Source organism: Python bivittatus, unplaced genomic scaffold, assembly GCF_059951505.1.
Source record: "Python bivittatus isolate LINGU-HERP-01145 unplaced genomic scaffold, Pbiv_v1 ctg000370_np1212, whole genome shotgun sequence".
Classification (NCBI taxonomy): Eukaryota; Metazoa; Chordata; class Lepidosauria; order Squamata; family Pythonidae; genus Python; species Python bivittatus.
Window position 1 is genome coordinate 710,415 of NW_028277062.1, and position 252,086 is coordinate 962,500.

Consider the following 252,086-nt stretch of genomic DNA (forward strand, 5'->3'; position numbering starts at 1 on the left):
GTATGGGAGACAATCAAGAAATCCCAGAGCTGTAAGAACCATAGATTGGAAAAAGAAAAGAAAAAAACCTATAAAAAGCCAATAGCAGACCATGTTGGCATTTCTTACAGTGCAGACACACTACCAGGAATCAGGTGTGACACGAAGGAGAGTTTATTTTAGAGCTATGGGCTGTATTCATTTGATCCCAATTCATTTTAAGGACAACTTTTAAAACTTGAGTTTTTACCCACTTTTTCAAGCGTGGTCCCCAAAAGCTAAATGTGATTCTCAGCTTCTGGAAAGTTGCACATCACAGTCTGGTGGACAAAACCTGGCTCCTACTTTAAAGAACAAAAGCCCGCAGGGGAAGTGGTATATGGAGTAAAAGTAAAAATGGTTTGCAAGGACAGAGAGATAGCGAGAGCTGTTTGAATGGTGTTGGGGTAAACCAGATTGAGCTGTAAATCAGAAGGAGTCTGAGAGGATCTTTTCTGACTAACCAACTTTATTAAAAGACACAAGCTTTCGTGAGCCAGAGCTCACTTCATCAGAAAGACTCTGCCTTTTAATAAAACTTGCTAATGGGAAGAGATGTTTCCAGACTCCTGAGATTTTACCACCATAGACTAACGCAACTCTCCTCCTACAATGTCGAATTTGGCTGTCTTTCCTTTTTTTTTTTTTTTAATCTCTTCCCATGCCTTCCATTTCTTCCGCTTGCTATTTCTTACTCGTTTTTCCAAGCTTTCTGTAGTATTATTTCCATTGTAATTCAACAGGTAAGGATGTGGGCATAGGACGTGGTTTAAATTCAGCTCCCACAGATAATTCTGCTCTTGGCCACAAGAGGCCCTACTGGGTCTTCCCTTTAGCGCAGTGTTTTTCAACCTTGGCAATTTTAAGATGGGTGGTCTTCAACTCCCAGAATTCCCCAGCCTGGGGAATTCTGGGAGTTGAAGTCCACCCATCTTAAAGTTGCCAAGGTTGAAAAACACTGCTTTCGTGGAAGATCTCACCACCCAACATGAGCATCGTTCCATAGATCAGCCTTCCCAAACCTAGTGCTTCTCTTTTGGACTATAGCTCCCTTGGCTGTGGATTATGGGAATTTTAGCCCACGGATAAAGATCTGGTGCATCTCTTCCACACAGCTGGGTACGGCTGTCTTAGCAGCTAGCTCTGTTAGGAAGACCCCCTTGATCTGATTCATGCAAACACAGGATTTATCAGGCTTTGGCGTAAGTGTGTTGGGTGAATCATGGTTTAGCACCATATGTGACTCCAACCGATTGGGGTTTATCTGATACACGGTGGTTAAGTAAAACATAGCTTAACGCAACAGTTTACTCTAGTTACCACCTAGTTTGTAGTACAAGGTGTTTGATGCATAGAGTTGACTCTGTGAAATACTGGATTGCTTTCCTATGGGCAGGTGGGTCAAAAACGTCAAGAAGGCAGCCACAATTATGCAATCAAAGCCTGGTCCTTTGTGGGCCCTAACTTGACTTTTTTGACTTTCTGTCTGCAAACATCCCTGCCTGTAGGGGAGGTCTCAAGTGCCCCTACTTCAGCAGGTAAATTCCTGGAGAGATGAGGGAAGTGGCTGCATTCAAACAAAATGTTTAGTGTGTGTGTGTGTTTGTGTGTCCTTTCAGGATAAGCATCCTTATTCAGGGTCCAAGCAGATGTCTCCTCCAAGCCACTTCAGCCTTCCCAGCGTCATCGTCATGTCACAGCATCATGAATGATGTGGATTGCGCAATCTGCAGGCTTGTGCCATTCGTGTCATGTGCTGGATAGCATCACGATGGACATGACACCACTTCCCTCCAACACACACGAACACAAGAGAGAAATAAGAAATGCTAAGCCAAAGGCGTTAAAGGTATGGGGAAAATGAGGCAAATAGGCCTTCGGGTGAATTTTGGGGGTATTGAAATAGAAAGGAATGTGCCGGCTGGTTGTAAAGAATTTATCCAACTGGTGTGAACTGGGCTGACTGTAAAAAGCCTCATGTCCAAGCCTTATCACAAACATCTCCATATATGAGGCATCTCTCTCGCAGTTCCTCCTGACGGTTAGCACCTTGAACTAACTTGTTTCTACCTCCTAGGAAGGCTGTTGTTTTCCTTGAAGATAGCAGAGAAGGAGAGGGGCAAACGCGTAAGGCATCTGCCTCGAAGGAGGATGAGATAAAAAGGGGGGCAGAAAGTCACTTGAGATCTACTGCTTGCTAATAGATTCCTGCATCATCGCATGAATATGTACGTGCCTGCATTCTTTTCCCATCCCCTTCTTGTAGAAATGTACAAATATCAGGGTATTCATTTTGCCTGGAGGGGAGTGCCCCCACTGACCTTTGGTGGGGTCCCCCTCCAGTACGTACTGCCTAAAAAACATTGCAGGGAAGCCTTGATTATTTTGCCTTCGTGTCCTGCCTTTTGATTCCACACAGGCGTGAGATGAGAATGAAGAAAAGGAAATGGAGCTAACTCTAGTTTATACCGACACCATTCCCTAGACCTCTCCATCTTTTTCTGTCCTTGGAAATGATCCTTGCTTTCCACACTTCCAGGCACCATTTCAGATGTTCCCTTTGGTTCTTTACCAGTCCCTGAAAGGGCTAACTGAAGTAACTTGGTTAGTTTTAACCGTGGGTTGTTTTTCTGGAGGCGCTTAGCACGTTGTACAAATCTGAAAAATGGTTCAGCTAGTTAACGGTTGTGCGTCATACAGACCATCAAAAGCAGGTTTGTTCGATCAGCAGCTTGTACATTGAGTCAATTCTGTGTATTTTCTAGCCCTGTAATCTTATGAGTTTTTTTTTCAACCCTCTTTGAAAAAGAATCCATGTTTTCACATCCATGTTAACACTCTCTTCCGCCCGACAGCACCGTCGTGGCTTTGAAAACCTCGTGATGGGAGATCGAAAGTTAACAGGGGACAAGTCTTGCTGCGTTGCTGACTCTCTGTGATGGGGAAAACTTTCTTAATTAAATGTCTCCTCAACGGGGCAGCCGTTCAAGGTGCAGATCTTGTTCCTGCGAGGAAATTCCAAAACAGATTTGTTCTCCATTTAACCGTGCCCCTTACACAAACGGAGGCAAACAGGCATCACCTCATATCTAGGGGTTATGGAGTACTATTCATGTTCTGCCTTCTGCAAAATTGCTCTGACTCAGTGGTTGGTCAGAAGACTTCTCACTCTTAAGTTCTCCTCTGGGGAAACAGTGTGTCTCAGCCGAGCAAACCTTGAGCCTTGCAGGAAGGTTGGAAAGTCTTCTAGACCAGGATTTCTCAACCTTGGCAACCTTAAGACGTGTGGACGTGTGGACTTCAACTTCCAGAATTCTGAATTCAGAATTCATATGCTGCATGGGGAATTCTGGAAGTTGAAGTCCACATGTCTTAAGGTTGCCAAGGTTGAGAAACCCTGTTCTAGAGCATTCAGTTCCTTGAGCAGATACCCAAGTGCCCTGGGGCTTGACCTTGACCTCCAGTGGCCTCCCCTAGCTTTGTTGGTCTTCAGGCATAATGACGGACAGCCTCCACCCTTAGTTTGTGAGCTACTGGAAGCTTTCCAGAACAGCTGTGTAGCCAGAGGTTTCGCAAACCTGCCCGTTGCAGTGAGCCTGAGCAGGGTGTGATGGGAACGGGAAAGGATGTACCTTAGTGGTATAGAAACAGAGAAGTACCGCAATGATGAAGAAAAGGTGGTTGGGAGTGTGGAACACTGGGGCATCTACTGTAGGATCTAGCTGGACGAGGAGAACGAAGAAACAGGTCCAGGTTGGACTCAGTCTTCGCTTCCAGCTGGATTCCCAGTTTTAAACGTGGGGCTCATGACAAGTTTGAGGAGTTTGCAGAGGGCAAGGGGAGAGGAGAAGGGTGGTTGTGGTTTGCGGTTGCTTCTTTCTCTTTCCTGATGGTGTAACAGTCTGTTTCACAAGACGGTGCAATAGAAGTAGCGGCGTACCTTAAAGCTAGCTGCTTTGTACCTTTGTCTTGAAGGAGAAGGGAGAACAACAGGAGAAGGAACCTTGGTAGGAGATCCCAAACCTGAGGACTTGGTGTGGACTGGGGTATCCTTCTCAAAGGCTGTTGGGTTATGTCTGGTGTGGTCATAGGATCTCAGTAGCAAGAAGAAGGTTGGCCTTGTCGCATCATCACAACACCTCCATCCAAAAGTAGTTCTCCGGAGGTTGTAACATCAACCGCTGCCTTGTGCAACTCGTTTCTGTGTGTGTGTGTGTGTGGTGTGTGTGTGAGTGTGGCGGAGGTCATGGAGAAAGTGACTGGGAATCCTACAGGTTAGGAATTCTGCTACTTGAACTTCTCCCAGATGGTTGGATGGACATCTCTTAAAGTTGTTTTAGAAAAGGGGATCCTATACAGACCTAAAAGATGGAGACTGACCTTGGTGGAGGGACATCTGGAAGAACCCTATGCTGGCATGTAGGCTTTGAACATGGTGAAGCCCTTCCCTTGTTATGGCCGATCGCTGTCAATCAGTTTCTTCTTTCCTACACATTGGGGTGCTCTCTCTCCTTGAAAATGACAGGGAAGACTTGCTTTACTTGGAGAAAGCCTTAGATTCGATTTCTGAGTAGGGCTGGGAAGAATGTGGGCCTGAAACCCTGGAAAGACACTGCCCAGCCACCACAAAACCCATTTCACCCTGTGGCTTTTAACCCAAAGTGCCATCGGTTGCGTGAAAGATTTTCCTTTGCTGCTTCCTGAACAGGACGCTGGCCAATTTCTTTGGATCAACCCATGTTTTGGTTCTCCAAGGACAATAAAAATCCTCCCCCCTCTTAGGTTTGTTTTCTCATTTTTTTTTTTCTAAAGAAGAGTAGCTAAAAAAGTTTCACCTTTCCTCCAAGGGAGCAGCCCGAGCATTGGCTCAACTTACTTCAAGTTAAGTTAAGTACTTAAAATCAAGAGTGTTAAGAGATTCCCTCAGGAGGGGATCGACATGTAGGAGATCTCACTTCAAGCCTGGTTTTTTTAATGAATTAAAATGGTGAGGCCATGGCCTACTAGAAGCCCAGAGAGCTGCCACCAGAAGGGACATGCGGGTGAGATGGAAAAATATTTGGGCTTAGCTTTTCCCAGCTTCCTAGACCCACGATTGTTGGACTCAGCTCCCTTCCATCTTGAAAAATGGGCTTTCTACCTTCAGATCTGAGCAGGAATGGAAGCCTTTGACTTCCCCGAGTAGCAGAGAGGGAGAAAACAAGGAAGATCTGCATAAGATACGCCTGCATGTCTGAAAGGGATGCGTGTTTTCAAAAAAATAAAGGGACATGTGTTGACCACTTTCTGTGATGGGGCTTCCAGAAACCACGTTGGAAGATTCTTCAGGAGGGTAGCACCCGGCCCTTGGGAGGTCTAAACCAGTGTTTCTCAACCTTGGCAGCTTGAAGATGTGTGGACTTCAAGTCCCAGAAGTCCACACATCTTCAAGCTGCCAAGGTTGAGAAACACTGGCCTCAACCATCATAAGCTTGTTACAGCCACATCATTTCAGGCCCTGGTGATCAGCTGAGCCCAATGCTTGAAGGCTTTATCTTGCCCGATGAGGGGCGCTCCTGCTGAGGACAGCCTGGGGGTTGCGTGTGTTTTCTTTGCCCACTTGGATCCCTTGGGCACTTGGCGATATAAACCCCCAGTGGAAGCGAGAGGAGAGGATGGAACCTCTCTGGGGACTTAAGGTCCCTCTTTCAAGGAGCAGACCTCTGCCGGCATCCTGTTGCTGACCCCTTTCCTGCCTCCATTCCCAGGCCCCGTCAGTCCCTCGCCTTCCCTCCAAGGGAAAGGGTGACCAAGCCAAACAGTTTGTCCATGCCTGGAAAGTGGTCTTGGAAGGTGGGAATAAGGGGAAAAACAACAGCGGAGCTGAGTCAAGCGTCTTGCATTCATGCATTCCTGAGCCGGGGACGAAATCAAGGCAATGTCTTAGGGACAGGGCAGAAGAACGATGCCAGCACGGTATGTTTGGGCCAAGGCGAGGGATGAGTGGAGAACTTGCCTGAGGCCGCCACAGCACTGTTCCCCCCGCCACACCCACCCACACGCAATTTCTGCACGGCCACTGTTGCCTCCCGCATCGTTTGCACGCCGTCAAGGGTCCGCTTTATGCCGGTCCTGACCCGAGCGCAGTAATGCCACAGAGAGGGGAGGCTTAAAAAGAGATGGGAGTTTGCCATCCAGTCCCCCCTCCCTCAGAGGGACCCCCATCTTCCTCACCTCCAGAGGGATCAGCATAGTTTGGTGCAAGTTCGACGTTGCTTCTCCAGCTGCAAGATTCTGGAGCGTGACCCGGAAGAGCCCTGCGCGCATTAACACTCACCACCACAGATATACCACAAAGCCCGAGCATAGATCCTTTATTTACACACGCAAAAGCCCTGATCCTCCTGATTCCAGCTCCCCTCTCCATCTTGCTTCCCATCCCCAACCGGCTTCAGCTGCAGCCCCCAAGACCCTTGATCAGCCCAGCGGCTTCAGGCACTTGGCGGAAAATATCCCGGAGCGTCTCGGTCTCCTGCATCAGCTGTTCCACGCGGTTGCGCAACCTCTCGTTTTCCCCCAGGAGTTCCACCATGCGCTGCTGCGTCTCCATCACCCGGCGCTTGGCTTTGTCGCGGCTCTTGCGCACCGCGATGTTGTTGCGTTCGCGGCGCAGGCGGTACTCCAAGCTGTCTTTGTTCACAGATTTCTTTCCCTTGGGGGGGCCACAAGGGGGGGACGGGCTGCAGGCTGGACCCTGCGGGCACGGAGAAAGGAGAAACAGGTGAGAGAAGGCGGGGGTGAGCCCCATTTATTTGCAACAAAGGTGGGGAAACTGGGGCTCCCTGTGAAGGAATGCAGATCCAACCGTGGGGGTAGGGAAGGAATGGGGGAGCCGTTAAGGGGAGACTTGCAGAAAAGATCACTCGGTCCTGAGAAAGAGGAAAAGGTGAGAAAGAAACTCAGTGCAACCCCACCTTGATTTTATTGAGTATAAGATGGGGCAGAGAGAAAATTCGCTTTTTTTTCCCTGCCTTCCTACAATAAAGGGCATTCCTGGAATCTCAGCCATGCCTGTTTCTTGAGCTAGCCTACCTTGAAGGGCTGTCATCAATCAAATTCAAGGTGGGATTATTTTAAGTTTCTTTCTCATGATTCCCTCTTCCTCAGAACTTTTCTCAAAGTGCCCCCTAAACAGCTCCCTCATTCCTTCCCTGTCCCCAAAGTCAGGTCTTCACACATCCCAAATACCCCAATTTCTAAGCATTCAGAGCCCCTGCACACCGTTTCTCATCAATTTGAAGCCAAAAACACACAACGTCTGTAGTATGGTTCCTAAAATAAGAGTCTCCAGGACTGGAGGAGCATAGAAACCATATTAAATAAATAATAACTTACATTTGATTTTAAAGCAACAGCAAGATAAATTCAAGCTCCTTCCTAAATGCAGGAAAAATGCAGAAAATTGTGACCCTGCCCAGGTGTGCGACACAGACTTTGTATTCTTGCCCACCCATCCCCTACAGCCCCTATTTTCCCCCCCTCCCCAGGTTAATTGTGGTTCCCAGTCCCTTGCAGGTTGCCCACCTTGATTTCAGTTAAAGAAAATAAAGTTTGTGATCAGAAAAGCTTTGCTTCCTACGAAATTTGGGGATGAGAAGTCAGGCTCCAATTCTGGAATAATCTTGTTAAAAACCAAGCTTCAGGAGTGCAAAAACTTTTCTTCCTTTTTTTAAACCCAGGTGCGAAAAGGTAGGGGTGATTCTTCGGAATGGATTTTGTGTTTTATCTGGTGCCAAAGGCTGAAGGGCAGGTTCTGGGTGAGACACGTTTGCATCTTGCAGTTTTGAATTGCAGTTGTCCAATCAGTGTGTAGTCATCCAAGAACAAGCCGTGGGGAAATTAGTCTCTGTATTCCCCCCCCCCCCCCCGCAATAAATCCCCTGGATTTCTCCAAGTCTGAGAGGAGATGGGAATGCTAAGATTGTGGGGAGGGTGGGAAAGGAACAGAAAGAGTACCGACGTAAAAAAATTAAGAGCTACAAGGCAAGTCTGTTAGCAGCTCATCTCATAAACGGCAACTCAGCCTGGGTGGGAAAAAATCTAAGGAGGCAGCATTTCCAATCATTCAAAGAAACTCCACCTTAATACAATTGCTATCAGGGAGGGTGGGCAATTCTTCCTCTTACAGTTCCTGAGATTGTATTTATTTCAGACTAGCATGAAAGACCCCTTACTGAAACGTGGGTAGTTCTGAATTCCTTGATTTTGCGTGCGTGGGGCTGGACCTCACAATTCCTAGGGGAAATGTAGACCCTTCCTTCGATTGTCTTATTCTAGATTTTAGGGAGGGTGAGCTGTCTGCTCAGCCTTTTGGCTCAAAGGCAGCCCTGCCAGGTTTCCCATAAATATTTTCATTAGGCCTTTAGATCTCCTGAAAAATGCTTTGAATGTTTTTCCTGACCCGGCCCTCCCACGCTATCTCCACTGTGGCCCCACTGCGTTTGGCAGCCCACCGCCTCACACTTCCATCCCTGTAAATCAGATCACAATTTGCATCGTTCCTTTGTGTTTGATCTACACTTAATGCACCGCCGGCTTCCGATAATTGCTTTAGACCGTGCATGAAACGTTTTACACTCCTCCGTTTATTTATCTTCAAGGTTTATACACGGCTTCAATCGACGAGGGATTGTGAGCGTCTCACGCACCTCATCCAGCCGTCAGGTTCAAAAGATGCAAAATCAGAAAAACAGCCACAGTAATAATGAATCCAGCGGAAAGAAGGGGAAAACCCACTAGCGTTGGAAAATCCTATAATCAACAAACATTTCCCTGTTAGAGGGCTGGCCCCACCTTTCAGACATCAAGGAACTTGCTGAAACAGCTAAGTTTTAATGGCTTTAAAAGGAATAAGGTACAACCTTCAGGTTGGGGTGGGCTGGGGACCCCAACTCTAGTTTCCCTTGGTTCCTCATGCCTTATTTCTGTTTCTGCAATTATATACACTCCATTTCCCATCTCCTCTACAAGGTAACCCTCAAAATAAGTGGGAAAATCCACCTTTTCATAGCTTTATCAGATGAGAAGGAGTCAGGCTGCGTCCCTAGAACTTCTTGATAATTCCATTTAAGACCTAAAGTTGGAGATGGGGTTTTGATATCAGCCATCATGGGCCTGTTCAGCTGCCATGATAAGCCATGATTGGGGTAATTGTGGATTGTTAGAAAAGCCACCGTTGTGCCAAGCCATGACCTACAGGTAACAAAACAGGCTGGTGGGGCTCCACCATCGCGTCAAGCCACGGACAAGCAATCTTACGGCTTAGTGTCTGGTGTGAGCCCAGACAAGATTTCCTCCTCATAGTTCTTCCTGGCATTTTGCCTGATAAAGATTTCTTGTGAACTCAAAAGCTTGTACATACCGCACCTTCAGTTGCCTTAATAATGGTATGTCTCCCTATTATGTTTTTCTGCCAATTTTTGGCATGGCTGACATTTTGTTAAGACCCATAACAGAGCCTCTATTGTTTTATCTCAGCTACTGTCTGTGAAAACTCCCCCCACCCCCCGCTTTCCTCACCTGTTTGCTTCTGGTGCTCCTCTGATGAGGAGAGAAAGATTTGGGGATCCCAAACCGGGAGAAGACAAGGCAGATTTTAGGAATAAGAGTTTTGCAGAATTGGAAGTCCCTTCTGCAAAGCCCAGGTTGAACAGGACTAGCATCCAAAATTAAGGAAGAAACCGGGACTCTGAAAACACAGATGGGGAAACGCCATCTTTCTGGCTTTCCCCCAATCTCTCCTCAAAATGCACCTTTTCCATTCCATCTTTTGTCTTCACGGCCCATTGTAGCAAAGCCTATATCCTTGTAATCAAATTAACTCTTTAAGCTTTCTTGCCTCCGTTCTTCCTTCTTCCTGGGTCAGATTATGGATTGTCAACGGCTTAGGACAACAACCTTTTTCAGGCGTTCTCCATGAAGTCCACGGAGACCAAGGGTGCTATATAAACCCACCAAGACTGCTTACACAGTATGCATCCTCCTGGGTCATTCTGTGCCAGTCTGCAGAAGCCAGGGCATTGCACCCATTTTTCCCCACTCTCCCTCTGACCAACCCTCCCCTGAGCAATGGGGTGCAGATGGGCCAACGTGGAGTCAAAACGGGTCTGTTTGCACGTTCTCCAGGATGTATACCTGAAAATGACCCTGGGTGTACATTCAGATCTCACCTCCGGGTTTTAAGGACTCTTCCGGCTTGCGAATAATATCTGGGGAGGTCAACTGCGGGCATTTCCTGGTTGGGTGGTAGGATTGGGGGTCTCCAGGCTAGAGAGAGCAGGACAAGGGGAACAGGAGGGTCTTCTCGTTCCTTACCTTGAGCACTCTCAGGGCTTGTCCGGTGCGCGGTCCTGGCTGGGTGAGGGCCACCTGGGCGCAGTGGGCTGCTGGCAAGTGCATGGCGCTGTACGGGTGGCGTGTGGCCCCTCGCCCAGCCTCCCCGCCTCGAGGCTCCTCCTTGACAGCCACCGATCGCGGGTCGAAGGGGGCGAGGCCCTTGCGCTCCCCTCCGTAGGTGAGGAAGGGGTAAGGGTCGCTGGAGAAGTAGTTTGGAATGGAGGACCCTTTGGGGACCCTTTGCTGGCCCCCCTGCAGCAGCTCAGAGAGCAGCTGCTCATCACCGATGTACGAGGCCAGCTCCGACTCGCAAAGGGGGGCCAGGTCGCCGCCCGTGGACCTCGCAGGAGCCATTTCTAGGGTTTGGTAGTGTCTCTCGTTCTCAAAGTATCCTCCCTGGGACATGGCGGAAGGCCCAACGCCCCGATTCTGGAGCCTTCTCTCTCCCTGACCTGCCGAAGGCTCCAACCCACGTCTTTACGGGCACCCTCCTTCTCTCTGGAGGTCTCCTTGAGGTCTGCTTATGCCTTAGCAGAAGCCTTTATTCCTCGCTCCTGGGCTTTCTTCTTCTGGTTCCCCTTTGGACCCCAGTTGGCGGGGTTGCCTTGACTTTCTTCTTGCCTTGGGAGTTGCCAGCGCTCGGGATGTCCAAGTCGGTTTCTGCCTTTTTCTCTCTGTCCCTACTGCATTCCTGCCCTCCTTTGCTCTACCTTTCTCGACTTGGTTCCCTCTTTTTCTCTACCCTGTTCCTCTGCCTGCCCCTTCCTTCCTCTTTTTCAGCTGCACCCCAGCTCTGCTCGTAACAAAGACCAGTTCACCCAGCAATCTCTCCCTGTGGCCCTTCTCCACTTCAGGGGTTCTCCTCTTCCCAATCCATCATGCAAGGGACATCCTCAATATCACTGGCGCCCTTGTTGTTCTTCAGTCGGATGAAAGGTCCATTCTGGCTTCCTGCAACCACCAACCACTTGGTTTCAGGATCCATGCAAACGCTTCTTTCCCCTTCGTACAATTGCTTTCCAGCAAACTTGGAGGTTCCCCTTTGTGAAGATACCTCCAGATATTTCTCAATTCCCCTCTGAATCCTACCTAAGCGAGCTGTTCTCTCCACATCCAGCGGCAAGGCACATTTTGCAAAATTCAAGAGCCCATATTGGAAGCAGAACTTACAGGGGCCTCCCCCAAATCACCTGTCTTTTGTTTTCATCCAAATGACCCCCAAATTCTCATAATGGACAAGGAGGAGAAAGAAGGTCCTCTTCCATTTCTTTTACATCTGGCCTGCCGTGATCACCCTGGGTTTTCCCTTACATAAAAATCCCAAATGGTAGTTAACCATCCTCTGTAAAAGATGGGTGTTTTAGACACAAGACGCCCTAAAGGACCAACCAGACATTCTCTCACCTTGCTTTTATGATGCCGTTAATGTAGAAAAACAATCAACTGAATCTTTCCAGCAGTGCAAGTCCTAAAAATAGGCTAAAGAGACTTTAGCATGTGCAGAATTAGAATATCTACAGTGTTTCTCAACCTCAGCAACTTTAAGACGGGTGGACTTCAACTCCCAGAATTCCCCAGCCAGCCATGCTGGCTGAGGAATTCTGGGAGTTGAAGTCCACCCATCTTAAAGTGGCCAAGGTGGAAAAACACTAATATACCTTTGGAGAATGCAAAATTGTGAAGGAACACAAGCCTTCTCCCTCTGCGTCTAGGTTTAAGAGAGAAGGGAATTAGACAGATCCTAACAGTGCACGCTTAGCTTCACACATTGCAGAGAACTCTAATGTGGTTTGGTTTTGGCTTCGCATGTTGTGGGAATATCCACCCTTGTCGCTCGTAAACCATGGCCAGTGGCTTAGTGTGGTGTGGCTTATTCAACAAACCCTGATTAAATGGTGGTTTAAGAGGCCGGGTGGATGTAATGCCTTTCAATCCCTGCAGAGGGAGCCGCGAGGCAAAAAATACCGCTGCACAGAATCTTTTCAGACCCCAAAGAAAAAATAAAGCATATGGAGAAAACCTTTTTCCCTTCTCCAAAGGGAAGTTGGGGGGGTTTTTTGGTCCTACGAGTGGAGGGTAAGTTAAGAGCCCCCCACAACATTGTCCAAACCCTCTCTGGAAAAATTTGTGAGCAGCTGCATGATGAAGATGGGCAGGCGTCACGTTAACGATGGGTCTTGTAGTCCTGAGAAAGTGGCTCGCGCTGCTTTTGTGGGATAAGGGAGGCTGGAGGAAGTGGGAATGTTTGGAGCCGAGTGACTCGGCCAGTTCACGGGGGTACGCGGGCAATTTTCTGGGCAGAGGGACAGAAAGGATGCATCGCTACAGCTTTTCCCCTGCCTCGCCTGCAACTCTGAGATTTTCCGAGGGTCTCCAGCCAGCCCTAAGTGGGCTGAGTTTCCTCGGGGCCAGCTCAGTGCTGCCCCCTGCTGTCACGAAAAACAGCTGAATTCCTTCTATCTATCTATCTGTCCGTCCATCCATCCATCTATATCTCAAGGCTGGAGGTAAGAATGATTTGCCCCCACCAGAAATGTATGCCTATGCACGGAGGCTGCCCCCTTTCCGAAGACCCCAAGGAACCCCCCTTGATTCCCACCACTATTTAGTGTGCCGAGTCAGAGGACAGCCTGCCCAACCCGGTGCCCTGCTCCAGCCTATGAGGTTTCCTGGTGGTCTCCCATCCCGGTTCTAACCACACTCCGCTTTGCCTGGCTCCTCAAGATCAGCCAGCTGAACGAAACTGCCTTGAATCAAATTCAACTTCCGGGAACTTCCCAGATGCCTGAAGACAATCAACCGCTTGATATCAGGAGTTTTTAATTCTTCGTCTTTAGCTACCAGGTTGGGGAATTAATCCATTCTATTTAGCATTCTTCGCCAGACAAGATCTCTCTCTCTAGCACAATGTTTTTCAACCTCGGCAACTTTAAGAGGGGTGGACTTCAATTCCCAGAATTCCCCAGCCAGCTGGCTGGGGAATTCTGGGAGTTGAAGTCCACCCCTCTTAAAGTTGCCGAGGTTGAGAAACACCGCAGTTATTCTAACCTAACCCCAGTCCCATCTACGGAAAATGCAGCACAGCATCCTGGTTATTTTCATCTCTGTTTCCATGGCACCATCAGAGCTTGCGCACTCCATCCGCGAGCCCCATAGCTCCTTCCAAGTGGCGCTGAGCCATCAAGCTGCAGTTTATTATTCATGGCTGACTCATCCCGATGGGAACTTGGGGTCCCCCCAGGGACAGGCACTTAGGAAGATGAGATGATGTTTCAGCACCAAAAATGCAGCCAGGAAGCAATCCGGGTGGCAAATGGGGTTTAATTTATTACATCCAAAAAAAAAAAAAAAACCCGGAAAGAAAGGGAGAAACGTGGAAAATAGGAGGGCGTCAACATGGAGCAGTGAATCCACCTATTCCAGCTGAGGTTCAACTCCCCTCTAAATAAGGCAGCAACAAAAGGCCCTTCCCCAAGGTGTGGGGCAGGGGGCAGGGATGGGGCTCTGGCAGTAAGGGTTGCCCCGTCCTTCCCAGCCCCAGCGGGAGGCACTGCAGGTGGGGAGTGGGGGGTGAGGACCCCAGACCCTGCAAGAAGCTGGGGAAAGGAGTGTGTGCACTGTGGGTCATCCCCAGCAGGTCCAGCTCTGGCCAACGGGAGCCTGCATCTCCATTTCTGGCCAGCTAGAGACCAACGCAGTCCGTGTTTGGCTGTTCCTTCTATTCTCCGGCCGCTCAATTCTGGGGCGTGCCCAGGTTTCCTGCTCCGCACATGGGTTCCAGCTGTTCTTTGGTCTCTTTGCTGAGGTCGTTCTCGAGCTCCCCGGCGTCCATCTTGGGGTACACGACAACGCAGAGCTTCTGCCCTACCCGAGTGACGCCATCTGAAAGAAAACAGGAGGGAGTAGAGAGAACAGCCCCACCTTCAGCCCACCCCTCCCCTCCTGGCAGTGCAGGACTCACCAATAAACGTGTTGAAGGCAGGGGGCTTGTTCTCCCAGTGGACCCCCATGAAGTAGACGGGGACCCCCGTCAACATGATGGCCAGGCCAATGCCGCAAACCAGCGGCTCCGACCACAAGCTGAAGACCAAGAGAAACGCCCAGAAGAGCAGGTAGATGATGGGGAAGAACAGGCTCACCTGCGGAGAAGAGAAGTGGATTGAGCCTAAGACCAAAACGCCAGGAAAGAGGTAGAAGGAGGGCACTGATCTAGACCAGCAGCGCCGAGAGGAGCTGGTTGCACCCAAAGTCCCAGTTTCTCTGTAACTCCATCCAAAAAGACCGGGGAGTTGAAGTCCACCCACCTTGCCCTTCGGGACAAGGAAGAGTCAGGCAATAAAGCAGAGGTGTGGGGTAAGGAAGGACACCCACCCCCTTCGCTAGACCTCTCCAGAGCTTTGTCTTTGAAAATTCTCCTTGCTTCCTGCCCAACAGTGTTCCTCAACCTCAGCAATTTTAAGAAGTGTGGATTTCAACTCCCAGAATCCCCCAGCCATGCTGCCTGGGGGATGCTGGGAGTTGAAGTCCACAGATACTGGCTGGGGAATTCTGGGAGCTGAAGTCCACACCTCTTAATGTTGCTGAGGTTGAGAAACCCTGCTCCACAGCCACGCACTGTTCCATATGTTTTGTTTTCTTCTTTACACAGCTCACTTTGCTTTTTTCCAGACTCATCAACTTTCTCCAACCTTGCCTTTCTCTTGCTCAGGGGCCTATTGAGTCAGTATTTCTCGGTATTTCTCAGTATTCTGTATTCAGCACCCATTCATTCTTCTTGCCTTCTTATTCCTAAATGCCCCACTCCCACTGCATTCAGCTTGTACATTTTTCCTGACATACCTAAATCCCATGGTCATATACACACATACGTTTTTGACATTCATTCTTCGGAATAGGCCGTGTCCTACCCACTATTTTCCTGCCTTCATTGCACATCTTAAAGTTCCTTCACTCATTTTCCCATCTTCGGTGAATATTTTCCCAAGGTAGGCAAATTTCATCTATTTGTTTTAGTTTTTCACTTTTGATATCAAATATAGCTACTTTGGTCTTTGATACGTTAATTTTCAGATCTATACTCTTCGTTGCAGCATACAATCCGTCCTAACATTCACTGCAAATCATTTGGATTTGCCCAGCCAACAGCATGGCTCATCAGTCTATAAAAGTACATGCACATCCGCGTTCCCAACCAACACACTGCTAATGCCACCCCAAGCATTCTTTTTGCATTTATCCATGAACACTTTAAGTAGCTAAAGTGACATCAGATATCATTATCCTACTCTCTGTTGAATCACTTGTAAAGGTTTCAATTTTTTCTCCTGCATGCTTGCGCCCATCATTTACTACTCGGCACATTTAGCAACCCTTTCTCTGAAACAGCAATCGTGCAATAAACTTCCCCACATTCCCATATTTCTCAGGGACTCGTTGAAGAATAAAAACTTGATCTGCCTGTACCCCGCTTGGCATCAACCTGCATTGCGCTTCTCCAATTTTGCTCATTCTCACGATCAGAATCCTGAAAGCATCTCTCTAGCCACCTTAGAAAGCAAACTCCCTGTAGTTTTTTGCAGCTTCTCATTGCGCAGAGCAGCGTTTCTCAAACTTGGCAACTTTAAGAGGTGTGGATTTCAACATGGCTGGCTAGGGAATTCTAGGAGTTGAAGTCCACACCTCTTAAAGTTGCCAAATTTGAGAAACACTGGCATAGAAGAACAGTGCCAGCATCCTTCCAGTCATCAAATGCAGATTTGAGTTGAGTTGATTATTTTATGCCATTCTGGCTCATTCCAGCTATTATCCTATACGTCCAACCGAAGCTTTACTCCAGTTTACTCCAAGCGTCTTCCCCATTATTCTGTGCAAGCCAGGATCTCTAATCTTAGAGATGACCTTGCAAGCCCGTGCAGGGGGATCATGCAACAGAAACTTGGATGGGTAACAATCGGTGTATTAAAATTAAAAACCAGATTTGGATTTTTTTTACAGTGCAATCATATGTTTATTCAGAAATATATCTCACCACCTTCAATAAAGCTCACTTCCAACTTACTATTTTGGAGAGGGCTAAATCCTGTTTTAGTAATTTGGTTTCAAAATGTAAAAACAAATTAAATTCAACCTCCCAAAGCTAAACCTGCAATTCTCGCTCAAAGCGTTGGACTGAAGTCTACTTTTCTATGTAAAATTAAGCATAGCCAAAGAAGAAGAACTTTTGAGGTCAACTATTATCAATATGACTCTGAAAGTCCTAGAATGTTTTCTGCAGGGTATAAATTATTAACTTTTAGACTCTGTCCACCACCCTAAAAAGGCATTTATTTTCCATGTTTTGAAGAAATATCGCTTTAACTGACTGGCTTCTTTGTTTCTGAGAAATTATGGGCTGTTCGTGTTCATGGTTGTGATCTGGTTTAACGTCTTTATGTGCGAATAAAGGAAAAGCCAAATAGAAGTCTTTCATTTTACAATTTCTGGTTGAAGCAGATAGAAATTCTATCACGTAGAAGGGCCGTAGGTGGAAAAATTGGGGGAGTGTGAGGTTTCAAAGGTCTTGTTGAATTGCAAACAGGTAAGCTTCATTCCCTATTATTGTCAACTCTTGGCACGCAGGCTGATTCAGAAAAATGTGTGTTCAAGGCTGAGAAATTGATGGCAGCCTGCTCTGCATGGTCCCCAAGGAAAGCCACTTTGGTGCAGAAATGAAGAATGAATGGTCAAGCGATCAAAAACAGGGCCATGTCTTTGGAGGGGCCTTACCTTGATTGGACGAGGTCGATGAGGTTCGCGCCAGCGAAGCACAACCTGTCCAGCCACTGTCACCCCGTAGAAGAGGTAATTGATGAAACCTACATAATTGATCAGCGTATATATGTCACTGGTGACCAGCATAAGCAAAGTGGAAAGGCACTGCCAAAGATGAAGTAAGGAAAATTAGCCAACGGGCACCCTCGACGAACAAATCTTCATAATTCTCTTGCAACAGCCCACCACACCTGGCTTGGATCCCACCCGTATCCACCCGTCAGATCTCCCCACCCTTATTTCTCTGCCGATGACTCACAGTGAAGAGGAGGGCAGGTATCGGAGTGCACCTTCGCACGTGAATCATTGCCAGGACGCTGGGCAAATGCCCTTCCCGGGCACCAGCAAAAAAGAGTCTGGAGAAGAGGAAAAATAACATCAGAAAAGAATAATACCAAGCGGGAACAGATTATCGGTGTGTTTTAATCAGCACCGGGGAAGGTGTTGGGGCTAGCTCTGTGTGTTGAGCACAGCTTACTCCTTCCCTGTTTTAACTGAAATAATTTAAGGACAACCCCCTCCCTAGGCTGCTCGCAAAGATAAAATCATAAAAACAGCCAGCATCAACAATTAAGCATTGCCTCGGGGTACTAAAATCAGAGATCCAGTTACATTTCGTAACCCAGCTCAGAGCGATCAATCTTTCAGGGAAAGGCTGTGGAGAATAAATAGGTCTTTCCTAAAACGAGGGAGGGCGGGTGGCATGCCCCAGAGGGCAATATGTTTTGCAAGCGTGCGGCCGGTTTAGAACACGCGCCTTGCTACCCCACAGCAGTTTTTAAATAAGGCGGAAGGAAATGCCGTTAGTGATACGGGGAGTCTTAATGTCACCCCTACTTATTTCCATGAAATCAAATTTGGTTGCACTGCTTTGAAGGTTGGAATGGGGCGGGGGGGGGACAACCAATTTTAAGAGCTGCCTTTATCTGCATTCAAGTGCTTACACAGATCAGTCAGTGTCCAGTTCTGGGCTTCCCCGTTCAAAAGCAACAGTGACGCTTTGGAGGAGCCCCCCCCCCCCAAAGGTCTTCAGATCACCAAAGGGTTGTCACGCAGAAGAGTCAGTGGGTTTATTCTCTGTTGCCCCAAAGGACAGGGCCAGAACCAGCAGATTTTTATAAAGTTTAGGCTTCCACATGAAGGGGTCAATTCTTTGCTAGAAGTCTTCAGAGTCTGGATGATTGTCTATCAGAGATACTGCAGTGCACTGTTTCTCAACCTTGGCCACTTTAAGGTGGGTGGACTTCAACTCCCAGAATTGCTGGCTGGGGAATTCTGGGAGTTGAAGTCCACCCACCTTAAAGTGGCCAAGGTTGAGAAACAGTGCTGTAGTGGATCCTGTACTGAACATTCAACCACAGACCAGGGTGGAAGTTCTAACCTATCCTAGATCCCCTTCCAAGGCTTTCTTAAGAGTGGGGGCTACTCTGATCTCAGGCCGGAAGTGATTCCACAGAAGGAGGGGCTGCAACAGAGAAGGCTTGACTCCTTGGGTTCTGTAGGGATCAGTCATGGCTGAAGGCTAGACTGCAGAGGTTAAAAAAATAAAGGTCCCCAAAGAAGGCTTTGGGAATGGCAAGTCACTTCTGCATTGCTGCCAAGAAAACTACATGAACATGTTCCAGCTTCTCCCAGAGTTGAGCACAGTACTTGAGATGTGCTCGGAGCATCTAATCTATCATTTGAAACTATATCTCTGTGGATGCATTCAGAAGACGTTGCTTGTTTAGCAGTCCCTTCCTGCTGCAAATTCATCGTCAGCTTGTGATGGACAGTTCCAAGATCCTTTTCCTACATACTCTGTTTGTTCCCCCGATTTCCTGCTTTCTGCATCATGACTTTGGCATTTACCCCTGTTAAATTTCATTCTGTTGTTATTTTCGTTTCTAATTCTATCTTCTGTATTGTTAGCTAGCCCACCCATGTTTTGGGTGAAAATGTGTGAATTTGAAGTATTGAGGTGGTGGCACCTAAAATGGTGAATGAGCAAGTGTTAACGTCTGATGTCTGGGGATTTCCAAACATGGAACTGTGATCAAGAGTGAGAAGTCCACACTGTTAGTTGGAGGTCAGGAACGCTCACCTGGAGGAAGTGAAGAGGGAGCCGTTGACTCCCCCAAAGGTGGAGAGGGCAACAGAGATGGGCATGATCCAAGCCATGACTCCTAAGAGTTTCTCCCCAAATGTCTGTGGGGAAAGGAACAAGAAGTAGTTAAGCATCAATTCACTTGGAACCAAAGGGGAATTTGAACCTCATGAATGGAGCCTCACCACTGCAACAGCATTGGAGGCCAGGAGCTCCTGGGGTGACATGGCAGTGACATAGGCCACATTGGCAAAGACGTAGACAAAGGTAACCAGGGGAATGGAGATAAAAATGGCTCGAGGCAAGTTCCTGTGGAAGAGAGAAAGAGTTGAGGTGGAAGCAGGTAGACTCAAGATCAAGGTGGGCCTTCTCCACCTCCCACACCACCAGGAGAGGCTCTCACTCACTTGTAAGGGTCCACCAACTCTTCGGTGACATAGTTGAGGAAGTTCCAGCCCCCGTAGGCAAACGACCCCTGTAAAAAGGCCAGCGCCACCAGTCCAATGTCTGGAGTTTGGAAGAACTCGAAGGCGTGTTTGGGCTCCAGCCAGAAGTACTCACCTACATCAAGGACACACAAAAGAATACATCTTTAGCCATCTCAGGGTCTCTTCTCTTTATCCCTGTTCTCAAACCAGGTGTATCTCCCACTCTTAGGGCTTCCCCATGGGCAGGAAACTACAGAGCCAATCCATTTCATAAATCAAATTAGCCCAAAATGGTGTCCATGTTCCTCAGTGGACACCCTTGCAGCTTTTCCCCACTAATGCAGCAGGAGATGGCCTGATCAGATTGGCCTCACCTTTGCAGATCTGCACAACTCCCATGACAATGATCAAGCCCAGGGCCAGCAGCTTCCCAGCGGTGAAGACGTCCTGGACACGTGTAGCCCAGCGCACGCTGGCACAATTCACCCACGTCAGCAGTACTGGAAAAGAGCCAGCAAGACCCCCATCAACACTCATCCCAACCTTTTTGACAGGGCCTGTTTCCCACTCACAAGGGAGACCAGGCCAGGAGCATCATATCTGGGGAAAATTCAGACGTGATGCTGGTGCCGGCTCTTTTAGACCACAAAGACAGCTTCCTGCTCGGTGGCAGTCGATGCCTTTTTTTGCCCGGTGATTATAACCCAAGTTATAATCTGTAAATCTATCACCATGTTACTGCCTCTTCCATTATTGGGGAGGGTGCAATTAAAATCTGTTTATGACCCTTTGAGGGCACAGCTAATTGGCAGAGTGCAATTCCTCGCAGCGCTGGTGATCGGCGAGACGGCGTTGGCACTCCCTCGCTATTTTCTAGAAATTAGCGGAGTTCAGTGACCCTCCGTTAAGGCTGTAACCTGAGGTTAAATCTGATCCTCGTGGAATATGGAGAGGAAAGAAACAAGGCCCTTATAAATGGCCTGGACGTCCAAGGGAACGAAAACAGCAGCCCGGAAGGCAATGACCTATTTGGCTCGGGGCCAGGGAGCACCGAAAACATCCCGTCTGCAGACTGGCTGACCTCTGGTAGCCTGTGCGCAAACAGGGTCCACCTGAGACGGATCAACAGAAACTCAGTCCTCCACCCTTTGCAGTGCAGCTCTTGCGCCACCACAGGGAACAAGGAAGCCAAGGCTGAAGCTTGTTCCTTCTTGCCGCAATCACGCAACGCAGGGCATGGAGGGATTAGCCAGAGGTGCAGTGCATAGCTGAATGCTTTGCCTATGCTCTTGGCCACCAACACACCATCTTTTGGCGATGTATGGCTCTGGCACGATTAGTTCTTTGTACACTCCCACGCGTGGAAATCTGCCTTCCAGATAGAGCAGTGTTTCTCAATCTCAGCCCCTTGAAGATGGGTGGACTTCAACTCCCAGAATCCCCCCAGCCAGCGTGCTGGCTGGGGGATTCTGGGAGTTGAAGTCCACCCATCTTCAAGGGGCTAAGATTGAGAAACACTGAGACACGCTGAACTTCCCCCAAGGGCTGGGACAGTGTGAAGGCGAAGCTGGAAGGTGTGCATGAAAGATTGGTTGTGGTGCCAAGTTTCTGTTTCTGTTTCTATTATTTTATGATGTTTATAGAGTTGTGGTGAGCCGCCCAGAGTTGTGTTTTTAGAATGGGTGGTTATCTATGTCTAATACATAAACATCTGCAATGGTCCCAGATCGTGACTGGCGAAGGAGACTGGGAATTGAAACCCAACACGTTAGAAGCCATGATGTCATCAAGGGAATGATGTCATGAGGCTCATGACATCACTTCCCCGCCCCCCATCCTAAGGGGTGGAATGTTAGAGATTTGAATAATAGTGATTTTCAGGCTTTTAAAACAGTATAATATATTCGCAATCCATTAATGATATATTGATACACTGGAAAACTATAGTCTTTAAGACATTTGTACACCCCTTGTTTACTCATGAGTATCTCATTCTTTCATCCCCTCCTTTTGTGCCTTTTCCTTTCCTGTCTATTTATTTTCTCTTAAGTGTCTAATAAAAATACATATATTTTAAAAAGTTATCCTAGCACAATATTATGAGCTCATAAACACCCTCTTAGCACAACATTGCAAGCTGGGAGAATTGCCGGCAGATGACACAGAAGCCAACCTCTGATACAGCAGGCCCATGTTATTTTTTTTTTTTCACAAGAAAATGCCATTTCTCCTGGAATCTAAGCGCAAACGATTAATTCCTGCCTCAAATTGATGTTAAGATTAAAACAGGAAGCCTCTGTTAAGTGTGACCTGCTCTTTCGATCTAAGCTGTTGACAGAATAGCTAAGTTCCCAGTCACACAGCCCACCATAATGATGGTTGGGTTAGATTCGATGAAAAGGCTCTGTGAATCCAGCCGTGGTGGCTCATAAGCCACCATTTACAGCTTAGTGTGTTGTGTAAGCTCAGCATCGTGGCTTAATCCACAAAAACTGGCTTAAGCCCACCATGGCTCAACATGATGCATTAACCCAGGTAATAAATTAAAAGAATTATGCACAGGCACCCATTTGTCCTTCTGGAAGCTATCTAAGAGATCAGACCCCCAAGCAAATGTCCCCCACCTCTGAGAAAGATTCATTAGCTTGTCTGAAATGTGATGCCTGAAGCCACCCTGGGAATCCTTAAAGGGCTCCAGGCTTTGCATTTAAAATTTAAATTTAAAAGCTCTGCAGGGACCCGTTGATGTCCATTCCTAGCAGAAAACCCACTGTTCCCCTCTCCGTCTCTCCTCTGTGCATTTCCCTCTTTGCGTGGGGGGCAAACCAACAGGGCTCTCGCAAAGCTTCGCAGACAAGAGGAAACAGAAATGTTCCTGCTGAGCTGGCGCCCCTTTTGCGCAATCGTGTCCAAGTTAGAAAGGCTCAAAACAGGAAATGCAGCGCTTAACAGAAAAACAGTTGGAGAGGGAGGCTGGGAAGAGGAAGAGCCAGGGCAAAAAACCTTCCTCTTATGGCTGCCACCGAGCTGAGATCCCCCTCCCCAAATATATAGAGAATAAATGTCGACATATGCCTATTGCAACACAGGATGGAAGCAGACATGGGCATCATGTCTCATATCATACATCAAGTGAGAGGAAACAGGTATGGAGCACACTAAGAAGTAACCCATGGGCGCCTAGTGCTCTGGAGAATCCCCTCCATGCTATAGGGCAGTGTTTCTCAACCTTGGCCACTTTGAGATGGGTGGACTTCAACTCCCAGCATTGAGACGGGTGGACTTCAGATGGGGTGGACTTCAACTCCTAGAGACGGGTGGACTTCAGATGGGGTGGACTTCAACTCCTAGAGACGGGAGGACTTCAACTCCCAGAATTGAGATGGGTGGGCTTCAACTCCCAGAATTCCCCAGCCAGCCATACTGGCTGGGGAATTCTGGGAGTTGAAGCCCACCCATCTCAAAGAGGCCAAGGTTGAGAAACACTGCCCTATAGGATTTCTGGGGGCAGAAACAGGGGTGGGAACATGTGAGATTCCAGCAGGATTAGAGTTACACCATCCCGGGCGCAGGATGACGGGGGCGGGGATCAGGGTGCAATAGGTACAATCTCCCTTCTGAGAGCAGGGAACCCGAGACGGCAGGTTTTTCTCCTGACAGATCCTGCCGACCCGTTTAAGCACTTCTGGGATCAAGGGTTCGGCGAGCAGTGGGATCCGAGAATAGATCGGCAGGCTGAAGTTTTGGAATGAAACCCTAGGAGGATCCAGAAATAGTTTGGCAGGAACGAGCCGACTGGAATCTCGGATTCTGTGGGGAGTTTTGAACTGGGGTTGCTGGAGAGTGAAAATCTTCTCAAGATCACCGCAGGAGAGTGGTGGATTCTCTTCCAAAAGAGGCGGATCTCTTGGAAGGGCTCTTCCATGGCTCAGTATCCTTGGCAGTCGCAAGGTCGGAGCGCAGCCCGCCAAGCTCTGATTCCCTGGCATCGTTCGGGCCCTGAATTTCGGACATGACGCGGAGGGAGGAGGGTGGGCCTCCGAACGCCTGCTAAATTTTGTAGCACAGCCTGTCCTGAGGAGCGGTCCAGATTTGGCTTCTGTGTCTCCCTCCCGGCCTCAAAATAGACCCAGCCTTCGGTTCAGAGCAGTCGCTACGCAGAAATGCCACTTGCAGGGCATTCCTCTCTGAGGTGCCCACGCAGTTTATCCGAGCCAGCCTGTGGCCACCAAGCTGGGGCTGGTACAAGAAAACCACCCTCTGAAGGCTTGGAGATACAGAGCCATGACGCCAGCACAGAGATACGGGGCAGAAACCAAGGCACACCCGATAAGAGAGATTAAAAACACCTTCACAAGGCTTTGGGGACACCCACTGGTTTCAGCCTCCAAGCTTCAAATTGGCCAATGGTTGCCTTGTCCTCAGCTCCCATACTCCCCAGCCATCTAGGGATTAGGGGACTTGAAGCCCATCACACACAGAGGGCACCAGGCTGGGGAAGGCAGGCGTTTATCAAAGGTGGGGGAGCCCAAGAACACACCCTAGCCTTCCCCAGGGCCCAGATTTCTCCTCAATTCCTGCTCCCACCCCTTCATTCATATTTTCCTCCCACACTCCCCCTTTTCCTCGCTCTTCCTCATCTCTCCCTTCTGGGTCGCCGATCTGTCCTATTTAAGCGGCTTATCGTTCTTCAACTCTGCAATCGGAGATTTGGGCACAAAGCCCGGCCGTGAGTGGTTCCTTCTGGGTGAGATTTGGGGAGATAGATTTCTCTCCTCCTCCCCTCTGCCGTGTTTTTATATGCACTCCTCTCCTCCCCCCTTCCCACCTACCCCCCCTTTGCTGACTCAGCACTGAGTAACTGGCTTTGACCTGATTAATAAAGTTTTGCTGAGTTGCAGCTGTTACCTTGCACAAGCAACCGGGCCAAATCCAATCTCTGGCCGTCTCTTATCCGTCCTCCCGCCTCCCCTGCCCCTGCTGTGGAGCTGGAAAAAAAGGAATAAAACCAGTTTGCTCCTGATCTTCCCAGCATCGGATGTCCTAAAGTAGCCTCTGGGAGGATTTCCCCCCTCCTAAGTCCCTTTTCGGTTCAGGGGCTAATAAAGGCCCACTGCCCACCGGCTCATGTTACAAGGAGGGTGCCGACTCACTCGAGAGAGTTTTCTGTGGGGGAAAAGGGCTTACGGTTCCCGTTCCCCCCACTCTTTCTCTCTCTTCCCTTCTGTTCTTGCGTTCATCTCAGCAGTGAAGGATGGGGGGTGAGAATCAAGACTCAACAAGAGAATAGGCCCACGTCTGTTGAGAAAATGGGGATTGCTCCAAACGCCAGTGTCTCCTGCAACTCTTCAGTCTCAAACTGCAAAAACCGGCATTTGGGTGGGTGGGGGGCATTTATTCTGCCTTATATGCTCTGTGCGTTAGCTACCAGCGCAGGGGAAAGCCATTCACGTCTATTTTCTCTCTTTTAAATAAAGCCGTTCTGTGCTTTCAGGAGGCCAGCTACTGATCTATGATTCTGTGCCTGTTTTCCATCTCTCTTGGCACCTGCAGATATTGGTTAACCCCTTTTAAATCTCACAACAATCTTGCAAGGTAGATGGGGGAGGAAAAAGGGACCAGCTCAAGGTCACCCAGTAGGTTGGAAGAGCCAACTAGAAATGCGAACCAGCGGCCTTGACAAGCCACAGAGCCCTGGGGTCATGCGTGAAGACAAAGCGACTTTCAGACAAGGGTTATTTCAGCAAATGTTGCTCTAAAGGCAAAATAGCTGAGCCAAGTTGTGATTTTAATCGATTGTGCTCGTGAAATAACCCAGCAGACCTGTTTGAACTGCACTGTTTTGATCTGAGTTCATTACAGGAGAACTTTTGGAAGGCTATCAAGGAGTCTATTCAAATGCAGAGCTTTGATTTTATTTTTAGGGGAAGACAAAAGGCAGAGACGAAAAAAAAACATCTGTAGTGTTCATAACAATTCAGGCACCTCTTTGCAATCCCCTTAAGCTGCAGGCAACATCTTAAAGGATATTAATGCTTCTGACAGTATTGGCTTTGTATCATTCTTTAAACTATAGTTCTTACAATCTTGATTACAATTACTGCTGCATATTGCATGCTCACTTTTGCCTGTAGATTTATCACACACTGGAAGATGGTGCCTATTTAGGGACTGCACTCTAGAACTAAATTCACCGCCTTTGATCATTTCAACCCCTGGAGAAGGAGGGGAGCGTGATTGTTAATCAGAGTGAATACAAGATGAGAGGATTAAATCCTCTTTCCAGTTCATTTCACATGGAATTTTAAGCCAGGGATTTTTTAAAAGCCTAATTAGTTGAAAATGGCATAGCAGTTTGGTGTCACGTCCTGCTGAACCACCATAGGACTGACACACCACATTAAGTTAGGCATATCAAAGCTGCAAAGCTCCTGACCACCTCTAGGGGCCAACAGAAGAATACTTCAAACCCTAACTCTTGGCTGCCACCTGGTGGTCACCCAAGGCTTTGCAGCCCAGAACTTGTTGCTGGCTCACCCCTTACACTGAATCAGGTGACTCATGTGGGTTTAGTTAGGGCAACCAGGTCTGGGCCACAAAGCTTAACCTGATTCGTCGATTGTGCTTATTTGTGCCTTGTTGAACCAAGGTTTGTTCAACCGGCTGAGCAGATCCCCCAACATACAAAGGTATGAACCCTGGTTGACAAGCCGCAATGGCTAGGTTCCCACAAGAAGCTAGTCTATAAGCAATTCTGCATGCAGCCTGCTTTTCTTTGTTCCAAGCCATGGTTCTTTACAAAAGTGCGCTTACAAAAATGTGCTCTTTTCCCTCTCGAACATGTCCATCCCTTAAGGCAACCTTACCACATTTAAAAGCCACACAAAGCGTGGTCGGCGTCATGCTACAACTGTACTGCCAGGTTTGTTCACTACTTACAAAGACAGACCCCCGCGAGGAGTCGCAGCCCTGTTTCTGGAGGAAGGCAGGTGGGGAAGATGGGCTGCAGGACGTAGTTGGCAAACGTGAGCGCAATCACCGCCTGATTTGTGGGATAGATCACCAGCACAGCAATCCACAGCCTGAGGAACCTTGGGAGAAACGGAAGTGTTAGGGGGCATCAGGGCTTCTTGGCCCTTACCTAAATCCCCGTGTCTCTTCCTAGCTAGATTTACTGAGAAGAATGAGACGGGTTTACAAGAATTCTGGCAACTGAACGAGTTCCTTTCCAAAACCCATATAACTCCAGGTACACTAGAGTGGCCATTTCTTGATCTTCTTTCTAACTGTCTTCCTGTGAACGGGGAATTGGTTGGTCTCTTTCACCACAGCTGCTATTTACACAAGGGTCTCCTGAATCTTTACCGTTCTGGAAGCCCACCATTGCAAGATTGTATCACCCATCCTGCTGGTCCCAGCCCTCACCCAACTCAGTTCTGTAACCCCAACCACCGGCTGCCGAACCATTTCCCTCTTCCCCTCTTACCCAGCCAGTCCTCCAAAGATGTCCTTGACGTAGGAATAGTCTCCTCCAGATTTGGGGATGGTGACCCCCAGTTCTGCATAGCACAGGGCACCCACAGCTGTGATGAGGCCCGTGACAATCCACACAATTAATGCCAGCCCTACAGAGCCTGCGTTTTCCAACACACCCTTTGGGGATACAAAGATACCAGATCCAATGATGTTACCTAGAAATGGACAACAGGAGATCACAAAGGGGGATCATGACAGGCAGGAGACACACAACAAAGTTGGGAGTAGCTAACTGAAGTTTGCAAAGGCTTTGCTAAAGTAGTAGGTTCCTGCCCTGGGGAAGGGGTGGTCTAGATGGTCTCTGGATAGATTCCAACCCTTCCATTCTATGATTCTATGAAGACAGTGGCCCCAGAAGATAATTATTCCCTGCGGGTACAGAAAAGCTTCATTGGAGATGACATTTAAAGAATACAAGCTTTTGTCCTGCTAAAATGTTGTGCTTGGCTTCTACGAAGGCCCTGAAATATTCTTACTTGTATTATAACACTATAAAATGGATATTGCTGGCTTGGTTATGTAACCTAAAAACATGCTGTGTAAATTGTCTGTGGGTTGCCTGAATGTGTCTAAAATATAATCATCCACCATAATCATGCACAATTGTACAGATTATACTAAAACTAATAGAAATGAAGGGTTGCTTACAGAATAATTTTGCATGAATACATTTACTTAGAGATAAAGGCATCGTTTTAAGTTGGCAATGCTTTTTAAAATTTAAAAAGGAGTAAGCCCCACCCGAAAATAATAGGATTTACTGCTAACTAAATATACTGAAGTTTTTGCTGCACGTAAAAAATAGATTTTTCAGTCACTTGGGGATTTTTTTTAACAAGGCTCACCAAAACGGCCAAATGAACATTCACTATCTTCTTACGCAGACCAGTTTTTCTGAGGCTGTTAAAAGAACTCAATCTGGAATCTGATCAGTTCCAGACTTCCAACTCCATTTGAAATCAAATCATGTTGATTTTAACCAGAAAAAGGAAGAACTAAGCAAACAGCATAGAGAACAATTGCCTGGTTTCCCAACGCAGTTCCCCAATGCAAACATGTACCAAGCGCTGTGCACCTTATCAACGCTTGCATCTGGAAAGATTAAGGCTGCAGGTTTAGCAACTGGGTGATTTGTGACTCCCAGTTTTTCAAGCAGAGCATGCTTGCTTTGATATACAGAAACGGCACCTTCCTGTTTTTCTTTTTATAAAACAGAAGGGGAAAACTTTGGGCCTTGCAATCTGAAGCACAGTTTCGGTGCTGATTTATAAAATCAATATGCAGAGAGATGTTCTGGAGATCTCTCTGGGAAACTCACGGCTGTACGCTTTGTGAAGGAAATAATATTTAGAGCAGGGATTTTCAAGCAAAGTTTTGCAAAACTCCAGGGTTCCATGAGATTCTAAGGGGGGGAAAGTCCACTCAAATGCAGCCTGTTTTCTGTCACTACAGCTTTGCTACTTGATCAGGGCTTCTGGGAAGTATAAAAGTGCCCTTGATGTGTGCCACACTTGAAGCAATAAAACACTTTCACTGGCACGTGGGATTTTGATCTCTGCCTTTTCTCCCCACCTTCATTCAATACTGTACTTGATCTCCTTTTTCTGCTGGCCAAGAATATAAGTGGAGGTGTAAGCACAAGGGAGCCTGAGAACCATTTTTGGAACTCGCTCAATCTACGGTTAAATCCTGATCATCCAACCCCAAGAAGCAGAGGGGAAATTCAGAGGGGTGGCTCGCTCTGAACTTCAGAGAGCAGAACATCTGGAAGCATCAAGTTGAAACCTTTGGGACGCTGGTGGGAAGGGCCCCGTTGGCGGGAGGTGAAGAGCGTTTAAACTCTGGGGGAAGTGAAGCGTTGGCAAAGCCGGAGGGGGTCGGGAAGCGAGGGTGCTCCAGCGATCACTCAACAGGCTGCCAGCCGCCAGTCCTGCCCATGTTTGTTTTAGTGGTCTCCTGGCACCTGCTGAAACGAAGCCATCTGGAATGAGACGGTTGAAGTTGGAACAAACATGCTCGAAGAGCTGGCGTTCCAGCTGCGCTGGAGTGGAAAACAAACTCCGGAGGCTAAGAGAAGGGCGGGCGGGCGGGCAGGGGATTCTGCTGCTCTGGGGCTGGCGAGGTTCCTTTCCATTTCAAATCCCCCGGGCTTTATATTTCTATGCTTACCAGGATCACCCCTTCCCTGTCATCTTGAAATGCATCTCCGCATGAGGCTGGGGGGCTGGACGATGTTGGAGTTTGTCCGGCTTTTGGCAGGGGACAGGGGCATTTTCAGGGAAATTTTGTCCAGCTGGGATAAGAGATCCCTTCGACAGCCAGCAGCTGTTTGTTTGTGCAATGGGCTCCTTCGGGGTCGGGACCGTGGTCCCTCCCACAGAGCTCCTGTGCCACGAAAATGACATCTGCTCTAGAATATAACTCCCACTAAGCTGCAGTTAAGAGGATCCCAAACTAAGGTGCACAGAGAGGTGGCGCGGGGCTAGGCCAGGAATCAAGGTTTCGGCACCAACACGGAAGAAAGCAAGTCGGGTTTTCAGGCATTGGGGGTGAGGCTGGAATTACTTGGCAGTGCTTCTCAACCTCAGTGGCTTTAAGATGGGTGGACTTCAACTCCCAGAATTCCCCAGCCAGCCACGCTGGCTGGGGAATTCTGGGAGTTGAAGTCCACCCATCTTAAAGCTGCTGAAGTTGAGAAACACTGCTTTAAGGAGTGAAAAGGTGGCTCTGGACAGATCAATACTGTGAACATGAAGATATTAATAGACAGGAGGAAAACGGGGAGAATCACAGTGGCCAAAGGGACAGAAAAGCAGGACGGTGTTCCTAAATCAAAAATCAAAGAAATCAGTGTGTGAAAGCCCCTAAACTTGTCCCATCTGATCACAGACAATCAAAGGGGGCAGGCGGGGGGGGGGCAAGTCAGCTGAGTCGGGGATGACAGTCCTATCCCCGGGGCAAGGCTAATACCAAAAGAATGTGGTCCAATTCAGAGCCGGTGAAGTGGGGGGAGAAGTCCGCCCTCCCGAGCCCCCCACTCACCCACAATAATGCCACAAGCGCTCATCAACCCGATCTCCTGCTTGAGGGCCACGCCACCTCCTTCCGTTTTTTCGGCCCCCTCGGGACCTTTCTCCGGGCCTCCTCGGCGCCGCGCTCCGTCCTCCATCCTGTCCTCCCTCTGGCGTCCGGTGACCTAGGGCGGCTCGGAGGGGCTAAGGTCGGATCCACAGGAGTTCTGGATTCAGCGCCGCGGAGGGCCTTCCTCGAATCGGAGGCGCCCCCCGCCCGGATCGATGCTGCGGGGGCCCCCCCGACCCAGTTCAGAGCTGGGGGGTCAGTCGGTGCCACCTGGGAGGGATCTGTTCTCCAAGATAAGGGGCACCCCCACACCCTAGTTCGGATGTCTGTCTAAAGGAGCCGGGATGCTGCTGGGAAGTTCAGCATCCCAGGTTGGATCGGGGTCGGTCGCGGGTTCCGCCAGAATCCAAGCGAGGGCCCCTCCGGGTTCCAGTCGCTCCGAATGCCGGCCTGGCTGCGCCCTTAAACTCAGTCAGTCCGGAGAGCCCGCTCTGGGTCAGTCGCCCCTCGCTGCGCCTCTCCTGGCTGAGGGGCCGAGGCGCAGCCCGCCCCACGTGCCTGATGTCTCGGCTGAGCCCACGGAAGGGTCCCCGGTCCCCCAAAGCGGAGGCTGCCGAAGCCCTCCGGGCGGAGAGGCAAAGTTTCCCGCGGAGCCGAGGCGGCTGCTGCGCTCTGGTTGACTCAGCCGCCGAGCGCCGCTTCCTGCGACCGGCGGCGACCGGTCTCCGGAGGCTGAAGGTGCGCCGTTTGGCGAGGCAGCTCCGCGGGCGCAGGTCCCCGGGCCAGGCTCGGCCGGGGGCGCAAGGATCCCGGTCGGCGCCCCCGCTCGGGGTCTGGGGACTCTTCCTGCTGGGGGCCCCGGCTGCTCTCGCCTGCTGCTGGCCCCGCGGCGCCGGGCTCTCTCTGCCCTCCGCTGCTCGCCTGAGATGTTTTGCTCCCCGGGCGGCGCTCCGCGGCCAGAACCAGCTGCTGCCGGCCAGGGCGGTGGTTGATCCTCGCCCGGCGGAGGCGCATCCAGGCTCCTCCCTCCCGCCTTACCTCCGGCACGGTCCGCGCCAGATTAGCATCTCTCCCCCCCCCCCCGCGCAGGCACGCGCAGCCCCGGCGGGCCGTCGGCTGTTTCGGGGCTGGGGGGAAGGCTGGCGGGGGCTGGGCCCAGCACGAGCAGCTCCCCGCCCCCCCGGAACGAGGGCGATGCGCCTGGGGGCTGTCGGAGCCAGAGCCCGCCCTGCTGCCCCCTTCCTAACCTCCTGGCTGCGGTCTCCTGTGGCGGGGAGTTCCCCGGGCTAACTCGGCGCCCGGCGTATTCTCTCCGTGAGCATCCTTATTTCCATCGCTATGCTATGGAAAACGCGCATACGGGGAAAGGGGTTTTGTGGGGGGCCTGAACTCTTTCCCCGTATGAGGCATCCATTCCTCCTTTCACACATACGTCCCCCCCCCGCTTTCGCTTCCGTTAGAACCCAAAAATAGATACTGTTGTCATTTTTCGCGTCTCGCGTCAAAAAGAGATGTTTTACTTCCCCTCGCGGGTGTGTGCTCGTTTTTCCGTTTCTCGAGCCGAAAACAAAACCGTATAAAGCGAGAACGCGTCAGGATGGCCTCGCCGGGCTGGAGTCAAGCCCCCCACCCCCGGACCCTCCAGCTCTTGCGGCTCTTCCCCGTCCCACCCCGTCCTGCGCCGCGGGTCTTCCGCGCAACTTGGGTTGCGAAGCGCCGCGCTCCAGCCATCTTTCCTCGGCCGCCGCGCGCCCGGCTGCAAAGGAAGGGGGTCTGTTTTTTGCTTCCACCCCCGGCTTTGGGGATCGCGACCCCAACTCGCCGGCCTCTCCGGGGAGCTGCCGGCTGGCCCCCTCGCCCCGGCCCGGCCCGAGCATCCCCGGCTGCCTTTGGGGCTTTCGCGGCTCCCCTCCCCCCGCTGTTTATCCGAGAGTTCAACTTGTGCAACGCGCTCGCCCGCCTCGCTCCCGAAGGTCCCCCGCTTGCAAAGTTGGAAACGCGGCGGCGAAGGCGGCTGGGGGCGGGGGGTGCTTTGAAAGGCCTGCTCCAGGGAGAGGGGGACGGGACGGGGTCAGGAGGAGGCGGCGACGCCCCTGTGCGCCCGGCTTTCCCGCTCGCCTCCCCGCCCCAGCGTGCCCCTCTTGCCCTCAGTTCGCCTCGCTGGGCACGTTCTCTTGGCTGATCCGGCGGGGTAAAGTCCGCCTCTCGGGAGCACCTGGAGGCTCCCTTCCTTTATCGCCAGATCAGCCGGAGTAGGCAAGAACAAAGGTCAGGGTTGGGGCGCGGGGCGCAGGAGATAAACCCGCCGCAGCCGAGGAGGGCGCGGGCGCTGGGCACGCCGCCGCTCCCGCGGGGTGGCTCTCCTGTAAGGACCGCGGTTTGGGGAAGCAGAAGAGGAAGCCGGGCGGGCCCAAGGGGGGCTGGAAAAGCCAACCGGGAACAACAAGGCCGCCGCTTCCCTCCGCCGCCGCCGCCGCCGCCCCCGCCGCCAAACGTTCATCATAATTCGTCCCTATAAACGCAGTCTCGCTTCATCGGGGCATAATGATTATCCTGCCCCCTGCTGGTAGCAAGGTCGAATTACTTCCTAAACATTAAACTTTGCCAATTCTCGTTTAGCGGGCGACTGAGGCTCGGCTCTGCCTATTCCTTAAGGCAGCGTGTCTCAGCTTGGCAACTTTAAGATGGGCCGACTTCGACTCCCAGAATTCCCCAGCCAGCTAGTGGGGGGGGGGGTTGCTCCCTGTTTATAGGCATCGGTGCAGAACGAATAGTTGCTCCTTGGTGGAGATCTGCCTATTTCTCAAACCTCCACCAAGGAGCAACTATCCTTCTGTACAAACTCCTATAAGCAGAGAGCAAACCCCACCCTCACTGGCACTGATGGTGTTACCTAGTCAGGTAATGAAACGTCCGCAAGCAAAAAACCAAGCTCAGAGAGCACCAGGGGCTCCACAAATAGGCATTTTTTCCCCATGGCTTCACTCCCACTATGAAACTTAGTACCATCGAGGTGCCAGTAAAATTTCTCCCTCCCCCCACCTCTCTTCCTTGCTTTTCAAACCTTTTCAAAAGATATTTGAAGACTTGCCTGCCTGCAAGAACTTGTCCATCCAGTGCTTTATGTTTGGCTGTAAGATGTAGGACAGGTCCTGTCTGGTGCTGGTGCCACAATTGGGGAGCCCCTTTTTTAAGAGAAGGTAGGGTGGCCGCTTCTCGGCTGCCTGGGACTCCTGATGGAAAGGTGGGCTAGAAATCTGAATACAAATAAGTAAAATATACACGAAATATTTAAGGAGAAGATAGCACCTGGCCAGCCTCATCTAGGTTGGAAGTACATGGATGGAAGGCCACCATGTGGGCTAGACAGGCAAATTGAAAAAGAAAAACTTGAAGATAATAGCAAACTGCATATTTTCCTGTCGTCGCCAAGAAAAATATAGAGATGTCTCAAAGTGATCCCAGTCTTCCTGGGATCGTACCCTACTCCCATTATAGCAATGACATTGCATTATTTGGTTATCCATTCTGAAATCTACATCGGGTAGGAAGATCTTACCTAGCAATAGCAAGGGGTTTTATCGGTAGCCTTTATGGTTTTAGTTATAGTGGGTGGGCTTTACAGCGACTTTAGGGATTTTTTTAGCTTCCTGTCCCCTAAGGTGCCGAATGTCACTGTGAAGAGGCAGAGTGCGAGGGCATGAAAATGAATAAATAAATAGAAGGGTGGGGTAGAAACTGTAAAATAAATTAAAGTAACCGTGGCCTCTAGGGTTGCAAACTGGATGTTGTGGGTTCTAGGACTTCGAGGGCAATTATTGCAGGTTAAGGCTGGTCAGAACCGGAAAGCTGTAAATCCTTGCATGCTTAAATTCTGCCCATCAGGTCCTATGTTTGCCAGTTCTCATCTGAATCCCTGCGCTACATCCAGCCTGCCCACACATGTACTTCAGGCCGTCTTCAGTGCTTTTTCCACCCACTCACCCATCGTAATTCCTTCCTTGCCATCTTTCGAATGCCCGCCTCCCCAGCTTCTGCCCGCCAGATCTGAGCTGGAAAAATTCAGGGCCCCCTAAGTGGCAGCAGAGGGTTCCTGTTTCCTGTAGCTCTATGCTGCCAGCTGGTGGCAGTCTGGATTTCTGCAGCCTGGATCTGCTAGGCCTGCAATTGCTTTCGCCCAAATTGCTGCTCCGCTCTATCTCCAACCAGTCGACCTTGAGACATGTGGGATTGCAGTTTCCAGCACCCCTTTAGGATTCCCTTGGAATTCTGGGAGTTGTCACTCTACATTGTGGAGGGTGCCCAGTTGGAGATGGAGCGGAGCAAGTATTCAGGGACAAGCTATTGGAGGCCTTGGAGATCTGGATTGCAAAAATCTGGCCCCTGCAGACATGTGAGACTACAACTCCCAGCACCCCCTTATGATTCCTTTGGAATTCTGGGGATTGTTGCTCTACTGTCTGGAGGGCACCCAGTTGGAGATGCAGCTGAGCAGGCATTCAGGGGAAACCTAGGTCCAGGCTACAAAAATTAGGCTCCCTCCAGATACACAAAACTACAACTCCCAGCATCCCCTTAGCATTCTGGGAGTTGTCGCTCCACAGTCTGGAGGGTGCCTGGTTGGAGCTGGACTGGAGCAGGAATTCAGAGAAAGCTACTGGAGGCCTTGCAGGATCCGGATTGCAAAAACCTGACTCCCTCCAGGCACACAAGACTACAACTCCCAGCACACCCTTAAGATTCTCTTGGAATTCTGGGAGCTGCACCCCCACATTCCGGAAGACGCCTGAACGGTACCTTTGCCTGCTCGCGCCCCCTCCTCCTAGGCCCCGCCCCCCGCCCCCGCGACCAATCCTTTCCTTTCCCGCCCCTCTCTTAACGTCGGGTCGGAAAAAGGCGGGAAAAGGGCGCGCGCGCGGGCGGCCCATCTGAGGCGGCGGCTTCTCCACAGCCCAGTTACGTTAGAAGCCCGCAATAAAAACAAATACCGATCAACGTGTGGGAAAAGGCGGCCTGCTTGGTGTCTCCCTCAACCTGGTGTCCCCCAGAATGGGTTGAACTTCAGTTCCCATCATTCTGGCGCCACGCTGGGGAGGACGGTAGTTGTAGTCCAGCAAGGAAGGAGCAGGGTTTCTTCTTTGGGAAGGCCCAGCCTTGAATTCATGGAGGGGGGAAGTTTCCCCTCCAAATGTCCCCAGCCTTCCCTGCCACTCGGCTTTGGTGGCAGCTGAAGTGGCTGAACCCCATTTCTGGGCTGGCCCAATGCAGGGAATCCCAAAGGAGTGGAAAAGACACTAAACTATATAAATTGGTTTAATAAATAATAATAAACGAGGTTATAACCAGGTTTAACCTTGTTAAAATCATGTTTCCTGTCTGGGGCTGATGGAACTGCTGAACTGAGGGGGATTTGAGGTTTGGGGAAATAATGAATAACTAGGAACCTCTGGCACTTATTTTCTAAGACTTCCCCAGATGCTTCATTAATAGATATGTCTTTTTTCAGAGAATTAGGCGTACCAGCTATTTTTTTCACTGATCTATCAAAGTTCAAAATCCAGGTCTTCCATGGGGGGTTGCAGCAATCTCAGGAGATCAAAATAAACAGGTTAAATAAAATGCATTACTAATACGTTAATTAATTATACAATAAAATAAAATCTGTACAAGTACCAAATATTAATTCATAAAATAACAAAGGAAATAAAACTCAATTCCAGATGGCATTCAATTAATAGCCAAAAGCCCCCACGCTCAGTTAATACATAATAAATAAAATGAACATTAGCATTAACATGCAGCCATGCTTCTCTTAGGCAAAACAAAGAGTCTTTTCACTTTTTAAAGAGAATTTTAATGTAGGTATTATAAATACCATCCTCCTTTTTATTTTGACTGTGTTTACCTTTCAGAGAACTAATTTATTTCCTTCCTTCCTTCCTTCCTTCCTTCCTTCCTTCCTTCCTTCCTTCCTTCCTTCGTTCCTTCCTCTTATTTATTAAAAAATATTTCTTCTTTAATTCTACATAAATACTGCCAAATCAATACAGACTCATGGTAGTTTATAAAATAAGTATATTCATAACAGTTAAAACATCTATAGTAAATATAAATAAATCTAAACACCAATAATTAATCAAAATTATAGCAACACAAGGAGAAATTATAATCAATGTGATAATGAAAAAAAATCACACCAAAAGCAAACAAAATAATATCAACAATTAAATCAACATAATTCAAAGAAAAAGAACTTGAAGATGGCATAACTATTCAAATGCTCTTTGGAAGAGTTTCCTCCTCAATAGTATAGTGTTGGATCTATAAAGATCCTCCTGGTAATGTCTTGCCCTGAGCAAACCCATTCTCAAATGGACGCTCATCCCCACTACTGAAAGCATAAATCCAACAGTCTTATAAAGGGAATCCCATATAAATCCTCATTATTTTCATGCTGCTTCTGCCCTCAAATCACATTTGAGTCGAAACGTGAAAGTCATCCTGGAGCCTCAATATGGAAAAAAACATCCTTGGCCTACTGCCCTGATCCATGATTAAATCACATATAAGTGGTATCTATTCCCATTGATTAGATTATAATTATCATAGTTTTAACAATAGCAGAAATGTTGTGATACTGAAGAAAGATTCAAGCAGCAGTTTTCATGGTTTTTATATTAATGGACTTCAACTCCCCCATCCCCTTGCCATATCTCGCATCCGTGTCCTTGCACTGAGCAGCACAAGCCCTGGATTCAGCGTGCCCTAGTGCAAATACCTGGCTCTGAGGTTTGGACCCCAGAGAACCCCTGACAAATTCTTAGAATTCTTAAATTGTATTGCTTCATGGCAGTTGGCAACCAGGCTTAAAGACGACAGTTTTTCCCAATCTGGTGACTTCCTGATAAATTGGATTTCAGTTCCCCTAATCCCTAGCCAACAAGGCCAAAGGATTAGATTCAGAGATTAGCAAGCAAATTAAAAAAAAAAAAAGTACCTGGTTTGGCAAAAATACAATGTCCTTGTTTCACACAGTAATGTCAAAAGAACGAAGATCATTGATGGTCATCAACCTCCAGTCAGAAATAGCAGTAAAGGAAGAAGAAAAATAATAAATTGGGAAAAATCCAACACCACTAGAGGACACTGGGTTGGGGAAGAAGACAGAAGTGATGCGTCCTGCTGTAGGGCATGGTGGTGTTATGAAACATTAATATGATGCCATGGCTTTGATTTACTTGGTGCATGGCAATTCATCCCAGGATCTGTACCTCCATTCTCTCCTTCCCTACTATGATGGGCACACACACTGACCATGGTTAGAAATGGAGCAAGTTTGTACCCCTTCATACTTAGAATTTTTTTCTCATTTCCTTTGTCCTTTTCACTTCTCTGAAGTTCACATCATTCTCATAGAATGTTTTATTTGTTGCATCATTGAAATCAATGGATCTTTATATTCATAAATAGTGAGTGTGCAGTGGGAAAGTAGCTGGATCTATTGGCTTGGTGAAATTGCAATCATCCTTTTTCAACTCATGTAAGGCCAGACTGTAATACTGATATAATAATGATGATATTGATGCACTACCCTTTCTGTCTTCTTCTGTTTCATGTTCTTTCTTTTAAAGGAAGGGTATGTAGGCATTTAGTTAATTAAAATATTTTTATTCTACTTTCCATAAAAGACACTAACACAGTCAAAATTTAATCAATTTACTAATGCTAACACAATCTTTGATACAAATGTATCTTTCCATTGCTTATATCCTCTCCACCAGTCCCTCATAATGGAAGAATGTTCCACCTTAAATTGTTTCCAGTCCAACATGCCCATCCAGCCTTTTTTTAATGCCTGTTTTTCCCTCTGCTTCTCTCCCCCTCCATATTTATAGTTTATTTGCTTATTTTTTATTTATATCACCTTTCCACTCTACTTTTCCATCCATCCAACACTTACAGTTCTTTCTAGAAAACAATATGACATATTCTTATTCACAACAGAAGCTGAGAAAAGTCTGCCTTGCCTTTCTGCCTTGCAACATGGATTGGTTTCATTGCAATCAATGCTTCAGCCAAGAGAAATCTGACTTTTGCGTCACTAGCTGCGGACACATATTTTGCCAAAAATGTGCTGGTAAAGGTAAGTATGAAATGGATTTTTCTACTCTAGAGGCTTTTTTGTGCCATCCAGCACAAAAGAAGTAAAAGTCAAAGAAGTAAAAGTCAAAGAAGTAAAAATGAAGTCTCCTTCAATTGAGCCTGACCTCTTGGACACATTTATGTCATTTCCTTGATAATAGTACAGAAGTACTTCCGGGATATTTTTTCAACATTCTAGTCTGGTCTACAATCCTGAGATTTCTGATACTCTCTTGTCCAAGTACCATCCAGTCCCAACCTTCCTTCATATTTTAGGGATCAACCAAAATCAGCTAAAGGAATCCCCATATAAAGAAGGGCATGGCACAGGCTAGAAATAGAGCATGTTAAGATTGCAAGGAGCTTCTGGAATCCATGCAAACTGTAAATGGTGGAAGGGCTAATGTGGTATTTAATTGTATATTCAGACATTTACAGTAGTAATGCTTTTAGATGTACAAATACCCTGCACAAAAGTACAGTGGGGCAAAAAAGTATTTAGTCAGCCACCAATTGTGCAAGTTCTCCCACTTAAAAAGATGAGAGAGGCCTGTAATTTTCATCATAGGTATACCTCAACTATGAGAGACAAAATGGGGGGAAAAATCCAGAAAATCACATTGTCTGATTTTTAAAGAATTTATTTGCAAATCATGGTGGAAAATAAGTATTTGGTCAATATCAAAAGTTCATCTCAATACTTTGTTATATATCCTTTGTTGGCAATGACAGAGGTCAAACGTTTTCTGTAAGTCTTCACAAGGTTTTCACACACTGTTGCTGGTATTTTGGCCCATTCCTCCATGCAGATCTCCTCTAGAGCAGTGATGTTTTGGGGCTGTCGCTGGGCAACACAGACTTTCAACTCCCTCCAAAGGTTTTCCATGGGGTTGAGATCTGGAGACTGGCTAGGCCACTCCAGGATCTTGAAATGCTTCTTACGAAGCCACTCCTCCGTTGCCCGGGCGGTGTGTTTGGGATCATTGTCATGCTGAAAGACCCAGCCATGTTTCATCTTCAATGCCCTTGCTGATGGAAGGAGGTGTTCACTCAAAATCTCACGATACATGGCCCCATTCATTCTTTCCTTTACACGGATCAGTCGTCCTGGTCCCTTTGCAGAAAAACAGCCCCAAAGCATGATGTTTCCACCCCCATGCTTCACAGTAGGTATGGTGTTCTTTGGATGCAACTCAGCATTCTCTCTCCTCCAAACACAAGTTGAGTTTAGACCAAAACATTCTACTTTGGTTTCATCTGACCATATGACATTCTCCCAATCCTCTTCTGGATCATCCAAATGCTCTCTAGCAAACTTCAGACGGGCCCGGACATGTACTGGCTTAAGCAGGGGGACACGTCTGGCACTGCAGGATTTGAGTCCCTGGCGGCGTAGTGTGTTACTGATGGTAGCCTTTGTTACTTTGGTCCCAGCTCGCTGCAGGTCATTCACTAGGTCCCCCCGTGTGGTTCTGGGATTTTTGCTCACCGTTCTTGTGATCATTTTGACCCCACGGGGTGAGATCTTGCATGGAGCCCCAGATCGAGGGAGATTATCAGTGGTCTTGTATGTCTTCCATTTTCTAATTATTGCTCCCACAGTTGATTTCTTCACACCAAGCTGCTTGCCTATTGCAGATTCAGTCTTCCCAGCCTGGTGCAGGTCTACAATTTTGTTTCTGGTGTCTTTCGACAGCTCTTTGGTCTTGGCCATCGTGGAGTTTGGAGTGTGACTGTTTGAGGTTGTGGACAGGGGTCTTTTATACTGATAACAAGGTCAAACAGGTGCCATTACTACAGGTAACGAGTGGAGGACAGAGGAGCCTCTTAAAGTAGTTACAGGTCTGTGAGAGCCAGACATCTTGCTTGTTTGTAGGTGACCAAATACTTATTTTCCACCATGATTTGCAAATAAATTCTTTAAAAATCAGACAATGTGATTTTCTGGATTTTTTCCCCCATTTTGTCAGTAAAAATTACAGGCCTCTCTCATCTTTTTAAGTGGGAGAACTTGCACAATTGGTGGCTGACTAAATACTTTTTTGCCCCACTGTACATGGGGCTACCCTTGAAGAGTATCAGGAAGCTTCAGCTGGTCTAGAATGCAGCCGCGTGAGCTATTTTTGGGGTCTGAAGAAGGACCCATATAACACCTTTGCTCCGTGAGCTGCATTGGGTACCAGTTTGCTTCTGGGTCCAATTCAAGGTGTTGGTTATCACCTTTAAAGCCCTATGTGGCATGGGGCCAGGCTACCTGAGGGACCGCCTCGCTCCCACGATTTCAACCCATCCCACCCGATCTCACAGAGAGGGCCTGCTCCGGACCCCCTCGGCAAAAGAACTCCAACTACCGGGCTCCAGAAGGTGGGTCTTCTCTGCTGTAGCCCCCAACCTTTGGAACATCTTGCCCCTGGAGGGGAGACAGGCCCCCTCACTCCCGGCCTTTCAGAGAGATTTGAAGACCTGGCTCTGCCATCTGGCCTGGGGCAGGGAGGGAGGTTGTCAGAAATGGGGTTGGCTAGCCCCCTAGAGACCTAGTGTGGGTTCCATTGGCCTCCTGGATTTTTTCTCTTCTTTCCATTTGTGTAGATGTGTTTGTCTTTTTATAAATTTTAATTATGTATTTATTTGTTTTAATTTGATGTAAACCACCCAGAGTCCCCCATTGCGGGGAGATGGGCGGGGATAAGTATGTATAAATAAAAATAAATAAAAATGTAGAGTTATCAGACATATTTTGCATTCATATACAAGATGAATCCTTCTAGGAAAGTTTAGCCCTTAACAGTTGAAAAGGTAAGAGATCAGAAATAATATAACAATCCTTTTAAAGAGAATCTAAACATTTTGGAAACTGCTTCATAATTTTAGAAAAGTCATCCATTTTTGCAATTTCAGACAATATTATATATGAAAAATTTCAATGTCATAGTAATACATTTTACATTTTAATCTTGGTAGATAAATGCCCTTCTTGTGGAACAAGCTGCAAATATTTGTCTCTAAAAGATAATGTAAGTTCTAGTTTCTGTAAGAAAGATTCTTACCTTTTTTCTTTTTGGTGTCTCTGAACTCAGACTTTATATCCCAACCAATTGGGTGAATGTGTGAAATATTTAAATTATAAAAAGCAAGAAAATCTTTTTTTTTTTTTAAATTACCATCTGAGTCTTAAACAGTGAGTTTAATAGAGCAGTGAAGGTAGGAAAAAGTTGATAAATATTAATTTATAAGAAGCCAAACAAAAGAAGAGTTTCCTGAAAACCTGACAATGATTTATTGTGTACTTTCAATTTGTAAAAGTAATTTCAGGTACCTGGCAATAGAGATCTCATTATGTATTTCAATGATATTATGGAGAAACATATTCAAATACTGCTCAGCAACGTTGTGCACTGAATTATATGAAATCAGTCACTATATCTTAGTCTAGCCTACTTAAGAGGGCTTCTATAAAGCTAAAGATGAGAGAAAAAAATGGATTAAAATTTTTTTACTTATTTCAGTATATTTTTACTGCTCTTTTTTCAATGAGCCAAAGGTGGTGTTCTTAATCAATACTACCATCAGCTCCTTGGAAGAAAGGCAAGAAATATACTGACATTAGTAAAAATTTTAAAAATCCAAAATTATGTGTATAAGAATTCAGATTGACAGAGTGGCTGGACAGAGATAATTCAGTTAGTGAAATAATATTGGAAACTTCGTATTTCAGATATACAATCAATCAAATAATCGCTGAAAATTTCAGTTTGTTTAGCCTTTTAGATTATAAAGAATTTAGCCCTTATCTCCCCTTTGTCTTCTTTTCTGGCCTTCAGATGAAACAAGAAGAAAAGAAGTTTTTCAAAAACCCTGTTGAAACAGCACTCAACTATATTGCTCATATCTCTCAGGTAAGAAATCATTTAGGGTTATATCATCATAAAATGTACTTTTATTGTTTTATAGAATGTATTTTTATTGGTCAATGACCGAAATAAAGTCTCTCTACTACTATTCTCATATTAGTTCCTAAAAAGGGGGACACTGATTGAAACAGTTAAGAAAAACAGCAGCAAAGATTTAATTTATAGTATTTTTTCAGGAAAGTTAGTATATCTTAAAGAAAGGGAAAGAAGATGTGTAATACTGAAAGTCATCCTGACCTGCTTAAAGTGTTGGGAGTTGTGTCCAATCATGAAGGAAAACACTGAGGAACTAATTTCCTAGTCAAACAAGACAAACATTTTCCCTAAAATTAAGATACATTTTACTCCATTTTTAATAGCTGCTGCATGATGGATGAATGATCCAAAGTCCACTAGAGGACTGGTTAATAACCAATCTGGGGAAAGGTTAATAGTAATAGTGGTCCCCATTTGCTAAGTAAGCTAATTAATTACAATAATAAATCTAGATAAAGGAGCCAGATAAATATTGTAACCGGCCAGTTAATCATCAAAAAAAGTTTCAGCAAAATCAGCAATACCTGAGCGTTAAAATCCACCATGGTAATCATCATCCTAACCCCATTTCTTAAACTAGATAGCCTAGCACTCAGATGAAGAGGAGGGGAGGAACCTTTAAAGAGGGAATGGATCTGTATTTTATTCTACTTCCATTCAAAAATTGTTTTTATTTATTTTCTCACAATTAAATCACTTAACTGAACTCTTCTCTGCTAAGACCAAGAAAATGGGCAAAACTATTAGCTTGTGTCCAGTATTCTGCAGACCTCTGATAAAAGACAGACCACCCTTACTTAGAAAATGACTGGACATGACAAAAATCTTTCCTTTTTATGTTTGTGCAAGACCAGCTCTAAGTGCTAGACTGCTATCAAGGATATGATATAATCTTGCTTTTCATAATAAAAGTTTGGCCTCAAAGGGGTGAAAAGAAAGAAGGGATGGTTGAGAACAGCACTCTGCAATTGCATGGAAATAACTCTTCTTGTAATTTCAGTAACTTGGTCTGCGAGAAAAAAGCAAACTCAGAGAACACCAAGAACCCAAAAATTCATCCCTGAGCGTGACACACACACATATGTGCAGATACTGGTTTAGATAGCATCACATTATTTTCATCCATTCACATGAGTGTTTATACATCACATTTTAAAATGGGAATTTCCTAGAGTAGTTTACAAAAAATAAAAGTATGGAAGTATCATATAATTAATTACAATAATGATAAAACAGTCATTGTATCCCTTATTCTAAACCATTAACGGCCTGGGAAAAATAATGGGCTCCCCCTGCTGCTGAAAAAACGGCAACATAACCGCCAAGTGGGAACCATATGGGAGGGAATTCCAAAAGTTGGAAAAAAGTTAGAAGTTTTTTTTGTCCCAAGTAAAGATAAAAAAATTCTGAGGGACAAATATTTTAATTACTGCATTTCCATTGTTCTCAGGGAGTTATTTATTTCTTACCTCTTTCTCAGCCTAAAAATAGCTTTGCATGCCATTATTTCAATATTCTAGGTAGTTGTTACATTTGTATAACAAGCACCCATGTTTAAGTTACTGTAGTTTTTAGTTCAGAGCTATGACATGTTTTCATAATGCACTATAACTAGGCTGTGGTCAGTTGTTACTTATTTCTTATAAATGACTTTTTTTCTATAAATCAGGCATGCAGTTGCCTAAAATACAGTCTCGAGCAACAATGACACACGTGCCAGATATTCAAATCTTAAGCCAATTCTTAATTTCTCATGGTTTAAAAACAGTTTTGGGGATAACTGAGAAGGAAACAGGCAGGAAATGTAGCCTGAGACAATTTATACTACAATAAATTGGTTAGACTTTAAGCCGCTGCAAGATTCCTTGCTATCATTCAACTCACCTTGTGGATATTATTCATATCACCTTGCTCGTTTACAGCTTTTAGGTACAGTACACAAACTCTGAACTGCTTGTTCTATATACTATATGTCTTGCAAACAAAGAACATAGATCACACCCCTGACTGGATGGAATATTAAAGTGAATATATAAAATACTATTAGACCATTTGTCCTTCTACTCAGCTACTAGACTGTTCCAGTGCTGGAGAATCTGTGGTTGTTGTTTGTTGCCATTTACATGCCAGTTCTAATTCAAACAAGGCACTAAGCATCTTACAAAATAATACAAACATTAGAGTAAGAATAGTACTCAAATAGTACCAAAACAAAACATCAGTGCCCTAAGGAGCAATTAACAGCATCCAAATCCTTATCAGGAGGATGGCTATCCTTACAAATCTACTCCTAAGGGCTTCCCCCAACAAAAAGGTGGGAACCAATCTGATCTCAGGAGGAATGGTGCTCCAGAGAAGGGGGTGCAGCTGAGAGGACTTATCTCTGGGTCCCTGAAAACGATATGCCTTAAGAGGATCCAGAGAGAGCCCACTCTTTACAGTCTTATTGGGCAGGCATAATCCACTTGGAGAAGGTGATAGATAACAAGACCTCAGCCATATAGGGCTTTAAACCAGCACACTGAGTTGCAACCAGAAGGAAACTGGTGACCAATTTAGTTCTCAGCTGAAGCCTCTAGAGAGTCTGCAAGGGTAGCCCCAGGCACAGCACACTGATTATGTGTCATCAAGTCATTGTCAACTCTTAACAACATTACAGCAATCTAAAAGAAAGGTGATCAAGGCATGAATGACTGTGAGCAGGGCCTTCCAATCCGGGAAAGATGTTGTTGGACCAAATTTCCTATCAACCCTTACTACTGGCCATCCTAGTTGAAATCTGTTGAAAATGTTAGATTTCATAACATTTAGAATGGCAAAGGCTTCCTACCACAAGCCTACTCTGATTTGTAGGCACTGGTCCTGTACCATCCATGTACAAGGGAGGTCTTCCACTCTGAGCAATGACCTAAAGGTTCTACATGCTGTTTCTTATCTCCCTAAATGAGTTAGAGTCATCAGACCAGATGCTGAATTCCCTTGAAATCCATCTCTCTCACTCCCTTTGGGTCTTCTTTCTAGGTGTGGACATTCCAGAAGAGCCAGATGGAGCTGCTGGTCTCGTTCTACAAAAATAATGCTTCAAAAGCTGAAGGAGCGCTCCAGCAAGCTCTCCACAAACTAACTATCCAGGAAAAGTGAGATATGCAGGTTGTGTTCACATAACGAAGGAAAACAGTATAAATGTATTTACACAACACAGTATGAATACTGAATTATCCTCTTCTCTGGGGGTCACATAATATACTGAGCATATTCTATATGAACCAAATAAGCTGCTTCATAAGACCCCCTTAGCCACAAAAAGAACTTAACCAAGATTCAAAATACATAAGCTTAGCAGGTTGTGCAAATACAGCTGCTAGGTCTTTCACTGACCTGCTTAGCATACTGTGTGAAGGCAGCCTGTTAGTTATATCTGTAGGGATTAGCAAAGTTAATATGATTCTGCTAACAAGATCCAGTTTCATATTCTCACTCATTTAAGAATCTTACTGGTTGATCAAAGCTCCATCGTGCCTTCTTAGGTTAACGTACCACACTGGGCTGTTTACTTAAAATATGGAAACTCTTTTTTCTGTTCATATATCCAGAAAGCCATTCCTTCTCCTTCCCTCTACCCCAAAGGAAAGTTATTCAATGAAGTCATTGGAAATATCCTTCACTTGTCCTAATCTGTGGAAAGAAATGGTTGTTTTATTTTTGATGGAGATAAGAACTGTGGTAAGCAAATAGGGCTACATACTTTTCTAAAGAAGACTCCAGGCTTCTGCTCCCTTCTGATATTAGCCATTAGATGTTAGAACACGTTGATAATTTGTGAAGTGAAACTAGTAGCTTGCATGGCCCAGAGGCAGACCTCCTACCTTTGTTCTCATCACTGCTGAAGTGTTCTCTAGTGGGCTCTAAAGCATCAAGGCATATTATCATCTGCTTTCTGTTTCTCCTACCTGTCACTCCCATATGTAGAGAACTAGAGGCAATACAGAAGGAGAATAGGGAACTGAAGAAGAAGTACTTCAACTTGAAGGTAGAACAGTTTGGTGGAAACAAATTATATTTTTCCCTTATTTGGTTCTTGACACCCTCTGCTGGCAGCAATGAGTCCTGCTCTTCTCCTTATTTGTCTAGGAGGAGAGAGTAAATCAAACCCCTTTGCATGTTAGGGGCCCAGCTGTTTACCGCAAACCCTTCCTCTTCTTTCTACAGGCTTTTCCGAGACATCACCAAGGTAGCAGGTCAGTGTGTCTGTTCTGTCCTTTTGGAATATTCATCAGAATCGGCAGCCTGTGAAGTAGAGGCAGTAATAGATCTTCATGGAAAATGAGGGAGCTGGGTCTTGAGCCATAGGGCAGCACTGAAACCACAGGACAAAAAAAAAGAAAACAAAAAAAACCTTCTGGGCCAATATTTATGGGGGTGGGGAGGAGGAGGAGTTATACTAACTGATCAAACTCATTTTAATTTGATGCAGAAACAGCACCCCAAAGCCGGTTGCCATCACTCCCCCGTCACAGACAGGTAGAAAGATAAGGATCCTGAATCACTTCATTTCGCTCAGGGTAACATTTTGTGAATGTGCATATATGTGCATGGACAGAAATATATGGATGTTTACCTGATAGAAAAAAATGCTGTACATACATAAAAACCTGCATAGGTCTCTGAGAGCGATGTAGGATATGGACAGATATATCCAAGTATAACCTCTCTTGCTGTCTCAAGCCAACGTGTACCTCTAGCAGAATTAACTCTGACTACGTAGTAACTCACTACCTCATACTTTGCAGTTACACCACAACCAATTTTCCAGCGCTCCAGTGAGGTGGTCAGGTAAGTGCGTGAAGAAATATTTTAGTTACTGGTGACTTACACTGTTGATAGTTTCTACCAAAAACTCTTGGGCAGTTTTTGCAGAAACTATCAAATATGGAAATAAATAAGCTGGCATGCTGCAAAGCAAAATCCCACATTCTAGTATACCTCTTAAAGAAGTATCTTAGGACCACACAAAAGTCCCAAGTAAAAGTCCAGAAAAAACATCCTGAATGGCTAGTTTGTTTTCTGGCGAAAGGTGTTTTTGGGCTATGGCTACCAATTTATGAACAGGCAAGTCTCCCGTGGCAGCCAAAATTTTAAATGTGCTCCAGATCCTGAAAGATTGCTTACTCCTGCTTTAGGAGCTTGCTCAGAACTGAAGAGTAGAAGCAGCCTTTTATTCTCTTAGAAAAATCAGCATTCCACTCCATACCTTAGAATCTCTTTGCTATGACCATTATCCCTTCAGTCCAGCTCCCTTACAGCAAAATTTGAATATTACACTTAAAAGGCCACATATGGGTACTGTGCACCTGCACTAGCTTTTCTAGTGATCGCTCCCTGACATGTTGTGCCTCTCTCACAGCCGCTCGCCTTCTATGGATTCCATTTCTTCTAGAGTCAGCCACCTATCAAGCTGGCAGGTTAGTTTCTGCCATTGCTTTTCTTTTCCCAGGAAAGTGAAATAATGGATATATTGCTTTGTTTCATGCAGTCATTTCAAGTAATTTTGAGAATAAAGAACCACTGATACCATCTGCCCAAAAGCTCTCTTTGGATACAAAACATCCTGGGCTAGCTAAGACTTATGCTTGGCTGCACATGGCTTGGGCAGAACTGTTGCCTTAGCAAGAAGACAGCAGTAATATGGTTGAAAAGGAGGTTTCACTGGGAGTTCTGAAAGCCCAAGACTGACTTATCTGCAAGACTTAACAGTTAACAGTGTTAGATCTAAGATGTTTCTGAATATTTTAATTGTTGCCCTTTTAGCATGAAAATTCCTTTAAAACCTTTTCTCACTTTTATTCAGCATGCCACAAGACCCACCAGAATGACCCCAGCTGTCTCTGCAAATGGTAAGAATTGTAATTGTCAGCAAACAGTAAATTTCTGCCATATTTAGGCTTGTGGCAACACAGAGCTAAGGGTAACAAAATCAAGAATCTTCCAAGGTATCAGTTCTGCAGACAAGGATCACTTCAGAGTTTATTATTTGGAACAGAATTAATTCAATTCTGAAGAGAAATAATGTTCTGTCTCTGTAATGAACAAAATTTCTCTCTGATCTAGTCCTCACCCTAGATACCCATTTCCCACATACCTAACCTTATACTTCCTATCACCTTTCCATGTGCTCTCCACCATTCATTTCAGGTGTAACACCTTTGCATTCTATTTGGCAGCCACCCCTTCTCCAGCCTCCACTCAGAGTTTATTCTACAGGTGAGTCAGGGAAGGGGGGGTAGCCTTGATGATGGTGTTATATGACCATATAAAAGTTAAAAAGATTTAGTGTTGTCTTCCACAGCAATCAGGACTTCTGTCACTCTTCCCTCCTTCCTCCTTTCAGGGCCTCTCCTTCCTCTTCCCACACCCCCGGCTTCAATGTCTTCAGTCTTCAAACCCCCATGGCGAGACTAAGTCAGAGTGCTAATAATACTGGGCAGCCACAGGAAGCTCCATACTTCAACCTCAGCATCTTTCCTGGTGAGGAAAGAGTTCCTCTTCAGCTAATACACATTTATTCCATATTCTTTTCCTGCAGTAACACAGTACTATTCATCACAACATGCTGTAATCCTCTGTAGCACAAGTCGGTACAACAATAATGACTTGTTACATATACTGTACGTAACTGTATGATTTGGTTGTGATCTAGCTTCCTGTATGAACTTGATCATAATGATCTGTAAATAACAACAGTGTACCATCTAAGGCCCAAGGGCTACATATGAATCCCAAAGCACTGGATTTAACTTGAGTGATTCCCAAAGTTGTCACAGAACTGTAATGTTTAAGGTAACAAAAGGGGAACCATAAATATACAAGGAATAATCCCATTAACTGTATTTTCTTTTAAATAAAAGTAAAGCTTATTTATTTTGTGTCCTAACCTCCCTCACTTATTTGTCCTAGTTCTCTTTTCTTTAGGCACATGGCTCTCAACACTCCTGCCCCCTCCATAGTATATTGTGCAAATTTAAACCCTGGCATTGATTATGTATTCCAGAATGGTTAGACACACAAAGGCTTAGCATGAAATCCAAATCCAGAAATTGACTAAGGTGTTAGGATAACCCTTGGATTCCTACATGATTTACTCTCTAATGCTCAGTTTCCTATTGCTTTTGTTTTACAGATCCGACAGGTGTTCCTGTGCCAGACCACCGCAACCCTGAAAGGCTGCGCAACATACAGGTAAAAGACAGATTGTAGACAGGGAGTACAGACTAAGGAAAAGCTTCATCTGAGACGTTTCAATTCCTTTTCTTTTTCTGTCATTCTCAGCTGGGATTCACACCTCACTCTACACCATCTTTTCCCCACAGGTAAGTGGGACACACTTGGATTTTTCATTTTCTCCCTTTCACATGCTACATAACAGAGCTTTGTGAAAGACCATGAATATAATTCACATCCAGGTGAAAGTATGGTCTCCCCCCTCCCCTGACTGGCTCTAACCTTTCTGGAAGTTTTTAGTTTTCATCACCCTTGCCAAAAACAGTAAGATGCAATAATATTGAAAATGTTGCTGTTAAAACAAATGCTAAATTGGGCTGTTTTGCCGATTTCATAAAGTCTCAGCTTTCCTTTTGAGAAGCCTTAATGGCATCATCCAAAGAAACAAAGTCCCAATTTTTCATTCTTTATGTCTTCTTCTAAACTAAAATTGTAGCATGTTAGAAATGCAAATCATAATCAGAAGTTAGAATATACTTTTGTTGAACAAAACTAAACAGTGATCAGAGCTTAATACAGTACTAAACGGGGAAGACGGGCTCCATTCAACTAGCTAATTGTTCTTTTTCCCAGGTATTCATCCATCAGCCAAGTCCACCAGCAATAATGGGGATGACCAAGGCAACTCTTCTCTTAAACATCATTGTAGCGGCTAAGATAGATTCTTCTGTCCATACTTTTTATAGTATAAATCCTTTGAATACTTGAGCCTGGTTAAAAAGCAATCCATTAGTAACTGAGTGGTGCCATTAGGGGACATTGTTTTGATTATTAAGATTCTATTTTAATGTTTTTTTGTTACTTGAGGTAAGCCACTCAGAGTTGTTTGAAGCTGACTGTTATACAAACCATAGTAAATAAATAAATATATAAATAAAATTCTTAATTATACAACACAAAATATGTTTATGGTATTTAGTATATGTGACATTATTTTAAAATCCCTCTAAAGTCTTTGTTTGAGGAAAATGGTTAAAACTGTAGCTAGTGAACTTGGCTGTAGCATTATTGATACACAGTGTTTTAACTTTCAGTTATAACACATTAAGTAACCTGTGGGTCCTAGTTCCAATCTTACTTTGTGACTAGGTTTATTTGCTAAGAAGAACATACATTACGTTTTATGTTTTCTGAGCTAAAATGCATTGTGTAACTCCAAGATGAAATATTCAAACAATTTGATCCAGGTTGCACATAATATAAGATTATTTTATTTGCAACCAAGTTTGCTTCCCAGACTGAAACATAACAGGTAAACCTTAAAAAAGGCTATTCTTAGAAAGAGGAAAAAGACAGATATAATTTACTGAACATAATTATCTATTAATTCATGGCCATTTATTGAGTAATCAATCCACAAATCAGATTGTTCCACTTAGCTCCATTTTGGACAAGTCTGTGAACTTTCCACTAAGTGCAGTACAGTCCACACACCACCTTCTCTTTATCTAAGGTTGATTAGCTTATTTCAGTACTTTTAGATTCTCCTGCCTGGAGAGGCAGATGCTATTTTTGTAGAGAGTCTATTTAAAAAATTGAAAATGAGATTTAATAAATAGAATTTTTAAAATACAGATTATTAATCTCCCTCTGTCTAGTCTTCTACCTCTTCATACTTTCACAAACCTCCAAATTCATCTTTACCTTCATCACTTTCAAATTAGTATCAAAAGCTATTTTCAGAACGTATGGGTTTATCTTCCCCTCAATCTCGGGATAATGACAGTTTGACAAATGAAATGAAGATACCAAGCAATCAGCAGTGTTTTCCAATATTTGCAATTCTTTCGCAAGAGCCCACCCTTTTTATCTTACTTTATCTCTAAATGGCATTCAGTCCACTACATCAACCAACTAGTACAGAACAGATATATGACCTGAAAGGAAGAAACTGGATGGCAGGGAAAGCTGGTGAATCAAGGCACTAATGGAACAAGGAAAAGATAGCAGAACAACCAAGAAAAATGATGTGAAAGTCACATGATAAGGAAGATGTACCAAAAATGATTTTTTAAAAAAGGAAACAGAGAATGAAAATGGAAGATAAGTGACAAAATATTAATTTGAATAAACATCTACAATCACCATCTTAAGTACCAGTCTAGCAACTGACATTTTAAGTCCCAACATATCTGGAAGGCATGAAAACAGGAAAAAGCCTTAGTCTGTCTTCTACACTTCTTTGATGTCAAAGAACTGGCTTATTAAACAAAACACAAGCATTGACAAGCAAATAATTGCTTAAACTGTTCCTTCACTCAGGAGAATAAAATATAGTTGTTGTATGAACTTAGACTAGTCAAATATTATGTATGACTTTCATGAAATTTGAAAGAGGGGTTGCCTGGAAAGGGCCAAATCTTGGCAACTCTTGTAATGAATGATCCGACTTCAAATCTAGAAGGAAGAATAAAAATAAATAAATGAATTGGAACAAACAGAATCAAGACAGGTGCATCCAAGAGTAAGGATGTTTGCATTCCAAGCCTCATTATAATGAGAAGAAATACAAATTTATAGTTGGGCAGTGCTGGGCTCTAGGGTTTAAGTGACAGTGGTCTAAACCACAAATTTATAATTAATGAGAAAGAAAAATGCAATATGATTCTAGAGGAAACGAATATGAAATCAAGAAATGCAATTAACTGATGAAAGTTTTATCAAAGAAATTATTTGAAACCCAGCAGATTACTGAAGGGTAATTCAGTATTATGGCCACTCACGTCTAAAGGGTTGGAAGCCCCATTTCTAATACCACCTTGATTCCGACTTGATAAGCACTGAATGAAAATAGAACAATTTTTGCATTTAAATTCAGAGGCTCAATGGAAAAAAAAAACAAGATTCTAGAACATAAAGGGTGTGGGGGCACTGCTAACAGCAGGAAATTGTTGGAGTGGAAACCTTGCTCACAAGATTTACTATTTCTCATTGATCCTTCCACATGCTCACTGGAGAAGTCCAAAGTCGCCAGCATCCACACTAAAGCTCTAAGCAGTCCAGTCTTCCTCATCCTCATCCTCATCTTCAACATCCTCATCTTCTTCATAATAGTCTTCATCTTCCACCTTTATCATTGCTGCAGCCACCTCCTCATCTACTTCATCCTCATCTCCCAAACACACTTCTACCTCGCAGGGGGCTGGCAAATGTGAGTGAAACCACTTCAGCACTTGCTCCGCTCCCATTCCTGATTTGTGGCAGAGCACTGGCAAGTCGTTCTCCTGCAACTGCACGTGCGTGGCCCAATAGTGTTCCAGCGGGCTCGTATCTGGATGGTTTGTACACAGCTGATGAGGAGGCCCTGAGGAAGCAGGCTCTGGACTCTGCCCCGCATTGTCCCGAAACCATTTCAGCTGGCCATGTTTCAGGGCGTAACGCGTGTCTCCAAACCACTGGATGATTTCTGCTCGTGGTAGCCCAGTTATCTTCTCCAGCTGATGATAATCCTCTCTCCTGGCCCACTGCTGATGGAGGAAGAAGGACTTTAATACATCCAGCTGTTCTTTTGTCTTCCGCCTAGGTTTCCGTAAAACATCTGGCAGAGAAGCTGAAGCATGCTGGTCACCAACAGAGTACTGATGGTTCTGTCGGTTGCTTGAGTTAGCAATGCCGGCTGCCACTTTAGAGGAGGAGGGGGCAACTTTAATGGAAGAACCCAGCGGAAGAATCATTGGGTGAGGCCCACCATTAACTGCAGGCGTGATGGACTCAACTTGCGGTCGGGACGCTGCGGGGAGGCTCCATGCCATAGTATGGGAATTCTGGTCCCGGCTGGTAGTTGTGATGGGTGGATAAGCACCAGAAAGAGTGTCTTTGGTATTCTGAAAATTCACAATGATCCCTGAAGGTTCACAATTTTCCTGAGGTTTCTTATGGTGGGATGAGGCATTTTCCTTCAATTTCCAAATGTCCTGAGCGATCCTCCCAAGTTCCCTTGCTCCTTGAGCTGCGTTACAATGATTTAAGGAAGTTACAGAAGATTGCTGGTTCTCTGGATATTTACTGGAGTAGTGCAGAGAGTGGGGAGCCAGCTGGTGGTACGATGGGCTTTTACAAGTCTGGTGCCAGGAGTCACTCTCATTCCCAGTAAGCAGGCAACTGAAGTGAAGCTGGTCCTGGTGGTAGATGAGACGAGCACGAGTCTCTTCGATCTCCTCGGCGCTCCAGCTGATGCCACAGCGCAGCCGCTGTGCCATGAACCAAGCCTTAACCTTCTCCATGTGCAGGCCGTGACGCAAGCAGAGCAGAGCCAGGTCAGAAAGGCTGGGATATGGGAAGTAGCTGAAGGTTTGCAGCAGGTGCTGGTTGCCATCCAGGTCACTGGTCTGGGCTGCCTGGGTCCACACCAGCTGGAGGTCCTCAGAGATGGGCGGCAAGCAGATCAAGCCTGGGGGTGAGCCAAGGCAGCCAGAGGCGTCTTTATTGGGGGCCATGACTGCCGCAATCGAGAAGTCCTCTCTCTTTGGGAATCAGCTTCGGCTTTTCAGAAGAGCTGGAGCACAGGGAAGGGGAAAGAAAAGGGACAGAACCAAAAATACATAAATTGCAAGAGAAAACCTCAAAAGAGGCAGTGGGTACAGTGGTATGTAAATGAGGCAAGGATAAAGCAAAGGGGAGAGCACAGGGGAAAGGCGAGCGCATTGTGTTGGAGAGACAGATACTGTACATTAGTACCTCGGATCCATTTCTCTCTCTGGTAACAACCCGGCATCCGGGCACTGCAACTTCAGTCCGCAGGTTACAGCTCACGTGACTGAGTGCTCTTGTACGGAAAATAGACCCCGCGCCCAGCAAACTATTGTTGGTCAGAGAGAGGACCTCTCGTCTAGTCTCAGCTTTCTATGGGCTGGACTTGGAGGGAGGGAGGCACGGAAGCATCCAGTCACGCGGATCTCTTTTATTGCCCAGAGTGGCCCCATCCAGACCCTGGTTTGGCTCCTCGGGATCGCAGACTGCTTAGTTCTCTGCATCAACAGAGCCTCCTCTCTGGACAGCGCATTTCCTGATTATTTTGGTCTGATTCAGATGTAAGTATGCCGGACTGGAAAGCCATTTGCTGCTACCCTTTTTCCTCTTCCCTCATGTGGATTTGCAACTGATGTATCATAACTTACTTAACCGAGAATCTCCCATTTCACCTGAACTGGGAAACTGTGATTTAACTTCTGCTCATTAACTAGAATATATTATCCTCATCGTATCAGGTTTCTGGACAGAAAAATATTTCTGCGCACCTGCAGTGTTAACATAGCACCTGAGATTTTGCATTGCCCTGAGCCAAAATGTGATGTGTTTGGCTTCGGCTTAGCACAACATCTGAAACGTTCAATGTAGTTTGTAAACTATGGCTTGCAACTGCGGTTTACCGAACTTTGGTTAATCAAGCTATAGCTTGGTATGTGTGTGAAGTAGGCCTTATGTCAATTCTGTAATACCACAGGGTGTAAAAGTGTTCAGTCAAGTTCTGGTTTATTATTATTATTCATATTCACAAGCACACAAATTCCATTTGCTAAAGCCAACCCCACCCGCCTACTGGCATGCCTTACGCATTCTCTGGAATCTGTTGAAGCTTTTTAAGTGGAAAGCCTGTTTGGAGGAATTGACGGTATTTCAAAGTACAATAATTTATATAACCCAGGAACTTAAACCTGGAGAGATAATAAATCGAAACAAAATGCAGTACCAAACACATTGCGCTAATCAGACTGAAAAGCCAATTTCACTTTAATAGTCATGGAAAACAGATGGCTTTAACTTGGTAAACAGATAATATGGAAATAATGGAGCAATTAGTGCCAGTTTAAACGACAGGAGAAAATTAGATGCCTGAGGTCAAAATTCATGGGAAACCGCTCCCTCGCAGCTCCCCCAAAGTCCATCCGCTTCTTAGCAAGTTCTGCAACTAACGATATAATGAGTCTTGCTCAGCCACGCAACAGGAGGAGCAAGCGTTTGTTTAAGTGTGTGTGCGTGCGTGCGCGTAAACTACACCGAACCAGTCTCTGGAATGACAACAAATGTAAACCCCTCCAAGCCCCCTTGTTTCCCAGCCTCACGTCCCAAGGCGCCCCCAGTAACCCCTTCCGTTGTCAGTCCCCTGCTCCGACACTTCCTCGCCGGCCTTCCCTTCCCTTCCCTTCCCGCCACCCGCCCCCTTCTTAGAATCCCCTTCGCTCCCAGCCCTGAATTCTGTCAGCTATACTTACTTTTTTCCCTCCCACTTCAGGACTTTCCTTCCTTCTTTCTCTTTCCTATTCCCTGCAAGGCACGCTGGGAAACAGAAGGCGGAGTTCCTCACGCCAAGGGAAACTGGCTCTTTAAGTGGGGGGGGGGGCGCAGGGACCTAGGTGGGGGCTCCTAACGCCGGCTTCTTCAGGGTGTCTATTATTTTTCCCCCTCCACCTTTTGCTTCTTCGGTTCGCCTCCCTTTAAATCCTCCCCAACTCTTTAGAAAAGCAGTCATAGCCTAACATAAAACATGAGATGCCTGCAAAGATGTAAAGCTGCCTCCTGCGTTTTTCACGGGGAAGTGGAGGAGTGACAAACACAGTAGAAGGAATGGAGGCTCTTTCCACCGCAGCGCATAACCCAGTTAACCAGCAGTTATTTGTTTGCCTCTTAGCGCAAATCCCACCTCTGGGGAAAGTCCCCCTCCACTCTCAGTCCAGCTGCAGAGGAGACCCTCTGTAAAATGGGGATAACTGTGCAGCAGCTACTTCACAGGGTAGCTGGGAAGGCAAACAGGATAGAGACCAGGCGATCCTTGATGTGTAAAGTTGGTGCCTGGCATGAGAAGTTAGCATCCATCCAGACACTTCCTTTCACGGGTTTCCTAATCCCAGATCAGTGGTGGCAAGAGAAAGATGCTGTGTTCTGCAGGCCGCTGCACGGGACTGACTGAGAAGCGAGTGTAAGATTGCAGACGTGTCCAGCTTTTGTGAGGTTCTTTCAAAAGAGGAGGAAACCCAGTTCTCCTCAGGGCCCAAGAGAAAGTGTCTGCGCATACTCCGCCAGGGGCACAAGACCTACTTCCCAACAGCTCTCCCCTTAAACAGCTGCGCATTCCCCAATCCCATTTGCTCCTCATCTCCGACTCTCCATCCCACCTCTGTGCCATCCTACAATACGCCCCCTCTGTTGTGGGGCAAATCCTGCCCTCGGGCCCATGTTCCAGCCTTGCTTGTGGCTTCAGGCACTGTCCCCCCAAATCCAGAGGTGCCTTCTACCCAGCGCTTCTCCTTTCTCCGTGCCACCTCCCCGGGTGGGGCTTTCCTCCCCCCCCCCCATTCTACCAAAACAAGAACTCTGCATGGGGAAACAAACTGGTACGGGCCTTGCTGGTGACCTGACACTTATGGGACTAGCCCTCAGTGAGGACTACCACGGTCTGTGTAGGGGAATCGGCATTTTAATCACAAAACACTCGCTCAAAGCTATGTTGTCCCAGGGAGACGGAACCTGTTGCAGCGAACCTCGCGCGCCTGTTAAAACTGATTCCCTTCGCGAGACAAACGCTTCTGTCCCCCTCCTCCCAGAGCCGGATCTCTCCCTGCCCCGCAGCTCACCTGCCCCCCTCTGTGTGACCGCCGGCAGCCCCCACCCCCAACTGCTTTCCTCGCAACCGCCCCCTCCCCCGGTGGCTCTCCCCACCACACCTTCTCTAAGAAGAGAAAGCGAGGCAGGGACCCTCCCGGCTGGAGGTCCTAACGCTGCCCCTCCGCTCTTCCTTTGGAGCCCCCCCCGCGGCCTTGCCCTCCCCCTCTCCCCTGCCATCTCTTTGTCCACCCCACCCACGCTGTTAGGAAAAGGACCCATTTTCCACCGCCTCTCTTCCGCCTCGGCTCACCCACTTTCTCAAAGCTTCTCCCTTAGCCTCCCAGCCCGGAACTTCCCTTTCGCAAAGACGCAGTCGTGCGAGGCGCAAAGTGACTGCGAAGCAAACCCACCCCCACCACAACAGATTATCGTTCTCCTCCTTCCCGGCAGCGGGAGACAAATTTGGGGACGAGGGAGCGCCCGGTAACAAAGACGGGAGCCGTAGCGCCCGCGTCTCTCTCTGACCCAAACAATAACGTGGTAGGAAGGGGAGCAGGCAGGAATCCTGCTGCCGTATTGTTGGGAGGCGCGGGCAGGGAACGGCGGCGGGAAGAGGGAGCCAAGGGGGAGGCCAGGGGAAGGAGGGAAGCCGCGGCGGGCGAGGGCGGAAGGGGGGAAGGAGCGGAGCGCAGCCGGGAAACAAAGCAGCAGCGGGAGCCGCGCAGGGGCAAGGCTGGAGGAGAAGCTGGGCCGTCGCGGGAAGGGGAGGCGCCGGCGGCCCGGCCCGGCCCCGGCCACTCACCCGCTCGGCCGCGCTCCGGCTCTCCGCCTGGCGAGGGGGCGCTCGCTGCTGCCCGGGCGCTAGAGAGGTTGGGCTGACCGGCGGTGCGGCCACGGACCTGCCATTGGCTGGAGGAGCCCGGAGTCCTCGGGGGAGGAGGCTGCCCGCCAGGCTCCCGGGGGCTCTGCGGCGCCGCCGGCGAGGGGAGGCTCCAGCTCCGGATGGTTTCCCACTCTGCACGTGCTCAGAGGCCTCCCTCCGCTCATTGTGGCTTCACGCGTTCCGGAACGTTCGGGGGTGGGGGGGGAGAGCGGCGTCCGAGTTGGAGGCTCTGCCGTAAAGCGCCCGGATGGTCAGCTTGGTGGGGTGGGAAAGGAGGACCGGGGCGAGGCGGCGCTGCCTGCTGCTTTCTTAGCCCGTTCTCTACAGCTGTGGCTTCCCGGTGGCGCAGGGCCAAGCTAAAGCGGGTTGGGGAGCTCGGGGGTCCGTGGGTTGTCAGAACGCAGCCACTGTTTCAGCCTTTTGCGTGAAGCAGGTCTCTGCGGTAAGCTAGAATCTGACTAACTTGTTGGAGACGCGAACCCAGGACCCGCGCTGTATTAACTCTCCTACTTCATCGTAGCAGCTTTTCTCCTTCGCCTTAGTCCAAATTCTCACACATCCCCCAAGCCATGGTTTGCTGAGCAAGCCCCCATTGTTTGGGTTCAGATACCCTCAGCCATGGTAGACAAACTCCAATAGCAGGTAGACTCGCATACGCTCTCATTTTAATCATGGGTTGGTTTGTGCTTTTTCTGAATCCAGTTTATCAGCATGGAAAGGCATTTTACACATGCTCAGGGGCTCAGTTGAAAAGAATTGTACATATGTACAGCAGTGAAACCAAGGGGCATGTGATGGCGAAGCTTGGCTCTGATTAAATCTTGCTACCTTCTCACTCCTTGGGGAAAGGGCCATTTCCCTTGGTAGGGTATCTCACACCCACTTGGGAAAATATCTTCTGTGGTTCTGTGGACCAAGGTTTTCAAACTAGGTTTACAGCTGTAGGTATTTTTGCAGTGAAACAAGGTGATCTTGGGAGAATCTCTGACCTCATAGTTGTCAGCTTCAGCACCAACCAAGCAGAAAAGGCCAGTCAAGGCACACTAACTAACATTGGGAGAGCAAGCCAAGGATTGTTTCAAAATCTCCTTTGAATCTAGAACTTAGTGTTTCTGCAACCACTATGAGTCTAGAAAATCAGAGATTTGTGAGCAAAAACATCCATGCAACATGTGCACCTAGTAGCTTTCAGCCATTGTCTCCTGTTCCTCCATCAACAGTAGGGGAGTCTCCATCTGTGGGGGAGTCAAAAAAAGTCAAGCTGGCACCTTCTACTCCCCCCCTGGGCACCTTTGCCATTAAGTTCCTTTTAACTATTGGGCTATGACAACACCACGTGAGTCAGGTTCACACAACTCGCTAAATCCAGAAACACAACTGGGTTTATATACAATGCCCTAAACAACTCAGGTTTACCAGCAGGATAGCCTGGGTCACCCAGTAGGCTGAACCACAAACTGCCTAGCCCTCATTTTAACTGAGTCTAGCAAAGCACGAACCTATCCATGTTCGGCATATGGCAGATCCTTGATCTTCGTGACAGACCGTGTATAGCATCTGGCCTAAAATTTGTGCCTCCAATACTTTCAGACAAGCCTGTGTTCCCCACATTTTTCTTTATTACTACCAAGTGCTACAAAGAGATATTCATCATTAAAAGGGGGGATCTGAGAATTTGTGCACAAGGCTATGAAGCAGGAGATCGAAGCCGATTTCAGCAAAACTGGGCAGGTGGTGGAGGGGTAGGAAGGAAAAATGTCCAAGGCGAGGTGCCCCGGACAGAGGGAGCTCCAGCTGCAGAGCAAAGGGCTGGGTTGGGCTCATCTGTGCCACCAAAGGGTCCATTAACTCATGCTCTCTGCTGAAAATGGCTGGGCTTGGCAGGGAAAGACCACCAGAGTAGGAAGCAAGAAAGCCTGCGTGCAGTTTGCAGGCAGCTGTGTAGAAAAATGAAGGTGGGTGGGGTGCCCCATGCCAGGGAGCGAGAAGCCAGCTGCTCAGTCCCGGCAGTTGGAGCAATTGGCATGGGCACCTCCGTAGCCCTGGCAGTCAGGCCCCAGACATTGGCAACAGGCGCTGTGGAACCAGCGGTAGCGCCAGGCTCCCACCGACTGGCAGGCTGTGCGGCACCGGCTCATGGACAGACAGTCATTGAAGTATATGGATTGGCAAGCTGGCACTGTAGCATTGGGGACCTTGGTGGCGGCGTCGGTGTCTGGGAGTGCCAAGTCTGCCAATGAGAAGGAGAAAGGTTTGTCATTGTCAGCTGGCTGGTGTCCCTGCTGCCACCTCCCATTTTTGCAAGCATTCCTCTTCCCCCCTTCACGATCCCCCTCTTCTATTGGGCAGTGTGGATCAGAGGCCACAGGCAGCAGCTGATGCTGGTGAGCAGCGGCAGAGGGAGGCCCCCCAGCCAATCCTTCAGCCATTCCCCTTAGAGGGCCTTGGGAATTTGTGAGCAGGTGCTACAGTATCATGTCAAGATTACTAATAACAGCAATCATAGCAAATAACAGGGCAGCAAATGATAAGATGTAGGTCACCTTGAAAGAAATCTAACAATCAAAAGCAGTTTTCTCAAACTTGCTGGCTGGGGAATTCTGGGAGTTGAAGTCCACGCATCTTAAAGTTGCCAAGTTTGAGAACACTGATCTAAAGCTTTTGTTGGACCATAGAAATGGCAGGTAGCACCACCTAATGGCCCTGGCCATCTGAATCAGCTAAGGGCAGGTAGACCTTTTTACTACTTGAATGGGAGACCACTAGGAGATCCTACAGTTTTAAAGCTAGACAGGGAGGTTGAGAAAACATCCCAGGTTGCTGCTTCTACGCAGACATATCAATGGAAGTCTCAGGGCTTGAGAGTGATTCAAGGGAATCTATATTTAGCTATACATTAGTTTGGTATCAATCAGACCAATGCATTTTATAATTTAAAAAATTATAAATTAATTTTAATAAATTTTAAAATGTTATTAAACTATTATAATTTTTAAAAAGAACATAAAATGAAAGCCAACATTGAATAGCATGCTGGGCCATGCTTCAAAAAATGGGTGGAACCAGGACAAAAATCTGATCTAATGAAATTTAAATATGGCTACATTAAGTACAGTGGGAAACAGCACTTTGGCTGAGCTTGGAAGGAGGGTTAGACCAGAATAAGTACTTGGAAGGGAGACTACAAGGAAATCCCAAGGCTGTTGGTTAGATGGGAAATGTTTAAAAAATTGCAGGAGGAGGAAAAAATGCAAATCACTTTTATGCTGTTGAAAAGAAGTCAGTGGCCATGGCTGTGAAGCCATCAGAAGCTCACTTGACTTGAAGGAGGCTAGTTCTACTCAATATGACTGCTCCTGCTTATTTAACATAATTTCACCCTTTGAGCGCATTAAACACTGCAACTTTTGGGTGGCCTGGGGGTTGATGCAGAGCTTTCAAGGAGCACATAAAGCTAAGGATCGGGACTCTGCACACCTTGAAGGTACATCAAGGGCACCTTTGTCCATATCTGATGCCAAACCCAGAACTGTGATCCATCCTGGACGTCCTGGGGAATTTAAATGCCTCTTCCCTAAGTTTGTTGACTGGGAGAGACTGGAATGGATTCCTTCCTGGAGGGTTCCTTGTCTCCTAGACCGGGGGAAATCGGAGGTGATCCCTGCCCCTCGGGGCATACCTGTATGTGGTCCCAGCAGAAGATGTCCGGTCTCCACGTGGTTTTGCCGCAGTTCCTCTTCTAGTGGCAGAGTAACGATGCTCCAGCCCAGGGCAGGGTGGTTGTTGGAGAGGGCCAGGAGTGCCCGGAAAAGGGAGGGCACCGGGGACACCAAGTTGTGCATGGAACTTCGCTGGGCAGGGCGGGGAGCGGACGAGATGCGGCCATCGCACAGGCCTTGAGATGGAAAATTTAAGTCAGAATCCAGCCCTGAGCCAGAAACATTTTAGGCCTAGGACAGACCCAGGTGTAGCCTCTCCCTTGTTTAGCAAGGGGACTCTCTGCAAAGCCATGCTGGCTGGGGAATTTGGGAGCTGAAGTCCACCCATCTTCAAGTTGCTGAGGTTAAGGAACCCTGTGGAAAGCCACATTTTTTAACGTGCTCTTTCAAAGACTGATAATAAATGCAGACATGGGTACTGTATCCAAGAGCCTCTGAGTCAGCATTACAGCCAGGGAAGTCAACTGACATAACTTGATACCCCGAATTTGAAAAAAAAAAATCAAGTGAAGGACAACCACAAGGAAACAACAAAGAAAAAAGGTCACTTGAATTATTCCTTGCCAGCAGCAGCAGCAGCAGACCTCAGCTGGTCTGTTCTCAGCTGGCAATTGCCGATTGCCAGCAAAAAACAAACCAGCCGGACAGGCTGGCCTGTCTTTTGCTGGCAAGTGAGGAACTGATATGCTTTCACAGCATCTAAGCCTGTGCAGTGATGACCCTACCCAAGCCCCGTGTCACAGCGGTGTCACAAGAGGAGGACTTCGCCATCTCTTTTTCTGCTTTAACTGGAGACACCCCTGCTTGGAGCCGCAGGATTAAATTTAAGAATCTCTGTTCCCAAAGCAGATAATTGGCCTTGGATCACAACACATTTCCTGCTCCAATCCCTGTTTAAAAGAGAGCTAAACTTCTGGAAACTTGTATCTTCTTGCTTCCTCAGGTCTTGTAATGGTATGTGGGAAAGACTTTGGGAGACGGGGCAAAGAGATGCTGCCAAGGGAATGGGACCCTCCCTAGTTTCTTGGGCTGTAAAGGAGACAGCGGGAGAACTGACTGTGAGATTTGCAAGATTTTGTTAACGTTGCTTTACAATAAAGTAGAATTGGTTTATCTGGTCATGTTTTCTGTCTGGACTACCTGGTAAGGCTGACCTCAATCTTAAAGTCAGTTCTCCCTCTGTCTCCTTTATAGCCGAGAAACCAGGGAGGGTCCCTCTGAGCCCCTTGCCCCTCCCACTATGCACCTGCGGGCTAAGCTGTCTCTTATCTGACCCTTCCCTAGGCAGCGTCTCTCTGCCCCATCTCCCAAGGTCTTTCCCACATACCGTTACAGGTCTAGGACAGTTTTTTTGAGCCTGAGGGTGCTCGCAAATCCAAACACATCAGGAAGATGGGTGGAAGTCTGAGAAAACATGGCAGGAATTCCCACGATTCCTTCATCCCGCCTCGTCGATGTCTCGGCGGCCCTTTCCATCCAGCTGGGGAATAACCTCACCTACACAGTCGCAGCAGGGCTCCCAGAGCTTGGCCAGGCAGAAAGCGCATTCCCCACAGCAACGGGTACGGTTGGCTTTGCACTGGCACATTTCCTGCCGAGAGAGGTCACAGGGGTGTCGGTTACAGCAACGGCAGCTTTCTTCCGAGAGGAATTCGTGCTGCTGCGCGCGCATCACTCGTGCCCAAAAAACGGGTCACAAAAAAGAAGACTGAAATACAGGTAGGTCGCGATTAGTGCAGGTTTGAATCATGCAATATTCGGTTTTGTGCAAATTGGTACCAGTCACATTTAATGTGACCCAAAATTCAGTTAAGGCTAACGTGCACAACTGGGGCTAGCGCATGTGCAATTGCTGGGGTTTCAGATGCTGCTAACCTTTGTGTGTGCAAAATGAAGAAAAAGAAGATTCAAAGGAAAACAGCACAGTTTAACACTGCCAGTTTGTTAATGGTAAATTTAAATTATGTTTTTTATCCTTTAATATTAATCACTAATATACATAGAAAACGGTGTTTAAAATTTTTCATTGCCTGTTTCTGTCAAGCTGGAGGAATTGCCATATTTTCCACAGAAATATCAGTCCGAATAGTGCAAATTCGAATGATTTCATGAGATTCATTAACCGCGCTAACCGAGACCTACCCGCAAGTCACATTTGGGGTTGTTTAAGAATCTCTGAAAGATTTTTTGTTTTTTGCCGTAAACATAAAACCTGAGAGCTTTTGCTGATATTTATTAGGATTCACGATGCCCAAAGATCTCTTGAAGCCATCTTGCTTGTAATTTGCATCCAGTTTCTAGAAAAGAGGGGATCTGCCCCAGTCACCCCCAAACTCTCTCGGGGATGGGTTGACGTGCTTGTGGGTCATACAGAAACACTTAATACGGATCAGGAAATAGGGAAATATTAAAAGCTGGAGAGTGGGGATTCTCTTTCCAGGAGAGGAGGTTGCCCGCTGCCCCTCTGCATGATACTCCGACCCAACCTCACCCCATGCTATTGACAGGAAATACTGCATTTTCTCTGCCTCGTGTGTGTTCGGAGCCCTGTCACTTCCAGTACAGAGGTAGCAAGTTCACCAACGAAGAATAATTATTACTCATCTGTTTCCCAAATCTTAAACATCCACGCCGAGATCACGGCCCTGGCGTGGCCTTCGCAGCGCCTCACCTGTAGCAAACACTTACTGACGTCACTGGCACAAAGTGCTTTATTGCACCTCATAGCAGGGGCGCCCACTGCCCACCCGGCTGCCACGAAAAGCAAAGCCGCGCACCAGGGCATGGCTTCCAGAGGCACCTGGAAGTGGAGGGAAAACAAACCAGAGTGGGTACCGAATGCCGCTCGGTTGCAAAGGCTGCCAAATTTAGCCAGCTGCAAAGGCTTCTACTCTCCTGCTGGCACAGGGATGCCCTTTAAAAAAATCATCCATGGCACCAGGAAAAAGTCACCCTTTTGCTAACTGGAGGATTTTCCTCTCTGTGGCAGGGTTTCCCAACCAGGTCAACTCTAAGATGGGTGGACTTCAACTCCCAGAATCCCCCAGCCAGCATGGCTGGCTGGGGGATTCTGGGAGTTGAAGTCCACCCATCTTAGAGTTGGCCAGGTTGGAAAACCCTGCTTTATTGCATGCAAAAAGAGTCTTTTTAAACATCCCTTTCCTTCTAGAACAGAGAGTGGGTGGGTGCGTGGGTCTCCCTTTCATTCTAAATGGGTCTCTGGCCTGGGGAGGAAAGATTTTCCAAATGGGGGCCAATCAGCCCTGTTATCAACAAAAGAATCTTGTAACACTGTAAAGAGGCGCATGATGGTGTACTGTAACCCTGTGCAATAAAATACATATTTTAGCCATCGGAAGCCTCTGTGATTCACTTTTTCACCTTGTCTCTTTCTTTAAAACTTTCCTTTCTTTTCCTCTCCCCCCCCCCCCCCCCGCTTTCGTTTCTCTCTTCCCCCTTTCCTTTCCACACCTGGCCTTTTCTAAGCCCGGATTTTGGGGGAGGGGGATTATTCATCTGATGTTAGGTTACACCCCCCGCCCCAAATTCTGCAAACAAAATAGCGGGAGGACTGGGACAAAGAGAGAGAGAGAGAGAGAGCCCCCCCCACCAGAAGAATGGATTGGCCACGTGGGAAAAGACCCCTCCGAAAAATTCGCCATACTTCCCTGAGTTAAATGGGGGGGGGGGTTCAGTTGGAAGAGTTGGGAAAAGCGGGCGCAGACACGAAACCCCCCCCCCCCCCGCCGCCGCCGCCGCCGCCGCTGCTGCTACTCACTTCTGGACGGAAAGATTTTGCCAAGAAGAAAAGTTGCTCTAACGCGGACGGAGTTACCGGGGGAAGCGGGGACTCTGCGGCCGTCTTTTGGGGCGGGGGAGGGGTGACGCTGGGTCGATCCCCCTCCTTTCTCAGGGAGGAGGAGGGGAGAAGGGAGGGTGGCTGGAGGGGCGCGGGAGGGCGGAGGGGGCGAGCGGGGCAGGCCCGGCGCGCGCGGGATGGGGAGGTGGGGGGATCAGGCCTGCTTCTCCCTCCCCAAATCCGGACGATCTCTTGGTGGCAGCAACAATGGGAGCCCGATCTTTTCTCAATTTTATCTTTTTTCTGCAAGGAGGGTCGGGGGTAATCAGGTTCATTAATACCCTCTCCTTTCTCCTCCCTCTCTCCCTCCCTCTTTTCTATCTTCCTTCCTTCCATCCATCCATCCATCCATCCATCCAGCAGCAGCAGCAGCAGCAGCAGCAGCATCCTTTGCTTCCTCTTTTCTTATCCTCTGCTCCACAGTTGCCCCTCTCGCACTGATAAACACACACTTTTCCCTCCAGTGAAGCCTCTGGATTAACCTCCTTGCCCAAGAGGGCAACAACAACCCTGCTGTGCCTGGCAAGCCAAGACCTCCCAGCAGGCGGCCTCCTGGGGCGGGTGGGGGGCGATGCAGGAGCTCCCGGGCAAGAAAACGGAGGTGCCACCGGTTCTGTGGGAAAACACGATTCTCTTGAAATCCCAGTTCTCTTCCAGGTTCTGCCAGGATCCCCTTGATTCGAAGAACTGCAGATCTTTATGCCCAAAAGTTCATTGTATGTGTATGAAATGTGAATTCAGCGCTCTGAGAAATCTCTGAGTTTTCCTTCCATGTTTATTTCTTTAGTTTGAGAGATTATTCATTTTTCCCTTCCTTGTTCACTTATTAACATGAATGAATGAATGAATGAATGAATGAATTGAACTTTCCTTGTTATCTAGGAAACACGAAAAACATAACAGATCAATCCCAATCTCTGTCTTAAATTCACTGCTCACCCAGACACACAAAAATAATCCAATGGTTGGGCTGGTCACCACTTTTATACAGCCTGATAATTACTCAGGGCCTGTTCAGGAATTGGGGTTTTTCTGCGGGTTGGACCATGGTGGGGAAACAGCGAGATCCTCCAAAAGATGAGGCAAACTGGTTCTGTCTTGTGTCTTTGAACACATCTCCAGGGGTTTCCAGCCAGGCAGAGGTTATATACAGTCAGGGGTATCTGTGGGCGTGGGTCAAAAAAGTCAAGATGGCAGTCAGAACCATGCAATTGGGCCCCTATCCCTTTTTACGTACTTTAATCCCATGCTTGTACCCACCATCTTGACTTTTTTGACCCCCCCAGACACCCCCGTAGACAAGTTTGTGTTCCTGAGGACATGAACTTGGAGCCAAAGTCCAGAACTTCACTCAGCAGACAGCAGGAATCATATACATGCAGCAATTTAACCACATCAATTAATTAATACGACTCTAAAAGGAGAGGAAGACAATAAAACCATTAAGGAAAGAATGGAACTTAACCCTGGTGACTTCATGGATAGTCTACGTCATTTTCTTGGCAACAATCTGGAAGCAGTTGGCTGTTTGCCTTTCCCTGGGATATTTTTTCCAACTTTTCAGACTAACCTCATGCCTGAGGATCTCCTAGTGGTCTCCCATCCTAGTCCTAACCCAACTCTGAGCCCAGGCAAGCTGCTGCCACTTGCAGAGACCAAACCGTTAAATCTGAAGCCACAAAAATTACCTACTGCCACCAGCGAGGGGATGCAGATAGAGGCTGATGATTCTTACCAAGCCTTCAGCCTTCACCCTGGTAGATTCGGTGAGTTTCTTTGAATAGGACCTGCGCTGAATTGGAAGCATTTTAAGAAAATACAAAATTGATGACGCTTTGGCTTTCATTTGGTGGGAGTGCCCATTCCTAGGATTCCAAATACTGCCACCCCCCCAAGTGAAGGGGCCCTGTCCTAACTTTTTAAGTTCTACACCAGTGTTTCTTAACCTTGGCAACTTTAAGATGAGTGGACTTCAACTCCCAGAATTCCCCAGCCAGCCATGCATCCGTGAAGCATAGAACAGATTGAAATGCTTGTTCTTTTTCCTCCCACAAATGCCCCGATCTGGAAGCTATGCTAAATGACAGCCTGCCAGTTCTGCAATAGCATTGGGGGACTTTTTCTGTGTCTAAAAAAACATCACATTGAACATGGACCACAATGCCTGGGCGAAAATAAGAAAAACCCCACCCGGAATAACAAGGGTGACTTTCTTTAACCAGCCAGCATAGAAGATGCAAAACAGGATGCAAATGGAAGCGCTCATACATTCCAGGTTTCCTACGCGTTCATGCAAAAAGGGGGGGAAACAGCATGTGCAAATGAGTCCCTTGAAATGGGGCAAGGAAAACAGAAAATGAAGAAAATGCCTGTCCTTCATCCACTCAGATGTCAATCGCTGTCTTCTGTTTCAAACTTCTCGTTCACACACAGAGGGGTCCGGAAGACAAATGTCTGCTAAACTTCAATGCGACCATCAATTGCTTAGCAATGTACAAGCTGTGCCTTTGCAAAAAGCCAGGAGGGCTATTCTCTTGTGCTTCGATCCAACAGTGGCCCCCTCCCCAAAAGGTCCAGGGTATGAATGTTCGGTTATAGGAAGGGAGAGTGGAATTAGATCTAGTTTACCATAAAGTTACTAGAGCCTCTTTCAAGCCCTTGTCCCTGTTGGGACCAAGGACCGATTCCCTGGATCTCGGTTGTCTGCAAGGTCTGAAAGCATTGTGACCCTTTCCCTGCAGACATCTCTGCCCTCGATCTTTTCTAACATGGAAGAGACCCCGTGGGGTGACTTTCGCACTCAACATCCACATGGCGGGCTGGATTTTGGCTGCAAGCAAGTCAGCAAGTCTTGAGAAAGAGGGGGAGCATCTTTGCAACGTTTCCAGGTGATGGCCTCACGTCAGAGGTTGTGTGAAGGGCCTGTTGGGGATCGAGAAAGCTACAGGCAGCGGATTTTGGCTTAGAGAAGGGCATGCTGGGGAATGGGGAGCGAATCCAGATTGTCTGAGCCAATCCTGCTGGGCGGGTGTGCGGGTGCCTGGGTGCCCCTGTGCATGTAGCAACCAAGCCTTCTGCTTTCAAACTCGATGTTCAAACGTTACCATCAGACTTGAGTTCGAGCAAGTCTCCCCATCTTTTCTTCTCTCCTGGAGATGGGGCTTTGCCTACAGAAAGTGTATCCAGCCCGTCTCACAGCAATCTTGAATGGGGCTGGCGGGTTCGTCTTCCTCCGCCACGCAAGGAGGTGGCCGCAGAGAGTAGTTACGCCCCTGGTTGTTGTCCCAGAACTCCTTCCCCCCTACCAGGTAGCAGAGGGCAAACTCGAGCACGACGCCTGCGGATAGCGGGACTGGCAGCGGCAGGCGGAAGGCAAAGCGGTCGGCGTGGTCCCGGTCCCGCCCTGCAGGGGCGGCGTAGGACGCTCGAGCTTCATGCTCCGTGGCCCAAAAGTCCCAGGTGTATCGCACAGAGACCCTTTTCTCGTAGGCCAGGTTGAGCACACGGATAGTGCCGGAAATGCAGGATCCCTCGGCCCGGACTCCCTCCAGCAGCACGCACTGGGCCAGGAGGCGGGGAAGGAAATCAGCCATGCTCAGAGGATCTGGGAACGTTGGTTCCAGCAGGCGAGTCTGCAGGTTCAAAGGTTCCTGAGGAGGTCAAAGAAGAGAACGTGAGGATTAAGAAATGGAGGAGCTGGAGCTTTGTTGCAATATGAGAGGCAGGGTGTGTGCAGGGGAGGGTCAAAAAAGTCAAGATGGTGGCCACAAGCATGTGATCAAAGCCTTGTCCCCAGGATTAGAGCAGTGGTTCTTAAACTGGGGGTCCTTGGGGCACATTCTGGGGGTAACGGAGCCATTTGCAATCGCTCATTTGTGAGTCGAGGATCCTTTCGGGGCTGCGGCTGCTGCTGAGACACTTGTGTAAAAAAGAGTCTGTTTATTTTGAGGGGTAATAGCATTATTGGAAACCAGGATAGGGTAATTGGGTCAAAGAATTTAAGAACCACTGGACTGGAGGGCAATTGGGTTGAGGGGAAAAAAAAAACAATACAGAAAGATAAGGAAGCCGTGGAGGAGAAGATCTTTTAGTGGCCTTGTGGACACATTGGACAGGAAGGGAAAACATAGCAAGGGGTAAAATAATGAAAATAAGTATTAAATGAGAGATGGAAGGAAAAGGAAGGGAGTGCAAAGCAAAGGGGGAAAAAAACAAATTATCAATATCCTGTCTAGGAAGTATAGAACGAGGGAAACTGGAAGAACCAAAGGGGGCTGCAAGGAAAGAGGAGAAGTCAGGAGGGAGCGTAGCGGAAAAGGATTGAGATGGAATGAGGTGATGGGGACCATAAGAGGATATAGATGTAAGGGGGAAAGCTGGAATAATGGGAATCAGCCTACGCTTGAGCAGGAAGCGCAATGGGGTCGAAGCCCACCCGACAAGACCCATGCCTTCTGGCACATTTGTCGGTAAGAGGACGAAGAAAGGTCTGGAAATGATGCAAGAAAGAAAAGGAGAGGAGAAGGAGTCAGGAGAGATAAAAAGGGGGGACAAGGTGGGGAACGAAGGGAGGATGGAGGAGCTCAGAGGCGTCCAATCGGCAGAGGGAGAGAAGGAAGGGAGAAGATGGAGCCCGAGAAAGAGAGAACGTGACGGCCAGTCTTCTTCCCTGGCATCGGCTGGAGTAAAGAAATGAATGGCATATTTCTGTTTGGGGCAGGTTTTCAGGACCTGGGAGCCTCACTTGGGGCAGAGAAAGGGGCATTTTTAAGCTAGTTTGATAGGACAACCATCCTCAAAGCCCAGCAGGACTGATACAGCTTCTTGCTTTCTGTCTTTAGCCAGAGCAGCTGAAGACCCGGGAAGATCTCCGGGGTGTTAGGAGCCGAAAGAGATTGGTCCCTACCATCAACAGTCTCAACAGATCCCCAGATTCCAAAGCGGAGCTAAAAATCAACAGAGAAAATGTTCAGTGGCTAAACCCAGACCTGTGGCTGCTAGCATCTTTACTGATTATTGCTGATCCTCGTCTGTATGGCCTCCGAATCCGTAAAGCCTTTAAACGTTCTTCACGTATTCCTAGAAAATGCTTCCCGTGGCTTTGCTCTTCTTCCTGACTCACAGATCTTTTGCAACAATTCAAGGCCGGGCTTGCAATGCTGAAATGTTGATGTGTTGACGAATGACATTTGTCTTCCTTAGAAGAAATGGACGTTGCGTCCGCAGGGTAAGGCTCCTGACTCAGCTGAAACTTCTGGATTGTGTGTTATTCAGCAGGTTTAAATTTGCTAGCCCTTTTCACATGACTGTTGTTGTCTCTCTCACGGACTAGCCTGGCCCCCGCTGGCAAGGCCACCGCGCCGGGGCTGCAAAAACCAGGACGAACAAAGAGATACAGAGAACTGCAGCCATCTCGTGGATGGCTAGATTTTTGCAGCCTACCTTCTGTTCTACGTTAATTAAAGATTACTCCGACACCGGTAAACTTAACCTGTAAGATTTTACAGGGGTATCTGCAAGGTACGGTCAAAAAGGTGAAGACGGTGGTGCAGTTGAAGTTGTAATGCACATACAAATTGGGGCAGAGCTTCAACCACATCACTGTAGCTACCATCTTGATTTTTCTGACCATCTGCCATGGACACCCCTGTAAGATTATTATCAATCTTTTGCTGACTCAAGATTGGGGAGCAAACTCTAGGTCTGGAGGGGCCAGCCACATGTTCATTCACCCTTTTCAAGCTGTTATCTTCCTATAGCAGGCTTACAACAGCCCCGCCATGTGGCCAATGGAGGCAGCGCCATTTCTGTTGCAGGCATTTTTGACAACCCCAAAACTGGTTAGAAAACGATCCTTGTTTTTCTCGAGGGAACGAACACCCTGTTCTTCTCATTTGCCGGGGAGAAGAAAACTCAGAATGGATTGCATGGCTCTAATTTTTCTTTAAGGTGCACCCAAACCCACCCCGAGATGCTCCTAGGCAGGGCCAACCCTGTTACCTTCAACGGCGGGCAGAATGGCAGACATGGCGCAAAGTGGCTGAGCGAGTCACGCCTCAGCTGGGTCTGGACCCGCTCCGGCACCTGTGGGAGGTCGTTGGGCCAGAACTGCCGCACGCTGATGAGCTCCAGGCCCAGCGAGTCGGCGAAGCGTACTCTCTTGCGGGTCCCAGGACTCCGGCTGCGCGATGCCCCTCTGCTCCTGCCCTGAGCAGGGGCAGAGCGAGTCCGGCGCCTTCCCCTCTTTCTCGGTCCCCCGAAGAGGTGGCGACGTCTCCGGGGCCTCCCCCTTGGCCTGCCCTCGGACTCTGATTCGGAGCCTTCGGTTCCTGAGTCCTCCGCAAGGCTTGGACGGGCCGTGCGGTAATAGGCCCTCTCGTACAGGCCTGCAATATAGCTTAGGTTGCGGGGGATGTTGCTGGGGGTCAGAGGAGAAGGTGGAGCATGGGCCATGGGGGCAAAGTTGCTGACCCCCCCAGGCCCAGCTCAGTTGTACCGTCCAAGTCGACTATGATCTTTCAGTCCCGGTTACCTTCAGGGTGTACGGTCCTTTTTCTCCCCTACCTTGGGGACTCTCCCTTCTCTCACAGTGCTTGGGATCACTGTCCTATCCCTCGTTTTCTCGCCCTCTTGCCCGTCTTCCAATCTCTGGAGCTCCGAGGTCCCCTCGCACCCCTTTATGTCCTCCGATCCCTGCCTCTAGAGCCTTCTTGCTGTACTTCCAGGAGTCTGGAGACTCTACGATCACGCTGCCTTTTCACTGGAATTCACACGGGGGGATAAATGCCGCTGTCTCCCGTCAGCATCCTCTGTTCCCCCGCTGAGTCTTCTGTCTGGTTCCTTTCTAGGAAAAAAAGAAGAGGAAACGAGGGATTGTCCGCACAGGATCTGTTGCTTGGGAGCATTACGATCCGTCCGTCGGGGAACATCCCATCTGTCTGCCTCTGCCCCTTCTATCGCACTGGCTCTCTGAGACTTTCTTCTGCCTTTTGGTTATCCACTTCTGCTGAGCATCCACTTTGTACTGTTGCCGTCTGCAGATGCTCAGCCTCCAGACACCCTTTCTTTTGGTCTATTGATCCCACGGGGGGCTTCTTTCGCTCTTCCCGAGGGCTCCATCACTCGTTTCTGCCTTCCATTTGTCACTCAGCCCTCTCTCTCTGGCTCACTCCATTTATATCTCTTCCGAAGCCTGTCCTGTGCATGGAAAGAAGTATTTTCCTTGATAGCTTGCAAGCTTACTAGCTTATTGAGTGCAGTCCTGCCAAAGGTGACTCAGAAATTACTCTAACCGCTGCTCCTTGAAAACCAGTTTCTGACAGATCGATGCTCTAGCAAGGAGCCTTGCAAGAAATCCCATAATCACACCCAAAATGAGAGATTTGGGAGGGTGGGGAAAAAAGGTCTCTACTAGTAGATTCCTAAAAGCTTTATTATTTCTGGAAAAAGAGCCCCAAGTGCCAGGGACAAAATGTCTCTTTAAAAGGTTTCCGTGCCCAGAAATGTTTCCACAGAGATGAATAATTCAGAAGATCAAATGGAGTTAATGCACTGTCAGAGACAGAAAGGAGAAAACCTCACACCAATCAGGGAAGGGAAGTGAGGCATTGACCAATTTGGAAACAGGAGCTCAGAAATGGGATACTGGAATGGGTGGTCTCCAAGTTGGCAAAAAATATGTAGAGATGAGGGGTAAAGTAGAGATCCTTTTGTGGGTCCCAAAGACTTCCATAATCCCCAATGTCAAGAAGAGGCGTTGGCTTGGCTTGGTGGAGTCATAAACTAGGAGCATCTGTTTACATGTGAATCATCAAGATTTATTTGTCCAGTCATGAATTATGAATCCGGGCACTCTCCATCTTTATCTTTGGAACATCCTCTGAGCTCTTCATCAGGCACAGCATAAAAAGGGTTGAGCTACTCAGTTAAAAAAACTCTTCTCTCCTATGCAAATTGGCAAACTGCCTTGTGTCCACCAAGACTGGGCCCTCAAACCAGAAGGAGAAAGTTCATGGCAACTTCAGAAAGATAACTGAATCCAGTGATTTTGTTCAGTCCATTAAACTCTGGAGAGATACACAGATCCCCTTGGCCACTCTACAATCTATAACTATTGAACTCTCTCTTGTAACAACTCCACTCTTGGCTTAGGTTGATCACAGTGGTCATCTAACTTGCTTAAAGATTAAGCTAGTAGATCACTGAACTTGGGTTGTCAGGCCCACGTGTAATGGAGCGCACAGATCTGCATGTGCACACATTCTCAATTTTAAAAGGTCTGGCATTTGAACCCAGGGCCTCTTCTCTCTTAAGCAAGGCCTATCTACCTATAGTCCTATCAAGCCTGGGTTTTCAATATTGCTTTTCTGTAGGGTCTGTAGACCCTCAATTGCATTCGCGACAAGTCGATCTAGAGAATGTGAGATACCCAAGCAAGACAGATGGTGGATTCACAAGACATATTTGACTCAGCTCAAATGGGGTTGGGTAGTTTCTGGTTCAGGGCACTCAGTCATTATCTAAACCTGTTGTGTGAATCAGATCATCATGGTTTGTGTGATGTTACATGAACCCATCTGAGTTTGGATTGAGACTGCAGACTTTGGAGCAGTGTTTCTCAGCCTTGGCCACTTGAATATGTGTGGACTTCAACTCCCAGAATTCCCCTGTTGGCTGGGGAAATCTGGGAGTTGAAGTCCACTCATCTTAAAGTGGCCAAGTTTGGACAACACTGTTTTAGGCTTTATCTGAATACACCTCTACATCTCTGCTCTTGTTCTTCTGCTAGCTAACTTCACACCTGATCAATATCTTCCTGTTTCAACTCTTTTGCAAACTTAACCACCGAGCTTGTTGGCTTGTTCTGTTGAGGGGTGCAAGTTCAATAATTTATGATCCCAGTCTGACTCTAACTCTATCAATTGACTCCAATTCTGCTGCCATCAGTAGTAACTGTCGGAAGCCTGAATTTGGGTACAAAAAGAAGTTAGGAGCGCTCATGATTACACAATAAAGGCCTGAAGATCACAATTATGTGATATGTGTGTGGATATACACGACACAATTATAAGGTGTGTGAATCCTTGCCTAGAGGCACCCAAACTTCGTATGCAAAAGCAGCAAAATACATATTTTCAACTCCCATGTTTATTTACTCATGTAAATTTGCTTAAGTTGGAGGCCTAAAGCCTCCCTGGGCTGAAATCTCACGAAAGCAGCAAACAGGTTCATACAAAATGTATTCAAGGACTTTCAGAATACTCTGTCTATTGTTTAGTTGCTGAAAAGGCAAGTTCTCAAATATACCAAAAGAAATGGCCTTGGCCCAAAAGAAAAACAGGCTTTCCTAAAGTTAGAAAAGAGGCCTAGATTGCCATGTTAGAAATGCTAATCTCACCTTTTTAAAATGCTAATAACGAAGCCTAAAATTCCAGGTAACAATTGCGCCAAAGCATGGCTTGCTTGATCGTGGTTTTGTTACCTGGAATTTTAGGCTTATTCGCTTTTTAATAAAGGCAATATTAGCATTTTAGCATGGCATCCGTGCCTCCTTTTGAAGTTCAGGAAACCACGTTTTCCTTTTAGCCCAAACCATTTCTTTTTTTTTTACTTGTGCAAAAACTAGCCTTTTCAGCAATTCAACAATAGAGAGCATATTCTGAAAAGTCCTTGAATACACTTGCAAGTTTTAAAAAGGATACAAACCCGGCTGCGGTAAATTCGCCGCTTGTTTATCTGGAATCAATGTTTTCTATTGTTCGATTCTCATGTGTAATCAATGTCTTTTATTGTTTGATTACTTGGTTTCTAATGCACCACGTATACCAAATATATGTATCATTTGTTTCTGTATCCTATAAAAAGACTTGACCCCCCCCACCCTTAATAAACTCTTTTTACTTTGCCTGAAATATCTGTGATTCGTATGTTGGGTAGGGGCAAAAAAGCCATTTTTGCAACAGGTAAAAAAGTTTTTCTCTCCCAAATTCAGGGAAATAGGTTCCTTCAGCGCCACGCCACTCGGGGTGCTTGAGTTTCTAGGCCACAGTTTGTTGACTAAGCCATGATGGCTGAGTTCACCCATGTTAAATCATAAGCCATGGTTTGTAGATCACAATTGCTAGGTTAACAGAAGGCGCCAGGGGTCAACCAAAGAAGGAATCTTTTGGCCTAGAGAAGCGAATCTTTTATTTCCTCATGAAAAGGGAACCGGAAGTTGTGCTGGGGGCGCTATTAAGACTGTAGCCCTTTGGCTTACACGTGGGTTGGGGGGGCAAAAGAGCCGTTAAACGTTCTTTCCTTCAGGAGCCAATCAGAAATTTCGGCTTCCAACCGTGTTGTGGAAAAGGGCAGGACAAAAAAATTATCGACCAATTAGAATAGAATAAGAGGAATGTCGTTCTACCCAACACTGTGGAGTAAACCGTCGGCGAAGATTTACATGGGATTGTTTGGCTGATTGGCTCAGGGCAGGCTACGGTGCCCAATGAAAAGATCAGCGGATATGATTGACAGATTTCGTTTCAGCCAATAAACGAGGGGCCAACCATTTAAAAAAAAAATCTGCTTAGCAACCAATCACGTATCGAAGTCCAATTGATTGAAGATTAAGACGGGCGAGGAAAAGGCGGGCAAAGTCCACCTTCCTGCCTAACCACCACCTTTCATTCTCCTCCTTCTATGCGCCGATCAATCCTTTCCACTTTCCTAACAGACTGACAGAGGCCTCTTCCATTCAGCTCCACGCCAGAGCAAACTAGGGTGGAAGCTTTTCCCACGTACCCAATCAGCGACGGGCACGGTTGGGGGCGGTGCCAGGAAGCCCTTCGCTCCAATCCACGTTCCCGAAGGCCATTTTGGAGGGGGGCTCTCCTTCTCCCTCCCAATCGCCGACGGACGCCTCTTGATTGACATCCGGCCTCCGCCAACGAGGGGCCAGGATGAGGGCGCGAGGAAGAGGGCCGCCTCCGGACCAATGGCCGAGGGGCCGCCGACCGCGGAGCGAGCCAATAGGAGCAGGCGCGAGCGGGTAGCCAATCCGAGCGCGGCGGCGGCGGCGGCGGCGGGCGGCTAGTAGTGGCGGCGGCGGCGGGGTCTATGGCGTCCGTGAAGGGCACGAGCGGCGGCGGGCGAGGCGCCGTCGCGGCCTTGGGGGGCGACGGGGAGCCGGGCGGGGGCCCGGGCGGGGGCCTTCCGTCCTCGTCCCAGTACGGGAACGGGCTGGGGGGAAGCGGCCCCGGGGGGGAGCAGGGCGGGGGGCTCCGCGAGGAGGAGGAGGAGGAGGAGGAGGAGATGCTGCTGGAGGCGGCGGCGGGCGCGGGCGGCGGCGGCGGCGGCGCGGGCGGCGGGAGCAGAGGCGCCGGCCCGAGGGGCGCCCTCTCTTCCTCCTCCTCCTCGCTGCCCTCCCGGGTCGGCCAGGCCGGCGTGGGCGCCCCCCACCACCACCCTCACCCCGAGGAGCTGGAGGAGGAGGCCGGCCTGGGCGAGGGCGACCCCGGCGACTCCGCCATCGAGGACCCGGTGAGCATCTCCCTTTCCTGGCCGGCGGGGGAGGCGGCAGGACGGGGCCCGCAGGGCGTGGGTTCGGGGGTTTTCTCCCGGGGATGGACGGACGGACGGACGGATGGCGGAGCTCCGCGGCGGGGAACGGGGCTCATCCGCACCGCTAGGAATTTGCCTCTTGTTCGACTCCTCTTCCCGGAGGAGCCAGAGAACAATAAAAAGAGATTCAAGGCTTTATTTTATTTTATTTTATTTTTTTTGGATAGAGTCGTGTTATTTAAGAGCAAAAGATCCCGGAAGGATAGCGAAGTGCAATTGGGAGGAACAAAAATAATTTTGGGGGATGTTGAAAAAAGGAGTGGGAAAGTCGCCTGGCTTCTCGGGAGGGAAGATGCGATTTAAAAATCGGGATAGTGAAAAATCCGGGGCGGGGGGGGGGAGAGCAGAGAATTTAAAATGGTGGGATCTTCTCCGGAGGGAAGCCAAGGCAGATCCGGGATGGATGGGGGTCTGGGAGACGCGTGGCCGCTCAGGAAATGCCCGTAAGCAGAAGCCTATATGCCAAAGAGCATTACGGTAGTGCAGTTTTGGATTTAAGAGCCTTTTTCGCGGTGGGGAAAAAGAGCCTCCATTGTGAGTTGCTTTCCTCTACAGCCAGCAGGGAAACAAAGAACATTAGTAGAGGATGGAGCGTTCCCCTACTTTTGCCAGTCTGGTTGGTGAAAAGACATCGGCCAGCTTCTTTAAAGGCTAAGGGGTCTTCCGTAATCTGGAACAATGGAGGAAGATGGATTGTGGGCAGCCTAGATGGAGCAGAGCATTTGTATGGGATAAAAAAAAAATTGAGGCAGGGTGCCTGCGCCCTTTGAAGTGAAAGGACGCTTCTTGGGGTTATTGTTGTGCGCAAGGTAAGGGTTATAGGCACAACTCAGATGGGGCGTCTGATTGATCTGAAAACAAGGAGAAATGGGGTCTGAGAGGAAAGAATCAGAAGGAGGCAAATGGGTGCGGAGCAATTTGGGATGGCATATTATCCATGATTGGATCCTATTTGGTAGTAGTTGTAAAATGATAGTTTTGACCATTTGTAAAATGGGTGGTTTCTTGAGAAGCAGCCTTTGGATAGGCACAACCCCAAAACTACTGGAACATTTTCTAACTTGCTTTCTGCTCGTGCCTGGTTATCTTTCCCTCCCCAGGAGCTGGAAGCCATTAAAGCCAGAGTTCGAGAGATGGAGGAAGAAGCAGAGAAGTTGAAAGAGTTGCAAAACGAAGTTGAGAAGCAAATGAATATGAGCCCTCCACCTGGCAATGGTGAGCTCTTCCCAGAAATCTCCTGCTTTCTGAATTTCAGTTTTCTTCTCAGTCTGGCAAGTGCTGTAATTAATAAAAACTGTACAGGGTATATCAAGAGTCAGGCCTATAGGCCAATCACCATATGTTTTAATTTTTTTTTCTGAGAAAATGTTATTGTACTTAGAAATGTTCAAAGGTCATGCATCGGACAGAGCGTGTAGAAGAAAATGGAATCCATTCAAATATTTAATATAATTTATAAAATGAATTCTCTATGGGGCCTGACTTTTGGTACATCCTGTATATATCTATGAGTGTGTGTGTTTGTGCATATACACACACGCACAAGTCTCTACAGAAGCTAGATTTTCTTTGTTCCTTGGCCTGGTGAGATGGTGCTAGAGGACACTTTGCCCACTTGGAACACAGGAAGGACTGGCTGACTGCGTGACTATCATGTCCTTGGTTATTTCCAGTAAAGTAGAAACACATACTGTCCAGAATAGGAGTCAAACATTCTTGTTTGTACTTGCTAAAATCCCAACTGACTAGGAAATGAGGGCCCCGAAACAGAGGAAAGGCATTCGGTTGTTGTTGCCTTGGATGTTAGGTAGAACTGCTGCCTTCAAAGCCAGGATATTTTGCATCAGCTAACACTCACCCTTTAGCTAGGGCTGTTCCTGAGTACCGGTAGGCTGGAAAATTCTTCCTTCCACATTATTTCAGCTGCTTCTGCCGCTCTCTCCCTAGCTGGCCCAGTCATCATGTCTTTAGAAGAAAAGATGGAAGCCGACGCCAGATCTATATATGTAGGAAATGTGAGTCCCCACCACCACTTTCTTCAAGCGAGGACAAAAACAGCAGCCCTGTCTCCTTACTGGATCTGTCCTCCATTTCAGGTAGATTATGGGGCAACTGCGGAAGAGCTGGAAGCCCACTTCCACGGCTGCGGCTCTGTCAACCGTGTGACGATCCTCTGTGACAAGTATACAGGCCATCCCAAGGGGTGAGTGAGAATCAAGGACTTTTCAGGGTGACCATTTGTCTTCGTTCAGCTCGAAAGCCGCCTTTGAGCTTGGGGGCTGGTACGATAGAATCAGTGAGAGTCCTGGTAAGCAGCACGGATCTCTTGCCTTCTAATCGTTGGTCCTTCTTCTGCCATTTTCTCAAGGTTTGCCTACATTGAATTTTCCGACAAGGAGTCGGTACGAACGTCCTTAGCATTAGACGAATCCCTTTTCAGGGGGAGACAGATCAAGGTGCGTATGCTCTTTTCAGACCCCTCCCTGCTCTCTGCCTGACTCCAGCATAGCTTTTGAGGCCAACCCTTGGATTGAACCACCTAACCCAGTTTCTCAATCTTGGCCCCTTGAAGATGTGTGGACTTCAACTCCCAGAATTCCCCAGCCAGCATTGTTGAAGTCCACACATCTTCAGGGGGCCAAGATTGAGGTAACACTGACCTAAGCAGTGAGAAGGTGAGGTTTCTGTTTTGGATCTTTTCCCTTCGGGATAATTCCAGCGCTGAAGATGAAGACCCTTCGTTATGGTGAGGTTTCCCCTTTTGCTAGTGCACGAGCACACAGGTTAGGCATCGTCGCTCAGCATATGAACGGTCTGCCTTTTCCCCAAGACTGACCTGCAAGATTATTTTTACCTTTAGGTGATTCCTAAACGGACCAATCGCCCTGGGATCAGCACCACAGACCGAGGCTTCCCCCGGACCCGGTACCGAGGGAGAGGATCTGGTTACAGCAGTTCCCGGGCCCGTTTCTACAGTGGCTTCAGCAGCAGGCCGCCCCGAGGGCGTGCTTACAGGTCTGACGCAAAGGGGTCGGCATATTAGGGGAGGGGAAGCAGGTTGATCCACGGTGGGTGAGGTTCAGCCTTGTAGATGGCTAGAGAATGGGCCTACTAGGATAGAGTAGCAATGCCAGGCTTACAGTATCTGGCATCTCTAGGCTGACAGGGATGAGAAAGGGGTCCTGATAGCCAGAGTAGTTGATTTTGGGAAGAAGAGAGTCTGAAGGAGATTAAACAACAGTCCCATGAGAGAGAATCTTTATATCTCATGGAGCATTGGCTGTTGTAGAGGCTGTTTGGATTTAGGCCTCGAAAAAGCAAAGAACCCAAGTGGATCGAGTTTAGCATTTCATTGCCATGTACTAATAAACTTCCTCGGTCGAATTTCAGAAACTTCTGAAAGTCAAAACACTGTGTTTTGAGTTCAGTCATCAGGTTGTTCTTGAATGAAAAGTTGAGTAAGTTTTAAAGTTACCTTCAGAGTGTGGGAGCCCAAAGCAAGAAAAAATGTGGAGAACTCTTAGGGACTGAGGTTGTAAAAGACTGCAGCTACCCTGTTTGGAAATGCTGAGGCTCCAGACCCAGTTTTTCTGAGCTGAGGATTTCACCAACTCGGCCCCTTCTGTAGCTTTGGGTTTTTAAACATGCTTTTTTTCCATACCTCTTTCATTAACCTGTTTCCTTCTTCTCTTCACAGGGGCCGGGCCAGAGCGACCTCATGGTATTCCCCTTACTAAAAACAAAAAAAGTGGTTGTTTTAGGAAGGAGGAAAAAAAAAAAAGGAAAAAAAATGAAGATTGTTACCATGATGGAAAAAAAATACTGTTGGTGGGAGGAGAATGTTTCTAATGCTGTGCAGAGAAAGAGGGTTGACGTATATGGGAGGGGGGCAAAATAAAACTGTGGGGGGGCAAGCTGTTGTTAAACGCCTGGTAGTATTGTTGAAAGTTGCCCTCTCCACCCTTCCCTTCCATTTGCAGATCTGGGAATACTGGGCTATTCTTCCTCTGTGTTTTTATGAGGGGGCAGTTATGGGGAGGTCTGGGAGGGCGTCCCGCCCCTCCCGGGTTCTGTGATCGTTTTGTTTTTCTTCTGCACCCTTGCTCCATTGTGTTTGTGTGTGTGCGCATCTCTGTGCTTGGTTTCTTCCGCTTTCTTTGCTCTCTCTTTGCCCTGCCCTGCCCTGCCCTGCCCTGCCCTGCCCTCCCCTACCCCGACCCAAATGGATTAGCCGGGAAGAAGCTGGCATTCACGGCTTCATCGGTACCATTTCCAGACATTTCCACTCCATGTTTGTTTCTGCTTGGGGTAGCCTCAAATGCCTCATCCTGTTCTGATTAGGGGTTGCAGAGGGATCCTTCCCTGAGCCTGCACTTCTTCTCGATCATCTCTTTGGCCCTTTCCCCTAATGCTCTTCTGCACCCGAAGCATCATTCTAAAATAAGGCTGGGGTGATTCCTGTTAAAAATGGTTACCCCGCCTTCATTCCTGCTCTTGCTCACCATTCAGGTCATAGGTGCTCTGCTCCTCCTGTTCTCCTCCATGTCTCCCTAGGGGTATGTTATATGCCTTGTTTGAGTGTCTTTATCTTCACAGGTTCCTTTATTTTTTAGCCTGAAGAAATACACCGAAACCTGAAGCTGTAGAGACCAGGGGCAGGGGAAAGGACTCCCTGGAGGGTTTGGTGGGTGTTGGGAACCAGATTTCCATGCGGGAGAATGGCTTAAAAAAAAAAAAAAGAGGGAAAAAAAAAGAGGAAAAAAGTTCAGGTTGGGGGGGTGGGTACAGAGGAAGAAGCAGAATGTTATAAGGGTGGAAAAAAAAATAAAGATGTTTTTGGAAAAAACAACAGCGGGTTGTGCGTTCTGTTTGCTGCTGTTTTGGGTACAGAAAAGCAGAGGCTGTTCTATACACGGGGAAAATGGCTCTGATTTGAGTGGGTCAGGAATTTAGCTTTTAGAATGATGTGCCCGATGGACGACTGTTGTTACTCAGATGGCTTAGCTGTCATTGTTATGTTTCCTTGCTTCTGCTTAGAGAATGTTAAAGTTGCCTATGGTTTGCAAAACAAACAGATCCCCATTGTGAGAGCTAGGAGGGGGTTGAGTGCCGAGTTCGAGATACGTCGGCACCGTTGTAGTCGGGCAGTTAGCCTTCTAGTCTGTGTTTCTCTACCATGGCAACTTGTGTGAGTTTCAGCTCCCAGAATGCCCCAGCCAGCGTGGGAGTTGAAGTCCACACGTCTTAAAAGTGGCTGAGGTTGAGAAGCAGTGTTCTAATCTTAACTCTTTCTGGTGTTACGTGGACCCTGGCAGCGGCATTGTCTCTGTTTGCTCTTCAACTGTGGAAATTTAAAGTGGGTCTATATAATGGACATGTATGGAGTCCTTGGGGCTCTCTGAGCTTGTTTGCTTGCAGACATTTCATTACCCGACTAGGTAACATCGTCAGTGCTAGTGAGGGTGGGTTTTGCACAGAGAGCAAGCCCCACACTAGTGTTGATGTTATCTAGTCGGGTAATGAAATGTCTGCAAGCAAACCGCCAAGCTCAGAGAGCACCAGGACTCCAGAGTTCAACCCTGAGCTACAGATAATGTCTTCAAGCGGAATGGACGTGTATTTAATGTGCCTCCCGCCATGGAGCAAAGATGATGTGTTTTGCATTTGCCCACCAACCTATTTTCCAGGATGAAAGTATGAAGCAGGTGGCTTGCTAGAGGGTGGCAGAATCCATACTGAGGCAGGGATGGTCCCCAGTACGGTTTGTGACACGCCTGGTCTGCTACGTTGCTGTCCCTTTGCAGAAGGGACAGGTGTTGAAGAATAGAAACCCCAGCCAGGATAGAGGAGATATTTCTAGGATGTGATGAAAGCGTAGTGGTGAAGGCACCAGGCTAGAAACTGGGAAACACTGGGTTCTAGTCCCACTTCAGGTGCGAAGCCAGCTGGGTGGCCTTGGGCCAGTCCCCCTCAGCCCTAGGAAGGAGGTGGCAAGGGCAAAACCCTTCTGAAATCTTGTCAAAGAAACTATGGATTTGTCTCTGCAGTCACCAGAAACGGCTTGAAGGCACCACCCCCACAATAAAATGGTTTTAGGAGTGCCTCAAAAACCATTTTATAAAACCTATGGGGGAGGGCAAGGTTACAAATCCTACTGATGCCTCAAAACAAGCAGTTCTGCTATTCATTCCATAATGGGGGGAGAGGGCAGGATTTAGCTTAGTTTATGGATTAGTCTAATGACCATATTGTGGAGAGCTGGGTAGTGTCACTGCCCTTTGGAATATCCTCGTTGGGAATTCAGAGAGCCACAGCTGCACCCCCTCAGGGGAGAAAACCACCATGCCAAGGCCTTGGCAAAGACCCAGGAGAACCAAAACCCTATTTTCTGCACGGCCAATCCCAACCCAGAACTGCTGAGGACGCTGCATCACCGGTACCAGTCTGCCCTCGTTGGCAGCAGGGGCCCCGGTGCCAGTTGGCTCCACCACAAGAACCTCGATGGTGGAGCTCTTGAGGTCCCAGAAACATTGGGGAGCCTCTGGAGGCCCCGTTACCAGAGGGGGCCAGGCCCGTGTTGTTCCTTGCAGGGTGGCCCACCCAGCAGCCTTGAAGAGGGGTTGAGGCTGGCAAAGCGGGGAACCTGGGACTTGGGACCAGGAATCTTTTCAGCCATGAGCCCGTCTTGCGGGTTCTCACTCCTGGGGAGACAAACTTGTTTCTGACGCCTCTACCCCAGTGTTCCTCAAGGGTGGCAACTTTATGAAGGGTGGACTTCAACTCCCAGAATTCCCCAGCCAGCCTTCCCAATTCTGGGAGTTGAAGTCCACCCTTCATAAAGTTGCCACCCTTGAGGAACACTGCTCTACCCCTTCTGAAAGGAGGCGAGAACCCATCGCTCAAGAGGACACCCCAAAACTCTAAATTCTTGTCCAGCGCTTCTAACAAAGACACTGAAGCTTAGCCATGGGATTTCCTAGTGGGGTTTTTTCCTTTTATTTAGCTTATTAACAGTCAGTGTTTCATTTCCCGTTAAGATTAAAAAGCAGTCCAAAATATCGTGAGCCTCTGGGAGGGTTGCATGTTCAACTCCTTGGGGAGGAGAGGGGGTAGTGTGTGCACACGGGTGTGCGTCTGCCTGAGTGGACCCTCCCGGCATGTGGCGGCCATGCCATTCCTACAGCGATCATCGCTCTCCTGTTGGTAAAAAAAAACTGGTATTTATTCTGGGCCCAGAAAAATGACTGGTAACTGGCGAGAAATTGCACATATATTCCAGAACTGGGACAGGAAACAAATATCTGAAGCCATCTCCCTCTTTGTTTCTGCTGCTGAGGAGCGGAGACAATATTGTTAGACTAAGAGATTCCTGGCTGGAGTTCTGCAGAGACTTAAATGAGAAACTGGCCAAATGACCAGTGCAATGATGGGACATTTCCTGTGTCCAGACAAGAGAGACGGCTGCCAAGAAAAGAGTGGCCTGATCTAGTCATCCTTTCCAGGTGGGGCGGGGGGGATCATGCACTTGAAAGAATTCAAAGATTCCACTTTGGGATTTGGTCACCTCTGGTCCAACATGCTGAAAGCCCTTTGCCAACGGAGGTGTGTTGTTGACACAATTATTAAAAATGGGATGAATGCATAGGTTGAAAACTTGGATCTTGCCTCCGACACTAGTCCACAGACTCCTGGCACTAGTTCCCTTTGCCTAGATCTGTAAAACGGAAACGAAAAGAATTATCTCCAGGTATGACACCCCCAGCCCTCCCCCCTACGTGGTCCCTAGAAGAACTGTAAAAATCCATGAGGGATTTTAAAAACCGGAGAAACTGTCCTATTAGCGAAGCACTTTCAGAGACATACGCAGCCCTTGTCCGAGGAAATCTGATGCCGTATCCTTCTTGGCATACAGCAGTTCGTAAGCCCGAAAACTCTTCCCTTGCCAAGAGATGCGTTTGTAGAAAGGGTATAAAGATTCTCTTCCACGAGGAAAGTTTTCAGATTCTTCTCTCCAGCAAAGTGTCTACGTCCTTGAACGTCTGTGGACGAGTCATCTGGGTTCTGGCTTGACCCTAGTTTCAAATTTAATCGCAGACTGTTCATCTCTGGAATGAAGTCTGGTGGGTACCCCGAAGGTCTTCACTGGTGCTCTCGAGAGATTTTGGGACAACTGGCTGTGAATACTAGGAGTTGCATTCCCAAGATCTAGTCCGTCTGTTTAAAGAAGTGACCGGCATTGCTCAGGTTTCTGCTTCGGGTGCAGCGGAGATGAAAAGGAACAAAGCAGAGATCCCTCAGGCGCCCTTTCAGCCCTTGCGTTCACTTGACGAGCCAACCCTAACCTGGGTTGGCCAAGGTGGTAGAGCCTTGGATTAACCTGCATTGAGGCAGACCGAGACAGCCGTGGCAGTGACATCAGCTTGCAGGGTTCGGGGTGGAAAGCAAGGGGACGTCGTCACGCCGTGTCACCCCCTGGGAGTCCCGGCCCACAGACTCCCCGGCCCGCCGGAGCAGCGAGGGCCTCCTATAGAGTTCTCCATCCTGGAGACCTTCGGGCAACGGTTTGCGCTTGCTCTCCGGCAGCAGCATCAGGCAGAGAAGCGCCAGGATGTTGAGGGAAGCCAGCACAATGTGTTCCAGGAAGGAGCCATGCTGCTCTCGCAACCGGAGCAACGGGGCGCTCAGCCCTCCGAGAGAAGCCAGGGCCAGCGTGATGCCAAGGCCCTTCCCTCTGCAGAAAGAACGGCCTTTGTTATACGAACAAACCTCTCAACTTACGGCGGGGTTATCCTGAACTTAACAAGGAGCAAAGCTTGCACATCTTATTCAAGCTGAATTAACAACCTCCTTAGGTTCGTCACGGGAGACAAAACTTTACCCTAGGCATGAAGATACGGACTCCCACATTAGAAAATCTCAGCTTTCCACCCACCACCTCTCTCAATCTTTCCCGACGCCAGCTTTTAGTTTCAACACCCCTTGACCTCATGTTTTCAAGTCTTAAGGACTAGAAACATGTGACTTTAAGAAAAAAAGAAGGAAAAGAACTAGACACTGGATTTTCACGTGGCTAAAAGTCCAAGAGAATTTAGAATACAAGAGAATACAAGAGAAAAGGATGGGGGGGGGGGGTTAGTCTGCAAAGCAGTGCAAACACAGGCAACTTCGGAGGGAGGGAGGGAGGGAGGGAAGGAGGAAAAACTGTAACCATGAGGACTAGTAACTTGAAGACAAAATGGTGTGTGTGGGGGCAATAGCTCAACGTTAACCAAATAATGTAAGAATGGGTGGACTGAAAGGTGAAGAAGGAAGTGCATTTACAATAGAGCAGTGTTGTCCAAACTTGGCCACTTTAAGATGAGTGGACTTCAACTCCCAGAATTCTCCATGGCTGGCTGGGGAATTCTGGGAGTTAAAGTGGCCAAGTTTGGACAACACTGCAACAGAGATTCCCCCCCAACCGCCCCAGTTGTATTTGTCCTTTAATTCTTCATCTTTTGGTCCTGGGACCCCTTTCCTCCTGTCTCAGAGCCTTTTCCTATCTGACCTGATAACGGTGGGGATGACTTCAGCAGCAAAGAAGATGCTGAGTGAGCCAGCTGCGTGGGAGCTGAAGAGGCCGAGAATGGAGAACGTTCTTCGTGCAGCGTTGTTGAGATCTGCAACGGGAGACGAAACGGAAGGTGTGAGATGACAAAGGGTTACAGAAGGGAGGGAACCTGGCACCTCCTAAGTATTTTGAACAAGAGCTTCCACAATCCCCTGACCCTTGGCTGCATTGGCTGGGGGTGCTGGGAGTTGTAGTCCAACATCTGGAGAGCCACAGGTTCCCCAGCCCAGAATGAGCCACAAACAAGCCATTTGTACTTATTCCACCAGAGAGAGAAAAGGCTTTTGATAAAGTGAATGGGAAATTCCAGTTTCTTTAATTATTCTTTCAAATTTTTCTTTTCGCCAGGAAGGCTTAAAACAGATTTTATTTTTTAAATTCTTCCTCTAAAATTTAAGTGATGATTAGCAGGATGTTATCTAATCCCTTTCTATTGGAGAGACGAATATTGTCTCTCCCTTTTATCCTTTAATAGGTGTGGTTAGGCAGAATAGCAAGATTTATGGCTTGACTCCTGCAGACAATAAATAGAAAATAGCCCTTTTTGTACATGATCTTTGCCATAAACTTATTTATTTTACTTATACACAGATTTATATCCTACCCTACTTCAAATGACTTAAGGTGGTTTATAATACAAACGTGAGCTAATATAATACATATTTACGATATAACCTTGAGTTAATAAAATTAATTTATGGCATTGAAGCCTTTTTTTTATTATAACTAGAAACTGGGCTCAGTCTGGCATTACTCTTCATAAAAATCCATTTTCTCTGGTCCATTTTAATGACATCCAGAGACCATCACTGACCTTGGGCCAAGGGTACCTAGACATATACATCTCAGACAATTAAACTGAATTTAAATATATCATGTATCCAATAAATTTGACAGACAGGCCTCACTTAGAATTACCCAGGATTTTTTTTGATTAAAACAAACTTCCTGGCTTCGTTGCTTGGGTCAGTTAAGCCAGGGTTCCTCAACCTTGGTGACTTGAAGATGTGTGGACTTCAACTCCCAGAATTCCCCAGCCAGCCTGGGGAATTCTGGGAGTTGAAGTCCACACATCTTCAAGTCGCCAAGGTTGAGGAACCCTGAGTTAAGCAACTTAACCTTGGGTTAAGGTGTTCACATGATGCACTACACCCCACCTTCCATGGCACAGTTAAGCCTGTTGTATGAACAGCCCCAACAAGGTTGAACTGTCTGCAAAATGTCTCAGGAACCCTAATCCAAGAAGACTCTCCTTGTAGGCTTTGAAGTCTAGCCTGGATTCTTACATTCTCCCAGGCCCAGCAGGATAAGAGAGGCAATGCCAGTCAGGGTCGTGGTGAGGAGCAGAATCCCACGACGTCCATACCGGTCTACGGTGAGGCACAGAAAGAGGCAACTGAGACCCGCACTGCCAGCCGACAACAGGAAGGGGAGGTAGAACTTGGCACGTGGATCCTCCAGGGATTTCCAGGCCAGCTGGTAACAGTGGCAGATAGCGTGGGCTATGAATCTGGGAGGACACCAAGGGAGAAACCATGCTGGTTTAGCTTATGTGCTTAGGGTCTCAAAAGCACAAGAACAAACAAGGACACCCAACACACAATGAAAGTGGGATGAAGAAACTCATCATCTCAACAGAACCATCAGTAATAAGACGCCAAACTAAACCACAGCTTTGAACATCAGAACATAACAGGTGACACCTGAAAGTCAAATTGAAGTTTGTCCTTACCCTAAATTTATCTTCTCCAACAGGAGAAAAATGGTCCTGTTCTACATGTGGTTATTTGGCTTGGCATCAGACTCTAAATATGCACATTTCAAACCAAGAGCTCCCTAAACATGTGTGCTGGTATCTTGTCTCCTCTACTAAGTTCCCCCACCTTGATTTTCAGTTCCTTCTCCCTCTAAGAGTTTATATACCTCTCTCCCGCCCCCAATTCTACCTCGTCATTCCTGAAATCCTCATATGATCTAGTAGCATACAAAGGTCAACTCACGTGGTAAAACCAAGGATCAGAATGTTTTTCCAGATGTTTCTGCAGGACAGGAGGGCATGGAGTGAGATCTGAGCAGCTGCAGGGAGGTGACAAGCATTGTCCAGCTCTTCATGGGTGGCGAAGATGGAGTGACCAAATCAGATTGGGGAGGAAGGAGAAAAGAACTCCATCAATGGAGACATCATCATACAATCCTTGACACATCCTTGTGTCAGGCTGGAGGAAGACAGAGGGGATCCAATACTCTAGACCAGGGTTTCTCCATCTCAGCAGCTTTAAGAGGTGTGGACTTCAATTCCATTCTGGGAGTTGAAGTCCACACATCTTAAAGCTACCGAGGTTGAGAAACCCTGCTCTAGAGCAGTGGTCCTGCTTGACCCTGTTACCCCTTTCCCCACTCCCGAATAATATCATTATCCCCACAAAAAAACCAGGTTGTTGTTTACACAAGCATCTCGGCAGCGGCATATGCCCAAATGACCCCCCATTTAAGAACTGCTGCTCTAGGGTAACGCTGTAATGCCTAGTCAACCAGCTGGGATTAAGGGGTTTTTGGCCAGCTCCAAAACTCACCCTCCAGCGCCTCCCGGGTCTCGGATTCCTGGGTGTTACCGTCCTGGCACAGGGTTAACAAGACATCCTTGGCTTGAGCTGTTCGACGTGTGGCCAGGAGCCAACGGGGTGACTCGGGGTACAGTCCTGGGCAGCTAGTGAGGGAGGAAGGAAGGGAGGAAAGGAGGGAGGAATTTTAAAAATAAAGGAAGGGAAGTGAAAGAAGGAAAAGGAAAGGGGGGGAGGGAGGGAGGGAGGAAGGAAGGAAGAAAGGGAGGGAGGGAGGGAGGGAGGGAGGGAAGGAGAAATTTTAAAAACGAAGGGAAAGAGGGGAAAGGAGGGAGGGAGAAAGGGAAGGAGGGAGATATTTTAAAAACACAGGAAGGGAAGTGAAAGAGGGGAAGGGAAGGGAAGGGAAGGGAAGGGAAGGGAAGGGAAGGGAAGGGAAGGGAGGAAGGAAGGAAGGAAGGAAGGAAGGAAGGAAGGAAGGAAGGAAGGAAGGAAGGAAGGAAGGAAGGAAGGAAGGAAGGAAGATATTTTAAAAACAAAGGAAGTGAAAGAGGGAAAAGTAGGAAAGGAAAGGAAAGGAAAGGAAAGGAAAGGAAAGGAAAGGAAAGGAAAGGAAAGGAAAGGAAAGGAAAGGAAAGGAAAGGAAAGGAAAGGAAAGGAAAGGAAAATTTAATAGTACTATTGGATAGAGACCCCCAGGAGAGAAGTGGGCTGCTGTCAGACTTGTGCCATCTGCTGAAATGTCGTGCACTAACAAGACTTCTTAGGAGCTGGGCTCAAACTCAACTACATTCCAGAATACTGACGATCCGCTCTTTCTTATGAAACAGAGAAATTCAATGGACGGGCTCAGCACGTCTTTATAACTTACCTTTTTTGAACCAGCAGCCACATTTGCAATTTTGACAGCATCTTGTGGGCACTTTCCCAAAATGGCCCCCAGAGAAATGGGTTACCACGCAGGCACAAAAGACCCGTTTCATAGAATCACAGGCTGAGAAGGGACCTTGGAGGTCACCTAGTCTAACCCCCTGCCCAGTGCAGGAATTCTTATACCATCCTGGATGAGTTTGACATAGAGGAAATGCGGGGGGGGAGGATTATTCCCAATCACTTTATCAATGTTGCCCTCCCCTGACAGAAAAACAGCCGAGAGACACAAGAAATGTGCTGGACGTGGTATCGAGATTAAGAAAGCCCTTCAAAGAATTCTATTTACGTCTCCAACGATAACGGCCTGTGCAGTGCAGGAATCCAAAAAGCATCTTCGATATTTTAATCTATCCTCGCTCATTTAAGCAAGCAATGATAGGTCTGTTTATCACTGGACTTTCTTTTTTGGGGGGGGGAAGGAAATGCTGTTTTCCCAACCTTCTATCTCACTGTGCCAAACAACAACAGAGGTTGGACTGCAGAAAAAAAATATTCCATTTTTTCACGATCTCTTTTGTAGCTGGTGGCGCTATTGATTTTGGTGCCCTCAGGATGTTTCACAAAAGGGCAGCGAGCTATTTGCCTTTTAGCGGATTTTTTTCCCTGCGCATTACGGATTTATGTTCTGCAGTCACTTGATAGCGTTCGCTAATTACTGTTCAATAAAAACAAAAATAAACCAAAATGGCCGGAAGGAAACTCATGTCCCAAATAAACAAATGTGCTAATCCATGGGGAGAAACTGGTCTCATCCAATGAAGCTGAACGGATGAAGATTAAGCATGGCAGAAGGGACTTTCTTCCCAAGATTTTGAGATTCTGTCGTTATGAAACGATCAAATAGCATACCTGGGGATCCTTGTGTGGTTTCCTGACCTGGCCTACCTCGAAGGACAGCCATCAATCTCCCCAATTTCTCTCTAACGTCTCTTATACCAAACAGAATCAAGGTGGGTGGATTTTGAGTTTCTTCCTCACCCTTTCCCCTCTCCTGGGGCTGGGTTGCTGTTTCTCCTGCCTGAACGGCTCTGGCATTCCTTCGTCCAGGTGATCTCTGCCCTCCTTGCCCCAGTTTGGAGGAAGGGAAGCGATGCAGCTCCAACTTACCCGTACAGCAGGCAAACCCCCATGCCGGCTGATATCACCCCTTGCAGCACGTGCCAACTGCCACAGGCCAACGCCAGACCCAGCAGGAGGAACTGCCCTCCAACCGCAACCAGGTCTCCTGCCATGGCTACTGGAAGCCGCTGTGAAGGACCACACAGCTCCAGGCCTAGGGAAGGACAGAAGGCAGGCAGGTCATGAAACAGAGACCGAATGATCCAAGGACACATCTACGAACCGCAGCTGAAAGTTTAGAACTGTGTTTTTCAAAGTTGGCCTCTTAAGGTGTGTGGACTGCAACTCCCAGAATTCCCTAGCCAGCAATGCTGGCTGGGGCGTTCTGGGAGATGAAGTCCATGCACACTGGCTGGGGCGTTCTGGGAGATGAAGTCCACACACACTGGCTGGGGAATTCTGGGAGTTGAAGTCCGTACACACTGGCTAAGGAATTCTGGGAGTTGAAGTCCACACATCTTAAGTTGCCAACTTCGAAAAACACTGGTTTAGAGTCTACCTCAAAGCAACATTAGATAGAAGCTTGATTTCTGCTTTGCCACCAAGTCAGTATTTTCTGTTCTGCCTGTTATTTAATTTCAGTTATTTTCAAGGCAGGCCACAGGACACCCAAGGGCAAATAACATTATCAATCCTAATTAAAAGGAACAAGCATTGATATAATTAAGTTAATTATTAAGCACATGAAAAAAACACACAGCCCTTGGGAAAACCACCCTGAACTTCCGTATGCACATTTTAAAAAGGCAACAGGCAGTTAAGTGCTTCCCCAAGCTTAACAATAAAGGCAGGGGACGATGGAGGCTGTCACCCACATCTGGAGAGGCATTTCCGAAACCTCCCTGGATTTATGGGTGTGCAAAACATCTCCGTTTCAAGCCTGGACTCGTTTTGGAATTTCTGTTTCAACATCACTTAGAACAGCCACGTTTCGAGACCGGGCAATTGAGAAAAACCCATTTCAAGGGCAAAACCTTGATGACCGTACTCTGCGCATCCTTGCACAATTTTTACCCATGACTGAACCCTGTACAAATAGAGCCTCAAACAGCCATTCCAAGACGAGGGATTGCAAAACCAGGTCGGAACGGAGACCACCAAATTCTGAATCCCGCTTTCGCTAAACCATCGGCAAGGGCACTGAAGGAATACGCTTTGTGCACTGCCAATGTTTAAAATTCATTGATAGCTCACGCCTAAATTAATAGCCCGCTCTTGCTGGCCTCTTCAAGCAGGCAGCCCAACACAAATCCAAAATTTGTGGGAACGGGAAGGCCAGGCATGGTGGCCCCAGGCTGATACTTACGGCTAATGTAAAGGGCGAGCTGCATGGCTCCCAGCATCGTGCCCCAAAGGCATCGCCCTAGCATGAAGACCGAGGGGGAGGCTGCAAAGGCGGCCAGCATACCTGCGGGGCAGCCAAGAGCGAGGGCCAGGAGGAAGGTACTCCGTCGCCCCACGCTGCAAAGAGCAACAGAGGTTGAGAGATTAGTCTACCAAGTGTTTTTTGCTTCTCTTCCATTCTGAGCCGGGCCACGTTTCCTCTCAACCTCTTTCAACGTCCTGCTGAAGAGGCAAGCCACGCTGAGGAGTAAAGAGAGAGGCTACTCTTTTCAGCTTAACAAACATTTAACACAGTTGAATTTTTGAACTTCTCAATAAAAAAAAAAATCAGCCTGAGGAAGTCGGCACATAACTAATGTTTGGGAGGAAGAATGCACAAGCATTTCCCCCCCGCCTCCAAAATTTGGTGATAGGTAACTAATAATCCTGAAACGCAACTTTCTTTCATGATAGCCCCTGGGGAGGTTGTGAGATTTAGGCCAAAAACCTAACCCCAGGAATAAGTTCCATGCAACAAGGCAACACATTTCTGCGTACGCACACACACTATTTATTTTAAATCAAAGCATGAACTGAATTTGGTGCTTGCCTCTTTATCTCCCAAATTCAGCACTTAATCTATGCATGTGTCAACTTCCAAATAGGACATCTGAAAAAGTTCAAACAATTTTTAAAAGGCAGAAAGTTCTTCTAAAATGTTGACTGATCTAGCCTACTTATCTCTTGAGGGTGCCCTGAAAGGCTGGTGGAAGCCTCTGGAAACATCACTGGGGTTTTCCAGACTTAGGGAGATCAATTCCCCCTTGAGATATCGCATAATAATGATCTCCCTCAGCCTGGAGAACCCCAACTCAAAGTGGGTTATCACAAGAGATCTTAATACAAGTAGTCCTCGCTTAATGACCACAATAGGGACTGGAAAATTTGTTGTTAAGCTAGCTGTGCCCGATTTTATGACCTTTTTTGCAGCAGACATTAAGTGAATCACCATGGCTGTTAAGCGAATCATGCAGTCGTTAAGCGAATCATGTGGTTCCCCATTGATTTTGCTTGCCAGAAGCCAGCTGGGGAGGTCACAGATGGAGATCACATGACTCTGGGATGCTGCAACTGTCGTTAAGTGTGAGCTGGTTGCCAAGCGCCTAGATCGCAATCACATGACCGCAGGGTGCTGTGACAGTTGTAAATGTGAGGACCTGTTGTAAGTCCCTTTGTTCAGCATCATTGTAACTTTGAATGGTCACTAAACAAATGGTTGTTAAGTGAGGACTACCTGTAATTAGATTAGTGTTTCTCAACCTGCTGGTCAGGGAATCCTGGGAGTTGAAGTCCACATATCTTAAAGTTGCTAAGGTTGAGAAACACTGAACTAGATTGTCAGTCGTGTTTTAGAAGCGTGGATAAAGTGGGGTCAACAGGAAGGAAAATCCACTCCTTTCACCCACTTGTAGCAAAGGGGTACAATTTTGGGAAAGAGTTGCTATTCCACCCAGAACCTCTACTTCTTTGCAGAACCAGCCCTGTTCTACTATCTCCTGGAAGAGAGAATGCCAAGTCTGACATTATCTCCCCCAATGCTTGAACAGTAGGGCAGTGAAGGGTTGGACTTGGAGCAGGTAGGCCCAGTTTCTACATCTCCCCTCAGCCACATGAGTTCACTGGGGGACTTTGGGCTATTCACACACTTTCTCAGCTCAACCTTCCTTGTTCTTATGGGGAAAAAAATAGGATGGAGTGCTGTGTACACTGTTTAACACATAAATAACAAAGCAGTTCTTCCCCTTTCCCCAAGAATTCTGAATTTTTTTTCCTTTTTTCCATCAAAAACATCTAACTTACCTGTCTGCCAGGTGACCCAGGAAAACGGCTCCTGCAGCGAAGCCCAGGAGAAAACAAATTTGCTCCAAGGGGACAATCCAGCTGCGGGAATGATCGAGGGACCACTGCAGAGAAAAAGGATCAGGAATTTTTAAAAAGCAAACCGTGCCTTAGGATGAATGAGTCCATAATTTAAACCTGAACTTGGAAGGCGTTGGGTTGCATCTTTTCAGACTAATACATTTTGTGGGACTGAGCAATGGTTCCTGAGAGAGAGATCAAAGCAAGTCAAGGTACTTTGCTAATGCTCAGAGCCTTCTATCCCTATGCTACTAATCACTTTTCCAGGTCACCAAGTTCAGGTTCAAATTAAACCTATGGCAGTAACAAAAGTAAACGTGTATATGGTTTTTTATAATTAATTTCAAACAGAAGCAGAGGACAAGATACCAGCGTGCCCCGAAATTAACTTGTGTGCCTCCAAGAGAAGAAAAAATCCCATATATCTGCTTAGGGATATTTTACATCCTTACCCCCTTTTGTACAGAACCAAACCTTCTGGGTGATGAACCTTACGCAGAGCACAGAAAAAGTATAGGAAATAGTAACCCCAAAAAATTAAAGGCATGAGATAGGACAGAGAAAATGAAACAGAGCTAAAACTAATTTATGCTAATACAGGTAGTCCTCGCTTAACAACATTTGTTTAGCCACCATTTGAAGTTACGACGGCACTAAAAGATACTTACGACCGGTCCTTGCACTTACAACCGTTGCAGCACCCCCACAGTCACGTGATCACCATTTGCGACCTTCCTAGCCGGCTTCTGGCAAGCAAAATCAATGGGGAACTGTGTGGTTTGTTTAACAATCACTGTAAAAAATGTTACAAAATCGAGTGTGGTCACGTGATGCTTCGCTTAACAATCGCCCTGCTTAATGATGAATTTTCCGGTCCCTATTGCAGTTGTTAAGCGAGGACTACCTGTACTATTTACCAGACTTTTCCATAAGTCTAGTAAACCATCCAGGCTTCAACCATGCTCACATCCTGCTTCTTCCATTGCCTTTCAATTTTTAAACTTCTCTCTCTCTTTCTGAGGATCTCATAAATTCCTTTCAACTTGTAAAGGGCGATGCACCGATAAACAGAATTAATCAATCAATCAATCAATCAATGAATCCATCCATCCATCCATCCATCCATCCATCCATCCATCCATCCATCCATCCATCCATGACATTCTTGGATCTTCCCTTCTTTAGGACCTGCTGGCTCTTCTTGATGCATTTGTTTTGCAATTCAATCCTCATTTATTCTCTCACTAGGAACAATCTGTCCTGTATTAAATCTCCATTCTTTTCACACCATTCGTTCTTGGCTCTTGTTTCTTTGCTGCGCGTGCTTAAGTATCCCATTCCTATTGCACGGACGTAGTGTCCATCTCTCACTTTCTTATGGTAAACATGCTTCTACACCACCATTTTTGTTTCCTCTGGAAGATACGCATTTCTCAAATACTACCAAATACCTTCCTACCGGCATTTGCTCATCATAAAAGCTCAATCTATTTCCCCATCTTTAATAAATCTAAAAGGCACCAATCCGTCTAGTTGCTCGATAAAGCCAATAAATTATGTATATGCATAATTTGCAATTATTCACTCAACTGGCCCTATTGAATACCACTACCCTGGTCTTTGATACCTATTTTTTTTTTTCCAGATCTCTATTCCCCGTTGCATCATACAATCTAACATTTGCTGCAAATTATTCAGGTCCTCAGCCAGGAGCATGGCATCATCTCCATGCAAAAGGATACGCACATTCACACCCTAAGGCCGACACGCTCTCAAATCAGAAGCGTCCCTCTACAGATTGATTAATAAATATATTAAACAACCGAAGTGACGTTGCACATCCTCGTCTTACTCCTTGCTCGGTGTTGAACGAATCACTAAGCGCTCCATTTACAGTGGTACCTCTAGTTACGAACTTTATCTGTTCCGTGACTCTGGTTGCAACTCGAGTTGGTTGCAACTCGAGGTAAATTTTCCCATAAGGTTCAATGTAAATACGGTTAATCCGTTCCGCCCTCTGAATTTGGTCGCACCACGAGGCAAATTTCCCCATAAGGTTCAATGTAAATACATACGGTTAAACAGTTCTGAAACATATGCATTTTATTTTTAAACCATAAAAACATGAAAATAGTCGAGATGGTCGACTTCGCCCTCTTGTACTCCAAGGCCAGATCAGTCACACGAATACCACGATCGGGCTTTTCTATAATGTCCTTCTTAAGTTCGATCGTCACTTTTTTCTTCAAAGCCTTATTCTTGCCAAGCCTGCTCTGCATTTTCTTTGGAGCCATGCTGACAAGTACACCAAACACCTTCCAAACGCCACAAAACACACCACAAGCCTCACCGAACGTCTCCTTGCTACCGCGATCTCGCCCACAGGAAGCCGCGGCCGCGTGGCAGCAGGGAAAATGGCCGCAGATCCGGTTCGTAACTCGAGGCGGAGTTCGCAAGTCGAGGTAAATATTTGGGGCCGGGGCTGGTCGTATCTCGAAAAATTCGTAAGGAGGGGCGTTCGTAACTCGAGGTACCACTGTATTCTCATGTATCCTTTACTTGCATCACCCAGCCCTTTTACCACGTTCAGCAATCCAGCTTCAGTTCTCTGCTTATCCAGAACAGTCCGTAATTTGAGCCCATGCACCTCAGGATCTAAACTTTCTCCTCTTCCTCCATTTCTCCGCGACCTGTGCTCTACTCGCTTCCTGACGGGCCGAAAGCCACCCTACAATACCTTTCCTGAATTGTCTTCATCGTCACGTCTCGTCCCTCACGAACGGAATTCTGAAAAGTCCCTCGCAAACTTCCTAGCAAACAAATTGCTGCAGCGTTTTCAATCACCTTCCTTTTGGGCAGCAAAACAACGACCGCATTCTTTCCATTGTCAGGCCCAGATGCAGCCTTGACACACTTTCAAGTCCACAAACAAACCATATCTGTATTTCAACATTTTTCCAGTTGCACCCTCTAAAGTCACCGTCCCACCGTTTTTTAACCATCTCACAGCATTTATGACATTCTTTGCATTTGTTTTTCCTCGGACAGGCCATTTTAGGTACGTAGCCATTTACGTGGCCACCCATCTATGGGACTCTGGGCAGGGTACAAAAATGCAAAAAAGACAGCTACAACTGATTAAAACAAAATAATATAGCCCACAACGTTTATGCATACAGTACATTTCAATTTCTCTTTTCCATATATCGCTGGGCTTCCCGTACAATTCTCCAAAATACTTTGGGCCTTCCCACTGTTCAGCTTCATTCCAAATAATTTTACTGCTTTTATTTTTATTCACTTTGCTAGATGTTCTTTGTTTAGCCCTCTACCCACATTGAAAACCACTTTTTATTTCCAACAAATCACTCTGAATTTCCTCATCTTGTTTAACCTTAACCATTCCTTGCTCTTGTGGACTGCATTCTTGCTAGCCACTTTTTTTCTCAGTATACAGACTTTAGGGTGTCTTCCCCGCAACCTTGCTTTTTTTTTTGCAGCAAGACTTCCTGGAGGAGAATTTAGTTTTCATCTAGAGCAGCCAGCCATGGGGAATTCTGGGAGTTGAAGTCCACTCATCTGAAAGTGGCCAAGGTTGAGAAACACTGCTCCGTATCAACATACTTAGGAGGCCCATGTAGTCAAAATCTAGTTGGGAATGGTCTAAGGGCTGATGAAATAACACAGATGTGGACGGAGCAAGACGACGAGAGTGCAAGCATGTTGTTTTTGCTTTTTAAAATATGCTCAGGAACCCCCCAATAGTCTTTGGCCCAACAGACTACTGCAGAAAGAAGACAAAACCATTTTTGCCAGTGAGGATCTGAACTGAGAACCTCAGCAACTGGTGCAACTCCTCCTTTATACTTTTGTGTTTCTGAGTACAGGTAGTCCTCACTTAACGACAATTCGTTTAGTGACCATTCTAAGTTACAACGGTGCTGAACAAAGGGACTTACAACCGGTCCTCACACTTACAACTGTCGCAGCACCTCTGTGGTCATGTGATCATGATCTGGGCGCTTGGCAACCAGCTCGCACTTATGATGGTTGCAGCATCCCAGGGTCATGTGATTGCCATTTGCGACCTTTCCAGCTGGCTTCCGATAAGCAAAATCAACAGGGAACCGCATAATTTGCTTAACGACCGCAGTGATTCGCTTAACGACCGCAGTGATTCGCTTAATGACCACTGCAAAAAAGGTTGTAAAAGCGGGTGTGACTTGCTTAACAACTGCCCCGCTTAACAACAAATTTTCCGGTCCCTATTGTGGTCATTAAGCGAGAACTACCTGTATCATGATGGCAGGAAAGTGAGATGGTGGGGACACTCACCTCGGTCACTGGGTTGCTGGTAAGGGCTGGGAGTCCTCCAGACTCCCCACTTTGGCAGTGGGGGCTATGACAGGTGGCGTTCTCGGGCAGCCCAGTGCCATTGGGGTCCCCACAGTGATGTGAAGGGCTGAGAGTGAAGAGGGCATCCGAGCCCAAGGCGAGGCCCAGGAGGAGGCAAGGCAGGCAGCTGAGGGCCAGCAGGAGGCGCTGCCGACGTTGCCCCCTCGCCCCCAGCCGCCCCAGCAGCCATTCGAAGGAGGGTGGGCCCAGCTCAGAGGCCGAGGTGGCAAAATCCCTTCGGGGACCGCCAGGGTCTGGGATCGGGGGGCTGGTATCCATGGGAAGCGTCTGCGGAAAGGAAAAAGAAATTAATAAGACAAACCAAGAGAAGAACCGCAAGAGAGGAAAGTGATGAAAGGGGAAAACGGAGAGGGAAGAAAGAAGGTTTAAACCAGTGTTTCTCAACCTTGGCCGCTTTAAGATGTGGGGACTTCAACTCCCAGAATTCCCCAGCCAGCATGGCTGGCTGGGGAATTCTGGGAGTTGAAGTCCCCACATCTTAAAGCGGCCAAGGTTGAGAAACACTGGTTTAAATGAATGGCTGCATTGTTACAACCGCCTTGCCTTGGTTATTGAACTGAGCCATCTTCTTGGATGGCACAACAGGGGGAGTGACACGTCCGCCCAACACAATGCACAGAAGTACTAACCCTGGTTAAACTAAAACAAGAACTTTAGCCTATGGGGAGAGCAGCCTGGGAAGCAGGTTGTGCAAGTCCAGGCAGTAAGTAGACCTAAGTGGGTCGCCCTGCAATTCCCAAGGTGTACCGCAGGGGGCGCAATTCCTATCGGGCCCCATGGCAGCATGCCCAGGTCCATTTAGGGAAGGGGGGCTTAAGGGGTCAGTGTCTCCCCACACCCATCTGGCCCCAACCAATCGCCCCTCCCTCAAATGGCAGCAGATAACCCTGGCATGTACAACTGGGTGCCCTGCGTTTTGGGGAAGGCCCCCGGGGCCCGCAGAAGGGGACCCGGTGTGGCCCCGGCACTGCATCTTTTCCATAACGGATCTACACAATGCTGGCTGGGGATGACAGGCACTGCCACCTAATCCATCTTGGAAAGAAGGGCCAAGGGCCCTGCCGGGTGGGGAGGATGGGCTTTGTAGTCGCCAGGCCGGGGAATTTGGCATCAAGGGCCAACGGGGAAAGGCAAAACCAGCGAGGGGGGGAGAGAGGGAGGGACGGAGGCAGGTGGTGCCCACGGGCTGGGGGCCGGGACTCGCTTCACCCTGCCCCTTTCTCGCCCAGGCTGCGCGCTTGGGGGGCAACCGCCCCGCGGAGCCGGCGCCCTGCGGGAAGAACCAGGGCCAGTTATTGCGGGGAGAGCCTGTGGCGCAAACGCCCGAGAGTTTGGGGGGGCGGAGGGAGGCAGGCCGGGGGGCGTGCGAGTAAGGCCCTGCCCCACCCTGCCCGCCGGGGTCCCGGGACGGCGCCGAGGGAGGGCGAAGCGTGCGTAAAGGCGCGGCGAGGACGGCGGAGAGCCGCGGCCGCGGGCCCGGCCCGAGGAAGCGGCGGGGACGGAGCCGCTGAGCGCGGCGGAGGGAGGGAGGGAAGGCGGGAGGCGGGGACCAAGCAGGGCGACACGGCGGCGGCCAAGGCTGCTCACCAGGCGCCGGGCAGGCGCGGCTCCGTGGGCGCCCCGCGCGGGTTGCGCCACCGACCGCTGGAAGACTCCCCGAAGCCGCTCCGCCAGCGCCCGGGAGGCGCAGGCCGTGGGGGCGGGCAGTCTCCGCCCCGCGGCCGCCCCTCCGCGCGCTGCCTCCGCCCCCAGCCCGACGCAGCGCCGGGGAGGCCGCGGGCGGGGAGGCGGGCGAGCACCGCCGCGCGCAAAGAGAGAGGCGGGCGCCGCTTCTCCTGCTCCCCGGCGGGCCTCCCCAGCGCCACGCCCGCCCTTTCGGAGGGGCGAATCTGGATTCGCAGCCTCGCCGGGGGCAGCTCCGCGGCCAGCTTGGCTCCTGTAGGGAACGGGGCGGCGCCCAGGATCGGCAACCCGGCGCCCGCCGGAGATCTTGCTCTCCAAAGCTGCCCTCCGCAATGGGGTGCGCGCCCGAGGCTGCCAAACTACCCGTCCGGGGAGCCTGGATCGGTATGGCCGATGAGGGGGGATGCCGGGAAATGTAGTTCAGAAGATCCGGTGAGCCGCATCCAGTGGCATGAGACACGGAAATTTGGAAATCGGGCTCGCTGGCTGATTTCACACGCACGCAGTCCAAGGGGGTTCACAACGGTTGGGTTCCGACGAGATGCCCAATCTTAAACTCCCTCCAGGTCTTAGACCAGTGTTTCTCAACCTCAGCCACTTTAAGATGGGCGGACTTCAACTCCCAGAATTCCCCAGCCAGCCAGGCTGGCTGGGGAATTCTGGGAGTTGAAGTCCACTCAAAGTTGCTAAGATTGAGAAACTTTGTGCTAGGCAACAGCCTCTGTTATGCCAAAGACAGGATGATACCACATTGCGGCTCCTGGGAAGCTGATTTTTAAAAAATGTTAATTTAACTCTTCAAAGTTTTTTTTATAAATTTAATTCTCTCTGAGCAAGGGGTAACCTCCGATCCCATTCTCTCAGCCTTACCAATCTAATTTAATAAAAGAAAGAAATACATTTTAGGAATATTCTTCCATCTGGTATTTTGGACTCCCTTTTTCCAATTTCCAAAGCAAAATCTAACTTTCTGCTTGAACAACACGCTAGACCTCATGAAAAGAGGCAAACACAGCGATTGCGGAAGACACTATATAGAGGTTTGTAAACATCCTTTTCATTCTGCTGTTGGAAAACTGAATTTCTCTTTGAATGACTGGAAGCTATTGTAGACAGAGGCATTTTCCATCCCAGGGCACTGCAGAAAAGTTAAAACAGCTACTTATGTTTGTGAGCCACTCAAAACCAGAATTCTGTATTCGACAGTTATTTGATTGCATTATTTCATTCCAAGATGGTGCCTGTTTTCAACGAAGAGCTACACAATTATTTTGATTGCACACTTTTTAAAAAAAAATCTGCACACTCTTTTTTTTTTTAAAAGCCCCAATATTCCAATAATTAAAAATAAAACCAAAGCCTTTCCAAGGATAACATCAGGAACATGGAGAATATCTCTGGAGGGACAAGGAAGGAACACACCAGAACTTTTAAATGTTGCCTTTAACACACAGCCTTTTTTCACCTATTTTATTATCATCAGACCTAGAGAGATTGTGGCAAATATTTCCTGAGAAAGATGCTTTATGTGCCCTGGGGAGGAAGGGCTGAGAAGGGGGCGGCTAAATGCAACATTTGACTGGCTACTCTCCAAAATGAGGACTTTCACAAGAAGGGAAGAAACAGGCGTTGAACAGATCGAGCTGAAGAGCTTCCGAAATTTGTTCCAACTTATGTGTCCCTTACAGAGAGGCTGGTCTGGATTTTTAGTTCTGCAAATTTCGAAAAGACCCCTTTAGAGCGATTCCACCATCATGCTGACAGCAAAGAGTTCTACCTTCTAATTTCTTTGCTAAGAGCTTTTCATCTCGTCTGTCCTGCCAGCCCTTGACGTGACATCTTCTACTGCAGATTATTGGGGGGCCTGGGGAGGAGGGACCCCATTTCCCAGCAATGTTCTCCCTTGTTCCCTGTTAAGGCTCTGGGGGTGGTGGGGAGAGCTGGTCCTCTCATTTCTGCCATGGAGGGCATACAGAAGCAGTGAAGGTCCCCTGCCCCTCCTCCAGTCAGTTCATCTCCCTGGACTACGGGATCAACTTTCCATTGAGTCTGTGCTGAAGGTCCTGCAATGGAGCAGATCCCGAGATCGAGAGGTGCTGTGATGAGAGAGAGGGCAAATTTTGGGGTGTTCTTTGGCCAGAAAAGTCAAAGATTGTAGGCTACAACGAAGGAGGCAAAGATTGGGTGCTCATGTGGAAGTACGGAAGGAGCCGAAGCAGAAACCAAAGCTCGAGGACGGTTGCTTCTTGGCACGGGCATCGGCCGCTGAGGACCCCGGAGCAGGTCTGGTCTTGGCCAATGTACGAGCCAAACTCAAGCAGAACGTCTGCACCAACCCCAGGACGGGCACTGGCCAGGATGCGCCACACCGGCGTCCTCGGGCACCCTCTGCAGAAAGAGATTCATCTTCCAACTTGGGGCGGAGTCGCAGCGGTCCCCGAGTCCTGGATCAAGAGGGTGCCAGGGTGCCCAGCAAGGTGGTGAAGGCCAGGGCTTGGCGGGATAATTCGGCCACGCAGCCCTCCATCTCCCGGGCCGCAGGAAGCGATGGGTACCGCAGGGCAGCGCTCTTGACGGAGAGGACGGCTTCCTTCAGGGCTTGGCACAGGGCGCCACTGGCTGCCCCCACCCTCGCCCGGACTGCCGCCGAAGACGCCAGGCGGGAGACCGTGTCGCCCACGAAGACCAGTTTGTGCGCCGTGACAATGACGAATTTGCCGTGGGGCACGAAGACGCGGGGTGGCTGGTGAGCCCCGGCGCTGGCCAGGAGGGCCTCGATGGCAGAGAGGAGGGTGCAGTAATGCGTCTGGCACTGCCCCGTGTAGAACTGCAAAAGCTGGCTGTCCTCCAGGGATGGTGGCACCTGCCAAGAGAGGGAAACATCGAAGATTGCGGCTTTAGGAACGCAATGCCACTGGTGATTTTCAAAGCTATGTTTTCTGCCGTTCTCTACCCCCAGCGCAGTGTTTCTCAACCTTGTCAACTTGAAGTCGTGTGGACTTCAACTCCCAGAATTCCCCAGCCAGCATGGCTGGCTGGGGAATTCTGGGAGTTGAAGTCCACACGACTTCAAGTTGACAAGGTTGAGAAACACTGCTCCAGCAGTTGAACTTTTCCCAGGCAGCTAAACAGGTTTTATCAAAATCAATTCAACACGGCACTATCCACAGGGTGTGGTCAAAAAAGTCAAAATGGCAGCCATGACAATGGGACAGGTTTTTTATGGGTGTCAAAAACACAGGCTCAGCTTTGATTGCTGCGTGGCAGCTACCATCTTTTTCAACCACACCTTGCGGGCACCCCATTTCAACAATTTGTTGGGGTCAAATAGACAATAATCCAGATAAACCAGCCCCAATCCTCCCTCTCTCATGATCATCATTTGTGGGGAGCAAACTTAAATGGTATCTTAAGCTATTTCCAGGAGAAATATGCTAAAATATCAAGGCCGGGAGAATGGGGTGGTTGGTGGATGGATGTGAGTGTTATTGGGGTTTCAAAGTCATTTATTAACTTTATTTTTCTTTTGCTCACCGCCCAGAGTTCCTTTTGGTTGATAGGCAGCTATATAAATTTGTTCAATAAATACATATACACAGACATCGGAGACTGATCTTTAAAAAAATGAGGGTGGAACTGGTTAATCGTTGGATGGGAGACCACTAGGAAATCACAGGGCTGTAGGATAGACTGAGAATTAAAAATATATATATATTCATATGAATAAAGACACAGGCATGTCTGTTTGATCCCCCGGTGGCAAACTTCCCTCAGTTGACTTTACTCAACCTTTCCAGAAATAATATCAGGTTCGGAAGTATTATTTTCAGAGCATTTACAGGAATTTTTTTTTATCCGTTTCCTTAAGACAAAACCTGTGCATTTCAACGGATAAAGTGTTCTGCAAGGGAGGGGAGAAGGCAAAGGTTGCTTTTGCAAGCCTGGCTTTGAACAAACATCTCAGCTTCTGCTTTTTAAAGGCTCTGAAGAAAAGGAGGGATCCGCTCACAGGGATGGTAAATTCGGTTAGGACACAGCAGGAGCGATGGGTTGCAAAGATAAAGAAGAGATACCATTTCTTCGGTCTGAGCTGCGTCTCCTGGGAGCGTGGGGCTTGCTTCGGGCGTTGTTGCTTTTGGCTGGGTTTTATCGGCCCCCTAAGAAAGGGGAAGGGGAAGGGAAGGGAAAAGAAAAAAAAGAAAAGAAATTAAATGAAAAAAGGAAAGGAAAGGAAAGGAAAGGAAAGGAAAGGAAAGGAAAGGAAAGGAAAGGAAAGGAAAGGAAAGGAAAGGAAAGGAAGAAAAAAGAGAAGGAAAGAAAAAAGAAAAGAAAAAAATGAAAAAAGAGAAAAGAGAAAAAAGAGAAAAAAAGAAAAAAAGAAAAAGAGAGAAAAAAAATGAAAAAAAGAGAAGAGAAAAGAAAAGAGAAATGAAATGAAATGAAAAAAAGAAAATAGAAAAAAGGAAAGGAAAGAAAAAAATAGAAGAGAAAGAAAAGAAAAGAAAAAAGAAAAGAAAAGAAAAAAGAGAAGAGAAATGAAAAAACAAGAGAAAAGAAAAAAGAAAAAGAGAAGAAAAGGAAAGGAAAGGAAAGGAAAAAGAAGAAAAAAGAGAAGAGAAAAGGAAAAGGAAAGAAAAAAGAAATGAAAAGAGAAGAAAAGAAAAGAAGAGAAGAGAAAAAAGAGAAAAGGAAAGGAAAGAAAAAAGAGAAGAAGAAATAGAGAAAAGGAAAAGAAAAAAGAAAAGAGTCTGCATCTAACTGGTGAGTTTCATACAGGATAAATGAGACAGAAAACCAAATACGAAGAAAAAACTCCACGACCAAGATGAATGCAGACCAGCGCAGGGAAGGGCTCCTTTCGAGCCCTGCAACGCTTCGGACCCGGGGCCCACGCAGAGCCACGCGTTCCCGCCGACCCTTCATTCTTTCCCCAAGCGCATCTTTTCCGGCCGTGGGGCTAAGCTCAGTGGCGGGACCCCACTGCTTCTACCTGCCCTCCAGAGCACCTTTTGGCGGTGCAATCCAAACCTCCCCACCAGGATCTGTATTATCTCAGTGAAGGAGAGTGTGTGTCTACACAAGAGGATTGTTTCTGTTGTGTTTCTCAACCTCAGGCACTTTAAGATGTGTGGACTCCAACTCCCAGAATTCCCCAGCCAGCAAGGGAGTTGAAGTCCACACATCTTAAAGTGCCTGAGGTTGAGAAACACCTGGTTAGGATTTGGGATTTAAAATGACCTCCTCATCCACAAGGCTCCTTACTCCGAATTTGAGTTTTGGGTATGCAGCGTTTCTGCCCTGCAAATACCTTTGCTAGCTAGAACAAGCAAACATGATCCGGGGGTTTTAATTGCAAGACGCTCCCCTCCCCTTCTCTCCGGCAGCCTCCTGCTGGGATTCAGAACATGCTGCTGTCTTCCGGTTAAATGCAATATTTGAATAAACAAAGCTATGGCTGGATTGACAGCCGTTTCACACAATGCCCCGGGACACAACCTGCTAAAGGACAAAGTACTTTAACCCAAAGAAGAGGCAGCTGTGGTTTTGAGGAATCCACTCTTTACATTTAAAGGGACTCTTCCAGATGTGGGCCGGGGTTGAGTCGAAGCTCTTTTCCCCAATCCGGGCTGAAGTCCTGCCCGAGTGAGTTTTGCACGCCAGCCGTTGGGCAGCATATCATATTCTGATCCTTTTGGGTTAATGTTCACCTTTCTTTTGTGGATTAAAGGATGGAAGCGTGTTTAGGCTCAGGGTGTGTTTACAAGGATGGAAAGTTAACCGGATTTCATCATGAAGCGAAACGTGCTGGAAAGCCTGTTCAGCTTTCCAATTTATGCAAGGCACAAAGTAACCACTTCGATGCCCGGTTTAAGAGATGATCTCCTATTTAATTATGTTTTTTTTTTTTTGGGAAGCACGTGGTTTTTTTTTTTAATCTGCGCTCAGTCGTTACCGACTCTGCAGTGACTGCTTGGACGAGTCCTTGCAGTTTTCAAGGCAATTGTTTTGGAAGTGGTTTGCCAGAGCCTCCTTCCTAGAGCAGAGCCCAGCTGGCGAGCGCAGGAGGCGGGGTTTCCGTTGCTTCGCGCCCTTTTTGGGCGCGCGGGGTTTTTCGCGCTTACTGGCAACTGCTCCCGACTCCTTTTTTGCAAGGCGCCGCCAGCATTTTTCCTCCCACCGGAGTGAGAGTCCCCATTTATCTACTCACGTGAGTTTTCGAACTGTTGGGTTGACAGGAATTGGGGAGGAAACAGGAGCTCACCTGCTAACGCGAAGGCTGGACTCGAACCGCTGAAGCGTCGACCATTTCTGGCCGGCAACTTTCAGCGTCATTAAGCCGCTGCGCCACCGCGTCCCCCTGAAGCACGTGGATCTAGAGACAATTTGGAAGGAGTCTGCAACGTCTGAGGAGTCGAGGGCTGCAATGTATCCAAAGGTACATGCAGGGGAGGTCAAAAAAGTCAAGGGGGCGCCAGCAATGGCGTGGCCAAAGCCCTGCCCCTTTTGGTGTGTTGTGTGCAAAGGGGGCAGGGCTTCAATTGCACAGGTGCATATGCTATCTTGAGTTTTTCCATCCCCACCTACAAAAGGCTGCAGAGAAGCAAAGGGTGACGGCGTCGCATCTCCGGACGAGACAAAGTGAAACTTCTTTAGCTTTGGGCTTGTAGCTTGTTTGGGGGCAGTTTCTGGGGGGAGGGGAAGGAGCAGGGGTCCCTGGCAGGCAACGATTCCCATTCCCATCATTATGCCCCCCGCCACCTTTTTGAAATAATTGCTAATTTGGGGCAGTTTGGAAAGACTCTGGGCTAAGTTTAATTTTGGGGGGAAAAAGAAATCATGGATGGACTCCTGAAATCCAGCTGTTCGGCAACTGAATTTCAGCCGTGGGGTTTTGGCCTGGGGGGCGGCACTTGCAGAAGGCTGCGACCCAGGGGTCGCCGGCCTCTGACGCAGAAAAGCCCAAGGGCTGGGGGTCCGCTCAGGATAAAAGCAAAGCGGTATCTGGATTACGTCCCGACGTCAACAGCTGGATCGAGACCTGCCCCGTGCTGTGGCTGCCCTTACCTTGAGGTGAACGTAATCGTACTCGTCGGCCAGACGGATCCCCTCGTATTCGTTGTGGACGTCGTGCCTGGCTTGGTCCAGCACCTCTCCTGCCCTGAGACCCCCCAGCCGGGGCGGAGGGGGAGGCAGCGGCCGGTCCTGGATGCTGCCTTTCCGGACGATGCTGGGCGACGGAGGGGGAACCTCCCCGGAGAGACGTTCCTCGCTAGGAAGAGCGGGCAGTGGGCGACGGGACAGGCTCTCCGCGGAAGGCAGCCGGGGACGGGTGGGGGGCCCCGGGTCCCTCAGGCTGAGTCCTTGGAGGGCCCCCTCCAGGGGTGGAGTGCTGGGCGTCAGCAGAGGAACATCATAAATGCCCCCATCCTCTTCCTCTTCCTCCTCCTGCCCGCCTGCCCGGACATCCTCGGGGGACTCGTACAAGTTAAGCAAGGCGGAAGCGCGGCGTAAATTGGATGGGATGGCGTAGATCAGTGGCCCTTCGCCGCTTCCTTCCTCCTCCTCTTGGGCCAGGGGCTTCTTGAAGGCGAGCGGCACGTCGTAGGCCTCGTCCAAATCCGGGGGGGCGGTGGGCTGGGGGGCCACCCGGGCCACTTTCTTGGCACGTGGGGCAGGCGAGTCGTAAGTGTCCGAGAGCGCGTCCCGGAGCAAGGATGAGGGCACGTCGTAAACCTGTGAGCAGAAAAAAAGATAAAGAAGAGTCCCAAAAGAAAGTGTGTTTGGGGTCAGACATCACTCTAAGCCAGTGTTTCTGAACCTTGGCCACTTTAAGATGTCTGGACTTCAACTCCCAGAATTCCCCAGCCAGCGATGCTGGCTGGGGAATTCTGGGAGTTGAAGTCCAGACATCTTAAAGTGGCCAAGGTTCAGAAACATTGCTCTAATCCATTTTGCCTGGTTTGGGTGCTGCATGCTGGGTAAATCCAGTTATTGCATTATGCTAACCATAGTTTACAGCTCAGTGCATTTGAACCACCCAACATGGCTTGATAAGCAGGTTGAGAGCTCAGCACGGAGGATAAACACAGCCACTCCGGTCTGTAATTTAGAGTTTATGGCTTAGCACAACCTGAGACCCCTGTTTATTCTATTATTCCATAGGCCACAGTAAAAACAAACCATGTGTGAATCTGCTGGTTTCAAAATGGCAAACTTGGCCACGGGAAGACATGTGGACTTCCACTCCCAGAACTCCCATGGCTGGCTGGGGAATTCTGGGAGTCGGAGTCCGCACATCTTCCCGTGGCCAAGTTTTGAGAAGCCCTGGTCTAGTCTTATATTTTAGACCTGACCAGCTGCTCCCTCCACATTCACACCTGTCATTCCCACCCAAGTGTTTGTCCATCTAAGGCAACCGTTGCCTTGGCTGGGGAAGGCGAACGGCCCCTTTGCACGCAGCTGTCTCTCCGTAAAGGCTCAGATACAATTACGCTCAGGCAACCGGGCAGACACAGCCTCTAATCCCACAGGCGCACCCAGTTGTCCCCTCAAAAAGCTTCGCCACCAGCCCACAGTCGCCTTGGCCCCTCGCGACTTGCACAGAGATCAAATGTGCTCCCAGCCCTGCTTGGAATACCAGCAGGGACGTTTCCAGAAACGGACAGCACCACTCTGGCAAGGGAGAAGGAGAGAAAGCCCTCCCAGGTCAGATTTTAATAGAAACCAGCTGGACAGTGGGCAGGAGGCAAAAAAGGAAAAATAGAAAAATCATGACTCCTGCCATGCCATCTGGGTTGAGGATAATTTACAAGCACAAGAGGTCCCTGCCCTGAAGAGTTTACAATCCAGTAAACTGGAAGGATCCAAGGGATAATCTGGAAGAGAAGACTAATGAAGGTCATCTGTCTCTCTCTCTCTCATCTATCTTCTATCTATCTATCTATCTATCTATCTATCTATCTATCTATCTATCAATCAATCAATCAATCAATCAATCATCTATCTCTATATCCATCCATCCATCCATCCATCCATCCATCCATCCATCCATCCATCCATCCTTCATATAAAAACTTGTTTCACATCTCTGGAAGTAACAACAAACGTTGGACCTCTTCCTTCTAACTGAAAATGGAACTTTTGGCATTTATAAATCTTGGACCGATTTGCATAAGGCAACAGGGAGGGAGTGAAATCTGGGATTAAATCGATCCCCAGCCATCAAGCTCTGCAGGTGACCTCTGCAGCTGGTCACCTTTTCTTGACTCAATCGCACCTCTGTGGGATCTTCTTCCCTTCGGGTACCCCGAGGCACCCTGTAGATCCCCTCTGGGGGCAGCGGGCAGGGCCGTGCAGGTGGTGGTACCTCATACACCTGGGGTGGGAGAAAAGGACAAGAACAAGGAGAAATCAGACCTGGAGGTCAGGATTCCAAGAGAAGTCAGCAGGTTCCCGGGGCACCAAGCCACATCTCAGCTGGGTTTGGCCAACATGCCAGTCTGGGCCAAAAAGGGACGGACAGTTTCTGGTTTGGTGTGGTGGGGAGAACCAGCTTGCATCTTGGTGGGTTGGGTGAACCAACCCAACCCATCAAACTGGACGGCAAAAGCAAGGAAGTTTTGGGTAAGCAGCTTAGAGAGTTTAGAAGAACCACAGGTTCCTCCTGAACATTTGTTCTACCAGGCATCCTTCTCCAGCCTGGGGCCTTGTAGATATGGTGGAGTACAAATCCCATCACCCATGCCCAGCCAAAATGGAGGGGGATCTCAACACATGTGGAACACAGCAGGCTGCTAAACGCTGCTCTGGTGGAAGAGGAGATGTTCAGGCTTCTTGGCTTGGGTAGAAGTTGGAAAAGATGGAAGAGTGGTCTCTGGGGACATTAGGAAGCAAGGCAACAACATGGAGAGAAACAAGCATGACAGAGCACCCCTCTCACCTCTTGTTCTTCTTTCCCCTGGTCTCTTTTTTTCCACTCCTCCACGGGCCCCTCAGAGATCCTTCCGACCAGAAGACCCTCATTCTTCGGCACCTGGTAGACCTCTGCTGGGGTGTGATTCGGGTGAGCGGCTGGCCCAGGGGATCCCGACTCAGGGAGGACCCTGACCCTGTTGGCGGGCACGATCCCTTGCTGGCCGTGCAATGAACAAAAGTGCCAACCCTCCAGGCCTGTCCCTTCGGGCTGGAGGAGGACCATCAGGTCTCCCTTGTGGAACGAGAGTTCGTCCGGACACTCGGCAGTGTTATCGTACAGCGCGCGGCACAGCTGGGCCTGCGGGGCAGAGAAGGCAGACACTCAGGGCTCAAGTCCCGCTCTCCAAAGTTCAAATGTTTTGCCTTAAGCTGAGCTCTCCAGACTATGATGCCCAGAATTCCCAGATGACAACTCCCAAAATTCCCAGAGCATGACTCCTAGAATCCCCAGATTACATGCCCAGAATTCCCAGACTACAACTCTGAGAATTCCCAAAGCCATGGCTCCCAGAATTCCCACAGTACGACTTCCTAGAATTCCCAGACTACAACTCCCAGAATTCCCAGCCAGCGTGGCTGGTTAGGTTATCTATGACCAAGATGCTGAGATGACCTTTTTGCAATACAAGTTGGGACCAACAACCTGTACATTTTTATGTGTGTACAAGCATTTCCCCTTCTCTAGAATGGAGTATGGGTAGTCCTTGTTCAGGGATTGCCTTGTTTAGCGACTGTTTGCAGTTACGACAGTGATGAAAATGTAACTTTGCCACCAATCCTTGCATTTACGACCTTCATAGGTCTGTAAAACAAAGGAAAGCTGAAGGAAGATTGTAATATCATGTTTCATTAAGTGACCGCTTTGCTTAACGATTGAATTGCTGATCTCAATTGTGGTCACTAAACAAGGACTACCTGTATATCACAAATGCTCTAGGCTTCCCAATGTGCTAGATCTCTACTTGTGGGGACATTTAAATTTTTTTTTCAAATGATGAAGACTTCAGTCATGAACCTCCACCACCCGTGGCTTCAGTGCTACGTGATTTATTTTATACAGGAAACCCAGCTCCCGAATAATTTGCCCCTCATATTACAAAGTTGTATATGCATTTCTTACAACTACAGCTCCCATCATGCCCAGCTATCATGATCAGGATTCTACAGAGCAGCCTTTCCCAACTGTATCCTGTAGATCTGTTGGGCAGCAAATCCATCATCCTGTTCTCTGAGGAACCCAGAAGCTGTTGGCCGAAACAGCTTTGGGGATATCTGGTCGGGAAAGGCTGGGGCAGGAGGTAGAAGGACTGCAAGTTTAGCCTCCCTGCACTTAGAAAACTAGTGCATCAGGGAGAATGCTAGCTCTTCACAGACAGGGAGTTTTGAACGGGACTTAATCCAGCCATCTTCCCTTCCCTGATAAGCTGAAAGGATTCAGCCCACTAAGGCCGGGCCGTGGGCTTTCTTAAGGCTGCCCTGATAAGCCCCATTTTTAAATGCAAGCTCTTCCATGCTTGAATTCCCCTGAAAAATACTAGGGAGGAGGTCAAAAGACTTCTTGCTGGGAAATCTGCCCAAAAACTGGGAACAGGATGAACCAGGCAGGCAAAGCATTGCTCAGCGTCCCCTCTTCAGAAGCAGACGCTGAGATCTGCAGCGAAGCTGGTGGCCTTTCACCAAAAGCCCGGTTTCTAAACATTTCTCAGGCTGAGCAGCGATAGTTTTTACACGTCCTGCTGGACGGCAAACCCCAAGAAAAGTCTTGCCTTTTCTAACAGGAACAGGTTGGATCCAGACTTGGGCAGAATTCGCTGATCCTGCAAAACCTGGGTTTAGCACTCATGCTCACGCCCTGAACCATGATTCACGTTCCACAATACTGATTGTCAACAAAGCAAGCCATGTTAGTTGACCACGCCGTACAAATCAGCCTTAGGGCAAAACTATTCCCCAACCACTTTAATTCTACTGAGTCAAATAAACAGGATACCCTCAGTCTCGTTCACCTATCACACTAAGCCACAAAGTAAGTGAACGATATGGACCTACAGCACTGAGCAGGACCATTTATGGGAGTCAAAAAAGTCAAGATGGGAGCCACAGCCACGCAGTCAAAACCCTGCTTCCTTTTCTACCTATGTTATAAGCAAAGTTGTTGCTCTTCTTTTTAACCTCTCAATTCAAATTGGGCAACCTTCCCGGAGGGCAAACAACCCCATCAAAATGGTTAGATTTGAGCATCAGCTGGTCATTCATAATACTTTCCTATTTTTCCCAGCCTTTGCTTAGCAACCCCGGTGTCCTGCAATTCTACAACAATCAGGTTAAAATATACATCTTGAACAACAACAGGCAATGCTCCTTTGAGGGGAGGAAAATACAGCTGACGGCAACTTGGCTGTCAAGGAGAAAGCAAAACCACCCAGTTGGGTGTTGACAAGTAAAACTTTGCCAGAGATGATTTCATTTAGGGAGTTTGGTCCACAGCCCTTGATCAGAAAACTCGGAGTTGATGCGTCTCAGCAAGCCAAAGGTTTTCACTATTTATGGGAAATGCTTCATCATCAACAGAAAATCTAAGCGGTGCCTAACTTGGGACCCAAAGAAGCCGCGATATTTTCCAGACTGGAACGGGGAGCCAGCTGTAACTGGACAAGGGATTCCCTGCCCCATAAGCCCTTCCTTTCCCTGTCGTGTAAGGCGCCTTGAAGGGTGGGACCCTCCCCGTTCCACCGTTCCATTCAGAAGAGGAGAAACCTGAACCCAAAGGCTTTTGTGCCCCGTTAGGATGAACGTAGCTGCTAAATTTCACCCCCATCTGCAAAGCATGTCCTGATTTGGGAGGAACATTAAAAATATTTCGATTAGCAGAAGTATTCAGGAGAACACGACGTTTCTCTCTTCTCCCCCCATAATTTTTTCTGCACCCCTCTTTTCTCAATGCAGTATCCAATGTATCAGTGTTTCTCAACCTTGGCAACTTTAAGATGGGTGGACTTCAACTCCCAGAATTCCCCAGCCAGCAGGGCTGGCTGGGGAATTCTGGGAGTTGAAGTCCACCCATCTTAAAGTTGCCAAGGTTGAGAAACACTGCAATACATCAAAGCATTCACCACCACCTTATCAGTATTCAGATAATAAGAAGGAGGCCCTAATAACCTTGGAATGCAAATCTTTTCTCTAAGGTCAAAAGAGTTTTCAATTCCTATTTTACTACAGCGTTGTGGCCAGGATTGCTAGCTTTCTTTCCTTCTCTTCTCTTCTCTTCTCTTTCCCTCCTACTTACACTTACAGACATGTTGGGCCTCTGACATCAAACAAAGGAGCAAGAAGACCAGAAGCAAAAAGACCCCAGCGAACCAAAACGACACCTTAATACATTCAGACTCTTGAAAAAATAAATCCAGTTTTTAGAAGCGTGCTTGTCCTTCGCTCTGTACTTTGTGCCCAGAGGGAGGGGAAAAAAAAAAAAAGATTCCTGAGAAATTTAAAATCGATTTTTCGTTATCTTAAACTGGCAAGCAAGCCACACAGAAGAAGCTTTAACTCTCCAAAGGTTCCTTGGACAATGTTGGCAAGAGGGTTCCCAGTGAATATTCCAATGCAAAGTGGGGAAAAAAAATCCCAAATAAAGTAAGCGGTTCCTATATTTCGACCACCGTGAATGTAGTTCCTCAGAAGTTCGGCCAGTTGCAATTTGCAATTCCCTATTATTATTTCCCCAGCAATTTTGGTGAGGTTTTCCAAATCTCTGGGTCAGCAAAACGCGCCCAGAAAAGTTATCTGAGTAAGTCCAACTGTTTCCAGGCTGAATGGATTGAGGGAGGGCGGAGAAGAATCCAACAAGTTGGAACAGAGATCCTCGATGCGAGCAGAAAGTGGAAAAGCAGCCCAGAGACATTTACAGGGTTTCTTTCCAAAGCTGTTTTTAAAAAAAATGAAATAGGGAGAACAGCAACAGATTTTGCAATGTCATGAAATCCAAAAAAAAAAGAAGAAAGAAAAAAAGAAAAAAAGAAAAAAAGAGAAAGAAATCTGGTTTCCTCTTGGCAATGAGCAGGCCCAGATTATGAACCCACATCTGCCAAGAAACTTTTCCTCTTAAATTCAGAATAAAAGACAGCCAATCCAGAAGTTCCTTTAGAAATATCCAGCAGGCAGGGTGGGTTTTTTTTCCCTGAGAACAAGCAATATTTACCAGAGATATCTTTACGTTTTGCAAGTTTTCTCCACTCCTCCAACTTCGTTAAATATTGAGGTTTGATTCCAACTTTCTCCCAACTCCAAAATGCCCCCGCGTAAATCCAGTCAATGTTCAAGAAAATTCCAGATCGCCAACGAGTCTCTGATACGTGTATCAAACAAGCATTGGCAAAATTAACTCCAGCAACTGTGAAGCGCTTCCAAATAAACTGAATTCTTCCAGAAAAGCAAGCTCGTTTTTTCCTTCAAGGCTAAAGGGCCGAGGTTAAGTTTCAGACAATTTTAATTTCAAGCAACGTTGCCTGCTCCCGAAATGCCCCCCAAATCCTCTGCCAGCGTTGGAGGTTGCCACATGATCGTGTTTTCACTCTTCCCAACCCCAAATCAAGCAGAGGCAGGAATGCGGGAGGCAACAGTGGCACATTGCGAAAATCCAAATAGGCATATATGTTGGCCAAATATTTATTTCAGATCTCAGGCAGCGGCAGGGCTGACTTCCTAGCAAATGTCCCCAGACTCCCAAAGGTTGCGGAAGAGACCGTTGCCAGGCCAAACTCAGCAGCAGCATCAGGCTCCGGCCAAATGTCCCCTCCGTCACCTGCTGAAAACAAAGTACAAAGAGTTATTGTAAAGACGGGTTCCAGGCTTAACTTAAAGCAAGTGGCTTTCCCGAAATCGAAATCGAGCAGGCTGCTCCGTTCCCCTGCTTCCAAGAGGAGATTTTGTGCCTTCGGGAGGAAGGTTAAAAAGTCTCCCCGCAAAGGGCACCTTAGGGGCGACTTCCCAAAGTGGGCGCTGCGCGCAGAGCAGAGCAGAGCGCGCGGCGGGGCTGGCCGGCTCTGCAGGGCCGGCGTTCGGAGCCCGGGAGACACGCCACCCCCAAATTAGCCGAGCCGGCCCTGGCACTTCCCCGGGATCCAGGCTCCGGCGAAGCCCGTCATCAGCGCCCCGCTGCGCGGCTGCCCCAGCCAGCGATTTCTGCACGCCGCGCGGGAGGAGGGCGGAGTTCGGATCCCGGCGGGGGCTGGCATCGGGGTGGGGAGAGGGCCCCAGGGCTGGGGTGCCCTGGCCGCGGGGAGGCGGAGAGCGAGGCCGGGGCGGGGGGGCGGCAAAAATCTGGGAGCGGGAGGAGGAGGAGGAAGAAAACCGGGCAGTTTGGAGAAGTGCGCAGCGGAGAAGGGGAGAGGGGAAGGGGGTCTGGGCGGGGGGGGGTCCCGAGCCCTTCCTCCCCTCCTCCCCAGCGGATTTTCCTCCCCCCGCGATCCGGGCCAAGGGATGCTTACTTCGCCGGCCCCGCAGACGCGCCCCCCGCGCCCCAGCGGGCGCCCTCCTCGCCTCCGCCCCGCTGCCAAGTCGGCGGCTCTGCCTCCTCTGCGCCGGCGCTTCGGCCCTCCCCTCCTCCTCCTCCTCCTCCCCTCCCCTCCCCCTCCGCGCAGTTTTGCCCCTCGGCCGCCTCCCCGGCTGGCAGAGCTCGCCCGCCTTCCTCCTGCCCGGCGGCCGCGACCGGCCCCCGGCCCCTTCTCCCCTTCCGCGCCGACGCGCCGCGAGGGCGACCTCTCGCTCTGCAGCGCCGGGGGAAAGGGCAGGCGGCGGGGTTGGCCGGCGCCCGACCCCCTCCTCCCCCAGCCCCCCGGCAGCCTCTCCCCGGGCACACACGTCCCTGCCTGCCGCCTGTCGCCTCCCTCTCCCACCTCCTGGGTCCTAAAGAGCCTCTGCGAGCCAGAATTTGGGGGAGGGTGGGCGAGGAGCGCCGGGCGCCCTCCCCGCCCCCGCCCCGCCCCCGCGGCCTCCGCCCCTCTCCGCCGCCAAGGCGGCGCTGCCAGGCTGGCCTGAGCGGGGAGCTGGGGAAGAGCGCCTTGAGGACTAGCGCCCCGGCAGCGGAGGCGGAGGCGGAGGCGGAGGCGTGGGCTGGCCCGTGTCCTGCGGGAGGCACCCCGGTTTCCCCTTGGAAGGTCGCCGGGCTTAATCTCCGCACCCCGCTGACTCGGGGCGGAAAGGGGTGTGAGTTGATCTTCTGCATGGGGGGTCGTTTATCCCTCGACCCCCCTCGGCCTCGCTTGTCGCCTCTGTCTTCGGGTGCGGAGGGCAGGAGAGAGATGAAGGAAGGCAAAGATGAGGCAGGACAATGCTTTCATGGGGAGGGGGCTCCCGGAGAGCCCCCCCCCCCGCCAAACCTTTGTCCAAGACACTCCGTTCTCCTCCCCCAACTGGGACTCTGAACTGTGTCTGGAAACCCACCTTCCTTTGTTCCCCTTTGGTATCTCTGCCAACCAGCACGTAGCTATCCAACCGGCAGATCCCTCCCTGGCCACCCATCAGGCACCCTAACTTTTTACATCATCATCATCATCATCATCATCATCGTCATCATTTTTATTATTAGCCCAACATCAGCCTTTAAAGCAGCTGGATTGCAGAAAGGTAATTGTGCAATGAAAAAGACACCAGGCCGCAAACGGACACGTTCTTGAGAATCGTGCCCAGAAAAAAACTTAATTGGGAACAGCAGGGCATCCTGCAAGGAGGGGATAGGGGTGGGTGGGTGTGACAGTAGCAAGCTGGCATATCTGGGATTTATTTCCCCCGTGGACACAGCAGGTGGCAGCACAGGGCCAATTTTGGATTGGGGAACTAAGCAACACCAGGTGCTTGGCACTCGGAGGGGAGACCACTAAGAAATCCTGGGGCTGTTAATATTCCAGAAGCAGCCCTGGAAAAGCAATTCTACATTCTTGCTAAGAAACCAACATAACTGTGCCTAACAGCCACCAGTAGCCAAGCGTGACTTGAGGGCGTTTTTACTTTACAGCTCCTGTAAGTCAGCCAATAGGCACGCCCATCCCTGGCAGCCATTTTGTGAAAGCGCCCAAAAGAACTGCCAACGTATAATTCCTTGCACTTAGACCACGCAGCTTTGCTCCCCCGGCCATCCTTTTATTTTATTTATTACGTTATCCACCACTTTTTTCAACTTTAAAGTTGCCCTGATTTACTGCTGAGCGGGTTATTTTTTTTCTTGGCATACCCAATATGTAATCATTTTAAATTTAACTTCCTTTTAGAATTAGTGAACCACAATCTTGAAAGAAAGAACTTAACATGATGGTTACTGCATTTTTTGCGGCTTTGCCAATGTCCCAGCAGCCTCAGGTTTTTAAAGGATACTCTGTGGATTCGGAAGATTTGGCATGCAAATCTCCGTAGATTTAATTAACTAACAATGAGATCCAGTGGGGGGGGGGGGGGGAAGGCCTATTGAATTACAGGCAAGGGTACATAGAACTGCGGTCTTAAACTCATATTTTTCATTATCTGAGGTTTTTTTCAGACCCCTATGAGGACTAACCTAGTTGAAGGCATCATCGTTGCATTCGCACAAACAGAAGTTGTTTAGTCTTAAACTTGGTTTTGTTTCGTTTTTGAGGCTTAGTGGGTTGGGCACACCCAGCCTGTTTGATTCACTGTATTGTGTGAATCCAGAAAATGAGTCAGGTCAGGAACTAAATTAAGCTTGTCAGACGAAATGGAGTGTTACCTCTCCGGGGACCACAAATAAATCAATTATAATTCAACTCAGTACACCTACAGTGAAATGTATTGGGGTCTGAATGCAACACAGCAAATGCTGGTTTGCATGCCTGAGGGTGCACGTTGCAACCCTGTTGTTTCCAAAGATTATCTGAACGAATAGCATCATTTGTGTAATGACACGATAGGTATTTTTTACATATTACCACATTTCTGTACCGTTATGCAGAAGACACAACTCACACAAGCGATGTAGTGTAAATTTAACATTCAAATGGAATAAGAGGCATCTCTGCCTCAAATTAGCTTATTAAAACAAGTTTTTATTGTATGCAAATTACATACCTTCCAATTTCAGTGGACATATGGATTTAACAGACCTGCTTTCTTGCAAATGGTCCATTAAATTGGGGTTTTACTGTATTGAAATGTAAACCGCAGAAAGTTCAGCGGAACTCATTTTTAAACAAACCCGACTGTGCTACAAATCTTTACAGTTTTGCTTTGCGTTTTAAGTTGGAATAGAGCAACATAGGTAACCTTCTGTTTTTGGACACAGAGTTATCCTACATTTTATAAAACGTCTTTAACAGAATCAGTTAAGAGGCAGAAAGAACAAAACAGAAAGAGCAAATGATTTTAAATCTGATAAATGAAAAAGAACCACAGAGGTAGAGTAGTTCAGAATTTCACCTATATCTATCACTGCGAAGAGGGAAAAGTGCAGAAAGTAATCAGAATTATGAGGGGTTCCAGCAGCACCCCATAGTTTAAAACAAACAGGTTTAAAGCATGACGTAGATGTGGACGGGGTCAAAAAATTCAAGATGGTGGCTCCAATCACCTGGCAGTGGTGGCTTTTTGATCTCCCTGCAGACGCTCCTGGGGGCAAGTGATGCCCACGTGTCATGGCATCATCGTGCCAATTTTCGCGCAGTGGCATCGTGATGCAGATGATGTCATCGTGGCTTGTTCCAGCCACCCGGCATTCCATTTCTGGCCAAATCCGGAAAATGGGTTAATTCAGTAACCAGCGTGTTGTGTGAACAGAGAGAGAGCGAGAGGGAGCGAGTGGGTGTCTTGGTAATTGCTGACCCTCCAAACAGGATTGTCTTTTTACTACATCTCTACACCGGTGCTATAGATAGGTAAATTATAAATACGGCTTAATTCAAAAGTTTGCTGCAGCGTTCCAGAGAGAGGAAAAATGGGACTTTGAAGAGGGAGGGCCGACAACGCTCAAGCCTCCGAAGTGACTAAAGATCCATTTTGCATCTGGTTTGTACCTTTTAACTGTAGCGCTGACTCTCCTCTCTTCTTCACCCCTCCCGCCCCCGTTTTTCAGCACTTCTTGTCGTCCCTTTGCTAAATTCCAGACTGAAGAGCAATTCTGGTGGATTCAAAAGCTTGCGTGATCTTTTGAGACGGAAGACAATAAAGTTTTCTTGGAATAATTCTAACAGGCCAACTCAACTGCCGGCGGCACTCACGTAAGGACTCTCCGATCCGTAGGATTTAGAGCCGGACAGCTGATACGGGTCCAGAAGTCAGACCACCTCTTTCTTCTATGGAAGAACCCCTCCAAATCTAATGCATATGGAAGAGCTTTGTTGCCTGAAAGAGTTGGCTGGGGAGATCTGGGTTCAAAAGCCCTCGACACGGTTGTTGCTGGGAGGTTAAAAGAGCAGGAGAAGCCAGAATACGGACCCTGGGGTTTCCCAAAAAACCTAGTTAACTACCATAGTGTTGTGCCTGATCTTGGGTGACCATGGGGGGAATGACCTCTCCCCAGAGAGAATCCCCCTGTTCTTCCAAGGACTTCTAGTGATCTCCTTGATCCCCTTCTTCCCCTCTCTTCCCCCTCTGCTACTTCTCAATCTTGCCAAACATCCTTTTTTTCATGCGACGTTTGCTTGCATCCTAGGCCCGCAGCACGTGAATCTCTGCTGAGTCCTGAAGGGTCTTCCTTCGGTGATGGTCTCCAAATCCATCAGCTTCCCTCTCTTGCAGGGCAGCGAGGGGCGCCACGAGAGCGATTTCTGCATGCCGCCTGCCCGTTTCGGCAGAAACGCCCAGAAAAAGGGAACGGAGAAACCAGCCGCTGTTTTCGGCCAAATCACTGCGGCTTCGTGATCGTCAAAGGACCTCCTCGAAACACCCCCTGGTTGGGTCAGAGCCAACGGTTTGATTTGCAAGACAGCAGAGAGGTGAAGAAGAGGCGCCCAGGGGTGGGGCTGTTAAAAATAAAGAGCTCTGCACGTGCTCAAGGTGGGTCAGCTTGGGTTATTCCGACCTGTGGTTGAGGATGGACGTCTGCTTTTGAAGCAGATGGCAAGGAGAGATTTGGCGGCCGGATTGAATATGGCTCAGTTCTGGAAAAAATGGGATTTGTTAGCTATTTTTCAGTTTCCTGTCTTCTGCTGTGCCCCTTTGATTGCCCTATGCCAGTGTTTCTCAACCTTGGCAGCCTTCCGATGGGTGGACTTCAATTCCCAGAATCCCCCAGCCAGCATGGCTGGCTGGGGGATTCTGGGAGTTGAAGTCCACCCATCGGAAGGTTGCCAAGGTTGAGAAACAGTGCCCTATGTATATTTTGCTATGGTGACCCATTCTGTTGTCACCTAACCGTGCTGGTACTTTCTTCCTGTTACATAATACATTTCTTTTGCCCATCTAAACCGGAGAGGCAAATTCACCGGCTGAGATGCAAATGTCTTGCAATTCCCATGGAAAACCAGCTGCGATTTCTCTCCAAAACAAAACAAATACACCAGGACATGGGTACCAGGCATTTTCTGTGTACGTGCAAACTTGGGGACTAGATGGAAGAACCCCCTCCCTTTCTCCTCTGTGACTTTTATGGAAACAAAATGGCATCACTGCACACCTATTTCCTCCCTGTCGGGAGTTCACTGAACCCCTGGGATGGAGAAATTAAAAAGATGGGGAGAAGTGCAGAAACAGGAGTTTTAAAGCCATGTTTTCACCTGCCACAGTACCCTAATACTGTGTTTCTCAACCCTGGCCATTTTAAGACGTGTGGACTTCAACTCCCAGAATTCCCCAGCCAGCATGGCTGGCTGGGGAATTCTGGGAGTTGAAGTCCACATATCTTAAAGTGGCCAAGGTTGAGAAACACTGATTCATACTATGTCTGAGGAGTTTGTGGTTCTGTATGTAGCAAGACCCAGTCATTGGCTTGCTATGGTGGATGAACCAAGTCACTGAGTGAAGCCCTAATGTGCACGATTGGTTTTGGCACAAGCACGTTGTGTGAACAGAGCACCTGGGTTTTATTATCAACTGAATTTGGACCAGCCATTCATTCTCAGCCCAGCCAACCTCACAGGGTTGTCACTGTGAGGTTCAAACTGGAGGAAGGAGTCCTTTCTAGCTTGAGTTTTGCTCCTGGAGGAAAGCAGGATAATAGTCTCACAAATTAAGACATATAAAATAAGATTTGGCAGCTTATCCTCTTTTTGTTTTTTTTAAACATGCTAGCTAAGTCTATAAAAGCAAGGTAAAAACTTCCTTAAGTTAAACTCAATTGCTCGGCAAGAATACAAAAGTGGTTTGCAATTGTCTCCTTCCAGGATTCTGTTTCAATTTCCCAGTCTCACGGACAACCCCGAGATCTCCTGGTGGTCTCCTATCCAAGAACTAGCTAGGTTCAACCCATCTTAGGTTTTTTTTTTTTTTTTTTGAGATCTGCCAAAGTTGGCTTAGTGCTGCCAGGTGAGCTGGTCCAATTAACTGGTCAGTTCCCAGTTTGGAAAGTCAAGGTTGCCATTGAGGATCTCCCTGGACTTGCCAAGAAGTTACAACTCGCTTTGTTTTCAAACTACTCCTGCATGAAATGCACGAAGAAAACATCTCCTTATCTCCTTTTTTTCTTTTTCTAGACGGGCTGAGCAAAGAGGTGATTGATCGCTGCTCCTCAGCCATTAGAAAAACACTTAATAGTCCCACCTTTGAAACGTGACCTTGCACACACTGAATTTTACATATTTGCCTGAATACCCAGCCAGATCTTGGGCTGCGGAGCTCCCATCCAGGTCAGGCTGGGGCATCTGATAAAAGCGGCAGTGGTACACACTGGCTGACTCACCCTGGCCCGGCTCTCGGCTGGCGCTGAAAGACACCATTGTCCCTTGGGTGACTCAGGACCCAGGGACACCTTGTGGAGGCGGGCAGGGGATCCTGGAAAACATCAAGGATTTTCCATAACCACAAGGAAACCCCTTGCTGTGGGACATACCCCACCTTTCTGCTGAATGTGCCAGGTGGGAAGGTTGGCACCCGGAGCCTTGCAGAGGGAAGACGGTTTGCTGTTGACGCTTCTGCACGGCTGCCCGAGAGCGGCCATCGGTCCCATTATTTTATTGCGTTTGGATTTGTTGACCGGGGTTTTCTCTATCAGAACAAAGAGGGCCCGGAGCTCCTTCTCTATCACGCTCTTATCAATAACAGGCTTGTGACTGCCAGAAGGAACCCGTATCGATCGCGTGCTTTGATGGCTTCTTTAGAGGCTTTGTACTTAGCGCTAGGCTAGCCAGAACAAAGTCTGCAAGCCCCATGGTGGGGGGAATAATAACCCCTTTGGAATTCACACACACATATTGGGGTTCTTACTCTGGTCCCAGGGGGTGGGCTGGCTGGGAACGGCCGCCCGAAGGCACGTGCAAAGTTAGGAAAGGCGGGGGCTGTGGATACAACCCTGCAAGGTAGGCCACGCTGGTTATTTTTGTGTGGCAGGTAGCTTGAGCTGAGCCATGGAGGTTTCACTGGCAAGGAAGAGGATTGAGCTGGGATCCACCAATACTTAGGGCCAACAAGGTCTCCCTAAATGGGAAGAGAAACTGGATCAGCCATTTTGTGAGTGCGCCTCCCCCACCCAAGCATGGCAGCCTCGCATTGGCACCCACGCCCACCTCCCGGCAGGGGGGAAGATGCATTTTGTGAATGGGCAAATGGGTCAGCCCTTATGCAAATGAGCAGCTCTGCCCACTCCCCAAGGGGGGGCATTTTGTGAATGGGCAAATCCTGCCTGGGGCAGCCTTTGGGCCACTTGCGGGCCCTGCCCGCCCACCCAGCCACCTTGGGAGAGGAAACTGGTGCCCGTTAGCCCCAAAAGGCAGCCTATCCCAGCTGTAGCATCTCAAGACTGCCCAGTTCCCAAAGCATTGAGTATCCCAAGATTGGGTTACTCAGTGTAACTGCAAGGAGGGAGGGGGCACCATTACATTCAGCATAGATCCCAACCTGCGAAGGAAGGTCCACAGTTTTCGTCCTTCACCCCCTTACCTAGTGAGCTGGGATGTGCCAAAGAGCCTCCATGTTCAGTGGCAGCCTACCTGTCCACGCCCAGCAAGGAGGCCCGTGGCCTTCATGTCTTGCATACAGCGTCGCCCCCCAAAGACTGGAACTCCCTGCATGAACTTGGCCCGATCCGGCTGATTCTTCAGCGAGACCCCGCCATGGGCTCCTGTTCCAGCCTCTCCGTTATTCACCAACTGATGAGGGTACTTGGAAACCAGAAGCTGAAAATTCACCTTCAAATATCACCTTTGAGATAGTCACCTTCACCATGGCAGCGGCAGGAATTCGGGGTGGACGGGCCCCCCCATGAGCCTCGGTGAGGGGCGGTCACATGCACCGCCCCCCCACCCCGTTGGAGAAGTCCTGCAATTTGAAAGCAAATTCTCTCATTTGCAAAACAAAACGTGGATTCTGCCCTCGCGCCAGGGGCCCAGATCCCCCCCCAAAGGAGTTCCCCAAGTTTTCCTTCCCCCCCCCTCAAAATCCATCAATGGCTGGACGGAATCAATGAACCTTTTATTGCTTTTACCCAGGAAGGGCTCTCCTGCAACATTTGCAAATCAGCAAATGATGAGTGGAAAGTTGCCGGGAATAAAATCGGGATTCCCAGCTTGGAGCGGAAGGAGTCACTGAAGCTATTGGAGACAGGAGGGTTCCTCATCATGGGTACCATCCAGCTGGTAAGTCCTGAAACCCTCTTCTTGACTGGCAGCCAAACCCAGGGGCTTCTGCGCGTCCTTCTTCTTGAGTCCTTGCTGGGAGACTCAGCTACGGAGCTCAGCAAAACCTGCCTGGAACAGTCCATTTCAGATGGCATTCTTCAGATCCTGGTGGCTCCTGGCGGGTGGCAAATGACCCTGCCGGGAAAAGGGCACCACATTTTCTTCTCCCCTCCCTCCCTCCCTCCCTCCCTCCCTCCCTCCCTCCCTCCCTCTTCTTTCTTTCTTTCTTTCTTTCTTTCTTTCTTTCTTTCTTTCTTTCTTTTCTTTTTCTTTTTCTCTCTCTCTCTCTCTCTCTCTCTCTCTCTTTCTTTCTTTCTTTCTTTTTCTTCAAGTCAGTCTTGATCCTAGCAACTGCTTGGACTAGTCCCTGCAGTTTTCTTGGAGGGGGTTTGCCCTTGCCTTCTTCCGAGGCTGAGAGAGGGGGACTACCTGAAAGTCACCCAGCTGGCTTTGTGTCCAAAGCAGCACTAACTAGAACTCACCTCCCAATTTGTAGCGTGGTCTCTTAACCACTACACCCAGCTGTCCCACTGCCTTTCTCTGGGATGACTCAACTTGCTCAGTTCAGTGTCTGGCAGCTGCTTTGCTACCACTCTCAGCTTGTTTAGGGTTAAGCTGGTGCGGGGGTGGGTGTGTGTCTTAATGCGTTAAGGCAACTGAATCAATGATGGCGCAATTTCTTTTGCAACCCCCCCCCCGCCCCCCAAAGAGTTCATTCAGTCACCAACTGAAGTGAGCAGCAATGTTTCCTTTCCCTCTTCTGGTGACGGAGGGAGACAGAGAACCCAGTGAGATGCTCCCCATCACCTAAACTCAGCAGCACTTTTCCAAGGGTGGGGTGGGGTGGGAGGCTCCCAAACTGCTGGAGGACCCTGATCGGCAGCACGGGGCCCTTGCCCCATTGCCAGCCTGACCTCCTCCACCCTCCATTCTCTCTTCCCTCTTCCAGGTGATCATCAGCATCACGTTCTTAGCTTCTCTGCCCAGCCAGGCTCAGGGGTGCCTCTCCGAGAATGACTGCTGCAATCGGAGCAGAATCCTCACTTTTGAGGCACACTTCCGAGACTCCAAGCCTTCTCCCTTGTCCATGGCTCCTTCCGCGACGGATTCCGCAATGGATTGCCAAGCGTCTTCTCGAGGCCCCGTGGCCAGACGATCCATCTCTCCTTGGAGATACAAGTAAGAGCAAACATTCCTTTAAGCCACTTTTCTATCTGTCCCTGCCAGCCTTCCCCACCCTGGGCCCCTCTGCAGGAGTGGGATTCTGAGCCCCATAATTCCCAGCAGTCAGGCTGACTGGGAACAAGGGGACTTGTAATCAACCTGGTCTGGAAGGCGCCTGGATGGGGAAGGGGGCTTCATGCCACTCCTCCCTCCATCAATGAGGGGGTTCAGAAAGAAGAAAGACTGTCTGGGTTTGCAACCACACATCAGGTGTGTTTAAGCCACACATCTTGCACAAGCCCAGCTTGTGTTATTTCACAATTCGGTGAAATTGAGCCAGTTGTTATACTTGAGTCAGCCTGGAATGAATCAATTATGATGAATTAATTAAGTCTGGCCTGGAAGGAATGCCGTAAGGAGGTTTTTCCCTTCTCAAAGTATACACAGACGGGTAACTAGCATTTAAATGTTAAACCAGGCAAAGAGAAGCTGTGACAAATCAGGAACAGCAACTCCCAGCTGTTGGAGTTAAGTGTCAGGGCCTGTGGCCCAGGGAGATGGGGGTCTTCCCTCTTTTTTTAAAATTCATCCAATGGAGGTGTTCATTAATGCTGAACAGGCTACAAAGCAGATGGTTCTCACCACTAAAAAGCTCATCTTGTATTGTCCTGGTTGACTTGGGTCAGCCCGTTGAGGCAGGCCAGAGTCCCTGCGGGTCAGGTGGCATAAAAATTTAAATAATAATGAACAATTGTTGATAAGAAAGACCAAAAAGCCTGGATAGGGGACACTGCAATGCCTGGAGACAGCAGAAGAGAAGAGAAAGAACTGGAGGAAATCACAAAATACAGTGGTACCTCGGGTCACGAACTTAATTCGTTCCGTGACTCTGGTCGCGACCCGAATCAAATTTTCCCATAAGGCTCAATGTAAATACGGTTAATCCGTTCTGAACCATATGTATTTTTTTTTTAAACCACAACAATATGACACAAAGTACAGTACGAAGAGAGAGAACGCTAACCTTGCTCGACGCGTGGAGGACAGGAAGGCGGGTGGGGAGGCGGTTACTGTTTGGAGGGAGAGTCCCCCTCCCTACAGGAAGCCACGACCATGTGTCACGGCAGGGAAAATGGCCGCGGATCCTGTTTGTCACCCGATGCGGAGTTCACGAACGGAAGCAAAATTTTCCGAACGGTGCTGTTCGTGACCCGAGGTACCACTGTATAAAGACCTGCAAACAGAAGTAGAACGACTGCGGCAAAAGAAAGCAAAGATAGTCCCGATAGTCATAGGCAGCTTGGTTTAATCCCAAAACATCTGGAGCCCCACTTGACGACCATCCATCGGCATTGACAAAATCACCCTCAGTCAATTGCAAAAGGCAGCTTTACTTGGAACAGCTTCCGTCCTGTGACAATACCTTTAACACCATCAAACAACATCTGCCTATCCCAGGTCCTTGGGGAGGACTCGACAGGTGGATAAAAATGCCAAATCCAGTCTAAACATCTGGCTGACTGGGCGACCAATAATCGTCTAATAATGAAACAGGCACAGCAGAGATTCTAGGAATGTTTTTTATTGTGTTAAGGGAGAACCACAGAACCTTGAAAACCTGTTTTTCTCTGTTCCACCTGATACTAAACCAAATCAAGGTGGGCTTTATTTTAAGTTTCTTCCTCACCTTTCCTCTTTCTGCAGCCAGGTTTGTCTACGGTAGGCAAAAATCCAAAGGAATCTGGGAGCACCTTTTCTGACCAGCAAATTTTATTTGAATGGCAGAAGCTGTCATGAACAGCAGCTCATTTCTGTCTTCAGATGCACGGAATGGCTAGACCTGGGGAAATTTGGGCCTATCGTGGGATTAATGCAGCAATTTCTAATTGCTTGTTTGGGAATCGAGGATCCCGCTGCTAAGATGCTAATGTAAAAGAACAGAGCCTGGGTTTTTTTGTGGGGGGGGGGATAATGCTATGATTTGAGAGGGGGAAGAGGGGTCATTGGGTCAAAGAGTTTAAGAACCACTGGGCTAGATTGATGTAGAGTTTAAATGGAGGTGAGGCAGGGTGGGGAAGACAGGTTGGTTAAGCAGATGCAATTTACCCGTGAGAGACAGACTGCAAGTACGTTATCAATTGGCAGTTGTTGGGTACTAAAACCCCATTGTGTTTGTCGAGAGGGCTGTTGAAAGCTTGTTTTCCACTCCATCTGGCTCAGTGTTTTTCAGAGTTGGCCACTTGAAGATGTGTGGACTTCAACTCCCAGAATTCCCCAGCCAGCATGGCTGGCTGGAGAATTCTGGGAGTTGAAGTCCACACATCTTCAAGTGGCCAACTCTGAAAAACACTGAGTCAGCTGAACTCTGGAGAATACCATCTCTTCCCCAAGTCCCCCCATTCCTTTCCACTCCGCAAAGCTGAGGAGAGGAGACCACCAGGTTATGGGGTGGGTTGGAAGTTTGAAGAAACGTCCCAGAAGATCAGGGCAAACCCTGTCCACGACCACGTGCTTGCATCCAGGTGGACAACTGGGGTCAAGTATGGTTCTTACCCTAACTGTCCTTGCCTCTTACAGGAAAGATTTCGACGCAACACGATACCCCCAGAACCTCTGGCACGCTTCGTGCTCCTGTGAACATTGCCTGTCCTTCCATTCTTCTGGTCGCCAGAACCTGAGGACCTACAACACCTTGGAAGTCAAGGGCAACTCGGTCATTATCCAGCACAACACCATTGTCTTCTATAGGCACGAATGCCCTGGGAGACACGGCTGGTTCTATCTGCAGCCCCGTAATTATTTGGTGAATGTGTCATGCGCGTGTGTGGTGCCCATGCACTCAAGCTAGGTGCATGAAAATGCAAGCTCTTAAAAGCAGCTATTTTTTCCCTGGGACTGCTCCCCCCCTCCCCAATCATTCAGTGATGGAACTGGAAATATTTTAGCTTCCCTCTGGCCATGCCTGTTTGGGCCCTGAATTTGTAGGATCCTCCTAGCAAAACAGGGGCTTTAATTCAGAGACAGGGACCTCTCTGATCATGTGCAGAGTTTCCTCTCTCTGCAGTCAGTGACCACCCACCCACCCAAATCTGGCCATTAGGAGGGTCTGTGAGCAGGTCGCTTCTAGGCAAAAGAAATGAGTGTCTCCCCCCCCCCAAAAGCAAAGAGAGGTAAAACCTCAGGACAGCCGAATGAAGGGACTAGGATTTGCAATACAAGTATAGTAACAGTGTGAGATTTTTTGAATTATATTGTATTCTATTCCATTCTATACAAAGACCAGAAGTGGCTGGTTTGGGTTTGCTTTTGTAACCTGTTTCAAAATTGTGGCTTGTTCAATAAACTATGGTTAAGCTCTGAGTAGGATGCATGAACTGGGTTTAAAACTTACAGGGTTAGTCTTAAAATACGGGGTAAAAATAGAATGCAGCTGCTTTAAAACGGACACTTCTTTTTCAATTCACTTTAAACCACAAAAAACCCTCCAACTCTCGAAAAACTGAAAACGTCTGCCCACCGCACTTTACACACACACACCCCCACCCCCAAAAGATTCTCCGGAGCAGAGGCTTTCAGATTGCACCCAATTGCACCCGGTTCAGGTGAGAATCCAATCGCTCGCCTTGTCTAAAACTGCCCGCTAACCGCTTCTGCTGCTGTTAACATTTACAAGGCGGGGGAAAATATTTTAGCCGCTGAAACAAATCTCACCGTCCACGCCGCGAATGCCTGTCACTTTTTCTTTCCGTGGGTCCCGTTGCAAAAAATAAATAAATAAATAAATAAATAAATAAATACGCAGGAGTTTTGTACTTAAAAAAGACCTGGCGGCGCCGGGTCGCCCCTTTTCTCCCTCGGCCTCCATTCCGAGTCCGACCCGCAGCCTGGTTGCCGAGCCTTAAAAAACTGAATTTCTACCTGTCGAGCTGCTAAACGCCTGTAAGAAAAGACCCCAAAAAAGTGTTCGCGAGTCTGCAGCGGCCCTTGAGAAGCTGCGCAGCGAGATGCAAGGAAGAACCCCTAATCCGGTGGAGGTTTTCATTCGCTGCAATGAAAATAATATTTTGCATATTTTTGGACCCCCGCCCCCCCGCCCCCTTCTGCCCGGGTCCCCCTCCCTTGGCCGCGATCGCCCCACGCCCGCCGCGTCGCCGTTCTGCGGCGCCCCCTGCTGGACGCGAGTGGCAGCGCCGGCGCTGCGCCTTTTCCCCGCTGCGCTCGGGCGCCCCCTGTCGGCCGCCGCCGCCGCCGCCGCTCCGCCCCCGGCTCGGGTCCCTTCGCTGCTCCTCGCGGAGCCGCGAGACAATCGGGCGCTTGTTCCCCGGCGCTGGTCCCTCCTGGCCCGGCTGGACAATCCCTCTTTGTCCGGCGCGGGATGCCAGCGCCGCAGGGCGGGGGGCGGCCGGAGGGGCTGCTTCGGGGGTGGGGAGACCGCCTTGGGGGCCGGCGGTGGCGGCTGGAGCGCGGCGGTGCCTTTGCGCCTCGGGTCCTCTCCTCCTGCGCCCCCCGCCTCCTGCCGCTGCCCCGAGGGCCCCTCCTCGCCCCCGCGCCGGGGACGCCGACCACCCCCCCGCCCCTGGCCTCCCCGCGCCCCCGCAGGCGGCAGGATGGGCGAGCACGAGCCGGCGCCCGGGGAGCTCGGGGGCTTCGCGCTGGACAAGGACTTCCTGCGCTCGCCCAAGGGGGTGCTGATGGGGGCCGAGCTGGTAACCGAACGGACCCCTCCCCGCACGACCTCCCTCTCGGCTCCCCGAGGCTGCACCCTCCTTTTCCAAGCCTGGTTTCCTTTTCGCCTTAACCTTCCCCTTGCGAAGACCATCCTGCCCCCTTCTCCCTCTTCCCCTCCGTTTTTATATCTCGGCAATCGCCAACCCTGATTTTTTTATCAATGCCCCCTTACTGCCTTTCCCCGCGCCCCTCCCTCCTTGACCTCCCCCAATTTAACGGTATCCTAACTACACGTCCCATCGTTCCCGCCCCATCACGGCCAGGTGGAGGGGCTGGGCACTGGAAGGCTGGGGAGTGGGGAGACCTCTCCCAAATTTGTAGCCCAATTTTGGGGGGGCACAGAGAAATTGCTCTGGGGGATGGACAGTTGGGGAAAGGGGGTTCAGCCCCCCATATCCCGAGGTCGGTGAATAGTTTTTCATAGCGCTGTGCTAGAGTTCTCATCAGGCACAGATTGGTCTTCTGGATGGGGCTGGTGGCGTTTGCACCTGGAAAGCAGCAGGTTCTCTTGAGCCAAGCACTGGGGGGGGGTATTTGGGGGGCGGTGGACAAATACCTGATTCAGGTGAATTGCTGCAACTGATAACTGCCTGGCGCGCATGTCTTTGGGGGTGGGTTCCCCCGTTGCATCACAAATGTGCAACTCCGGACCCAGGCGGTCACTGAAAAGGAAGGAGGCGCGTTTCCCTCTTGGAGGGTGTCCTTCTCTTGTGGGGGGGGGGGAAGAGCTGCACCATTCACACATTTCCTTCCGCCTCCCTCTCTCAGGGCCTCTGTTTCTTGGTGTTCCTGCTGCTCACGGCTTCTGTTTCTGCCTACATGGGTGCTGCCTTGCTGGAGGTGCTGGTGACCCTGGCGTTCCTGGGCCTGCGGGCGACGCACTTCCACGAGCGCCTGAGCCGTGTCAACTGGCCCTGCCTGGTGGGTCACCTCTCGGTTAGCGTCACTGCTGTCTCTCCCTCCCTCCCTCCCTCCCACACTGCTTTGGAGCTGATTGAACAGCACTAAAGTGCGCTGAAATGCGTGGCCCCAACTTTCCTGCCCTTCCTGGGCTTTTCTAGCATTTTAAGCAGTGTGAGGATTTTTTCTATCTTGGCGATGGACTTTTGGCAACTCTGTGCTGGGTGCTTCGAATGGGGCAGCAGCCGGCTCCCCCCACTCATTCGGCTGTCCTTTCTGTCTTGGCCTGTAGGACTTCCTTCGGTGTGTCAGCGCAGCCATTGTCTTCATCGTTGTGGCCTTCGCTGTCATCGCGGCCAGTCACGACGGCTCAGCTGTGTCGGCCTTTGTGAGTGACTGCCGTGCTTGTCGATTCCTGGTTTTAGGAGTTTGACTCCCAGAATTCCCCAGCCACCATCTGGGGAATTCTGGGAGATGTTATTCCAAACATCTGATCTGCCCACAGGGAGGGTCGAAAAGTTCCATTTGGTGGCAACCAAAGCCCCGCCCCTTCTACATGTGCTGCATATGTAGAATACATGTAAAAAAGGGGGCGGAGCTTGCCTCCAACAGCCACCATCTTGATTTTTTTAACCTTTTCCATGCCAGCCCGGGAATCCACTGCCATGTAATTTTTTTTCCCGTGGGAAATCTAAGAGGATTCACATGCAGTGGGAGTTAAATGCCCATGAACAGCTGGTTTGAAAGAAAATTTTGTCTGAATCTGAGAGCCCTTCAGACCCCCAGGCCTTGTTTCTGTTTCTTGCCAGGTTTTCAGCCTTATTCTGATTGGGATTTTCTGCTTGGATGCCTACAATACCTACCGGGCGGAGATGGGATCTGACCCAGGTGAGCAGAACAAATTAGCTTGTAGAATTCTTGCTAATTCTGCGGTCGCTGGCTGAGGTAGCAGGACGGAGCTGGGCTTGAAAAAAGCCAAGCCAGGCTGAGCGCTGGGATGGGAGACCACCAGGAGATGTCCGGACCGCGGGCTGCGCTGGGAAGTTGGAGCAGTGGAGCAGAAGCCGTGGAGGCAAGCCAAGAGGGATGCGTGGGTTTGTCCTTGAAATCCCCAAGTTTTGAATGAGATCGGTTTGGTAAAAAGTAGGGTGTAGATTAGAGTCCTTGCGAAACGGATGAGCAAACAGGTGCCTTGTGGCTCAAAGAGGCATCTGACGAATCTGATGACTGATTTACTGGAAAACTGGAACAATGATTTAATCCTGGCTGCGCGACAGGGAAAGAACGAGAGGGAGGCGTTTGCAGAAGGTGCAGCTGCCTTGATCAATATTTAATAGTCATAAGTATCAATAAAAATTGATGCTCTGTCATCCTCTAACGCTGTTTCTCAATCGCTGCCACTTTAAGAGGTGTGGACTTCAACTCCCAGAATTCCCCAGCCAGCATGGCTGGCTGGGGAATTCTGGGAGTTGAAGTCCACTCCTCTTAAAGTGGTTGAGGAACGCATATCGAACAGGGGCACATGCTAGGAAGGGGTGTAAAATAATCCAAATGGTGGCCCCGCCCGTGCACCTAAACCCATGCCCCGTGTTAACATGCCTTTTGACTTTTTTGACCTTCCCGCACATGCTCCGAGGTCAAAACCCACCAACCTCAGCTCCCACTGAATTGCTTTTCCTCTTTTCCTTTATAGATCCGGATCGTGGCTGAATCTGCACGCTCATGTGTCCCTCACTCCAGCGGTGAAAACCCCACCTCACGTCTGCAGCTTCGGTCCCTGCGCATGACTGCGTTCTCCCATCTTTCCTCAAAATCTCCCTCAGGCCCTCCTGGCGTCAGGAAGCAGAAGAGATCTTCAGTGCCTGATCCTGCAACCCGTGGAGAATCTGGATCCGCAATTTTGGATGATTTCCAGATTTAACTTGCCGGAAAGGCAAGATTAAAAATGCTTTGGATGTGGTGCAACGGCCTGACGTTTCCAGTGTGTTTAGCAGAGACCGTGTGTGCACATGGATAGGCAGGCATGAGGGAGCGAGCATCGATGTCTGCTCGTGGGAGTGAACATAGGATGGTAGAATCCCAGAATCAGAAGGTATCTTAAGGTCATCTAGTCCAACCCGGCAGAGTAGGACGCACTGGAACATCTCTAACAATGCCTATCAGCTTCTGTTTGAAGAGCCCCAGTGAAAGAAAGCTTGCCACTTCATGTGGCAACCTATTCCCCTCGCTGATGCTCACGCACGTGGGAGGCTCCTCCTGGTGTCTGTGGTCATGTTACCCCTGTGGCTTGGGGCAACAGAGGACAACAACATTCCCACTCCCCATTTCGTATGTCTTCAGACAGGGCAAGACTGCTGTTGTAAGTTACGCACCTTGCCACCAATGGATGCAATTAGCGTACAGAAGTAGGAGCGTGCGCCGTGCAAGACCGGGTGTGCAAGCATGCACAGGTGGAAGGTTCAAGCGCCCCTTAACCCTTGTGCAAATCAGGGGAAGCAGAGGGGGCTGAGTGAATGCAGGTCAGTGGTTGTGTAATATTAAGCATGCCCCAAACTCAGGGGACCGAGAAGTTTGTAACAAATCATGGATGTGGGCGCATTGTAAGTGCAGGTCTGGAGGCGGGTGGTTAAGAGTGAATGGCCCTCAGTGTGAAGCAGTGGGTGTGATGCTTGAGTGTGGCAGAGAAACAGCCTATGTAATGAGTGTGAGTTGAGGTGAGGGGTGGGGCGGGGGGTGGAAAATGAGTTTTCAGACTTTTTCAGGCTGTGGAATCTGTTAAAAAATCCCGGCATTTTTTTTCTTCCTCACTTTATATTAGTTTTTATCTTTAAAAAAATTTTTTTTTAAATAAAATTGTACAAAAAATTCCCAGAATTTTCCCTGATAAAGAGGCAAAGCTGGCTGCATTGAAATTTTGAATTTCTCTTTTGCTTCTCATGGGACTCCATCAAATGTCATGGAATCTAAAGTTCCAGGGACACCATTTGAAAAAACTTGGTCTAAAGCAGGGTTTCTCAACCTTGGCAGCTGTGTGGACTCCAACTCCCAGAATTCCCCAGCCAGCCTGCTGGCTGGGGAATTCTGGGAGTTGGAGTCCACACAGCTGCCAAGGTTGAGAAAGGCTGGTCTAAAGATCGAAGAGCAGAGATGATGAATTGTCCAGGGTGGGGCTGTAGAGGGGCCAGGCAAATGGGGAGCAGAGAGGGGAAATGGGGTGTCTGCGGGGGGGGGTCAAAAAAGCTAAAATGGGGCCATGCTTGCATGACGTAAGCTGCCATCTTGACTTTTTTAAAAAAAGGCTAATGATTTACATGATTCACCCCACTGAATGTTTCCTTCCCACCCACCCACCTACTATAGATGTCAGGTGGAGAAGGTGCAATACTGTTTTTCTTTCGCTCTCTTTAGAGGGTGTGTGTGTGCGTGCGTGTGTGTGTGTGTGTGTATAAGCAAGATCCTCGTTTGGCTGCCTATCACGGGCTTCTCCCAGACCGCTGTTCTGCTACCCCATGAAATCAGTGGGGAGAGAAGCTTTTCAACCCCTCCACACTCCACACTCCTTGGCCACACGTCACGTTTGAGCTGCATGGAGAGACCTTCTGCCACCAGGATGTGGCGCAGAACCAGCGCGAGCGTCGCTTCGGCGGCAAAGCCTGCAGGATAAGCTTTCCCCATTCCCTCTGGATCTGCCTTCCGGGTGCAAGGCAAACAAGATAGTCTCACCCTCCTGTGGGCTGGCCAAGCCTATGTGTGTCCTCATAGCAAGTCCACTTCTCAGTTCCCTGAACACCAGTCTGCACACACCAATAAGAAAATCCCAGACCTTCACGTGTTCTTTCCTCCTCTCTCAACATGTCAAAGCCTTACCAGAGGCCTCTCTGGACTTGGCCAAAGCTTCTGTTTCAGACTGGGGACTGATCAGGGATAGTAGGGTGCAAGAGAATTTGACCTCTGCATGGAAGGAGAGCCGTAGGGAGTGGGAGAGCAGAGGAGATCTGAAGTTATAAAGCAGTGTTTCTCAACCTTGGCCACTTTAAGATGGGTGGACTTCAACTCCCAGAATTCCCCAGCCAAGGGCCCAAACAGGGCCCAAACAGATGCTTTCAGAAAACATGGAGAGGACAGTTAGGTCCCTCTTCCCTTGCTACTCCCCACCAGCTCGATCTGAAAATGTTCCCTTGGATAACCAGATCCACGGTGAACTTCTCATCTAAATGGCTCTCTCTCCCAAATTAGAGAGCAGGAAATTTCACTGTTAAATTATGCATGTCCCCTTCTGCCTGATTGGAAGGGAGTAACCCCACTTTTGATGCTAAATGTATTCCTGTCCCCCCCCAACATTCCTCCTCACCTGGAAGTACAGAGAACTGGCGGTAATGCTTACCATCCCCACCAGAGGGCACCATCCTATAGGGAATAACTCCTGGTGGACTCTAATTTCACCCGCTGATGCCAACTCTGAACACCAGGGGGCACCATTGTGGTTTGCTAAAGGCAACTCCATGATTCTGCAACTCTGGATTAAGAGAGATGAACCAGATTCTTAATTTTTAAGAAACAAATGAGGTAGTTGGAAATGTAGCTCAGAAGTACCCTTATTTAGAAAAGTCCCAATACATGCATTGCCTAAATATGAATTTTGGAAACTTTTCCCCATGGACCGACATGATTCTGTTGTGTTTTGATTTTAACAGTGGTGGGGAAAACCTCTGCCTGTTTGATGCCTGCTTGTTGTTGGCTCTTAAAAATGCATTTCAGGTTTGAACAATAGAAATGTTTGGCAAAGAGAGCAAATGGGATTCGAGTTGCTATTCAGATTTATTCACTGCACTATATTCATGCTATGGCGTCTCAAGGCAAAGATTGTTAAATTGCTGGTTTGGCTAAACTGAGGTTTTCCAGACTTCCTCACTCTTCGTCATGAAGTTTCTGGAAAAGAGAAGCACGAAAAAGAAAGCAAAGCATGAAAAAGTAAAACTGGGAAGGCAGAAATCAATCACAATCGATAACTTATTACATACCACCAATTTCTCGGATTCTATTATTTATTTACAAACGCTGTTTTGATTGTATTTTAAAGGGTTTTTTATTCTTCTTCTTGTTGTAAACTGCCCAGAGTCGCTCTCTGAGATGGGCGGTGCCTACATTTGGAATATAAATGAATAATTTGTGGCTACCACAAAATACACATGCATTTTTCTCTGTGGGGTGATCACCTGGGGGTGGTGAAGAGCCATAAAAGTTCCAGGGTGTGAAAGAAAATCTAATTCTGGTGAGAGGGCTCCATCAGCTAGTGCCGGTTCCGGAGTCGATGTTGCTCCGGGCAACCGTCAGCCTCACAACGTAGACCAAACCAAGAAACCAATTTCACAAGAAGGCTAAAACGTCTTGTATTAATATCGGCTATAGTAGCAGAATCCTGCAACTCTGGCTGTGATTTATCTCCCCCCCCCATACTCCTGTGAATGAAGGAGGTGTCTCCCTGAGTCACTTGCACATAGCTTCTGGTTTGGGACTTAAGCCCTGCTTTTCCCCTTGCTGCTTTGGTCATCTCTGACAAGGTCATCTTCCTTATTCTCTACAGCAGTGATTCTCAGCCTTGGCCGCTTTAAGACCCGTGGACTTCAACTCCCAGAATTCCCCAGCCAGCATGGCTGGCTGGGGAATTCTGGGAATTGAAGTCCACATGTCTTAAAGCGGACAAGGCTGAGAAACACTGCTCTACAGCATCCCCAGGAGAAAGAACGGGATGCAAATGTAATCCCACCCCTCCAATATTTGGGACAGCCCTGTAACTTTTAAAACACTTCTGATTTGGGGGGGGGGTGGATGACCCACCCAGAAAGGCTGCCTGGTGGAGTCATAAATATCACTTTGAATCCGAGTTCTGTTTTCCAGCTACAGAAAGAAAAGAGAAATGAAAGGCTGTAAGGACAGAGAGAGGGGAATAACACCAAGCTCAGATGCCAATGACTGAACGGGTGGGGGGGAGGAAGAGAGATGTGGGATTGTGGGGAAGAAGCAGGGGTGTCCACAGGGAGCAGGTCAAAGAGGTGAAGATGGTAGCCACGGCTATGGGATTCAAACCTTGCCCTTTTTTATCTGCATGTAAAAGAAAGCAGAACTTTGATTGCAGCGCTGTGGCCACCACCTTGACCTTTTTGACCTCCTCCCTGTGAATATCCTTGGGAAGCAGAATTCTGGACCAGGTAGGAAAATTCAATGGGCAAAGGCTACTAGTTTGGCCTCACATTTTTTTCCTGGAATAACTAATGGTGGTGAAAAGGAAAACGAAATGTATGTATGTGTGAATCTCTATCTATCTATCTATCTATCTATCTATCTATCTATCTATCTATCTATCTATCTATCTATCTATCTCTATCCATCCATCCATCATCCATCCATCCATCCATCCATCCATCCATCCATCCATCCATCCATCCATCATCTCTCTCTCTCTCTCATCTCTATCTATCTATCTATCTATCTATCTATCTATCTATCTATCTATCTATCTATCTATCTATCATCTCTCTCTCTCTCTCTCTCTCATCTCTGTCTCTCTCTGTCTCATATCTGTCTGTCTGTCTATCTCTCCATCCATCCATCCATCCATCCATCCATCCATCCATCCATCCATCATCTCTCTCTCTCTCATCTCTCTATTTATCTCTCTCTCTCTCTGTGTCTATCATCTCTCTCTCTCTCTGTCTCTCATATCTATCTGTCTGTCTGTCTGTCTATCTATCTATCTATCCATCCATCCATCATCTCTCTCATCGCTATCTCTCTCTCTATCCATCCATCCATCCATCCATCCATCCATCCATCCATCCATCTCTCTCTCTCTCTCTCTCATATCTCTCTCTCTCTCTCTCATCTCTCTCTCTCTCTCTCTCTCTCTCTATCTATCTATCTATCATCTCTCTCTCTCTCTCTCTCTCATATCCATCCATCCATCCATCCATCCATCCATCCATCCATCAATCCATCATCAGGAGATAGGAGAAAGCAATGGGTAAGTCGAAACAGAAATGTGTGATTGTGCACAAGAGAGAGGCTGATTTCAAGCGTTTGCTGGTTCTGTCTTCCTCCTCCGGGCCATAAAAACATTCACCTTTCCTCCCACATCACGACTTTTGGCCTTCAGCTTGTTGACCTGGGACTCTGCGATGTCCGCCCGCTCCTCGGCTTCATCCAACTCGTGCTGGGCCTTCCGAAATTTGGCGAGGTTGGTGTTGGCCTGCTCCTCCTGGGGAGGGAGTGGAAGAGGATTGAGGGGTGTTCGTTGAGTGCAGAAGCCTCACGTGTTGTTCTTGTGTTATTGCTATTGTCCATCTCCCTGTTTGGAGTCCTCTGTCCAGTTGTGGGCACTACACTCCAGAAGGGACAGGGGCAAAGGGAACCAGGTTCAGAGGAGGGCTACCCAGATGGTGAAGGATCTGGAAATCCAACCCTGTGAAGAACTGGTTGAAGGATCTGGATATGATTAGCCAACAGAAAAGACAACCGAGGGGAGATACAAGAGCAGTTTTCAAGAATCTGAAGGATGTCACAGAGAAGAAGCGGCTTTGTTCTCTGTGGCCCCAGAGGGCAGGACCAGAACCAACGGAGGTGGAAGGAGGTTCAGGCTAGACCTCTGCTGGAGCAAACTGCCTGATGTGAAGGACTTCTTCCAACAGAGACTTCAAACAGAGGTCCCTTCCAACTCGCTGATGGTAAGAATCTATTCCAGGCAGATCCCTGCCAAGACTGGAACCCCTAAAAGGAAGAGATCCAGATCTGGACGGGACAAATTCCGATACAGCAAAGAGGGAAGATGTTTCTGCATTTCTTGACTGCTTTCCTTACAGTGGTCAAATTGATGGCAGCCAGATTGGGTCACTCTAAAAAGGACATCTTTTTTTAAAATTCAGAGGCCAGGGAGACGGGAAAAATTCCCACAGGTTCTTCCCAGAGAGAAGACTCCCAGTGTGATGAATCAGAAGACATCTTAAAGCAGTGTTTCTCAAACTTGGCTGCTTTCAGACCTGTGGACTTCAACTCCCAGAATTCCCCAGCCAGCATGCTGGCTGGGGAATTCTGGGAGTTGAAGTCCACAGGTCTGAAAGCAGCCAAGTTTGAGAAACACTGTCTTAGAGCATAGAGTTCTTCTGTCTTTTCCTCCCTGGCACTTTTAGAAGAAATGAGAGGAGGAAAACACTGGGAAGGCCAGGATTGCTACAAGGAGAATTTGTCTATACTTCACACATCAGAAGAAGTCTGGTCGCACCTTTCAGACCAACCTTGAATTTAGATTTGTACAGCTAGCTAAGATTAATGGTTTGGATACGAACGGGTCAAGAGTTTGTATGACGATACTTTGGCACCAAATTCTGTAATAAAGAGAGTGATTTTTTCCCCAGCCGCTCTGTCTCTTCAACTGTCTTTCTTGGAGGACTAAATAGGCTTGCTATGCTTTTAAATAAAATTGGTTAGTCTGAAAAGGTGTGACTAGACTCCTAATTTTGGCCTCCCATAAACTAACCCGGCTTTCTTCCTCTTTCACAGAATATTACCCACAAATGAGATGCAGTGATAGTACAAGGACAGATTCCTTTCTCATTTAGCTCACCCAATCTTCCATCGTTTCAATTAAGGGTTATCCAGGGCTTAAGAGATCAAGCAAAACAGTTTAAAGTCTGGTAAAGCTTACTTGTAAGATTAGCCAAATCTTTGCTCCTGGCTGCTTGCTCACTTTTAAAATCTCCAGCTCGCGAGACCGAAAAGCAAACCGCCAGGTGAGCTTCCTCTAAGCAGCTTGACTCACCCACTAAACTTTTAGCTATAGCAAAATTGGGTTTTTCCTGTAAACCGCCCTGTAGTGAGATGGGCAGTGACAAATTTGAAATATAAATAAATAAATAAAAATAGGGACATGCGCTTAAGAACTCACCGCTTCTTCGGCTTGTCTTTTATAGGCTTTGACCTTCACTTGCAATTTATCTACCAGGTCTTGGAGTCTCAGCAAGTTTTTCTTATCCTCCTCAGTCTGCAAAGGAAGGAAAATGGGAAAGGTGTGCGGGGAAGAGCCATCGCAATCTGTCCGCATGTCCTTCTCTAAGAGCTAATGCTTTTGTCCTGATGTCTGAACCGTATCGTGTGCACACCGCAGTTTGCAAGCGGCTATCGAAACCGTCTGTCTGAAACCGGTTTGCGAAAAAGGAGTTTGTAAATCACCCTTGATTATGGAGTTAAGCTGACAAACCAAGAGGTGGTCATAAGTGTGAGGACTGGTTGTAAGTCATTTTTTCAGCGCCATCATAACTTCGAGCTTAAATGAATGGTCGTAAGTTGAGGACTACCTGTACACGCACACATATACACATGATGAAATTTCCAAAGCTACCTTTAATAAGCATTCCACATTTCTGAAGTCTGGAAGGTATGCACGCTTTTAATTTGCCTGATGTTTTGTGCAAGGGTTTGTGATTAGTTGATGATGCAGCCAGAAAGCACCTAAAACAGCCCTTTTGCTGGAGCAAAGCAGGAGGTCTGCTTGGATAGAAGATGACCTGAGAATTTCACCTCCCCTGCTTGGAGCTCCATGACGAAATAAAAGCAGGATATAAATGTAATAAAAACAAATCCTATGCTTTCTAAAGTCAGAGAAGCCATAGTGTTTCCTTAATGAGACAAACACGTTTTTATCCCAACCACCCAACAAATTGTTTGGCCCAGAAGACCATAAAAACCTGCTTACCTGGTAGGTGAGCTCCTTGATGCGGCGCTCGCACTTGCGCATGCCCTTGACGTTCTCCACGTTGCGCTTCTGCTCCGATTCCAGCTCGTTCTCCAGTTCCCGCACCCGGGCCTCCAGTTTCTGAAGCTGCTTCTTGCCCCCCTTCAGGGCCAGCTGCTCTGCCTCGTCCAGACGCATCTGCAGGTCCTTGATGGTCTGCTCCATGTTCTTCTTCATCCTCTCCAGGTGGGCGCTGGTGTCCTGCTCCTTCTTCAGCTCCTCCGCCATCATGGCCGCCTGCCCCATTCAAGAGGACAATGGAGAAATACATCCACCAGAGAGAGGGAGAAGGACCGCCCACATGCTTTACTCTTTACATTAATTGGGGAATTGATCCTAACCTCACAGACTACTTATTCATGTGAATATTATGGTCAGGGTCCTCTTTTGACCCAGGATGCCTCTGTCCACCAGTGTGATGGTGGACCAAAGCAGAGGAGAATCTTCAGATGTGCCTCATTTCCCAGACTTTGGACCTCCTTATTAAAAACAGGAGAAGGAGGAGCTATTTTTGCCCCCCAGAGTCTATGTAGGGTTGTGATGGAGAAGAAGGGAGATCCTGGACAGCCTCCCTGTCTCTTTCACACCCAGCGTTTGGCCTCATCCTTCCTCCCAGGATCACCTGAACCAGCTCCATGGATGTGAGGAACAGAGATGGGCTGGAGGGTATGTGTGTAAAAGGGAGAACAGAAGTCCTTCCTCACCATTTCTCATATCTAGATCTGAAATGACGTGGTCACAAATAGTTAAGGAATGCAGAGATGACATGGTCTTTCTAAGTATGGGACCTTTTAGAAAATATAACATTAGACCCTTGTGAGAAGTATCAACTTCCCAGTTTTCAACACTCTCTTTATATTTTCTCTCTGTTTCAGAAAGAAGGAGAGAAGATAGAAGGACTTTCTTTGAGGGCCTTGATGGCTCCAGTTTGGGTAATGGGAGAAAGGGCAAAATTGTCACTGTGGGCCAATAGTTGCCAACGCGAGTCCATGATTTCACTCTCACGCACATCTGTGATGGCCTTCTTGGCCTTCTCCTCAGCATTTCTGCACTCCTGCACAGCTTCTTCCATTTCTGACTGAAGCTGGGTCAGATCGTTCTCCATCTTCTTCTTTTGGTTGATGAGGCTGGTGTTCTGCAGGAAGGTGGCAACCAAAATAGCTGTGAGTCAAGCTGCTAATGGAGGGAAACAAAAGAAGCTGAACGGATTCAAAGGCTCCGAATGGTTGGCGTGTTCACATAGCATGGGACCTATGAATTTCAAGGATGGCTTGCAGCAAACATCCCGAACCTGTTTTCTTCTAGATGACTTGGATCTACAGTAACTCCTGGAATCTCCACCTTGTGTGCAATGTTGACTTAAATCATGAAAAGTGCTCTGCGTAGCGCACAAACATGTTTGGATCTGTCAGCCACCAAGGCGGACCAGATCAAGACACAAGATTAGAGCTCTACTTTATTGAGATAAGCTCTAATAACAGAATCTTCCAAGTCTGCCTGTACAGTATTTTCCCTTCCCTCCCTCTTATCCAGGTAGTCCCTGGGTTAAGAATGCTCGGTTTAAGGACGACCCATAGTTAAGAACAAAGTCTACTGTAGCAAGATTCGAGTTAAATCCACAATGATTCGAGTTAAATCCATAATGGTTTGAGTTCATTACACAATACTACTTATACCTTATTATACAATAATACTGTTCTGGCTTACATACAAATTCGACTTAAGGACAGACCTTGGGAATGGAGCTCGTTCTTAAACTGGAGACTACCTGTACTCCAGTGAGTAGCCAATGTGAGTCTTTTCCTAATACTTTCCCATCTCCCTGAGCTTCTGCACCTGTTGTTGTCTGAACAGGCTCTGGGTGGCTTCTCCAAGGTCATCTCTGTGGCTCCCTACACAATCTGATTCAAAGAAACACGAGAGAGACCACCTGGTTCTCCTTTACCTGGGAGTGGAGGAGCTGGACCCTCTCACTGGCCTCTGTCAGTTCCTGCTCTGCCAGTTTCCGCCCACGCTCCGTCTGCTCCAACACGCTGCGTAGCTCTTCAAGCTCAGCCTGCAGCAGAGTGTTCCGCCTTTCCACAATGGCGATGTTCTCCTTCAAGTCCTCGTTGGCTCGTAGGGCATCGTCCAGTTGAATCTGGTTGTCCTGGGCAATCGAGAACATACAGCCTAGAGCAAACCTATTTCAGATGGGAAGCATTCCACAACAATGCCTTTTTCAAAAAATCCTTTCATGGATATGCTTTACCACACTTCTCCATTGTGTCCTGATGATAGGACTCCTTCAGCCCCTAAAACTATGGACTAGCGAGGAAGGGCTGAAGGCTTTGTATCTCATTACCTTGAGATGGGCATGAGCAATTTTGAGGTGCTTCTGAACCTCAGCGGCCACCCGATTAGCTTGGCTAAGTTGGATCTCCATATCATTGAGGTCACCCTCCATCTTCTTCTTGATCCTCAGGGCCTCGTTGCGGCTGCGGGTCTCGGCGTCCAAGGATGCTTGAAGCGAGTCCACCATCCTCAAGTGATTCCGCTTGGCCTGCTCCATTTCCTCGTCCTTCTCAGCCAACTTGCGCTCAATATCGGCCTTAATTTGGTTGAATTCCAGCTGAGCTCGGAGGATCTTTCCTTCCTCATGTTCCAGAGAGGCCTGTGGAGTCAAGGAATTATGGGTGAAGTGAAAGTATAAATGATGAAGGAAAAAGGGGAAGAAAGGGATAGCATTGAGACCTGGGACCTTTCTTACCTCAAATTAGAGTTCCTTACTTTCTAATGGACAAAAGCTTATGCACTTAGTAGCTTCCTTCCTTGCTCGTTTTTCTGAAATTCCACTTTTTTTTTTTTTTAATGGAATCCGGGCTGTGATATCCATGTGGCACCCTGCAATGTTTTTATTTTTTTCTCCAGACAGCTCTGATTTGCAATGGCTGTTTTTTTTTTCTTTTAAAAGACAATAGAAGTGCTAACCTGAAAGGAAAGTCACTGCTGAAATGTTTAGCTCTGTTGTGCCTTTAATTAAATGCTTCCTGCTTCAGATTCTGTTCAGTTTATTGCCTCTCGCTGAGAGTAGGTGAAATCAGTGAATAAAGCTCCTTGTTTGTTTCTGTTCCCCACCTGGGAAAGAGGAAGGGACTCTGCTTCCCTTCAGATGTTTTAAATGCGTTTTATAGTGAAATAGGAAAGAAATAGGAAAGAGAAAAGCGAAGGGAAGGGAAGCCGGGAGCTGTACTTCTCTCACCTCAGCCTCCTCCAGAGCTGCCTGTAACTCCACTTTCTCGGACTCAAGCTGCTTTTTCACTTTTTCCAACTCATGCATACTTTTGGCCCCTTGACTCAACTGTTCTGTGAGATCAGAAATCTCCTCTGCGGATTGAGAAGAAGAAAGAGATTTGGGTCACACTCTGCTGTGAAGGAGAAGGACAAGTCAGGGATGTCCCCCGACATCTGGCGCCACTGAGCAAGGAGGCCTTGCTGAGACCCCTCTCCGCCAGCTCAACTCACCTTGCAAATTCTTGTTCTCTCTTTTTAACGTCTCCAGGTGTTCCAGGGACTCCTCGTAAGCATTCTTCAGCTTGAAGAGCTCAGTGCTGAGTGAACGGGACTCTTTCTGTGAGGCCTCCAATTCTGCCTGAGATTCTTCATTCTTCTGCTTCCATTCAGAAAGAATCTGAGGGGGCAGAGGATAAGGGAGGCAAAACATTAGGTTCCTCCTTTTTCTTTTACCCCATTACCACCTTCTTCTCTTCTCTTCTCTTCTCTTCTCTTCTCTTCTCTTCTCTTCTCTTCTCTTCTCTTCTCTTCTCTTCTCTTCTCTTCTCTTCTCTTCTCTTCTCTTCTCTTCTCTTCTCTTCTCCTCCTTCTTCTTCCCCTACACCCATTTACCTTTCTTCCCAAATGAGAGAACTTCCACAAACAGGTAGTCCTCGACTTATGACGGCAATTGGGACCGGAATTTCCATTGCTAAGTGATGTGGTTGTAAAGTGCTTAGTGATGGCAATCCCTGCAGTCCTGGTTGCTGTTGCTAGCCACAGTCATTAGGCGAGGCAACTTCTGGCTGGCTTCCCACAACCAAAGTCAGTGGGGAAGCCGGCAGGAGGTAGCAAGTCCCAGGCTCACAGGCACTTAAGGGGCTGCTGCCAGGTTGGGGAGGGAGTGAGGGGGTGTGAGGAGGTGCGGGGGAAGGTCAGGGAGGGTGCACGAGGATGACAGAGAGGAATGGGGAGGATGTGGGAGGATGAGAGGGGGTGCGCAAGAGGCGCTGCATGGGTCAGGGAGGGGGTGTGAAGGGGTGCACGAGAGGTGTGGGTCTAGGACAGTGTTGTCCAAACTTGGCCACTTTAAGATGAGTGGACTTCAACTCCCAGAATTCTCCAGCCAGCATGGCTGGCTGGGGAATTCTGGGAGGTGAAGTCCATTCATCTTAAAGTGACCAAGTTTGGACAACACTGGTCTAGGAGGATTGGGGAGTTTGTGTGGGGACACACGAGTAGCCAGCATGGTGCAAATGCAGAGGGTCTGGGGGAGAGTGTGTGGGTGGGAGAGACTTACTCCAGCGACTTGTGACCTTCCCTGCTGGCTTCCTTGTTGACTTTCTGGCAGGGAAGGTTGCAAATGGTGATCATGTGACTGCAGGGTGCTTGGCAACCGGTTGTAAGCACAAATGGGTTGCCAAGCACACAGATTGCAATCACATGACCACAGAGGTGCTGGGACGGCCGGAACTCTGAGGACTGGTCATAACCACCATTTGTTCAGCACCATTGTAACTTGGAATGGTCACTGACCGAATGGTCGTAGGTTGAGGACTACCTGTAGCCACCAGCTTCATTCCCCAACCTCTCCAAGCCAAGCCTCTGATTGTTCTCATTGCATAAATTCAGGATTAGGGTTAAGAATGAGCCAACCATCATCCAGCAATGTTTCCTCCAGCTGACCAATAGGGAGTTGGGAGGCAGGGATTGGTAGGGGGCCTAGCCTGCTCTTAGCCCAGCAGGCCATCAATGTTTGCAGTATGAGTTGCACTGCAGCTGAATTGGAGCAGGATCCACTGTGGGATCTGAGAGGGTTGGTGGTGATGCGAGAAGCCGTGAGCAGATGTTCTCTGTGACCCTCACCTTGTCGAAATTCCTTTGCTTCTTGTCCAGGGCAGCTGCGGCCGCGTTTGAGCGCTCCACATCCACCATGAGATCTTCGATCTCATTCTGAAGACGGTGCTTGGTCTTCTCCAGCGAGGAACATTTGGCGTTCACGGCCTCCACCGCCTCCTCGGCTTCCTGGAGCCTCTGGGCCAGCTTCTTCCTGGCACATCAGGGCAATAGAGAGAAAATTACCACCGGAAGAGGTCTGCTTCTTCCCCCAACAGATGGGGAAAGCAAATCTCCCGTTCTTCTCTGGATGAAGGCCCCAAGAGTGGCCAGCCAGCTGCAATTTATCCTCTCATGCTCTGTGATAGCTTTTAATGAATCTTAAGGTGGGACCAGCCCAGAACTGCAAAGAAAGGCATTGATGTTTGGGGTCTAGAGGAGGCATTCCCAACCCTTGCTTGTTTGGCTTCACAGGTCTCAGATAAGCTGTCTGGTCCCCATTTGTCCAAGCTAAGACCCCCCCCCCCGGAAAACTTCCCTACCCACCTACCTTGGTGTTTTTAAAATGGGGATTTCTCCTCCAACCAACAAGCTTTTTGCTCGTCTTATACACTGCCATTTTCAAATATAACCCGAGCCAAAAGCTTCTCCATTAGAGGAAGCACCTGTGAAGAGAGATGCCAGGGGTCTTGAGGGGAGGGGTGGAGAAGACATTGGAAGCTGGGAAGTGGGAGGCACACAGCATGGGGTGCATGTTTATGAAGGAGGAGGACATGGAGGCCAGAGGCTCAGAGCAGGTCCCAAAGGAGGGTTCCAAGGGCTGTCAGGCCCAAATGTCCTTCCTCAATGCCAGGAAAAAGAACATATAAATATGTTGACCTTCTTGAGATGACATCAGAACAAGTAACAGGCCAGAGAACAGGTGGAAAACTTTGCCCTCCATAAGCACTTCCAAAATTAAGTTGGGCTATTTCATGGAAATGCTCAAAGGATTCATTTCTTTGAGCACAAACCCCACTCCAGAAGTCACGCCTGCTGGTTGTCCAACTAATCTGTTGTGAAGTTCAGGGTGTGGCCTCTTGAGTTCGGCTCCCTCACTTACTTGGCTTCTTCCAGTTCCTCTGTTCTCTGGATGGCATCTGTTTCATACTTGGTTCTCCACTGTGCCACTTCAGAGTTGGCCTTGGAGAGCAAGCGCTGGAGCTCCGACTTGGCTTCCATCTCCTCCTCATACTGTTCTCTCAACAGGTCGCAGTCATGGCGGGCTGACTGCAGAGCGTGTGCCAGGGCATTTTTGGCCTGAGTCAGTGAGGAACACATGTAAATTTGGAGGATTTCCATCACACCACCCATCCTCATCTCTAAACCCTAACCCACAGTTCCCAAGGGATGTTTCTTCACCTTGGACTCCTCTTCTAATTGTCTCTTCAGGTCCTCCATTTGCTGTGTGTAGGATTGTTTCCCACGAGTAAGCTGAGAAACAAGAGCCTCTTTCTCTTCGAGCTGTCGAGTGACTTCTCCTGAGGGCCGGAAAGAAGAAACACTCAGTTCCAGAAGCTACGTGGAATAAGAGTTTCTTCTTGTGCTGACCTCACGAAGAGGAGGGGGACAACAAGAGGGAGAAAAATGATAGCTGGTACCATTTTCAGTCAGCAGTTTAGCTCGCTGTGTGTTGGTGTCATTGAGGGTCCTCTGCGTTTCCTCCAATTTGGCACGGTAATCTGCACACTGGTCCTCTATCGTGCGGCACATCTTCTCTAAATTTGCCTGCCAATAAATAGAAGGATTAAAAACAATGAAGGCCTGGCAGCAGCGGGAGCAAGTTCTCCCACGAAACCACTGCACGATTGTGATGGAATGGAATTATGAAGGCCAGACTCAGGGAGAAAAACATTTTCTTTCATCTCCTGAGGCGCGAGGGAAAGATAAGAGGATGAGACTGGCACCTCCCTGAGGAATTCACAATGTTGTGGCTGGCATTACTTGGGAGCTGGGGTTTCAGTCTGGGAAGATTCTTGCTAGAGGTTGTAGCCAATAAACATTGCTGGACTGAATTTACATGGTTTCCTGGAGTTCCTTGGGCTAGGCCTGATATCGATATTTGTGGTTAACTTCACTGAAAGGACCTGCACATGGAAAGTGCCTTCAACCATTGGAACAATATGGCTTTTGGCATGTAAGAGTTCAGTTGTAGAGTCTCCATGTGCAGGTGACCAAATCCATGGATTCTGAGGTGGTCCTACTGCAGGCACATCTTAGTAGTCCCGCATCAGCTGACTGTAGGGGCATCTATGATATTTAAGATCCTGAAGCCGGTCTAGGAGATAGTGCTCAGCTTGGCTTCTAGCTGTTATTTTCCTCCCAGCTTCCACCTGCAGTGCCTGTAGCACCAGTCTACCCAAGAATGCGTTTGGGGTCCTTGGCCCCCTTAGCTGACTTTGGACCCTCCCCTCCTCCACTAACATAACACCTTGGCCTTCAGAATCTGCTCCATGTTGGAGGCCACGTCATCCAGTTCTAGCTTCAGCTCGCTCTTCTCCTTCTCCAGCTTCTGCTTCACACGCTGCAGGTTGTCGATCTGCTCGCCCAGCTCTGCCGCAGAGTCAGCGTGCTTCTTGCGCAAGGTGGCCGCTGTGGCCTCATGCTGCAGGGTGGCCTCTTCCAGGTCACGCCGCATCTTCTGGAACTCGGCCTCCCGTTTCTTGTTCAACTCAATCTGTACTGAGTTGGCTCCTCCGGCCTCCTCCAGCCGCTCGCTGATTTCCTCGAGTTCTCGCGAAAGGTCAGAGCGTTGCTTTTCTACCTTGGCGCGGGCTGCGCGCTCTGCCTCCATCTCCTCTTCCAGCTCTTCAATCCGTGCCTGAGTGATGGGAAAAAGATTGATCTCGATATCCTTCCATTATTTAAACTCTTCTAGATGTATGCAAGATGGAGTATGTATGTGCGGGCTGATAAATCAATGACATGAGCATAACTTCTGAAAAGGAAAAGATGGCCCATATCTTTAGACCAGTGTTTCTCAACCTTAAAGTTTCTCAACTTTAAGACGTGTGGATTTCAACTCCCAGAATTCCCCAGCCTGCAGCTGGCTGGGGAATTCTGGGAATTGAAGTCCACACGTCTTAAAGTTGCCAAGGTTGAGAAACACTGCTTTAGACCATCATTAAACCTCTTCAGATTTTGCAACCTCATCCTTAATGAGATGATCTTGCAGAACAGTCCACCAAAATCTTGCATGGTTTAGCAGTCCTAGAACTTGGGTCCAGCTATCAAAAGCTTCTTCACTCCACAGCAACCCTCAGATTGCTTCTGTAGGACATTCTAAAGCTAGAACACAGAACTCAGACTCTGAAATCTGGAGGACACTCTATAGCTGAGCAGTTTTCTAGACTTCTCTTCCCATGGCTTAGGAAAGGGCAAAACGGCCAGTCTAGATTCTGGGGAATTTCTCCCTTATCCTGGGCAAGAGTCAAAGATCATTTGGTACCTGTAGCTCCTTCAGTTTCTTCTGCAGCTGTGAGCCCAAAGCTTGTTCATCTTCAATCCTGCTGTTCTGCTGGTTGATATCAAACTCTTTCCTGCAAAGGGAATTCTGGAAAGTAAACACTTCTCTAGCGCTGGCATCTTTCCCAGGTCCACACGATATCCATCTGACCACTTCCTAACTTACTCAAAAACCATGCTCTGTAGTCCAAGCATCAGCAGCTACAGTGCCCAACTTTTAACCGGCCCAGCAATCTCCACTATATTCTAAATTTCTTTCATAAAACTTTAGACTACAGAGCCCTATGAAACTTGGGTTCCTGGATTCCAGTATCAACTAGCCATTCTCCAGTTTGAAGAAGGAAAAGTTAAGCAACAAAGTCCTTCCCAACCAGTTATGGAAGACATGGCACAGGTTCTGTTGGAGTGGCAGGACCAGCTTCAGTTTCATCCTTATTTTGGAGGCAGATCTGAATGCTCTTGTGCCTTGGGTTTTTCTGTGCTGACCCCCAGATACCCCTGACTGAAGAACCTAAATGCACAGAGTTGACGCTTTCCTTACTTTTTAATTTTTTCTTCCAGCTGTTGTTTATCATTCTCTAAGTCCATAATGTTCTCTTGTGCCAACTTTAAGTCTCCTTCAATCTTCCTCTTTGACCGTTCCAGATCCATCCGGATCTTCCTCTCCTGTTCCAGAGAGCCTTCGAGCTGTTTAGGAAGAGAAGAGAGAGGGGAGGGGAGGGGAGGGGAGGGGAGGGGAGGGGAGGAGAGGAGAGGAGAGGAGAGGAGAGGAGAGGAGAGGAGAGAAGAGAAGAGAAGAGAAGAGAAGAGAAGAGAAGAGAAGAGAAGAGAAGAGAAGAGAAGAGAAGAGAAGAGAAGAGAAGAGAAGAGAAGAGAAGAGAATTTGAATACAAACTGAATGCCACCAAGTGTGGCTTTAAGTATTATGCTATGGATTGTGGAGCATGCCACTAACTGTGGCACATTCACCAACTGACTCTCTGGATGTTATGGGTCTACAAGGCTTAGAACCCATAGCCAGCATGACCAAAGATTGAAGTATCCAGTAGATTTACTTCTTCTCCATAACTCAATGACACATAAAATAAAGCCAGGCGTCTCCCAAATTTGAGTCTACAGATGTTGTCAGAGTACAAGCCAATGATATAATGATGGATGCAAATCCCATTTTGGTTGAGGGCAATAAGTATTATAATCTTACAACAAGGCTGCCAAGGTTGGTTAGAAAAGATCAAGCTAGGTGGACCAAGAATATGGCTTGTTGGAAGGGCATCTTCTGCCTTTACTCACTCACATCATCTGCTTGTTGTTCCAGCTTCATTTTGGCTTTGCTGAGACTGTTGACTTTGTCTTCTTCAACTTGGAAGTCATCTAATGCTTGCTGGTGGGCCTCCTGCAGTGATTTCTTCTCCTTAGTAAGTTTTGCAATGATCTCATCCAGACCGGCCATTTCTTCAGTGAGGTTTTTCACCTGAGGGGAGAACAAATTAACAAATCCTAAGATAGGAGAAATTGTGGGAAGGAACGACTGTGGAGATAACTATGTGTGTGTGTCCACAAGAGGAAGATTTTAGCTTGAGATCAGTCCAACGCATAATACCAAAACTCAACGGATTAGAGCATGACCAATGTTGTCTTCTCAAAAAAGTGAAGATACACTCAAGAAATACCCACCAAACTTTGGGGTTGTTAGTCCAATCTAGTCTTACTTAATTATTCTAGTTAAGCCATGTAATGTTCTTATTGTCTACCAGCTTTGTGAACAATCACCCCAACACAATTAGTTATGTGACTACTCAATACAAACTGAGTTGAATGAGATTCCAAATACATATTCCAGTTCCACTTTAATACAGGGATACCAAATTTCCTTAAACACATCCACATCTACTATTACTTATAATAATTTCAACCAAAGTAATCAAGTTGGAAAATGCTTTGTGGGCAACGTTTAACCTCAGTTCAATTCACTTAATTCATCTCTCCAAGTCTTAGCTTAGTTTAAGACAACCTGTCTCACCAATACCAGCTCCCTTCATGTCCAGTCTTAATGTTTCAATGTACCTTGTTCTCTGTCGCGTGTTTCTCCTTCTCCACCTTAGCCAAGGTTAGTTCCAAATCATCTATATCCTTCTTTAGTTCTGAACATTCATCTTCCAGCTTCCGCTTCTTAGCAGTGAGTTCAGCATTCATTTCTTCTTCATCTTCTATCCGTTCGGTCATCTCTTTCACCTTGGCCTCCAGCTGGATCTTGTTCTTGATCAGCTGGTCGCAGCGTTCCTCAGCATCGTTCAGATTATCTTGCTCCTGTGGGGCAAGATCAGGAGAGAAGAAAAAAAGAACTTCAGGACAGGGAGCAATGGTGTAAATCTTTGGGGAAAATAGGAGAATAAGGTGGCCTAAATATACTCACAGCTTGAACTTGCAACTGGAGGTCATTCTTCTCCTGTAGCAATGAGACCATCTTCTCCTCCAGCTCTTTTCTCCGTGCTTCTGACTTCTCCAGAGCTTCCTTCAGCCTCCCAAATTCCTCTTTCATTGTCTGCCAAGGATGTAAAACAGTCAAGTCTACAGATTTAGCAGATCAGCCATCACTGCTTCCAAGAAATGACAATGTTATTCCATCGGGCAGATTCGCTTTGCAAATTTGTCCTGTGTATTTTCTGTTTTGGGTTGCAAGTCCTTCAGAAGAAATTCCCCCAAAGATATTACTGAGTGCTATTCTTGGTCTTCCCCATTAATGTGTACCTTGGTTAGGGAAAGGAGGAATTGTTTGGTCATTTTTAAATGAGCCAACCTAATTAAAAGATCTGGGATTAATTGGCAGATTGGAATGCAATTATCCTTTTCACTGTGCACTTCTCTGAATTTTGCAATGTGGTTCTTTGCAAGTTGTGGTGGGAGAAAAAGAGAGGTGGGAGTGCTGTTTCCATCATCTGGAACTCCTAAGTCAGTGTTGTCTGGCTGGGGAATTCTGGGAGTTGAAGTCCACTCATCTTAAAGTGGCCAAGTTTGGACAGCACTGTCCTAAGTGAAAGGCAGAGCATATCTCTAACAAATGTATATAAATGCAAATATAAAAGCCTGGAAGCACCTGGAAATAGCCAGTGATGACCATTGTGATGGGCCCACCCAGAATAAGGACAAAACTTTTTAAAAACCTCTGAGGTCTCTGGATTGGTTCAGATCTCTCCCTTCAACCCACCCGCTCTCTGAGGCCATCACCTGCATTTCCTTCTCTGTTTCTGCGCTCTTCAGCAAAGGTTTGATCTTGAAGAAGAGCTTCATCCAGGGCCAATTCTTCACTCCCATAAAAGCACGGATGTTCCACTGAATAATGAGCAAGGCGTCCCTGGTGAAAGGGGCCAAGGAGGGACATGGGGTAACCTTTCAGAAAACCTTTTTCTCCCTATTCCACCCCTCATCTCGTGTCCATCAGCTGGCAGCACGTTGCTCCCCAAATCCTGTGTTTATTAAACCTTGATTTACACACGTGCCAGAATTCAGTCTTTGAAAATACTCGGAATTCACAGCAGCTCAACTATCATTCCAATTCAAAGCAGAGCGTACAAGAACAAGGCTATTTTACAGGTAGTGCTCATTTAGCGACCGTTTGCAGTTACGATGGTGATGAAAAAGTACCTTTACGACCAATCCTCACATTTATGACCTTCATAGGTCTGGAAAGCAAAGGAAAGCTGAAGGAAGATCAAAAGCGCAGTCACAGTTTCACTTACCAACCACTTCGCTTAACATCTGAGTTGCCAGTCCCAGTTCCGGTTGCTAAATGAGGACTACCTGTATTGTTCTTTACTTTCTACATCTAAGCTGCCCAGAGTTGTGCAGTTGTGCAGTCAGGCAGCCTCTAAAACTGAAACAGTTCAAGAAATAAAAAATACAAGAAATCTTCCCCAAGGCAAAAAACTAAACGCATCAGGAACTTGGTGGAATAAAAATGAACTTTGCACATTGACCATGGCTTATGAGCTGCCAGGGCTGGAGTCACACATGTTAAGCTTAAAGCCAACTAAACCGCACCATGGTGGACTGTGGGGTGGATGAGACCAGTGCACAGCTATGAGCTTTGCATGGAGAAAAAGAGGACAAGTTCTGGATCAGACTGAGAATTAGGCTAAAACTAAGACTAAGATTAGGGTAAGACTATTGAAGGAAAGAGAAGAAGAGGACAACCAGCCACCAGGTGGAGGGACTCAGTTCCAGTGGGGATGAGGGCACCATTGGAAGACCTGAAGGACCAGGTTGGGGACAGTTCATCCTAAAGAAGATCTATCTTTGGGTTGCTAAGAGTTGACACCGACTTGATGGCCCGTAATCCATCAATCAAATGCCTAACCCAAATTAAGACTAGCCCAACACAAGGCTAACCCAGATGAAGCCTCATCCAGCACAAGAGCATTGAGGTAGCAAAAGCTTCTTCCCCAAACACACTCATATTTTGCTTCCTAGAAGGTGGGGTTCAGTTGCCAGTTTATCTAACATTTCTATTTGCATCTCTGCACAGAAGCAAGTCCTCCTGACTGCAACAGGGACTTCAGTGCAATGGATAAGAAGTGGGAGAGACCCAGTTTCAAATCAGCAGCGAAGCCCCTTGCGTGATTTTAGGTGTGTCATGATTTCTCACCCTACCCTGCAATGATACAAATGAAGTCAAATAATTAGATGAAAGGAGGCTAAAAACTTGCGATGTCTTTGGAAAATAATTCTAGTTACCATTTAAGAAGCAGATCATAAGTAGAATCAAAGGAATGGATTTATTATGCCCAGAATTTAAGAGAAAAAGACCAACAGTGTTCAGTTTCAGCCAACTCACCTTTCTCTTTCTTTCTCTCACATTCACATTTATTTTTACTATTTTATTTATTTTACAGTATTTATAGCCTGACCCCCCCCCCCCACAGCTCAAACAGACTCTGGACAGGGTACAAAGAAGTCAAGACATTAAAAATCCTGCCTGAATAATAAAAATGATCCGTTAAACCTAACACTGAATTAAGCTAATGTAAAGGCCAAATGCTTGCTGGAGCAAGGCTACTTTTATTAGTTTTCAAAACACCACAGAATAGGGACCATCCGGCCTGTCTCCAGGGGGAATAGTGTGCATAAAATGGGGGCCACCACTGAGAAGTCCTGGTGCCCAGACCATTCTTTATGGACCTTGTAAGGAGTGGGGATCCATAACAAGCCTGTTTTGGGTGACCAGACCAAATGGGCAGATCCAATTTTGGCTGATAGACATCCATATCTCTCTTCAGCTGGAGACACGCCGCCTTTCCTCAAATGACCAACTAGACAACAGCTCATGAATTATTGTGGGAACATCTGCAACCTGGCTAACGAAAGACCCTGCTCTGACAATACCCAAGAAGAGGGTCTTTCCTTATTTTGAACCTTGTCCTTCTCCTCCAGTTGACTTCAGCTTCCATAACCTTGACCTTCCCTAGGACTCACCTGCGCTCCACAATCTTCTTGAATTCAATGCGCATGAGCTGACCCCTTGCCCGGGCCTGAATGCGTGTGATGATGCGGGAAAGGCGTTCATCTCGCATCTCCTCCAGCTGGCCCAGCAGCCCTGCCTTGAAAAATACCTGTGGGGTTGCCAGACCCATTTGGTTTTTATTTTATTTTCTATTAGAGCAAAGAAAACGAATACAAAGGCATGCTTGTAAGATCCATCAGTAAAACAGAATTCTGTTTTATCTGTCATTTACACAACGGAAACGTTAACGTCCTAAAGTAACGGGTTTCAGCTTTACGTCCACATGGGGATTAAAGGTAAGTCTCTTTCAAGTTCAGGTTCACTTCTGATCTGACTTCACAGATTCTTGCAAGGGGGTCTGCAGGGTGTGGTCAAAAAAGTCAAGATGGTGGCCATGATGGCATGCATGACTGAAGCTCCGCACATAAAACAGGAAGTTTCAACCACCTGGTTGTAGCCACCATCTTGACTTTTTTGGCCATAGTCTGTGGACGCTACTGGTGGAAACAACGTTGAAATGGCCTGCCACTTCTTCCTTTTGGAATACTTTTTTAACCTCCCAGACTTAATAGTTTTCTGGTGGTCTCTCATACAAGGCCCAGTCCTACTCAGCTTTTCCAGATCAACCAAAATCAGCTAAGAGCAGCTAAACATGGAGGAAGGGTGCAAAACCTGAATGACTTCTTAACTCTTGAGATGTCCCTTTTCAAGGCCAGAACAGCCTGGTTGGGGATAGAAGATTTTAATCCCCTGAACCCCAGTTCCAAAACTCCCCTTCTAGGGTCCTTGTGGGAAAAGGGATCTGGAGGGCTGGGGGGAGCCATTGCCCACATTCCAAATTTGCTCGCCTCACCTTGGTATGTCCAAATTTGTACTGGTTGTGGTCAATGTCCAGGGAGCTCAGAAGTTTCTCTGCCCCCTTCCGGCTGTCGATGAACTGGCCCTCCGGGATGGCCGCAGGATTTAGGATGCGGTACCTGGTGAAAAAGGACAGATTCTGCTCAACAATCCCGCTAAAGGTTAACTAGAAGCATCTGAGATTTGGCAAGGACATAGAGGCAGCCAGATGGGGTGTGGGGTCCTTGTCCTAAGAGCATCTGCTTAACCATCCAACTTCTGCATCCAATGGAGGGTGCAGGGGTCAGCCACCCTTCAGGCGTGTGACTCTGGCCATTTACGAGCACTTAAATCTCTTTTGTTCCCCATCGAATCACATCAAGATAGTTCTCTGTTTGGCACACAACCCAACATCACAGTGCCTAATAATTTTCAGATTATTAAGAGACGAAGAAGTCAATATTACGGGAGGGAAGAATGGGATGAAAAAGCCAAGTCAAGTTTGGTTCCTATTGGAGTTTAGTTTTCAGGACAGCAATACAGGAAATAGTTTGCCGCTGACGTCTTCTGGGAGGGTTTGTCAACTCTCTAGTCTACTTTACAGCAGGATCTCCTGGTGGTCTCCCATCCAAGCCCTGGCCCTGCTTACTTTCCAAGGACAGACAAGGCTGGACAACTGCTGCCACCCTGTTGCCACGGTTAAAGTAAGATGTAGTCTGATGTGATCCCCCAAATGGCACTTTTGGATGCCAGAGGAGTGGGTTCACCTTTGCCTGAAGTCTCCATAGAGAATCCGGTTGGGGAATCCCTTCCGGCAGATCCGGATCCCCTCCAGGACTCCATTGCAGCGTAACTGGTGCATGACTAAGGGGTTGTCCATTACCCCTGAAAAAGAAAATGAGAAAGGGACAGATGAAAAGAAAGACATTGCCCCTTCAGAAACGTGCGTCCCGTGCTCACTGTCTGGATTCACACAACATACTAAGGGCCTAAAAAACACAAATGATGGCTCCTGTAATAAGCAACGCTCAAGAAATGTAATAGAATATCCTGGATTATGCAACCTGCTGTAATGGTGTTGAAGATGGTTAATGGTGAGAATGACCTTGAGGGAGAGGTGGAGGAGGAAGAGGAACAGCAGATTAGGCAACGGTCAGATAAGAGGTAGCTGAGCCCTCAGAAGCAAGGGGGGCATGGGAAATGTTTCAGAAGGGACCCTCCCTAGTTTCTTGGACTGTAAAGGCGAGGGGAGAGAAACGTACATTCAGACTTGCAAGATTCTGTTCCTGTAACCTTACAATAAAGGTAGTGTTAGTACTTATGGCCAGAACTTCTTGTCTGGATTAACTCTAAGGGCTGACATTAATCTTGCAAGAGTCTGTTCCTGTAACCTTACAATAAAGATAGCGTTAATACTCATGGTTGGAACTTCTTGTCTGGACTAAAGGGCTGACATCGAGCTTGCAAGTCTGAAAAGACATCTTTCCCCCCTCACCTTTGCAGTCCAAGAAACTAGGAAGGGTCCCTTCTGAGATGTTTTCCACCCTCCATTGCTTCTGTGGGCTAAGCTGCCTCTTATCTGACTGTTGCCTAGTCTGCGGCTCCTCTTTCTCCTCCTCCTGTCTCTTGAGATCATTCTCACACACAGTTTCACCTGCTAAGATAACGGGCAGGTTCCTTCCAAAAAATGCCCAACCTCCCTTTCAGACTAACGTAGCATGCTGTGCAAACTCAGTGACTGAATCTTAGCCAGCCTGAAGCTCCATGGCTCCTTGCCAGAACCATCCTAGCCAGGAGCAATTCTTCAGTTCACAATCTCTAGAGATCTTGTCTTTCCCTGCCAGATGTAGCCTTGCACCTTGTCCTAGAATGCTTCTAATACATGCAGATTTTTTGAACTTTGCACATGGATCCAACTTGCTGCTACCTAATGCAGGAATAACCCGCCAGTGCAACCCTGTCTGCAAGTGAATCGCTGCCTCTTGCAGCAAAGCTAATGCCAGGGGTCAGCAGGTTTGGCCCGTGCCCCAGCCCTTGGCCCTCTAGCTTCCGTGATGAAAAGGAGCCCCCTCCCAACTTTATCTGTTCCTTACTGGGTTTCTGCCTGCCATTAAGCAGGAAATGAAGCGGGGAGGCAGCAGTAATTCCCAACTCACCACAGCAAGGATATAGACCAGTGTTTCTCAACCTTGGCAACAGAATTCTGGGACTTGAAGTCCACCCATCTTAAAGTTGCTAAAGCTGAGAAACATTGATATAAACGCAAGCCAACTGAAGGAATCTTGTGCCAAGAGTTCCCCAAACCGAACATCTGGCCTTCCCACCCCTAACGGATCAATATTGTTCCCACTGGATTACCAGGTGCCTTTCGTTCATTGGGGATGATGCACCGCACAAAATGGGGATGAGTAGTTTTGAGGTTGGCCATCAACTTGTTCAGATTCTCCTGCCAGATATAAGAAGAGGAGGGGAGGGGAGGGGAGGGGAGAGGAGGGGAGGGGAGGGGAGGGGAGGGGAGAGAGAAACGTTCCATTTGTTTCTTCTTGCATTCCCAAGCAAGCTATAAACCAGTATCAGACTTGGCCACTAAGATGTGTGGACCTCAAGCCCCAGAATTCCCCAGCCAGCATACTGGCTGGGGAATTCTGGGAGTTGAGGTCCACACATCTTAAAGTGGCCAAGTTTGAAAAACACTGCTATAAACAAGTGCGAAAAACCAGCTTTGGATTCTAGATAGCTCAGAAGCCCTGACCATCTGCCCCCGGGAGGTTCTGTTCCTCAGAAAGGAGATGACCCTGAGAGATGTGTCCAGGTTTCTGGTTCTCCCCAACTGTAAGAATTCCCCCTCCCCCCAAGTTTTACACATAGCTCCTCCTCCTTAACAAGGCAAGCTAGAACCCATCCTCCTCATCCCCAGGGCTTCAGCCTCGTACCCGGTGAAGTGCTGAGACAGTCTGGAAGGATGATCCTTTCTTCTTGGAGCCTTTTCCCTTCCCACCATCTCCACCTGGGGGAACAAGAGAGGGTTGATGCATGAAAACAGTTGCAGAGCTATTTGTCATCTGCACAAGTATTTAAGTTGACAGGAGATGGAAAGTTGAAAGACCGGTGCCTTTTCGCAACCATCCAGTCCGCCTTCACTTTTCTCCATTTTTTCAAGCATTCCATTCCATCTGTAATCGCATTCATCCATCTTTGGCTACCCATCCTGGATCCATATCTCTTATACTGTCCTTGGATGATCTTCCCCTCTTTCCCATCCTCTGTTTAAGAGTTTGCTCTTCCAGATCAATCCTCATCCTCACCTGCACATAGAAGATTCATGTATCAAAGAGAGAGGATCAATTGGACCTTCTCTCTGACACACTCATGGTTTGGGTACCCTTCGTAAATCTGTATAAATTCCATTTATAGCTTTCTAAATCAGATTCTACCGCTTTCTACGTTTTGACTCTCCCAATTCTCCTCTTTGCCTTCTCCAGGCCATCTCCAAGATTGGGAGGGCCCTCAACAGCAGGAGGTAAGACCCATTCTACCTCAATTGTGGAAGCTGGTGGGCAAAGAGGACCCTCCTTAACACTGAATGTCAGACATCCCAACTTTTATTTTCCTGAGTGGCATTAATGTTGAGTCTCCAAGAGGCCTTTGGGTTCATCAGATGGTGGTTTCTAGAGCATCCTCAGGTCAAGAGCATCCTGGAGATGCAGAGTGTTTACACCAGTCATGACATACTCAATTCCCTCTTCCCTCTGCCCTCCCTATCTCACCAGCCTCACTGCCAGCATAGCTAGAGAAGAGCGTAGCCAGGAGCTTCAGGGCCGACTTCTGATAGAGAGCCACAACGGTCTCATTGAGGGGGTCCTTGTTCTTCTCCAGCCATCCATTGATGTTGTAGTCAACGGTGCCAGCGTAGTGGACAAGGGCAAAATGCGCCTCCGGCTTGCCCTTGGTGTTGCGGGCTTTCCCAAAGTTGGCCGACTTGCCCAGGTGGTTGTCGTACAGCTTGGCCTTGAAGGTCATGTCGGTGGCTTTTGGGAACATGCACTCCTCTTCGAGGATGGACATGATGCCTAGAGGCTGTCCCAGAAGATGGAGAACAAAGGGATAGCAATGAGGATAGAAATGATGGAAAAATTCCCTGGGAGACTGTTGAATTGGGTACCACATTGGAAAGATGCTGAACTTTACAGGACACCACCCCAGGATGTCTCAGTAACCTGTCTGCAGGATGGGGCTACTCAAAATTCCAATGAGAAAATCTGGAAATTATGGAGTGCACCAATGAGGACTCAAAAAACCATATTCTACTTTTCTTTTCAAAAGCAAACTTCTAACCTAGCCTCCCCCAGCATTTTGCCCTTAGGTGTACTGGATGGTAGCCCCTTAATTCTCAAGGAGTATGATTGTTTTATCAAGAAATCATTCCTTTTCAGGATGACCTAGGTATAAAAGGAGGTTATTGGGTTGACAATGTTTTTCAAACTTGGCAACTTTAAGATGTGTGGACTTCAGCTCCCAGAATTTCCCAGCCAGCATGCTGGCTGGGGAATTCTGGGAACTGAAGTCCACACATCTTAAAGTTGCCAAGTTTGAAAAACACTGGGTTAAGAAAATATGTGCATATACTGGTTGGGATCTAATGCAACAATCATAGAAAGTTCCAGCTTGAATCAGTACAGTATACTCATTCTAACCTAGCTAGATATGTACATGTTACTTGACTGAGTGAGACCCTAGGATTGAAGCATAGGTAGACAATGGTCTGAGAGACAGAGCATCTTGGTGTTGTTATGGAAGCTCAGACTAAGGACCAATGACCCAAGGCTTCATAAGAATCTGAAATAATATTCATCCTCTCATGGAGAATGATGGATTGTTTTGGTCCAACAGTACATTGCCTTCAACTTCTGATATCAACAATCTAACCTAGAAACTGGAACTTTCTTCTTGCTAACTGTACGCTACTCTCAAGTCATCAGCTCCAAATAAACCAACTGTTGTTCAGAGAAGCTCAATCTGGGATATGTTTTGGAGTACAAATGATATGAGGCTTACACAATTCCAAAAGCTTACCTTCTCAATGAGGTCAATGCAGGCCTGTAGGTCCATGCCAAAGTCAATGAACACCCATTCAATGCCCTCCTTCTTGTACTCCTCTTGTTCCAGCACAAACATGTGATGGTTGAAGAACTGCTGTAGCTTCTCATTGGTGAAGTTGATGCAGAGTTGCTCAAAGCTGTTGAACTAGGTGGGTGAGGGAAAATGAAATTAAGGACTGCCCAGACTCAACCCACCAACTGTACTCCCTGTTGCAACGGACTTACGTCAAAGATCTCAAATCCTGCAATGTCCAGCACACCAATGAAATACTGCCGAGGCTGCTTGGTCTCCAAAGTGTTATTGATCCTGACCACCATCCAGCTGAACATTTTCTCATACACAGACTTGGCCAGGGCACCAATGGAATAATACACCTGAGGGGACAGGCAAAACCATGGATTTGCGTAAAGAAACAAGGCAGTCATTGTTTCATCCAGGCACCCCTCAAAATTTTTTACACTGTCCCATGAAGGTCCTCTCCATTCCTCTCCTTCCCTTCCACAAGACTCTCCATGCTGACCAACAGGAAGTGCAAGAACCAGTATCTAGCTAGGGCCTTGTTCCTTGGTTTCTTGTCTGCAACAAGGAACAGGAAGGTCACCTCTTTGTTTCATTTAAGGCTGGTGTGAGTGGGGCATGAGGCCATGGCATCTTGACATTGCCTTCATAAGCGAAACATCAGGAAATGGTCACAAGGGATCACAGGGCCTTGATGTCAGGGAGATGGAGGGACTGGGAAGGATGATCCTACAGGAGTTTCTACCCAAGGAAGACCATCTGCTCTGGAATTGAGGAGTTCTCCCTGTGCAGAACTGTCCTCCTGTTCCATAGCTAAGCTGGAAGTTTACTGGGTCACAAGTAACTCTAAGCTGGAACATGCTTTGTTTCTGGCCCAGCCTAATATGTGAATCCAGCCATCTTGCCAGTTCATGGCTAAGGGTTCGGTGTGAAGCCAGCTATCACGGTTTGTTCCAACAACAACAGTTGACAACAAAGCACAGCCTTGGACACTGCGTGGGGTTGTTGTGCAAAAGACAAGGGGCAAGGAACCAGTTACGCTGCCTGGATAATAGATAATCTTAAAATAAGATTTTTATTGAAATCGTCATTTTAATCAGACTGCTTTGGGTCTCTGCTTAGTCCTTTTCTGTTTTATTTTATTTCCATGAGCTGTTCAATATTTTTACTGAAGATTTTAAGAGAAAGTATGGAAACAGAAAAAGAAAAAAAGAAGAAACAGAGTAAAAAAACAGGTGAAATAACAAGGGGTTCTCAAGTATCAGTAGCTTTTTAAAAAGGTTTCGCTTTCTTTTAAATTGACAATACTGTTTGTGTGCATGCGTGCTTGTGTGTGCACATATGTACATGTTTTCCTTTTCTGAGTACCTGGGAAATATGCTGAGGCCAGGAATGGTCATGGTGGGAAAATCAAATCCCTAAATTAAGGAAATACTGAAGTACTTAATCAGAAATGATATCAAAAGTGGAGAAGTCCAGATGCCCGGAGGCACTATGCAACTTCTCAGAGTCCAGGGAAGAACCTCCATGGCTGAGTCAAGCCATCCTCTAATTTCCCACAATGCTACAGGGCGCTGCTACACCAGGAGCATTGTGGGACATGAAAAAGGCTACCTCCATCTGTCTTAGGCCCTTTCAAGTGCCAAGTCCTCGCATGGCATTGATTTAGGAATTCCGCTGGCCTTTTCGTCCCTGATCTCTTCTTTATCTTCTGAAAGAACACAAGAGCCAGACTGGATCAAACCAAAGTCTGTTTAGCCCCACAACAGCCGGGCAGGCGCCTCCATAAAGCCAATAATCAGGACGGAAGGGCGCAGAGCCATACATCCCCTAATACTGAAAGAACACCTCAATTTTGTGATTGATACCTTTATCTAAACTCCTAGACCACAAGCCACACAGAGGAGTCAAACCTGTCAAGATGTTGTCTGTGACCGTGCAGTCGAAGGAGTCGGGGCATCAAGCCTACCAGTCTCGACTTTTTTGACCTTGCTCCACAGATGCCCCTGTAGCAATGGCATTTTTGGAACATCTGAGAGCACTTAAAAATAATAGCATGGCCGTAATTTATGGCCGTTTTTCTCAGGGTTATGGTGCCTGAGATAAGAAATATTTCAGTACCATCCACTCCTTCGATTCAGCTTTTTGGATCCCAGTTTCTCATATTCTTCTGGCTGGTGCCCGGCTTTGATGCAGAGCCGGGCGTGCAAGATTGAACCCTGCCTTAGAAGGAGATAAAGCCATCGGCCAGGATCTGCAAGCCGCTGGGTATTTGCGCCCCATGAAGTCTTTGTGCCAGCTGTCGCAGGCATAGCTGAAGGCGGTTGGTAGGACAGGTGGTCCAAGCTTGACTCCCCCCAAATCCGGTGCTTCAGGCCTTCTCCTGTGCCCGTTTTTTCCAAAGAGAAGAAAAATTCCTACGCTGCATTTTTTACAAGCAAAATTCTGTCTTTATCAGATAACCTTGGACATAACAGTGAACTTTGGAGTGTTTCTTCAGAGATTAAGTCTAATAACATTATGGGGTTGTTCTCTTACTCTTAACGAAAGCAAAAATAAGGCTTAGCAGTAATTTTTTTTCTACCCTGCCCCAATGACACGGCCTTCCTTTAGTCTCTAGCCTATGAGTGGAACAGTTTCAGCTCCACTGTAAAATAAATAAAATAAAATAAAATAAAATAAAATAAAATAAAATAAAAATAAAGTCAAGTAAAATAAAATAAAATAAAATAAAATAAAATAAAAATAAAGTCAAGTAAAATAAATAAAATAAAATAATAAGGTAAAGTAAAATAAATAAAATAATAAAACACAACAAAATAAAATAAAATAAAATAAAAATTATACTTTCCCCCCTATTCTGATATCGTCCAACGGCAGCATCAAGGTTTACAGATTCTGTTAAACTTTCCCAGACATGAGTTTGGGGAGAACTCAGATGACCGGCAATGAAAAGGAAGCGATAAGAATGAGCAACAGGGATAGTAACCTGCGTGTTGATTACTCTTCTCCAACTCAGCAGTGGGGAAAGACTTCAGTAGAGGTTAGGCTAAAAGAAGGTTGGAAATCAGATTTCTTCTGCTGGCATTTCATTTCAGTTTCAGCACTGTTTGACTCATATGATTTGGTCATGTCCTTTGTTTATAGAAGGGCTTCCAAGGCATTGATCACGTCAAGCTGTGGAATGTGCTTAGAGAAATGGGAATCCCTGAACATCTCATGCAAAGGAAGCTACAGTATGGACAGAACATGGCGAAACAGACTGGCTTCAGGATGGCAACCGAGTGTGACAAGGCTGTACACTCTCCCCTTATTTATTCATCCTCTATGCTGAGAATATATTGAGGGAAGCTGGATTGGAAGAAGATGAGTGTGGTTTTAAAGTTGGAGGAAGAAACATCGATAACTTACACAATGCCGATGACACACTTAAATAACCGAAAATGCAAAGGATCTGCACGGTCTACTGATAGAAGTCAAGAAGCACAGTGAAAAAAAATGGGACTAAAATTAACTATAAAGAAGACCAAACTAATGGCATCAGGTAGAACAATCAGCCTTAGAATTGGCAATGAAGATACTGAAGAGATGGAGAGATTTTTGCCTTTTAGGATCGACTTTCAACAATCAAGAAAATACACCACAGATGAGTACTTTGTAGGGTAGCAACAAAGAAAAGATATTTAGGTGCCAGGATGTGTCTCTACCTACAAAGAACAGAATCATGTGGGCAATGAGGGATTTCCCTGTACCACTCTGTGGAAGTGGAAGTTGGACTTTGAAGAAGCAGGATGGGAAGAGTATTGACACTTCTGAACTTCAGTGGGGAAAACTGAGAAGACCGTGGACAGCCAAGAAAACACATCAACCCAGAGTTCTCACTCAAGGCACAAATGACCAGGCTCAAATGACCTTATTTCAGGCACATTATCCTCTCTGGAGAAGGCTCTAATGCTGGGAAAAGTGGAAAGAAAGAGAAGAAGAAGATGACCAGCACCAAGGTGGAGGGACTCAGCTGCAGTGATGATGGGCGCATCATTCGAAGACCAGGTTAAGGGCAGATCCCTCTGAAGAAAATCTACCTATGTGGTCATGTGCAGCTGACATTGACTTGATGGCACGTAATCAATCAAAGTCAACACGAAACCCTTTCTGTTTCAAATTTCAGTGCACGTTGATACAATCTTGAGAAAAACCATAGTAGTTCAAGTTGGAAATGTGCTGTTGAATTCCAATATGGAATTTGACACTATATGATGAACTCTTGATTGATCCTGGGGCTCAACCAACAGAATTCTTTGATGTAGATGGAGAGAAATCTACACTCCTAATGGTAAAGAATGGATTGAAGTGATATGTCCTTTATCCATTTTTGAATTGTTCTTATATTTTAAAAATGGGAAGACAGAGCAATGTGCTTCTGTGCCGTATTGTCTTAATAAGTATGTATTAAATTAATTTCATATTAATATCATACGGATCCTTTTTTACTCCCTCCCTCTTATGTTTATATATAGATTTAAGTATAGCTTAATCTCTAATAAATGGGCATAAGCTGGCAGGTGAAAAGCCTTGATTAACCCCAAATATAGTCTTGAAAACTCAGAATCCTCAGACTGACATGTAACCACTGGAATAATATAGTTATCCTCAGCAGTTTTCAGAATCCCATAGCCAGGAGATCTGCAAGGGAGGTCAAAAAAGTCAAAATGGTGGCCACAACCATGTGACTAAAGCCCCCACCCTTTTTTGTACATCACAACACACATTAAAAAGGACAGGGCTTCAATTGCGCACACATGTGCGTGCGCGCACACACACACATGGAGATGTACCTACACATACTTGTGTTCACAGTACATACCTCACTCAGTTATTAAGTGAACCTATTTTCTGGGTTCATGCAGTCCATTAAACCCAACACAGAATGAATGGGCTGGGTTTGCCTTTCCAGCTAAGCAACAACCCCCTCCTAACCAAGATTAAAGTGAATCAGGTTTAGTCTTTCGGTCAACACAGCTGTAAGGTCTTTATTGGACCTGGTTAAGTATCTTACACAAACACAGCTAGTAAATTCTCTACAGTGCCCTCCTTGGTGCTGAGGAAATGCGCCCTTAAGAACGACATCCCAAGGTAGAAGTTCAACAGATGCTGTTTTCTCAAACTGTGCAACTCTGGGAAAAGCTCCACCAATCCCAAAATATCTCCCTGTTGGGTAACTCTGACCAAGTCTAGGGGAAGCAAGCATCCTCACCTGTTGGACATTTTGCCCTTTGGTGACATATTCATTGCCAACCTTCACTCGGGGGTGGCAGAGCCCCTTGACCAAGTCAGCTGAATTGAGACCCATCAAGTAGGCGGATTTATCCGCATCTGGAAAGAAAAAGAAACACTTCCAGCAAATTTCACTGGTGTCTCCCATAAACAAAGGGGGCTTCCCAGCCCTGTGTGTTCTTCATCTTCTGAAGTTTTCTTCCTTCCATAGAAGACCTCTTCTTCTACAACACCCAAAGGTGACCTTTCCCCACCTGTCTTCCTCCAGAAGTGTTGTAACTCCTGGAATTCCCAACCACCAAAGGAATTCTGGAAACCGTAGAGCAACACATTTGGAGGAGGACGTTGAGAAAGACCCTTTCACACCATCCACAGCTTCTCCAGTCCTTTTTCCTTTGCCACAAGGTCCATCTCTCTCTCACCCTCGGTCCCATCTGGCTCAGCCTGTTCCTCGCGCTGCTTCTGCTTGAACTTCATGTTCCCATAGTGCATGATGGCACCCGTCAGTTTGTAGACGCCAACTTTTTCCTCCGAGGTGAAACCCAGGACATCAAAGGCGCTCTGAGTGGATCACAGAGGTGGGGGGTGGGAGAGAGAGACAATGTCAGTGAAAAGCAAAGAGGGAGTGGGTTGCCTCTGTAAGAGCAGACTTGCAAGTCTGGCCTGCCTGACCAGCTACCTCCAGCTTGCTATGCACCCCTGAAAGGTTGGGGAGCCTGAACCCAAAGCCACTTACATCGGTGGCCATCAGCTCCTCGGAGTCATCAATGGAGGCCACCGTTACCTCTCCTTGGGAAATGTAGTGGTAGTCATAAGGGTTATTGGTGACCAAGAGGAGGTCTGTTAGGAGAGAAAAGATGGAAAAGCAGAGAAATGAGCGGCGGTTATTCATAATAATAGTGCACATTTGAAGAAGCAGACTGATGGAAAAAGGGTTAGATGGAGGAACCGATGGGTTGAGTTCACACAACATACAAGAGGTAGTTTGTAGTTTAGGTTCCTGTGGGGATGCAACTGGGAAGAAACATGGTTTCTCAGTCAGTCTTACTGCTGTTCCTTCATATCCACCACAGAGGAACACAAGGAAAGTTTGGATCACCACCTTTCACCACCTGGTACCTCCATGTGATGGACAACAGTTTCCATAATCTCCATGAGTCTGATGGAAGTAGCAGTGCGATACATCTGAAGATTGTGGCGCTAAACAAGGATGGGACGCTGTGGCTCTCCAGATATTGCTGAACTACATCTTCTAATAGCCCCAGGGAGGACAGCTGATGTTCCCGTTTCAAACTGGGCCCATATTTTCTGTGGATATAGACTGGGACCATTCTGTCCCAGCAACTCTATGGTGACGGGTCTTCAGATTGGGTGACGTCCGTCTGAATGTTAAAATACTTGTTTAACGCTGGAGAGGGGCTGATCTTTGCCCCTGGCATGGCTGAAATGTTGTTGGTTGGGTCATTTGGTTCTTCTTTTCATCTTCCTCCACAGGCCACCTTCTTCAATTTGCCCTTCAGTGTTATGGTCACAGAATTTTTTTCCTACTATCTTTCAGGGTAGACCAAACCCAAAGAATTAAACACAACCATAACTATTGAACTAACATACAGGTGATCCTTGTTTAATGACTACTCGTTCAGCTACTGTTCAAACTTACAATGGTGCTGAATGAATGGTAGTTATGACCGGTCCTCGGAGTTCCAGCCGTCGCAGTGGACCTGCGGTCACATGATCGTGATTTTTGACATTCCCTACCGGCTTTCCTTGAGCAAAGTCAATGGGAAAGCCAGCAGGAAGTTGGAAGTTGCGATCATGTGAGGTCCTTGCTTAACAACCTGCACAGTCCTCACTTAATGACAGCAACTAGGACTGCTGGAACTGCCGTCACTAAGTGGCGCGGTCATGTGACATCGTGCTTTACAATTGCATCACTTAGTGATGGCAATTCTGGTCCCAGTTGCCATCATAAACCAAGGACTACCTGTATAATGAGAACAAAATATATGGGAATGCAGTTTGTTCTCAAATAGATTTACCCAATGGTGGAACCGGGATCGGCACACAAGGTGGTAGGGCCAAGTTAATGATGGCTCTCTTTTAAATAGCATTTATTTTTATGCCTACCCATCAAAAAGGAAGGAGGAGGAGGGAGAGGAAGAGGAGATGATCCAGTGGCAGATGCAGCCATTTTAATTTTCCCAGAATGCCTCTGGATCCTAACATAGGGCCTAAGGGTCTTCCGGGAAAATATGATGTGAGGGCTTCTGTTCCTGGAAAGTCCAAAGGGAGGGCTCCCCACACCCCACCACCCACATGGCATTACCCAAATCTTCTTCACATCTGGTTCTGGCCCTCCCCAGTGGGAGTTTAAAATATACCCCCTTCCTACCCCAGAGAAGAACATATAGACTTGCCCAGAAGTTCCGGCTTCTTGTTGGACAAGATCTGGTAAAATATGTGGTAATTTCTCTCAGCTTTGAGCTGAAAAATAACCCGAGATTTTTCCAGGAGATCTAAGGAAGAGAGAGACAGGAGAAATAAACAGATGCTACGTAAAAATGAGAAAATGTAAAGAAAAAACGGAAGAGTCAGAAGATTAACTAAATCGGAATCCAATATGAAGAGATGGTTGATTAAAAAAACATCTGTCAACAGAGGTGCCTATGGGTGGAGAGAGAAGCTAAGGGTTGGATGGAAAGATGTACAGATGTGCAATTAATTAGGTTCTATTGAGTTGAAGGTAGCTGCAGAGACTAGCGCTCACCATCTTAATAGTCTCTGGGAATAATTTATAGCTCTTCCCATAATCTCTTTGATCTCATCCATCCATCTTATCTGCTGTCCTTCCCCTTCTTCCCTGTTTTTCCATCTTATTTTTTTCTAGCCCCGTGATATATAAGTCAGCTTTCCTCAGCTAGACAGAGTCTATAATTGCTAAAATTCTCAACCAGCATTGGTGTTTCAGGACCCCGCGTGCTAGGAGGCCATTAGACCAGACGTTGGTCAAGAAGGGAAGACGGACAGATGGACAAATAAAAGTTGTATTAACCTGGCTGACTTACAAGTCTCAATATCAGCAGATGCCAACTTCCCCGTTGCCCCGAAATGAATTCGGATGAATTTACCCTAAGTAGAAATAGAAGAGTGTAAATCGGTGAAAAGGCCTAGATTTGGATCAAATCCTCCACTCTATTATGGAGTTCACTGGATGGCCTCTGTAAGATGCGAGCTACTTCAAAGTCTGTCTATTCTTGCAGATCAGGGCATGAGTCAGGGGTGTCTGCAGGATTTGGTCAAAAAAGTCAAGATAGCAGCCAGGATGGTGCTACAGAAACTCTGCCTGTTTTTTATATGTGTTGCATGCCCTTCAGTTGCACCGTTGCAGCCACCACCTTGCTTTTTTTGAGCATACCTTGTGGACACACTGGGGTGAATTTATAATACTACCCAAGGGACTGCAAGCATGGGGCAGAAATAAGACAACCAACAATTTGTATTTCTAATCCAAAATAGAGGCACACTAAAATACTACAAGAGCCAGGAGCTCTTGATCCTGGCACAAACAGCAGATTTCTTGCCAACAGAATTTTCTGCCAGTTCAGAAGGAACAGAGGGCATCTTAATTCAGAAATCAGGAAACCCTCCAAATTAGACGTCTTTCCTCTTGATGCCCCTCCATAATGGCCATACTCTCAGAGGGGGCTTCTGTAGATCTTTCTTACTCAAACCTGATTTTCAGATTCGGAGCACTCACAAAACGAGAGGAGTTGTCATTCCGCACAGTCTTGGCGTTGCCGAAGGCTTCTAAAGCAGGGTTGGCCTGGATGATTTGATCTTCCAGAGTTCCCTAAAGATGAACCCAACAGTCAAAACCCAGTTGAGAAGGAGGGTGGTTTGCTTTTTCACCCCATCCCACAGAAACGTTACCTAACCCATCATCCTGAATGAGAAAGAAGAGAATACAAGGGACACAAGAAATCAGCACCAGAATATTGGAGTAGTCAACCTGGTTTCCCCCTGTAAGTTGGGAGGTGGAATCCTGCTATCACATAGTGGCTAGGTGTGATGGAGCTGTCATCAAACACTTCTAGAAAGAACAAGATTGGAGAAAGCTGGTGGCATGGTGTTCACAGGGGACATATGGGGAAGTGAGCCATGATGTCAGTACACAGATGAGGCAAATCACATCACTGGGTCATTGGTATGATAACCTGAAATTGGTGACATTATCATATTTCTGAATTCCCATGTGTAAACAAGAGGATCAAGGATGAACTCAAGAGGCTGTCAGAATTATCATACATGGAGGGGCATATTTGAATCCTACCCCCACCCCCTGGTGTGGTAGGAAAAGATTTCTGAAAGAGTTTTGGAAGTTCTCAAGCATTTGGGTCATCTTTGGAGGCCCGTCTTTGCCCTTTCCAGATCAAGATGGGTGGTTACTGTTTGAGCAAGTCAATGAATCAGATGTGATTCCTCCTTGTCTAAGCAAAGGCCAACCAGAAGAAATGCACCTGGCTTCCACAAGTCTGTGAGGTTTTCTCGCACGAGACAACTCTGTTCTTCTTCTCCTAACCCTGAGGGTAAAGATTAGATCTTATTTTTCAGAATGTTGATTTGAGAGGTTGGGGTTACGTTGTTTAGCTTGGTTAGCTGTTGAGTGGTGCCAACACAGAACGTAGACCCAAGGGAAATTTCCCCTGCTAGTGACTTATCCCATCTTCTAACATCACCCCACATAGTTTATATAAAGCTTGTCCTCAATGCTGTTATTTCAGCAGAGCAATAGCTGGCTGGCTCTAGAAGATGCTAGAGGCCGCTAGGGGTGACCTCGCTTTAGTTATGGTCCTACACTCGTTTTCAGAAGACCATGCCTTGCCTTTCCTCTAAGGAAGGAGAGGAAAAGGGGTGCCTGGACCTTCTCAAGATGTTATTAGCTAAACCCTAAACCTAAAGGAAGAAAGCGCCAGGAGCATGTTCTCAGGAGCGTGCTATGAAAGAAGCTTCTCCACATTGAAGTTCTCCAGATGTTAGACTGTTAGTCCCATCACCCATAGCTAAACACATCTGGAGGGAACCAGATTGGGGAAGAACTACTAAACCCAAAGAACCATAATAAGAACAACCTTGGGGGAGTTGGCAGCCTCTTTCTTGCGGTCTCCGATGGCAGCGATACTGGCAAAGTACTGGATAACTCGTTTAGTGTTGACCGTCTTCCCTGCACCGGATTCTCCACTGGAATGGGGACAGAATAAGGGCGGGGGGCACGGGAAAAGCGTGTAGCTTTCATTTACGACTGCCAAACCATCCGATTTTTAAAAATGAAAGCTTACAGCTTTTAAAACTGTAAACAGAACGTGCATTTTGATACTCACGTGATGAGGATAGATTGATTTTCTCGATCTGGAAGAAAATAGGAGATGTAAGGATGGTGTTGGGATCAAACTGGAGCTGAATTTAGTGCAGTAATTCATCTTTGACAGTGAATGGGTAGGCTGACATCATCCAAGCCTGCTGGAGATCCCTAGTGTCTGATCATCAAAGACTGAACCTTTATGAAAGCGAATGCTACTCTATTAACCCTCTCCCCCCATAAGTTAATACCTTACAGGTAAAGGTGAGAAGATCACATTTGCTAAGTGTGATGGCGGTTGCATTTGCCACAAGATGCATGCAAGATCTGAGAATTAAGTTCTCCAGAGAATAAAAAGCAGGGTCTTGGAACAGGTATGTCATTTTCCAACACACACACACACACACACACAGATTTTGTTCATAACCAACTTTACTGGGTTACTCCCTTGATTTTCAGCGTTCACACAAGACCCCAATCCATTGATTTAGCCCAGGACTATCTGTGGGGGTGTGGGGGTGAAAAAGTCAAGATGCACAACTGAAGTTTTGCTCTTTTGTTATGTGACACGTGTAAAAGAAAGGCAGGGCTTCAACCACACAGTCCTGGCCGACATCTTGACTTTTTCGACCCCTTGGGGACCCCTGATTAATTCAATGGCCTGCGTTCACCCAGCATACTAAGTCCTGAAACAACACATCAAGGTTGGAGTGTTACATGCGTGTTTGAAAATGACCTGGCGGCATCTGCTTGGAGAATGCAGCCCCGGACAAGCTTCCCTACCTGTCAACATGTATTGGTACGCGTTGTCGGAGATCGAGAAAATGTGGGGAGGGGCTTCGCTTCGTTTTTTGCCCCTGTAGGCAGCTACAACCTCCGCGTTGTAGACGGGGAGCCATTTGTAAGGGTTGACCGTCACGCAGAAGAGGCCTGAATACGTCTGGGAAAAAAGCAAAGAGCAAACATCTCGCCCAAAATAGCACGATTTGAAGCAGCCTCTGTACCACCTTCTTTAGGATGTGATTGCACGGCTTGCCCCAACCCAGTGCCCTCCAGATGGGGTGAACTTCATCTCCCAGAATTCTCAACAATGGCCACACTCGCTGAGGAATTCTGGGAGTTGAAGTCCAAACATCTGGGGAGCCGGTAGGTTGGAGAAATTTGGTCCAGCTAATTGTTCAGTGCAGGAAATGTAAGAATAAAATGGGGGTTGGGTTGGGGAATTGTTTCACGTGGCCAGCTAAGAAAATCTGAGATTCCACAAAACACATTACTCAAAGGACCTTTCTCGCTCTATCCAGAAAAAAAAGTAATTTTAAAAAAAGCAGTTGTGACATTCACGAACAAGAAGCATGGTCTGCTCTCCCCAAAGGTCAAGAGTCTGTATGCACAGTTTGCATTTTAAAAAATAATGTATCCACAACGTCCTCCTCCTTTTCCTTTATGTGATATATGTGTACTACGACGACTGCTAATAATAATTGATTAGATGTCTAAGGCCGCCAAGTCAAAAAAAGACTCAGCGTGGCGTGTAAAATTAAATGCAAGCAAACCCCTTGATTAAGGCTGATCTGTCCCTGGCTACCCTCAAAGTCGGCAATACGGTGCCAGTTTAATGGGAGGAAGGGACAGGATCTGGACCTCGCCTTGCGAACGTGGAAATGCCTTCTGGACTCTTCTGCATCTGGGTGGTGGCAACCTATTCCTACATCAGATGTGGAGAAGGTATTTCCCCCCCTTGCTGGGCTGAGAAAAGCCACTAGGTTTGGCCCTCAGAGTGATTTGGAAAGCTAGACTGCTTCTAAGTCAACCGTTTTGGAAAGATGCAAAGATGGGTTTTCTGGCAATTAATGCAGCCAGGACTGATAATTCAGTTTGCAGAGGAACTGAGGGGTGTATTGTGCTGTGCTTGATGTAATGGCCTGATTCATATTCCAGTCCCTAGCAAGCAACCTGAGCAATGTGGGTTGTGTCCGCACGACAACCTGAACCACAAAGGAATCCATTTTTGTTGTGCAAATCCAGCCATGGTTTGGTGTGTTTGCGAACCCAGAAAACTGGACAGAGTTAGCCGTGAGTCAGGCTGTTCTGTCCTAGAGTTTATGCTTGCTTTTTCTGACTTTTTGGTTTTGTTTTCAATGTTATTTGGATTTACTTAGTTATTTATTTATACTCATTTATATGTCAAATTTGGTCACCGCCCATCTCACTAGGAAATGACCCAGGGCGGTTTACAGTAAAAACAAAAAGTAAATATTAATTAAAATACAATAAAAATACAATAAAAACCATATTCATACATAAATAATATCTTATTATTATGCTTTTTGGTTTTCTTTCTGTACGCTTTGTAAACTGCCCAGAGTTCTTCTAGAAGGGAGCAAGTTATACGTACTCTAAAATTAAAAAATCAAACAAAAATAATAAATAAATGCAGACTTTTAGTGGGCCAGTATCTGCCTGGCCTACTCTGCTGGGCTGTTGTGAGAATAAACTAGCGAAGGAGGAAAGCCACAAACATTACCTTAAATTCCATGGGCCCAGATGAATAAATAACTACAATAGTTTTTAAAAAGAACACAACTTTTTCTGGGTTATATTCATAAAGAAGATGACTTACATTCCAGGTGCCTCCCCTCTAGGCCTGCAAGGTGCGGGGAGAGTCAGAAAAGTCAAGATGGTGGCCACAATCTTACGATCGAAGCCCTGGCCTTTTCTATATGCAGTGCAATGTACATTCAGTGCATTTTTGTACAGTGCGATGCAGTTAAAAAGGGCCAGGCTTTGAATGCATGGTTCTGACTGCCATCTTGACTTTTTTGACCCTCCCTCCCTGCAGACACCCCTGCAAGGGGAAGTGAACAGGGATCGTTGGGGGGAGGCTGCTGTGGGGAGGAAATAAACCCCTATTTCCAGCGTGGCACCCAGTGATGAAAGCGTTTTCACTCACGTAGATCATCCAGGAGGCGTAGCGCTCCTTCAGGTTGTAGAGCACGGCCGGTTCGTGCAGAAAGGTGAGCATGGCCATGTCCTCGATCTTGTCGAACTTGGGCGGATTCTGCTGGTGGATGTCAGCCTCCCGCACCGTCACCGTCTGAAAAGGGTCAGGAGGAAGGGAGAGGTGTTGGCCGGGTGTAATGGCCTGTGGGAATGACCTTGGGAGACAGGAGGAAGAGCCGCAGGCTAAACCACCGTCATGCAAAAGGGAACTCAGCCCGCAGAAGGAAAAGGGGTGTGGGAAGAGTCTCAGAAGGGACCCTCCCTCGTTCCCTGGAAAGTAAAGGAAGGAGGGAGAGAGGTGCTTTCAGACTTGCAAGATTGACTCACTGTAACCTGACAATAAAGGTAGCGTTAGTATTCATGGCTAGAACTTCTTGTCTGGACTACCTCGAAGGGCTGACACTGAGCCTCTTCTTTAGAGCAGCGTTTCTCAACCTTGGCCACTTTAAGATGGGTGGACCTCAACTCCCAGAATTCCCCAGCCAATTCCCCTGGCTGGCTGGGGAATTCTGGGAGTTGAAGTCCACCCATCTTAAAGTGGCCAAGGTTGAGGAACGCTGCTCTAGAAAGAAACTTTGGCAAAAGCTAGCAAGGGTGACACTCTGCCAAATCCTGGACTGATTCTTCTGCTCTTCTCATCTCTCAGAAGGTCTCGATGCCTTGATCCCCGTCCTTCAACCTTGGACAAGATCCCACCCTGGCATTTCCTTCCTTGCTCCCCACTCTGCCCCTTCCCCAATGGTAGCGTCACGATGCTCACTGGCTCTTCGGCGTCCGATCCTGACCCTCACCGATACCCACCTTGGACACCCATCTCAACCAGCTCTCCTCCTCCCTCTTGGACCCCCTCTTCCCCACCCCACCCCTCCGCCCACCTTGCCGTTCTCCGTCTGCACGGTGACGATGCCGCTGTCCCGGCTCAACACTTTGCCCTTGACAAACTCCTCTTTCTCGTCGGGCACGAAACATTCGTTGCGGCTATCGAAAGGCCGGGTTTGGGCTTCTAGGCGCTCCCTGTCTGATTTGCGAAGGTAGGGAGCCGCCAGTCCAAATTCGGCCATCGGTGCATCACTCATTCTGTGCCGCAGGAGACAAGAAAAAAAAGAGATAGAGAAGGGGATTTAGAAGAGGAGATGCGCATCCCAGGCTGGAGTGAGTTTGGACAGTCCTGCGGGCACCTTTGTGCTGCTAAAAGATTAAGCAACCTTGACCTAGGGGGTGGACGAGCTCTCCGCACTGAGGTTTTTAAAAGATGGTTATTGTTATTATCGCTATTATTACACTTACATCCAACAGCAAATCCAAATTCACGCATCATTTCCATAGATCACAGGATCTGCTAAAATTAGAGTTATTATTCTTATTGACACTATATATGCACACACATACAATCCTTGTTATCCGTGCTTTCTGTTTCCGCGAATTCGCTTATACGCTTCTATAAAAGTAATCCATTTTTTGTCAGACATAGTCTCAACGTGGCTCTACGTGGCCATGCGCAGTATGGAAAAAAATCTGGCAGCCTTACCGTGCAATGTCGCCACAAGCTTAGGTATCAAGGGAAACCACTGGAAAAAAAATTCTTACTGGATGTACAAAAGAGGTCTGTTAAAGTTTTGAAAGATTCTTTGAGAAGGGACAGAAAGAAAAGATGAGAAGAAATCAAGCTCTGGGACTTTGTTTGAAAGGATGAAAAATCAGGATTGTTAAAAGCAAAGGGAAGGAATATAGGGTTGGCTTATTTGATCAAGGTTAAAATAGATAAGTTGTTATATATAGTAACCCTTACTGGACTTTTGCTGATGCAGATTGAATGATGAGGTTTTTGGATTTTATTTTTAGTTAAGAGGTGAGATATGAGGGGAAGAGAATATTTGTCGCACTTTAAAAGATTTGTCGCACTTTAAGCGATGGTGATACTAAAATTGGTTATACTTGTGAGGAAGGGGGAAATTACTTTCTTTTTCTCTTTTACACTTTTTTACACTTGTTTTCTTTTTCTCCTTTTTTGTTCTTATATTTTTGGTAGTCTGTATTAGTTTTTATTTTGTCTGTCGTCTTTAATAAAGTTATTTGGGAAAAAAAACTAAGGGAAACTGTGTTCTTGTTCTTACAGGGTTGGTTGTGTTAACAAGTCTCTACATCGTTCCAAAAATAAATCATGGGATCTCACTAGGATCAATGCTTCAGTAACCGTGGTTTTTTGTTTCTGCGGGTGGGTTCAAGAACGTAACTCCCGTGGATAACGAGGATTGAGTGTATATATAATCTTTCCAGACTCAATAAAAATGTGATTCATCCCACAGTGAATTTAGGGTTTGAATTTTATCAATAACTTTTCCAAGAAGAGCAACTGACCATTGTTCAACGGTTAAATTAATTTAGAAACTTCCATCATTTGAGCAACTATGAATTTAGTTGCCAAAAGTGAACATGGGATAAGTTCCTTGTTAGGTCATTTAGCATTAGCTCCACAAAAATATGAAATCACCCCAATTTTAGAGCACGTTCTTTTCATTACAATCCTTACTTCTTTGGATATTTTTTTCCACAAAGGCCTAACTTTTTCACCTACCGACCACAGATGAAAAATAATCCCTTCTATTGACTCCCCTCCAACATTTTCTTGAATAATTGTGAGATATTTGCACTATCCTTATTGGAGTGAAATGCCAACCATCTACTATCTTCTCCTGCAATGCTTGTACAAAAGCTGATAAAAAGCCACCAGATTTTCCAATGTTTGCATTTCATATCTTCCATTTCTCCACGCACCCGTCAGCTGGCAGAAAATTATACTAGTGTGAGATTTGCTACCCCGTTGCTGATTCTTCCCCCACTCCCATGGGGTGCTTGTCCCATGGTGAAGTTCGGGGGGGGAACTTGGACCAAACCTCACCACTCCTCACCCCAAGGACTGTACTATTGTTCAGCAACAATACGGTACATTCACTTTGGTTCAGCAAAAGAGCTCCTCCCACCCACGTACATACAGGTGGTCCTCAGTTTAAGGACGAGTCCTGTTCCCAAGGTCTGTCCTTAAGTTGAATTTGTACATAAGCCAGAACAGTATTATTGTATAATACTGTATAAGTAATATTGTGTAATGAACTTGAACCATTGTATATTTAACTCAAATCATTGTGTATTTAACTTGAATGTTGCTACAATAGGCTCCGTTCTTATCTATGGGTCGTCCTTAAACCAGGCGTTCTTAACCCGGGGACCACCTGTATTTCCAGTGTGTGACAAGATAAGATGCCTTAAATTCCCAAGTGGTCAGCTATCCAAATACAAGTAGTTCTCACTTAGCAACCACGACTGGGACTGGCAACTCTGTCGCTAAGTGATGCGGTCATTAATTGAGACATCACATGACTATGACTTATGATTTTTACTGCCAACTTCTCCATTGACCCTGCTTGTCAGAAGCCGGTTCCAAAGCACACAAATGGTGATCACATGACTGCGGGATGCTGTGACAGTTGTAAACACCCGCCTGTTGCGAAGTGTCCGAATGTCAATCACATGACTGCGGGGGCGCTCTGACAGTCATAAATGCGAGGATTGGTCTCAAAGTTACTTTGTCAGCGCCTCTGAACAGTCGCTAAACAGGGCAGTCATTAAGCAAGGTCTACCTTAGTGATGACCTGTGTCTAGCTGGATGGGGGAACCCCTTGGGAATTCCATTGCTGGACTCGGTTTGAGGGCCTCTTGCATGAACAGCTCCAAATGGCGCATTGCTAAACGCACCCACTGCGTCTATCGTTTTTGCGTTCGGAAGAAGGGTTGATCAAGAAACAGAGTCTTACCTTTGAGGACCTTGCAGGAGAGAGCAATGGGGAAAAAAAAGAAGGCTGGGAAAAGAAATAGAGAAAAGTTGAGGGGATAGAAGAATGTTAGGCTTAAGTATCAAAGATTCAGCAAATTCAGGAATCTGAGGCTGACATCTCCCGGCTAAGCTGGAAAAAGCAGCTGGAGCAGCATGTCAGAGGGGGTGGACAGCTGCCCTCGGAAAGCCTGGCCATATGGTGGAGGAAGAGGGGGGCTGTTTGCAAAACTTGGATAGTTTTGGGGGGCTCACCAGGGGAGAACAGCCCTTGGAAGGAAGAGCTTATGTTATTATTTTTATGGCTATTATTATTATTACACCCAAACAGCCAATGTTTCTGCTCCAGATTTCTTCCCCTCTGCAAACAGCTCTCTCCAGCTTCTCCTCAGCCACCCCTCTGTTAATTTTTTTTATCCCAGGGCCCCCCATATTCAACTCTTTATTTTCCATGTTTAATATTGTTTCCAGGTTTCCTTCACTTCTGCCCCCGCAAGCCTACAGGGAACCCTTTCTCAGTCATCCCTGTCTTCTTCTCATCTTCCTGGCGGTTGCTCCCACTGACCCTAAGGCTTCTGCAGAACTTCCTCCTGTGTTCTTGCTCTGCCCGGCTCTCCTCGTTCAGTGCAAGCATCCAGGGCTAAACCCTTTCAGAGGGTCTCTTCCTGCACTCCCTGCTACGACTTCTCCTGCTCTCTCTGGTTCCCTTTCACCACCCTGTCTAGATCTTTAGTCCGCGCTGCTCCCTGCCTGTGATAACTCACGTTGGATGAAGAGCTCGGTGGAGCCCCCACAACCGTGGTCAACAAAGTGCAAGCAGTCCTCCTAAGGATGCTGTGCCTCCATCTTCACAATCCACAGGTGCAGCCCTCTCTTTTTATCCTGGCACACCCCCTACATCCATGCACATCTCCCAAGAAATCCACACCAAAGAGTTTCCACGCTGATAGGACAGAGGTCCTACTTCCACAAAGACGTTCCTCTCACAGGTGTAGGCTTGCACCAACTCCTCTGACGGAGAGATGGATAAAGCCCCCACCACTAGCTTTTTTCTGGGCCCAGCTTGGCAGGAATTTATGAACAAGATTGAACGCATTTTAATGTTTCCAGTCCTGAGTTGGTTGCTTTCATATCTTCACGTGAAAACTCATTTAATGTCTCCCCTTTTTGGATTCATTCCTCCCGGACAGCTTTCCCCCAAAAATCTCATACTTACTCTCTGGAGGTATCTCAGTCTGGAGTCTAAGCAAGATCTGTGCCTTTCATGGTTCCCCCCTTCTTTATATCCTTCATTCCAAAATAGCATCAGCTGCTCCCCCCCCCCCCGGCCTTCCTCCCCTTCCCTGCAGGCCATTACAGCTGTGAGTGACTTGTTGACAAGGAAGCAATGAGATGGTCCTGGGGAAGGCCACCTCTGACCATGAATGGTGCTGCCCTTCATCTCTTCATCTGCTGCCTTTCTCCTCCGCCTTCCTGAATCCTTTGATTCTCAGAGGAGAAATACATTCCGGGGGGGGGGGGGAGCATGCATCACACACACGCGCGCGCACACACACACACACACACTTGGAGGGCGCCGGTGGTGGCTGATAAGTGAGTGGAAGCCCTGCTCTGAGAGCTGCCGAGATAGCAAACTGGAAGACCAGGCAGAATTCTCAGCAAGAGCCTTCTGCAGGGGAGAAGATCATTCTGTAGTCTTCGATTTCTCTTCTTCTGCATGCGCTTTGATGGCTATTGAGTATTAAAGCCCCTTGTGCAAAAATCAAGGTGGGTGCTGTGGGGTTTGGGGCCAAATGTATCCCAAAGACAATACTCTCTCCTAGTCAATGTGCAAGGTAGGGGTTCAGCAAACGACTTTGGAGTTGGGAACCCCCCCACCCCAGTAAATGGTTTATTTAGACTTGGAAAGGGTGCAAGGAAGGGGCAGAATTCCCACCATGGAGGAATGGATTGTGAAAACATCAGAATTTGCAGAAATGGTGAAAGTGCCCGGTTTGGTCAGAGAACAAACCACAAAACCTTTTTCTGAAAGACCGGAAGCTTTATATGGACTTTTTGCTGAAAGGAGAAAAAAGGGAATCGATGATTTATGGATTTGAAGACTAAGAAAGATGAGGACTAAATGAAGGGGTGAAGGGACTTGTAAAATAATGAAGAGGAAGGAAGGAGAAGAAGAATGTAATTATCTGTCGAAAAGAAGGACTGAAGTCATCTTTTCTTAAATCCGGTTTTCTGTTTCATTTCTTTGGGTTTGTTATTATGATACGGAAACTTTCGATTAATATAATTTAAAAAAAGGCAGAGGCACGCACAGAGAGGTCAAAAAAGTCAAGATGGCAGCAACTGTGGGGCCAAAGCCCTGCCCCTTTTTATGTCCCTCCCACTTTTAAAAGGGACAGAACTGCAATCATGCGGTTACCGCCATATTGGGTTTTTACCCCCTGCCCATGGTCACCCCAATGTCTGGGGCAGAGAAAATAACAGGATATTTTTTGGCCCCACCTTTTCCTTCTCCCGTGTTGAGTAGCCCACTAGGTTGAGATAGAGGACTAACCAAGGGAAGCATATTTTTCACAAAGTGTGGATTTTTGTGCTGTGCTGCAAGATAAATGGCGGTTATCTGCTTGAAGGGATTTAAAAACAAACCCTCAGCCCTGGATTAGATCAGTGTTCTCAACCTTGGCAACTTTAAGATGTGTGGACTTCAACTCCCAGAATTCCCCAGCCAGCATGGCTGGCTGGGGAATTCTGGGAGTTGAAGTCCACACATCTTAAAGTTTGAGAAACAGCGACTAGCAGAACATGCAGGAGTGATATTGTCCCCTTTCCGTGATTGTTTGGGGCTGGACTTTCAGAGACAGAATGGGGTGGGTGGCAGACATCTACAGTTTTAATTTTCTTTTTATTCTCCCCAGAAGAGGCTGGATATTATTGTCAATAAAGATGATTTTACAGGCTGGCTTTAAATGCTCTCCCATTTATTTCTGTGTTTGGAAAAGCCTTTTGGAAAGGTTCCCACTCTGTAGACGGTCGGGGGGCCAGGGGTGTCCACAGGGGGCGTGTCAAAAAAGTCAAGATGGCGGCCACAACAACACCATCTTGCACCACCTTTTTAAAATATGCCTCTAAGAACATTTAGAGCAAATCTAAATACTATTAGTCATACGGTTACTACTAGTAGTAATGCAATTTCTTCCTGAAAGCTTTTCACCCCCAAGCAAGATGCCAGTGAGAGGGACATTTTGCTCACTGGCAACGTTTTGAAAGAACAGGCTTTGCTTCTCTCTCCCCAAAGCAGCTTGTATCAAATAAACTCTTGTATAAAATAGAATAACTTGTATAAAATACAAAACTCTTGGTGCCAGAGGCTGAAAGGTCTGACTTTTGCCACTTCAGCCGTGACTGGGCAGGAAAGATGGGCATCGTGACAGTGAACCCCACTCCCCAGTTATCCCATGCCCTTACGGCCATCCAGTTTGTCCATGGAGCATGGGTTATGGAACCCTTTCCCCCCATCCCCCAAGCCTTGGGCGCCTCCTAAATCCAGCCATGCCACCATCAACGGAGGGCAAGGTTGGATCTTTCCAGAGGCTCAAAAGAAATGCTTCAATTTGCTGGCTGATGCCAGCCGGTTGGCATCACCCTGTTCCCTGTCTCTGACCTTGGGCAGCCAAGCAGGTTGTTTAAGGGGACAAGGTCTAGCGAGGGCAGGCTAGGCTGGTAACGGGGAGCTGGAATTAACTCTGCCCGAACTCTCTGCACGTCACCTCCCTGGTCTTTTGGATCTGGGGCTGATTCTCAGCTGCTCTTGTTGACCACCGAGGGAGGGTTGGAGAATGAGGACAGGTGTTGGGAGCTGGGATAAACCCAGGGGTGGAATTATCATGGTGGGAGAAGAGGAGCATTGAAGTCTTGGCAAAGTTTGGAGATTAACACCTCCTTTGTTTGTTTCCACCACTTTCCCCCTTGTTGTGGTAGGACGGCAGGGAGAGAAACATGTGAATCAGTGGAGAAAAAAGAAGAAGGTTGCTTAACTAGGGGAGAAGGACAAGGGTTTAGGAAGCCCGTGGACTCCCAACTGGGAAAATGAGATGCTGTGATTCTTTACGACTAAAACGAAGAGACTTCTTCCCAGGTGCTTTACCTCTATCCTTTCCCTTCGTGAGTCTAGAGATGTCAGTTTCCTTTGCGTAGAAGGGCAAGGTTCTAGCCCTCACTGCGGATGAGATCCTGCTTCGCCCAGGCTGCTTAACTAGGTGAGTTGGATTTGCGCCACGTGCTTACATTGGTTAGTTTTAACCTTGGTGAGGATCGTTGGGGTGTTTTTGGGCATGTCTTGCCAGTCAGGTCCATTGTAAATCTGGTTTATGGCAATGTGGCGGTGCAAACCCAGAACAGGGGTTAATTCCACAGCTGAGTTTAAGCTGTGGTGTGAATTCAGCTAAGGCACGGCCAAGGGGAGGGCGCAAAGAAGCTGTGATCGCGGGGACAGTGCACGAAATCCACCCCTTGCTTGCTGTTGGCATCAAAACCAAGGGGGAAGAAACTGCAGGGGTTTGCTGCCCAGAATAAGTGGCATGGCCCACCCAGTTTGGAAATAAGAAATTACAGCTCTGAGCAAAACACACATGGTGGGGGGCGGGGGGAGGGACTAGCAACCTAAAATTCATCCCAGGAGCAGAGGGCACCAGATCTGAGTGTCAGAAAAACAGACGACCATTAGAGGGGAATAAACAATCGGTATTTTTTCCAAGGAAGTTCGTTTGGGTTGGACATCAAGAAAACCAATGTGTTGGTAGATTGTGGCTTGTGTGCTGGGCCAACATGTGGCCCTTCCCAACGATCAGAAGTCTATCATCAAACAAGAAGGGCGAGGTCTAGATCTTCTCCAAACACGCTCATAAAATCCTCAACCCATATGGCCAATGGCCGTGGATGATGGAAGTTATGGATCAGCCTGCCAGTCAAAGAGGCTGGGCAGGATTTTTCTCTCACCGGGAGTGAGAAAGAAAGCAAGAACATCTCTGAGCACGTGCTAAATTTGTTCCCACATATTACAGGGGTGTCCATGGGGCATGGTCGAACAAGTCAAGATGGGGCTGCAACGGTGTGACCCAAGTGCCATCTTGACTTGTGTGATCACACCATGAGGTTAGCCACATAGTTGCCCGGCTCAAAAATTCCCCAGGACAATGTCTGGGGGCTAGGATGAGAGCTTCAGTTTGGGGAGCAGGGCGCTGTACGGACTCTGGGCTTGGTATGTGGGAATGTGACATTCCCGAGCTCTGGGAAATATCTGTCTTGACGCTCAGCTGCTGCTGACAGCTCTCCACTTTTGGCTCCCGTCCTGGAATCTCATCCTTTCTATATTGAGACAAAAGGAATTAAGGAATAGCTGGCAGGAAGGTAGCGGCTGGTGAGGGTGGGGGTGGCTGGGGGGGTTAATGATCTGGCAGCCTGGTCTCTTCTGTTCGCCTGAAAGAAAAGTGCCCGGGCAGGAGACGTTGGTGGGTGGAAATAAATTTGGCTTTGTTCCTTGAACATAAGGTCCACTTAGTTAGTATAAAGTGGATATTCAAAACAACTGTTATCCTGAGAGAGGTGAGACATTCCAGTGATTTGGGGAAATGAGTGTGCGGAGTCGGTGTATGTGGGGCGTGCGTGTGATAATGAGACTGTGCAATTTGCAGTAGAATCGGAGGAGTTTGACTGATTCCCCATTCTAGGGGGGATCATGTCCCCTACTCTGAAAAGGGTCTTCCTTCTAGCCTCTGCCAACTGGCCCTCTTGCCCACCAGCTCTGATCCCACAACCAAAAAGCTCAATGGAACCCCATATTCTTCTGGCCTACCTTCAAACTGCTCTTCCACTTCTGACCTGGGGTGCTAATGTTATTTATTAATGTTATTTATACATACCTCATGCGCTACCACATTCCTCACAGCTATCCATCAACCTTGCCCCCCACCAAGGGCTGTTCAGGTGACTCTCAGGTCTCCAAAGATCCCCCCGTGTCCCCACCACTTCTGCTGTTTCACCTGAACTAACAGATGAATTCATTAGATTGATATCCTGATCCTGCCTTTCCACCAAGAACATAAGGTAGCACATGTAATGTCTCCACCTCCAATTTTCTGCAAAGGCTGAGAGATATTAGCTGGCCCAGAGTCACTCTCTGAGCTTCCCTGAATGAGATGGGCTTAATTCTCATCTCCTTGGTCATACGTTGGCACCTTAATTGGGACACCCCAGTGGCTCCCCATTTTCAAACCTGGCTTCCCTGTCCTCCATGTCATACTCAGAGCACTGATAGTATCTTGTCTGCATCCCCAGGCATTGGCAGTAGCCCCAACTGTTCATCAGCTTTGCCCACCCATGTTGGGGCATCTGTGAGGGGGTCAAAAAAGTTGATGGGCCCACGACTTTGCATTTAAACCCCTGCCCCCTTTTTTCATGCGACGCATGGCTTTCATTATGCAACAGTGACCCCCCAATTGGATGCTGTTGACCCCAAGCCAAACTCCCCCAAACCCAGCATCATCATAGATACCGTCTGCTCAGATTGGGCCTGGCCCAAAATATCCCACCTCTGTTCTACTTCTGCCTCTCTGCCGCATTCCAGCAACGTCCCCCATCAGTTTATCCAAGTTATTTTCCTCTCTCTCATTCTCTCTCTCTTTTTAAGTTTCCAAAGATTTGGTGCACCTGCTGAGACACAAAGTCTCCCATCACATCATTCATTCAATGCTGGCTTGTTTTTAGATGGGTTAGACAGGTGGGGGGATAAAGAGGCTGAGCATCCAAAAGGGTCCCTACAAAGCCCCTGCCCGTTTCAAAACTTCACCGGAATCCTTCTTTAATCTGCCCCACCTCTGCCCTGCTTCTTCCCCACCAGCTTTGAGAAGGCAGATGCAGCCCCATAGAGGGGTCCGGAAGGAATGACCCCATTTGGAAACCAAGCAGTGGGCTCCAATTCTGGGTTTTGTGGGAGGGGACCTTGGCCGCACCGCATCCTTTCTCACATACTCCCTTTTGCAGATCATACCCCGCCAGCAATTACGGCTTACCCGTTAAGGGCAAACAACCCTTTTCTCTTTGGGGCATTACTTAGGGGGTGCAAGGGGTGAGCAAAGGTCTCCCCTCTGTTCCCACTTCACGGACATCTCCTGCCTTCTCTCCAAAGCGCCAGCAGGGAAGAAGGAGCCCATTTTCCACAATCCCTTTCATCTGAAACAAGAGGAGATACACGAGAACTGGGGTTTGGATATCCCACCCTAGCAGGTACACCTTGTACTGGGAATTTTTTTTTTAATATAGATGCATGTATGGGTCTATTGGGAAAAGAAAAGCCAAGTGGGGTTGGGAGAGGGGAGATTTAGGGCAGGATGAGAGAAGCCCTCTTAATAACCCTGCTGCTTTATTTTCAGTTCAGTTTGCTGCTTGATTTCCCGCAGAAGCCAAGTTAGCAAGAGAGATGGGAAGGAAAGAGGCTGTAATGGTGCAACAGGGGATGTGTGTGTGTGTGTGTGTAAGAAGAGGCAGAGTTTAGAGCTACACAGGGCACTTCCTCACAGGGGCTGAAAAATGAGCTCCATTCTGGATTGGACACCCTGGTTAGAAAGTCATTGGATTGGATATCCTGGTTAAAAAAAGAGAGGAAAATGTCCATTTGTCCGGTGACTGGTGGGGATCAACGTGGCAATGCATTTTTAAGTGCTGGGTAAACGTCTTTGTGATTCAGCTGTTCTCTCTCAGCTGGGGCTAAGAGGGTCTGCATTTATAAATTAGGGGGCTTCCCCAGATGAGGTTTCAATGTCTTTTTCCCCAAAGAGAAGGCAGACTCCTGTCTTTTCTTGCTCTGCTTCACAAGGAGTATTTTTTCAGTTTCTAGGGCAGTGTTTCTCAACCTTGTCCACTTTAAGATGGGTGGACTTCAACTCCCAGAATTCCCTAGCCAGCATGGCTGGCTGGGGAATTCTGGGAGTTGAAGTCCACCCATCTTAAAGTGGCCAAGGTTGAGGAACGCTGCTCTAGAAAGAAACTTTGGCAAAAGCTAGCAAGGGTGACACTCTGGAGTGGCTTAGTGGTTGCAATGGGGGGATGCCCCACCCTGACCTCCAACAACCCTTCGCTGAAGCACCCAAACTCTGGCTGGGTGGACGTGCTTTTAAACACGTGCGCACCCATCTTCCGGCAGAACGTTGAACGCATCTTTAAAACACCCCCCTGCCACTTTCGTGCTGCAGTGCCAAAATGGCAAGGAGGGGGCTTCTGTACCCTGACGATGCCGGTTGCAGGGCCTGCATTCCTGGAGCGGGGGGCGTTGGCTGCAGAGGTGCTTCCCCTGGCTTTTCTGCCCCCCGCATGGAAAACAGCGAAAAAACCCATTTCTCCATTCCTTTGCTGGCAAGAGGAGCAGCTGGGGGGGACAAAGGGAGGGTGCTGAACATCTGCAGGAAGAATTGCTCAGAGGATGCCAGGAGCCCAAGAGCGTGGCTGCTTTGGGGCCCGCGATCCCTCCGTGCCATTGGAGAAATGAAATCCGAAGATCTGTGGGTCCTCTGCAGCCCATCACGGGGACCTCAGAAGGTGCTCCCCACCCATCCTCCCTCTTCCTCCTCTTGGGTTGTCAGTATGGACAAGCAGAATAGAGCTCCAAAGAGTGGTGGGTGCCAAATACTTTTGGGCCAACTCTGGGCTGGCGTTGTGGCGCTGAAGATCTCATTGTGTTGCGCAATGAGGGAAGATGCTCTTAAGGCTGGCGTCGTCGTGAGGGCAGGCCCTTGAAGGGCAGCTGGCGGACCATGCTCCTGGGCACTGTAAGGTTCTCGGCTACTCAGAAAACTTGAAATCAGTCAGCAACACAAAACAAGAGACTTCAAGCAGGGGCTTCTCTAAGCAGCTTTTTAACTGGCCAAGCAAAAGTCTGGGTGCCCACACCATGCGCTAAGAGAGAGCAGGGTGGCACACCCTTGGAGACAAAACCACAGCCTTTTGTAGTATTTTTAAAAGGGCAGAACTTATTACCATTATAACGAAGATGAGTTTTACAACCAGTCAAAGAAACTTAAGCAGAATACATTATTCCCCGCCCTTGTTTGCCTACATCAGTGTTATCCAAATTTGGCCACTTTAAGATGAGTGGACTTCAACTCCCAGAATTCCCCAGCCAGCCATGCTGGCTGGGGAATTCTGGGAGTTGAAGTCCACTCATCTTAAAGTGGCCAAGTTTGGACGACACTGGCTTACATTAACTCTATTCCCCGCCCTTGTTTGCTTACATTAATTTAAAGGAGTTCCCCCTAACTCTTATACCTTATCAGTCCCTGCAGACCCTTGTTCTGGGTCCTCCTTCCCCTTGTCAGGCCGCAGACTTAGTTTCGGGAGGAGTTTCCTCATTATCTGGGCTAGTTCATTTGTGGCTTCCTCCTGCAATTTTGCTAAGTGCTGTTAGTATTGAAGCTTGGCTATAAAGAACTCTGCGCATGCTCCGAAGCTATGAAGTTAACCTTGCCAATTTAGATATTGGTTCATTGCCAGTTTAGATATTGATCCCTTCAGCACAATCACCACTGTCGATGCAAATATGCGTCTTTTTCTTTCTCTCCCTGCCTCTGTTTCCCTCTTGGACAAGCCGAGCAGAAACCCACCCAGAGCTACTGATGTCTGGCCAGCGCAAGTCAAGGGAAACAAAGCCCGCTTCCCAGATGACGTGATTCGCTTCAGCCTATATCTCCGTCATAGACGGTTTATGGAGGGCGGATTTGCAGAGTGAGGCGTCACAGTAGCTGGATAGAACCTCCATATGCAGAGGCTGTCTACCCTTGAGTACCAGGTGATCCGGGGAAGAAATGGCTGTTGGGCTATCGCTATCATGCGCTGTTTGGCCACTGTGGGAAAATTGTTGTGGGGCTGGATGGGCCTTTGGCTTGATGCAACAGGACTATGGTTAGGTTCCCCCCCAATAATTGCCAGTTCTGCATTTTCTGTGTCATCTAAGTTTGTTTGTCCCTCCCCAACATTGAGCAGCTTCAGAATAGACCTTTCAAAAGACAGAAGTGACATTAAACTGGAAGCAAGGCGGATGGTGGGAAGAAAAGTGAGTTTCTGTTTGTAGGAGATTTCTGGAAAGAATTAAATGGGCATGGTGTACCATGTTCGAGTAAGTCCTGAGTTCGAATCCCTTCTCTATCTCTCTGCGTTTTCAGGAACTCAGGGATCTCTCATTGGAACTCAGTTCAGGGGGTTGGAATGAAGATAACAGTGAGAGGATATATAAAGGAAAAGAAGGCCACAACGTTTAATTTCCCATACGGTAGAAGAGAGAGAGGAGGAAAAAGGGGAGAGAGGAGAAGCAAATCCCAAGGGTTAACTGCCCTATGGGTGATTTTGCCTTCTTCTGCAGGCTGTAGCTTGACTCACTTGCTCGAGCTGCATGGCACTTGGCTCACTTTCTCCCTACCGAGGCTGGAAGAACCCAGCAATGGCTCTTTGTTGTAGCAAAACCGCCCTAGAAGGAAAGGACCTGTCTGACATCTTTCCAGCCTCAAATAGCCTCGGACAAATGTCTTGGCTCAGACGGGGAGTTCAGTGGACCTGCTCAGGAAAGGCACCGTTCGGTTTTTATTTTTTAATTAAAAATACCTACCAATCGCCACGCGCCCCCCACCCCTCCTAAGTCCATTTTAATAGCAGCGACCTATTAAATCTGCCTAATCAGGAAATCCAGCCTCAGACAGTCTAATCTATACATCGGGGTGCTTTCATCTTTCCTAATCTCCTTGTGTATCAGACTTAATACTTTCTGATCCCTAATCAGGCTTGCTTTAATCTCATTTGCACATATGCATATTTTAAGCTGCTTTTTGCTTATCAGGCAACGCTCCTGTCTCCATCTGCAAATTCTGCACGGCAGCCAATTTCCGGGCCCTTCTTCCCCAACCTGGCGCTCTCTCCCACGGGCCTGGGGCAAGACTGGCTGATGGCAGGAGGTTCTCCAACCTTTAGCCAGCTCAACAGATCCCCTGATCAATGGTCTGACAGTTCAGATCAGCTGAACAGGTGACAGGTTAAAAACCAAGTCGCAGATTTTGTTTTCAAAGGGGCCCTCTTTGCAATTCGCCAGCCCAGAGTGAGCGTACCAACAGAGCAGTGGGGTATAAATGTCATACTAAATCATAAGAAATAAATAATAGGAATCCTGGCAAGGACAGGGAATGGTGGACGGAGAAAAGCAGAATTGGTGTTTTTTCTTTCACGGCGGGAATGGCGGCTTCGTCCGATGGGTACAGCCTCTGAAAAGATGGAAAGCCTGCTTTTCAATATGTGCCCAAAACTGGCATTGCCAGTGACCCACAGTGGCCAATTCAGTGTCTCTGGGTAGCCGCAGACGGGGCACGGATTCCATACTGCCCTGTGGCAACTGGCATTCCCATATGACTGGATGGGCAGCCCTGCGTGGCACAACTTGGTCTAATCCTTTAAAGCCCCCCAGAAATTCATTCTTTTATTTTTTTAAGCTTCTCCCCATGATGCTGGACTTGGAGAAGCTGAGATAAAAAGGCTTTCAAACGAGCTTATCCGGGAGATGAAGGGGGAAACGTCAGAGTGAAATTCAGGAAAAGCTTCTGGAAAACCACGCAAACTCTGAAGTCTGTGTTCAAATTCTGGAGGAGGCCCAAGCAACCACGTATTTTTAAAGTTGTCAGAAGAAGCTGCAGTGCCCGAGGCTTTTTTCTTCTCTCTTTTCTGAATCTGGTATCAATAAATTCCATCGATTTGCTGCCAGCCTGGTCAACTTTTATATGTAGTGTAGGATGAAGGCGTCATCTTTCTTTGAATGAACTTTAAAAAATACAGCCACGGTCCTGATTTCAGGGGTTTGATGTCATGGCAAGCATCAAAACTGTTTTTCCATTGTTCTCCCTACTCTAAAAAAAACCCTCATTAAAATGGCCGGGAGAACGCTGAATGATTGCTTAACCCAGTGTTTCTCAACCTTGGCAACTTTAAGATGGGTGGACTTCAACTCCCAGAATTCTCCAGCCAGCCATGCTGGCTGGGGAATTCTGGGAGTTGAAGTCCACCCATCTTAAAGTTGCCAAGGTTGAGAAACGCTGGGTTAACCCATTACCTTTGTAAGGCAAAGATGGCTACCAGAGGCCCTCCAGATGTTTGAAATCCATCCTCAGCTAACCAGGACAGCCGTGAGGGATCCTGGAGTCAGTATCCCTGTGTGTCCTTCCCATAGCTTTATTTATAACTCCTATGCACATGAAATGTATATTTCTAAATCTCTCTTTCTCGTTCTCTATCTCATTCTGTCTAGACTTTCTACATCTAGATTTAGCTCAGCTCCGTGGAAGCACCTAGCCAGCTGTGGCTAAGCTTGAAAACCAAGCAATAACACTCAGGTCGTGTCTGGATGGGAGACCACCAGGAGATATTTCCCACTGGAAGGTACTGGGGCTGTAGGCCAGACTGTAGTTGGGGAAGAAAATCTCCTGGAGATTTTCCCAATCCCAAATCACCACTCGATTGTTTCCAAGAGAACTAGATGAGACTCTCCATCCCGTCACCAGGTGTTAAACTTGACTTAAAAGAGATTTTTTAAATCTCTAAATCAGTTCAAGGCAGGCCATTCTCTCTCTCCCATCCCAAATTCATCTCCTCTGAACTTGTGCTCCAACGCTTGAGTTCAGGCAAAGTTATTTCCACCCACGATTGAGAATGGATTCACGTGTTCTCGAAACCAGGGTTTTTGTAACTGTGGTTTGTCGAATAAGCAACTGTTGGTGAGATTCACATGCTGCGTTAACTCATATGTTTTGATTTAAAAACCCAAATGACTGGCTTCATGCAGCACACAAAAACTAACATCAAAGAGACCCCATTATAGTCAAAATACGACTTACTCGCTTGGGGAATGTGAACCCAGGCGTTGGGTTTTGCTAATGGAGGAGGAACATTGTCCAAGTTTTGTGAATGCACCCATTTGTCCTGAGTGGAAAGAAACAACTTTCCTAAATGGAGGAGAATTGTGACTGAATGGTTCATCCCAGGGCAGAGGAGTAGCGTCTGATTACAGGTAGTCCTCGACTTATGACCTATTATAATATTATATTATTATTATGTAAGATCTGAATCAGAGTTCCCCATTGGGGGGAGATGGGCGGGGGACAAATTTAATAAATACATAGATCTGGTCAGAAAGAAACTAACATTGAAGCCATGCTCCTGAGTGTGGCACCCGCTGGATGCAAGGGAACTATAAGGGGGTGGCCACGCGCATTCACACGGGGAGCAAAGCAAGGTCTTAGTCAGCCAGCACTAAGAAGAGAAGATTGACTGTAACCTCCTTGGAGCAGAGACCAGATCTTTTCACACTGATGGTGCCGTGAAATCTTACACCATAGCAGTAAACTGAGGACGTTTCTTCCCTTCCCTCCAAGGGAGAGGCACGTACCCTGGTTCAATGTCTTTTTATGCCACATCTTCATGGCATTGCCTTTGCCCCAGACCCTGACCCCAGCCCGGGTAGCTTAAAGACACCTTGAGCAGTTCCAGTTCACGAGTAGGGTTTTTCCACCTCTCCTGATTTAGTTCTTGCCGTGGGCATCTCAGGGGTGTGAGTGGGGGCTGGGATCTTCTGCCCTTCTTTCCACTCATTGGATCTTGCCGCCCCCCCCAGTCAATCCCAATTCCACCATTCCCTGACAGCACTAGGTGAAGGTGGAGTTCACTCATATAGGTAGTCCTTGACTTACAACCACAATTGGGACTGGAACTTTGTTGCTAAGCAGTGCGGTTGTTAAGTGAGTTGCGCCTGATTTTACAACTTTTGCTGCGGTTCTTAAGTGAATCCGGCTTTGCCCAATGAATTTGCTTGTTGGAAGCCCCCTGGGAAGGTCGCAAATGGCGATCACATGGCCCCAGGACGCTGCGATTGTCGTAAATACATGCTGGTTGCCAAGTGCCCAAATTTTGATCACGTGACCACAGGGATACTGCGATGGTCGTAAGTGTGAGGAGCAGTTGTAAGTCACTTTTTTCAGTGCCATTGTAACTTTGAATGGTTGTTAAATGAGTGGTCATAAGTCGAGGATCAAATGCTCCCTCCCACTTCAACCTGTGCCTCTTCTCAATGTCCACCAGGCTGTTTTTGGGAACACAGAGGGAGCACTTTTTCAGGAGAGCGCTAGACCCATGTTCTAAAATAGCCCAACTTATAGGGAAGAAGGGTGGGGCATCTTCAGCTGTTTCTCAGGCTAAAGCAACCGTCTTCTGCACCCACCTCCCTTTGCACAACCCGGTCCTGCCCCACATTAAGTGGGGGGGCGACTAGCAAGTGATGCTGGAGGGAGGGAAACAAAGCCAGGGGACTCCCCCAGTCCTTTTTCTACCTTAACTTGTCCCACATTAAACAATAAATGCAGCACCCCTGTGAAGGCAGAACAGGGACTAGCAAGGAGATCAACAACTGCATTTTTATGCGGCTGTCTGCCTTAGCCCTAAGTATAATTTGTTATAAAGGTATCGTTGCACCAGACAGCAAGGTCCCCACAGGTTTGGGGGAGCCCTGAGGGATGTAGAAATGGGGAAAAAAAGTAAAAAAGGTAATGTTCCTTCTCATGAAAGAGAAAAAAACCCAGCCTAATTAGAGCTTTGCCTGGTTAAGTAATCACAGGATCCTGAACGTCTGGGAGGAATGATGGATAAGGCAGCTGGGACACCGTGGAGGGAACCCCTTACGGCAACAGTTTTGCCGCACGTCCTGCTTGTAATAACAAGCGAAGGATACAGGAAGAGACCTGAGGGATCATGTCTATTATCCTAGTTCCAGCAGCGACCCACCCGGTACACTGCTCCTGGACAGGGAGGCTCGATTTAGCAGTCTTGGCTAAAGATCACTGACATCCTCTTGGTACGCAGGCATGGCACACCCCGGAAGCGACAGCCGTTTCAACGTTTTTATTCTACCTTTTAGAAGGAAGCAATGCTGATATACAGAGCGCGGGAGATGGGGGGAAGGTGTCCCCAGGGCCCTTTAGGTCTGGAGGAGGGTGCGCGGGGGTCTGGGAGAGTGGGACATCTGGTCTTCGAAGGAGTTACTCCTCGTACAAACCTTTCGGCTAGGGAAGAAAGTGAGCAAATGTGAGAAAGGAAGGAAGAAAATCGGGTGGAAAACAGACCTAGGGAAAAGGATGAAAACTGGCAGGCCAGGGCCTTCAGGAGCTTCTCACCTTCACCCCAATGTCACGACTTTTGGCCCTCAGCTTGTTGACCTGGGACTCCGCGATGTCCGCCCGCTCCTCGGCTTCGTCCAACTCGTGCTGGACCTTCCGGAATTTGCTCAGGTTGCTGTTAGCCTGCTCCTCCTGGAGAAAGGGGGGACCAAGAAGAGATGCATTGAAACTGATGGAGAACCTTCTGGTTTCTGGCTCCGATGAGCTATCGCTGCAGCACGTGAGGAATAAATCAGCCCCGGATGGGTACCGGGGGGGCAGGACCGCTGCTGACCTGTAAGGCGCCTTTGTTCCAAAAAGAGCTCATGTTTGTTAAACGGAGCATCCCACGACTGCAACGATATGCGCCCCGGAAGAATTGATTTTTAAAACTTAATTTGGTGCCACGGTGCCTTTGAACAGGGCACAACTTCCACCCCGGCTTGCAGGGCCAGGGGGGAGTCCTGATGGCAGGGCTGGGAGATTACAGTCCCCTTTGGATCGGAAAAGAGGTTTTTTTTCCATTTTAACAGGCCTTCCGGGGAATCTTGCCCGGCATCTACAGCATCTTCCTCTTCCCCCAAGCATTTTAAAGATTTCATCCCGTCTCCCCCAACTTGGCCATTAAAGTGAGCCCCAGATTTGAGGACAGCAAAATGCTGATGCCAAATCCTTTTAAAATGTTTTTCTTGCAGCGCTGAGCGTGCCTTCCGTAATTGTCTTCTGCTTTCTGTTTTGAATGGGCTGCTTTGGACACAGGTTTGGGAACGTGGAAAAAATAATACAGAATTAGGTATCTAATTCAGGACAGGAGGAAACCCACGTGGAAGACTAGCTGAACTGGCGATACGCTTTATGAGATACGCTGGCAGGAAACGTCCATCCTGGGGCGAGGTGTGGAAAGTATTTTGAATTCAAAATAAGTTGAGCTTGAAATGGATTGTTCTGATCTTCCCCAGAGGGTTCTGACGCAGTTCTCATCTCTCTGAAAACGTTACGTGCTCGAGACAGCCAGGATCCAAGTCCAATTCAAAATGTTTTGCACACTACTAGTGTCGAGGAGCTAAGAGAGAAGGTTTGGGTGAGGGTCCAGAGCAGTCACCTTGACTGAGGTGACAATAGATGTTCAGAGAGGTCAAGGAAGGGGACGGTGGACGTCTCCTGCTTAGCATTCCTGCTAAACTGGGAAGACTGGCGGCGATGGACAAGGAACGTACTAAGAAGGAGAGAAAGATAGACGCTACTCACCGCCTCCTCTGCTTGCCTCTTGTAAGCCTTCACCTTCAATTGGAGTTTATCAACCAGGTCTTGGAGACGGATCAGGTTCTTCCGATCCTCCTCGGTCTACAGGAAGAGAACGAGATAGAGAGATCAGGATCTGTGTGGCTGCCGCAAAATGTTGGCTTCCACCACACTGTTGAAACAGCGTCACCTCCTCGGCTGCATCACAAGCTCTTAGATTTGGAAGCACCTGTGGACTTTAAAAAAGGCATTCTTTCTGGAAATCCTGCTCTAAGCCGTTGCGTCAGAACCGGGGTCACGTTCGAGCCTCCAAAGTAGAGGGTGGGGAAACCCTGCCGTCTTTGGATTCTTGCGAATTTTGTGCCCCACGGGATTTGCTTTGGGTGCCTGTTGCAAAGGCATTCCGGGACGGCTCCCAGATTCTTACTGCAACTGGCTGATATAAGGGTACCCCACGTTTCTTAGGAAATATGTTTTTGCCACAGGACACGTTTTGTCTTCAGCTTTGGCAGGGGAGGCAGGATCTGAGATCTGGCCCAGCTACAATGTACAAAATGGCATCTTTTATGAGATTCTGGGAAAAAATGGGGTTCGTCTACTCCCCCCCCAAATTCCTTGTCCAACCCATTTTAGGAGAGATGCCCAAATGCCGTGTTAAAGTAACAGCGGTGGATCCACTAGTCAACACAGAACCAGGGTTGCTTCAGATAGGTTAATCTGAGTCTCCTCACCTGGTAGGTGAGCTCCTTGATGCGGCGCTCGCACTTGCGCATGCCCTTGACGTTCTCCGCGTTGCGCTTCTGCTCCGATTCCAGCTCGTTCTCCAGCTCCCGCACCCGGGCCTCCAGTTTCTGAAGCTGCTTCTTGCCCCCCTTCAGGGCCAGCTGCTCTGCCTCGTCCAGACGCATCTGCAGGTCCTTGATGGTCTGCTCCATGTTCTTCTTCATCCTCTCCAGGTGGGCGCTGGTGTCCTGCTCCTTCTTCAGCTCCTCCGCCATCATGGCCGCCTGCCCCATTCAAGAGGACAATGGAGAAATACATCCACCAGAGAGAGGGAGAAGGACCGCCCACATGCTTTACATTAATTGGGGAATTGATCCTAACCTCACAGACTACTTATTCATGATGCTGGGAAAGATTGAAGGCAAAAGGAGAAGAGGATGGCAGAGGATGAGATGGTTAGATAGCATCACTGAAGCAATGAGCATGAAACTGAGCAAACTCCGGGAGGCAGTGAAGGACAGGAAGGCCTGGCGCGATATGGTTCATGGGGTCACGAAGAGTCGGACACGACTTAACGACTAAACAACAACAACAACCTCTTTTGATCCAGGATGCCTCTGTCCACCAGTGTGATGGTGGACCAAAGCAGAGGAGAATCTTCAGATGTGCCTCATTTCCCAGACTTTGGACCTCCTTATTAAAAACAGGAGAAGGTGGAGCTATTTTTGCCCCCCAGAGTCTATGTAGGGTTGTGATGGAGAAGAAGGGAGATCCTGGACAGCCTCCCTGTCCCTTTCACACCCAGCGTTTGGCCTCATCCTTCCTCCCAGGATCACCTGAACCAGCTCCATGGATGTGAGGAACAGAGATGGGCTGGAGGGTATGTGTGTAAAAGGGAGAACAGAAGTCCTTCCTCACCATTCCTCATCTCTAGAAGTGAATTCCATCTTTTTTAACTCTTGTTTTTTCACTAAGGAAGCAAAGATTCTACCTCAACCGAGGGTCATTCATCTGTAACTCATCAACTGTTTATTCTTGGGCACAACCAAAAAAGCTTTCTCCTGGGTTGCTCTCAAAACATGACTTACATTCCTTTCAGAATTAATAATAGTTGTCAAGGTTGCATGGCATTAGTTTATTAACAACAATGAAGGCATCTATTCCAAATTAACCGCTCATGCTTTTGTTATTTATAGAGCTGATACCAGATTGGGTCTGCAAGCACTGACATGACCACAAGATGGGAGGAAAGAGAGATAGAAAAGTCCCTTTGCTCTCATCTGCTGGTCACTTGGATGTCTGCAGCCCGGATTGGGTATCCTTGGTATTTAATGTTCTGAATACCACCAAAAACGCTGCTTTCTAAATAGCCACTCATTGAAATTAGTGCTTTCTTACAAAAGTAGAGGCGCTAAAATTTCACTCACATCTGTGATGGCTTTCTTAGCCTTCTCTTCAGCATTTCTGCATTCCTGAATGGCCTCTTCCACCTCTGTTTGCAGCTGGGAGAGGTCAGACTCCATCTTCTTTTTCTGGTTGATGAGGCTGGTATTCTGAGAAGAGAAGAGAAGAGAAGAGAAGAGAAGAGAAGAGAAGAGAAGAGAAGAGAAGAGAAGAGAAGAGAAGAGAAGAGAAGAGAAGAGAAGAGAAGAGGATATGTCAGGGAATTCTTTGATTTTTAGAACACCAGAAAGTGGAAGTAATTTCATTACAGCAGGACAACAGCATCTCTCTTGGCTGCCCACCATCCATGAGCTTCAGGAATATTTGCTTTCAAATCTCCCTTACTTGGGTGTGAAGCAGCTGAACTCTTTCACTAGTTTCAATTAGTTCCTGTTCCGCCAATTTCCGGGCCCGTTCTGTCTGTTCCACAACGGCACGCAACTCCTCCAGCTCAGCCTGGAGCAGGTTGTTCCTTCGTTCTACGATGGCAATGTTTTCTTTGAGGTCCTCATTGGCTCGGACCACGTCATCCAACTGTATCTGAGTGTCCTAAAAAGAGGAAAAAGAAAGATGGAATGAAGGTGTGAGCAAGGGAGAAATGGAACTGGCACCATGCTGGAGATGGATGGATGGATGGATGGATGGAAGGAAGGAAGGAAGGAAGGAAGGAAGGAAGGAAGGAAGGAAGGAAGGAAGGAAGGAAGGAAGGAAGGAAGGACCTTTAGATCAACTTCCAGGCTGTACCTTCAGATAGCCTTGCAAAGTTTTCACTTGCTTCTGAGCTTCAGCTGCTATGCGGTTGGCATGGCTAAGTTGGATCTCCATCTCGTTGAGGTCGCCCTCCATCTTCTTCTTGACCCTCAGGGCCTCGTTGCGGCTGCGGGTCTCGGCATCCAAGGATGCTTGAAGCGAGTCCACCGTCCTCAAGTGATTCCGCTTGGCCTGCTCCATTTCCTCGTCCTTCTCAGCCAACTTGCGCTCAATTTCGGCCTTAATTTGGTTGAATTCCAGCTGAGCTCGGAGGATCTTTCCTTCCTCATGTTCCAGAGAGGCCTGAAGGTTTGGAGTAATATTGGACCGAGGGAGAGAACAAGATGGCAGAGAGAACCCTTAGATCATGGGTAGCTGAAGTGGTGCCCATGGTACCAGTATGATCTCAGTGCCCCCAGAAAACTCCATATCCTCTGCCATTGGCCTGGACCATCATGGCAGCCATTCTAAGAGAAGGCAACTCTTTCACAACAGCCATTTGTCTGTGCCAACCAAGTTCTCAAAGTTTCCAATGGACTCATGCCCCAAAAGATGGTTGCCCCACATTCCGGTGAAGAAAGTAAAATCTCCTTTGAATGGAATATACACAAATGTATTTTGAGGAACTCATGGTAACTACAAATTTACCTCAAAATAAAGGATACGATCTGCAACTGTTGTCTTCAAAAAAATGTTTGCCAATCGGAAAGAACCATGATGTGTATTCAGGTCCAATATTTGACCATATTTGCAAAACTTTTTAAAAGCCGATTAATAATGGGGCCATGAGATATTTTTCCAAAAAGTACTTTGTTCTTAGGGAGCCTGGAGTTTCCACAGAGGGAGGTCAAGAAAGTCAAGATGGTAGTCACGACCACACAGTCAAAGTCTGGCTCTTTTGCGTGTATTGTGACGCTGGCTTCAATTGCATGGATGTGATTGCCATCTTGACTTTCTTGATCTCCTTGTGGCCTTGCTCCCTGATTAGCTGAAAGTTGGTAAGGAATAAAGTGATATGTTGGAAGAAGAGGAGAAATGAGGCATAGAAAGGTTGGGGAAAATATGCATAAGCCATGTGATGCACATAAAAAAATGGGCAGAGTTTTGATTGCACCGTTGCGGCAGCCATCTTGACTTTTATACCCACATTCTGCAGACCTCCTGACACCTAGGAAGAATTCAACTGAAAACAGAATGGTGGAGAATTTGAGTTCTGAAAAGCAGGTTTCTCGACTTCAGCCGCTTTAAGATGTATGGACTTCAACTCCCAGAATTCCCCAGCCAGCAATCTGGGGAATTGAAGTTCTGGGAGTTGAAGTCCACACATCGTAAACCTGCTGAGGTTGAGAAACCCTGCTGTAGAGGGTGTTGGTATTTCGCAGCCAAGGGGGCTTCTCACCTCAGCTTCCTCTAGGGCGGCCTGCAGCTCCAGCTTCTCAGCTTCCAGCGCCTTCCGTGCCTTCTCAAGCTCATGGATGGTCTTGCCACTGGATCCAAGTTGCTCGGTGAGATCTGAAATCTCCTCTGCCCGAAAAGAAAAGGGAATGTTGGTTCTCCAGAGGAAGCAGGATACATTCAGAGCACAGTGTGCACTGGAGGAGAAATAAGGAGACTTTGGCCCTGAAGGAGACAAACTCACCTTGCAAGTTCTTGTTCTCCCTCTTGAAGGTCTCCAGATGTTCCAGAGACTCCTCGTAGGCGTTCTTCAGCTTGAAGAGCTCTGTGCTGAGCGATCGAGCCTCTTTTTGTGATGACTCCAGCTCAGTTTGTGACTCCTCAAACTTCTGCTTCCACTCAGACAAGATCTGGAGTGGGTCAGGAAGAAGAAGAAGTGAACACAGGTTGGGTTGGACAGTTGTAATGGCTTTACGGCTCCTGTTTTCAAAGCAAGAACTGGCCGGAAGAGTTGCTAGCTATAGACACAGTCTGGGGTTTTATAGGTTCTGAACAGCTTGGAGATACAACTGGTCACTTGGATCCATGCTGGAATTAGGATTCCAAAAATTCCAGAGTAGGCTATCCAAAGTGCATGTTCTGTCAAGTCAGGGGCATGACAAACCAAACTTCTTCAGAAGCTCAAGATCTCATGTGCTTGCCTTTCTGCTAAGCTCCACCGCTGGGAATATCAGACCAAAATGCCTTTTTTAATGTAACGTTTGGCTTTCTTCCATGCAAAACCAGGAGCGGGCAGCTTGTGGGCCACACGGTGTCCACCAGGTCTATATTTGTGGGCACCAGCACCCCCAGACTATGCTGCTAAAATTCTAAACGTGCTGAATTTCAGCAACGTAAGTTCACTGGGGGGAACTGGGGGGTCTTAAAGGTGAGAAGGGGGAGCAATGAGCAATGCTAGCCCCAACTCCCTCCAAAACAATGAAACAACCCCCCCAAAGTTCAGTCTTCCCCTTCAAGTGATATCACGGCATAATCAGATGTTGGGTGGTGAGCCCATCCCTCCAAAGATTGCCCACCCCTGTGCTTTTGAACTTCCTCCATGAAATGCCCTCTTTAATATGAGCAGTTCTAAGATGGCTTGAGTTTAAGCCTTATCCTCCCTGTAGAGTCAGATTGCCCACATCATAAGATTGCCCCACCTACAATGCCCAGCTCTTTACCCCCATCTTCCCCAACATACTTTGTCGAAGTTTCTTTGCTTCTTGTCCAGGGCAGCTGCAGCCGCGTTTGAGCGCTCCACATCCACCATGAGGTCTTCAATCTCATTCTGCAGACGGTGTTTGGTCTTCTCCAGTGAGGAACATTTGGCGTTCACAGCCTCCACCGCCTCCTCGGCATCTTGGAGCCGCTGAGCCAGCTTCTTCCTGATATATGAGAAGGTGTCACAGTGAATCAGCCCCCAAAGCCATGAATATGTCATCCAGGATGAGACTCCGAGGCCAAACTGGGAGGTAGGACTACTGCATTTGCATTTGTGGGTGAACTCAAACTTAACCATGACTTCTCCAGCTTCTGGGGAAAATGAAAATGAAATTGAGGAAGATGGAGTAGGAGGAAGTCAGGAAATCAGGATGGAGCAGAAGGAAGCCATCTTGGATGGGGAGACAGATGGGCAAAAGAAGTGGAGAGGGATGAGGGGTGCTTATAAAAGGGAAAGTTTGGGATGACTAGAACAATCATGCGATGGTCTCTGTGACATGGATGAAGATAACTGATCACTTACTTGGCTTCTTCCAGCTCCTCTGTTCTCTGGATGGCATCAGTTTCATACTTGGTTCTCCACTGTGCCACCTCAGAGTTGGCCTTGGAGAGTGAACGTTGCAGTTCAGCTTTGGCCTCTGTTTCTTCCTCATACTGTTCCCTCAGAAGGTCACAGTCATGGCGGGCTGACTGGAGCGCATGTGCCAAAGCATTCTTGGCCTGAAGGTGGGAGAGGAACAGACATACAGTTTCAGTGCCTCATTCTCAACCTAGCTAGCTCTAGCTCTCTTGATTTCTCCCCTCTTGACCCTCAGCCTCCATGCATCCCATGCCTTAGCTTCTTCTTCAAGCTGCCTCTTCAGATCTTCTAGTTGTTGGGTGTATGTCAGCTTCCCTCGTGTGAGCTGGCTGATCAAAGCTTCTTTCTCATCCAACTGGCGGGATAATTCCCCTAGAAAAAAAACAGGCAAGGGAGAATGGATAAGCTACGGAGAAGGTCTCACTACGGGAAAAGAGATCTCACTTAGTGGTGGACTACTGATTACTCAGGGAAAATATTCCAGGTTTAGTATCTCCAGGAAAGATTGGGACAAGCCCACATCTGAAACCCTGATCAGCAGCTGCTGGTCAAAGTATACAATTCTGGAAAAACAAGACCAAGAGAATGATCTGAGTTCTTCAGGATAAATGTGGAGAGTTCTCCCATCACTTACCATTCTCTGTCTGGAGCTTGGCTCGCTGTGTGGTGAGGTCATGGACCATGCGCTGAGACTCTTCGGACTTGGTCCGGTGCTCATTCATTTGGTCTTCAAAAGTTCGACACATCTTCTCCAGGTTGGCCTAAATTGCCAAAATGAGAAGAGATGGTGAAAAAGCTAAAAGAGAATCAGATTTAAATAAGGGATGGATGGATGGATGGATGGATGGATGGATGGATGGATGGATGGATGGTGGAAAAGCAAGTAGTTTTGTTTTGACATACATTTAATAACAACTCCTGTCATCCTTGCAAACATGGCCTACTGGCTGAGGATGATGGAAGTTATGACAACATACTAGGAGGGTGCTGGGTTTATATATCGTGTCAATAGATATTGCCATGATATATAAAAGAAAACAATAAAGAAAGTAAAACGGAATGAAAAGTCAATGAAGTTCAAAGAGAAAGAAAATGGAAGGAAGGATGAGCAAAATGCAAATCTTTAAGAACCAAAAAATTGAGAAGCAGATCCCATTCAGATGCAGGAAGAATTCATGCTCTTCCCATCTTTGTGTCCTTCCCCCTTTCCAGATTAATTATTTCCAGGACTCCTAATCAATCTCCAAAGGCCACTCTTGTCCACAAATCTGGACTCCTCCCCCCACTTCTAAGGAGCACCTCCAATGTGGTCCCACCTCCCCCTCATTATTGTAGGACCTTGGCTTTCATTAGCTGCTCCATGTTGGAGGCCACGTCATCCAGTTCTAGCTTCAGCTCGCTCTTCTCCTTCTCCAGCTTCTGCTTCACACGCTGCAGGTTGTCGATCTGCTCGCCCAGTTCCGCCGCAGAGTCAGCATGCTTCTTGCGCAAGGTGGCCGCTGTAGCCTCATGTTGCAGGGTGGCCTCTTCCAGGTCACGCCGCATCTTCTGGAACTCGGCCTCCCGTTTCTTGTTCAGTTCAATCTGCACCGAGGTGGCTCCTCCGGCCTCCTCCAGCCGCTCGCTGATCTCCTCAAGTTCCCGTGAAAGTTCGGAGCGTTGTTTTTCTACCTTGGCACGGGCTGTACGCTCGGCTTCTAATTCTTCTTCCAGTTCCTCAATCCGTGCCTGTGCCAGGGAGAAGGAAGCCATTAATGTGTAGAAAAGTGGACTCCAGGAATTAATCTGAAATCTTCAGAAGGCCAAACCCAGACCCAGATCCTAAAAGTTTTCACAGACAGACATAAAAAAGCCAAAAAATGTTCCAGACAACTAATACTTTAGGTGGAACCAACTAGACTAGGGGTCCTCAACTACTTCAGCCAATGGGAACATTATGACTTTTGGATTATGGCTATTGATTGATGGAAACAAAGAGAGGTGCCAGTGAGAACCTTGGTACCCATGGACACCATGTTGGAAATACCAGACCCTACCCAGAAATGCTGTTTTCTGGTTTTGATCTAGATTTTTTTAGAGAAACCACATCAATGAAGCCTTGGACTTTGTACCTGTAACTCTTTGAGTTTCTTCTGTAACTGGGCAGCCAAGGATTGCTCATCTTCAATTCTAGCATTCAAGGCGCTCAGCTCAAAATCTTTCCTGAGAACCAGGAGGAGAACCAGGTTGGATCCAGCAGTAAAGAGACAGACAACAGCTTGCATATCCATAACTAGGAATTATAAGTATAACCCCCCTACTTTTTCAGCTTTTCATCCAGTTGTTGCTTGTCATTCTCCAAGTCCATGATGCTTTCTTGAGTCAGCTTCAAGTCCCCTTCCAGCTTCCTCTTGGCCCGCTCTAGGTCCATGCGGATCTTCTTCTCCTGCTCCAGGGAGCCCTCCAGCTGTCAGGCCAAGAAAAAGTAAATTATCTAGGTCAAAAGTGTAGCAAGATATTGCTCCTACTAAAATCTTCACTGCAGGAATTTTTCTCTAGGGAAATATGAAAAACACACAATTTCTGGCACCCCAAGATTGGTGCACTTACATCATCCACCTGTTGTTCCAGTTTGACCTTGGCTTTAGTCAGTGTGTTGACCTTATCTTCTTCAGCTTGCAGGTCATCCAGAGCTTGCTGGTGGGCCTCTTGGAGAGCCTTCTTCTCTTTGGTTAGCTTGACAATTATCTCATCCAGGCCAGCCATTTCTTCTGTGAGGTTCTTCACCTATGGCCGTATCACAATATACAATATAAACTGTCTGCAGAGGGCAAAATTCAACAAGGGTGGATACCTTAGGACCTGGCAACTTAGTTACCTAAGTCACAGCTAACAGTGAGGGTTTCAAGTCAGTGCCCTGGAGTGTTTCTCTCACAATCCAAAGCTCTTAAGGAAGAATGAAAGCTCAGTATTTTGTTGTTTAAATTCCTGGCACTTATAATGATAAATGTTCAAGTGGCAGATCACAGGAGACCTCTTTTGTCATCAGCTGGAATAGATAACGTATGTGTGAACTGAAGGCCAGATGTGGTGTAAGGCAGCTATTTGCGTGCATGAGAGTGTGTGTGCACATATTCCTAATTAGTAGTTGCAAAGACCTAAGTACCATCATCTCATGTTGATGGTCACCATAAACTCAATTTTTCTTGGGATAATGCAATTCAACCCAACCCATTTTCTAGAGTCAACGCGTTGGTATCCAAACCCAATGAACTAGAGTTCTGAATCATGAAGTTCAATCCTGGTTCTGCCCCCCTGTCTAAAATGGGGTGCCATATAAGACTGCAAGGGCATCAAATGTGGCTCAGAATTCTTTAGCAATGTGGTAGATGACCAACCCGGATCAACAAAACAGCTTTTGAAAACCAGCTCAGACTAATTTTCAACCACATCAGGGTCCCCTTCAGCATTAAGCCTCTTTGGGTGTGGTAGGAACAGAAAGGTGGGGTATACATCTAAAAGAGAAATAAATTCAACTTATTCCACCCAGCTGTACAAATACTGCTTGCCCACCCTCAATTATATACCATACAACTGGAAGAAAAACCAATGGCTACCAGAAGCTTCCAAAGTAAAGTGTGTCTCCACAAAGTTCAACATTTCCATGAGTGATCCCACCAACCAATCTTCAACCAATATTTCTGATATCTCCTTCTGTACCTAACTGACAATTTTGGATTCTATGACACGTTTAATCCATCCTTACCTTATTCTCAGTTGCATGCTTCTCTTTTTCCACCTTTGCCAAGGTCAACTCCAGGTCATCAATATCCTTCTTGAGCTCTGAGCATTCATCTTCCAGCTTTCGTTTCTTAGCTGTCAGTTCAGCATTCATCTCCTCTTCATCTTCAAGCCGTTCTGTCTGTTCCTTCACTTTGGCCTCCAGCTGGATCTTGTTCTTGATTAACTGGTCACAGCGTTCTTCAGCATCTGCAAGATTGTCTTGCTCCTAAGGAGGGAATAAAGAAACAGAAAGTTGAAGACTGTACTCACACCTTAGTGCTTTCATTTTCACATGTAGAAAACTTAGTCAACATTGTTTTGGGCTTAACGTGACCAAACTAAAACATTTGCATGCTAAGACATATGGAGCTCCAAAACTTACTGCCTGAACTTGCAATTGGAGGTCATTCTTCTCCTGCAGTAAGGAGACCATCTTCTCCTCCAGTTCCTTCCGACGGCCCTCTGTCTTCTCCAAGGCCTCCTTCAGCTTAGCCACCTCCTCCTTCAGGGCCAACAACTCTTTCTCAGTCTCTGCACTCTTCAACAATGGTTTGATCTTGAAGTACAACCTCATCCAAGGCCAGTTCTTCACTCCCATGAAGGCCCGGATGTTGTACTGGATCACCAGCAGTGATTCCCTGCAAAATAAAAGGGAAAAGCAAAAGAGGACATCAGGCAACAGGATAATTGACCTCACTTTCATAGAATCTCCCATGCACTGATGAAGTTACCTAGCCTGGTAATGAAACGTCTGCAAGAAAACAACCAAGCTCAGAGAATATCAAGAACTCAATAGTTCTTAAGCTTGAGCTACAGATATGCTCAAGTATGAGAATGTTCTTGTTCCATAAACATTATGCAAGTCTGATCTTGCTGTGGCATTGAGATTCTGAGCTAGAAGCTATTTCATCCATTCGGATCTGGATCTCCCTCTTTCTTCCTATTAATCTCCTGGAAGCTATTTCAAAATAAGGAATAGCTAGGATCTTTCTTATTCTTCTGCCTCCTAAATTATGGGGTAGGGGAGAGAAGCTACCCTGGTTGGTGAACAAAGCTCTCCCACCCTTCATTCACTCTCACCAAATGGTAACGAGAGCACAACCACGAGGAATCCAACCCACAACAGCAGATGATGATCTGTTTTTGAACCCACATCAGTGAGAGGACCTAGGGAATGGTCACAGAAGGTCTTTGCAGAGCGACCACCAAAAAGGACCTGCTCCAGATGAAACAGCAATACCAGGAGGACCAGACCAAACACAGAACGGCCAGTAAAGGACCTACTTCCGTTCCATGATCTTCCTGAATTCTATCCTGGCCAGCACACCACGGGATTGGGCTTGGATGCGCGTGATGATCCGAGAGAGGCGTTCATCTCTCATTTCCTCCAGCAGCCCCAGAAGACCCGCCTTGAAGAACACCTGGACGGGAAGAGACTCTTCTTAAGACGGGTGCTGTTGTCTCCTAGTGCCCAATGTGAGCTCAGTGAATGAAGCCCACCATCTTTTTCTGAGCACTGGAGTCCTTCAAACTCTGTTGTTCTCTCACCTTGGTATGTCCAAATTTGTACTGGCTGTGGTCAATGTCCAGGGAACTCAGAAGTTTCTCTGCCCCCTTCCGGCTGTCAATGAACTGGCCCTCTGGGATGGCCGCAGGATTTAGGATGCGGTACCTAAAAATGAAAAAAAAGGAAGTTTTTGTTCTCATCCAGTGTCAAATGGTAGATGCATTCAAGGTTTTATTCAGTTCTACAGCTCAAAGTCCTTTAGAAAAGTATCCATGTTCAGGAGAATTGGCAAATAACATGCAAAACTTTTAAACCCAAACACATAACTTTTCATTTAAGAAAACACTTTTTAGAAACAAGCCCTTCCTTTATAAGGGCCAAAAATGTAGATAAAATATCTGGTATGAACGTTTTCCAATTATATAAACCTTCTCACTTTCATTTTTGGTGTAAACATTACCATGTTTGCACTAGACAGTTGGAATTCAGTCAAATATTGAATGAACGTTGATGAGTTGTCAGCCCTCTACAGCGGTCCTCTTTTGTCAAATCCTTTGATTAGCACTTTTCTCCTCTTCCCTCCACTGACAGTTTTCTTTCTCTATGCCTTCTCTTTCATAGTAGCAGCTTCCCTTCTTGATTTTATTATGGTATAGGACTCCGAATCCTGAATCTCCTCTTTCTCTCTGTCTCATTGTAAAAATAAACTTTAAAAGGGCTATTTCATGTATGGGAGAATACCAAAAACCATAGAAGGATTTGGATGGGAAAGTCTAGTTCAGTGTTTCTCAACTTTGGCAACTTTAAGCTGTGTGGACTTCAACTCCCAGAATTCCCCAGCCAGCCATTCCCCATGCTGGCTGGGGGATTCTGGGAATTGAAGTCCACACAGCTTAGAGTTGCCAAGGTTGAGAAACACTGGTCTAGTTGATCGTGAATTAGGGTTTCTACCTTCACCAAAGTTTTAATTTATTTTTAAGTGGAGTTTAGATAAAAAGTTTTAATTTTATTTTTAAGTGGAGCAAAGATAAAATAAACAACTAACCTTTCTAAAACAGGAAATAATTTTGTTAGGAACTTTCCTCCCACCCCCACCATATTTTCCGATGTCTTTCCCAAGTGTCTTTAAAGCCCATCCCCAACCACTGAAGTTCAGGCCTACCTTTGCCGGAAATCCCCATAGAGGATCCGGTTGGGGAATCCCTTCCGGCAGATTCGGATCCCCTCCAGGACTCCGTTACAGCGCAATTGGTGCATAACCAAGGCATTGTCTATCAACCCTATGGGAGACAGAGCAAAAGCTGGCATGTACTAAAGAAAGAAACTAGTCCCCATTGCAGAAGAATCAGAAGACTATGAGGCAACCTTTCCCAACTTGGTGTCCTCCATAAGGTTTCGACTGCAACTCCCATCACTGTAGGACTGGTAATCCAATAAGTTTGAAGGATACCAGGCTGAGGAAAGCTGGCAGATGTTATAAACATGGCTGAGATTCCAAGAATGTCCTTTATTGCAGGAAGGCAGAAAAATAAGGCTTTGAAAGCCTCTCCAATTTTCTCTCTGCCCCATCTTATACTCAATAAAATCAAGGTGGGGTTGCGCTGAGTTTCTTTCTCACTCGTTCCTCTTTCTTAGGACTGAGTGATCTTTTCTGTAAGTCTCCCATAAGGGCTCCCCCATTCCTCCCTTATTCCTGTGCAGGTCGGATCTGCATTCCTTACAAGTATGAACTGGGATGAGCTCTGAGATAGTTTATTAGGACTTCTGGTTATATTGTCTTCTGGTTCCTTTATATTGTGTTATCCTATGTTTATGTATTGTTAGCCGCCCAGAGTCACTAGACTGAGATGGGTGGCCATGGAAATGCTTGAAATGAAGACATAATAAATAAATAGATCTCTCTCTAGGGCAGGATCTGGAATGAGATCTCACCTGGGGTTTTGGTCTCATTGGGAATGATGCAACGCACAAAGTGGGGATGGGTGGAACGCAGGTTGGTCATCAGTTTGTTGAGGTTCTCCTAGGACAGGAAAGGAAAGCAGAAGTATTAAGATTGGAGGGAAAGGTGGACAAGTGGTTGATGGAAAAAGTGAGGAGAGGAGGGGAAAAGAGAAGAAATAGAAAAATGGACAGATGGTCTAGAGGTAGGTAGGCAGAACTTCAATTAGGCAGGAAAGAAAGGAGATAAATGGATAGGATGGATGGATGGATGGATGGATGGATGGATGGATGGATGGATGGATGGATGGATGGGGAGGGAGGGAGGGAGGGGAGGGGAGGGAGGGAGGGAGGGAGGGAGGGAGGAAGGAAGGAAGGAAGGAAGGAAGGAAGGAAGGAAGGAAGGAAGGAAGGAAGGAAGGAAGGAAGGAAGGAAGGAAGGAAGGAAGGAAAAGAAGCTGGATAGAATCAGAAAAGAAGAGAGCAAGACCAATGGATTTAAAAGAAAAGAAAGCTGGGAGTCAGAGAAAGAAACAAAACCCTTGTGAACCCTTTGGGTAACCTTCACTGAAGGGAAACTCAGGAATTAGGACAAATGTGCATTGGCAAAGCCTTCAATGAAAAGGCCACCATAGACTTTGTCCAGCTCCCAGTGTGGGCCTTCCTTCTTCCAGTCCCTTTTTTTTCTGGGTGCAGCTGGCAAGTGGGTGAAGGTGCCAGAGTTTTAGAGATAGGACGATGCCTCGAAAGGAAGTTGATGGGGCAGAGGCATGCAACAGCAAAAGCAAGAGGGCCATTCCAACACGGTCCAAGGGCACCCTTTGCAAGACCCGCTCAACCAATCTTTGGATTCTCCTTACCCTGTGCAAGGCTGATACAGTCTGGAAGGATGACCCCTTCTTCTTATGAGTCCCTTTCCCCTTGGTGGTCTCAATGGCTGTTGGGGGGAGACAGACAGAAAAAAACTTGAAAAGCAGTTCTGGGCCCAGTGGGATGGAACAGCTATTGGCAATCTGACTGTTGGACTCAAGTCCCATCATATCCCAGCTGGCACAAATGTTGGTTGGCTGGGGATGACGTGGGGTGGAATTCAACACATCTGGAGAATGCTCTGCTGGGGAAGGCGGAGTTATATTTTTAGCGATAAATAAAATAAAAGCCATGCGTTAATCAAGAAGACATAAAGCAGCTGTGGGAGATCAGGCCACACTAACTGCCTACCTCACCCAAACATATCTGCCCTGACGGTGACCCCAGAGAGCTCTTTCCATCACTTCATTCCTGATTCTCTTAAAGATCAAGACTGAGCCCATAACCATCTGAACGTTAAACTAGAATTCTACTGCGAATTGAGCTTTTCCTTCAGTGAGCTCAAATTAGCAGATGTGAATGACTGTCTTCACATTACTCTCATCAGAACCCCACCCTGTGAGGTAGGCCATGCTGGCTATCCTGAGGGCACCAAGTTTGCTTTATCAAGAATCTGAGCCCATATCTCTCTAGTCGAGGTCCATTTCACTTTCCAGATAGTCACACTGGCTATGACACTCCCTACTCCCATGGCTGATGAGTTATGGCCATTAGGTTCTGCCTTCATCTCATAGACCAGACAGCTGTTTCAGAGGGGACCGGTGAGACTTCTGCCTGCCTCCTCCTTTTCTTATCTTTCTTACGTGCATCTGCTCCAGCGTAGTTGGCAAACAGATTGGCTAGGAGCTTAAGAGATGATTTCTGGTAGAGCCCCACCACCGTCTCATTGAGTGGGTCCTTGTTCTTCTGCAGCCACCCATTGATGTTGTAGTCAACGGTGCCAGCGTAGTGGATTAGGGCAAAGTGGGCTTCTGGCTTGCCCTTGATGTTCCGTGCTTTCCCAAAGTTGGCTGACTTGCCCAAGTGGTTATCGTATAGCTTGGCTTTGAAGGTCATGTCGGTGGCCTTTGGGAACATGCACTCTTCTTCCAGGATGGACATAATGCCCATTGGCTGTGGAAGAGGACAGATATTACTACTAAGTCTGCCCTTCAGTAACTCATCAACGGTACTGATGTTCACACTAAAAACATTTGAAAACTTCCAAATGTGCTCTGCTTGCCCAACTTGTGATCTGTCTTATAACCCCCGTATGGAACCATTAATTCCTAAAAAAAAGTTTCCTCGTGGATCTAGATGGGTCATCACCCGCTGGCAGGAATCAGGAACAAAAGATGGAACTTGATATTTTAAGGAAGGTGCATGGAAAGGAGTGAGATACCTTCTCAATGAGGTCAATGCAGGCCTGTAGGTCCATGCCAAAGTCAATGAACACCCATTCAATGCCCTCCTTCTTGTACTCCTCTTGTTCCAGCACAAACATGTGATGGTTGAAGAACTGCTGTAGCTTCTCATTGGTGAAGTTGATGCAGAGTTGCTCAAAGCTGTTGAACTGGATGGGAGGGAAAATGAAATCAACCTTCATGGAGGGGAGCATTTCTCTAAGATTAGCCTCTTCAGCAGGGACCACTGTCAATTAATTTTTAAAAGGCTCCTGAAAATTAGTTCAACCTATATTGGGCATGGATGGATGGATGGATGGATGGATGGATGGATGGATGGATGGATGGATGGATGATGGATGGACGGACCTGGTGAAAGCTCAACAAGATGGGCTTTTGGGCCAAAAAGCCATCTTCATACATTTCTAACTGCAAGCAAGATGGTCCCACCACCCATTCATCTATCTCAGCTTTACCCCAGTTGTTGCCTGGGGAATTCTGGGAACTGCAGTCCCAACACATTGGAGAAGCAAGCTGGAGATAGCTGATCCATCCATTAAACAAACTAAATCCATGACTGAAGGAGGAATTACTCACATCAAAGATCTCAAAGCCAGCAATATCCAACACCCCAATGAAATACTGTCGGGGCAGCTTGGTTTCCAGGGTGCTATTGATTCTCATGACCATCCAGCTGAACATCTTCTCATAGACAGCCTTGGCAAGAGCCCCAGTGGCATAGTACACCTATTTAGAAAAAGGAAGCGGGGAGAGATGAAACTGATTCCCTTCCTAAATTCTCAGAGTTGAAGGGAAGGGAAAGGAGAAAACCCAAGTCTTCTGCATGTGTGCATAAGCACGTGTCCCCACATTACAAAAGCCAATGAAATGTTATGTCCAGCTTGAGACCGAATTTGAAAACTGGGATCTTTCCAGTTTTTTCTTTTGAGAGTCTGAACAAAGAAGTTGGTTCTCTCTACAGAGATGGAATTCTTACCTGCTGGACATTCTGCCCTTTGGTGACGTACTCATTTCCCACTTTGACCCTCGGGTGGCAAAGACCCTTGAGCAGGTCTGCTGAGTTCAGCCCCATCAGGTACGCCGACTTATCAGCTTCTGTAAGTGCCGGGAAAGCAATTCAGTACAATCATCTCTTGGATTAGAAGGTAGGATGGACAAGTTCAGAAGACTCAAGGGGGTCAATGCCAACGTGATACAGCAAAAGACCAATCCATAAAGCTTGCTTTTCAAGAGAAAACTGATGTGCTGCTGAATTTCTATGGTACAGTTTTGGAGCGCCAAAACATTCGTTTCCCGTGCCTTAAGATCTCCACCTTAACATCTTTAAAACCATAGGGTAGAGGAGAACATACGTATGGAAACCTTGTGGATTTCCAGTTCTCTTACCCTTGTTTTCCATTACCCAGAGCAGAACCCATCATAGGAATGATATGCCCATTGAATTGATTTTGCTGTCCTGGTGCCAAATCTTAGCTGGGCGTTTTCACAGCTCCACTTTAGTCACACTTTAGGGATACCGAAGGTCTTGTATGAGGAATGAGGGAGGGAGAAGATGATGAGAAAAGGGTTTTGTGGCGATATTTGAAGCAGGGGAGAGGAGAGACAGCAGCACAAAGCTATGAAAGGAAGCGGTTCCTTGAAAAGTGAGGTGCAAACGATTCAGGAGACAATAATAAGGTTTCCTAATCTGGTTTACAAAACATGAGTTCGTACAATAATTCCCAGAATTCTCTGCTAGAATAGCCAAAACCTGGGCATTCTGGGAGTTGTAGTCTGAATATGTGTAGAGGGGCCAAGTTGGAAAAAGCTGGAATAGAAGGTTTTTGGTCACCTTGATCAATCAGATCTTGTTCCATGTGGTCCAATTGTTTTATTTTATTTTTATTTGTTGCCAGAATCCCAACATTCAGCCAGATGGGTTGCTAAGCTTACTAAGGCTAGGAGAAATTGGCTAGAGACTGCAAAAGATCGTCTGCTCACTTGCAGACATGCCATACGTTCTGCTAGTTCTCTTTTGTTTGCCTCCATTTTTTGCAACAACAATAACAATTATAACTGGAAATGATTGCTCATTAATTGGAAATTATTTATACTTTTAATATTTTAGAATTAACTATACATTAATAACCATTTGTACATTTTTATAATAATTATAATGGGTGGCAACGATCCTTTTTTCCCTCACCTTCAGTGCCGTCTGGCTCAGCCTGTTCTTCTCGCTGCTTCTGCTTGAATTTCATGTTCCCATAGTGCATGATGGCTCCTGTCAATTTGTAGATGGAGTTTTTCTCCTCTTGGGTGAACCCTAAGATGTCAAAGGCACTCTGTGTTTGGAGAAAAAAGATGACTGATGAATATTTCTCAAAGCTCAACAAAGGGCCAGCCATTCAGTTCCAAATAGTTGATCTCCAATCTGGTACATCTCAGAAGTAGGTTGGACTACAAGTCCCATGAGCCTTTACTTGGGCAGGGTTCAGCGAGTAATAGTCCAATACATCTAGAAGATGCCAGGTTGGGGAACACTTAGAATGTTACTGTAGCCTCAACACTCACATCAGTTGCTAAGAGTTCCTCTGCATCATCGATCGATGGCACCGTGGTCTCTCCTTGGGAGATGAAGGCGTAGTCGTAAGGGTTGTTGGTGACCAACATCATATCTGGAAACAAATGCAAGAGGTCAGCAGAGTAGGAATTTACACAAAATGACAGACCTTCTCTTCCTAAGTGGTTATTCCATCACCAGACAATAAGTATGTCCTTAGACGAGGACAAGGAAAAATCAGCAAAATGGAAATGCCAATTTAATATAGCCTTATATCACTTACCAATACTGTAAATCTTAAAGCAATTCACAGTCAAACAATGAATACACCCTCGTGCAAACAATAAGTTTAAACAATGTAAATAGGTGCAACAGGGGACGAAAACCAAGAACCAAAACTAGCGACCCCCCATTCTTACAGAGAAGGTCTGGGTGAGGAGAGAGGCCTTCAACAGGTGCCTAAAAGTTGTCATAGTCACCACCTGCATTTCAGGGGAGACAGTGTTCTAGAGTACAGGTGCCACCACAGAGAAGATCTGGTATTTTGTAATTCTTGGAACGTAGAGGAGAACCTCCCCTATCAACCAGGGGAGACAAAGATGAACTTCAGACTAAGCAGAGAAGAGTGAATCAAGGCACCAAATAGTCCAATCAATTCTTGTTCAGTCTTAACAAGGTTGGAAGAGTCCCACCACAACCAGTTTGAATTAGCGAAGAGAGACTCTGTTCAACTCATGCTAAGTCAAGGAGATCTAACTAGAAAAGAAATGACAACTCAACAAGATAAAGGCACATCAACCTGGAGTCAATGAAACCTTCCATGCCTCAAATATATAAACTCATCAGAACTGTAAGAGGTCAAGAGGTCAAGAGGGAAGAGCTGCAGTTTATCTGAACCAGTTTGGACAAGTTCGTATGAACCTCAGAAGCAATGCCACAAAATCTCTGGCTGGTCAGAATGAAGCTTCTTTGGAATAATTCATCGAGAATAACTCACCCAACAGCTCTGGCTTCTTATTGGACAAGATCTGGTAATAGATGTGATAATTTCTCTCAGATTTCAGCTGGAAGATGACCCTCGACTTTTCAAGGAGGTCTAAGAAATGCATTGAAAAGAAGAGGGAAAAGGAGAGAATGACAAAGAGACCGGGATGTTGAACAAGTGGGAAAGAAACAGTCCAAAAGAATGATCAGATGCAAGATGTGAGAATTCTGCAAATCTAGCACTCACAGGTTTCTATGTCTGCTGATGCCAGCTTGCCTGTTGCCCCAAAGTGGATCCGGATGAATTTACCCTGAAGAAGAGAGGAGAAATGAAGCAGATGGAGAACGGGTAGACATGTCACCTCAGATAGGCCACACATTCCCCCTTCATCAACACTTACAAATCGAGAGGAGTTGTCATTCCGTACAGTCTTGGCGTTGCCAAAAGCTTCCAGAGCAGGGTTGGCTTGGATGATTTGATCTTCCAGAGTCCCCTGTGGGTGGGTAGAAATATTAGAGCAGGATTCCCTGGTAGTCTGGGGGCATGTGGTCATTAGGAGGAGAAAGATGATTCCGGATAAGAAAACGAATGGGCGATAAATGGCCGAAAGAGAAAATTGGAGCAGTGACCTTCGCTTCTTCAGTAGAGCAACTCCGCTCCCCTCGAGAAGGTCCTTGTGAAGCTTGAAGAGTCCAACAACCGAGCCGTGTTTCATGGGACTGGTGGAACATAGCCTTCCCACTGTGGTGGCCTCTGGATATTTTGGACTATGACTCCCAACCCTCTTATTACTGGCCCAGCTGGCTAGGGCTGGTAGAAGCAGCACCAGGTTAAAGAAAGCTGGTGTAATGTGTAGCCCGGCTTTGGACACATAACTGTACAGCAGTGTTTTTCAAACTTGGCAGCTTTAAGAAGTGTGGACTTCAACTCAGTTGGCTGGGGAATTCTGGGAGTTGAAGTCCACACTTCTTAAAGCTGCCAAGTTTGGAAAATACTGCTATACACGATACTTACCTTCCCTGTTGCAGCTGCCTGGTCTTTCTTGCTACGGTCCCCAATAGCAGCAATTACCGCAAAGTACTGAATGACCCTCTTGGTATTCACAGTTTTCCCAGCACCAGATTCTCCGCTGCAGGTAGAAAAACAAGACTGCCTTAATGTCCTCACTTTTGCTCTCTTCCCATCTGTCTTTTTGTAGAGGCACTCATAGATGGTCCCCAGAATCAGACCCGCGTTTTGTTCTTTTAATATTATATGATGAATCTCTATCTTGGGGGGGGGGAATTCTGAAAAATATGGAAGGCCACAGCCCTGGAACTGTGCCCATTTCACGGAGCAGCTTTTATATGGGTATAAATAAGCAAAATAGAAATCTCAGAATGGATTTTTGAATGGTTGGCCAAATATTTGTACATTGGGACACATATACATTTAGTCAGCCCGGGTGATATCAGAAGCTAGGTCAGATCTGGTTTGTACATGGATAGGAGACCACCAGAGGATCCCAGATCTGTAGATGAGACTGGGAAATTAAAAAAAAAAATTAGGAAGGGCCACTTTCATACTATTCCCAAGAAAACTTCACGAACGTGCCCATGAAATTATCAGGCGCTGAACGTGACTTGAAGGAGACTTTGCCTTTATCATATATGTATAGACTCAGACACACACAAGTTTTGAGTATACAAATATAGATTGCAGCCTTTTGGGTTCCAGATCAAACTTGCTTGAGATACTGTCCAGCCCAGCACCTAATGGTTGCTCTAGAAAGGGACATGCATACCCCCTCCCTCCAGTCCCTTAGCTGTCTTCCAGGGTCATTCTCATCTGCGCAGCATGAGAACCCATTTTTTTCACAACAGGCTCTTCCTGCACCCACCAGATCTCTGAGCTGGCTCCTGATTCAGTGACCTGAATCAGGCTGAACAGCAGCTGACTAGCACTGGTGATGGATAGACTGTGAGTGAAGCAGGAGCGAGCAAGACATCTCTTTCTCTGCTGTTTAGTTGCTTTTGAACATGGGTTTAGTGCTGTTCTGGAAGAGCACTAAACCCATGTCCAAAAGGTTATCAGCTGACAACAGGGTTCCCTTAGAATGTACCCTCACAAAGCACTTGCAGAAGATCTGAGTGAGTTTTAATAAGTTTGTTTATTTATTTATTTATGCAATTTCCATCTCAATCCAAGTGACTCTGGGTGGTGAAGAATTTCAGTAAGTAAAACCCATCCCTGTCTTCCACGTGTCCTTAATAGTAAATAACCCAGCACCATTTTCCAGCATAGCTTCTGCAAAAGGATAGGGATCCCCAGTGGGAAAACACATTTGATGCCTGTATAGCTTTCTGACAGGTCAAGCACTGATGGAGAGCGCTTTAATTTGACCGTGAGAAGGAGCCCCCCCAAGCCAAAGTGGAAGTCAAGCTCCATGGGATGGTCAGCCAAGTAAAGAGTATTGTGAAAGGTCAAGGCAGGGAATGGGACTTACGTGATAAGAATGGACTGGTTCTCCCGATCTAGAGAAGAGAAAAAATTATTAGAAAAGAAAGTGAGAAACATGAAAGCAAGGGGGGGAGGGAAAGGAGGAAGAGAAGGAGAAGATAGACGAGGAGGACGAGGAGGAAGAGAAGTAGGAGAAGAAGGCGAAGAAGATAGACAAGGAGAACAGGAGGAAGAAAAGGAGAAGATGGGTAAGGAGGAAGAGGAGGAAGAGAAGAAGAAGAAGATAGACAAGGAGAAGAGGAATAGAAGGAGAAGGACGAAGAGGAGGAAGAGAAGAAGGAGAAGGAGGACGAGGAGGAAGGAGAAGGAGAAGGAGAAGATACACAAGGAGGAAGAGGAGGAAGGGAAAAGGAGAAGGACCATTTGACTTCCTTAAATCTTCAACATCTTTTCTTCTCTCATGACATCCAACTTCCCTCCCCTCTGGCTCCCTCTTCCTCCTTTACCTGTCAACATGTACTGATAGGCATTGTCAGAGATGGAGAAAATGTGAGGAGGAGCTTCACTGCGCTTCTTCCCTCGATAAGCAGCAACCACTTCAGCGTTGTAGACGGGCAACCACTTGTAGGGGTTTACCGTCACACAGAACAGCCCCGAATAGGTCTAGAGAAGAGAGGGAAGAGAGCTGAAGTTCTGAGTGTCCTCCTGCTCTGTGGAAGAACCTCCAGCCTTAACGTCACAAAATGTGGGGAGAGGACAATTTATTTCTTCATCTAATAAAGAAATACCCAACTTTTCTCTAGAAGCTTAAGGCAACCTACATAGCCCTTCTCCAACACTTCTGTGAGGTAGGCTGGGTGGAGAGGTGGTGACTAGCTCAAAGTCACCCAAGAGTCTCCATAGCTAAGAGTGGAGGTGAAGTTAAGATTCCTCTGCTCCTGATTCAACACCTTAACTGCTACGTCATACTGGAGGTTGCCCCCAGTTGGCAAACTGGGGATTCTCCCAAGTCCAAGAGCCTTTCCCCACAGCATTTCAACCACAATGCAAGCCTCTCTGGCCCACCCTGTCCCTCCAACGTTACCTTCATCTCATCCCCAGCTCAAGAGTGAGATGGCCTGAAATCAACCTTTGCTGTAATGATGTCTGAAACTGTAATGGTGACCATTACACCATTTCCAAGGACAGCCTTACGGGGTGCAACATCTCTTAGACCAGTGTTTTCCAAACTTGGCCACTATAAGATGTGTGGACTTCAACTCCCAGAATTCCTCAGCCAGCAGTTGAAGTCCACACATCTTAAAGTGGCTAAGTTTGAAAATCCCTGTCTTAGACTTTGTCACCCCCGACCTGTGGGGGAATCAGGGGACCGTCAGGAACTGGGGGGAGAAGCAATAGTAGCAGGAGGGGGATCAGCAACCGAGACCACAAATTTCATGCCAGTATTCCTTTCCCCCACTTCAAGGAGAGGTGGAGAGCGCTTTGATTCATCTGTGATGAAAGGCACCAAATAGTTAACAGTGCTCCACAGGGAGATTTGCAATGTGCATGATAAATGTTTATTATCCCTGCAATTGGGATGGCCTCCAAGCACTCAACCCCACCTATGCTTTGCTCCTCACCCCTGGTTCCTGGTGGGTACAAGAAGAACTATTCGGGAGAGCCACCCTTCCCCGTCCCTCCAGCTTACATAGATCATCCAGGAGGCGTAGCGCTCCTTCAGGTTGTAGAGCACGGCCGGTTCGTGCAGAAAGGTGAGCATGGCCATGTCCTCGATCTTGTCGAACTTGGGCGGATTCTGCTGCATAATCTGATCTTCTTTCACTGTCACCGTCTGCCGATGAAAAGAAGTTGGATCTTGGTGTCAGACAGGCCTCACTACGAGGACGGGGTTCCCTTCCCTCAATCCTATCCTGACTCCTGACACTACCCTGTGAGTTCAACGCCTGCCTTAGGCACGAAGCCAGTGGGGTGATCTCGGGCCAGTCACTCTTTCTCAGCCCTAGGAAGCAGGCAATGGCAAGCTACTTCTGAAATCTTGCCAAGAAAACCTCAGGGACTAGTCCAGGCAGTTGCCAGGAGTCAACACTGACTTGAAAGTGCACACAGACACACAAACCATGACCCTTAAGGGGTAGCTCTTGACCTACCGGAAGATTTATCACTGTCAGCCCAACAAGGTAGACCAGATTAAGATATCAATCCCATGTAAGTCAGTACTACTTTTATTGCATTATAGTAACAGTCTTGCAAGTCTGAATGTGCTTCCCCCTCCCTCCCTCTACTATCATGGGAATTAGGGAGGGGCTGATCTGAGACGTTTTCTCACGTTGCTTCATTGGCCTGGGCTCAACCCCCTCTTATCTAACCATTGCTTTGGTCTTCCCCTCTTCCAGGCCATTCCCTCTTCCCTCTACTATCATTCCTTGTAGGAGCCATTCCAAGGGCTTCCCATTCCAAAGGCACTGGGGACAGCAAGGAGACACTGGGGAGATTATATGAGGCAGAGGGTATTTTAGGGTCTCTAGCCTTCCCCAGTTGGTACAGTCCAGGCAGCTTGGACTTTAAGTCCCATCTCCCCAGCCAGCACTATGGACACCCAGCTTTACAGCACACCTGGATGAAAGACTCCAAGCGTTTAGGAAGGTTAGGGTTAGGATCCACCTCCTTCAGATCTGGAGGATCACTTGAGGGGAGAAAGCCCAGAGCAGCTTCCCTCCAAGTTCTGACTTGCGAGGATTATGCCTGACGCAGAAAGAAACCTAGCAGGACGAGCTTACCTTGCCATGTTCCGTTTCCGCGGTGATTTTACCACCTTCTTTGGAAATGATCTTGGCCTTGACAAACTCCTCCTTGTCATCCGGCACAAACACGTCCTTTTTCATGTCGAAAGGCCGGTTCTGGGCTTCAATCCTGAGCTTCTCAGTCATGCGCAGGAAAGGGGCGGCGGGCCCAAACTCAGCCATCTCAGCCATGGTGGGAGCTGGAGCAAAGCAAGAATAACATAAAGAGCAGGCCGAGGCTCTCGTGGGGGCACGTGGAACCCCGGGTGGGATTCAAACTTGCAGCTTTGGGCAACATTTTGTGCACCAGCTGAGCACTTACAGAAAGAGGTGCTCGCCCTGCCAATATGCAGTGTGTCATTCATAAGGCATCCACCAGAGGGCAGCCTGGCCTAAGCCATCTCCCCAAAGTTTTGAATGGCGCTGCTGCCCCTAGTGTGCGACACGGGAACGACACCTTGCTTAAGCCCTCTACTTCCAATGCAAATAGTCTGCCCCCTTCTGGATGCTAGCAGAATTGCACTCTTTAGAAACCCACTTCAGGGCTGCACCCAGAACGGGCTGCGACTGGAGTGCGGATAGACATACTTGGAATAAATTGCCTTTTAGGTCAAAAACAGCTGGTTACGGTCATTACCCTTTGCTTTTAATAGGGTTCCACAGGAGAAGAACTGGGGACACCTCAGGCCGGATTCCTGTTGGGAAAAAGGGGGGCGTCAGTACAAAATACACCCCGATCCTTCCCCCAGCCACAGAGGTATCGTTTCTGCCATTATGATTCCAATATATTTTAAGGAGAAAAAAATATAGGGGCGAGGGAAGCTGTAATATATCGATTTTTATTATATGTATTAAAGATCAGGGTCTATGGGATATTTCCATAAAACACAGTTCTTTCCCGTAGGAACTTCCAGTCCAGATTTGACACCGCAACACAGGGCTAAACACAGAAAAGTTGGGCTATTCTTTCGGTCCAACACGCTGAGAATGACAGCCATTGTTCCCAGTGCGTTGAGGATTACAACAACCCTATTTCTCAGCCGGTATCTCAGAGCAATGGGAGTTGTAGTTCCAGCTATTTGGAAGAGATCAGCTATGGGGAGCAAAAGAATCAGAAGGGGTCTGGGCGCACCTTTTCTGACAAACCGATTTTTTTTGGGTGCCCATAGACCAACCGGGCTGTCCTCCTACAATGCCTACAGTTACGGGGCCAGTAGGGGAGACTGGGTGGAGCGGAAAAAAAACCTTTCATTGGATCAGAGATGGGAAAGACGGAGAAGAGAAGATCACGGGCGATACCAATTTCTTACCTTGATGGCCCACTCTTAATTAATGCCCAGGGCTTAGCTCAGGTTACAGTCTTCCTACACGCATCGATTCTGCTTGCAAGGATCTTCCACAAGAGCCCAACAGAAATGAAAGCGGGAAAGCACCGGCAAGAGTTTTGCCCAGGGGCACGGATGGGACTCTCTCTGTGTTTCCACTCGGATCTCCTGATCTCTCGCTCAGGCTGGCTTGTGCCCAATTCTACCATCTGCTTGGGAGGAATTCCTTCCTTTGTGGTGCACTTATTATTTTTTCAGCTGAACCAGAGTTTTGGTCCATTTTGGTCTTTCCTAACAAATGGCTTTCCAGATCTTTAAATTACAGTTTTCAGCATCCCTAACAGGCAGGTTAATGACGGGAGGGAGGGAGGGAGGGAGGGAGGGAAGGAAGGAAGGAAGGAAGGAAGGAAGGAAGGAAGGAAGGAAGGAAGGAAGGAAGGAAGGAAGGAAGGAAGGAAGGAAGGAAGGAGAATGAGGAAAGAAGGAGGGAAGGAAGGAAGGAAAAGGAAGGAAGGAAGGGAGGGAGGGAGGGAAGGAAGGAAGGAAGGAAGGAAGGAAGGAAGGAAGGAAGGAAGGAAGGAAGGAAGGAAGGAAGGGCATGTCAAAGACAGAAGGAAGGGAAAAAAGAAAGAGAGAGAGAGAGAGAGAGAGAGAGAGAGAGAGAGAGAAAGAAAGAAAGAAAGAAAGAAAGAAAGAAAGAAAGAAAGAAAGAAAGAGAGGGAGGGAGGGAGGGAGGGAGGGAGGGAGGGAGGGAGGGAAGGAAGGAAGGAAGGAAGGAAGGAAGGAAGGAAGGAAGGAAGGAAGGAAGGAAGGAAGGAAGGAAGGACATTTTTGAACTAAAAGTTAGCCTTGGATTTGAAAATATAGAATATTCCTGGCAAAAAGTGAGATTGTTTTCAAGACCAGAAGAAGAAACGTCTTCCCTCTTTTACAAGATGTGCAGTGCTAACTCATCCTTTTCCTGCTTGGCACCTCCAAGCGAATTGGACTACAGCCCCCATTATATCCAGGTGGGGGAAAGGTTCAGCTGGATGTACGAATGATGCCGCCACCAGGGTCGCACTGCCTCTAGATGGCAATCCCACAAGCACCAGCACGTGCCAGGGAAGCTCAGGGGACGTGGGTTACTATCAGCTCACTCCTTACAGATACCTCCTTCCCCACGGAAATTCAGGATGTAGTGTAGACATCTCATTGGCCACCACCTGCAGCCTGGCCTTCAAGAAATGCATCGCATTCCCACAACCCCAGTAAGACACGTGTTTATCATTTGCAAATGCCAGGCGGAGGACCAGCCTTTCTTTCACGTGCAAGACATTCGGAACAGCCCCGAGCACCCGACAGGCTCGGCGCACACGCCTGCCGACATCCATAGACGTTCCGCTTCCTTGCACTTCGAACAGGATTCCCCGTCACTGTCCCCCGCTGTTCCACCAGAAACTTCACCCCCTCCCCGAAGCATGCCTTTCATATGGGGAGTTCCCCAGCCCTCGCCCACAACCTTGGACCTCCGTCTTGGCGCCGGAGGGCTGCAATGGGGCCTTACCTGAGACCAGCACAGATGGGGGGGTTCTAAGCAGGGTGCCTAGCCGGGACCCTTGTTATAAATCCCCGCTCCCCCCGCCCCCTCCCCCTGGCCAGCCTCATATGGACAGGCAGACCCAGTCCTCCCCGCCCCCCCCGCCAGCCTGGCCCCGAACAATTGGAACTTGTCGTCATTGTTGTGGTATGAAGAATAAGAACAGGTTCAGGGAGAGGGAGGGGGAAGGGGGACATCAAAATATCTTGGAACAACAGGGCTGAGATTCCAGCGGGAGGGGGTGGAGAGGAGGGGGTCTTGGACGCAGAGAGAACCCGCCGCTCAGTTTATGCAATTGCTACCCCCCAACGGTCCATTTGCTTTCTTGCGTTCTCTCTCCCATCCGTGCTACAGAATCCTATCCTCGAATGCGACCTCACAAAGAGACAGGGGTTGCAATCCAGGGGCAAAACGAAAAGAGTTCATTATATGGGGGCTACCAGATCTGGATTGCAAAGCTCCAGATGCCCACCAGAGGGCCACCGACCATGTTTTCCGCCGCCCCCTGGTGGTCACCTGGAGCATTGCAGCCTAGTCTTACAGTGCTCTCTCTCTATTTATATTATTCTAGTCAGTTTAGAGCAGTGACTTCACTTGGGCGTAGAAATTAATGCCAGCTTTGTTAATGGGGTGCTTTTAAATGACCGAACTGGGCAATATCAAGAGTTTCAGGTTTCTGAGAGTTCCTTTCTCATCAAGTTGAAACGAGCCTCCGGTGCTTGCTCGGGGTCAGAAACTGGGGGACGCAGAGAAGACGTCAAGAGCATCATAATTTTTAACTGTCCTATTCTCCCTATTTGGCTAGCTAGCTAAAAGATACTTGCACAGCCTACCACTTTCTTAGACATAGACCGAAGATGAGTTTCGACTGTTTTTTCAGCGGAGTTAAAAACCTTGATTATTTTAGGTTTCCTCTCTGCATTAAATCCCCACCGATGGAGGTGGGGATGGGGGCAGGCCTGGTAGAAATGCCTCCCCCCCCCATGAACTAATAATAGAAACCTGGAAGGGGTTCTAAAACAGAAAACGGCATGTGACGAAAGTTTAAACAATATCTCTTGTAATCCCACATCTCTGATCACAACGACCTCCTCCTGATTTAAAGTAAATAATCATCATCGGAATAATAGCTGCTGTTGCTCTTATCATGATTAGGTAGCCCACTCACTGTAAAGCTGGGACATGGAGGCTGAGAAATGACCCCCCAAAGACCCCCAAAAGAAGCAATAATCTAGGCTAACAAACTCATTTGGGGCTTTTCTGAAAATGCAACCTATTTTTTTTTTAAAAAGCACCGTCCTGCCTCTTTTTTGCTGCATAAATCTGTCGCACCCAGGCAGAATTCGGAATAAGTTCGACGTAGAAATGTGAGGAGGGCCACCTCTCCAACAGGACAAAAATACATTCTTGGAGTTGGATGCACGCAACCCTCTCTGGCATTTTGGAGTTGGTACGAGGAGGGAGACTCATTCTCTGCGATGCCAGGGCTTGCAAAACCACACAATATCTGTAATGACTCTTGTCTTCTCTCTGATAAGGAAAAGTGAAGCTTGTTTGAGCTTTCTCCTCCTCCTTTAGCAAACATTTGTCTCCATTTCAAAAGAGGAGGCTTACTGACCGTTGAGAAAATTATCTAGGACAGTGTTTCTCAACCTTGGGAACTTTAAGAGGAGTGGACTTCAACTCCCAGAATTCCCCAGCCAGCCATGCTGGCTGGGGAATTCTGGGAGTTGAAGTCCACTCCTCTTAAAGTTCCCAAGGTTGAGAAACACTGATCTAGGATGATACATAGATCTCTGCCAGGCTGGGCTTCCAGGCTAAGCAACTTCAGGCCTGGTTTGGATGGGAGACCACCAGGAAATCGGAGAGCTAAACTGGGAAATTGGAAGAACATCCTGGAAGAAGACAGTGGCAAGCCATGTTGGTCCTGCTCCCAACAAGCTCACATGGAGACGTCCATAAAGTCACCAGGAGTTCAGTCTGGCTTGCAGAAAACTTGGCTTAGCATTAATGAGACCCAAGAATTAACAACTAGAAGTGGCTTTTTTTCCCCTCATCTAATTTTTTTGCCCAATGAGTAAAGCGAGGACAAAAATCGCCTGCTTTGAATGTTCGGATGGCAAAGGCGGTTAGGATTTTCGGTTGGCTGCAACAGCAGGGAGAAAAACTCACTTCTACAATGGGCTTAATATCCCCGAGGGTGTGTTCTTTGCCAAGGTTCAGTTCCAAGAAATCATATCGTGGATCCTGTTTGCTCCTCTCTAATTTCCTCGCCATTATGCGCACGCATGGCCTTGAACCCTGTGCTCAGCTGGGAACCCTGAATCAAGTCTTGGGGAGTTCCCAAAGCAGAAAGCCCCCTCCCTGTTTTTTTTCCCCTCCAAATGCCCAAGAGCCTCATTCGGCCCTCTCTTCCGGTCAAAAAGTGGGTCTCTTGTTAATTTTGCAAGCCTTGGCAATGGTGGTGCCGGTCCTCTGCCTGCGTGCCACGGGGCCAGCTGGGAACCCGGACGCCAGGCTCTCTCCAAGGGCCGGTCAGCCCATTGCAGCTAAAATAAGGCGTCTTTGTGGACTGCCACCGTTGCTATATAAGGGCCGGAGTCGGCAGGCAAGGTCGCCGGTCCTCCTCCTGCATTTTTGCCTTTTATTTGGGCCAAGGCTGGCGAGCACGTCACGGCCGGATCGGGTGACACGGCCGGGCGGGTGGCCGTCGGGGGGGTGAGGTGGGGGGAGAAGCTGACATTTGGGGTGGGAATGCCACCAGGGACAAGGGCCGTGTCATGAAAGGCAAAGAAGGGCGAGGCGCCAAAGGAGGGGACAGAGAAAGACAAAGGCCAGGAGGAAGGCGGAAAGGGACGGGCCCGTCTGCAGAAAGGGCCTCGCCGAGGACAGGGCTGAGCGTCTCCCCAGATTACAGCTGGGCTCCAGCCTCCCATTATGAAAAAACTCCTAATGCTTCTTTGTCCAAGGATGAGCCTCCGGCTTCATCTTTGCAGGCATGTCGAGCAAACGTAGCTCTCGGGACTACGTGTAGGGACGAGAAGGGAGCTCTCCTCTGCTTCCTTCAGCCCCGCTTGGTCGTTCCTTCCAAACGAGAAAAAAAATCCTTCCCTGGCTTTCTTTTCCAAAGGGCTGGCAAACCACAGGCAGAAAGATTTAATACATTCCTGGATCTAGGCTGCAAAGCCACAGATGTGCTCCAGGGGGCAGTGGGGAGAGACGGAAACCTGCTGGCCGCCCTCTAGTGGGCTGCAGAGGCAATTGCAGCCCAAATCTGCTCACCCTAGTCTAGAAGTAGACTTTGGTTGTGTTCAAGGACACAGACCTTTCGGGCATGACAGAAGCGGGGAGCCAGAAAGGGGGACTCCACATCTTCAAGATGGTCTGGCCCCAAAGGCCTTGGGAGTTGTGCAAAAAACAAAACAAAACTGGAAAGACAAGGATGTTTCAGAGGCTGATGGATCCCAGCAGCAACGTACGGAGACAGGTGGTTGTTTGAAGAGGATGGACCACTGGAGAAAAAAGTCATCTTTTTAAAAATGGGGTGGTTTCTTTGTTGTTCTAGCCACTAGGCCAATGTTTCTCAACCTCGGCAGCTTGAAGATGTGTGGACTTCAACTCCCAGAATTCCCCAGCCAGCCTTGCTGGCTGGGGAATTCTGGGAGTTGAAGTCCACACATCTGCAAGCTGCCGAGGTTGAGAAACATTGGCCTAGACCCTGCAAATTGGCTGACTGTTCCCCCCCCGCCCCCGTTGCAAAGCTGTGCAAAATCAGGAACTGCCTACTGCTGACATTTATAGGGCCCCCCAAGCCCCCTTTCCAAGGCAGGAATCCTCCGATCACCCCCAGACAAATGGATGTCCCACCTTTGCTTCAAAACCTCCCGTGATGGAGCCCCCGCAGCTCCCGGAGGAAGGGTGTTCCCCTGCTTCACAGCTCTCAGAGTCAGGAAAATTCCTCCTTAGGTTGAGTTTGGATCTCTGCCACGCTCCTGCCTATACTATCGTCCTTGGTCCAGTCCCTTTGCTGTGGATACTCATTTTATTGCCTCTCCCTCCATCAACACCCTTGGGTAGCATGTCTCTCTTTCGTTCCACCCATTCAGCCCTATTCTTTCCCCCCGATGCAAAGATCTTGATTTCCAATAACTCCCCTGCGATCAAGTCACTAGACCTCATGGCTCCCTCAATCTGGTGGTTCAGTCCCACCATCCAACGTCCTGTTTCCTCCTAGCTCTTTCCTTTTCATCCTCTGCCGGGTGAGCGTGGAGGACTTTTTTGCACCAGCAGCGTGCCAGCTGGGCAAATAATTGGATGGATAGTTTGGAAGTCCAGCTGGGAATGTAATTGGCACCGGCTGTACTAAAAATGAGAGTCCGAAAAGAGAGAGAGAGAAAGAAAGAAAGAAAAAGAGAGAGAGAGAGAGTGGGGGTAATGCCAACATAGGGAGTCCCCTGCTTAAAGGAGGAGGAATGTGCTGGCCACCCGCCCCAGGTTTTCACAACAATAGGCAGGTGAAAATTGACTCCCCAGATGAGAAACAGGAAGCTGGGAATAAGACAATGGGATGCCAGGCGGTTTCTGGCCAGCTTCTCTGGCGTGCTCCGGCTATTGTTGCTGAGTCCAAACAGCACAGCTGAGAATAGCTGGAAAAGAGCCGAGGTGGGAACCAGCCCCTGATTTATTGTCATCTATTTCCTGGAGGTAGACGCTACCTTTCTGCGCAAATGCAGGGCTCCCGGCACTGACCATTCAGAAGAGAACAGCAGAAGCAGCAAAAAAGGACAACCGGTCTGAGAAACAGCCCAAATATTAACAGCACAAATAAGAGAAGCATTTGTCTTGAAGGACCCGGCTCCAGAGACGCCCCTTTAGGGTTTTTCTAAAAGCAAAGACGGGGTACAAACGACGGAGTGGCCCTCTGCCTTTGGGGCAACGCAAGGTCTCTGCGGTCTGAGATGGGACCTTCGAAAGCCTCTCTTGTGGGTCTTGATGTCTGGTTGGGTGGTGCTTCTCCTGCAGCAAGACCCCCGTTCCTTTAATGGTTAACAACTACAGCACCTTCAGCGCTGCCTAGAAAACCTTGGCCCTGCAATTGAAGGACCACGTCACACCTGCTATGGCTGCCAGCAGAGACTGATCGTGAGATAATCTATAATTTGCCCAGCCAACTGGGGGCAATTTGCCAATCTGGCCTGATCTAGAAAAGCTAAGCAGGGCCTGGCTCGGTTAGCTCTTGGATGGGAGATGAGCACGATATCTAAAGAGTGGGAAGAAGGAGTCAAGAGCACTCAGCCTGATGAATATCACATTAGGCTGTTGTTAGGAGCAGTGCTGGCATAATTTTAAACTCTGTGTGTTAGCTTAGTTCAGCTGTCTTGACCTGAGTGCTTTCTAGATGTGTCTGATTACAGTTCCCATCATCCCCAACCAGCACAATTGACTGTTAGGTAAAGTTTTCACTTGAATCCAGCCAGCATGCAAGACAAGGATTAGGTTGTTGGCTTTTGAGGGGCACCTCCTATCAAGACCCCTCTCTGTTCAACTCTTTGGAGCGGCTTTTCCCTAGACCAGTGTTGTCCAAACTTGGCCACTCTAAGATGGGTGGACTTCAACTCCCAGAATTCCCCAGCCAGCCATGCTGGGTGGGGAATTCTGGGAGTTGGTCCACTCATTTTAAAGTGGCCAAGTTTGGACAACACTGCCCTAGACATTCTGTCTTTTTAATTTCCTACTCCACCCTAAGGATTTTGTATGGCTCCCACCCTTATGATATCCCCGATATTACTAAAAAAAACCAGTTTTTCTCCCGGGCTTTAGGACAGGAGGAACACCTTTCAGTGAATTTGGTTTTCTATACCTAAAGTTTGGCTGCTCGTTCTTCTGGACGGCTGTGTTCTCTTTTTTATATGTATTTTTTCTTCTTTTATTGGTAAGCTGCCCAGAGTTGTTGAGGACTCAAGCAGCCTGAAAACTGGATGAAATAAATAAATACATTTCCTGGTGGTCCCTCGTCCCTTTCTCAAGATCAGCCAAATTTGGCTCAGTGCTGTCCCCTAGCTGGGGAAATTTAGACCCCCCTCAAATCGAGTGCTGGAGACGTCCATGGTGTTTTCTTGGCAACAATAGGGAAGGGGGTTGATGTTTCCTTCTTTTAGAAAGGTTTTCCCACTCTGGGTGGTCTCCCATCCGAGTCCAAAATTGGGCTGCTCCTACTTAGGGCTTTGAGATTAACCAGGATGGGTAAGAGCTTCCACATACCCAAATACAGAATGAGGATAAAGAGATGAGATCTGAAGGGCATTATTTTGATACACAATTTTATATTCTATATCGAACATAAGCCAAGGACCGGTCTTCATAGTCAAGATGGGTTATGATAGGGCGTAAGCTAGGAATGAGTTGCGGGAGGAGAGCTGATAGAGTGGCCAGGGAGAACGAGATCAACCACCGAGTAAAATTCCTGGAAGCCAAGCTAATGCTTGGAACAATGGGCAGCCAGATTCCTGGGGAAGGTGGAAGCCCGGAGAAAGAACTCCGGGAATCCCATTGTCTCTCTCTCGGGATTCCTTTCCGTTCTGAGAGGAGTGACCTCACTGGCCTATTGTTCCAAAGAGGACAATGTCAGATCGTGGGGAATCCTCTCTGGCCCGCCCCAGGGAATCCCTGCTCTCTAACACATCCTCAGCTGGACTTAGGGCTTTACCTGGTTATCTTTATTTCTGAGGCTGCGCTCCACGAGTTGGCGCGGTCAGGTACGGAGTGAGCCACCGTGCACGCCTCGTGCCTGTTGCAATTGGGATCAAGTTCCAGGGTGATTTTTGATTGCAACTTCAAGGCGATCTTTTGAATGCTCCGTTTAATGCAGCGTTTCTCAAACCTGGCCACTTTCAGATGTGTGGACTTCAACTCCCAGAATTCCCCAGCCAGCACAGCTGGCTGGGGAATTCTGGGAGTTGAAGTCCACACATCTGAAAGTGGTCAAATTTGAGAAACACTGATCTAATGCAACGTGGGCTATCTGCATTGAATTTTGGGAGGGCCAGGAGCCATTATGACCAAGCAAGGCAAGAACCACCATGTTGAGTCAACTGGGTTGGGTGGTAGCATATAACATATGTAGTGCATAAATATGTAATAAACAGCCACATGTTTTTATGATGCTATTCAGGTCGGAGTGAAGAGTGTGGGACCTTTCAGGTTCAAATCTATGCTCAGCGGCTATGTCTGCCAGACGTGAAGTTCGACTGGTCTATCTTGCAGGCTTGTTGTAAAGATGAACTGGACAGGGGAGTGTCATATAGGCTAGCTTCAATTCTTCAAAGGGCAAATATGATAAAAAACGATCATCAATCATATTTCCTTTACCCATCTTTTGGTCCAGAAACCAGCAGCTGTGAATGCATGGTGCAGGGACCCCCGGAGAAAGTTCAGCCATCATAGTTACACAACAAATGTTATGTCACAGACTCCCTAGGAATAGCCAGATGAAAGGAAAACTACTTCAAATTGGCCAAACTGTTTATCCAAAGATGAACAATGCAGAAAAAGAAAAATTCCAGAATATTGGATGTTCCATGAAAGCGAGAGCCGCTGTTGAGGCCGTGGCTCAAAGGATCCAGCGCTGCATTTTTCCCCCTAGGAAAGTTACTCCAATCCCTTCAGTTCCACAAATAAATAGAAATAGAATAGGGTACAGTATCTTATTAGAAAGCATGACCACTGGGTGGAATAAACCTCCATATTTAGGTATTGTGCTGTAGTTCCCATTTTTAACAGTCTACAGAAAAGTTTCTCAACCTTGGCAACTTTTAAGATTTGTGGACTTCAATTCCCAGAATTCCCCAGCCACCATGTGTGGAGCTCAGCTCCCAGAATGCTCCAGCCATATTAAAGTTGATGAGGTTGAAAAACATCGGTTTACAAGTTATTTTCCAAAGTCCTCTCCAACCTCCAGCCACCAGATTGTTGGACTACAACTCCTATCATCTTGTCTGGGGATAATGGGAGGTATGGACCAAATCTAGCCCTTGGATGGCTGCCATGATTTCTACAAGACAGGCTCTCTGCATTATAACCAATCATAACGGATGCTGTCCCCAAACGTTTTATCAATGAAATAATACTAGAAGGAGGTCATTGATAAGAGAAGGAGGTCACTGATTGGACCAAATGTTTCGCGGGCGGTCCGGTTCGAATTATGATAGGTTGTTGGATTCAATAAGGCGGGAATTCAGCAAGATTCTGTTTAATAACTACTTGATGTTGCTGACTGGCCAACGTTCCAAACGGGAGGCACACCCTCCTCCCCTCATTGGCCACACCTATCCCGCAGGAGGCGGGCTCTTAAGCGCTATTGGTTGTTTACCTCCATAAAAGAGGCAGAGATCCACGTTTCAACTTCCATCTGCCCCTTTAAAAAGAAAAAAGAAAAAGAATCCTCGGCATGATTGGCTGGGAGGCTTCAGCGACGCGGAAGCCGCTCAACTATTGGTCCGAGGGCTGTGCCAGAGAGGCGGACGTTCCCTCGGATTGGACAACCCTCTTGAAGAAGGCGGGCTTTCTCCCAGCAGGAAAGAACGCGTCTTTTCCACGTGGGAGTCAAGGCGATGGCGGCCGGGCAGGCTCCGTCGTCGGAACTGCTGGACTTGCGGGTGAGCAGGAGGGCGGGGAGGCGTGCGCACACGCGTTGAGCACGGGCGCTCGTGAGAATGAGCAGTGCCTTTCGTCTGAGCAAACGCTCTTTGCCCTCTGGGTGTGAAACTAAGTCTATTTAATGTGATATATTTATTATATTTAATTTAATATATATGTGTGCATATTTGTATGTATATCCATATACGCTACATCTCTATATAACACATATAGACATATTTATTTTGTTTATTAAATTTATCCCCGCCCATCTCCCCCTAACACATATATATTTCTCTTTCGATACTTTTCTTCCACTCCCCTCCTCTTTTTCCTCCATAATCGATGTATTTGTTGCTGATTCAGCTGATCTAAGTTCAGTTGCACCGACTTAAGTTGCTGCTGTGCCTCCTTCGCAGGAAAACTTCACGAAAGGACCGGGTTGAAGGAAAGAAGCTTTGGCCGGGCTTTAAACAGGGATACGAGATAGAAACTGAGAACCAATTGCTTAAAGTTGAATATGTGGATTAAGCTACTCAAGAACAGCATTAATAGGATTTAAACTGAAAACAAGCTCTCGGCCGCTCTTTTTGCGAATTTACCGTCCGGTTCTGTGCCTGTTTACCTGGGAAGAAGATCCCTTGAGGTTGGGGGGCAAGCAGAGATTGCAGGCAAAAAAGTGCAAAAGGGAAGAATTGTTTTCTGGAGAGATGCCGCAAGGGGAAAATCTGTGTGAGGGTATTGAAAAGAGCCATGCTGCTTGTTGTCAAAATGTAGGCTCAGTGGAATAAGTAGGAGTAAAACAAAATAATGGAAAGACCATTTATAATGGATGGGCTTTCAAAGCAAAAACCTAGAGTGAGTGTGTTGATTTATTTCTATGCTCCTGTAACGCTTTAAAACGTCATGGAGAAAATCTACCTGTGTGGTCACTAGGATGACTTGATGGTCTATAATTGATCAAAAGCTTTAAAAAGGATGGCTTGGATCCTGACAGTAGCAGAACTCTTCCAGGTGAAAGCGAATTGCAATACAAAACACCCTGAGAAATGGGCCCCGGGAATTATTTTAGCAATGCCTTTGGCTGGGGTTGACCTTTCCAAATGCTTGGGAAAAGCAGTTCCCATCAAGCCTGTTGAGAGAATGGCATTTGGGAATTTATTTATTTATTATTAAATTTGTATGCCGCCCATCTCCCCCAATGGGTGACTTGGAATGAGCAAAGAATGTGTGACGGTGGCCAGCTTGCTTTCTCTGTTTTTGTTCAATGCTCTGGGTAGAAACTGTCTGTTCATAAGATCTCAAGGGGAAGCAAGTTCTAGGTTCCCCCCTCTGTTGGAGTGGGGGACAAGAAACTTGGCTGGAGAGCCCCCCTGTGGGTAGCCTCCCCCCCCCCAAGATTAAGGTTCTGGAGAGCTGTGGAGATCTGACTTTGGCGGATGGAGTGGAATGAAATGAGAAAGTTTCTCCTGGGACATGGTGACGTCTATTCAGCGTGATGGAGAGGGCCACAGAATAGACTGTTTGGTTCACAGTTCATATTTATATCAATAACTTCATTACTGGAGGTAGGAATTGTAAATTACCCAGAATCTATTCAACAGAAGAGGCATGGAAGGTGGGAATAAGGTTGCAACAAGGAGGTTGAAAATAGGTGATTTGAGACTGCAATTTAATACATGGATTGGTACCATCCCCCAAATTTGGGTGTTTGCACCTATAGGATCTGTTTCTCCACCATATAAGAAATTGGATTTTCAGAACTGATATAAATTATGGTAATATATAGTTTTAATTAGTGATTTATACTGTGTTCAGCAGGTCTCTTTGGTTTGAAGCTTAATAGGGACTTTTGAATTCTTCAGAAATGAAATGAAATGCTGTTTATTCAGTCAGTGGCCAGCAATAGTTGAAAATATGTAACAGAAAAGTAAAATCAAATGGGTGAGATAAAATGCTAGCATAATAAGGAGTCTCTATAATAAAGATGTAACATATGCTACTATAATGGTGTGTTAACTACTTGTGCAAATGTAAATCTAAAGTATTAGTCTATGAGTAAAAATACATATCACCTAAAACAAGATAGCTAACACATAATAAACCTGAAGTGATGAATAAAACAGAAGTAGTTATTTCTGTGACCAGTTACGCCTTATTTTCATTGCAGCAATACAGAATTTGGCTACTGTGCAATTGATAAATGGTTTTGAATCTTCTAGAAGATGGTTCACATACAAATTGTCTGACCTTCCTGGAAATTTACATATTAGGGGCAGAACACAAGCAGATCTAATGCCCCTGTAGAATTTACAGTGTAATAATACATGCAAAATGATTTCAATCTCCTTGTCACCATGTGGGCAGGTATGCTGGGTCAAAAAAAGTGATATATTTTACAAAAGGAATTGTATGTTGGAAAATTGTAATTTTCGTGACATTTGAAATCCCTTTTTTAGGTAATCCCTCTTTGCATTCTACTCTTTTATTCTTTTTACACGTCTTTTGTTTCTTCATTATATTCTTTCTTTCTAAGATGTTTAATGAATATACTAAGAAGAAAAAGTAGGTGGCTAGTCCAACTTTACATCAGCTTAAGTTTCATGACACAAAGTGTTAGAAAGGACGGAGTTTCAAGGAACTTGAAAGTTTGGTTCTGCTGTGCTAAAGGACTCCAGTATTTCTCCTAAGCGTGAAATACAGAAATTGATTTTTTTTCCCCTGCCTATATTTTCCTCCATGTTCCAGGATGTTGTGGAAGCTGACTTGCCCGCAGCACTAACCCTGTTCAAATCTCTGCAGGAACAGGTGAGATAAAGATGTTACTTTTCCATTACATGGACTTTCAGCCCCACTCCCACTTTTGCAGCTGGCATTGCTTCTTCATGTCCTTTCTGAGAATTGCTTTCTCCTTTTCCTCCTTTTGTGGGGATTCAGGTGGTTGCAGTTACTCACCATGTACAATGTTTAGTGCAGAAGGTACGAGCAGGAGACTACCCCACCGAAAAGGTAAGCTGTTGAAGGAAAGGGGACGGGTGTGGGCAAAGAAACACAGGAGATGGGGCTTAGGTCGAACAGACCTTGTGTTTCTGTGTAAAAACTCCATTTCTTTCTCTTACAACTTAAAAAGAAAAGGCATGGGCAGGGGGCAGCTAGTATAATTTGAATTTACTCCTGAGGCAGGTTTAAGCCTTGTACTGTTAGGAAATAACACGTTAAAACACTGTTTTTCAATCTTGGTGACTTTAAGATGAGTGGACTTCAACTCCCAGAATTCCCCAGCCAGCATGCTCCCAGAATACCTCACCCAGAATTCTGGGAGTTGAAGTCCACACATCCTAAAGATGCCAAGGTTGAAAAAATACAGAGTTAAAACAATATTTAAGATGATAACTTGAGTCATTATCCCTTGCCCAGAATGATCACTTAAGTGACCATCACTTGCCCAGAATGATCTTCTGCCTGGTGCTTCGAGTTTCTCATATTTTCTTCCTGTACTTTCCATTTCCAACTCATAACAGCAGAGAAGGGGAGTAGGTGACCTTCTGTCTGTTGGACTGCAGTTCCCATCATCCTTCCCTGTTGCCCCTGCAGGATAAGACTGATGGCACCTGGATTTCAACAATTCCTGCAAGGTTATACTTCATGCAGCCTTGCTTTGCTGGTTAAGTGCTCACAATCTTTTCTGATGTGAGAATAACTTCGGGTATCTTATTTTCTGCACCTTTTCTCCATCGTTCTATAGCAGTGTTTCTCAAATTTGACCACTTTCAGATGCGTGGACTTCAACTCCCAGAATTCCCCAGCCAGCTGTGCTGGCTGGGGAATTCTGGGAGTTGAAGTCCACACATCTGAAAGTGGCCAGGTTTGAGAAACGCTGCATTAAACGGAGCATTCAAAAGATCGCCTTGAAGTTGCAATCAAAAATCACCCTGGAACTTGATCCCAATTGCAACAGGCGCGAGGCGTGCACGGTGGCTCACTCCGTACCTGACCGCACCAACTCGTGGAGCGCAGCCTCAGAAATAAAGATAACCAGGTAAAGCCCTAAGTCCAGCTGAGGATGTGTTAGAGAGCAGGGATTCCCTGGGGCGGGCCAGAGAGGATTCCCCACGATCTGACATTGTCCTCTTTGGAACAATAGGCCAGTGAGGTCACTCCTCTCAGAACGGAAAGGAATCCCGAGAGAGAGACAATGGGATTCCCCGAGTTCTTTCTCCGGGCTTCCACCTTCCCCAGGAATCTGGCTGCCCATTGTTCCAAGCATTAGCTTGGCTTCCAGGAATTTTACTCGGTGGTTGATCTTGGCTGGCTGGGGAATTCCGGGAGTTGAAGTCCACACATTGGAAAATGGCCAAGTTTGAGAAACACCGTTCTCTAGTAATGAGCCTGCTTGATCCTTCCTCTCCCCCACCCCACTCTCTCATATTTAGGAGGATGTCTTTTGTGCCCCCAAACTTATCCTTCTCTGCATCTGCTGTAAAGTTTAAACTGTCTGCAAGACCTCCCCAGCCAGGCTCCTCTGACTTCCCTGTGGTCCTGTGTCCGTAGCAGATACCTTTGTCCTTCTGTTGTGGCATCTCATACCTTAATTCTGTCTCCCCTCAGTTTTCATTCCAATGCAGGCTTGTAAATCCTCCCTATGGTTCATCTGCCTCCTTTTTTCCTCCCATCAGGGCCTCAGTTTCCTGGAAGTGAAGGACCACCTTCTGCTCCTCTACCTTCAAGATCTCTCGCAGCTGATGCTGGAGAAGACCTTGGGACATTCTGTGGCCAACCATCCTGCCTTGCTGCGCTTGGTAGAAACTCGAACGGTATGAGCCGTGGTGGACTTTTGCAAGGGGATCTCGTCCGTGTTTTAATAGCTTGACCAGCTAGCAGGTAGCGTCTAGCTGACCTTGGCTGATCTCAGAAAAGCCAAGCAGGGCCAGACCTGCTTGACGTGTAGATGGGAGGCCACCAGAAAATCTTAAGGTGTAGGCCAGCCCGGGAAGTTGGCAGCACGCTACTGCAGTACTGTTGCCAAGGAAATTTCACGGCACCAAGAATCAAGCTCGATTCCAAAAAGAACATTGCTAATAGGATTGATTCTGGGCGCAGCAGCATCTTTAGAACCGGTTTCCCCTCTGCTTTCAGAAATAATTGCTCATGGATTAAGTGTTCACTGAGGCTTCTTAACAAATTGCACTGTGGTTGCTGCAATTCTGCCCTTCCCCATTTCCCTGCGGCAGTGTTTCTCAACCTCAGCAACTTTAAGATATCTGGAATTCTGGGAGTTGAAGTCCAGATATCTTAAAGTTGTTGAGGTTGAGAAACACTTCCCTACGCCTTCTTTTTCTTTGCCTTCCCAACACTATTGATCTGTTTCTTTTCTAGGATTATTAGCCTCTGGGATCACGGAGAGGTTGCCCGTCAAGATACTGCAGAACTCTTAATTGTTTTTAATTGCAATCGACTGGCACAACTCCTCTCCAGGGAATAAGATTTTTTTTTAATTTCTTAAAAGAAACACGTATTATTAATTTTTAAAATTTCATTAGTATTCGCTTATACATTTGTTAGATTTTTATCCTGCCTTTTATATAGCAGATCAAGGTGGCATTCGTAGCTCTCCCACTTTCCACCCCCACCACAATCCTGCAAGGTAAGTTGGGCTAAGAGACAATCACAGTCTTCAATTTTCCCAGTGGATTTCCATGGCCGAGGATGGACTGGTTCCCCCCACTGCCACTCCCCCATCTTAAGCAGCTTCCAAAATAATTTTATGGCTCTGTTCCTGATTTTTCCCAAAGTGACTGTGGGCCAATCACTCTCTCTCAGGCCAGTCTACCTTGCAGGGTGATCGTTGTGGGGGAAAATGGGGCGGCAATGCTGTGTACGCTGCCTTGAGCTCCTGAATAAAAAAAGGTAAGATCAAATCTAATAAATAATTAAACATAAATAACATTCTGAGCTGTTGGGTGATTTTGTGGTTTAAGGCTAATGCCAGGGCTTTTATTGATTTATATATCAAATTTGTCACCACCTGTCTCTCCAAAAAGCAACTCTGGGCAGTTTACAGAAGAGATAAAATCCATTAAAATACAATATAAAACAAAAATAAAGTAAATAAAGGGCTGGAGATGATGTTGCTGTTTTATGATGATGATCCACCCAGAATCTCATGATAGTGCAAATAGATCAGGCAACCTGGGGGGGGGAGTGTATAAAATGTTCCTTTCCTGATCCATGCTCATACCTCTGATGAAGCACATTGGGATCCAGAGAAGTTTATGACAATTTTAAAAAAAGCAGGTTCATTTTTTTTGAATAATATTTTATTGAAATTTTAAAGTTACAAATTTAAAAGTTAGAAATGAAAAAGAAAATTGGAAATACAGAATATAAAGAAAAGGAAGCGTGAGATAAAGTAAAAGAAAAAGAAAAAAAGATATGAAAAATAGATAACTTCCAATCTATCTCTGGTCTTAGGAATAATAAGGCTATCATAGGTGCTAGTTTTTAATACATTAAGTAGGAATAATTCTTTGTCAAAACATATCCCATTACATTTATAATCCAATCTTCAAATCCCCATGTAAGCTTCACCCCACCTGCATTTTGCAAATAGTCCATCAAAGCAGGTTCATTTTTCAATAAAGTGCTTTCCCCCCTGCTTTGGGAACAGGTGTTGGAGAAGATGCGCCCGATTGAGCAAAAATTGAAGTACCAGATGGACAAACTGGTGAAGGCCGCTGTTGTCGGGGGGCTGGGTGAGTCATGAGGGATTTGGGGGGCCTCCGGGGGAAGAATGGTGCAAATTGGGCACCTAAGAAGAGGTATCTTAACTTGCTTTCCTGGGCGCTGCTCCTCTCTTAGGTGAGAACGATCCGCTGAGGTTCAAGCCGAATCCGAATAATCTGATGAGCAAGGTAGGAAAAAAAAAAGATTTGGATCTGAATGGCTCGGGAAAAAGCCTTCCTTGTGGTTCACAGTAAAAATGAGCTGGGGTCAAACTTTTCCAATCTGTGCTTCCGGATATATTGGGTTACAGCCCCCATCGTCCCAGTTCAGTGCATCTGGGAGGTCAGAAAGTTGCACCCAGCCTCTTCGTTTTCCGGTTGGAGCATTTGTATTTCTCACTCCTAAAATGGATTTTGGGGCTTAGTTGTTTTCTCCTTGTCTAGGGGAGAGAGGGCAAAGTTTTTCTGGAGCTCTGCTTCCCCTCTCCTCCTGTCTGGTCTTGAGTTTGGTAGGAGGGGTGCAAATGGTTAAATTATGGGAACTTCTGACTCTCCAGTGGCTTCCGGAAGACTGGAATAGATAGGAATAGTTTGCATACATCTTCGAAGACGCAAATAGGTCCCTTTCTCCCTCCCTCCCTCCCTTCTTTCTTGGGTGAGGTAGAACTGCTCTTGGAAAAAGATCCACCGGAAAACAACCAGTGGCTTATTAATATTAATAATCTCTCTTTTGATTGAGGTTGATCTGAGACCAATCCTGCAGCCAGCTTGGAACCCAGTTTGTTCATTACTAGGACTAAGAAGGAAGTTGGCCCATTCTGGGAGTTGAAGTCCACCCACGCTGGCTGGGGGATTCTGGGAGTTGAAGTCCACACATCTTAAGGTTGCCAAGGTTGAGAAGCACTGATCTACTCTAAGTTAAACCGGCCTCTTGCCATTCTCTCTCCCCATTCCCAGCTCAGTGACTCGGAAGATGGAGAAGATGACGAAGATGACGGGGATGTGAAGAATTCTGGGAAAGAGACATCAAAAGGAGGCATCCGGAAATACGTCCCTCCTCGCCTGGTCCCTGTGCATTACAGTAGGAACAAAACCTGGTTGAGAAAAGTGGGGGGGGGGAGGCAGGGTCCGGTGTCACAGTGTCAAAAAAGCACAAACTGGGTTGCTCCGTCCCAGAAGCGGCTGCAGTGGAGCACCTGGCGAGGGCTTTTTTGCCGGCGCTCACCCCTCTCTCTGTCTCTCGCAGATGAAACCGAGATGGAGAGGGAGAAGAAGATGCTGGAGCAAGCGAAGAGGCGAGCGCTGAGCAGCTCCATCATCCGGGAACTGAAGGAGCAGTACTCAGACGCCCCGGAGGAGATCCGGGAGGGGCGCCACGCCCATGCGGCCCGGCAGAATCGGGAGGATGAGCACCGGTCAGTGGGGGCGGAGGGGGCAGGCCGGGGGGGCAAGGGGAGGGGGCAGCAGCCTGTTCGCTGGGAAGGGGGGGTCCCAGGAGTGGGTTGAGCTTAATGCCAGGCAAAGCTTTCTGAGCCTGAAATACTCCCAGCACATCTCCAGGCACGGGATGAAACTCCTAGGTGCAAAGTTTCCAAGACATTTTTGTGCTTGAAAGGATGGACGGGGAGCTCCTGAGTTCTCCGGCAGGATTGGAAAAGTAGGAGCTTGGTGGGTTGGGGAGGGAACTTGGAGGGCCGGAGGAGAGCACTGTTGAAGGGCCCAAGGGAGAGACGTCACAGATCTTGAAGCGGGACTCTCGGTTGTACTGGCCGGAGGCCTGGATGGAGCCTCCAGAGGCAGAGGCAGTCTACCTCTGAACGCCAAGGGCTGGGCTGCCATCCTCCTGCCCTAATCGGCCTCTGCCTGGGGACTTGAGCTGCGCAAACACGCCCCGACTTCTCGTTGCAGGACCAACTACGAGGAGAGCATGATGGTCCGCCTCAACGTGAGCCGCAAAGAGAAAGCCCGCCGCAGACAAGGAGGGGTCCTCGGCTCCCAGCTCAGCTCCCTCACCCACTTTGGGGACATCAGCGCCCTCACTGGGGCCACCCCGTCCCTGGGAGAAGTGAGTTTATTGTGGCTGCGTTATCGTTGAGTCAGGGGGCATCAGAGCCACCTGGTCACGGGGAAAGGTGGGCAGGTGGCCAGGGAGGGGGAAAGGGTGGCCCTTCCTGTGAGCATTTTTGGGCACGTGAACGCCGTGCACCAGAAGCCCCTTGGCCTGGTCTCCTCTTGGTTATTGGAGAAATGGAGGGGTGCCTGGAAGGGCTGGGCTATGCCCGAGGGCCCCATAGGCCTTCCTGCCAGCACGCTTTCCAAACTGGGGGGACTGGCCTCTTTTTTCACCCCTCTCCTGTTCCCCTTCAGCCAGGGAGGGGCTTGACAGAAATCCTCGTATCTGTGGCTTCTTTATGAAACGGTCCATTTTGACAACCAGCCCAAGGAAATGGGGCAGAGAAACCAGCATCTCTTTCCTTCTCCTCCCTATTCCCCGTCGCCCTCGCTTTGCCTGTTTTCTCCTGAGAAAGTTGCAGAGCTCCAAACGCGGGGGGTCCTTTTGTCTTCTGGGGAAAAAGGGGGACCCTCGAAGCACGACCCTCCGGAAAGTTCACAAGCGGCTCCCATCATCCTCCCCGATAAAACAAACATGGTGGGCTTGGCCATAGCACTCGTGGGGGCCAGAGAGAGCCTGGCGATCGTTGCTTGCAAATGGCCCACGTGCAAAGGGTCCGCCTGGGTTTGCCCATCTGTCTCCCATCCAGAAACTTGTCTGGATTGGTTGGGGTTTCCCCAGTAGCGGTGGCCACCGGCCTTCCCACTGGCATAGTGCCTCCCTCGGTGGCATTTTTAAACAGTGCCCCTTGGAACCAATTCCCCAGCATCGACTTCGGGGCTTCAGATGGTCAAGGAGGCCGTGGTGAGGCTCCGTGAGAGTGGAGCGATGCTGTCTAGCGAGGTTTCAGATCCGGGAAGTCTCCTGAAGTGCAAAAATTCCCTTCTCCGTCGCTAGACTCCCCTCTGCCTCATTGTCTTCCCTTTCTTCTGATTTCTCCTTCTTCTTACAGGATTCAAATCTTCCAAAGAAGAAAAGGAAAAAGATGAGCACAAAACGGGGCAAGAGAAAAGGTAAGCGTGGATGAAAAGCCTGTGTCCCCCTTTCTCTTTCTCCTCCCTTAAATCATAGAAATAAGGACGTTTCTTCCCGCACTCTATGCCTGCTGACTGCAGCCGGGGTGGAGGAAACAAAGGGAATCCCAAAAAATCTGAATGCTTCCCTATAGAAAGATAAAAATCTGGACTCACCCAAAGCGAGTAGATCTCAAAATCTACCCCAAATAACAACCGGGCATTTGGTTTTTTTCTCGATATTTTCCATAAAGTAACTTGGAATGGTATTCAATCAATACCACGCCAGGTCGGAGCCTAGTTAGGACTTGAAAGGGAGATGCTGGGAAATCCCACGCTGTGTTTTGATGGGGGCATTGCAAAAATCCCAAAAGGAGGCCAGAGCAAACAGTTTCCACGTTCCTGCCAGAAAAAAACTTTTAACATGCTCAGGGCCTCGTCTGCATCAGGGCTGAGCTTGGTTTGATGGAGATTAATCTCCAGTTTTCTTTCTTCCTCTTCCCCCAAAACACCCACATCCGAGAATCACCTATTGTTGAATAGCAAACCCGACCTAACTAGAAAAAAAAACTTGGGGGGGAAAAAGCCGTAGTTCCTTTGCTCCTTGTGAATATCACTTCCTCACAGAGGTCTAACCTCTTGATAGAACCCCACCCTCTTTCTTCCTAAAGCTGTGATATTTTCTGCACTAAGTTCGTTCCCTTTCTTTCTTTCTCTCCCCTCTTCTCCCTGCCCCATCCTCCAGGTTTTCGCAAGAGACGATAAACCTCCTCTTACTGGTCAGGATCGAGCTCTGGTGAACCCCAATAGCTCGGATGTGCACCCCCATTTAGTGCTTAATAATAAAATTTAAGAGCCATCTTTTCCTGTCTAAATTCTGTCATCTTTTTTGCTTTGCCCGGGTAGAAGTGCGGCGTAACCGGGGGGGAAAAAGCACATTTGGGGCTCGCCCTTAATCCTAACTGCCTTTTGATTGAAGAAAGGGGAAGCTGGAAAAAAATAATTCAAAGTAACATAGTTAACCGGGTTCACGACAGGTAATAACAGCTGGTTCCTTTCTCAGTTTTGCTCAAGCCCTTTTCTGTGCTGTTTCTGCAGTTCACCCCCAATCGCGGTGGCCCCCCACGCGTGGCATCAGCGTGTTTCACGCGTAGCGTGTTACTTCGCGTTGTGTTTTCGTTTCTGAGCGATAAAACTCCTTAATACGGGAATCCCCACATTTCTCCCTCTCTTTCCCCCACCCCAAACTCCTCGTCTGCTTTAGAGCGACTGGCAAAATCAATAGCATTGATCCAGCGTGGGGTGGGGGGGCCGCCGGAGCACGGAAGGGAATCCTCGCCTGCTTTAAACCCTGATCCGGGCTAAGTGGAATCCGATAAACACAAGGAGGAAATCAATGGCTTGACGCGCTTGAGGAACTGCGGGGGGGGAAGCCGTGGTGAGAAGGGGAAAAAAAAGGAAAATGGAAATGGAGAAATTGCACCAGATACAGGGCACAGGGCTTTTGAGTGGGCAGGGGGGTGGAAGGAGGGTGGAGAAGCGCAACAAACCAGGGTTTCTCTCCTTCCCCACCCAGGGATGCTTCAGTTTGTGTTTCAGGGTTCAGCCCCCCTCTTCCACGTCCATCCGTCCCCCCTAAAGGTTTCATGAGTCGGGTGGCGGTTGTGCCTTTTTGCAGAGTGCAAAAGAGAAAGATTAATTCATTAGTTCAGTGATTCTCAACCTTGGCCACTGGAAGACGTGTGGACTTCAACTCCCAGAATTCCTCAGCCAGCAAGGCTGGCTGGGGAATTCTGGGAGTTGAAGTCCACACGGCTTCCAGTGGCCAAGGTCTTCAAATGGCCAAGGTTGATGATTAGCTTCTTTGTGGCAGAGGGGACCTGGAGGGCATCTCCGGGGTGCTGAGAAAACCAGGGGCAGCTTTGAAACGGAGAGCCAGGTCTAGAGAATTAAATTGCATTTTATTATTTTTATTATTTTATTATTTTTATTATTCGTTTGTAGGGCTTATGCCCCCCACCCAGCACACTCCATCCCCTTTCCCTCTGCCCTAGCAAACCCCGGAAGTAAGATATACCTTGCAAGTCTCGGACCCACGCCGAGTTGCCCAGCGAGCTTCTGTGGCCGAGGTTGGACTTGAACCCGGCTCCTGGTGGATAGCCACTTGCCAAATTTTGGAAGGGGCAGGAAAACCAGAGAAAGCCTCTTCCAGGCTGTCCAGTCTCTTAAACTGCCCCAGCAGCAGAGGCGCGCTGGTTCACCCGAAAGAAAGGAAATGCTTTGCGGGAGTGGACGATGGGCTGGTGGGTTGGAGCTGGGCCTGCCAAGACATGGATCCGAATTGATGGGGGCCCTGGGGGGGGGTCTGAAGGGCAAAGGACCAGTGGGGTCTTCTCAGCTGGGGAAGGGGGGGTCTTAGGGCTGGGGGGGGTGGGCAACCCCTGCCTTCCTGCCCCCTCCCCGTCCCATGTTGTCTCTGCATTTTGGGGGAATCCCTTTCTGCCCCATTGCTGCCATGGCGTTTGCATTTATCTGTCTCTGCCTGCAGGGGGCTCCCTGCACCCCAATTCCTTCCCTCTCCCCCCCTCATTTTCATTCCAGCCACGCAGCCTCCCACTCCCGTTCTCAAATTAATTTGGTGCCGTTGAGCACTGCAGTGTGTCTCCCTTGCTGCAGGCCCTCCTCTCCTCTTCCTCCCTCCTGCATTTTCTCGCCGCCTCCCTTTCTCCCCCACCCCCCCAGCCCCATTTTTTAGGCATTTGTGACTCTGCTCCTGCTTTTTCCTGCATCTTTCCCGTGTCAGCCTCTTCTCTGTGTGACGTTCCCCTGGGGATTTGCAGGGCGGGAGGGCGGGGTGCAGAGGAATTGGGGAGGGAACGCTAAGGGGCCCGATCTCTTTGCAAGAACAGGGTGAAAATCCAAGGAGGATTTTCTTTTCAGCTCTTCCTAGATGCTAAACCTTGCAAGGGTCCATAACTAACAAGCCAAACTCCACCATTTTCTTGAGGGCTGGCTTTTCTGCATGGGCTTGCTTCGGAGTTGACTCGTGCGGAGGGGGCTGCACTGCGAGGCCTACACCCCAGCCCTCAAATTCGGAAGATCACCCCCTCTATTTTTTTATCCTGCAGAGGGGGAACCCTGCGTCAGGCTGGGAAAGACCGAATGGGTGAGGTTGACCAACCCAAGTTTGTGGCTAAGAGGTGATTTGAACCCTGGTCTGCAGCAGCAGAGTCTGACAGTGATTCTCCCTTTGTTGGACTCCAGTTCCCAGTATCCCCTGCCATTTGGCCAGGTGAGTTGGGACGCATGGTGTTGAGAGTCCAATGACCCTTGGTGGAACTGACTCCTCAATTAAAAGTCCTGGTTAGTTTCCCCTTAATCTTGAACAGTCCAAAAAAAAAACCCTACCAGAGAGTTTCATCCATTGCTATCTGGTTTGTTTCAACCATGTTTGTTGAATAAGCCACCGTGACGTAGTCCACCCTGCGTGAAGCAATGAGGAGGCGGCTCAGCATGAATTGTAAATCCTGCCTTTTAATACAGATCCAGGACTGGCTTGTTCACACGCCATGTTTGGCACGATCTGTAAGTACCCAGACTGTTACGGACCATTCTGCAAATCATGATTACAACTCTGGGCCAGGTGCCCCCTTTGTGCAAACAGCGTCACCTGGCTTTGCTTTGCCCAAAGGAAGCTTTGGGGAATCTGCTGTTGGGCGTTAAAGATCTGCCCGGCCATCAGCTGCCAGATCCCAGTCTCTGCTCCCTCTCTAAGGACCCAGAGCTCTAATTCGGTCCTGTCTAAACCACCTTAGATCCAAATTATCTGCTGAGCAAGAAAATGAACAAGCGATGGGCGTTTTCAGCAAAGGAGGTTTTCTGAATGCCTCGGGCAGCCTCACCCCATGTGGCGCTCTAGTTGCGGAGACTACAGTTCCAATCACGCTAAACGGGCGAGGCCAAGGGGAGTTGTAGTCTAGCACCTCCAGTCAGGGTGGGAAAGCACACCGGTGTCGAACGGTCACATCTGAATTCTGGGATTGTGATGGTACGTGGGAATGGCCTTGGGAGACAGGAGGAAGAAAGCCGCAGACTGGGCAATGGGCACCAAGAGGATATCTCAGCCCACAGATGGAGGGAGGAGGGTGTGGGAGGCGTTTCAGAAGGGACCCCCCTAATTTTCCGAAGAGTAAAAGGAGAGGAGGGGAGAAATAAAGATAGAATTAGGACTGGTTATGCTTCTGGTCTGGACTACCTCGCAGGCCTAACAGAGATGGCGTCTTGTGACTGATATTGTCAGCCCTTTGAAGTAGGCCAGGTCAGGAAGCAGACATCACAAGGACTATGAGAACTTTACTGATATAGGCTATATCAACTGTTACTCTATAGGCCAATGTTTCTCAACCTTGAAGATGTGTGGACTTCAACTCCCAGAATTCCCCAGCCAGCCATGCTGGCTGGGGAATTCTGGGAGTTGAAGTCCACTCCTCTTCAAGTTGCCACGGTTGAGAAACACTGCTATAGACTATAACGATGTTTCTCCTTCCCTCCCTCTTACACCAAAGAGAGTCAAAGTGGGGCAACCTTGAGTTTCTTTCTCACACTCCTGCTTTCCCAGACTGAGCTCATGTTTAGTAAACCTCCTCCAAGATCATCTCCATCCTCCACTACAGGTGTCCAGGGCCTTTGCAGGGTCGGGGAGCCAAACTTTCTTTTTAAAGAAGCCATGACGTTAATTCCGCTGTTGACCGCTGCATCCTGTAGTTTTATATTTACACTGGTTTGCTACTCTATGTAACCCGCTTTGGCTCTTTTGGCAAAATTCTGGGGATGAATAATAATAACGCGGTGCTTTAGTCAGGCAAATCTTTAGTAACTACTAACTAACTAACTACCCTAGTACTACATAATTGAAATGGCAGAAGGTTCTTTCCGAGCTCTGATTTTTTAGATTGATTCTTAGGTTTTCTCCCTATAGATCAGTGTTTCTCAACCTTGTCCACTTTAAGATGGGTGGACTTCAACTCCCAGAATTCCCTAGCCAGCATGGCTGGCTGGGGAATTCTGGGAGTTGAAGTCCACCCATCTTCAAGTCGCCAAGGTTGAAAAATACTGATACAGATGATAAACATGGCTGGCTGGGGAATTCTGGGAGTTGAAGTCCACCCGTCTTCAAGTCGCCAAGGTTGAAAAATACTGATACAGATGATAAACATGGCTGGCTGGGGAATTCTGGGAGTTGAAGTCCACCCGTCTTCAAGTCGCCAAGGTTGAAAAACACTGATACAGATGATAAACATAGCAGGGCTTGTAATTTTACATTTGGCTAGTCCTCAAGTTTCCTGCGTGCGCCTTTTGCAATAAGCTAAGAATGTCCCAAGCTGTAACCACTAGCTCACAGCCCCTATAGCTTAGCTGGTGGACATTTGGGCTTCTTCCCACGGCTATCTGTTAGTACTGGCTGTGGTTGAATTAAAGAGAGCAAGAAAGCAAGTTTCTGCAAGGAGTATCTTGCACCAAATTTGAGACTTCAGCAATGGCAGGTGGTTCCTCTGAGTTTCTGTAGTTTATTGTGGTCCTCGTATGTGCGATGAACACGGGGCTCTTGCCGCAAATGAGACTTTTCCGGATTTTCTCTATCAGCCACTGTTCGGGTTTATCTTCCACTGGATCCTCCTGAATCGTTCTGGCCACAGCCCAGCCGAGGAGGGGGAACAGCCTTCCAAAATGTCTCGGGGGGAAGGATTACGATTCCCATCATCCGCAGCCCCGGTGGCTAAGACGAAAACGGGAAGCCAGTCTCTTACATTTGCATCTTTGCCTCCCTTTAGAAACAGGGGCCAGAGAAGATTCAGCAGTATTGGTGGTGGAAAACTGGCATCGCCTTTCACACAAACCACCTTCCCACTCCCCAGCGTGGTTTGACATTAGCTAGGGACGTGGTAGGAAACCAGCATTCGTGGCTGAGTCAACGGAACGTGGCTTTAAGGCGGGGGTTTGAAGCCTCTCCGTCCAGGGGCAAAGGGAGAGTTTTGCACACACATCACAAGCTGGCATTTGCAAAGATGCATTCCCCAGAAGAGGAGCTGTTTGCCAACTTCCGGGTGATCCTTCCTATCTCAGCCTCCTTTTCTCTCTTTTTCTGGGAGAGGAGCCCATGTCTTCTCTCCTAGGAGAGCTGCTGTGACTGTCACTCTTTTCCTCGGAACGCCTTTAGCGTTTTTCTGGTCCCCAAAGGCATCCTTAGAAATAAAGGGGCGGTTGGATCTTGAACATTTGTATGCCGCCCAGCAGTCTTCCCGCTGCTTAAAATGAAAAGAATGCAGAAATAAAATAAAACCCGGGGAGATGGTGAGCTCACAAAAGAAACACGGTGGAAGAGCCGTAGCTCCCATGCGCTGTGACGGTGTTCCAGGCATGGCGCAAGGTCTGGACTCCCATCAACGATTGTCCTGGATTGGAAAGCTTTCTGGAGCGAAGCTTCCAATTCAGAGATTTGCATTGTCTAGGATCTGTGCAGTGCTGGCCTGGTTAGCTGTAAGGATATGTGGGAATGACCTTGGGAGACGGGGGAAGGAGACACAGCCAGAGGAAGGGTTGGATAAGAGGCAGCTGAGCCCAGAGCAGGAATGGGGTGTGGCATTCTGGGAGTTGAAGTCCGCCCATCTTCAAGCTGCCAAGGTTGAAAAGCACTGATGTAGATGATCAACATAGCAGGGCTGTGTCTCAGAAGAGACTCTCTCTAGTTCCTTGAGCTGTTAAGGGGATGGGGGAGAGGTGTCCTTTCAGACTTGCGAGGTTGATGTCAGCCTTGCGAGGTAGGCCAGATAGGAAGCATGCCCAGATGACCAAATTCTACTTTACCGTAAGGTTACATTAACAGCATCTTGCAAGTCTGAAAGGACCTTTCTCTCCCGTCCTCTTTACAGCCCAAGAAACGAGGGAGGGTCCCTTCTGAGACCTTTCCCATGCCCCCATTCCTGCTGTGGGGACCGCTGCCTCTTATCCGACCTTTGCAGCTCTTCCTCTGTTTCCCAAAGTCATTCCCACATCCCGTTACATTAGCACAGGAGGATCTTGATTGCAGTCCAGTAATGGAGAGGCTCGAGGCTGCTCCCTTCCAGTGCTCAAGGGGTGGCGGATGACCTCGCCTCTGCTCTCAATGATGCTCAGGGTGTCGCCAACTGTATTGCAAAGCCCCAGTTGCTTTGCAGTCCAAATTGCTAGCTCAGACTTTGCTGGGGCAGAGGAATATGCGTTTGCCTCTGGTCTCCAATTACTTTTGCCCATCCAATAAGATCCGACAGGGCTGGCACGCTTCAGGTCCCGTCGCTCAAGCGGGACCCAGGAGTCATGCCTCCCTCTGTCCTTCCTGGCGGGACGGTTTTCTTGAGATCCAGATGACCCCAATTTTGCCTGTCTTTCGGAAGATGTGGTTTTTCTGCTGAGGGCAGGGTCAGGAAGTTTTGTGAACCCCTTTCGACTGTTTTTGGTGGTCTGAATGATCTCTGATGCCATCGGTTTTCTCCTATTTCATTTGGGGTTGGTTGGAACCACGTCTGTCACCCTGGGCAGCAGGTCAAGCGGGCAGCTCTGTAAATTGAATGAATAAATCAGTAACGTGAAGAAGGTGTGAATGTCCGCAACTCCGTTATCTCGGTCAAGAGCAAAAATGCCAAGGACTGCTAGGGCCTCACTCATCCGGTTGCTTTTTAGCTCCCATGACCTCCTGCCGGTTCATGCTTTGTCCATGTTGGCTAGAGTTACGGAAGGGGCATAGGGCACGGTGCCACCAATGGGAAACATCTCCCTGTTGATTGGAGAACATTCAGCTTGCGGTTCAAGTGTTTTTCTGAAATTGAAAACGCTCTCGAGAGTTTATTTTGCACTGAGTATCCCCAGTGACAATATCTTCCTCCCTCTTTAGCAGTGTTTGTCAACCTGGACCACTTGAAGATGGGTGGACTTCAACTCCCAGAAGTCAGCCGGCTGGGGAATTCTGGGAGTTGAAGTCCACCCATCTTCAAGTGGCCCAGGTTGACAAACACTGCTATATACTATGCAACTTTGAAATTGCTTTTTTAAATTCCTTTTTATTATAATTATTAAAGCAATTACGTTAGGAGAAAAAGGAAGCTTGGGGGCTTTATTTATTTATTTTCTCTCCCCCACCCCCATTGTTGTGACTTTTTATCCGCACTGGTAAAAACCGTGGTGTGGTTGCCCCCCCTCCCCTTTTCTTGGAGGTGAATATTGACTCTCAAACATTGCTAACTCTGCGTTCAGCTTGAAGCTTTATGAAAACGATTGCTGCGTAGTTGATAACTTTGCCCTAATTGCTCGCTTTTCGCATGGCGCGTCTCCCTCCCCAACCCGTCCTGCTCTGGGTCCTGGGGTTGGGGCAAATAAAACCACTCTCTGCCAACCCACCGCTGCGGGTTCTTCGTTCCCGTGTCCAGGTTTTGCTGCGGTGATCGTAAGTTTCCCCTTGGTCCCCCCTTCCCCGCACTCCACCGTTGGAATGTTAATTAGCAACCAGGACTTAATTAATTCAGCTGCCAATTAGTGCTGTGGTGGGGGAGGGGGTCGCAGACGGGGGCACAGATGGCTGTTTATGGGCTGGCAGAGTGCCACTTTCAACGGCGGGTGGGGCGGGCGAGATGAAAGCCGAAAGACTGTGTTGGGGGGGGTGTCGCTTCCCCGGGAGGGACGCTAGACTTGGTCATGCACACACATGCTCCCACCCCCACCCCCCCTCCCTGCCCGTGGTTGGCATAAAGAGCAGGGCACCTGCACCAGAGACGGTACATGGAATGGGTGCTGGAATGAGGTTGGCGCTGGTGAAGGGGGGCGGTGGGAGAGACAGAAAGGATGGGATGATGGAGAAAGAGGAAAAGGAGGAGAGCGAAGGTGGAATAATGTTGCCCGGAGGTCTCAGGGAAGGAAGAGAGAGAACGTGCGGAGAACAAGAAGGGCAGAGAAGCAGAAGATGGCTCGAGCGACGAAGCCAGAGATAGAGGGAAGAGAGGAAGATGGCAGGGGGAGGTGGCATATGCCAGTCGGATACCAGGAGAGATTCTGCACAGGGGAGGGGTGATGACAGCTGGCATGGAACAGCCGCCCGCCCTGCCACCCTCCCCACTTCCCTCCCTCCTTTCTGCGGCATTCGTTCTGCTCACCATCTCCAATGCCAACTGGGCGGGTGGGGGGAGAGAGCGAGAGAGAGTGAGATGCCAGGTTGGTGCACAAATTGCAGCATGGGGAGGGGGCACGGCAAGGAGGGAAGGGAGAGAGCAGCTGGCATGACTGTGCCCGCGGGGAGACGAAGGCAGAGAAGGCCAGTGCAACTGACTGGCATCCGGGTGGAGGCTGGTGGGTCTTTCAGGGCGTTTGGGAGCATTGGCATCGTGCCCCCGGCCTCAGCCGCAGACTTGGGTACCAGCCGGCAGGTGGCGAGACGTGGAGAGGGTGGGAAAGGGGGTGCAAAAGCAACGGCGGGGGAAGGCGATGGGCGCTATGTGGCGACGGGCATCGATGGATGGACCCCTGAAGCGCTGCAGGCACTCAGGACGAGAATTCAGGAATGGCACAAGGCACGGAGCGAAGCGAGATGCAGCAATAGATCACCCTGGGAAAGAAAGGCAGGGCGTGGGCAGGCAAGTGGGGCAACCTTGGGGGCCGGGGGTGGGGGAGCAGCTGCTCGGCTGAGCCACAGAGAGGTGGGCCTTGGCACCCCTGGTCTATTCTGCCTGCAACGTCCGTCTCCCCTCCAGTTCTTTCCCATTGGCACCTCTGTACCCGCCTGAACTTGGCACTGAGTCAAAGCCGGTTGGGGCTGGCATCACCCTCACTGGCACGTGAATAGAATCGCTGAGGTTGGCACTCTGCAAAGAGCAGGGAGGCAAGGCATTGTTGCCATTGCTGCTAGCCGGGCACCGCCTCGCCATCCCAGTGGGCACGGGGAAAGAGGCTGGTTGGGTTCCTTCCTTCCTTCCTTCCCTCCCTCTCCAGCTGTTGCCCTATCTTTTTCCCCAAGGTGCCCACCCGCCCCTTTGCAACCTTGGATTACGAATAGCTACGGATCCAGACCGGACGCTCAAAGGATCTGCCAGATTCCCTCGCTCGCCTTCGTGGAACTTGCAGGTTAGATTCAATCTTTCTTTCTTGTAGGCCTCTCGGAACAGGGTGGCTGGGAGGGTGGCTGGGTAGGCACCCGGCTGGACCGGAGGGAGCTGCCCTGCGGAGGATGGTGGGCCTCTCGTGGCCCCAAACAAAGGGGCAAGGGAAGCTTTGCCTGGACCGACTGGTGGACTCGAAGGCCAAAAAGGGAGACCCTCCCGCCCCCCTGGATGCTGGTGGGGCAAAGGGGTGGCCGCTGGGCTACAACTTGCCGCGTCAGTCCTTTAGGAAACAAAGGGCCAGGAGACGCGGAAGGGGACGCGGGGTGGAGGGGGCAGCGGGCATTTGAATATTTAAAATTTGCGCTGGAAACTTTTTCCCCCCACTGTTTTATGAATTGGGAGAATCAATTTTCCTCTAGCCTTCCTTTAAAAAACAGAAACAAACAGGACCACTGTTTCTCCTTATTTTGATCTGAGCAAGTTTTTTTCTCTTAAATGGTCCTTTCATTTAAGTAGATTTAATTAAATCCATATTTTGTGTGTGTGTGTGTGTGTGTGTGTGTGTATATGTGTGTGTGTGTGTGTATGTACGCATGTGTGTATGTAACTGAACTATAATTATTCTAGGCACTTACAATATAATCCTACATGTTCTTGAGTTCAAAGGGATTTCCTTCAAGTTAAATGAGTATAAGATTACCGTTTTAGAGGAAAAATACCACCGTAACTAATTGCAAACAATTCGATGGAGATAATAGTTTATGTCATACACACCAATCATTTTTAGAGAGAATGATTCAAGGTACAGTTAAATTAGCCTGCAGCTAAGAAATTAGATGGCTAATTCAAATCAACAAGTGAAATACAATCCCAGCTCTTACGTGCTCTCTGCGTTCTTTATCTCTCCCTTTTTTCAACAGCTTCCTTCTGTTTCTTCTTCCACATACACTTGGATCCTGGTTTTGAATTTGTTCGTTGCATTTGTATTTTTTTTTTTATTATTTTTTTACTTTTTTGGCTTTTGCTCTGTCTGGAACT

At 47.7% G+C, this 252,086-nt stretch overlaps 14 protein-coding genes and 2 long non-coding RNA genes across 25 annotated transcripts in view; 7 read left to right on the forward strand and 9 right to left on the reverse strand.

Moving 5' to 3' along the window:
• Positions 1-6,362: 6,362 nt before the first annotated feature.
• On the reverse strand, positions 6,363-10,834 carry CEBPE (CCAAT enhancer binding protein epsilon). The gene is made up of 2 exons (XM_025175197.2): positions 10,372-10,834; positions 6,363-6,751 (listed from the first exon to the last, which is right to left on the reverse strand). Exons 1-2 carry the CDS (start codon positions 10,795-10,797, stop codon positions 6,449-6,451), a joined length of 729 nt encoding a protein of 242 aa, XP_025030965.1. The 5' UTR covers positions 10,798-10,834; the 3' UTR covers positions 6,363-6,448.
• Positions 10,835-13,695: 2,861 nt separating this feature from the next.
• On the reverse strand, positions 13,696-31,388 carry SLC7A8 (solute carrier family 7 member 8). The gene is made up of 11 exons (XM_088142210.1): positions 30,295-31,388; positions 27,203-27,407; positions 26,656-26,807; positions 20,091-20,216; positions 19,696-19,849; positions 19,474-19,597; positions 19,286-19,389; positions 17,462-17,558; positions 17,158-17,307; positions 14,354-14,531; positions 13,696-14,274 (listed from the first exon to the last, which is right to left on the reverse strand). The coding sequence occupies exons 1-11, from the start codon at positions 30,419-30,421 to the stop codon at positions 14,126-14,128; spliced, it is 1,566 nt and encodes a 521-aa protein (XP_087998336.1). The 5' UTR covers positions 30,422-31,388; the 3' UTR covers positions 13,696-14,125.
• Positions 31,389-38,052: 6,664 nt separating this feature from the next.
• Positions 38,053-50,803, forward strand: RNF212B (ring finger protein 212B). The gene is made up of 15 exons (XM_025174991.2): positions 38,053-38,476; positions 41,437-41,489; positions 42,297-42,371; positions 45,444-45,559; positions 46,392-46,452; positions 46,632-46,660; positions 46,897-46,943; positions 47,213-47,255; positions 47,827-47,884; positions 48,271-48,316; positions 48,644-48,683; positions 48,811-48,947; positions 49,600-49,658; positions 49,749-49,789; positions 50,274-50,803. The coding sequence occupies exons 1-15, from the start codon at positions 38,185-38,187 to the stop codon at positions 50,305-50,307; spliced, it is 1,131 nt and encodes a 376-aa protein (XP_025030759.1). The 5' UTR covers positions 38,053-38,184; the 3' UTR covers positions 50,308-50,803.
• Positions 50,804-51,166: 363 nt separating this feature from the next.
• Positions 51,167-58,365, reverse strand: HOMEZ (homeobox and leucine zipper encoding). 3 transcript variants are annotated; one of them, XM_088142212.1, is made up of 2 exons: positions 58,142-58,365; positions 51,167-54,195 (listed from the first exon to the last, which is right to left on the reverse strand). In XM_088142212.1, exon 2 carries the CDS (start codon positions 54,134-54,136, stop codon positions 52,691-52,693), a length of 1,446 nt encoding a protein of 481 aa, XP_087998338.1. In that variant the 5' UTR covers positions 54,137-54,195; positions 58,142-58,365; the 3' UTR covers positions 51,167-52,690. The 3 variants fall into 3 exon arrangements, with proteins under 3 accessions (XP_087998338.1, XP_087998337.1, XP_007441208.1); XM_088142211.1 differs by having other exon boundaries at positions 58,045-58,365; XM_007441146.3 differs by lacking the exon at positions 58,142-58,365 and adding an exon at positions 55,913-56,020.
• A 1,738-nt stretch (positions 58,366-60,103) lies between these two features.
• Positions 60,104-65,769, reverse strand: LOC103062014 (twisted gastrulation protein homolog 1-like). The gene is made up of 5 exons (XM_088142213.1): positions 65,623-65,769; positions 64,516-64,644; positions 63,342-63,435; positions 61,805-62,020; positions 60,104-60,355 (listed from the first exon to the last, which is right to left on the reverse strand). The coding sequence occupies exons 2-5, from the start codon at positions 64,627-64,629 to the stop codon at positions 60,123-60,125; spliced, it is 657 nt and encodes a 218-aa protein (XP_087998339.1). The 5' UTR covers positions 64,630-64,644; positions 65,623-65,769; the 3' UTR covers positions 60,104-60,122.
• A 2,741-nt stretch (positions 65,770-68,510) lies between these two features.
• PPP1R3E (protein phosphatase 1 regulatory subunit 3E) lies at positions 68,511-72,156 on the reverse strand. Its single transcript, XM_007441148.4, has 2 exons — positions 71,704-72,156; positions 68,511-69,353 (listed from the first exon to the last, which is right to left on the reverse strand). Exons 1-2 carry the CDS (start codon positions 72,154-72,156, stop codon positions 68,871-68,873), a joined length of 936 nt encoding a protein of 311 aa, XP_007441210.1. The 3' UTR covers positions 68,511-68,870.
• A 4,629-nt stretch (positions 72,157-76,785) lies between these two features.
• Positions 76,786-82,070, forward strand: PABPN1 (poly(A) binding protein nuclear 1). The gene is made up of 7 exons (XM_007441145.4): positions 76,786-77,223; positions 78,405-78,519; positions 79,252-79,319; positions 79,401-79,507; positions 79,673-79,760; positions 80,165-80,319; positions 81,002-82,070. The coding sequence occupies exons 1-7, from the start codon at positions 76,801-76,803 to the stop codon at positions 81,039-81,041; spliced, it is 996 nt and encodes a 331-aa protein (XP_007441207.2). The 5' UTR covers positions 76,786-76,800; the 3' UTR covers positions 81,042-82,070.
• Positions 82,071-84,268: 2,198 nt separating this feature from the next.
• SLC22A17 (solute carrier family 22 member 17) lies at positions 84,269-100,966 on the reverse strand. 2 transcript variants are annotated; one of them, XM_088142216.1, is made up of 10 exons: positions 100,774-100,966; positions 99,106-99,453; positions 94,711-94,814; positions 92,834-92,988; positions 91,516-91,681; positions 89,488-89,621; positions 88,915-89,020; positions 88,201-88,424; positions 86,852-86,963; positions 84,269-84,501 (listed from the first exon to the last, which is right to left on the reverse strand). In XM_088142216.1, exons 2-10 carry the CDS (start codon positions 99,442-99,444, stop codon positions 84,390-84,392), a joined length of 1,452 nt encoding a protein of 483 aa, XP_087998342.1. In that variant the 5' UTR covers positions 99,445-99,453; positions 100,774-100,966; the 3' UTR covers positions 84,269-84,389. The 2 variants fall into 2 exon arrangements, with proteins under 2 accessions (XP_087998342.1, XP_087998341.1); XM_088142215.1 differs by having other exon boundaries at positions 84,269-86,035.
• A 609-nt stretch (positions 100,967-101,575) lies between these two features.
• EFS (embryonal Fyn-associated substrate) lies at positions 101,576-116,711 on the reverse strand. 6 transcript variants are annotated; one of them, XM_088142218.1, is made up of 7 exons: positions 116,331-116,711; positions 114,131-115,645; positions 110,810-111,142; positions 110,147-110,245; positions 107,935-108,603; positions 104,879-105,026; positions 101,576-103,732 (listed from the first exon to the last, which is right to left on the reverse strand). In XM_088142218.1, exons 2-7 carry the CDS (start codon positions 114,140-114,142, stop codon positions 103,272-103,274), a joined length of 1,722 nt encoding a protein of 573 aa, XP_087998344.1. In that variant the 5' UTR covers positions 114,143-115,645; positions 116,331-116,711; the 3' UTR covers positions 101,576-103,271. The 6 variants fall into 6 exon arrangements, with proteins under 6 accessions (XP_087998344.1, XP_087998343.1, XP_087998346.1 ...); XM_088142217.1 differs by having other exon boundaries at positions 114,131-115,648; XM_088142220.1 differs by lacking the exon at positions 116,331-116,711 and having other exon boundaries at positions 115,043-116,287.
• An 8,742-nt stretch (positions 116,712-125,453) lies between these two features.
• On the forward strand, positions 125,454-128,971 carry IL25 (interleukin 25). Its single transcript, XM_025173826.2, has 2 exons — positions 125,454-125,795; positions 128,358-128,971. The coding sequence occupies exons 1-2, from the start codon at positions 125,704-125,706 to the stop codon at positions 128,626-128,628; spliced, it is 363 nt and encodes a 120-aa protein (XP_025029594.2). The 5' UTR covers positions 125,454-125,703; the 3' UTR covers positions 128,629-128,971.
• Positions 128,972-130,092: 1,121 nt separating this feature from the next.
• Positions 130,093-133,363, forward strand: CMTM5 (CKLF like MARVEL transmembrane domain containing 5). Of its 2 annotated transcripts, none has more exons than XM_088142194.1 (5): positions 130,093-130,486; positions 131,277-131,444; positions 131,701-131,796; positions 132,218-132,296; positions 133,102-133,363. In XM_088142194.1, the coding sequence occupies exons 1-5, from the start codon at positions 130,388-130,390 to the stop codon at positions 133,116-133,118; spliced, it is 459 nt and encodes a 152-aa protein (XP_087998320.1). In that variant the 5' UTR covers positions 130,093-130,387; the 3' UTR covers positions 133,119-133,363. The 2 variants fall into 2 exon arrangements, with proteins under 2 accessions (XP_087998320.1, XP_087998321.1); XM_088142195.1 differs by having other exon boundaries at positions 131,277-131,429.
• Positions 133,364-136,183: 2,820 nt separating this feature from the next.
• Positions 136,184-179,953, reverse strand: MYH6 (myosin heavy chain 6). Its single transcript, XM_088142223.1, has 41 exons — positions 179,912-179,953; positions 178,679-178,723; positions 175,742-175,943; positions 174,817-174,960; positions 172,650-172,806; positions 171,889-171,916; positions 171,640-171,748; positions 170,268-170,360; positions 169,576-169,639; positions 168,928-169,026; positions 167,247-167,350; positions 166,933-167,071; positions 166,491-166,609; positions 161,443-161,592; positions 161,192-161,362; positions 159,886-160,195; positions 159,052-159,125; positions 158,477-158,564; positions 156,886-157,003; positions 156,135-156,258; positions 155,254-155,390; positions 153,010-153,136; positions 152,198-152,326; positions 151,849-152,091; positions 151,079-151,255; positions 150,326-150,471; positions 149,768-149,858; positions 148,751-149,140; positions 147,921-148,047; positions 147,682-147,800; positions 147,383-147,579; positions 146,311-146,494; positions 144,697-144,862; positions 144,434-144,558; positions 143,537-143,845; positions 143,138-143,341; positions 142,202-142,327; positions 141,154-141,429; positions 140,347-140,442; positions 138,529-138,663; positions 136,184-136,337 (listed from the first exon to the last, which is right to left on the reverse strand). The coding sequence occupies exons 3-41, from the start codon at positions 175,940-175,942 to the stop codon at positions 136,317-136,319; spliced, it is 5,817 nt and encodes a 1,938-aa protein (XP_087998349.1). The 5' UTR covers position 175,943; positions 178,679-178,723; positions 179,912-179,953; the 3' UTR covers positions 136,184-136,316.
• A 5,803-nt stretch (positions 179,954-185,756) lies between these two features.
• On the forward strand, positions 185,757-190,516 carry LOC148215821 (uncharacterized). The gene is made up of 3 exons (XR_015796467.1): positions 185,757-185,976; positions 188,330-188,530; positions 190,215-190,516. It is a non-coding gene; the product is annotated as an uncharacterized LOC148215821 (long non-coding RNA).
• A 3,134-nt stretch (positions 190,517-193,650) lies between these two features.
• On the reverse strand, positions 193,651-222,434 carry LOC103065114 (myosin-7). The gene is made up of 40 exons (XM_088142224.1): positions 222,413-222,434; positions 220,179-220,236; positions 219,539-219,741; positions 218,449-218,592; positions 217,265-217,421; positions 216,805-216,832; positions 215,334-215,448; positions 214,720-214,812; positions 214,566-214,629; positions 214,332-214,430; positions 213,346-213,449; positions 212,978-213,116; positions 211,769-211,887; positions 211,369-211,518; positions 210,771-210,941; positions 210,193-210,502; positions 209,380-209,456; positions 208,514-208,601; positions 207,744-207,861; positions 206,623-206,746; positions 206,359-206,495; positions 205,457-205,712; positions 205,058-205,300; positions 203,902-204,078; positions 203,613-203,758; positions 203,424-203,514; positions 202,651-203,040; positions 201,947-202,073; positions 201,566-201,684; positions 201,256-201,452; positions 200,713-200,896; positions 199,717-199,882; positions 199,477-199,601; positions 198,072-198,380; positions 197,673-197,876; positions 197,312-197,437; positions 195,893-196,168; positions 195,168-195,263; positions 193,938-194,072; positions 193,651-193,826 (listed from the first exon to the last, which is right to left on the reverse strand). Exons 3-40 carry the CDS (start codon positions 219,731-219,733, stop codon positions 193,803-193,805), a joined length of 5,823 nt encoding a protein of 1,940 aa, XP_087998350.1. The 5' UTR covers positions 219,734-219,741; positions 220,179-220,236; positions 222,413-222,434; the 3' UTR covers positions 193,651-193,802.
• Positions 222,435-230,943: 8,509 nt separating this feature from the next.
• NGDN (neuroguidin) lies at positions 230,944-241,790 on the forward strand. The gene is made up of 11 exons (XM_088142225.1): positions 230,944-231,099; positions 233,828-233,887; positions 234,017-234,088; positions 235,756-235,893; positions 237,747-237,831; positions 237,938-237,990; positions 238,759-238,882; positions 239,048-239,216; positions 239,710-239,866; positions 240,867-240,927; positions 241,673-241,790. Exons 1-11 carry the CDS (start codon positions 231,055-231,057, stop codon positions 241,690-241,692), a joined length of 984 nt encoding a protein of 327 aa, XP_087998351.1. The 5' UTR covers positions 230,944-231,054; the 3' UTR covers positions 241,693-241,790.
• A 2,269-nt stretch (positions 241,791-244,059) lies between these two features.
• The window catches only part of LOC112542128 (uncharacterized), a 29,733-nt gene continuing 21,706 nt past the window's right edge, over positions 244,060-252,086 (forward strand). The window contains exons 1-2 of the long non-coding RNA XR_015796468.1: positions 244,060-244,219; positions 250,964-251,070. This is a non-coding gene — a long non-coding RNA (uncharacterized LOC112542128). The remainder of the gene's footprint in view (positions 244,220-250,963; positions 251,071-252,086) is intronic.

Bases quoted from the DNA above. Each gene is read 5' to 3' on its own strand.
- CEBPE (XM_025175197.2), bottom strand. From the start codon at position 10,797: ATGTCCCAGGGAGGATACTTTGAGAACGAGAGACACTACCAAACCCTA. The intron at 6,752-10,371 runs GTAAGGAACGAG...CCGTGCCCGCAG, and splicing joins AAGCCCTGAGAGTGCTCAAG to GGTCCAGCCTGCAGCCCGTC.
- SLC7A8 (XM_088142210.1), bottom strand. From the start codon at position 30,421: ATGGAGGACGGAGCGCGGCGCCGAGGAGGCCCGGAGAAAGGTCCCGAG. The intron at 19,850-20,090 runs GTGAGGCCAATC...TCCTTGATGTAG, and splicing joins AGTTGTGCAGATCTGCAAAG to GTGAGTACTTCTGGCTGGAG. The intron at 14,532-17,157 runs GTAAGGCCCCTC...TCTTCTCCGCAG, and splicing joins ATCGACCTCGTCCAATCAAG to GTGAGCCTGTTCTTCCCCAT.
- RNF212B (XM_025174991.2), top strand. From the start codon at position 38,185: ATGCCTGTTTTTCCCTCTGCTTCTCTCCCCCTCCATATTTATAGTTTA. The intron at 42,372-45,443 runs GTAAGAAATCAT...TCTTCTTTCTAG, and splicing joins ATATTGCTCATATCTCTCAG to GTGTGGACATTCCAGAAGAG. The intron at 47,885-48,270 runs GTTAGTTTCTGC...ACTTTTATTCAG, and splicing joins GCCACCTATCAAGCTGGCAG to CATGCCACAAGACCCACCAG.
- HOMEZ (XM_088142212.1), bottom strand. From the start codon at position 54,136: ATGGCCCCCAATAAAGACGCCTCTGGCTGCCTTGGCTCACCCCCAGGC.
- LOC103062014 (XM_088142213.1), bottom strand. From the start codon at position 64,629: ATGCCCTGGTGCGCGGCTTTGCTTTTCGTGGCAGCCGGGTGGGCAGTG. The intron at 63,436-64,515 runs GTGAGGCGCTGC...CTCTCTCGGCAG, and splicing joins TCAGTAAGTGTTTGCTACAG to GAAATGTGCCAGTGCAAAGC. The intron at 62,021-63,341 runs GTGAGGTTATTC...TTCCATCTCAAG, and splicing joins GCCCTGCTGCGACTGTGTAG to GCCTGTGCGATGGCCGCATC.
- PPP1R3E (XM_007441148.4), bottom strand. From the start codon at position 72,156: ATGGCCCATGCTCCACCTTCTCCTCTGACCCCCAGCAACATCCCCCGC. The intron at 69,354-71,703 runs GTAACAGGGTTG...TGACCTCCTCAG, and splicing joins CATTCTGCCCGCCGTTGAAG to GAACCTTTGAACCTGCAGAC.
- PABPN1 (XM_007441145.4), top strand. From the start codon at position 76,801: ATGGCGTCCGTGAAGGGCACGAGCGGCGGCGGGCGAGGCGCCGTCGCG. The intron at 77,224-78,404 runs GTGAGCATCTCC...TTCCCTCCCCAG, and splicing joins ACTCCGCCATCGAGGACCCG to GAGCTGGAAGCCATTAAAGC. The intron at 78,520-79,251 runs GTGAGCTCTTCC...CTCTCTCCCTAG, and splicing joins GAGCCCTCCACCTGGCAATG to CTGGCCCAGTCATCATGTCT.
- SLC22A17 (XM_088142215.1), bottom strand. From the start codon at position 99,444: ATGGATACCAGCCCCCCGATCCCAGACCCTGGCGGTCCCCGAAGGGAT. The intron at 89,622-91,515 runs GTAAGTTGGAGC...CTCCCTCACTAG, and splicing joins GGGGTTTGCCTGCTGTACGG to CTGCCCAGGACTGTACCCCG. The intron at 88,425-88,914 runs GTGAGTTGACCT...GTGTCCTCCCAG, and splicing joins CTGATCCTTGGTTTTACCAC to ATTCATAGCCCACGCTATCT.
- EFS (XM_088142218.1), bottom strand. The intron at 108,604-110,146 runs GTGCGATTGAGT...TTCTGCTCACAG, and splicing joins GGGAAGAAGATCCCACAGAG to GTTTACGACGTGCCCTCATC. The intron at 105,027-107,934 runs GTAAGGGCAGCC...CCCCTTTCTTAG, and splicing joins ACGATTACGTTCACCTCAAG to GGGGCCGATAAAACCCAGCC.
- IL25 (XM_025173826.2), top strand. From the start codon at position 125,704: ATGGCTCCTTCCGCGACGGATTCCGCAATGGATTGCCAAGCGTCTTCT. The intron at 125,796-128,357 runs GTAAGAGCAAAC...TGCCTCTTACAG, and splicing joins ATCTCTCCTTGGAGATACAA to GAAAGATTTCGACGCAACAC.
- CMTM5 (XM_088142194.1), top strand. From the start codon at position 130,388: ATGGGCGAGCACGAGCCGGCGCCCGGGGAGCTCGGGGGCTTCGCGCTG. The intron at 130,487-131,276 runs GTAACCGAACGG...TCCCTCTCTCAG, and splicing joins TGCTGATGGGGGCCGAGCTG to GGCCTCTGTTTCTTGGTGTT. The intron at 131,445-131,700 runs GTTAGCGTCACT...CTTGGCCTGTAG, and splicing joins GCCTGGTGGGTCACCTCTCG to GACTTCCTTCGGTGTGTCAG.
- MYH6 (XM_088142223.1), bottom strand. From the start codon at position 175,942: ATGAGTGATGCACCGATGGCCGAATTTGGACTGGCGGCTCCCTACCTT. The intron at 171,917-172,649 runs GTAGGGAAGCTT...ATTTTCTTCCAG, and splicing joins GTACCAATACATGTTGACAG to ATCGAGAAAATCAATCTATC. The intron at 156,259-156,885 runs GTGAACCCACTC...CTTTTTCACCAG, and splicing joins TATGGAGACTTCAGGCAAAG to GTACCGCATCCTAAATCCTG.
- LOC103065114 (XM_088142224.1), bottom strand. From the start codon at position 219,733: ATGGCTGAGATGGCTGAGTTTGGGCCCGCCGCCCCTTTCCTGCGCATG. The intron at 210,503-210,770 runs GTATCTCACTCC...CCTCTTCCACAG, and splicing joins GCATTGACCTCATTGAGAAG to CCAATGGGCATTATGTCCAT. The intron at 194,073-195,167 runs GTGAGTAGCGTC...CCCTTTCTCCAG, and splicing joins AGAGGCAAGCAGAGGAGGCG to GAGGAGCAGGCTAACAGCAA.
- NGDN (XM_088142225.1), top strand. From the start codon at position 231,055: ATGGCGGCCGGGCAGGCTCCGTCGTCGGAACTGCTGGACTTGCGG. The intron at 233,888-234,016 runs GTGAGATAAAGA...GTGGGGATTCAG, and splicing joins TCAAATCTCTGCAGGAACAG to GTGGTTGCAGTTACTCACCA. The intron at 238,883-239,047 runs GTAGGAACAAAA...TGTCTCTCGCAG, and splicing joins CCTGGTCCCTGTGCATTACA to ATGAAACCGAGATGGAGAGG.